The sequence below is a fragment of the Dipodomys spectabilis genome, unplaced genomic scaffold, assembly GCF_019054845.1.
Source record: "Dipodomys spectabilis isolate Male_0828 unplaced genomic scaffold, ASM1905484v1 ptg000166l, whole genome shotgun sequence".
NCBI classification, from domain to species: Eukaryota; Metazoa; Chordata; class Mammalia; order Rodentia; family Heteromyidae; genus Dipodomys; species Dipodomys spectabilis.
The window spans coordinates 3,381,164-3,669,521 of NW_024870843.1; the positions used below are offsets into that span (position 1 = coordinate 3,381,164).

The 288,358-nt window shown below is 46.4% G+C and overlaps 1 pseudogene; it reads right to left on the bottom strand.

The window, feature by feature from the left end:
* Nucleotides 1–271,921: 271,921 nt before the first annotated feature.
* LOC122119396 lies at nucleotides 271,922–275,702 on the bottom strand (annotated as a pseudogene).
* Between the last annotated feature and the right edge of the window lie 12,656 nt (nucleotides 275,703–288,358).

Below are 288,358 nucleotides of genomic sequence, written 5' to 3' on the forward strand. Positions count from 1 at the left end.
TCACCCTAATCCTAAACCTCACACAAACGCTAACCCTAACCCTCAGCCTCACCCTAACCCTCACCCTAAACTTTACTCTCACCCTAACTCTAAAACTAGCCATAACCTTAACCTTCACCTTCAACCTAACACTCAACCAAACCCTAACCCTTACCCTCACATTAACCCTAACCCTAACCCTCACCCTCACACTCACACTCACCGTCACCCTAACCCTCACCCTCACCCTAAATATCACACTAACACTAACCCTCACCCTAACCATAACCGTAACTCTCACCCTAACCCTCAACCTCACCCTCACCCTCACCCTAAGCCTAACACTAACCCTATCCCTAATCCTAAACCTAACACTCAACTTCACCCTCACCCTCATCCTAACCCTAACCCTAACATTAATCCTAACCCTAGTCCTCACTCTCACCCTCACCATAATTCTAACCCTAACCCTAACCTTAACCCTCATCCTCACCCTAACTCTCACCCTAACACTTACTCTCACCCTAACCCTAACCATAACCATAACCTTGACCTTCACCCTCACCCTAACACTCACCCTAACCCTAACCTTCACGCTCACCCTAAACATTACCCTAACCCTCACTGTCACGATAACCCTCACACTCACCCTCACCCTCACCCTAAGCCTAACCCTAACCGTAAACGTAATCCTAAAGATAAACCTCACCCTATCACCGTAAACCAAACGCTAAGGCTAACCCTCACATTCAACCTAACCCTAACCCTAACCCTCACACTTAGCTAACCCTCACCCTAACCCTAAACTAAACCCTCAGCTTAACACTCATCCTAACCCTAACCCTAATCTTCACCCTACCACTAACCCTAATGCTAAAACTCACCCTCACCCTAGCCCTCAACCTGAAAGTAACCCAAACCCTAACCCTCACCCTAACCCTAACCCAAACCCTAACACTAACCCTAACCCTCACCCTACCCATTAAGCTAACCCTAAACCTAATGCTTACCCTAAACCTCACCCTAACCCTCACCCTAACCCTAACCCTAACCCTGACCCTCACCCTCACCCTAACCCTAACCGTAACCCTAACCGTATCCCTCAACGTAATCGTCACCCTCACCCTAACCCTTACACTAAACTTAACCCTCACCCTAACCCACACCATAAACCTAACGCTAACCCTAATCTCACCCTAAACCTCACCCTAAACGTACCCTCACCCTAACCGTAACCCTAACCATAACCTGAATCCTCACACTAACCCTAACCCAAAACCCTAACCCGAACCCTAACCATCACCCAAACCCTAACCCTAATCCTAACCATCATCCTAACACTAAGCCTAGCCCTAAACCTAACCCTCACCGTCAACCTAACCATCACCCTAACCATAACCCTCACACACACCCTAACCTTCACCATAACCTGAACCCTCACTCTCACGCTAACCCACATCCACACCCTCACCCTCACTCTAAACATCACACTAACCCTAACCCTCACCCTAACCCTAAACCTTACCTGCACCCTAAACCTCACCTTCACCCTCACCCTCACCCTAAGCCTAACTAAACCTAACCCTAATCCTAAATCTAACACTCACACTCACACTCACGCTCACCCTCAGCCTAACCCTAACCCTGCACTTAATCCTAAACCTAGCCCTCACCCTCACCATCACCCTAACTCTAACCCTAACCCTAACCCTAACCCACACCATAAACCTAAAACTAAACCTAATCCTCACCCTAACCCTAAACCTCACGCAAAAGCTAACCCGACCCTCACACTCACGCTAACCCTCACACTAACCCTTACTCTCACCCTAACCCTAACCCTAAACCTCACCCTAACCCTAACCCTCACTCTCACCCTAAACATCACACTAACCCTAACCCTCACCCTAACCCTAAACGTAACTCTCACCCTAACCCTCACCCTCACCCTCACCCTCACCCTGAGGCTAACTCTAACACTAACCCTAATCCTAAACCTAAAACTCACCCTCACCCTCAGCCTAACCCTAACCCTAACACTAATCCTAACCGTAGCCTCACCCTCACCCTCACCCTAATTCTAACCCTAAACCTAACCCTAACCCGAACCCTAACCTTACCCTAACCCTAAACCAAACCCTATCCTAAGCCTAACACCAACACTCACCCTTACCCTAACCCTAACCCTAACCATTACCCTCACCCTAACCCTGAACCTAAACCTTACCCTCAACATAACTCTAACCCTAACGCTAACCCTCACACTACCCATAACCCTCACCCTAAGCCTAACCCTACCCCTCACCCTAACCCTCATCCTAACCCTAACCCTAACCCTGTCCTCAACCTAACACTAACCCTAACCCTAAACCTAAACCTCACCCTAACACTAACCCTGACGCTAAGGGTAACCCTAAACCTCACCCTCAACCTAAACTTCACCTTAACCCTTACTGTCAACCTAACCCTAACCCTAACCCTAACCCTCACACTATCCCTAACCGTAACCCTAACACTCCTTTTAACCCTCACCCTAAACCTCACCATCACCCTAATCCTCACCGTCACCCTAACCCTCAACCTAACCCTAAGCCTCACCCACACCCTAACCCTAACCCTCACCCGAACGCACATGCTCACCCTAAACATCACCCTCAGGCTAACCCTCACCCTAACCCTAAACCTAACCCTCATCCTCACGATAATCCTCACCCTCAGCCTCACCCTAACTCTAACCCTAACTCTAACCATAACCCTTATCTTAAACCTAACTCTAAACCTAAACCTCACCCTAACCCTAAGGCTAACACTAATCTTCACCCTCACTCTACACCTCACCCTAACCTGTACCGTCACCCTAACCCTAAACCTAACCCAAATCCTAATCTTCACACTAACCCTAACTGTTAACCTCAACCTAACCCTCACCCTAAACCTAACCCTAACCCTCACTCTCACACTAATTCTAACCATAACCCTAACCCTAATTCTCACCCTCACCGTAGCCATCACCCTAACACTAACCCTAACCCTCACCCTCACCCTAACCCTCACCGTCACACTAACCCTCACTCTAACCTCACCCTAACCCTTACCCTCAACCTAACCCTAACCCTAACCCTCAAACTAACCCTAACCCTCACCCTAACCCTAACCTGACCCTTCAGCCTATCTCTCATCGTAATATAACCCTAACCTCAACCCTCAACCTAACCCTAACCCTAAACCTAACCCTTATCCCTACCCTAACCCTCATCCTCACACTTACCCTCACCCTCAGCCTAACCTTAACCCTACCTTAATCCTAACCCTAACCCTAACCCTTACCCTCACCCTCACGCTAACTCTAACACTAACCCTAATCCTAACCCTCACCCTCAACCTCACCCTAACCCTAACCCTATCCCCAAAACTCACCCTAACCCTAACCCTCACTCTAACCCTAACCCTAACCCTCACCCTCACCCTAACCCTAACACTAAACCTAACCCTCACCCTAACCCTCACCCTAACCCTAACGCTAACTTAAACTTCACCCTAAACCTCACCCTAACCCTTACGCTCACCCTAACCCTAACTGTAACCCTAACCCTAATCCTCACAATAACCCTAACCCTAAACCTAACCCTACCCATAAACCTCACCCTAACCCTAAACCTCACCCTAATTCTAAACGTAACCCTCACTCTCACCCTCAGCCTAACCCTACCCCTAAACCTAATCCTAACCGTAGCCCTCACCTTCACCCTCACCCTAACTCTAACACTAATCCTAACCCTAACCCTCACCCTCAACCTAAACCCAACCCTAACACTCACCCTAACAATAACCCTCACGCTAACGCCAACCCTAACCCTCACCCTCACCTTAACCCTCACCCTAACCCTTACTCTCACCATAATCCTAACTCCAACCATAACCCTAACCCTCACCCTAAACATCACACTAAAGCTAACCCTCACCCTCACCCTCAGCCTAAAACTAAACCTAACCCTAACAGTCACCCTCACCCTCACCCTAATCTTAACAGTAAAACAAACCCTCACCCTTCCCCTCACCCTCACACTCACCCTAACACTCACCCTGAAAATCACCCTAACCCTCACCCTAACACTTTTCCTCACCCTAACCCTAAACTTAACCCTAATGCTCACACAAACCCTAACCGTCACTCAAAGCCTTACCCTCACCCTAAACCTAAACCTAACCCTAAACCTCATTACTAACCCTAACACTCACCCTAACCCTAACCGTACCCAGAACCCTAACCCTCAGCCTAACCCTAACCCTAATCCTCACCCGATCCTTAATCCTAACCCTAACCCACACCCTAACCCTAACAGTTATGCTAACCATCACCCTAAACCTCACCCTAAACTTTATCCTCATCCTAAACCTAACCCTAACCATAACCTTCACCCTCACCCTAACTGTAACCCTAACCCTAACCCAAACGGTAAACCTCAACCTAACCGAAACCCTACCCCTCACACTAAATCTAACCCTCACCATCAGCCGAATCCTCAGCCTAACCTAATCCTTACATTAATCCTAAACCTAGCCCTCACCATCACCCTCACCCTAACTCTAACACTAACCCTAATCCTAACCCTCACCCTCACTGTAAACCTAACACTCTCCCTCAGCCTCACCTTAACCATAACCCTAACCTTAACCCTCACCCTCACCCTCACCCTAACCCGAACCCTAAACCTAACCCTAACAATAACCCTAACGCTCACCCTCACCAGCACAACAGCCTAACCCTAACTGTAACCCTAATCTTAAACCTAACCTTCACCCTCACCCTCACCCTAACTCTAACCCTAACACTAACCCTAAACCTTACCTTAAACCTAATTCTAAACCTAATCCTCACCCTAAAGCTAAGTCTAACCATAAACTTACCCCCACCCTAAACTTCACCCTAAACCTTACACTCACCCTAAACCTAAACCTAACCCTAATACTAATCCTCACACTAACCCTAACTGTAAAACTCAACCTAAACCTCACCCTAAACCGAACCCTAACTCTAACCTTCATTCTAACGCTAACCCTAACCCTAACCCTCAAACTCATCCTAACCCTCACTCTCAGCCAACCCTACACCCGAATCCTACCCCTCACGCTAAACCTCACCCTCACTCTCACCCTAACCCACACCCTCACCCTAAACATCACCCTAACCCTAACCCTAACACTAAGCCTAACCCTCACCTAACCCTAACCCTCACCCTCGCCCTCACTCTAACCCTAACACTAACCCTAAACCTAATCCTAAACCTAACGCTCTCCCTCACCCTCACCTTAACCGTAACCGTAACACTAAGCCTAAACCTCACCCTCACCCTAACCCTAAACCTAACCCTCAAACTAACCCTAACGCTAACACTCACCGTCACACTAAACCTAACCCTAACACTAACCATAAGCCTCACACTAACTATAACCCTCACCCTCACCCTAAACCTCACCCTAACCCTAACACAAACCCTAACCCTAATCCTAACCCTCATCCTCACCTTAAACCTAAACCTAACACTAACCCTAACTCTCACCATACCCCTCACCCTAACCCTAACCCTAATGCTCATGCTAACCCTTACCCTCACCCTAACCCTCACCCTAACACTAACCCTCAACCTAACCCTCACCCTCACCCTAACCCTAACCCTATCCCTCACGCTAACTCTCACCCTAATCCTAACCCTAACCCTCACCCACACCCTAAACATCAACCTAACAGTTACCCTCAACCTAATCCTAACCCTAACCCTAACCCTCTCACTAACCCTAACCCTCACCCTAACCCTAACCCTACCCCTCAACCTAACTCTCACCCTAAACCTATACCTATACTCACCCTAACCCAAACACTTAGCCTAAGCCTCACACTCCCCCTAACCCTCAACCTAAACCTTACCCTCAACCTAACTCTAACCCTAACCCTAACTCTAACCCTCACACTAACCTTAACCCTCACCCTAACCCACACCATAAACCTAACGCTAACCCTAATCTCACCCTAAACCTCACCCTAAACGTACCCTCACCCTAACCGTAACCCTAACCCTAACCTGAATCCTCACACTAACCCTAACCCAAAACCCTAACCCGAACCCTAACCATCACCCAAACCCTAACCCTAATCCTAACCATCATCCTAACACTAAGCCTAGCCCTAAACCTAACCCTCACCGTCAACCTAACCATCACCCTAACCATAACCCTCACACACACCCTAACCTTCACCATAACCTGAACCCTCACTCTCACGCTAACCCACATCCACACCCTCACCCTCACTCTAAACATCACACTAACCCTAACCCTCACCCTAACCCTAAACCTTACCTGCACCCTAAACCTCACCTTCACCCTCACCCTCACCCTAAGCCTAACTAAACCTAACCCTAATCCTAAATCTAACACTCACACTCACACTCACGCTCACCCTCAGCCTAACCCTAACCCTGCACTTAATCCTAAACCTAGCCCTCACCCTCACCATCACCCTAACTCTAACCCTAACCCTAACCCTAACCCACACCATAAACCTAAAACTAAACCTAATCCTCACCCTAACCCTAAACCTCACGCAAAAGCTAACCCGACCCTCACACTCACGCTAACCCTCACACTAACCCTTACTCTCACCCTAACCCTAACCCTAAACCTCACCCTAACCCTAACCCTCACTCTCACCCTAAACATCACACTAACCCTAACCCTCACCCTAACCCTAAACGTAACTCTCACCCTAACCCTCACCCTCACCCTCACCCTCAACCTGAGGCTAACTCTAACACTAACCCTAATCCTAAACCTAAAACTCACCCTCACCCTCAGCCTAACCCTAACCCTAACACTAATCCTAACCGTAGCCTCACCCTCACCCTCACCCTAATTCTAACCCTAAACCTAACCCTAACCCGAACCCTAACCTTACCCTAACCCTAAACCAAACCCTATCCTAAGCCTAACACCAACACTCACCCTTACCCTAACCCTAACCCTAACCATTACCCTCACCCTAACCCTGAACCTAAACCTTACCCTCAACATAACTCTAACCCTAACGCTAACCCTCACACTACCCATAACCCTCACCCTAAGCCTAACCCTACCCCTCACCCTAACCCTCATCCTAACCCTAACCCTAACCCTGTCCTCAACCTAACACTAACCCTAACCCTAAACCTAAACCTCACCCTAACACTAACCCTGACGCTAAGGGTAACCCTAAACCTCACCCTCAACCTAAACTTCACCTTAACCCTTACTGTCAACCTAACCCTAACCCTAACCCTAACCCTCACACTATCCCTAACCGTAACCCTAACACTCCTTTTAACCCTCACCCTAAACCTCACCATCACCCTAATCCTCACCGTCACCCTAACCCTCAACCTAACCCTAAGCCTCACCCACACCCTAACCCTAACCCTCACCCGAACGCACATGCTCACCCTAAACATCACCCTCAGGCTAACCCTCACCCTAACCCTAAACCTAACCCTCATCCTCACGATAATCCTCACCCTCAGCCTCACCCTAACTCTAACCCTAACTCTAACCATAACCCTTATCTTAAACCTAACTCTAAACCTAAACCTCACCCTAACCCTAAGGCTAACACTAATCTTCACCCTCACTCTACACCTCACCCTAACCTGTACCGTCACCCTAACCCTAAACCTAACCCAAATCCTAATCTTCACACTAACCCTAACTGTTAACCTCAACCTAACCCTCACCCTAAACCTAACCCTAACCCTCACTCTCACACTAATTCTAACCATAACCCTAACCCTAATTCTCACCCTCACCGTAGCCATCACCCTAACACTAACCCTAACCCTCACCCTCACCCTAACCCTCACCGTCACACTAACCCTCACTCTAACCTCACCCTAACCCTTACCCTCAACCTAACCCTAACCCTAACCCTCAAACTAACCCTAACCCTCACCCTAACCCTAACCTGACCCTTCAGCCTATCTCTCATCGTAATATAACCCTAACCTCAACCCTCAACCTAACCCTAACCCTAAACCTAACCCTTATCCCTACCCTAACCCTCATCCTCACACTTACCCTCACCCTCAGCCTAACCTTAACCCTACCTTAATCCTAACCCTAACCCTAACCCTTACCCTCACCCTCACGCTAACTCTAACACTAACCCTAATCCTAACCCTCACCCTCAACCTCACCCTAACCCTAACCCTATCCCCAAAACTCACCCTAACCCTAACCCTCACTCTAACCCTAACCCTAACCCTCACCCTCACCCTAACCCTAACACTAAACCTAACCCTCACCCTAACCCTCACCCTAACCCTAACGCTAACTTAAACTTCACCCTAAACCTCACCCTAACCCTTACGCTCACCCTAACCCTAACCGTAACCCTAACCCTAATCCTCACAATAACCCTAACCCTAAACCTAACCCTACCCATAAACCTCACCCTAACCCTAAACCTCACCCTAATTCTAAACGTAACCCTCACTCTCACCCTCAGCCTAACCCTACCCCTAAACCTAATCCTAACCGTAGCCCTCACCTTCACCCTCACCCTAACTCTAACACTAATCCTAACCCTAACCCTCACCCTCAACCTAAACCCAACCCTAACACTCACCCTAACAATAACCCTCACGCTAACGCCAACCCTAACCCTCACCCTCACCTTAACCCTCACCCTAACCCTTACTCTCACCATAATCCTAACTCCAACCATAACCCTAACCCTCACCCTAAACATCACACTAAAGCTAACCCTCACCCTCACCCTCAGCCTAAAACTAAACCTAACCCTAACAGTCACCCTCACCCTCACCCTAATCTTAACAGTAAAACAAACCCTCACCCTTCCCCTCACCCTCACACTCACCCTAACACTCACCCTGAAAATCACCCTAACCCTCACCCTAACACTTTTCCTCACCCTAACCCTAAACTTAACCCTAATGCTCACACAAACCCTAACCGTCACTCAAAGCCTTACCCTCACCCTAAACCTAAACCTAACCCTAAACCTCATTACTAACCCTAACACTCACCCTAACCCTAACCGTACCCAGAACCCTAACCCTCAGCCTAACCCTAACCCTAATCCTCACCCGATCCTTAATCCTAACCCTAACCCACACCCTAACCCTAACAGTTATGCTAACCATCACCCTAAACCTCACCCTAAACTTTATCCTCATCCTAAACCTAACCCTAACCATAACCTTCACCCTCACCCTAACTGTAACCCTAACCCTAACCCAAACGGTAAACCTCAACCTAACCGAAACCCTACCCCTCACACTAAATCTAACCCTCACCATCAGCCGAATCCTCAGCCTAACCTAATCCTTACATTAATCCTAAACCTAGCCCTCACCATCACCCTCACCCTAACTCTAACACTAACCCTAATCCTAACCCTCACCCTCACTGTAAACCTAACACTCTCCCTCAGCCTCACCTTAACCATAACCCTAACCTTAACCCTCACCCTCACCCTCACCCTAACCCGAACCCTAAACCTAACCCTAACAATAACCCTAACGCTCACCCTCACCAGCACAACAGCCTAACCCTAACTGTAACCCTAATCTTAAACCTAACCTTCACCCTCACCCTCACCCTAACTCTAACCCTAACACTAACCCTAAACCTTACCTTAAACCTAATTCTAAACCTAATCCTCACCCTAAAGCTAAGTCTAACCATAAACTTACCCCCACCCTAAACTTCACCCTAAACCTTACACTCACCCTAAACCTAAACCTAACCCTAATACTAATCCTCACACTAACCCTAACTGTAAAACTCAACCTAAACCTCACCCTAAACCGAACCCTAACTCTAACCTTCATTCTAACGCTAACCCTAACCCTAACCCTCAAACTCATCCTAACCCTCACTCTCAGCCAACCCTACACCCGAATCCTACCCCTCACGCTAAACCTCACCCTCACTCTCACCCTAACCCACACCCTCACCCTAAACATCACCCTAACCCTAACCCTAACACTAAGCCTAACCCTCACCTAACCCTAACCCTCACCCTCGCCCTCACTCTAACCCTAACACTAACCCTAAACCTAATCCTAAACCTAACGCTCTCCCTCACCCTCACCTTAACCGTAACCGTAACACTAAGCCTAAACCTCACCCTCACCCTAACCCTAAACCTAACCCTCAAACTAACCCTAACGCTAACACTCACCGTCACACTAAACCTAACCCTAACACTAACCATAAGCCTCACACTAACTATAACCCTCACCCTCACCCTAAACCTCACCCTAACCCTAACACAAACCCTAACCCTAATCCTAACCCTCATCCTCACCTTAAACCTAAACCTAACACTAACCCTAACTCTCACCATACCCCTCACCCTAACCCTAACCCTAATGCTCATGCTAACCCTTACCCTCACCCTAACCCTCACCCTAACACTAACCCTCAACCTAACCCTCACCCTCACCCTAACCCTAACCCTATCCCTCACGCTAACTCTCACCCTAATCCTAACCCTAACCCTCACCCACACCCTAAACATCAACCTAACAGTTACCCTCAACCTAATCCTAACCCTAACCCTAACCCTCTCACTAACCCTAACCCTCACCCTAACCCTAACCCTACCCCTCAACCTAACTCTCACCCTAAACCTATACCTATACTCACCCTAACCCAAACACTTAGCCTAAGCCTCACACTCCCCCTAACCCTCAACCTAAACCTTACCCTCAACCTAACTCTAACCCTAACCCTAACTCTAACCCTCACACTAACCTTAATCCTCACCCTAACCCTAAACCTACACCTCACCCTATTCCTCACACTAACCCTAACCCTAAACCTCACCCTAAACCTAACATTAACCCTCACCCTCACCTTCATTCTCAGCCTCACCCTAAACCTAACCCTAATCCTAAACCTGCCCTCACCTTCACACTAACTATAGCCCTAACCCTAACCCTAACCCTCACCTTCACCCTAACCCCAACCCTAAAACTATCCTTCACCCTAAATCTAACCCTCACGCTAACGCTAACCCTAACCCTCACGCTAACCCTAACCTTAACCCTAACCCTTACCTGAAACCTCACCCTAAACCTCAACCTCAACCTAACCCTCACCTTCAACCTTAACATCACCCTAACCCTAAGCCTCACCCACACCCTAACCTAACCCTCTCCAGAAACCTCACACTCACCCTAAACATCACCCTCAACCTAACTCTCACCCTAAACCTAAACCTAACTCTCACTCTAAACCTAACCCTCACCCTAACCCTAATCCTAAACCTAACCCTCACCCTCACCCTACCCCAAACCTTACCCTAACCATAACCCTAACCCTGACCCTCACTCTCATCCTAAACCTAAACCTAAACCAAACACTCACATTAACCTAACACTCACCCTAAAACTAACCCTAATCCTCACCCTCACCCTAACCCTCATCCCAAAACTAAATCTCATCCTAACCCTAACCCTAAACCTAACCCTCAACCTAACCCTAACCCTAAACCTAAACCTTAACCTCACCCTAACCCTAACGCTCACCCTCACCCTCATTCTCAGCCTCTGCTAACCCTAACCCTAACCCTAACTCTAACACTAACCCTCACCCTCACGCTAAACCTCAACCTAACCCTTACCCTTAGCCTAACCCTAAATCTAACCCTAACCCTCACACTAACCCTAACCCTAACCCTCACCCTAACCCTAACCCTACCACTCACCCTAACTCTCATCCTAACCCTAAACCTACACCTCACCCCAAACCTACCCTAAACCTAACCCTAACCCTAACCGTCACCCTCTCCCTAACCCTCAACCGAACCCTTACCCTCAACCTAACCCTAAGCCTAACCCAAGTCTAACCCTCACACTAACCCTAAACCTCACCCTATCCCTAACCCTACACCTAAACCTAACCCTCATTCTCACGTTAACCCTCTCCCTCACACTCACCCTAACTCTAACTCTAACCCTAACCCTAGCCCTTAAACCTAACTCTAAACCTAAACCTCACCCTAACACTAACGCTAACCCTAACCTTTACCATCACCCTAAACCTCACCCTAACCTTTACCCTCATCCAAACCCTAAGCCTAACCCTAATCCTCACACTAACACTAACCCTAAAGTTAACCCTCACCCTAACCCTCAACCTAACCCTAACCCTAACCCTAACCCTAACATTCACCCTAACGCTAACTCTAACCCTAACCCTCACACTCACCCTAACCGTCACCGTAACCCAAACCCTCACCCTAACACTACCCCTCACCCACCCCATAAACCTCACCCTCACCCGAACCCTCACACTCACCCTAACCTTTACCATCACCATAAACACCACACTAAACCTAACCGTCATCCTAACCCTAACCCTTACCCTCACCCTAACTCTCAATCTCACCCTCACCCTCACCCTAAGCCTAACCCTACCTGTAACCCTAATCCTAAGTGAAACTCTCACCCTAAACATCAGTCTAACCCTCACCCTCACCCTTACCCTCAACCTCACCCTCACCCTAACCCTAACCCTAACCCTAATCCTCACAGTAAACCTAACCCTAAACCTAACCTGAACCATAAACTTCACCCTAACCCTAACCCTAACCATCTCCCTAACGCTACGCCTAACCCTAACAATAACCCTCACCGTCACCCTAACCCTCACCCTAACCCTAACCCTCACACACACCCTAACTCTCACCTGAACCCGAACCCTCACTCTCACCACAACCCTCACCCTAACTCTCACCCTAACCCTCACCCTCACTCTAAACATCAAACTAACCCTAACCCTCACCCTCACCCTAACCCTAAACCTCACCCTAACCTTCACACTCACCCTTCACCCTAAGTTTAACCCTAACCCTAAACCTAATCCTAAACCTAACACTCACCCTCACCCTTACCCTCATCCTCAGCCTACCCTAACCCTAACCCTAACCCTCAACCTCACCCTAAACCTAACCCTAAACCTAAACCTCACCCTAAACCTACCCCTCACCCTAAGCCTAACCTTCACCCACACACTAACCCTCATCCTCTCCCTAACCCTCACACTCACCCTAACTGTCACCCTAACCCTAACCCTTACCCTCACCCTAACCCTCACTCTCACACTCATGATCACCCTAAGCCAAACCCTAACCTTAACCCTGATCGTAAACATACCCCTCACCCTAAACCTCAGCCTAAGCCTATCGCTAATCCTAACCCTAACCCTCAACCTAACACTCACCCTCACCCTTACCTTCACCCTCACCCGCACCTTAACCCTAACCCTAACCCTCACACTAACCTAACCCTCATCCTATCCCTATACCTACCCCTCATCGTAACCCTCAGCCTAACCCTAACTCTAACCCTAATCCTCACTTTATCACTAACTGTAACCCTAAACCTCACCTTCAACCTAGCCCTCACCCTAACACTAACCCTAACCATAACCCTCAACTTAACACTAACCCTCACCCTAACCCTAAATTTCAGGCTTCCCCTCACCCTAACCCTAATCCTAACGCTCACCCTAACCGCTTACCATCACCCTAACCCTCACCCTCAACCTAAATCTCAATCTAACAGTATCCCCTCAGCCTAACCCTCACCCTCACCCACACCCTCAACCTATCCCTAAGTCTAACCCTCACACTAACCATAAACCTCACCCTAAGACTAACGTAACCCTAACCCTCACCCTAACCCTCACCCTAACCTTAATGCTAAGCCTAAACCTTATCCTTACCCTAACCCTAACCCTAACACTAACACTAACGCTCCCTACCCCTCAACCTAACCCTAACCCTAACCCTAACCCTCATCGTAACACTCACCCTAACCCTAACCCTAACCCTAACCCTCACCCTAACCCTCAACCTAACCCTTACCCTCAACCTAACCCTAACCCTAACCCTAACACTCACCCTAACCCTAACCCTCATCCTAAACCTCATCCTAACCCTATACCTAACCCTAGCGCTCAACCTAACCCTAATCCTAAGCCTAACGATAACCTTCACCCTAACCCTCACCCTCACCCTCACCCTCACCCTCACTCTCATCCTCACCCTAACCCTAACCCTAGCCCTCACCCACACTCACCCTAACCCTAAGCCTAACACTAACATGCATCCTAACCCTTACCCTCACGCTAACACTAACCCTAACCCTCACCCTCATCCTAACCCTCACACTAACCCTTACTCTCACCTGAACTCTAACACAAATCCTAACCCTCACACTGAACCTAGCCCTAACACTAACCCTCATCTTAACACTCACCCTAATCCTCACCCTCACCCTAACCCTCACCCTAATACTAAGCCTCACCCACACCCTAACCCTAACCCTCACATGAACCCTCACCCTCACCCTAAAGGTCATCCTCGCACTAACCCTCACCCTAACCCTAAACCTCACCCTCACACTCACCCTAAACCTCATCATGAACCTAACCCTAAGCCTAACCCTAACCCTGACCTTCACCCTCAACCTAAACCTTACCCTAACCCTTACCCTCACTCTAACCCTAACACTAACCCTAACCCTAATCCTCACACTAACACTAACCCTAACCGTTACCCTCACCCTAATCCTCACCCAAACCCTATCACTAACCCAAAACTTCACCCGAACACTCACCCTCACCCTAACCCTCACCCTCACCCAAAACACCACCCTAAGCCTAACCCTCACCCTAACCCTAACCCAAACCGTCACCTAACCCTAACACTCACCCTCACCCTAGGGCTCACCCTAAGCCTAATCCTAAACCTAACCGTAATCCTAAACTTAACTCTCTCCCTCAGCCTCACCTTAACTGTAACCCTAAACTTAACCCTAACCCTCGCCCTCTCCCTAATCCTAACTCTAACCCTAACCCTCACCCTAACCCTAAACCTCACCCTAAACCTAACCTAACCCTAACCCTCACTCTAACCCTGACCCTAATCCTTACTCTCACCCTAGCTCTCATTCTAACCCTAACCCTAACCCTACTCCTCACCCTAATCCTCCCGCTATCCCTAGCCCTAACCTTAAACCTAACCCTCAGCCTAACCATTACCCTCAACACAACCCTAACGCCAACCCTAACCTTAACCCTCACACTAACCGTTACCGTCACCCTAACCCTAACCCTACCCCTCCCGCTAACCCTCATCCTAACAATAACCTTAACCCTAACCCTCAACCTAATCATAACCCTAACACTAAAACTAAACCTCTCCCTAACAGTAATCCTCAAGCTAATGCTAACCCCAACCCTCAAGCTCACCCTAACCCTCACCCTTACCCTTACTCTCACCCAAACTCTAACCCTAACCCTTATCCTCACCTTAACACTCACCCTAACCCTCACTCTAACCCTAAACCTCACCGTCACCCTAACCCTAACCCTAAACCTCTCCCTAACAGTAACCCTCAAGCTAATGCTAACCCCAACCCTCACGCTCACCCTAACCCTCACCCTTACCCTTACTCTCACCTAAACTCTAACCCTAACATTAATCCTCACCTTAACACTCACCCTAACCCTCACCCTAACCCTAAGCCTCACCGTCACCCTAACCCTGACCCTAAACATCACCCTCACCCTAACCCTCATGATAACCATAAACCTAACACTCACACTCATGCTGACCTTCATGCTCACCCTCCCCCTAAGTCTAACCCTAACACTAACCCTAAACCTTACCTTAAACTTACCTCTAAAACTAACCCTCACGCTAAACCTAACGCTAACCCTAAACTTCACCCTCACCCTAAACATCACAATAACCCTTACACTCACCCTAACCCTAAACCTAACCCTAACCCTAATCCTCACACTACCCCTAACTGTAAACCTCAATTTAACCCTCACCCTAACCCTAAACCTCACGCTAACTCTCACCCTAACCCTAACCCTCACCCTCACCCTCACCCTCACCCTAACTCTAACCCTAACCATAACAGTCACCCTAATTCTCACCCTAAACCTAACGCTAACCTTAACCCTCACCAGTACCATAACACTCATCCTAACCCTCACCCTAAGCCTAACACTAACACTAACCCTAACCCTAACCCTCACCCTCACCTCAAACCTCAAACTCACCCTTACCCTCAGCATAACCTTAACCCTAACACTAACACTAAACCTAAACTTAAACCTCACCCTAAACCTAACCCTACCCCTCACCCTAACTCTCACACTAACCCTAAACGTACACCTCACACTAATCCTAACCCTAATGCTAACCCTAACCCTAACGCTCACCCTCTCCCTAACCCTCAATCTAAGCCTTACCCTCAACATAACCCTAAGCCTAACACTAACTCGAACCCTCACACTAACCCTAGCCCTCACACTAACCCTAACCCTACACCTCACCCTAATCCTCTCACTAACCCTAACCCTAACTCTAAACTTCATCCTAAACCTAGCATTCACCCTCACCCTCACCTTCATTCTCAGCCTCTCCCTAACCCTAATCTGAATCCTAAAGCTAGCCCTCACCTCACCATAACCCTAACCCTAGCACTAATCCTAACCTTCACCCTCACCCTCACCCTAACCCTAAACCTAAAACTAACCCTCACCCTAAACCTATCCCTCATGCTAAAACTAAGCCTGACACTCACCATCACCCTAACCCTCACCCTAAACCTTACACTCACCCTAACCCTAACCCTAACCTTAACCCTCACACTAACATTAACCCTAACCCTAACCCTTACCTTAACCCTCACCCTAACCCTCACCCTCACCCTAATCCTAACCCTAACCCTTACCCTAACCCTAACCCTCACCCTCACTCTAACCCTCATCTTAACAATAACCCTCATCATAACCCTAACCCTCATCATAACCCTAACCCTAACCCTAACTCTCAACCTAACCCTAACCCTAACCCTCCACTATCCCTAACCCTAATCCTAAACCTCACACTAACCCTAACCGTCACCCTCACCCTCACTCTCAGCTTCTCCCTAACCCTAACCCTCATCCTAACCCTAGCCTTCACCCTCACCCTCACCCTAGCCCTCACCCTCACCCTCAGGCTAACCCTAACCCTAATCCTAACCCTAACCCTCACCCTCACCCTAGCCCTGACCCTCAACTTCAGCCTAACCCTAACCCGAACCCTAAACCTAACCCTGTACCTCACCCTCACCCTCACCCTAATCCTCACCCTAACCCTCATCCTAACCCTTACCTAACCAAAATTCTCACCCTCAGGCTCACCCTCAGCCTAACCCTAACTCTCACCCTCAACCTAACCCTCACCCTCACCCTCAGCCTAACCCTAACGCTAAACCTAACCCTCACACTAACCTTAACCCTAAACCTCACACTAACCCTAACCATAACACTCACCCTAAACCTCACCCTAACCCTAACGCTAACCTTAACCCTCACCAGTACCCTAACACTCATCCTAACCCTCACCCTAAGCCTAACCCTAACACTAACCCTAACCCTCACCCTCACCTCAAACTTCAAACTAACCCTTACCCTCAGCATGACCCTAACCCTAACACTAAAACTAACACTAACCCTAAACTTAAACCTCACCCTAACCCTAACCCCACCCCTCACCCTAACTCTCACACTAACCCTAAACGTACACCTCACCTTAATCCTAACCCTAATGCTAACCCTAACCCTAACCCTCACCCTCTCCCTAACCCTCAACCTAAGCCTTACCCTCAACATAACCCTAAGCCTAACACTAACTCGAACCCTCACACTATCCCTAGCCCTCACACTAACCCTAACCCTACACCTCACCCTAATCCTCTCCCTAACCCTAACCCTAACTCTACACTTCATCCTAAACCTAACATTCACCCTCACCCTCAACTTCATTCTCAGCCTCACCCTAACCCTAATCCTAATCCTAAACCTAGCCCTCACCTCACCATAACCCTAACCCTAACACTAATCCTAACCTTCACCCTCACCCGCACCCTAACCCTAAACCTAAAACTAACGCTCACCCTAAACCTATCCCTCATGCTAAAGCTAAGCCTGACCCTCACCATCACCCTAAGCCTCACCCCAAAACTTACTCTCACCCTAACCTTAACCTCAATCCTCACACTAACATTAACTCTAACCCTAAACCTTACCTTAACCCTCACCCTAACCCTCACCCTCACGCTAACCCTAAAGCGAACCCTTACCCTAAACCTAATCCGCACCCTAAGCCTAATCCTAACCCTAAACCCAATCCTAAACCTAACCCTCACCTTCAGCCTAACCCTAACCCTTACCCTAACCCTAACCCTCACCCTCACTCTAACCCTCATCTTAACCCTAACCCTCATCATAACCCTATCCCTAACCCTAACTCTCAACCTAACCCTAACCCTAACCCTCCACTATCCCTAAGCCTAATCTTAAACCTCATGCTAACCCTAACCGTCACCCTCAACCTCACTCAGTCTCTCCCTAAACCTAACGCTAATCCTAACCCTAGCCTTCATCCTCACCCTCACCCTAGCCCTCACCCTCACCCTCAGGCTAACCCTAACCCTAATCCTAACCCTAACCCTCACCCTCACCCTAGCCCTGACCCTCAACTTCAGCCTAACCCTAACCCGAACCCTATACCTAACACTATACCTCACCCTCAACCTCACCCTAATCCTCACCCTAACCCTCATCCTCACCCTTACCTAACCAAAATTCTCACCATCAGGCTCACCCTCAGCCTAACCCTAACTCGCACCCTCAACCTAACCCTCACCTTCACCCTCAGATCAACCCTAACCGTAACCCTAATCCTAACCATAACCCTCATGATCACCGTCATCCTAAACCTAACCCTCACCCTCACCCTCACTCTCACCCTAATCCTAACCTTAACCCACACCGTCACCCCAAACCACAACCTAACCCTTACACTCAGCCTAACCCTAACGCTAAACTTAACCCTCACACTAACCTTAACCCTAAACCTCACACTAACCCTAACCATAACACTCACTCTAAACCTCACCCTAACCCTAAAGCTAACCTTAACCCTCACCAGTACCCTAACACTCATCCTAACCCTCACCCTAAGCCTAACCCTAACACTAACCCTAACCCTCACCCTCACCTCAAACCTCAAACTAACCCTTACCCTCAGCATGACCCTAACCCTAACACTAAAACTAACACTAACCCTAAACTTAAACCTCACCCTAACCCTAACCCCATCCCTCACCCAAACTCTCACACTAACCCTAAACGTACACCTCACCCTAATCCTCACCCTAATGCTAACCCTAACCCTAACCCTCACCCTCTCCCTAACCCTCAACCTAAGCCTTACCCTCAACATAACCCTAAGCCTAACACTAACTCGAACCCTCACACTATCCCTAGCCCTCACACTAACCCTAACCCTACACCTCACCCTAATCCTCTCCCTAAACCTAACCCTAACTCTAAACTTCATCCTAAACCTAACATTCACTCTCACCCTCAAATTCATTCTCAGCCTCATCCTAACCCTAATCCTAATCCTAAACCTAGCCCTCACCTCACCATAACCCTAACCCTAACACTAATCCTAACCTTCACCCTCACCAGCACCTTAACCCTAAACCTAAAACTAACGCTCACCCTAAACCTATCCCTCACGCTAAAGCTAAGCCTGACCCTCACCATCACACTAAACCTTACTCTCACCCTAACCCTAAACTTAACCCTCACATTAAAATTAACCCTAACCCTAACACTTACCTTAACCCTCACCCTAACCCTCACCCTCACCCTAACCCTAAACCAAACCCTTACCCTAAACCTAATCTGCACCCTAAGCCTAATCCTAATCCTAACCCCAATCCTAAACCTAACCTTCACCTTCACCCTAACCCTAACCTTTACCCTAACCCTCACACTAAGCCTAACCCTAACCCTCACCCTAACCCTAACCCTACCACTCACACTAAGTCTCACCCTAACCCTAAACGTACACCTCACCCTAATCCTCACCCTAATGCTAACCCTGACCCTAACGCTCACCCTCTCCCTAACCCTCAACCTAACACTTAACCTCAACCTAAACATAAGCCTAACACTAACTCTAACCCTCACACTAACCCTAGCCCTCACACTATCCCTAACCCTGCACCTCACCCTAATCCTCTCCCTAACCCTAACCCTAACTCTAAACTTCATCCTAAACCTAACATTCACCCTCACCCTCAACTTCATTCTCAGACTTACCCTAAAACTAATCCTAATCCTAAACCTAGCCCTCACCTCACCCTAACCATAACATTAGCACTAATCCTAACCTTCACCCTCACCCTCACCCTAACCCTAAACCTAAAACTAACCCTCACCCTAAACCTATCCCTCACGCTAAAGCTAAGCCTGACCCTCACCATCACCCTAACCCTCACCCTAAACCTTACTCTCACCCTAACCCTAACCCTAACCTTAACCCTCACCGTAACCCTCACCCTCACCCTAAGCCTAACCCTAACCCTTACCCTAACCCTAACCCTCACCCTCACTCTAACCCTCATCTTAACCCTAACCCTCATCATAACCCTAACCCTAACCCTAACTCTCAACCTAACCCTAACCCTAACCCTCCACTATCCCTAACCCTAATCCTAAACCTCACACTAACCCTAACCGTCACCCTCACCCTCACTCTCAGCCTCTCCCAAAACCTAACCCTAATCCTAACCCTAGCCTTCACCCTCAGCCTCACCCTAGCCCTCACCCTCACCCTCAGGCTAACCCTAACCCTAATCCTAACCCTAACCCCCACCCTCACCCTAGCCCTTACCCTCAACTTCAGCCTAACCCTAACCTGAACACTAAACCTAACCCTATACCTCACCCTCACCCTCACCCTAATCCTCACCCTAACCCTCAATCTCACCATTACCTAACCAAATTTCTCACCCTCAGGCTCACCCTCAGCCTAACACTAACTCTCACACTTAACCTAACCCTCACCCTCACCATCAGCCTAACCCTAACCCTAACCCTAATCCTAAACCTAACCTTCACCATCACCATCATCCTAAACCTAACCCTCACCCTCACCCTCACCCTAACCCTAAACCTAAAACTAACCCTCACCCTAAACCTATCCCTCAAGCTAAAGCTAAGCCTGACCCTCACCATCACCCTAACCCTCACCCTAAACCTTACTCACCCTAACCCTAACCATAACCTTAACCCTCACACTATTAACCCTAACCCTAACCCTTACCTTAACCCTCAACCTAACCCTCACCCTCACCCTAACCCTAACCCTAACCCTTACCCTAACCCTAACCCTCACCCTCACTCTAACCCTCATCTTAACCCTAACCCTCATCATAACCCTAAACCTAACTCTCAACCTAACCCTAACCCTAACCCTCCACTATCCCTAACCCTAATCCTAAACTTCACACTAACCCTAACCGTCACCCTCACCCTCACTCTCAGTCTCTCCCTAAACCTAACCCTAATCTTAAACCTAGCCTTCATCCTCACCCTCACCCTAGCCCTCACCCTCACCCTCAGGCTAACCCTAACCCTAATCCTAACCCTAACCCTCACCCTCACCCTAGCCCTGACCCTCAACTTCAGCCTAACCCTAACCCGAACCCTAAACCTAACCCTGTACCTCACCCTCACCCTCACCCTAATCCTCACCCTAACCCTCATCCTAACCCTTACCTAACCAAAATTCTCACCCTCAGGCTCACCCTCAGCCTAACCCTAACTCTCACCCTCAACCTAACCCTCACCCTCACCCTCAGCCTAACCCTAACGCTAAACCTAACCCTCACACTAACCTTAACCCTAAACCTCACACTAACCCTAACCATAACACTCACCCTAAACCTCACCCTAACCCTAACGCTAACCTTAACCCTCACCAGTACCCTAACACTCATCCTAACCCTCACCCTAAGCCTAACCCTAACACTAACCCTAACCCTCACCCTCATATCAAACCTCAAACTAAACCTTACCCTCAGCATAACCCTAACCCTAACCCTAAAACTAACACTAACCCTAAACTTAAACCTCACCCTAACCCTAACCCCACCCCTCACCCTAACTCTCACACTAACCCTAAACGTACACCTCACCCTAATCCTCAACCTAATGCTAACCCTAACCCTAACCCTCACCCTCTCCCTAACCCTCAACCTAAGCCTTACCCTCAACATAACCCTAAGCCTAACACTAATTCGAACCCTCACACTATCCCTAGCCCTCACACTAATCCTAACCTTACACCTCACCCTAATCCTCTCCCTAACCCTAACCCTAACTCTAAACTTCATCCTAAACCTAACATTCACCCTCACCCTCAACTTCATTCTCAGCCTCACCCTAACCCTAATCCTAATCCTAAACCTAGCCCTCACCTCACCATAACCCTAACCCTAACACTAATCCTAACCTTCACCCTCACCCTCACCCTAACCCTAAACCTAAAACTAACGCTCACCCTAAACCTATCCCTCACGCTAAAGCTAAGCCTGACCCTCACCATCACTCTAACCCTCACCCTAAACCTTACTCTCACCCTAACCTTAACCCTAACCTTAACCCTCACACTAACATTAACCCTAACCCTAACCCTTACCTTAACCCTCACCCTAACCCTCAGCCTCACCCTAACCCTAAACAGAACCCTTACCCTAAACCTAATCCGCACCCTAAGCCTAATCCTAACCCTAACCCCAATCCTAAACCTAACCCTCACCTTCACCCTAACCCTAACCTTTACCCTAACCCTCACACTAACCCTAACCCTAACGCTCACCCTAAACCTAACCCTACCACTCACCCTAACTCTCACCCTAACCCTAACCCTCACCCTCTCCCTAACCCTCAACCTAACCCTTACCCTCAACCTAAAGCTAAGCCTAACACTAACCCTAACCCTCACCCTAACCCTCACCCTCACCCTAACCCTAAAGCGAACCCTTACCCTAAACCTAATCCTCACCCTAAGCCTAATCCTAGCCCTAACCCCAATCCTAAACCTAATCCTCACCTTCACCCTAACCCTAACCCTTACCCTAACCCTAACCCTCACCCTCACTCTGACCCTCATCTTAACCCTAACCCTCATTATAACCCTAACCCTAACCCTAACTCTCAACCTAACCCTAACCCTAACCCTCCACTATCCCTAACCCTGATCCTAAACCTCACCCTAACCGTCACCCTCAACCTCACTCAGCCTCTCCCTAAATCTAACGCTAATCCTAACCCTAGCCTTCACCCTCACCCTCACCCTAGCCCTCACCCTCACCCTCAGGCTAACCCTAACCCTAATCCTAACCCTAACCCTCACCTATACCCTAGCCCTGACCCTCAAATTAAGCCTAACCCTAACCCGAAACTAAACCTAACCCTATACCTCACCCTCACCCTCACCCTAATCCTCACCCTAACCCTCATCCTAACCCTTACCTAACCAAAATTCTCACCCTCAGGCTCACCCTCAGCCTAACCCTAACTCTCACCCTCAACCTAACCCTCACCCTCACCCTCAGCCTAACCCTAACGCTAAACCTAACCCTCACACTAACCTTAACCCTAAACCTCACACTAACCCTAACCATAACACTCACCCTAAACCTCACCCTAACCCTAACGCTAACCTTAACCCTCACCAGTACCCTAACACTCATCCTAACCCTCACCCTAAGCCTAACCCTAACACTAACACTAACCCTCACCCTCACCTCAAACCTCAAACTAACCCTTACCCTCAGCATAACCCTAACCCTAACCCTAAAACTAACACTAACCCTAAACTTAAACCTCACCCTAACCCTAACCCCACCCCTCACCCTAACTCTCACACTAACCCTAAACGTACACCTCACCCTAATCCTCACCCTAATGCTAACCCTAACCCTAACCCTCACCCTCTCCCTAACCCTCAACCTAAGCCTTACCCTCAACATAACCCTAAGCCTAACACTAACTCGAACCCTCACCCTAACCCTCACCCTCACCCTAACCCTAAAGCGAACCCTTACCCTAAACCTAATCCTCACCCTAAGCCTAATCCTAGCCCTAACCCCAATCCTAAACCTAACCCTCACCTTCACCCTAACCCTAACCCTTACCCTAACCCTAACCCTCACCCTCACTCTAACCCTCATCTTAACCCTAACCCTCATTATAACCCAAACCCTAACCCTAACTCTCAACCTAACCCTAACCCTAACCCTCCACTATCCCTAACCCTGATCCTAAACCTTACCCTAATCATCACCCTCAACCTCACTCAGCCTCTCCCTAAATCTAACGCTAATCCTAACCCTAGCCTTCACCCTCACCCTCACCCTAGCCCTCACCCTCTACCTCAGGCTATCCCTAACCCTAATCCTAACCCTAACCCTCAGCTTCACCCTAGCCCTGACCCTCAAATTCAGCCTAACCCTAACCCGAAACTAAACCTAACCCTATACCTCACCCTCACCCTCACCCTAATCCTCACCCTAACCCTCACCCTAACCCTTACCTAACCGAAATTCTCACCCTCAGGCTCACCCTCACCCTAACCCTAACTCTCACCCTCAACCTAACCGTCAACCTCACCCTCAGCCTAACCCTAACCCTAACCCTAATCCTAACCCTAACCCTCACCATCACCATCATCCTAAACTTAACCCTTACCATAACCCTCACCCTCACCCTCACCCTAAACCTAACCCTAAATCTCACCCTTACCATAACCCTAACCCTAACCCTCACATTAACCCTAACCCTTACCCTAACCCTAACCCTCAACTTAACCCTCACCCTAACTCTCATACTCACCGTAACACTCACCGTCTCCCTAACACTCACCCTAAGATAAGCCTCACCCACATCCTAACCGTAACCCTCACCCGAAACCTCACCCTCAACCTAAACATCAGCCTCACCCTAACCATCATCCGAACCCGAAACCTAACCCTCACTCTCACGTTAACCCTCTCCCTCACCTCCACCCTAACTCTAATCCTAACCCTAACCCTAACCCTTACCTTAAACCTAACTCTAACACTAAACCTCAACCTAACCCTCACCCTAACCATAACGCTAAGCCTAACCTTCACCCTCAACCTAAACCTCACCCTAACCCTTACCCTCATCCAAACCCTAACCCTAACTCTAACCCTAATCCTCACACTAACACTCACCAGAACCATAACCCTCAACCTAACCGTCACCCTAACCCTAACCCTAACCCTAATCTTCACCCTAACGCTTACTCTAACCCTAACCCTCACCCTCACCCTAAAGGTCACCGTCACCCAAACCCTCACCCTAACACTACCCCTCACCCAAACCATAACCCTCACCCTCACCAGAAGCCTCACCCTCACCCTGACCCTCGCCCTCACCCTAAACATCACGCTAACCCTAACCCTCACCCTAACCCTAACCCTAACCCTCACCCTAACCCTAACACTCACCCTCACCCTAAGCCTAACCCTAAACCTCACCCTAATTCTAAACCTAAAGCTCTCCCTCACCCTCACCCTAACACTAACCCTAAACCTAACTCTCACCCTCACCTTCACCGTAACCCTAACTTTAACCCTAACCGTCACCCTAACCCTAGCCCTGAGCTTAAACTTCAGCCTAACCCTAACCCTAACCCTAATCCTAACCTTAACCCTCATCCTAACCATTACCTAACCGAAATCCTCACCCTCACCCTAACTCTCACCCTCAACCTAACCCTCACCCTCACCCTCAGCCTAACCCTAAAACTAACCCTAATCCTAACCCTAACCCTCACAATCACAGTCATCCTAAACCTAACCCTTACGGTAACCCTCACCCTCAACCACACCCTAACCCTAACCCTAACTCTCACCCTTACCCTAACCCTAACCCTAACCCAAACATTAACCCTAACCCTTACTCTAACCCTAACCCTCAACTTAACTCTCACTCTAACCCTCACCCTCACCATAACTCTCACCGTCACCCTAACACTCACCCTAAGCTTAAGCCTCAACCACACCCTAACCGTAACCCTCACCCTCACCCTTACCCTCACCCTAAACATCACCCTCACCCTAACCATTACCCGAACCTGAAACCTAAAACTCACAGTCACGTTAACCCTCTCCCTCACCCCCACCCTAACTCTAACATTAACCCTAACACTAACCCTTACCTTAAACCTAACTCTAACCCTAAACCTCACCCTAACCCTCACACTAACAATAACGCTAACCCTAACCTTCACCCTCCCCCTAAACCTCACCTTAACCCTTAACCTCATGCAAACCCTAACCCTAACCCTAACTCTAATCCTCACACTAACACTCACCCTAACTGTAACCCTCAACCTAACCCTCACCCTCACCCTAACCCTAACCCTAACCTTTACCCAAACGCTAACTCAAATCCTAAACCTCACCCTTACCCTAATGGTCACCGTCACCAAAACCCTCACCCTAACCCTACCCCTCACCCACACCCTAACCCTCACCCTCACCAGAACCCTCACCCTCACCCTAACCCTCACCCTCACCCTAAACATCACCCTAACCCTAAACCTCACCCTAACCCTAACCTTAACCCTCACCCTAACCCTAACACTCACCCTCACCCTAAGCCTAACCCTAACCCTAACCCTAATCCTAAACCTAACGTTCTCCCTCACCCTCACCCTAACCCTAACCCTAAACCTAACCCTCACCCTCACCTTCACCGTAACCCTAACTCTAAACCTAACCCTCACCCTAACCCTAACGCTAACCCTAACCCTCACCATCACCATAACCCTCACCCTAACCCTTATCCTCACACTAACCGTAACCCTAAGCCTAACCCTCACACTAACCTTAACCCTCACCTTAATCCTAAACCTACCCCTCACCCTAACCCTCACCGTAACACTAACCGTCACCCAAACCTTATCCTTCACCCTCACACGAAAACTCACCCTCACCCTCACCCTCACCGTCACCGTAAACATCACCCTAACCCTAACCCTCACCTTAACCCTAACCAAACCCTCACCCTAAGCCTAATTCTCACACTAAACCTCACCCTCACCCTAATCGTCACCCTACCCCTAACCCTAACCCTTACCAAAGCGAAACCCTCACACTCAACCTCACCCTCACACTCACCTAACCTTCACCCTCAACCTAGCCCTCACCCTCATCCTCAGCCTAACCACAATCCTAGCCCTAACCCTCACCCTCACACTCACCCTCACCCTAAACCTAACCCTAACCTAAACCTAACCCTCACCCACACACTCACTCTAACCCTAACCCTAATCCTAACCCTCACCTTTACCATTACCCTCACACTAACCCTCACCTTCACCCTCACCCTCAACCTAATCCTAATCCTAACCGTAACCCTCACCCTCACCCTAATCTTCACCCTAAACTTTACACTCACCCTAACCCTAAACCTAACCCTAACCCTCACACTAACGCTAACCTTCACCCTAACCTTAACGCTAACCCTAACCCTCACACTAACCCTAAACCTAACCCTCACCCTAACCCTGACCCTACCCCTCACCCTAACTCTCACCCTAAACCTAAACCTACACCACACCCTAATCCTCACCCTAACGTTAACCCTAACCCTAACCCTCTCCCTAACCCTCAACCTAACCCTTACCCTCAACCTAACAATAAGCCTAAACCTAACGATAACCCTCACACTAACCCTAACCCAAACCCTAACCCTAACCCTACATCTCACCCTAATCCTCTCTCTAACCCTAACCCAAACTCTAAACCTAATCCTAAACCTACCATTCACCCTCACCCTCTCCTTCCTTCTCAGCCTCACCCTATCCCTAACCCTAATGCTAAACCTAGCCTAACACTAACCCTAACCTTAATCCTAAACCTAGCCCTCACCCTCACCCAAACTCTAACCCTAACCCTAACCCTAACCCTAACCCTCACCCTAACCCTCATCCTAATCCTAAACCTCATCCTAACACTAACCCTAACCCTAACCCTCAACCTAACCCTAACCCTAAACCAAACCCTAAACCTCACCCTAACCCTAACCCTCAACCTCACCCTCATTCTCAGTGTTTCCCTAACCCTAACACTAATCCTAACCTTAGCCCTCACCCTCACCCTCAGGTTAACCCTAACCCTAACCCTCACCCTCACCCTAACCCTAACCCTAACCCTAACAATAACCTTCACACTAAACCTAACCCTCAAGCTAATGCTAACCCTAACCCTAACCCTCACACTAACCCTAACCCTAACCCTTACCTTAACCGTCAACCTAACAGTCACCGTCACCTTAATCCTCACCGTCACGATAACCCTCACCTTAACCTAAGCCTCAACCACACCCTAACCTAATCCTCTCCCGAAACCTCACCTTCATCCCAAATATCACCCTCACCCTAACCCTAACCCTAACCCTCACCCTAAACCTAACCCTCACCCTAAGCTTAAGCCTAACTCTAAACCTAATCCTAAAACTAACCTCACCCTCACCCTAACCCTAACCCTTATCCTAACCCTAAACCTAACCCTGACCCTCACTCTCAACCTAACCCTTATCCTAAACCAAACACTCACACTAAACCTAACACTCACCCTAAACCTAACCCTAACCCTCACCCTCACCCTAACCCTCATCCTAACCCTAAACCTCATCCTAACACTAACCCTAAGCTTAATCTTCAACCTAACCCTAACCCTAAACCTCACCCTAACCCTAACGCTCACACTAATCCTCACTCTCAGCCTCTCCCTAACCCTAACCCTAATTCTAACTCTAGCCCTCACCCTCACCCTCACCTTAGCCATCACTTCACTTTAAGGCTAACCCTAACCCTGAATCTAATCCTAACCCTAACCCTCACCCTCACCCTAACCCTCACCCTAACGCTAACCCTAACCCTCACCCTAACCCTAACACTCACCCTCACCCTAAGCCTAACCCTAACCCTAAACCTAATCCTAAACCTAACGCTCTCCCTCACCCTCACCCTCACCCTAACCCTAAACCTAAACCTCACCGTCACCTTCACCGTAACCCTAACTCTAACCCTAACCTTCACCCTAACCCTAAGGCTAAACCTAATCCTCACCATCACTGTAACCCTCACCCTAACCCTTATCCTCACACTAACCATAACCGTAAGCCTAACCCTCACACTAACCTTAACCCTCACCCTAATCCTAAACCTACCCTTCACCCTAACCCTCACCCTAACACTAACCCTCACCCAAACCCTAACCCTCACCCTCACAAGAAAACTCACCCTCACCCTCACCGTAAGCATCACCCTAACCCTAACCCTCACCTTAACCCTAACCCAAACCCTCACCCTAACTCTAACTCTCAAACTAAATCTCAGCCTCAGCCTAATCCTCACCCTAACCCTAAACCTAACCCTTACCTAAGCAAAACCCTCACACTCAACCTCACCCTCACACTCACCTAACCTTCACCCTTAACCTAGCCCTCACACTCACACACAGCCTAACCCTAACCCTAACCCCAACTTTAGCCCTAACCCTCACCCTCACACTCACCCTCACCCTAAACCTAACCGTAACCCTCCCCCTAACTCTCAAACTTAACCCTTAGCCTCAACCTAACCCTAAGCCTAACCCTAACTCTACCCCTCACACTAATCCGAACCCTAACCCTCACCCTAACTCTACACCTCACCCTAATCCTCTCCCTAAGCCTAACCCTAACTCTAAACCTCATCCTAAACCTAACATTCATGCTCAACCTCACCTTCATTCTCAGCCTAACCCTAACCCTAACCCTAAACCTAAACCTAGCCCTCACCCTCACTCTAACTCTAACCCTAAACCTAACCCTCAACCTCACATTAACCCTCATCCTAATCCTGAACCTCATCCTAACACTAACCCTAACCCTCACCCTCACCCTCACCCTAGCTCTCACCCTCACCCTCAGGCTAACCCTAACCCTAACGCTCACCCTCACCCTCACTCTCAGCCTCTCCATAACCCTGACCCTAAAACTAACCCTAAAACTAACACTAACCCTCACCCTAAACCTAACCCTCACGCTAAAGCTAACCCTAACCCACACCCTAAACCTTACTCTCACCCTAAACCTATCCCTAACCCTAACCGTCACACTAACCCTAAAACTAACCCTAAACCTAAACCTAACCCTCACCCTAAGCCTAATCCTAACCCTCACCCTTATACTAAACCTAACCTTTACCCTAACTATAACCCTGACCCTCAACCTCATACTAAACCTAACCCTAAACCAAACACTCACACTAAACCAAACACTGACCCTGAACCTAACACTGACCCTAAACCTAACCCTAACCCTAACCCTAAACCTAACCCTCACCCTAACCCTAACCCTAACCCTAACACTAACCCTAAGCCTCACCCTACACCTCACCCTAACCCTAACAATAACGCTCACCCTAAACCTTACCCTAACCCTAAACCTCACCCTAACTCAAACCCGAACTCTAACACTAACCCTAATCCTCACCCTAACCCTAAAACCAACGCTCACCCTAACCCTTACCCTAAACCTCACCCTCACCCTAAACCTAACCGTAACCTTAACCCTCACCCTAACCCACACCCTAACCCTAACGCTAACCATAAACTCAACCTAAACCTCACCCTAACCCTTATCTCACCCTAACCCTAACCCTCACCCTCAACCTAAACCTAACCCTAACACTCACCCTCACACTAACACTAACCCTAACACTAACCGTAACCCTCACCCTAACTATAACCCTCACCCTCAACCTAACACAGAGCCTAACCGTAACACAAACCCTAACCAGAATTCTCACCCTAACCCTCCCCCTAACCCTAACCCTAACACTAACCCTAACTCTCACCCTACCCCTCACCCTAACCCTAACCCTAACGCTCACTCTAACCCTTACCCTCACCCTAACCCTCACGCTAATGCTAACCCTAACCCTATCCCTAACCCTAAACCTCACACTAACCCTAACCCTAACCCTTACCTTAACCCTCACCCTAACCGTCAACATCACCTCAACCCTCACTGTCACCCTAACCCTCACCCTAACCTAAGCCTCACCCACACTCTAACCTAACCCTCTCCCAAAAACTTACCCTCACCCTAAACATCACCCTCACCCTAACCCTCACCCTAAACCTAAGCCAAACCCTCACCCTAAACCTAACCCTCACCCAAGCCTAATCCTAACCCTAACCCTAATCCTAAAACTAACCTCACCCTCACCCTAAACCTAACACTTATCCTAACACTAACCCTAACCCTGACCTCATTCTCAACCTAATTCTAAACCTAAACCACTCACACTAAACCTAACACTCACCCTAAACCTCATCCTAACACTAACCCTAACCCTAAACCTCAACCTAACCCTAACCCTAAACCTAACCCTAAACCTGACCCTAACCCCAACGCTCACCCAAATCCTCACTCTCAGCCTCTCCCTAACCCTAACCCTAATCCTAACTCTAGCCCTCACCCTCACCCTCACCCTCACCCTAGCCCTCACTTCACCTTTAGGCTAACCCTAACACTAAATCTAATCCTAAGCCTAACAATCACCCTCACCCTAGCTCTGACCCTCACCCTCAGCCTAACCCTAACCCTAACCCTAACCCACACTTAACCCTAACCCTCACCCTCATCCACACTCTAAGCCTAACACTAACCCTAAACCGAATCCTAAACTAACGCTCTCCCTCAACCTCACACTAACCATAGGCCTAACCCTAACCCTAACAAACATTTAACCCTAACCCTCACCCTCACCCTCACACTAAGCCTAACACTAACCCTAACCTAATCCTAAACCTAACACTCTCCCTCACCCTCACCCTAACCGTAACCGTTACCCTAACCCTAAACCTGACCTTCACCCTAAACCTCAGCCTAACCCTAACACTCATCCTAACCCTAACCGTCAATCTAACCCTAACCCAAACACTCACCCTCACACTAACCCTAACCCTAACACTAACTGTAAGCCTCACCCTAACCCTAACCCTCACCTTCACCCTAACCCTCAGCCTAACCTTCATGCAACAACTAAACCTTATCCTCACCCTAATCCTCAACCTAACCCTAATTCTCACCCTACCCCTCACCCTAACCCTAACCCTAACGCTCACCCTAAACCTTACCCTCACCCCAACGCTCACCCTAAAACTAACCCTAACACTAACCCTCAACCTAACCCTCACCCTCACCCTAAACATCACCCTAACCCTCACCCAAACTCTAAACCGAAACCTCACCCTAAACCTAACCCTCACCCTAAGCCTAATCCTAACCCAAACCCTAATCCTAAACTTAACCCTAACCCCTACCCTAAACCTAACCCTGACCCCCACCCTCATACTAAACCTAACCCTAAACCAAACCCTCACACTAACCCTAACCCTAACCCACACCCTCACCCTAACCCTAACCCTAACCCTAGTGCAAACACTAACCCTAACGCCAACCCTAAAAAGAACCCGAACCCTAACCATCACCCTAACCCTAAACCTACCCCAAACCATCACCCTAACGCTAACACTAACCCTAACCCTAACCCTCACCATCAATCTAAACATCACCCTAACCCTAACCCTCACCCTCACCCTAACCGTAAACCTAAACCTCACCCTAACACTAACCCTCACCTAACCCTAACTCTAACCATAAACGTCACCCTCGCCCTCACCCTAACCGTAACCCTAACACTAACCCTCACCGTAAGCCTCACCCTAACAGTCACCCTCACTCTAACCCTAACCCTAACCCTCACCCTCACCCTAACCCACACCCTAACGCTGACGCTAACCCTAACGCTCATCCTAAACCTAACCCTATCCCTTAACCTCACCCTAACCCTAACCCTAACCCTAGTGCTCACACTAACCCTAACGCCAACCCTAACAAGAACCCGAACCCTAACCATCACCCTAACCCTAAACCTACCCCAAACCATCACCCTAACGCTAACCCTAACCCTAACCCTAACCCTCACCATCAATCTAAACATCACCCTAACCCTAACCCTCACCCTCACCCTAACCCTCACCCTAACCCTAACCCTTAACACTCCCCATCACACCTCAACCTAACCCTAAGCCTAACCCTAAATCTAATCCTCACACTAACCCTAACCCTTACCCTAATCCTAACCCTAACCCTCACCCTAATCCTCTCCCTAACCCTAACCCTAACTCTAAACCTCATCCTAAACCTAACATTCACTCTCATGCTCACCTTTCTTCTCAGCCTCACCCTAACCCTAACCCTAATCCTAAACCTAGCCCTCACCCTCACCCTAACCATAATCCTAACCCTAGCAGTCACCCTCACCCTCACCCTGGCCCTCACCCTCACCCTCAGGCTCACCCTAAACCTAACCCTAATCCTAACCCTAACCCTCAACCTCACCCTCACCGTAATCCTCACCCTAACCCTAATCCTAACCCTTACCTCACCTAAATCCTCACCTTCAAGCTCACCCTCACCCTCACCCTAACTCTCACGCTCAACCTCACCCTCACCCTCACACTAAGCCTATCCCTAACACTAACCCTAATCCTAACCCTAACCCTCACCATCACCGTCACCCTCAACCTCACCCTCACCCTCACACTCAGCCTAACCCTAACCCTAACCCTAATCCTAACACTAACCCTCACCATCACCGTCACCCTAAAACTAACCCTTACCCTAACCCTCATCCTCACCCTCACCCTAACCCTAACCCTCACCCTAACCCTAAAACTAACCCTCACATTAACTCTAACCCTTACCCTAACCTTAATCCTCAACTTAACCCTCACCCTGACCCTCACCCTCTTCGTAACTCTCACCGTCACCATAAAACTCACCCGAGCTTAAGCCTCACCCACACCCTAACCGTAACCCTCACCTGAACCCTCACCCTTACCCTAAACATCAGCATCACCCTAACCATCACCCGAACCCGAAACCTAACCCTCACTCTCACGTTAACCCTCTCCCTCACCCCCACACTAACTCTAAGACTAACCCTAACCCTAACCCTTACCTTAAACCTAACTCTAACACTAAACCTCACCCTAACCCTCACCCTAACCATAACGCTAACCCTAACTTTCACCCTCACCCTAAACCTCACCCTAATCCTTACCCTCATCCAAACACTAACCCTAACCCTAAACTTCACCCTAACGCTAATTCTAACCCTAACCCTCACCCTCACTCTAATCGTCACAGTCAACCAAACCCTCACCCTAACACTAACCCTAACTCTCACCTTACCCCTCACCCTAATCCTAACCCTACCCCTCAGCCTAACCCTCACCATAACCCTAACCCTAACCCTCAACCTAACACTCACCCTACCCTAAAACTAACCCTAACCCACACCATCACCCCAAACCTCAACCGAAACCTGACCATCAGCCTAACCCTAACCCTAACCCTAACCGTCACACTAACCCTAACCCTAACCCTCACCCTAACCCTAACCCTATCCCTCACCCTAACTCTCACCCTAAACCTAAACCTACACCTCACCCTAATCCTCACCCTAAACCTAACCCTAAACCTAACCCTCCCCCTAACCCTCAACCTAACCCTTACCCTCAACCTAACCCTAAGCCTAACCCTAAATCTAATCCTCACACTAACCCTAACCCTTACCCTAATCCTAACCCTAACCCTCACCCTAATCATCTCCCTAACCCTAACTGTAACTCTAAACCTCATCCTAAACCTAACATTCACTCTCATAGTCACCTTTCTTCTCAGCCTCACCGTAACCCTAACCCTAATCCTAAACCTAGCCCTCACCCTCACCCTAACACTAATCCTAACCGTAGCCTTCACCCTCACCCTCACCCTAGCCCTCACCCTCACCCTCAGGCTCACCCTAAACCTAACCCTAATCCTAACCCTAACCCTCACCCTCACCCTAGCCCTGACACTCAACTTCAGCCTAACCCTAACCCGAACCCTAATCCTAACGCTAACCCTCACCCTCACCCTCACCGTAATCCTCACCCTAACCCTAATCCTAACCCTTACCTCACCTAAATCCTCACCTTCAAGCTCACCCTCACCCTCACCCTAACTCTCACGCTCAACCTCACCCTCACCCTCACACTCAGCCTAACCCTAACCCTAACCCTAATCCTAACCCTAACCCTCACCATCACCGTCACCCTCAACCTCACCCTCACCCTCACACTCAGCCTAACCCTAACCCTAACCCTAATCCTAACAGTAACCCTCACCATCACTGTCACCCTAAAACTAACCCTTACTCTAAACCTCATCCTCACCCTCACCCTAACCCTAACTTTCACCTTAACACTAACCCTCACCCTAACCCTAAAACTAACCCTCACATTAACCCTAACCCTTACCCTAACCCTAATCCTCAACTTAACCCTCACCCTGACCCTCACCCTCACCGTAACTCTAACCGTCACCCTAACACTCACCCAAGCTTAAGGCTCACCCACACCCTAACCGTAACCCTCACCCGAACCCTCACCCTCACCCTAAACATCAGCCTCACCCTAACCATCGCCCAAACCGGAAACCTAACTCTCACTCTCTCGTTAACCCTCTCCCTCACCCCCACACTAACTCTAACACTAACCCTAACCCTAACCCTTACCTTAAACCTAACTCTAACACTAAACCTCACCCTAACCCTCACCCTAACCATAACGCTAACCCTAACTTTCACCCTCACCCTAAACCTCACCCTAACTCTTACCCTCATCCAAACCCTAACCCTAACCCTAAACTTCACCCTAACGCCAATTCTAACCCTAACCCTCACCCTCACTCTAATCGTCACAGTCAACCAAACCCTCACCATAACACTAACCCTAACTCTCACCTTACCCCTCACTCTAATCCTAACCCTACTCCTCAGCCTAACCCTCACCATAACCATAACCCTAACCCTCAACCTAACACTCACCCTAACCCTAACCCTAACCCTCAACCTAACCCTAACCCTAACACTCACCCTCACACTAACCCTAACCCTAACACTAACCGTAACCCTCACCCTAACTATAACCCTCACCCTAACCCTCAGCCTAACCCTAACACAAACCCTAACCCGAATTCTCACCCTAAACCTCACCCTAACCCTAACCCTAACACTAACCCTAACTCTCACCCTACCCCTCACCCTAACCCTAACCCTAATGCTCACGCTAACCCTTACCCTCACCCTAACCCTCACCCTAACCCTAACCCTAACACTAACCCTCAACCTAACCCTCACCCTAACCCTAACACAAATCCTAAGCCTCATGCTAACTCTCACCCTAACCCTAACCCTAACCCTAACCCTCACCCTCACCCTAAATCTCAACCTAACAGTTACCCTCAGCCTAATCCTAACTCTAACCCTAACCCTCACACAAACCCTAACCCTCACTCTAACCGTAACCCTCCCTTCACCATAATTCTCATGCTAAAACTATAACTACACCTCACCCTAATCCTCCCCCTAACCCTAACTCTTACCCTAACCCTCCCCCTCCCCCTAATCCTCAACCTAACCCTTACCCTCAACCTAACTCTAAACCTAACATTAACTCTAACCCTCTCACTAAACCTAACCCTCACCCTAACCCTAAACCTACACCTCACCCTAATCCTAACACTAACCCTAACCCTAAACCTAAACCTCACCCTAAACCTAACATTAACCCTTACCCTCACCTTCATTCTCACCCTCACCCTAAACATAACCCTAATCCTAAACCTAGCCCTCAGCCTCACCCTAACTATAACCCTAACCGTAACCCTAACCCTCACCCTCACCCTCACCCTAACCCTAAGCCTAACATTAACCTTCACACTAAACCTAACCCTCACGCTAACGCTAACCCTAACGCTAACCCTAATCCTAACCCTCAAACTAACCCTAACCCTAACCCTTACCTTAACCCTCACCCTAACCGTCACTGTCACCTTAACCCTCACAATCACCCTAACCCTCACCCTAACATAAGCCTCACCCACACCCTAACCTAACCCTCTCTGAAACCTCACCCTCACCCTAAACATCACCCTCACCCTAACCCTCACCCTAAACCTAAGCCTAACCCTCACCCTAAACCTAACACTCACCCTAAGCCTAATCCTAACCCTAACCCTAATCATAAAACTAACCTCACCCTCACCCTAACCCTTATCCTAACCCTAAACCTAACCCTGATCCTCACTCTCAACCTAACCCTAAACCTAAACCAAACACTCACACTAAACCTAACACTCACCCTAAACCTAACCCTAACCCTAACCCTCAACCTAACCCTAACCCTAACACTCACCCTCACACTAACCCTAACCCTAACACTAACCGTAACCCTCACCCTAACTATAATCCTCACCCTCACCCTAACCCTCAGCCTAACCCTAACACAAACCCTAACCCGAATTCTCACCCTGAACCTCACCCTAACCCTAACCCTAACACTAACCCTAACTCTCACCCTACCCCTCACCCTAACCCTAACCCGAATGCTCACGCTAACCCTTACCCACACCCTAACCCTCACCCTAACCCTAACCCTAACATTAACCCTCAACCTAACCCTCAACCTAAAACTAACCCAAATCCTAAGCCTCATGCTAACTCTCACCATAACCCTCACACAAACCCTAACCGTCACCCTAACCGTAACCCTCCCCTCACCATAATTCTCATGCTAAACCTATACCTACACCTCCCCCTAATCCTCCCCCTAACCCTAACCCTTACCCTAACCCTCCCCCTCCCCCTAAAACTCAACCTAACCCTTACCCTCAACCTAAATCTAAACCTAACCCGAACTTTAACCCTCTCACTAAACCTAACCCTCACCCTAACCCTAAACCTACACCTCACCCAAATCCTAACACTAACCCTAACCCTAACCCTCATCCTCACCCTAAACCTAACATTAACCCTCACCCTCACCTTCATTCTCACCCTCACCCTAAACATAACAATAATCCTAAACCTAGCCCTCACCCTCACCCTAACTATAACCCTAACCCTAACCCTAACCCTCACCCTCAACCTAACCCTAAGCCTAACCCTAACACTAACATTCGCACTAAACCTAACCCTCACGTTAACGCTAACCCTAACCCTAACCCTCACACTAACCCTAATCCTAACCCTTACCTTAACCCTCACCCTAACCGTCACTGTCACCTTAACCCTCACAATCACCCTAACCCTCACCCTAACATAAGCCTCACCCACACCCTAACCTAACCCTCTCTGAAACCTCACCCTCACCCTAAACATCACCCTCACCCTAACCCTCACCCTAAACTTAAGCCTAACCCTCACCCTAAACCTAACACTCACCCTAAGCCTAATCCTAACACTAACCCTAATCCTAAAACTAACCTCACCCTCACCCTAACCCTAACCCTTATCCTAACCCTAAACCTAACCCTGACCCTCACTCTCAACCTAACCCGAAACCTAAACCAAACACTCACACTGAACCTAACACTCACCCTAAACCTAACCCTAACCCTCACCCTCACCCTATCCCTCATCCTAACCCTAAACCTCATCCTAACACTAAACTTAACCCTAACCCTCAACATAACCCTAACCCTAAACCTAACCCTAAGCTTCACAATAACCCTAACGCTCACCCTAATCCTCACTCTCAGCCTCTCCCTAACCCTAACCCTAATCCTAACACTAGCCCTCACACTCACCCTCACCCTAGCCCTCACTTCACCTTTAGGCTAATCCTAACACTAAATCTAATCCTAAGCCTAACCCTCACCCTCACCCTAGCTCTGACCCTCATCCTCAGCGTAACCCTAACCCTACCCTCACCCACACTTAACCCTAACCCTCACCCTCACCTTCACTCTAAGCCTAACACTAACCCTAAACCTAATCCTAAACCTAACGCTCTCCCTCACTCTCAACCTAACGGTAACCGTAATCCTAAACCTAAACCTCACCCTCACCCTAACCCTCAGCCTAAACCTAACCCTGACCCTCACCCTAACCCTCTTCCTAACCCTAAACCTCACCCTCACCCTAACTCTCAGCCTAACCCTAACACTCACCCTAACCCTAACCCTCAACCTAACCCTAACCCTAACACTCACCCTCACACTAACCCTAACCCTAACACTAACCATAACCCTCACCCTACCCTTCACCCTCACCCTCACCCTAACCCTCACCATAACCTTAATGCAACCCCAAACCCTAATCCTCACCCTAACCCTCTCCCTAACCCTAACCCTAACACTAACCCTAACTCTCACCCTACCCCTCACCCTAACCCTAACCCTAACGCTCACCCTAAAACTTACCCTCACCCCAACGCTCACCCGAACACTAACCCTAAGACTAACCCTCAACCTAACCCTCACCCTCACCATAAACATCACCCCAACCCTCACTTAACCCTAAACCGATCCCTCACCCTAAACCTAACCCTCACCCTAAGCCTAATCCTAACCCAAACCCTAATCCTAAACTTAACCCTAACCCCTACCCTAACCCTAACCCTGACCCCCACCCTCAAACTAAACCTAACCCTAAACCAACCCCTCACACTAACCCTAACCCTAACCCACACCCTCACCCTAACCCTAACCCTAACCCTCAACCTAACCCTAACCCTAACCCTAACACTAACCCTAAGCCTCACCCTACACCTCACCCTAACTCTAACAATAACGTTCACCCTAACCCTCACCCTAACCCTGACCCTAACACTAACACTTACCCTAACCCTCACCCTACCCCTCACCCTAACCCTAAAACCAACGTCACCCTAACCTTTACCCTAAGCCTCACCCTCACACTAACCCTAACCGTAAGCCTAAACCTTACCCTAACACTGACCCTCACCTAACCCTAACCCTATCCATAAACGTCACCCTCGCCCTCATCCAAACCGTAACCCTAACCCTAACACTCACCGTAACCCTGATGCTAACCCTAACACTCATCCTAAACCTAACCCTAACCCTTACCCTCACCCTAACCCTAAAACTAATCTTAACCCTAGTGCTCGCACTAACCCTAAAGCTAACCCTAACAAGAACCCGAACCCTAACCATCACCCTAACCCTAAACCTACCCCAAACCATCACCCTAACGCTAACCCTAACCCTAACCCTAACCCTCACCATCAATCTAAACATCACCCTAACCCTAACCCTCACCCTCACCCTAACCCTCACCCTAACCTTAACCCTTAACACTCACCCTCACACTAACCCTAACCCTAACACTAACCGTAACCCTCACCCTAACGCTAACCCTAACGCCTACCCTAAACCTTACCCTCACCCCAACGCTCAACCTAACCCTAACTCTAACACTAAGCCTCAACCTAACGCTCACCCTAACCCTAACACTAACCCTAACCGTCACACTAACCCTAACCCTAACCCTCACCATAATCCTAAGCCTACCCCTCACCCTAACTCTCACCGTAACCCTAAACCTACATCTCACCCTAATCCTAACCCTAACCCTAACCCTCAACCTGCCCCTAACCATCAACCTAACCCTTACCCTCAACCTAACCCTAAGGTTAACCCTAACTCTAACCCTCACACTAACCCTATCCCTCACCCTAACCCTAACCGTACACCTCACCCTAATTCTCTCCCTAAACCTAACCCTAACTCTAAACCTCATCCTAAACCTAACATTCACCCTCAACCTCACCTTCCTTCTCAGGCTCACCCTAACCCTAACCCTAATCCCAAACCTAGCCCTCACCCTCACCCTAAATCTAACCCTAACCCTTACCCTCACCCTCACCCTAACCCTCATCCTAACCCTAAACCTCATCCTAACACTAACCCTAACCCTAACCCTCAACCTAACCCTAACCCTAAACCTAAGCCTATACCTCACCCTAACCCAAACCCTCAACCTCACCTTCAGTCTCAGCCATTCCCTAACCCTAAACCTAATCCTAAACCTAGCCCTCACCCTCACCCTCACCCTAGCCCTCACCCAAATCCTCAGGCTAACACTAACCCTAACCCTAACCCTCATGCTAAATCTCACCCTAAACCTAACCCTAACCCTAAACCCTCACCCTCACCCTAAATCTCAACCTAACAGTTACCCTCAGCCTAATCCTAACCCTAACCCTAACTATAACCCTCGCACTCACCCTAACCCTCAGCCTAAACCTTACACAAACCCTAACCCGAATTCTCACCCTACCCCTCAACCTAACCCTATCCCTAACACTAACCCTAACTCTCACCCTACCCTTCACCCTAACCCTAACCCTAATGCTCACCCTAACCCTTACCCTCACCCTAACCCTCAACCTATCACTAACCCTAACAGTAACCCTCAACCTAACCCTCACCCTAACCCTAACCCTAACCCTAACCCTCATGCTAAATCTCACCCTAAACCTAACCAGGACCCTAACCCTCACCCTCACCCTAAATCTCAACCTAACAGTTACCCTCAGCCTAATCCTAACCCTAACCCTAACCCTCACACTAACCCTAACCCTCACCCTAACCGTAACCCTCCCCTCACCCTAACTCTCATGCTAAACCTATACCTACACCTCACCCTAATCCTCACCCTAACCATAAACCTTACCCTATCCCTCCCTCTCCCCCTAACCCTCATCCTAACTCTAACCCTAACCCTAACTCTAACTCTCTCACTAACCCTAACCTTCACCCTAACCCTAAACTTACACCTCACCCTAGTCCTCACACTAACCCTAACCCTAACCCTCAACCTCACCCTAACCCTAACATTAACCTTCACCCTCACCTTCATTCTCAGCCTCACCCTAAACATAACCCTAATCCTAAACCTAGCCCTCACCCTCACCGAAACTATAACCCTAACCCTAACCCTAACCCTCACCCTCACCCTAACCCTAACCCTAACCCTAACCCTAACCCTCACACTAACCCTAACCCTAACCCTTACCTTAACCCTCATTCTAACCATCACCGTCACCTTATCCCTCACCGTCACCCTAACCCTTACCCTAACCTAAGCCTCACCCACACTCTAACCTAACCCTCTCCGAAAACTCACCCTCACCCTAACCCTCACCCTAAACCTAAGCCTAACCCTCACCCTAAACCTAACACTCACCCTAAGCCTAATCCTAACCCTAACCCTAATCTTAAAACTAACCTCACCCTCACCCTAACCCTAACCCTAAACCTAACCCTGACCCTCACTCTCAACCTAACACTAAACCTAAACCAAACACTCACACTAAACCTAACCCTCACCCTAAACCTAACCCTAACCCTCACCCTAACCTTAAACATCATCCTAACACTAATCCTAACCCTAACCCTCAACCTAACCCTAACCCTAAACCTAACCCTAAACTTCACCCTAAACCTAACGCTCACCCTAATCCTCAATCTCAGCCTCTCCCTAACCCTAACCCTAATCCTAACTCTAGCCCTCACCCTCACCCTCACCCTATCCCTCACCTCACCCTTAGGCTAACCCTAACACTAAATCTAATCCTAAGCCTAACTCTCAACCTCACACAAGCTCTGATCCTAACCCTAACCCACACTTAACCCTAACTCTCATCCTCACCGTCACTCTAAGCCTAACACTAACCCTAAACGTAATCCTAAACCTCACGCTCACCCTAACCCTCAGCCTAACCCTAACACTCACCTTAACCCTAACCCTCAACCTAACCCTAACCCTAACACTCACCCTCACACTAACCCTAACCCTAACACTAACCGTAACCCTCACCCTCACCCTAACCCTCACCCTAACCTTAATGCAACCCCTAACCCTAATCCTCACCCCAAACCCTCACCCTAACCCTAACCCTAACACTAACCCTAACTCTCACCCTACCCCTCACCCTAACCATAACCCTAACGCTCACCCTAAACCTTACCCTCACCCCAACGCTCACCCTAACACTAACACTAACCTTAACCCTCACCCTACCCCTCACCCTAACCCTAAAACCAACGCTCACCCTATCCCTTACCCTAAACCTCACCCTCACCCTAACCCTAACCGTAACCCTAAACCTCACCCTAACTCTAACCCTCACCTAACCCTAACCCTAACCCTAACCATGAACGTCACCCTCGCCCTCACCCTAACCGTAACCCTCACCCTAACCCTCACCTTAACCCTCACCCTAACCGTTACCCTCACTCTAACCCTAACAGTAACCTTAACCCTCACCCTAACCCACACCCTAACCCTGACGCTAAACCTAACGCTCATCCTAAACCTCACCCTAACCCTTACCTTAACGCTAACCCTAACACTAACCCTAACCCTCACCATCAATCTAAACATCACCCTAAACCTCACCCTCACCGTAAATATCACCCTAACAATAACCCTCACCTTAACCCTAACCCAAACCCTCTCCCTAACCCTAACTCTAACGCTAAACCTTACCCTCACCCTAATCCTCACCCTAACCCTAACACTAACCCTTACCTAACCAAAACCCTCACACTCAACCTCACCCTCACACTCACCTAAACTTCACCCTCAACGTAGCCCTAACCCTCACCCTCAGCCTAACCCTAACCCTAATCCCAATCCTAGCCCTAACCCTCACCCTCACACTCACCATCACCCTAAACCTAATCCTACCCCTAATCCTCCCCTTAACCTTCAGCCTAACCCTTACCCTCAACTTAACCGGAAGCCTAAACGTAACTCTAACACTCATAATACCCCTAACCCTCACTCTAAACCTAACCCTACACCTCACCCTAATCCTCTCCCTAACACTAACCCTAACTCAACCTCATCCTAAACCTAACATTCACCCTCACTCTCAACTTCATTCTCAGCCTCACCCTAGCCGTAACCCTAATACTAAAACTAGCCCTCACCTTCACCCTAACTCTAACCCTAACTCTAACCCTAACCCTCACCCTCAACCTAACCCTCATCCTAACCCTAAACCTCATCCTAACACTAACCCTAACCCTAACCCTCAACCTAACCCTAAACCTAACCTTAACCTCACCCTAACCCTAACCCTCACCCTCACCCTCACTCTCAGCCTCTCCCTAACCCTAACCCTAATCCTAACCCTAGCCCTCACCCTCACCCTCACCTTAGCCCTCACCCTCACCCTCAGGCTCATCCTAAACCTAACCCTAATCCTAACACTAACCCTCACCCTCACCCTAGCCCTGACCCTCAATTTAAGCCTAACCCTAACCCGAAACCTAATCCTGACCCAAACCCTCACCCTCACCCTAATCCTCACCCTAACCCCCATCATAACCCTTACCTAACCGAAATCCTCACCCTCAAGCTCACCCTCACCCTCACCCTAACTCTCACCCTCAACTTAACCCTCACCCTCACCCTCAGCCTAACCCTAACCCTAACCTTAATCCTAACCCTAACCCTCACCATCACTGTCAGCCTAAACCTAACCCTTACCCTAACCCTCACCCTCACCCTCACATGAACCCTAACCCTAACTCTCACCCTTACATTAACCCTCATCCTAACCCTAAACCTAACCCTCATATTAACCCTAACCCTTACCCTAACCATAACCCTCAACTTAACCATCACTCGAACCCTCACCCTCACACTAAACAACAGCCTGACCCTAACCATCACCCGGACCCGAAACCTAACCCTCACTCTCACGTCAACCACCTCCCTCACCCCCACCCTAAGTCTAACCGTAACCCTAACCCTAACCCTTACCTTAAACCTAACTCTAACACTAAACCTCATCTTAACCCTCACCCTAACCATAACGCTAAGCCTAACCTTCACCCTCACCCTAAACCTCACCCTAACCCTTACCGTCATCCAAACCCTAACCCTAACTCTAACCCTAATCCTCACACTAACACTCACCAGAACCGTAACCCTCAACCTAACCCTCACCCTAACCCTAATCTTCACCCTAACGCAAACTCTAACCCTAACTCTCACCCTCATCCTCACCCTAATCCTAATCCTAACCTTAACCCTCACCCTCACCCTAACCTTCACCCTAACCCTTACCCTCACCCTAACCCTAACCCTAAACCTAACCCTCACACTAACCCTAACCTTCACCCTAACCCTAACCATAACCCTAACCCTCACCCTAACGCTCACCCTAACCCTAACCCTCACCCTAAACCTAACCCTACCCCAAACCCTAACTCTCACCCTACACCTAAACCTACACATCACCCTAATCCTCACCCTAACCCTAACCTTAACCCTAACCCTCCCACCAAACCTCAACCTAACCCTTACCCTCAACCTAAACCTAAGAATAAGCCCAAATCTCAACCTAGCCCTCACCCTAACCCTAACCCTAGCCCTCACCCTAATCCTCTCCCTAACCCTAATTCTAAACCTCATCCTAAACCTAACATTCACACTCACGCTCACCTTCCTTCTCAGCCTCACACTAACCTAACCCTAAAACTAAACCTAGCCCTCACCCTCACCCTAACTCTTACCCTAACCCTAACCCTAACCCTCACCCTCACCCTAACCCTCATCCTAACCTTAAACCTCATCCTAACACTAACCCTAACCGTAAACCTCAACCTAACCCTAACCCAAAACCTAACCCTATACCTCAACCTAACCCTAACCCTCACCCTCACCCTCACTCTCAGCCTCTCCCTAACCCTAACCCTAATCTTAACCCTAGCCCTCACCCTCACCCTCACCTTAGCCCTCACCCTCACCTCAGGCTCATCCTAAACCTAACCCTAATCCTAACCCTAACCCTCACCCTCACCCTAGCCCTGACCCTCAATTTAAGCCTAACCCAAACCCGAACCCTAATCCTGACCCTAACCCTCACCCTCACCCTAATCCTCACCCTAACCCCCATCATAACCCTTACCTAACCGAAATCCTCACCCTCAAGCTCACCCTCACCCTCACCCTAACTCTCACCCTCAACCTAACCCTCACCCTCACCCTCAGCTTAAACCTAACCCTAACCTTAATCCTAACCCTAACCCTCACCATCACCGTCACAATAAACCTAACCCTTACCCTAACCTCAACCTCACCCTCACCCTAACCCTAACCCTAACTCTCAACCTTACCCTAACCCTCACCCTAACCCTAAACCTGACCCTCACATTAACCCTAACCCTTGCCCTAACCCTAACCCTCAACTTAACCCTCACCCTCACTCTCACCCTCACCCTAAACATCAGCCTGACCCTAACCGTCTCCCGAACCCGAAATCTAACCCTCACTCTCACGTTAACCCTCTCCCTCACCCCCACACTAACTCTAACCGTAACCCTAACCCTAACCCTTACCTTAAACCTAACTCTAACACTAAACCTCACCCTAACCCTCACCCTAACCATAACGCTAAGCCTAACCTTCACCCTCAACCTAAACCTCACCCTAACCCTTACCCTCATCCAAACCCTAACCCTAACTCTAACCCTAATCCTCACACTAACACTCACCAGAACCGTAACCCTCAACCTAACCGTCACCCTAACCCTAACCCTAACCCTAATCTTCACCCTAACGCTAAATCTAACCCTAACCCTCACCCTCACCCTAAACTTCACCGTCACAAAAACCCTTACCCTAACACTATCACTCACCCACACACTAACCCTCAATCTCACCAGAACTCTCACCCTCACCCTAACCGTCACCCTCTACCTAAACATCACGCTAACCCTAACCCTTATCCTAACCCTAACCCTAACACTCACCCTAACCCTAACACTCACCCTCACCCTAAGCCTAACCCTAACACTTACCCTAATCTTAAACCTAAAGCTCTCCCTCACCCTCACCCTAACCCTAACCATAAACCTAACCCTCACCCTCAACTTCACCGTAACCCTAAATTTAACCCAAAACCTCACCCTAACCCTGACGGTAACCCTAACACTCACCATCACCCTAAACCTCACCCTAACCCTTATCTTCACACTAACCGTAACCCTAAGCCTAACCCTCACACTAACCTTAACCCTCACCCTAATCCTAAACCTACCCCTCACGCTAACCCTCACCCTAACCCTAACCCTAACCCTAAACCTAACCCTCACCCTCACCGTAAACATCACTCTAACACTAACCCTCAACCTTAACCCTAACCCAAACCCTCACTCTAACCCTAACTCTCACGCTAAACCTCACCCTCTCCCTAATCCTCACCATAACCCTAACCCTAGCCCTTACCTAACCGAAACCCTCACATTCAACCTCACCCTCACACTCACCTAACCTTCACCCTCAACCTAGCCCTCACCCTCAGCCTCAGCCTAACCCTAACCCTAACCCCAATCCTAGCCCTAACCCTCACCCTCACACTCACCCTATCCCTAAACCTAACCCTAAACCTAAACCTAACCCTCACCAACACACTCACACTCACCCTAACCCTAACCCTAACCCTAACCCTCACCCTTAACCTTACCCTCACACTAACCCTAACCCTCAACCTCAACCTCACCCTAACCCTAATCTTAACCTTAACCCTCACCCTCACCCTAACCTCACCCTAACCCTTATCCTCACCCTCAAACTAACCCTAACTCTAACCCTAACCCTCACACTCAACCCAAACCTCAACCTAACCCTTACCCTCATCCTAACCCTAACCCTAACCCTAACCCTCACACTAACCCTAACCCTAACCCTCACCCTCACCCTAACCCTAACCCTAACCCTAATCCTAACCCTCATACTCACCCTCAGCCTAACTCTAATCCTAACAATAATCCTAACCCTCAACCTGAACCTCACCCTAACCCTAACCATATCCCTAAACCTCACTCTAACCCTAACCCTCACCCTAATCCTACCCCTAACCCTCACACTCACCCTAAACCTAACATTTAACATAACCCTCACCTGAAACCTGACCCTAACGCTAAAACTAACCCTAAGCCTCAAACTAAACCTCACTCTAACCATTACCCTCACCCTAACCCTCACCCTAACCATAACACTCACCCTCATCCTAACCCTTACCCTCACCCTAACCCTCACCCTAACACTAACCCTAAACCTAACCCTAACACTAACCCTAACCCTCACACTAACCCTCAACCTCACCCTCACTCTAACCCTTACCCTATCCCTAAACCTCACCCTAAAGGTAACCCTCAATCTAACCCTAACCTTCACCCACACCCTAACCCTCACCTTCTCTCGTACCCTCAACTTCAGCCTCACCCTAAACATCACCCTAATCCTAACCCCCACCCTAACCCTAACCCTCACCCTAACCCTAACCCTCACCCTAACCCTAACCCTAACCCTAATCCTCACCCTCAACATCACCCTCACCCTAAGCCTAACCCTAATCCTCACCCTATCCTTAACCCTAAAGCTAATACTCACCCTCACCCTAAACCTCACCGTCACCCTAACCCTCACCCTGACCCTAACCCTAACCGTCAACCTCTCCCTAAGCCTCATCCTAAACCTTATCCTCACCGTAACCCTAACCATAACCCAAAGCCTCACACTAATCCTAAACCTCACCCTAACCCTAATCCTACTGCTCAGCCCAACTCTCATCCTAACCCTAACCCTAACGCTAACCCTCACCCTAACCCTATTCCTAACCCTAACCCTCATCCTAACCTAACCCTCACCCTCACAATTACCCTCCCCCTCAGCCTACCCTAACCCTCACCCTCACCCTCACCCTAAATCTAACCCCATCCCTAATCCTACCCCTCACCCTCACTCTCACAGTAACCCTAACCCTATACCTAAACCTCACCCTAACCCTAACCCTCACCCTTATCCTCACCCTAACACTAACCCTAACCTAATCCTCACCCTATACCTCACCCTAACCATTACCCTCACCCTAAACCTCACCCTAACGCTAACCGTAACCCTCAACCTCAGCCTAACCCTAACCCTAACCATACTCCTAAACCTAGCCCTCACCCTCTCCCTCACCTTAATTCTAAACCTAACCCTAACCCTCACCCTCACCCTCAGTCTAACCCTAATCCTAACACTCACCCTAACCCTAACTCTCACGTTAATGCTAACCCTAACCCTCACCTTCACCCTAACCCTCACCCTAACCATTATTCTTGCCATAACCCTAACCCTCACTCTCACCCGAACCCTCATATTCACCCAAAACCTCACGCTCACCCTAAACATCACACTAACCCTAACCCTCACCCTTACCTTATCCCAAACACTCACCCTAACCCTCACCCTAAGCCTAACCCTAACCCGAAACCTAATCCAAATAGTAACCCTCACCCTCAACCTAATCTTCATGCTCACCCTAACCCTCAAAATTTTTCTCACCCTAAACCTAACCCTAACCGTAACCCTCACACAAACCCTAACCCTCACCCTCACCCTAACCCTAACCCTCAACCTAACCCTAACCCTAACACTATCCCTCACACTAACCCTAACCCTCACCCTAACCCTAACACTACACCTCAGCCTAACACTCATCCTAACACTAACCCTAACCCTAACCCTCACCCTCAGCCTAACCCTCACCCTCACACTTACCCTCACCCTCAGACTAACCCTAACCCTAACCCTAACCCTAACACTAACTCTCATCCTCACCCTCACCTTAACTCAAACCATAACCCTAATCCTAACCCTCACCCTCACCCTAACCCTAACCCTAACCTAATCCCTAAACCTCACCTTAACCCTAACCCTAACCCTAACCCTCATCCTAACCTACCCCTCACCCTCACAATTACCCTCACCCTCAGGCTAACCTTAACCCTAAGCTTAATACTAATCCTAACCATCACTTTCACCCTCACCCTAACTCTAACCCTATCCCTAATCCTAACCCTCACCCTCAACCTCACCGAAACCTTAACCTTATCCCTAAACTTCACCCTAACCGTAACACTCACATTAACCTTAACCCTAACAATCCGCCCACCCTAATCCTAACACTAAACATAACCCTCACTCTAACCAGCACTGTAACCCTAACGCTAAGCTAACCATCACCCTATAACTCACCCTAACCCTTACCCTCAAACTAAACCTCACCCTAACCCTAAACTTAACCCTCACCCTCAGCCTGACCCTAACCCTAACCCTAACCCTCACCCTTACCCTAACACTAACCCTCACCCTAACCCTCACCCTAACCCTAACCCTAACGCTCACCCTCACCCAACCCTCAACCTAACCCTTACCCTCACCTTAAACCTGACCCTAACCCTAACCCTAACCCTATCCGTAACCCTAATCGTCACACTCACCCTAACCCTCACACTCATCTGAACACTCACCCTCACCCTAACCCTCACCCTTAACATCACACTAACGTAAACCTCTCCCTAACCCTAACCCTAACCCTAAACCTCACCCTATCCCTAAACCTAACCCTATCCCTAACCCGAACCCTCATCCTAAACCCAACCGTAACACTCACCCTAACCCTCATCCTAACCCTAACCCTAACCCTCACCCTCACTTTCACCCTCACACGAACCTGAACGCGAACACTCACCCTAACCCTCACCCTCACCCTAAACATCACCGTTCCCCTAACCCTCACCCTAAACCTAACCCTAAACCTCACCGTAATCCTAACACGAACCATCATTCTAACCCTAACCCTAACCCTAACACTCACACTAACCCTAAACCTCACCCTCACCCTCACGCGAACCCTCACCCTAACCTTCACCTCACCCCTAACATCACCAAAACCCTAACCCTCACCCTCACCCTAACCTTTACCCAACCCTAACCCTAACCCTTATCCTAACACTTACACTAACCTTAACCCTCACTCTCACAATACCCCTCACCCTAACCCTAACCCTAACCCTAACCCTCACCCTCACCCTAAACCTAATCGTCACACTCACACTCACCCGAACACTCACCATCACCCTAACCCTCACCATAAACATCATCCTAACCCTAACGCTCACATTAAACTTCACCCTAACCCTAACCCTAACCCTAACCCTAATCGTCACCCTCACCCTAACCTTCCCCCTCATCTGAACACTCACCCTCACCCTAACCCTCACCCTTAACATCACATTAACCTAACCCTCTCCCTAACCTTAACCCTAACCCTAAACCTCACCCTATCCCTAAACCTAACCCTATCCCTAACCCGAACCCTCATCCTAAACCCAACCCTAACACTCAGCCAAACACTCACCCTAACCCTAACCCTCACCCTCACCCTCACTTTCACCCTCACACGAACCTGAACGCGAACACTCACCCTAACCCTCACCCTCACCCTAAACATCAGAGTACCCCAACCCTCACCCTAAACCTCACCCTAATCCTAACACGAACCCTCATTCTAACCCTAAACCTAACCCTAACCCTCACCCTAACCCTAACCCTAACCCTCACCCTAAACCTAAAACTCACGCTCACCCTCACGCGAACCCTCTTGCGAACCCTTACCCTAACCCTCACTCTCACCCCTAACATCACCCTAACCTAACCCTCACCTTCACCTTAACCTTTACCCTAAGCCTAACCCTAACCCTCACCCTAACACTTACACTAACCCTAACCCTCACTCTCACCCTAACCCTCACCCTAACCCTAAATCTAACCCTTAACCACAGAGTAAATGTAACCCTCAGCCTAACCCTAACCCTACACCTCACACTCTCACCCTAAACCTAGCCCTAAGCCTCATCATAACCCTAACCCTAACCCTAACCCTCACCTTCACCCTAGCCCTCACCCTAACCCTAATAGTAACCCTAACCCTCACCCTCACCCTAACAATTAACCTCAACCTAAACCTAACCCTAACCCTCACACTAACCCTAACCCTTACCCTAACTCTAACCCTAATTCTCAACATCTCCCTCACCCTCAACCTCACCCTCACCCTTAGCCTCACCCTAACACTAACCCTAATCCTAAACCTAACTCTCACCCTCACCCTCACCCTAACCCTCATCCTATCACTAACCCTCACCCTGAACCTAACCATCAACCTCACGCTCACCCAAACACTGAACCTAACCCTTACCCTCTGCCTAACCCTAATGTTAACACTAACCCTCACTCTCACTCTAAATCTCACCTTAACCCTTCCACTCAACCTAACCCTAACCCTAACACTAACAGTAACCCTCACACTAAACCTAACCCTCACCCTAAACCTAACGCTGCACCTCAGCCTACCCTGAACCTAACCCTAACCCTACCCCTAATCCTCACACTATCCCTAACCATAACCCTGACCCTCAAACTAGCCCTCACCCTAACCCTAACGCTAAACCTAAAAATCAACCTAACACTCACGGTAACCCTAACCCTAACCCTTACCGACACCCTAACTCTAAACCTCACCCTAACCCTCACCCTCACCCTAATCCTCATCGTCACCCTAACACTCACCATAACCCTACCCTCAACCTAACCCTCACCCTAACCCTTACCCACATCCTAACCCTCAACCTAACACTCACCCTCACCCTCACCCTAACACTAAACCTAACCCTAACCTTCTGCCTAACCCTAACACTAACCCTAGTGCTAACCCTGACCCTCAGCCTCCCCCTAACCCTCAGCCTAACCCTATCTCTCAATGTTAACCTAACCCTAACCCTAACCCTAACACAAACCCTCACACTAAACCTAAACCTCACCCTCACCCTAAACCAAACCCTAAACCTAACCCTCACCCTAACCCTCACACTAACCCTAATGCTAACCCTAACCCATACCCTCAACCTCACCCTAAACCTCACCCTCACCCTAACCCTAACCCTAACCCTAATGCTAACCCTAACCCTCACCCTCAACCTCACCCTAAACCTCACCCTCACCGTAACCCTAAACGTAATCCTAACCCTAACCCTAACCCTCACACTAACCCTATCCATAACCCTCACCCTCAACCTAAAATTAACCCTAACCCTAACCCTACCCTAACCTACACCTTAACCCAGACGTTAACCGTAAACCTCACCCTCACCCTAACCCTCACCCTAACCATTACCCTCACCCCCACTGTAACCCTAACGCTCCCCTAACCATCAAACTAACCTAAACTTCCCCCTAACCCAAACCCTACCCCTCAGCCTAACCCTCACCCTAACCCTAATCCTAATCCTAATCCTCAACCTATCACTAACCCTAAACCTAACCCTCACCCTCACGCTAGCCCTCACCCTAACACTAAACCTAAAGCTAACCCTCACCCTAAACCTAACCCTCATCCTAACCCTAACCCTCACCCTCACCCTAACCCTAATGCTTACCCTGAACCTAATCCTCACCCTAACGCTCCCCCTATACCTAAACCTAACACTAACCCTAACCCTCACCCTAAACCTCAACCTAACCCTAACTCAAACGCTTACCCTAACCCTTACCCTAAACCTAACCCGAACCCTCACCCTAACCCGAACCCTAACACTCACCCTAAACCTCACCCTTAACCTAACCCTAACCCTCACCCTAACCCTCAGCCTAACCCTAACCCTAACACTAACCCTCACCATAACCCTCAATCTAACCCTTACCCTCAACCTAACCCTAACCCTTACATTAACCCTAACCCTCACATTGACCCTAACCTTCACCCTAACCCTAACCCTACACCTCAACCTAACCCTCATCTTAACCCTAAACCTAAACCTAACCCTAACCCTAACCCTAACCCTAAACCTCACCCTAACCCTAACCCTCACCCTCACCCTCACCCTCACTCTCAGCCTCACCCTAACCCTAACCGTAATCCTAATCCTAGCACTCATTCTCAACCTCACCCTAACTCTAACCCTAACCCTAATTCTAACCCTCACTCTTACCCAAACCCTAACACTAACACTAACCCTCACGCTAACTCTAACCCTCACCCTAACCCTAAACCTAAACCTAACCCTCATTCTCAACCTAACTCTCACCCTAACCCTAACCCTAACTCTCACCCTCACCCTAGCCCTCACCCTCACCCTAAGCCTAAACCAAACCGTAACCCTCACTCTCACCCTAACCTAATCCTAATCCAAACCCTCACCCTCACCCTAACACTCACCCAAACCCTTAACCTCACCCTCAGCCCAACCCTCACCCTAACCCTCAACCTAAACTTCACCCTAAACCTAACCCTAACCCTTACCCTAACCCTAACCCTAACCTTCACCTGCACCCTCACCCTCACCGTCACCCTTAACTTCACCCTCAGGGTCACCCTAAACCTAACCCTAATCCTAACCCTAACCCTAACCCTCACCCTAACCCTATCCCTACCCCTCAGCCTAACTCTCATCCTAACCCTAACCCTAACACTAACCCTCACCCTAACCCTAATCCTAATCCTAACCCTAACCCTCATCCTACCCTAACCCTCACCCTCACAATTACCCTCCCCCTCAGACTAACCGGAACCCTAACCATAATCCTAACCCGAACCCTCACCTTCACCCTCACCTTAACTCTAACCCTAACCCTAATCCTACCCCTCACCCTCACCCTCACAGTAACCCTAACCCTATCCCTAAACCTCACCCTAACCCTAACCCTCACATTAACCCTAACCCAGCCCTCCCCCTCCCCCTAAACCTAACACTAATCCTAACCCTCACCCTAACCATAACCCTAACCCTAACGCTAAACTAATCCTCACCCTATACCTCACCCTAACCCTTACCCTCACCCTAAACCTCACCCTAACGCTAACCATAACCCTCAACCTCAGCCTAACCCTAACCCTAACCCTAATCCTAACCCTAGCCCTCACCCTCTCCCTCACCTTAACTCTAACCCTAACCCTAACCCTCACCCTCAGTCTAACCCTAACCCTAACTCTCGCGTTAATGCTAACCCTAACCCTCATTTTCACCCTAACCCTCACCCTAAACCTTATTCTTAACATAACCCTAACCTTCACCCTCACCCGAACCCTCATACTCACGCGAAACCTCACGCTCACCCTAAACATCACAGTAACCCTAACCCTCACCCTTACCCCATCCCAAACCCTCATCCTAACCCTCACCCTCAGTCTAACCCTAACCCTAACTCTCGCGTTAATGCTAACCCTAACCCTCACTTTCACCCTAACCCTCACCCTAAACCTTATTCTTAACATAACCCTAACCTTCACCCTCACCCGAACCCTCATACTCACGCGAAACCTCACGCTCACCCTAAACATCACAGTAACCCTAACCCTCACCCTTACCCCATCCCAAACCCTCATCCTAACCCTCACTCTAACCCTCACCCTAAGCCTAACCCTAACCCTAACCCTAATACAAAACCTAACACTCACCCTCAACCTAATCCTCATGCTCACCCTAACCCTCAGCCTAATACTTTTCCTCACCCTAAACCTAACCCTAACTCTAATCCTCACACGAAACCTAACCCTCAAACTAACCCTAAGCCTAACCCTAACCCTCACCCTCGCCCTCACCCTAACCCTCAACCTAACCCTAACCCTAATCCTAACCCTCACACTAACCCTAACCCTCACCCTAACCCTAACACTACACCTCAGCCTAACACTCATCCTAACACTAACCCTAACCCTAACCCTCACCCTAACCCTAACCTTCACCCTCACCCTTACCCTCACCCTCAGACTAACCCTAACCCTAACCATAACCATAACCCTGACCCTAACTCTCATCCTCACCCTCACTTTAACTCAAACCATAAGCCTAATCCTAACCCTCACACTCACCCTCACCCAAACCCTAACCCAATCCCGAAACCTCACCCTAACCCTAACCCTCCCCCTAACCCTAATCCTCATCCTAACCTAACCCTCAACCTCACAATTACCCTCCCCCTCAGCCTAACCCTAAGCCTAAGCCTAATCCTAATCCTAACATTCACTTTCACCCTCACCCTAACTCTAACACTAACCCTAAACCTAACCCTCACTCTCAACCTCACTGAAACCCTAACCTTATCCCTAAACCTCACCTAACCCTAATCCTCACATTAACCCTAACCCTAACCATCCTTCCCACCCTAACCCTAACACTAAACATAACCCTCACTCTAACCATCACCCTAACCCTAACGCTAACCTAACCCTCAACCTATACCTCACCCTAATGCTTCCCTCACCCTAACACTCACCCTAACCCTAACCGTCACCCTAACCCTAATTGTCACCCTCACCCTAACCCTCAACCTCATCTGAACAATCACCCTCACCCTAACCCTCACTCTTAACATCACACTAACCTAACCCTCTCCCTAACCCTAACCCTAACCCTAAACCTCACCCTATCCCTAAACCTAACCCTATCCCTAACCCGAACCCTCATCCTAAACCCAACCCTAACACTCACCCTAACCCTCACCCTAACCTTAACCCTCACCCTCACCCTCACTTTCACCCTCACACGAACCTGAATGCGAACATTCACCCTAAACCTCACCCTCACCCTAAACATCACCGTTCCCCTAACCCTCACCCTAAACCTAACCCTAACCCTCACCCTAACCCTCACCCTCACCCCTAACATCACCCTAACCCTAACCCTCACCCTCACCCTAAGCTTTACCCTAACCCTCACCCTAACCCTCACCCTCACCCCTAACATCACCCTAACCCTAACTCTCACCCTCACCCTAACCTTTATCCTAACCCTAACCCTAACCCTCACCCTAACACTTACACTAATCCTAACCCTCACTCTCAGCCTAACCCTCACCCTAACCCTAACCCTAACCCTCAACCTAACACTTACACTAACCCTAACCCTACCCCTCACACTAACCGTCACCCTAAACCTAACCCTAACCCTCACCATCACCCTAACCCTAACACTAAACCTCACCTTCACCCTAGCCCTCACCCTTACTCTAATAGTAACCCTAACCCTCACCATCACCCTAACAATCAACCTCATCCTAACCCTAACACTAACCCTCACACTCACCCTAACCCTTACCCTAACCCTAACCCTAACTCTCAACCTCTCCCTCACCCTCACACTTACCCTCATCCTCAGCCTAACCCTAACCCTAACCCTAATTATAAACCTAAGCCTCACCCTCACCCTCACCCTAACCCTCAACCTATCACTAACCCTCACCCTAAACCTAATCCTCAACCTCACACTCACCCAAACACTGAAACTAACCCTAACCCTCTGCCTAACCCTAATGCTAACACTAGCCCTCACTTTCACCCTAAATCTGACCCTAACCCTTACCCTCAACCTAACCCTAACCCTAACACTAACACTAACCCTCACACTTAAAATAACCCTCACCCTAATCCTAATGCTACACCTCAGCCTAATCCTGACCCTAACCCTAACTCTAACCCTAATCCTCACACTATCCCTAACCCTAAACCTGACCCTCAAACTAGCCCTCACCCAAACCCTAAACCTAACCCTAACCCTAACCCTAACCCTAACTCTAACCCTAATCCTCATCCTAACACTCAGCCTCACACTCACCCTAACACTAACCCTAACCCTAAGCCTCTGCCTAACCCTAACCTAACCCTAATGTTAACCCTAACCCTCACCCTCACCCTAACCCTCATCCTAACCCTAACCCTCAATTTTACCCTAACCTAACCCTAATGTTAACCCTAACCCTCACCCTCACCCTAACCCTCATCCTAACCCTAACCCTCACTTTTACCCTAACCCTACCCTAAACCTAACACAAACCCTCACACTAAACCTAACCCTCACCCTCACCCTAAATCTAAACCTAACCCTAACCCTCACAATAACCATAATACTAAACCTAAACCTCACCCTCAACCTCACCCTAAACCTCACCCTCACCCTAACCCTAACCATAATGCTAACCCTAACCCTCACCCTCAACCTCACCCTAAACCTTACCCTCACTGTAACCCTAAACCTAATCCTATCCCTAACCCTAACCCTCACATTAACCCTATCCATAACCCTCACACTCAACCTAAACCTAAACCTAAACCTAACCCTACCCTAACCCACACCCTAACCGTAATGCTAACCATAAACCTCACCCTCACCCTAACACTTAGACTAACCCTAACCCTCAGTCTTACCCTAACCTCACCCTAAATCTAACCCTAACCCTAACCCTCACCCTAACACTTACACTAACCCTAACCCTACCCCTCACACTAACCCTCACCCTAAACCTAATCCTAACCCTCACCATAACCCTAACCCTAACCCTAAACCTGACCTTCACCCTAGCCCTCACCCTAACCCTATTAGTAACCCTAACCCTCACCCTCACCCTAACAATCAACAGCATCCTAACCCTAAACCTAACACTCACACTCACCCTAACCCTTGCCCTAACCCTAACTCTAATTCTCACCCTCTCCCTCACCCTCACCCTCACCCTCAGCCTAACCCTAACCCTAATTCTAAACCTAACCCTCACCCTCACTCTCACCCTAACCCTCACCCTAAACCTAACCCTCAACCTCACACTCACCCAAACACTGAAACTAACCCTAACCCTCTGCCTAACCCTAATGCTAACACTAACCCTCACTCTCATCCAAAATCTGACCCTAAACCTTACCCTCAACCTAAGCCTAACCCTAACACTAACAGTAACCCTCACACTAAACCTAACCCTCACCCTAACCCTAACGCTACACCTCAGCCTAAACCTGACCCTAACCCTAACCCTAACCATAATCCTCACACTATCCCTAACCCTAACCCTGACCCTCAAACTAGCCCGCACCCTAAACCTAACCCTAAACCTAAAACTCAACCTAACCCTCACCATAAACCTAAACCTAACCCTTACCCTGACCCTAACTCTAAACCTCACCCTAACCCTCACCCTCACCCTAATCCTCATCGTCACCCTAACACTCACCCTAACCCTAACTCTCAATCTAACCCTAACCAGAACCCTCACCCTAACCCTAACCCTCATCCTAACCCTAAACCTAACACTAACCCTCAGCCTCACCCTAACACTAACCCTAACTCTAACCCTCTGCCTAACTCTAATGCTAACCCTAATCCTCACCCTCACCCTAACCCTCAGCCTAATATTATCCCTCACCATTACCCTAACCCTAACCCTAAACCTAACACAAACCCTCACAATAAACCTAACTCTCACCCTCACCCTAACCCTAACCCTAACACTAACCCTCACCCTACCCTACACACTAACCCTAATGCTAAGCCTAACCCTCAAACTCAACCTCACCCTAAACCTCACCCTCACCCTAACCCTAACCCTAATGCTAACCCTAACCCTCACCATCAACTTCAACCGAAACCTCACCCTCACCCTAACCCTGAACCTAATCCTAACCCTAACCCTAACCCTCACACTAACCCTATCCATAACCCTCACCCTCAACCTAAACATAACCCTAACCCTAACCCTACTCTAACCCACACCCTAACCCTAACGCTAACCCTAAACCTCACCCTCACCCTAACCCTCACCCTAACCCTTACCCTCCCCCTCACTGTAACCCTAACCCTCACCCTAACCTCACACTAACCTAACCCTACCCCTAACGCAAAAACTACCCCTCAGCCTAACCCTCAGCCTAACCCTATCAATCAACCTATCACTAACCCTAAACCTAAACCTCACCCTAGCCCTCACCCTAACACTGACCCTAACCCTAACGCTCACCCTAAACCTAACCCTCATCCTAACCCTAACCCTCACCCTCACCCTAACCCTCACGCTAACCCTAACTCTAACCCTAAAACTAATCCTCATCCTAACCCTCCTCCTAAACCTAATCCTAACAATAACCCTAACCCTCACCCTAACCCTCAACTTAACCCTAACTCAAATGCTCACCCTAACCCTTACCCTCACCCTAACCCTAATCCGAACCCTAACACTCACCCTAAACCTCACATTTACCCTAACCCTAACCCTCACCCTAACCCTCACCCTAACCCTAACACTCACCCTCACACTAACCCTCACCCTCACCCTAACCCTCACCCTAACCCTTATCCTAACCCTAACCCTAACCTTCAACTGAAACCTAACCCTCACCCTCTCCGTCACCCTTAACCTCAGCCTCAGCCTCACTATAACACTAACCCTAACCCTAATCCTAACACTAACCCTCACACTCACCCTCAGCCTAACTCTAACCCTAACCCTAATCCTAACCCTCAACCTCAGCCTCACCCTAACCCTAACCATATCCCTAAACCTCACTCTAGCCCTAACACTCACCCTAAGCCTATTCCTAACCCTCACACTCACCCTAACCCTAACATTTACCCTAACCCTCACCTGAAACCTTACCCTAACTCTAATACTAACCCTAAGCCTCAAACTAAAGCTCATTCTAAACCTTACCCTCACTCTAAACCTCACCCTAAACCTAATCCTAACCATAACACTCACCCTAACCCTATTCCTAACTGTCATCCTAAACCTAACGCTCACCCGTACCCTCACCCTAATCCTCACCCTAACCCTAACCCTGACACTTACCTAACCGAAAAACTCACACTCACCCTCACCCTAACCCGTACCCTCACCCTAGGCCTCACCCTAACCCTAACCCTATCCCTAACCTAACCCTCACCCTCACCCACACCCTCAACCTCAGCCTAACCCTAACCCTAACCCTCACAATAAACCTCACCGTCACCCTTATCCTCAACCTAACCCTCACCCTACCCCTCACACTAACCCTAAACTTCTCCCTAACCCTAAATCTAACAATCACCCTCACCCTCACCCTCAGCCTAACCCTAACCCTAAACCTAACCCAAACACTAACCCTAACCCTCACCCTAACACTAATCCTACCCCTAACCCTAACCCTCAACCTAAACCTAACCCATACCCTAAGACTCAACCTAACCCTAAGCCAACTCTAACCCTCAGGCTAAATCTAACCCTCACCCTCACCCTCACCCTCAGCCTAGCCATAACCCTAATACTAACCCTAACCCTCCACCTCTCCCTAACCCTAAACCTAATCCATACCCTCACCCCAACACTAACCTTAAACCCAATCCTAACCCTAACCCTCACCCTCACCCTCACCCTCAACTTCAGCCTAACCCTTACCCTAACCCTAAACCTAACCCTCATCCTCACCTGCAACCTCACCCTAAGCCTGTCCCTAACACTCACCCTCACCCTCACCCTCACCCTAAGCCTATTCCTAACCCATACCCTCACCCTCACCCTTACCCTAACCCTAACACTCACCCTAACCCTAACCCTAACCCTCACCCTCACGCTAACCCTAACCCTGACCCTAACCCTAACCCTAAACCTCAAACTCACCCTAACCCTCATCCTAACCCTTACCCTCAATCTAACCCTAATCCTCATCCTAACCCTAAAACTCATCCTCACCCTAACCCTCATCCTACCCCTTAACCTCACCCTAACCCTCACCCTAAAACTAACCCTAAACCTAACCCCAACCCTCACCCTCACCCTTACACTCACCCTCAGCCTCACCCTAACCCTAAAGCTAATCCTAACCCTCACCCTCACCCTAACAATCACCCTAAACCTAGCCCTCACCCAAAAACTAACCCTAAACCTAACCCTCACCCTCACCCTCACACTAACCCTACCCCTCACCCTAACCCTAACTCTAACACTCACCCAAACCCTCACCCTCAGCCTAACACTAACCATAACCCTAACCCTTACCCTCACCCTAAACTTCACCCTCATCCTAACCCTAATGCTGCCCTAACCCTAACCCTCACACTATCCCTCACACTCACCCTAACCCTAAGACTCACCCTCACCCTAACCCTCAACCTAACCATTACCGTAACCTTAACGTTCATCCTAAGAATCACACTCACCCTAACCCTCACCCTAACCTTTATCCTCACCCTAACCCTAACCTTAACCCTAATCCTAACCCTCAAACTAACTCTAACCCTCAACCTAACCCTAAACCTATCCCTAACCCTAAACCTCACCCTAACCCTCACCCTCACCCTCACCCTAGCCCTCATCCTCACCTAAATACTAACCCTAAACCTAACCCTAACCCTCACCCTCACCCTAGCCCTCACCCTAACCGTAACCCTCACCCTTACCCTAACCCTCACCCTATCCCTTACCCTCACCTTAAACCTAATCCTAACCCTAACCCTCACACTAACCCTAACCCTCACCTTAAGGCTAACCCTGCTCCTCACCCCTATCCTAACCCTCACCCTCACCCTAACCCTAACCGTCACCCTCAACCTCACCCTATCCCTCACCCTAACCTGAAATCCATCCATCAGCCTAACCCTCACCCTAAACCTAACCCTAACCCTTAGCCACAACATAACCCTTATCTAACGCAAACTCTCACCCTCCCCTCACCCTAACCCTAACACTAACACTAACCCTATCCCTAACCCTCACCCTCACCCTAACCCTAACCGTCACCCTCAACCTCACCCTATCCCTCACCCTAACCTGAAATCTATCCGTCAGCCTAACCCTCACCCTAAACCTAACCCTAACCCTTACCCACAACATAACCCTTATCTAACGCAAACTCTCACCCTCCCCTCACCCTAACCCTAACACTAACACTAACCCTATCCCTCACCCTCACCCTCACCCTCACCCTCACCCTAAGCCTAACCCTAACCCTAAACCTAATGCTAAACCTAAACCTCACCCTCACCCTCACCCTAAACTTAACCGTAACCCTCACCCTCACCCTAACCCTAAACATAACCCTAAACCTCACCCTATCCCTAACCCTCTCCCTAACCCTAACCCTAACCCTCAAACTCAACCTAACCCTAAGCCTAACCCTCACCCGAACCCTCACCCTGATCCTAACGGTAAACTTAAACCTCACCCGCAACCTAACCCTCACCTTAACCCTTATCATCACCCTAACCCTAACTTTAACCCTAATCCTAAACCTCACCCTAACCCTTATCCTCATCCTAACCCTCATCCTAACCCTTACCCTTAGCTTCATCCTAACCCTAACCCTCACCCTAACCCTCACACTAAACCTAAACCTAACCCCTAAACCTCACCCTCACCCTAACCCTAAACCTAACCCTAACCCTAACCGTAACCCTAACACTCACCCTAACCCTAAACCTAACCATAAACGTCACCCTAACCCTAATCCTCACCCTAACCCTAACCCTTACCTAACGGAAATTCTCACCATCCCCTCACCCTAACCCTAACCCTAACCCTAACCCTAACCTTAACAATAACCCTATCTCTCACCCTCACCCTCACCCTCACCCTCACCCTAAGCCTAACCATAAACCTAAACCTAAACCTAACCCTCACCCTAACCCAAAACCCTAACTCTCACACTTACCCTCACAATAACCCTAACCCTAATCCTCAACCTCAGCCTATCACTAACCCTAACCCTCACCCGAACCCTCACCCTGATCCTAATGGTAACCTTAACCCTCACCCCCACCCTAACCCTCACCCTAACCCTTATCCTCACCCTAACCCTAATTTAACCCTAATCCTAAACCTCACCCTAACCCTCACACTCACCCTAACCCATATCCTAACCCTTACGCTCAACCATATCCTAACCCTAACCCTCACCCTAACCCTCACACTAAACCTAACCCTCACATTAACCCTAACCCTACCCTTCACCCTAACCCTCACCCTAACGCTAACCCTAACCCTACCCCTCACCCTAAACCTAAACCTAACCCTAAACCTCACCCTCACCCAAACCCTAACCCTCAACCTCAACCGAAACCTCACCCACACCCTAAACCTCACCCTCACACTAAATATCACCCTAACCTAACCGTAACCCTAACCCTCACCCTAACCCTAACCATCACCCTAAACCTCACCCTCACCCTAATCCTCACCCTAACCCTAACCCTTACCTAACAGAAACTCTCACCATGCCCTCAACCTAACCCTAACCATAACGCTTACCCTCACCCTCACCCTAACCCTAACCCTAAAATAACCCTCACACTCACCATAACCCTAACCCTCAGCCTAACCCTAACCTTCACCCTCACCCTCACCTAATCCTAACCCTAACCCTAACCCTAACACTCACCCTTACCCTACCCCTCACCCTAACACTCACGCTAATCCTAACACTCACTCTCACACTAACTTTCACTCTAAAGCTTACCCTCACCCTAAACCTCACCCTAACCCTAACCATAACCCTCACACTAACCCTAACCCTCACCCTAACCCTAACCCTACCACTCAGCCTAACCCTAACCCTAACCCTAACCCTAACCCTAACCCTCCCCCTCACCCTAAACCTAACCCTAACACAAACCCTCACTGTCATCTTAACCCTCACCCTAACCCTAACCCTCACCCATACACTACGCCTCACCCTCACCCGAAACCTCACACTCACCCTAAACCTAACCCTCACCCTAAACATCACGCTAACCCTAACCCTCACCCTAACCCTATTCCTAACCCTCACTCTAACCCTAACGCTCACCCTAACCCTCAGCCTCACACTAATCCTCACACTAACCCTATCCCTGACCCTTACCTAACAGAAATCCTCACCCTCACCCTCACCCTAGGCGCACCCTCACCCTAGCTCTCACCCTAACCCTAACCTAAACCTAACCCTAACCCTCACCCTCATCCTCAACCTCAGCCTAACCCTAACACTAACCCACACAATAACTCTCACCGTCACCCTAATCCTCACCCTAACCCTCACAGTAAACCTATCCCTCTCCCTATCCCTAACTCTAACCCACACCCTCACCCTCACCCTCAGCCTAAACCTAATCCTAACCCTAACCCACACACTAACCCTAACCCTCACCCAAACCCTAACACTCCCCTCACCCTAACCCAAACCCTCACCCTTACCCTCACCCTCAGCCTAACACTAACCCTAAGCCTAACCCTCACCCTCACCCTCACCCTCACCCTAACCCTAACCTAAACCTAACGCTCAACCTCACCCTCACCCTAACAATAACCCTAATCCTAACCCTAACCCTCACCCTAACCCTAATACTCACCCTAACCCTAAACCTAACCCTCACCCTCACACTAAACCTAACCCTGACCCTAACCCTCACCCTAAACATCACCCTAACCCTCATGCTAACCCTAACCCTCATTTTCACCCTAACCCTCACGCTAACCCTTACCATCACCCTAACCCTAAGCCTAACCCTAGCCCTCACCCTAATCCTAAACCTAACCCTAGCCCTCACCCTCAACCTAACCCTAATACTAATCCAAAACCTCACCCTCACCCTAACAATCTCCCTAACCCTTAACTTCACCCTCAGCCTAACCCTCACCCTAACGCTAAACCTAACCTTCACCCTAACCCTACCCCTATCCCTCACCCTAACCATAAACCTGCTCCTCACCCTAACCCTATCCCTAACCCTAACCCTCACCCTAATCCTCACCCTAAACCTTACCCTAACCCTCACCCTCACTCTAACCCTCACCCTAACCCTCACTCTCACCCTCACCTTCACCAAATCCCTCACCCTAACCCTAATCCTATCCCTCAGCTGAACCCTCACCCTAACCCTAACCCTAACCCTAACCCACACCATAACCCTTACCTAACGGAAATACTCACCCTCCCTTCACCCTAACCCTAACCCTAACACTAAACCTAACACTAAGCCTATTCCAAACCCTCAACTTCACCCTCACCCTAATCCTAAACCTAACCCTAACCCTAATCCTAAACCTAACCCTCACCTTCCCAAATCCCCTCACCTTAACCCTAACCTAACCCTAACTCATACCCTACCCCTCAATCTAAACCTAAAACTAACCCTATCCCTCACCCTCACCCTAACCCTTATCCTCACCCTAACCCTAACCTTAATCCTAATCCTAACCCTCACACTAACCCTATCCCTCACCCTGACCCTAAACCTCATCCTAACCCTAACCCTAAGCCTCACCTAACCCTCACCCTAACCCTTAACCTCACCCTAAACCTATTCTTGAACGTCATCCTCACACTAACCCTCAACCTAACACTCACCCTAACCCTAACCCTAAATCTACCCCTCACCCTAAACCTCACCCTCACCCTAACACTTACCCTCACACTCATCCTAACCTTAACCCTCAACACTCACATCCAACCTAACCCTCACCCTAAGCCTAAACCTACTCCTCACCATAACCCTCAACCTAACGCTAACCCTAACCCTAATCATAACCCAAACAGTGAGTAATCAAAACCCTAAACCTCACCCTCACCCTCACCCTCACCCTAAACATTACCCTAACCCTAACCATTACCCTACCTCTAACCCTAACCTTCAGCCTAACCATAACCCTCACCCTAACCCTCACCCTCAACCTAATAATCACCCTAACCCTAGCCCTAACACTTTCCTAACTAAAACACTCACCCTCACCCTCATCCTCACCTAACCCTCACCCTCACCCTAGACTTCACTCTAACCCTAACACTAACCCCAACCCTCACCCTCACCCTCACCCTCAGCCTAACCTGAACCCTAACCCTAGCTAGTCCTAACCCTCACCCTCACTGTCACCCTCACCATAATCTAACTCTAACTCTAACCTTCACCCTCACCCTCATCCTAACTCTAACACTAAAATTAACCCTAACCCTAACCCTCACACTAAAAATAACCCTCACCCTAATCCTTACTCTATCCCACACCGTAACACTCAACCTCAACCTAACTCTAACCCTCATCCTAACCCTAACCCTAACCCTAAACCTCACCCTCACCCTAGCCCTCACCTTAACACTAATCCTAAAAATAATCCTCACCGTAACCCTAATAATCAACCTCACCCTAACCCTCACCCTCACCCTACCGCTCACCCTAACCCTAACCCTAAACCTCACGCTCACACTAACTCTCACAATAACCCTTACACTCACACTCACCCTAACCCTCACACTAACCCTAACTTACACCCTTACCCTAACACTAACCTTCACCCTCACGCTCAGCCTCACCCTCTGCCTAACACTAACCCTAACCCTAATCCTAACCCTAACCCTCACCCTCACCCAAACCCTAAATCTAACCCTAAACCTCACCCTCACCCTCACCCTCAAACTCACCCTCACCCTAAACCTGACACTCATCCTCACCCTAGCCCTCACTCTAACCCTAACCCTAACCCTAACTGTAACCCTAACCCTCACCCTCACCCTCAGCCTAACCCTAACACTAACCCTAATCCTAACCCTTACCCTCACCCTCACCCCCACCCTAACCTAAACCTAACTCTAACCCTCACCCTCACCCTCACCCTCAGCCTAACCCTAACCCTAAAAATAACCCTAACGCTAACACTAACCCTAAAAATAACCTTCAACATAACCCTAACTCTAACCCTCACCCTCACCCCCAGCCTAACCCTAACCGTAACCCTAACCCTCACACTGACCCTAATCCTCACCCTCACCCTAGTCCTCACCCTAACCCAAAACCTCAACCTCACCCTAACCCTAAACCTCACCCTCACCCTAACCCTCAAAGTCATCCTAACCCTCACCCTAACCTAACCCTAACCCTCACTCTCACCCTAACCGTCTCCCTAAACCTAACCATAAACCTCACGCTCACCCTAGTCCTCACCCTAACCCTAACCCCAAACCTCACCCTCACCCTAACCCTAATGCTCAAACTCACCTAACCCTGACCCTAACCCTTACCCTCACACTAACCCTTAGCCTCACCCTCACCCTAACACTCACCCTAACACTTAACCTCACCCTAACACTCACCCTAATCCTAACCCTAACCCTAATCCTTACCCTAACCCTCAACCTCACCCTATCCCTAAACCTAACCCTCATCCTAAACCTAACCCTAACCCTACCCCTCACCCTAACACTCACCCTCACCCTTACCCTCAACCTAAACCTTATACTAACCCTAACGCTAACCCTAATCCTCACCCTCACCCGTATCCTCACCCTAACCCTAACCTTAATCCTAAGCCTAACCCTCACACTAAACCTCACCCTCACCCTAACCGTCTCCCTAACCCTAACCATAAACCTCCCGCTCACCCTAACCCTCACCCTAACCCTTATCCTCACCTTCATCCTAAACCTAAACCTCACCCTCACACTAACCGTAACCCTAACCTCACCCTAACCCTCACCCTAACCCTAATGCTCACACTAACCCTAAACCTACCCTTCACATTAACCCTCAACCTAAACTTAACCCTCACCCTAACCCTAACCCTAATCCAAACCCTAACCCTTACCTAACCAAAACCCTAACCCTCACCCTCACCCTCACCCACACCCTAACCCTCACCCTAACCCTCACACTCACCCTAACCCTCACCCTAACCCTAACCCTAATCCTAACAATAACCCTCACCCTCACCCTAACCCTTTCCTAACCCTCAACCTAAACCTAACCCTAACCCTTACCCTCACCCTAATCCTAACCCTAACCCTAACTCTCACACTCACACTAACCCTAACCCTAACCCTAAACCTACCCCTCAGCCTAACCCTCACCCTCACCATAACCCTCACCCTAAACGTTACCTTCACCCTCACCCTAAACTTAACCCTCACCCTAACCCTCACACTAAACCTAACCCTCACCCTAACCCTAAAACTACACCTCGTCCTAACCTTCACTCTAACCCTAAACCTAATCCTAAACCAAACCCTTACATAAGCAAAACAATCACCCTCACCCTCACCCTAACCCTCACCATCACATGAGCCCTCACCTTAACCCTAACCCTAACCCTAATCCTAACCATAACCCTCGCCCTCACCGTTACCCTTACCCTAACCATAACCCTCACCCGCACCTTAACTCTCACCCTAACCCTTACCCTCACCCTCACCCTAAAACTCACACTAACCCTAAACCTAACGCTCACCCTAACCCTAACTCTAACCCTCACCCTCAACCTCAGCCTAACACTAACACTAGCCCTAATCCTTACCCACACCCTAACCCTCAATCTCACCCTAATCCTTACCCTAAACATAAACCTCACCCTCACCCTCACCCTAACCCTAACCCTCACCGTCATCCTAAACCTCTCCGTCCTCCTAACCCTGAATGTATCCCTAACCCTAACATTCACCCTCAACCTAACGTTCTCCCTAATCCTAACCCTAACCCTCACCCTCACCCTAGCTCTAACCTAACCCTAACCCTAACACTCACCCTCACCCTAGCCCTCACCCTAACCCTAACCCTAACCCAAAACCTCACCCTCACCCTAACCCTAATGCTCACCCTCACCCTAACCCTGACCCTAACCCTCACCTTCACCCGAGACTTCACCCTAAACCTAATCCTAACCCTAATCCTCACCCTAACCCTACCAATCACCCTCACCCTAACCCTCCCCCTCACCCTAACGCTCACACTAACCCTAACCCTAAATCTCAGGCTCACACTAACTCTCACCCTAACCCTTACACTCAAACTCACCCTAAACCTCACACTAACCCTAACCTACACCCTAAAACTAACCCTAACCTTCACCCTCACCCTCAGCCTCACCCTCAGCATAACACTAACCCTAACCCTAATCCTAACCCTTACCCTCACCCTCACCCTAAACCTAAACCTAAACCTAAACCTCACCCTAACCCTAACTCTGTCCCTCACGCTCAACCTAAACCTCATCCTAACCCTAAACCTAACCCTCACCCTAACCCTTACACTCACCCTAATCGTAACCGTAAACCTCACCCTCACACTAACCCTAACCCTAACCCTACCCCTCATCCGAACCCTCACCATAAACCTAACGCTAAACCTAATCCTAACCCTAACCATTAGCTAACCAAAACCCTAACCCTCACACTCACCCTCACCCACACCCTAACCCTCACCCTAACCCGAACCCTCACCCTCACCCTAACCCTCATCCTAATCCAAATCCTAACCCTCACCCTCATCCTAACCCTTTCCTAAACCTAACCCTAACCCTCATTCTAACCCTAACTCTAAACCTGACCCTCAACCTAATCCTAACCCTAACCCATACCCTAAAACTATCCCTAACCCTACTCCTCACCCTAACCCTCACCCTCACCCTAATGCTTACCCTAACCCTAAACCTAAACCTCACCCTCACCTTAACTCTCACCCTAATCCTTACCTTCACCCTCACCCTAACCCTCACACTAACCCTTACCCTCACCCTAACCCTAACTCTAAACCTCACCCTCACCCTCAGCCTAACCCTCACCCTAACCATAACCCTAACCCTCACCCTCACCTTATCCGTCTCCCTAACACTAACTCTAACCCTCAACCTCACCCTAGCCCTCACCCTAACCCTAAACCTAACAATAAACCTGACCCTAACCCTAACCCTAATGCTCACCCTCCCTCTAACCCTCACCCTAACCCTTACCCTCACACTAACCTTAACCCTAACACTCACCCTAACTCGTAACCTCACCCTAAACCTCACCATAACCCTAACCCTAACCCTAATGCTTAGCCTAACCCTCACACTAACCCTAATCTTAACCCTCATCCTAACCCTAACCCTAATATTAACCATCACCCTAAACCTCACCCTCACCCTCACCCTAACACTAACCCTCACCCTAACCCTAAACCTAACCCTAACCCTCACCCTTACCCTTACCCTCAACCTAAACCTTACCCTAAGCCTAACGCTAATCCTAACCCTGACCCTCACCCTAACCTCACCATAACCCTTATCCTCACCCTAACCCTAACCTTAACCCTAATCCTAACCCTCACACTAACCCTAACCCTCACCGTAACCCTAACCCTATCCCTCACCCTCACCCTAAACCTCATCCTCACCCTAACCCTAACCCTCATCCTAACCCTCACCCTAACCCTGACCCTCAACCTAAACCTCACCCTCTCCCTAATCTTAACACTAACCCTCACCCTGACCCTACTCCTAACCCTAAACCTCACCCTTACCCTTACCCTCAACCTAAACCTTACCCTAAGCCTAATGCTAACCCTAAACCTCACCCTCACCCTAACCCTTACCTCACCCTAACCCTAACCTTAAAACTAATACTAACATTCACACTAAACCTCACCCTCACCCTAACCCTAACCCTCACCCTCACCCTAACCCTCACCGTCATCCTAACCCTCACACTAACCCTCACCCTAACCCTCACCCTCACCTTAACCGTCTCCCTAACGCTAATCCTATTAATCACCCTCACCCTAGCCCTCACCCTAACCCTAAACCTAACACCAAAACTCACCCTCAGCCTAACCCTAACGCTCACCCTAACCCTCACCCTAAACCAAACCCTAACACTTACCCTCACCCTAACCCTCACCCTAACCCTAACTCTAACCCAAACCCTCACCCTAACCATCACCCTAACCCTAACCCTAACCCTAATCCTCACCCTAACCCTAACCCTCACCCTAATCCTCGCTCTAACCCTAACCGTAACCATGACACTAAAAGTAACCCTCACCCTAACCCTAAGCCTAACCCTCAACCTCACCCTAAACGTAACCCTAACCCTCACACTAAACCTAACCCTCACCCTTAACCTAACCCTCACCCTAACCCTAACCCTCATCCTCAACCTCACCCTAATCCTCATTGTTACCCTTACCTCACCCTCACCCTAACCCTCACACTAACCTTAAGCCTAAAGCTAACCCTAAACCTAACCCTCACCCTCACCCTAACCCTAAACCTAAACCTAAACCTAACCCTCACCCTAACCCTCACCCTAACACTCATGCTAAACCTAACCCTCACTCTCACCCTAAACCTCACTCTAAACCTTAACCTCACACTAAAACTAACCCTAACCCTCACCCTAACAATAAACCTAACCCTAACCCTCAGCCTCACCGTAACCCTCACCGTCACCCTAACCCTCACCCTAACCCTCATCCTCACCCACACCCTAACCCTCACCCTGACTCTAACCGTAACCGTAACCCTAACCCTAACCCTCACCCTCACCTTCACCCTCACCTCAGCCTAACCCTAACCCTAACCTTAACCCTAACCCACAACCTCACCTGCACCCTCACCCTCAGCCTAACCATAAACCTTACCCTAATCCTGACCCTCACCCTGATCCTCAACCTAACCCTAAAACTAACCCTAACTCTCACACTCACCCTCACCATAATCCTAAACCTAACCCTAACCCTCACCCTAACCCTAACCCTCACCCTATGCCTAGCCCTCACCCTAACCTTTACCCTAATCCTAACCTTAATCCTCACCCTCACCCTCACTCTAACCCTAATACTAACCCTAACTCTCACACTCACCCTCACCATAATTCTAAACCTAACCCTAACCCAAACCCTAAACCTAACCCTCACCCTAACCCTAACTCTCACACTCACCCTCCCCATAATCCTAAAACTAACCCTCCCACTCACACTAACCCTCACCCTAACCCTTACCCTAATCCTAAGTCTAACCCTCACTCTAACCCTCCCCCTCACACTAACCCTCACTCTAACCCTTACCCTCAGTCTAACCCTAACCCTACCCCTAACCCTAAACCTCCCTCTCCCCTCACACTCACCTTCACCCTAACCCTAACAATAACCCTAACCCTAACCCTAACACTCACCTCACCCTCACCCTCAGCCTAAAACCCAAATCCTAATCCTAAGCCTAACCCTAACTCACACCCTCACCCTGACCCTCATCCTAACCCTATACCTAACCATAACCATCACCCTAACCCTCACCCTAAACCTAACCCTCACCCTGAACCTAAGCCTCACCCTGACCCTAACCCTCACCCTAACCCTAATCCTACCAGTCAGCCTAAGCCTAACCCTAAACCTAACCCTAAACCTAATACTCACCCTAAACCTCACCCTAATGCTCACCCTTACACTTACCTAAACACTAACCCTCACCAGCACCCTAACCCTAATCATAAACCGAACCCTAACCCGCACCCTAACCCTAACCCTCACCCTAACCCTTACCCTAACCCTCACCCTAACCCTCACCCTAACCCTGACCCTGACCCTAATCTATCCCTGGCTCTAACCCTCACCCTTACCATTACCTTCACCCTAACCCTCATGCTAAACCTAACCCTAACCCTCACACTAGGACTCACCCTAAACCTAAACATAACCCTAACCCTCACCCTAACCCTCACCCTCACCCTAACCCTAACCCTAACCCTAAAATTCACACTAACCCTCACCCTCACCCTAACCCTCACACTAACCTTAAGCCTAAAGCTAACCCTAAACCTAAACCCTATCCCTCACCCTAAAACTCATCCTAAACCTAACCCTAACCCTAACCCTCACGCTAACCCTAACCCTAACCCTAACCCTCACCCTAACCCAAACCCTCACCCACACCCTCACCCTAAACCTAAGTCTAATCCTAACCCTAACCCTAATCCTAACCCTAACCCTAACCCTAATCCTAAACCTAACCCTCAACCTTACCCTCACCCTAACTCTAACCGTTACCCAACCTTAACCCAAACCCTAACTCCAACTCTCACCCTAACCATAACCCTACCCCTCACCCTAACACTCATCTTAACCCTAACCCTTACCCTAACCCTAACCCTCACCCGAAACCTCACCCTAAACCTAACCCTAACCCTAACCCTAATCCTCACCCAAAAGCTCACCCTCACCCTCAGCCTAAACCTAACCCTAACCCTAATCCTAATCCTAAAGCTCACCCTCACCTCACACTAACCCTAAACCTAACCCTAACGATAACCCTCACCCTCAACCTCACACTCACCTTAACCCTCAGCCTCAGCCTCACCCGCACGCTAACCCTAACCCTAACCCTCAACCTAACCCTAAGCCACACACTAACCCTAACCCTAACACTAACCCTTACCCTCACCCTTACCCTAACCTTAACCTTAAACCTAACCCTCAACCTAACTCTCACCCTAACCGAAATGCTAAAGCTAACCCCCACCCTCACCCTAACCCTCACCCTAACACTTAACCTCACCTTAACCATAAAGTTATCCCTAACCATCACCATTAGACTAAACCTAACCCTCACCCTAACCCTAAGCCTACCCCTCAGCCTAACACTCATCCTAACCCTAACCCTAACCCTAATTCTCACCCTATTCCTAACCCTAAACCTAACCCTACCCCTCACCCTAATCCTAAACATAAACCTAACCCTAACCCTAATCCTCACACTAACTCTAAACCTCATCCTAACCCTAACCCTAACCCTCACCCTTACCCTAAACCTAACACTAACCCTCACCCTACCCTAAGGCTAACCCTAACCCTCACCCTCACTCTAAACCTCACCCAAACCCTTACACTCACCCTAACCCTAACCCTAACCCTTACCTTCACCCTAACCCAAACCCCAACCCTATCCATAACCCTCACACTCACCCTAACCCTAACCCTAACCCTAATCCAAACCTTAACCTTCACCCTCACCCTAGCCCTCACCCTAAACCTAACTCTAACCCTCACCCTAACCCTCAACCTAACACTTATCCTCACTCTAACCCTTACACTCACCCTAACCCTAACCCCAAACATAACCGTTACCCTCACACTAACCCTAAACCTAACCCTAACCCTAAACCTAACCCTCACCCTCACCCCACCCTCACCGTAACCCTAACCCTCACCCTAACCCTAACTGTCACACACACCCTAACTCTCACCCTCACCCGAACTCTCACCCCAACCCTACACCTCACCCTCACACTAAACATCACCCTAACCCTAACCCTCAGCCTAACCCTTACCCTAACCCTCACCCTAAACCTCACGCTCATCCTCACCCTCACGCTTAGCCTAATCCTAAAGCAAGCACTAATCCTAATCCTAAATCTCACCATCACCCTAATGTTAACCCTAACCCTAACCCAAAACTTAACCCTCAACCACACCCTAGACTTCACCCTAACCCTAAACCTAACCCTCACCCTAACACTCAACCTAACCCTTATCCTCACCCTAACCCTAATGCTCACCCTAAGCGTAACCCTAACCCTAACCCTATCCACAACCCTAATCCTAATCTTCACACTAACCCTAACCTTCAACCTAATCCTACCCCTCAACCTAACCCTTAACCTAAACCTAACCCTAACCCTAATCCTCACACTAACTCTAAACCTCACCCTAACCATAACCCTTAACCTAACCCTCACCCTAATCCTTACCCTCATCCTAACCCTAACCTTAACCTAACCCTAACCCTCAGACTAAATCTAACCCTCACACTAACCCTAACCCTAACCCTTAGCCTAACCCTCAGCCTAACACTCAGGCTAACCCTAACCCTCACCCTCACCCTAACCCTCACCCTAACACTTACTCTCACCTTAACCCCAACCCTAACCCTTACCCTCACCCTCACCCTCACCCTAAGCCTAACCTTAACCCTAACCTAATCCTCACCCTAATGCTCACCTTCACCCTCACCCAAACATTAATCCTATCCCTACTCCTAATCCTCACCCTCACCCTCACTCTCAACCTAAGCTTCAGCCTCACCCTCACCCTCACCCTTAGCAGAACACTAACTCTACCCCTCACCCTAACCCTAAGCCTCACCCTAACCCTAACCCTAACCCTCACCCTAACGCTCACCCTAACCAAAATGCTAACCCTCACCCTAACCCTAAACCTAACCCTAACCCTCACACTAACTTTAACCCTCACCCTAAACATAAACCTACCCCTCACCCTAACACTCAACCTAAACATAAACGTAACCCTAAACCTCACCCTAATCTCACCCTAACCCTAACACTCACCCTAAACGTAACCCTCACCCTGACCCTCAACCACACCCTAAGCCTAACCCTAAACCTAACACTAACCCTCACCCTAACCCTCACCCTTACCCTTACCATCACCCTAACCCTCACCCTAACTCTAACGCTTACCCAACCTTAACCCTCACCTCAACTCTAATCCTCACCGAACCCTAAATCACACCCTCACACTCACCATAACCCTAACCCTAACAACCACCCTCACCCTAACCTTAAACCTAACTCTAACATTCACCCTAACCCTCACCCTAACCCTAAGGCTAACACTAAACCTCACCTTCACCCTAAACCTCGTCCTAATCCTTAACTCACCCTAACCCTAACCCTAAACTTCACCCTAACACTCATCCTAACCCTAACCCTACCCATCAGCCTAACCCTAAACATAACCCTAACCCTAATCCTCACACTAACACTAAGCCTCACCCTAATGCTAACCCTAACCCTAACCCTCACCCTAACCCTAACCCTTATCCTCACCATCACCCTAACCCTAACATTCAGACTAAATCTAAACCTCACCCTAAACCTAACCCTAACACTCAGCCTAACCTTCACCCTAATCCTCACCCTAACACTCAGGCAAACCCTAACCCGTACCCACACCTTCACCCTCACCCTCAGCTTAACCCTAACCCTAACCTTAACCCACACCCTCACCTGCACCCTCACCCTCAGCCTAACCCTAACCCTTACCCTAATTCTAACCCTAACCCTCACCCTCACCCTAACTCTCACCCTCAACATAGCCCTCACACTCACCCAAACCCTAACCCTAACCCTCACCCTCATACTCACCCTCACTCTCAGCCTACCCCTAACCCTAAACCTAATCCTAACCCTAAACTTCTCCATCACACTCACATTTACCCTAACCCTAAACCTAACCCTAACCCAACCCTCACCCTAACCCTAACTCTCAACCTAAAACTAACCCTAACACTAACCCGAAACCTCACCCTAACCCTCACCCTAAACTTAAACCTCATCCTCATCCATACACCCACCCTAACCCTTACCCTCACCCTAAACCTAACCCTAAACCTAAACCTCACCCTAACCCTAACCCTACCACTCACCATAAACCTCATCCTAAACCTAATTTTAACCCTAGTTCTCACCCTAAACGTAACCCTAACCATAACCCTCACCCTCACCCTAACCCTCACCGTCACGGTAACCCTCACCCTAACCCTCATCCGAACCGTAACTTTAACCCTAACCCTAACCCTCACCTTAAACATCACACTAACCCTCACCCTAAACCTAACCCTCACCCTCAACCTAATCCTCACCCTAACCTTTACCCTCACGCTAAGACTAACCGTAACCCTAACCCTCACCCTCACCCTATCCGTTACCCGCACCCTACCCCTACCCCTACCCCTCAACCTAACACTCAACCTAAACCTACTGTTCAGCCTAACCCTCAGCCTAAACCATTTCCTCACCCTCAAACTCACCCTAATCCTAAACCTAAACCTCACCCTACACCTCACTCAAACCCTAAACCAAATCCTAACCCTCACACTCACCTTCACCCTCACCCTTACCCTCAACCTAACCCTAACCCTAACCCTATCCCTAAACCTAACACTCACCCTAACCCTCAGCCTCACCCTAACCCTAACCCTAAACATCACTCTAACCCTCACCCTAACACTAACCCTAATCCTAACCCTATTCCTCAACCTCACCCTCACCCGAATTCTAACCCCAAACCTAAACCTAAGCCTCACCCTAAAACTAACCCTAACTCTAAATCTCATCCTAACCCTAACCCTAACCCTAAACCTAACACTAACCCTCAACCTCACACTAACTCTAAACCTCACCCTAACCCTCAACCTAACCCTAACTCTAACCCTAACCCTCAACCTCACCCTAACCCTAGCAATAACACTTACGCTCACCCTAACCCTAACCTTAACCATAACCCTCACACTAATCCTAAACCTCACCCTAACCCTAACCCTCACCTTAAACCTAACCCTAACCCTCACCCTCACCCTAACTCTAAACCTCACCCTAACCCTCAACCTAACCCAAAATCTAACCCTAACCCTCAACCTCATCCTAACCCTAACCCTAACCCTTATGCTCACCCTAACCCTAACCGTAACTCTAACCATCACACTAATCCTAAACCTCACCCTAAACCTAACCACACCTCTCACTCTAACCCTCATCCTAGCACTAATACTAACCCTAACCATCACCCTAACCCTAACCCTTACCCTCACCCTCACTCTAAGACTCCCCGTCACCCTAAACCTCACCCTTTCCTTAAGCCACACCCATAACCCAACACTCACCCTCACCCAAAACCTCACCCTATCCCTAACCCTAACCCTAACCCTCACCCTCACCTTCACCTTAACCCTAACCCTAACCCTCACCCTCACCATAACCCTCACCCTCACCCTAACACTCACCCTCACCCTAAACATCACCCTAACTCTAACCCTCACCCTAATCCTAAACCTAAACCTCACCCTAACGCTAATCCTCACCCTAAACTTCACCCACAATCTAATCCTCACCCTAACCCTAAGCCTAATCTTCAACCTAAACCTAACCCTAACCCTCACCCTAACCCTAATCCTCACCATCACCCTCACCCTCAGCCTAACCCAAACCCTAACCCTAATCCTAACCCTAACCCTCACCCTCACCCTAAACCTAACCCTAACCGTTACCCTAACCCTAACCCTCACCCTCACCCTAATCCTAACCGTAACCCTAACCCTAACCCTCAAACTAACCCTAACCCTAACCCTCACCCGAACTCTCATCCTAACCCTAACACAAACCCTCAACCGAAACTTCACCTTAGACCTCACCCTAACCTTGACCCTAATCCTAACCGTTATCCTCACCCTAACACTCAGCCTAACAATTACCCTCACCCTCACCCTAACCCTAACCCTCACACTAACCCTAAACTTCACCCTAACCCTCATGATAACCCTAATCCTACCCCTCACCCTAACCCTAACCCTAACCCTAACACTTAACCTCACCCTTACAATAAGCCTCACCCTCAGGCTAACCCTCACTGTCACACTAACCCTCACCCTAACCCTAACTCTCAACCTAACCCTAATCCTGAAACACAAGCTAAACCAAAACCTCACCCTAATCCTCAATCTCACCCTCAACTTCACCCTAACCCTCACCCTAACCCTAACGCTAACCCTAATCATCACCCACACGCTAAAACTCACCCTAACCCTTACCTCCACCCTAAACCTCACACTAATCCTAAACCTCACCCTCACCTTCAACCTCTCCCTAACACTAACTCTAACACTAACCCTCACCCTAACACTAACCCTCACCTTAAACCTAACCCTCACCCTAACCATAACCCTAACCCTAAACCTCACGCTCACCCTAACCCTCACCCTAACCCTTACCATCACCCTAACCCTCAAACTAACCCTAACTCTAACCCTAAAACTAACCCACACACTAACCCTAAACCTAACCCTAAACCTAACCCTAAACATCACCCTAACCCTAACCCTCACCGTAACCCTAACAATCACCCTCATCCTAACCCTCCTCCTAACCCTTACCCTCCCCAAAACATTAGCCCTAAACCTAACCCTCATCCTGACCCTAATCCTCACCCTAAACCTAACCCTAACGCTAAACCTCAGCCTCACCCTAACCCTCACCGTCACTCTAACCCTCACCCTAACCCTAACCCTCACCCACACTCTAACTATCAACCTCACCCTCACCCTCACCCAAAACCTCACCCTTAATCTAGCCCTCACCGTAACCCTAACCCAAAACCTGACCTAACTGAAACCCTCACACTCACCCTCACTCTCACCCTAACCATAACCCTAACACTTATCCTCACCCTAACCCTCACACTAACCCTAACCCTCACCCTCACCCTCACCCTCACCCTCACGGTCACCCTCACCCTAACGCTAACCCTCACCCTCAATCTAACCCTTACCCTCACTTAACCCTCACCCTCACCCGAACCCTCACCTCAGGGTAACCCTCACCCTCACACAAAACATCACCCTAACAGTAACCGTCACCCTAACCCTAACCCTAAACCTCACCCTAACCCCAAACCTCCCTCTAGCCCTCAAACTCACCCTAAATTTCACCCTAACCATAACCCTAGCCCTTACCTAACCGAAACCCTCACCCTCACCCTCTCCCTCAACCTAACCCTAACTCTCATCCTAACCCTAACCTTAACCCTAACTCTCACCCTAACCCTAAACCTAAACCCCCTCACCCTCAGTCTAACCCTAACCCTAATCCTAATCCTAACCCTAAACCTCACTCTCACCCTCACCCAAACCCTAACCCTAACCCTCACCCTAACCCTAACACTAACCCTAACCCTCACCCTCAAACTAACCCTCACCCTAAACCTTAACCTCACCCTAATCCTCACACAAACCCTAACCCTAACCCTCATCCTCACCCTAACCCTCACCCTCACTCGAACCCTCACCTCACGGTAACCCTCACCCTCACCCAAAACATCACCCTAAGCCTAACCCTCACCCTAACCCTAACCCTAATCCTCCCCCTCACCCTCAGTCTAACCCTAACCCTAATCCTAATCCTAACCCTAAACTTCACTCTCACCCTCACCCTAAACCTAACCCTAACCCTAAACCTCCCCCTCTCCCTCACACTCACATTCACCCTAACCCTAACAATAACCCTAACCCTAACCGTAACCCTCAACCTCACCCTCACCCTCAGCCTAAAGTTAACCCTAATACTAATCCTAAGGCTAACACTCACTCACACCCTCACCCTCAACCTAACCCTAACCCTACCCCTCAACATAACCCTACCCCTAACCTAAACCCTTACCCTAATCCTCACCCCATCCCTAAACCTAACTCAAAGCCTCACCCTCACCCTAGCTCTCACTCTAAACCTAACCCTAAACCTAACTCTAACCCTAACCCTCTTCCTCACCCCAAAGCTCACCCTAACCCTTAACTTCACCCTAACCCTAACCTTAACCCTAACCCTCACCCTAACCATCACCCTAAACCTAACCCTCACCTCACACTCACCCTAAAACTTACCCCCAACCTAAGCCGCCTCCTAACCCTAAACCTAACCCTCACCCTCACCCTAACTCTAACCATACCCCAAACCCTAAACCTCACCCTCAGTCTAACTCTAACGCTAAAATTAAACCTAACCCTCACCCTCACCCTAACTCTAACCCTTACACAACAATAACCCTCACCCTAACTCTAACACTCACCCAACTCTAACCCTCACCCTCAAATTCACCCTAACTCTAACCCGAACCCGAACCCGAACCCGAACACTTACCCTCATGCTAACCCTCAACCTCACCCAAAACATCACCCTAACCCTAACCCTCACCCTAACCCTAAACCTAACCCTCACCCTAAAGCTAAACCTCTCTCTAACCCTCAAACTCAACCTAATCCTCACTCTAACCATAACGCTAACCCTTACCTAACCCAAACCCTCACCCTCACCCTAACTCTCACCCACAACATAGCCCTCACACTCACCCTAACCCTAATCCTAACCCTCACCCTCATACTCACTCTCACCCTCAGCCTACCCCTAATCCTAAACCTAATCCTAAACCTAAACTTCACCATCACCCTCACCCTTACCCTAACCCTAAACCTAACCCTAACCCTAATCCTCACCCTAACCCTAATTCTCAACCTAAATCTAACCCTAACCGTTACCCTAAACCTCACCCTAACCCTGACCCTAACCTTAAACCTCATCCTCATCCTTACACTCACCCTAACCCTTACCCTCACCCTAAACCTAAACCTAAACCTAATCCTCACCCTAACCCTTACCCTCACCCTAAACCTAAACCTAAACCTAATCCTCACACTAACCCTAACCCTCACACTAACCCTAACCCTAACAATCACCCTAAACCTCATCCTAAACCTAACCTTAACCCTAGTACTCACCCTCACCCTAACCTTAAACCTCATCCTCATCCTTACACTCACCCTAACCCTTACCCTCACCCTAAACCTAAACCTAAACCTAATCCTCACACTAACCCTAACCCTTACCCTAACCCTAACCCTAACAATCACCCTAAACCTCATCCTAAACCTAACCTTAACCCTAGTACTCACCCTCACCTTAACCCTAAGCATAACCCTCACCCTCACCCTAACCCTCACCCTCATGGTAACCCTCACCCTAACCTTCACCCTAACCCTAATCCTAACCCTAACCCTCACCTTAAACATCACACTAACCCTCACCCTAACCCTAACGCTCACCCTCAAGCTAATCCTCACCCTAACCTTTACCCTCAAGCTAAGACTAACCGTAATCCTAACCCTCACCCTCACCCTTACTGTTACTCTCACCCTACCCCTACCCCTAAACCTCACCCTAACCCTCAACCTAAACCTACTGCTCAGCCTAACCCTCACCCTAACCCTATTCCTCAACCTCAAACTCACTCTAATGCTTACCCTAACTCTTGCCCTAACCATGACCCTAACCCTCACCCTAAAACTTATCCTCACCCTAACCTTAACTCTCACCCTAACCCTAACCGTAAACCTAACCCTCACAATAATCCTAAACCTCACCCTAAACCTAACCACACCCCTCACTCTAACCCTCATCCTAGCAATAATACTAACCCTAACCATCACCCTAACCCTAACCCTTACCCTCACCCTCACTCTAACACTCCCCGTCACCCTAAACCTCACCCTTTCCCTAACCCTCACCCATAACCCAACACTCACCCTCACCCAAAACCTCACCCTATCCGTAACCCTAACCCTAACCCTCACCCTCAACCTCACCTTCACCCTAACCCTAACCCTAACCCTCACCCTCACCTTAACCCTCACCCTCACCCTAAACATCACCCTAACTCTAACCCTCACCCTAATCCTAAACCTAAACCTCACCCTAATGCTAAACCTCACCCAAACTTCACCCACACTCTAATCCTCACCCTAAACTTAACCCTAAATCTTACCCTAAACCTAACCCTCAGCCTCACCCTCACCCTCAGCCTAACCCAAACCTTAACCCTAATCCTAACCCTTATCCTCACCCTAACCCTCAGCCTAACAATTTCCCTCACCCTCACCCTAACCCTAACCCTCTCCCTAACGCTAACCCTCCCTCTAACCCTCAAACTGACCCTAATTCACACCTAAACATAACCCTAAACCTTATCTAACCCAAACTCTCACCCTCACCCTCACTCTCACCCTAAACCTCACCCTCACAGTAGCCCTCAGCCTAACCCTAACCCTAACCCTAACCCTCTCCCTCACACTCACCCTCACCCTCAGACTATCCCTAAACCTAAACCTAATCCTAAACCTAAACTTGACCCTCACCCTCACCCTAACCCTAAGCCTAACCCTAACCCTCACCCTAACCCTAACCCTCACCCTAAACCTTACCCTAACCCTAACCCTAAACCTAACCCTCACCCTACCCTTCACCCTAACCCTAAACCTAACCATCACCCTCACCCTAAATATCACCCTAAACCTTACCCTCACCCTAACCCTCATCCTAAACCTAACCCTAACACTAACCCTAACCCTCACCATAACCCTCACCCTAACCCTAATCTAACCTTAAACATCACCCTAACCCTAACCCTCACCTAATCCTAACCCTCAACCTAACCCTTACCCTCACCCTATTTCTAACCATAAGCCTAAACCTCACCCTCACCCTAATCCTAACCCTAACTCTCAACCTAACCCTAACCCTCACCCTAAACCTAACCCTAACTGTCACCCCAAACCTAAGTCTAACCTCACCCTAAACTTAATCCTAACCCTAAACCTCACCTTCACCCTAAACTTCACCCTAACCCTTACCCTCACCCTATCCCTCACACTAACCTTAACACTAACCCCAACCCTAACCCTCACACTAAACCTAACCCTAACCCTAACCCTAGCCCTAAACATCACACTAAACCTCACCCTCACCCTAACCCTAAACCTCACCCTCATCCTAACACTCACCCCAACCCTTACCCTCTCCCTAACCCTAATCCTAACCCAAATGCTCACCTTCACCCTCAACCGAACCTTAACCCCATCCCTATCCCTCACCCTCACCCTCACCCTCACCCTCACCCTAACCCTCAGCCTCACCCTCAACCTCAACCTAACACTAACACTAACCCTAACCCTCACCCTAACCCTAAGCCTCACTCTAACCCTAACCCTAACCCTCACACTAACCCTAACCCTCACACTAACCATAACCCTACACTTCACCCTAACCCTCACACTAACTGTAATTCTCACCCTAACCCTCACCCTAATCCTAACACTCACCCTGACCCTAACACTCACCCTAACCCTAACCCTAAACCTAACACTCACCCTCACTCTAACCCTCACACTTAACCTTACCTTCACCCTAACTCTCACCCTAACCCTAATCCTAATCCTAACCCTCACCCTAAACCTCACCCTCACCCTAACCCTAACCCTCACCCTAACCCTCACCCTAACCCTAATCCTCACCCTAATCCTAACCCTCACCTTGACCCTAACCCTAACCCTCACCCTAACCCTAACCCTCACCCTAACCCTCACCCTTACCCTTACCTTCACCCTAACCCTGTCCCTAACACTAATCCTCACCCTAACCCTCACCCTCACTCTAACCCTAACCCTCACCCTCACCCTAACCCTCACACTAAACCTTATCTAACCCTAAACCTCACCCTATCCCTAACCCTAACCCTAACTCTATCCCTAACCCTAACCCTCATCCTCACCCTCACCCTAGCCCACACCCTAACCCTAACCCTAAACCTAAACCTAACCGTCACCCTAACCTTAACCCTCAGCCTGACCGAAACCCTCACCCTAACCCTAACCCTAACCGTAACCCTCACCCTAATTCTTAGCCTACCCTAAACCTCAACCCTCACACTACCCTTAATTCTAACCCTTACCCAAACCTTAAACCTAACCCTAACCCTAAACCTCACCCTCACACTAACCCTCACCGTCACCCTAACCCTCACCCTAACCCTAACCGTCACCCACACTCTAACCCTCACCCTCACCTGAACACTCACCCTACCCCTAATCCTAACCCTTACCCTAAACATCACCCTAAACCTAAACCTCAACCTAACCCTAAGACTAACTCTCACGCTAACCGTTACCCTCACCCTAACACTCACCCTCACCATCATCCTCAGCCTAACCCTAAGCCTAAACCTAAACCTCACTCTAACCCTAATCCTAACCCTAAACTTCACCCTAACCCTAATCCTAACCCTCAACCTCACCCTAACCGTATCCCTAACCCTCACACTAAACCTAACCCTCAACATTACCCTAACCCTCATCCTAACCCTAACCCTAACCCTCACCCTCACCCTAATCCTCACTGTTACCCTTACCCTCACCCTCACCCTAACCCTCACACTAACCCTAAACCTAAACCTAACCCTAAATCTAACCCTAATCCTCACACTAAACCTAAACCTCAACCTAACACTAGCCCTAACCCTAAACTTCACGCAAACCCTTACCCACACCCTAACCCTAAACCTAACCTTAACCCTAACCCTCACCCTAAACCTCACCCTAACCAAAATGCTAACCCTAACCCTCACCCTCACCCTCACCCTAACCCTCACCCTCACACTTACCCTAACCCTAACCCTAACCCTCACACTAACCCTAACCCTCAGCCTAACCATAACCCGATCACTAACCCTAACCCTAACACTCACACTAACCCTAACCCTCACCCTAAACTTAACCCTACCCTCACACTACACCTCACTATAACAATCACCTTCTCCCTAACCCTCACCCTAACCCTAACGTCACCCTAACCCTAACCCTTACCCTGACCCTAACCCTCACCCTAACCCTAAAACTAAACCTAAAACTCAGCCTCACCCTCACCCTCACCCTTACCCTTACCTTCACCCTAACCCTCACCCTAATCCTAACCCTAACCACCACCCTAACCCGAAACCTAATCCAAATCCTCACCCTATCCCTCACCCTACCCCTAACCATAACCTTCACCCTCACCCTAACCCTCACACTAAGGCTTACCCTCACCCTAACCCTAACCATAAACCTAACACTCACACTAACCCTCACCCTCACCCTAACCGTAACCCTACCCCTCACCTTAACACTCATCCTAACCCTAACCCAAACCCTAACCCTCACGCTAACCCTAACCCTAACCATAACCCTAACCCCAAACCTAACCCTCACCCTAACCCTCACCCTAACACTCAGGCTCACCCTAATACTCACTCTCACCCTAACCCTTACCCTCGCCCTAACCCTATCTGTAACCCTAAACCTCACACTAAACCTAACCCTCACCCTAAATCTAACCTTAGCCCTCACCCTAACCCTCACCCTAACCCTAAATCTAATCCTAACGCTCACCCATGCCCTAGCCCTCTCCCTAACATTAATCCTAACCCCAAACCTCACTCTTACCCGAAACCTCACCCTCAACCTAACCTTACCCTAACCCTAAACCTAACATTAACCCTAACCCTCACCCTAATCTTAATCCTAACCTTAAACCTAACCCTAACCCTAATCATAAACCTCACTCTCACCCTCACCCTCAACCTAACCCTAACCCTAAACCTGCCCCCCCACATTCTCCTTCACCCTAACCCTAACGATAAACCAAACCCTAAACCTAACCCTCACCCTCACCCTCTGCCTAATGCTAACCCTAATCCTAATCCTAACCCTCACTCACACCGTCACCCTCAACCTAACCTTAACCCTACCCCTCACCTTAACCCTCACCCTAACCTAAACCCTTACCCTAATTCTGACCCCATCCCTAAACCTAACTCAAAGCCTCACCCTCACCCTAACTCTCACCCTAAACCTAACCCTAAACCTAACCCTAACGCTAACCCTCACCCTCACACCAACTCTCACCCTAACACTCACCCTAACCCTAACCTTAACCCTAACCCTCACCCTAACCCTAACCTTAACCCTAACCCTCACCCTAACCATCACCCTAACCCTAAACCTAACCCTCACCCTCACTCTCACCCTAAACCTTACCCTCACCCTAAGCTGCATCCGAAGGCTAAACCTAACCCTCACCCTCACCCTAACCATAACCCTAACCAAAACCCTAAACGTCACCCTCAGTCTAACCCTAACCCTAACCCTAATCCTAACCCTCACCCTCACCCTAACTCTAACCCTTACACAACCCTAACCCTCACCCTAACTCTAACTCTCAACCAACCCTAACCCTCACCCTCAAATTCACCCTAACCCTAAACCTAACTCTCACACTCACCCGAACCCTCACCCTCATGCTAACCCTCACCCTCACCCTAACCATAACCCTCCCTCTAACCCTCAAACTCAACCTAATCCTCACCATAACCATAACGCTAACCCTTACCTAACCCAAACCCTCACCCTCACTCTAACTCTCACCCTCAACATAGCCCTCACACTCACCCTAACCCTAACCCTAACCCTCACACTCATACTCACCCTCACCCTCAGCCTACCCCTAACCCTAAACCTAATCCTAACCCTAAACTTCACCCTCACCCTCACCCTTACCCTAACCCTAAACCTAACCCTAAATCTAACCTTCACCCTAACCCTAACTCTCACCCTAAAACTAACCCTAAACCTCACCCTAACCCTAAACATCACTCTCACCGTCACCCTAACCTTAAACCTCATCCTCATCCTTACACTCACAGTAACCCTTACGCTCACCCTAAACCTAACCCTAAACCTAACCCTCAAACTAACCCTAACCCTCACCCTAAACCTAACCCTACCACTCACCCAAAATATCATCCTAACCCTAAACTTAACCCTAGTACTCACAATAACCCTAACCCTAACCATAACCCTCACCCTCACCCTAACCCTCACCCTCACGTTAACACACCCTCACACTCACCCTAACCCTAACACTAACCTTAATCCTAACCCTAACCCTCACCTTAAACATCACACTAACGCTCACCCTAAAACTAACCCTCACACTCATCCTAACCCTCACCCTATCCATTACCCTCATGTAAAGCCTAACCCTAACCCTAAAACTCACCCTCACCCTTACCGTTACCCTCACCCTACCCCTAACCCTAACCCTCACCCTAACCCTCACCCTAAACCTACTGCTCAGCCTAACCCTCACCCTAACCCTATTCCTCACCCTCAACTCACCCTAATCTTTACCCTAAACCTCAACCTAAGCCTCACCCTAAAACTTATCCTCACCCTAACCCTAACCCTCACACTAACCCTAAACCTAAACCTCACCCTACACCTCACTCAAACCCCAACCCTAAACCTAACCCTCATCCTAAACTTCACACTCACCCTTACGCTATCCTTAAATCTAACTCTCAGCCTCACCCTAACCTTTACCCTAACCCTAAATATCACTCTAAACCTCACCCTAACCCTAACCCTAATCCTAACCCTATTCCTCAACCTCACCCTCACCTTAATTCTAACCCCAAACCTAAACCTAACCCTCACATTTACCCTAACCCTAACTCTAACTTCACCCTAACCCTAACCCTCACCCTAAACCTAACCCTAACCCTCACCCTCACCCTAACTCTAAACCTCACCCTAACCCTCAACCTAACCCTAACTCTAACCCTAACCCTCAACCTCACCCCAAACATAACCCTAACCCTCACGCTAACACCAAGCCTCACGCTAACCCTAACCCTCACCCTCACTCTCACCCTAACGTTCACCCTAACCCTTAACCTCACCCTAACCCTCACACTAACCCTAACTCTAACCTTAACCCTAACACTCACACTAACCATAACCCTAACCCTAATCTTAAACATCATCCTAACCCTCACCCTCACCCTTACCCTAACCCTCACCCTCATCCTAACACTCACCGTAAACCTTATCCTCACCCTAACCCTAACCCTAACCCTCACACTAACCCTAACCCTCACCATAAACCTAACCCTACCCCTCACACTAACCTTCATCCTGACCCTAATCCTTACCCTAAACCTAACCCTAACGCTAACCCTCAGCCTCACCCTAATCCTCACCGTCACTCTAAACCTCACCCTATCCCTAAACGTCACCCACACCCTAAACCTCAACCTCACGCTCACCCTCACCATAAACCACACCCTTAACCTAGCCCTCACCGTAACCCTAACCCTAAACCTTACCTAACCAAAACTCTCACCCTCACCCTCACCCTCACCCTAACCCTAACCCTCACCTTCAACCTAACCCTTACCATGACCCTAACCCTCAACCTCAGCCGAAACTTCACCTCACGGTAACCCTAACCCTCAGCCAAAACATCACCCTAAACCTAACCATCACCCTAAACCTAACCCTAAGCTTCACCCTAACCCTAACCCTCCCTCTAACACTCAAACTCACCCTAATCCTCACCCTAACCATAAACTTAACCCTTACCTAAATGAAACCCTCACTCTCACCCTCAACCTAACATTAACTCTCACCTTAACACTAACTTTAACCCTAACTCTCACCCTAACAGTAACCATAAACCTCATCCTCACCCAAACCCTATCCCTAACCCTCACCCTAACCCTCAGCCTAACCCTAACACTAACCCTAACCCTCACCCTCAATCTAACCCTCACCCTAAACCTAAACCTCACCCTAATCCTCACACAAACCCTAACCCTAACCCTGATCCTCACCCTAACCCTCACCCTCACTCGAACCCTCATCTCACGGTAACCCTCACCCTCACCCAAAACATCACCCTAACCCTAAACCTCACCCTAACCCTAACCCAATCCCTAAGGCTAATCCTCCTTCTAACCCTCAAAATCAACCTAATCCTCACCATAAACATAACACTAACACATACCTAACCCAAACTCTCACCCTCACCCTCACTCTCACCCTAAACCTCACCCTCACTGTAGCCCTCAGCCTAACCCTAACGCTAACCCTCAACCTCACCCTCACACTCACCTGCACCCTCAGACTATCCCCAACCGTAAAACTAATCCTAACCCTAAATTCACCCTCACCCTCACCCTAACACTAACCCTAACCCTCACCCTAACCCTAACCCTCACCATAACCCTTACCTTAAACCTAACCGTAAACCTAAGCCTCACCCTACCCCTCACCATAACCCTAACGTTAACCATCACCCTCACCCTAACTTTCACCCTAACCCTTACCCTCACCCTAACCCTCATCCTAAACCTATCCCTAACACTAATCCTAACCCTCACCCTAACCCTCACCCTAACCCTAATCCTAACATTAAACATCACCCTAACCCTAACACTCACCTCATCCTAACCCTCAACCTAACCCTTACCCTCACCCTAACTCCATCCCTAAACCTAACCGTCACCCTCACCCTAACCCTAACTCTAACTCTCACGCTAACCCTAACCCTCACCCTAAACCTAACCCTAACCCAAACCCTCACCATAAGTCTAAATCTCACCCTAACCCTAACCCTAAACCTCACCCTCACCTTAACCTTCACCCTAACCCTTCCCTCACACTAACCCTCACACTAACCCTAACTCTAACCCTAAACCTAACCCTCACACTAACCCTAACTTTAACCCTAACCCTAAAGATCACGCTAACCCTCACCCTCACCCTAACCCTAAACCTCACCCTCATCCTAACCTATACCATAACCTTACCCTCACCCTAACCCTAACCCTAACCCTCACACTAACCCTAACACTCACCCTAACCCTAAACCTACCCCTCACCCTCAGCCTCACCCTAACCCTCACCATCACTCTAACCCTCACCCTAACCCTATTCCTCACCCACACCCTAACCCTCAACCTCATCCTCACTCTCACCATAAACCTCACCCTTAACCTAGCCCTTACCGTGACCCTAACCCTAAACCTTACCTAACTGAAACCCTCACCCTCAACCTAACCATAACCCTCACCGTAACACTTACCCTCACCCTAACCCTCACGCTAACCCTAAACCTCACCCTCACCCTTACCCTCACCCTAACCCTAACCCTCACCCTCATCCTAACCCTTACCCTCACCCTAACCCTCACCCTCACCAGAACCCTCACCTCACGGTAACCCTCACCCTCACCCAAAACCTCACCCTAACCCTAACCGTCGCCCTAACCCTAACTCCTAACTCTCACCCTCACCCTAACCCTCCCTCTAACCCTCAAACTCACCCTAAACCTCACCCTAACGCTAACCCTCACCCTAAACTTCACCTACACTCTAATCCTCACCCTAACCCTAACCCTAAACCTTACCCTAACCCTAATCCTCACCCTCACCCTCAGCCTAACCCAAACCCTAACCCTAAACCTAACCATCACACTATATATCACCCTAACCTTAACCATAATCCTAACCCTCATCCTTACCCTAACCCTCAGCCTAAAATGCCCTCACCCTCACCCTAACCCTAACCCTCACACTAACCCGAAACTTCACCCTAACAATCACGATAACCCTAATCCTCCCCTTCCCCCTCACCCTAACCCTAACCCTAAAGCTAACCCTCACCCGTACCCTAAGCCTCACCCACACGCTAACCCTCACTGTCACCCTAACCCTCGCCTTAAGCCTAACCCTCACCCACAACTTAACCCTCATCTTCACCCGAACTCTCACCCTCTCCCTAACCCTCACCCTCACCCTAAACATCACCCTAACCCTAACTCTCAACCTAACCCTAACCCTAACACTCACCCTAAACCAAAACCTCCCCCTATTCCTCACTCTCAGCCTAAACCTCACCCTAACCCTAACCCTAACGCTAACCCTAATCCTCACCCACACACTAAACCTCACCCAAAACCTCACCCTAACCTGTACCTCCACCCTAAAGCTCACACTAACGCTAAACCTCACCCTCACCTTCAACCTCACCCTAACCCTAACCCTAACCCTAACTCTCACCCTAACACTAACCCTCACCCTAATCCTAACCCTCACCCTAACCCTAACCCTAACCCTCACCCTCACCCTAACCTTCACCCTAACCCTTACCCTCACCCTAACCCTCAAACTAACCCTAACTCTAACCCTAACACTAACCCTCACACTAACCCTAACCCTAACCCTAAACATCACCCAAACCCTCACTCTCACCCTAACCCTAACACTCACCCTCATCCTAACCCTCACCCTAACCCTTACCCTCACCCTTACCCTAACCCTAAACCTAACCCTCACACTAAACCTAACCCTAACCCTAACCCTACCCCTCAACCTAACCCTCATCCTGACCCTAATCATAACCCTAAACCTAACCCTAACGCTAACACTCAGCCTCACCCTAACACTCACCTTCACTCTAACCCTCACCCTAACCCTAACCCTCACTCACAACCTAACCCTCAACCTCACCCTCACCCTCACCCAAAACCTCACCCTTAACCTAGCCCTCACCGTAACCCTAACCCTAAACCCTACCTAACCGAAACCCTCACCCTCACCCTCACCCTCACACTAAACGTAACCCTCACCCTCACCCTAACACTTACCCTCACCCTAACCCTCATGCTAACCCTAACCCTCCCTCTCACCCACACGTTCACGGTCACCCTCACCCTAACCCTATCCCTCACCCTCACCTTAACCCTTATCCTCACCCTAACCCTCACCCTAACCCTAACCCTCACCCACATCCTTACCCTCATCTTCACCCGAACTCTCACCCTGATCCTAAACCTCACCCTCACCCTAAAACTCACCCTAACCCTTACTCTCAACCTAACCCTAACCCTAAAACACACCCTAAACCAAAACCTCACCCTAATCCTCAATCTCACCCTAAACCTCACCCTAACCCTCACCCTAACCCTAACGCTAACCCTAATCCTCACCCACACCCTAAACCTCACCGTAACCCTTACCCCCACCCAATCCTCACACTAATCCTAAACATCAACCTCACCTTCAACCTCACCCTAACCCTAACTCTAACACTAACCCTCACCCTAACACTAACCCTCACCCTAAACCTATCCCTCACCCTAATCCTAACCCTAACCCTAAACCTCACCCTCACCCTAACCTTCACCCTAACCCTTACCCTCACCCTAACCCTCAAACTAACCATAACTCTAACCCTAACACTAACCCTCACACTAAACCTAACCCTAACCCTAACCCTAAACATCACCCTAACCCTAACCCTCACCGTAACCCTAACAATCACCCTCATCCTAACCCTCACCCTAAACCTTACCCTCACCATAACCTTAGCCCTAAACCTAACCCTCACACTAACCCTAACCCTCACCCTAACCCTAACCCTACACCTCACATTAACCCTCATCCTGACCCTAATATTCAACCTAAACCTAAACCTAATGCTAACCCTCAGCCTCACCGTAACCCTCACCATCACTCTAACCCTCACCCTAACCCTAACCCTCACCCACACCCTAACCCTCAACCTCACCCTCACCCTCACCCAAAACCTCACCCTTAACCTAGCCCTCACCGTAACCCTAACCCTAAACCTTACCTAACCGAAACCCAAACCCTCACCCTCACCCTCACACTAACCCTAACCCTCACCCTCACCCTAACACTTACCCTCACCCTAAACCTCACGCTAACCCTAAACCTCACCCTCACCCGCATCCTCACGGTCACCCTCACCCTAACCCTAACCCTCAACCTCACGCTAACCCTTACTTTCGCCCTAAACCTAACCATCACCCTCACCTGAACCCTCACCTCAGGGTAAACCTCACCCTCACCCAAAACATCACCCTAACCCTACCTGTCACCCTAACCCTAACCCTCACCCTAACCCTCACCCTAACCGTAATCCTAACCTTAAACATCACCCTAACCCTTACTCTCATCTCATCCTAACCCTCAATCTAACCCTTACCCTCACCCTAACTCTAACCCTAAACCTAACCCTCACCCTCACCCTAACCCTAACTCTAACACTCACCCTAATCCTAACCCTCACCCTAAACCTAACATTAACCCAAAACCTCACCATAAGTCTAAACCACACCGTAACCCTAACCCTAACCCTAAACCTCACCCTCACAATAATCTTCACCCTAACCCTTACCCTCACCCTAACCCTCACACTAACCCTAACTCTAACCCTAACCCTAACCCTCACACCAACCCTAACCCTAAACATCACCCTAACCCTCACCCTCACCCTAGCCCTAAACCTCACCCTCATCCTAACCCCCACCCTAAACCTTACTCTCACCCTAACCATAACCCTAACCCTCACACTAACCCTAACCCTGACCGTAACCCTAACCCTACCCCTCACCCTAACCCTCATCCTGACCCTAATGCTCACCCAAAACCTAACCCTAACCCTAACCCTCAGCCTCACCCTATCCCTTACTGTCACTGTAAACCTCACCAAAACCCTAAACCTCACCCTCACTCTCACCATAAACCTCATCCTTAACCTAGCCCTTACCGTAACACTAACCCTAAACCTTACCTAACTGAAACCCTCACCCTCACCCTCACCCTCACCCTAACCATAACCCTCACCTTCACCCTAACACTTACCCTCACCCTAACCTTCACCCTAATTCTAACCCTAACCCTAACCCAAACCCTAACCTTAACCTTAAACATCACCCTAACCCATACCTTAATCCTAACCCTCACCCTCATCCTAAACCTCACCCTAACAATTACCCTCACCCTAACCCTAACCCTAACCCTCACCCTCACCCTAATCGTTACCCTCACCCTAACCCTAACCCCAACCCTAAACCTCCCCCTCACCCTAACCCTCATCCTAACCCTAACCGTAATCCTAATCCTCACCCTGACCCTAACACTAACTGTAAACCTTACCCTCACCCTCACCTTAAACCTCAACGTCACCCTAATCCTCACCCTACCCTAACCCTAACCGACACATTAACCCACACCCAAATCCTCACGCTCTCCCTCACCCTCACCCTCACCTGCAGCTTAGCCCTCAGCCTAACCTTAAACCTAACCCTCACCCTCACCCTACCCGTAACCCTAACCCTAAATCTCATACTAACCCTAACGCTCACACTAACCCTAACCATAACCCTCACCCTAACCCTCATCCTCACCCTATCCCTAACCCTCACACTCACCCTAAACCTAACCCTAAACCTCACCCTCACCCTAACCCTAACCCTAACTTTAAACTTCATCCTAACCCTCACCCTAAACTTAATCCTAACTCTCGTTCTAACCCTCACCCTAACCCTTACCCTTACTCTAAATCTAACCCTAAACCTAACCCTCACCCTAACCATAACACTAACCCTCACCCTCACCCTCACGCTCACCCTCAGCCTAACCCTAATCCTAACGCTAATCCAAACACTAACTCTCACCCTCACCCTCAACCTAACCCCAACCCAAACCCTAACCCTCACCCACACATTCATCCTCACCCTCAACTTAAACCTCAGCCTCAGCCTCAACCTCACCCTAACCGTAAACCTAACCCTCACCCTAACCGTAACCCTGACCCTAACCCTCACCCTCACCCTCACCCTAACCCTCACCCTCACCCTAGGCCTCACCCTAACCCTAAACCTACCCCTCAGGCTACTCCTCCACCTAAACCTAACCCTAAACCTAACACTCATGCTAAAGGTCACCCTCAGCCTCAGCCTAAACCTAACCGACACACTAATCCTAACCCTAAGCCTCACCCTCACCCTCACCCTCACCCTAACCCTAACCCCAAACCTAACCCTCACCCTCACCACCCCCCTAACCCTAAACCTAACCCTAACCCTCGCCCTAACCCTAACCCTCACCCTCAACCTAAACATAACCCTCACCCTAACCATATCCCTAGCCATAACGCTTACCCTAAACCTAACCCTAATATTAACCCTAACCCTCACCCTAAACCTAAACCTAAATTTAACCCTAACCCTCACCCTAACCCTCACCCTTACCCTCACCCTAACCCTAACCCTAAACCTCCCCCTCCCCCTAACACTCAACCTAACCCTTAAACTCATCCTCACCCTAACACTCAAAATAAACCTAACCCTCACCCACACCCTCACGCTCACCCTCAGACTAACCATAAACCTAACAATAATCCAAACACTAACCCTCACACTCACCCTCAAGTTAACCCTAACCCGAACCCTAACCCTCACCCTCACACTAACCCTCACCCTCACCTTAAACCACAGCCTCAGCCTCAACCTCACCCTAACCCCAAACCTAACCCTTACCCTAACCGAAACCCTGACCCTAACTCTAAACCTAACCCTCACCCTAACCCTAAACCTCACCCTCTCCCTCACTCTCAACCTAAACCTAACCCTACCCTTCACCCTAAACTTCACCCTAACCCTAACCCTAACCCTAACACTCACACTAATCCTAAACCTAACCCTAAACCTCACCATCACCCTCACCCTCAGCCTAACACTAACCCTCACCCTAAACTTTACCCTCACCCTTCCCTAACCCTAACCCTATCACTCACCCTCACCCTAACACTCACCCAAACCCTAACCCTAACTCTAACCCTAACCCTCACCCTAACCCTCAACCTCACCCTATACCTAACCCTAACCCAAACCCCCACCCTCATCCTAAGCCTCACCCTAAGCCTAACCCTAATCCTAACACTAATCCTAAACCTAACCCTCATCCTTACCCTATCCCTAACCCTAACCCTCACCCTAACCCTAACCCTAAACCTCACCCTCACCCTAACCCTAACCCCAACCTTAAATTTCACCCTAACCCTCACCCTAACCCTAATCCTAACCCTCGTCCTAACCCTCACCCTAAACCTTACCCTTAACCTAACTCTAACCCTAAACCTAACCCTCACCCTAACCCTAACACTAACCCTCACCCTCACCCTCACGCTCACCCTCAGCCTAACCCTAATCCTAACCCTAATCCAAACACTAACCCTCAGCCTCACCCTCAGCCTAACCCCAACCCAAACCCTAAACCTCACCCACACACTCATCCTCACCCTCAACTTAAACTTCAGCCTCAGCCTCAACCTCACCCTAACCGTAACCCTAACCCTCACCCTAACCATAACCCTGACCCTCCCCCTCCCCCTCCCCCTCACCCTAACCCTCACCCTCACCCTAGGTCTCTCCCTAACCCTAACCCTCAACTTTACCCTAAACCTAACCCTAAACCTAACCCTCCCCCTAACCCTAACCCTCACCCTCACCCTCACCCTCACCCTCAGTCTAACCCTAACCCTAACCCTAACCCTAACCCTCACCCTCACCCTAACCCTAAACCTCACCCTAACCCTAATCCTAACCATCATCCTCACCCTAACACTCACCCTCACCCTAAACCTATCCCTAAGCCTCACCCTCATCCTAACCCTCATCCTTACCCTTACCCTCACGGTAACCCTAACCCTAACCCCAATCCTAACCTCACACTAACACTAATGCTCACACTAAGCCTAAGCCTATCCTCACCCTAACCCTCAACCTAAACCTAACCCTAACCCTCAACCTAACCCTAAACCTCACCCTAACCCTCACCCTCACCCTCAATCTAACCCTAAACCTACCCCTCAGGCTACCCCTCCACCTAAACCTAACCCTAAACCTAACAATCTTGCTACAGCTCACCCTCACCCTCAGCCTAAACCTAACCGAAACACTAATCCTAACCCTAAGCCTCACCCTCACCCTCACCCTCACCCTAAACCTAAGCCCAAACCTAACCCTCACCCTCACCACCCCCCTAAACCTAAACCTAACCCTCACCCTAACCCTCACCCTAAACCTAAACGTAACCGTCACCCTAACCATATCCCTAGCCATAACCATAAGCCTAAACCTAACCCTAACATTAACCCTAACCCTCACCCTAACCCTCACCCTAACCCTAACCCTAACCCTCCCCCTCCCACTAACACTCAACCTAACCCTTACACTCATCCTCACCCTAACATTCACAATAAGCCTAACCCTCACTCTCAACCTCACGCTCACCTGCAGACTAACCATAAACCTAACACTAATCCAAACACTAACCCTCACCCTCACCCTCAAGTTAACCCTAACCCGAACCGTCACACTCACCCTCAGCCTCACCTTAAACCTCAGCCTCAGCCTCAACCTCACCCTAACCCCAAACCTAACCCTTACCCTAATCGAAAACCTGACCCTAACTCTAACCCAAACCCACACCCTAACCCTCACCCTTACCCTCACTCTAACCCTCACCCTATCCCTAGCCCTCACCCTAACCCTAAACCTAACCCTAACCCTAACTCTAACCCTCACCCTAACCCTCACCCTAACACTTAACCTCAACCTAATCATAATCCTCACCTTCACCCTAACCCTCACCCAAACCATAACCCTACCCCTCACCTTATACCTCATCCTAACCCTAAGCCAAACCCTAACACTCACCCTAACTCTAAACCTAACCCTAACACTCACCCTCACCCTCAGCCTAACCCTAACCCTAACCCTAATCCAAACCCTATTGCTTACCCTAAACCTCACCCTAATTCTAACCCTAAACCTAACCCTAACCTTCACCCTCACCCTAACCCTAACTCTAACTCTCACCCTAACCCTAACCCTCACCCTCACCCTAACCCTAACCCTCACCCTCACCTTAACTCTAAATCTTACCCTAACCCTCAACCTAACCCTAACTCTAAATCAAACACTAAATCTCACCTGAAACCTGACCCTAACATTCATGCTAACCCTAAACCTAACTCTCACGCTACCCTCATCCTAACCCTTACCCTCACCCTAACCCTATCCCTAAACATCACCCTCACACTAAACCTAACCCTCACCCTAACCCTAAACCTCACACTAACCCTAACCCTAACCCTAATCCGCACTCTCAACCTAACCCTTACACTCATCCTAATCCTCACCCTCACCCTAACCCTAACCCAAACCCTAACCTTAACCTTAAACATCACCCTAACCCTTACCTTAACCCTAACCCTCACCCTCATCCTAACCCTCACCCTAACAATTACCCTCACCCTAACCGTAACCCTAACCCTCACACTCACATTAACCCTTACCCTCACCCTAACCCTATCCCCAATCCTAAACCTACGCCTCAACCTAACCCTCATCCTAACCCTAACCGTAACCCTAATCCTCACCCTGACCCTAACCCTAACCCTAACCCTTACCCTCACCCTCACCTTAAACCTCACCATCACCCTTATCCTTACCCTAACCTAACCCTCACCGACACATTAACCCTCACCCGAACCCTCACCCTCACCCTTACCCTCACCCTCAGCTTAGCCCTCAGCCTAACCGTAAACCTAAACCTAACCCTAACCCTAACCCTTACCCTCACCCTAACCCTCATCCTAAACCTAACCCTGACCCTCACGCTCATCCTAACCCTAACCCTAACCCTCACCCTAACCCTAAACCTCACCCTCACCCTCACCCTCAACCTAACCCTAACCCTACCCTTCACCCTCAACCTCAGCCTAACACTAACCCTCACCCTAACCCTTACCCTCACACTTCCCTAACCCTAACCCTAACCCTCACCCTAACACTCACTCAAACCCTAACCCTAACTCTAATCCTAACCCTCACCCTATACCTAACCCTAACCCAAACCCTCACCCTAAGCCTAACCCTAACCCTAACACTAATTCTAAACCTAACCCTCATCCTCACCCTAAACCTAAACCTATCCCTAAACCTAACCCTCACTCTAACCCTAACCCTAAACCTCACCCTCACCCTAACCCTAACCCCAACCTTAAACTTCACCCGAACCCGCACCCTAACCCTAATCCTAACCCTCGTCCTAACCCTCACCCTAACCCTTACCCTTACCCTAACTCTAACCCTAAACCTAACACTCACCCTAACCCTAACACTAACCCTCACCCTCACCCTCACGCTCACCCTCAGCCTAACCCTAATCCTAACCCTAATCCAAACACTAACACTCAGCTTCACCCTCAACCTAACCCTAACCCAAACCCTAACCCTCACCCACATACTCATCCTCACCGTCAACTTAAAGCTCAGCCTCAGCCTCAACCTCACCCTAACCGTAACCCTAACCATCACCCTAACCGTAACCCTGACCCTAACCCTCCCCTCACCCTCACCCTAACCCTCACCCTCAACCTTGGCCTCACCCTAACCCGAACCTTAACCCTCACCCTAACTCTAACCCTCACCCTAACCCTCATCCTCATCCGAACCCTCACCCTAACACTTACCCTAACCCTAACCCTTTCGCTCACCCTAACCCTAACCCTACCACTCACCTTAACCCTCATCCTAACGCTAAGCCTAACCCTAACACTCAACCTAACCCTAACACTAACCCTAACACTCACCCTCAACCTCAGCCTAACCCTAACCCTAACCCTAATCCTAACCCTATTCCTTAACCTCACCTTCACCCTAATTCTAACCGTAACCCTCACCCTAACCCTCATCCTCTCCCTAATCCTAACTTTAACTCTCACCATAACCCTAAACCCACCCTAACCCTAACCTTAACCCTCACCCTCACCCTAACTCTTAACCTCACCATAACCCTAAACCTAACCCTAACTCTAACCCAAACCCTAAACCTCAACCTAAAACTCACTATAACCCTTACCTTCATTCTAACCCTAACCCTAACCCTAACCCTCACACCAATCTTAACCCTCACACTAACCCTAACTATACACCTCACCCTAACACTAATATACCCTAACCATCACCCTAACCCTAACCTTAACTCTCGCCCTCAATCTAACCCTCCCTTTCAACCTAACCCTCACCTTTACCCTAACCCTCACCAAACCCAACCCTCACCCTGACCCAAACCCTCACCCTATCCCTAAACCTAACCCTCACCCTAACCCTCACCCTCAACCTCACCCTCACCCTAACCCTAAGCCTAACCCTCACCCTAACCCTAACACAGACCCTAACTCTAAACCTAACCCTCACCCTAACCCTAACACAGAACCTAACACTAATTCTAACCCTCACCCTCACCCTAACCCTAACCCTAACCCTCAACCTAACCCCCACCCTAAAACTCATGCTAACCCTAAACCTCACTCTCACCCTACCCTCATCCTAACCCTTACCTTCACCCTAACCCTATCCCTAACCATAACACTCACACTAAACCTAACCCTCACCCTAAACCTAAACCTACCCCTCACACTAACCCTAAACCTAACCCTAACCCTAACCCTCACCCTAAACCTAAGCCTAATCCTAACCCTCACCCTCACCCTAGCCCTCACACTAACCTTAATTCTAACCCTAACTCTAACCCTAAACCTCAACCTAACCCTAAACCCCACCCTCACCCTAACATTTACCCTAAACCTAACCCTAACATTAATCCTAATTCTCACCCTAAACCTAACCCTTAACTCTAACCCTTACCCTATCCTTAACCCTAACCCTAACCCTCCCCCTCACCCTAACCCTCAACCTAACCCTTACCCTCATCCTCACTCTAACCCTCACAATAAACCTAACCCTCACCCTAACCCAAACACTAACCATCACCCTCACCTTCACGCTCACCCTCAGCCTAACCCTAATCCTAACCCTAATCCAAACACTAACCCTCATCCTCACCATCAACCTAACCCAAACCCGCACACTAACCCTCACCCTCACACTCACCCTCACACTCACCCAAACCTTAAACCTCAGCCTCAGCATCACCCTCAACCTAACCCTAACCCTAACCCTAATCCTCACACTAATCGTAACCCTGATCCTAACCCTAACCCTAACCCACACCCTAACCCTCACCCTCACTCTCACCCTCAACCTAACCCACACCTTCATCCTAACTTTCACTCTAACCCTTACCTCACCCTAACCCTAACCCTAACCCTCACCTTAACACTCATTGTAACCCTACCCCTAACACTAACACTCACCCTAACCTTAACCCTAACCCTAACACTCACCCTGAACCTCAGCCTAAACCTAACCCTAACCCTAATCCTAACCCTATACCTCACCCTCACACTCACCCTAATTCTAACCCTAACCCTAACCCTAACTATACCCCTCACCCTAACCCTCACCCTAAACCTCACCCTAACCCTAACCCTCACACAAACCTTCACTCTAACACTCAACCAAACCCTAAACCTAACAGTAAAAATAACCCTCACCCTAACACAAACCTTAAGCCTAACCCTAACCATAACCCTAACCCTAACCCTCACCATACCCCCCACCCTAATCCTAACCCTAACCCTAACACTCACCCTCACCCTAACCCTCACCCTCATCATAGCCCTCAGCCTAACCCTTACCCTAACCCTCATGCTAACCCTAACCCTAACCCTAACCCTCGCCCTCACCCTCAACCTAACCCTAACCCTACCCCTCACCATAAACCTCATCCAAACCCTTACCCTAACCCTAACACTCACACTAATCCTAAACCTAACCCTAACCCTCACCCTAACCCTAACCCTAACCTAACCCTCATCATAAACCTAACCCTAACTCTCACCCTCAACCTAACCTTAACCCTAACCCTCACTCTAACCCTAAACCTCACCCTCACCCTCACCCTCAACCTAAACCTAACCCTACCCCTCACCATATACCTCATCCTAACCCTTACGATAACCCTAACACTCACACTAATCCTAAACCTAACTCTATACCTCACCCTCACCATCACCCTCAGCCTAACACTAACCCTCAACCTAACCCTCACCCTACTCTAACCCTCAACGAAACCCTAACCCTCACGGTCACCCTCACCCTCATCCTAACCCTCACCGTAATCCTACCCTCAGCGTAACCCAAACCCTAACCTTAACACTAACGCTAACCCTCACCCTAACCCTCACCCTCACCCTAACCCTAACACAAACCCTCTCGCTAACACTCAACCAAATCCTAACCCTAACACTAACAATAACCCACACCCTAACACAATCCTTAAGCCTAACCCTAACCCTCACCTTAACCTAACCATAACCCTAACCCTAACCCTCACCCTCATTTTAAACCTCACTGTTACACTTACCCTCACGGTAACCTTAACCCTAACCCCAACCCTCACACTAACCCTACCCCTCACACTAACCCTAACCCTATCCCTCACCCTAACCCTCATCCTAAACCAAACACTAACCCTAACACTCACCCTAACCCTAAGCCTAACCCTCACCCTAACCCTAAACCTCACACTCACCCTCACCCTAACCCTAATCCTACACCTCACCCTAACCCTCATCCTACCCCTAACCCTAACCCTTACACTCACCCTAACCCTAATCCTAAACCTAACCCTCACCCTCACGGTCACCCTCGGCCTAACCCTAACACTAACCCTAAACCTTACCCTCACTCTACCCTAACCCTAACCCTAACCCTAACCCTAACACTCACCCAAACCCTAACCCTAACACTAAACTTATACCTAACCTTAACGCTCGCCCTCACCCTAACAGTCACCCTAACCCTTACTGTAAACCTAACCCTCAAACTCACCGTCACCCTTACACTCACCCTAAGCTTAACCCTCACCCACACCCCAACCCTCACCCTCACCCTAACCCTCACCCTCACACTAAACATCACCTAACCCTAACCCGCACCCTAACCCTAACACTAACCGTCACGCTAACCCTAACCCTCACCCTCACCCTAACCCTCAGCCTAAGCCTATGCCTAACACTAATCCTAAACCTAACCCTCACCCTCACCCTAACCCTAAACCTATCCCTAAAACTCACCCTCACACTCACCCTCACCCTGCCTTAACCAAAACCCTAAAACTAACCCTCACCCTACCACACAACTTAACCCTTAACCTAACACTAATCCTCAACCTCACCCTTACCCACAACCTAACCCTAACCCTCACCCTAACCCTAACTCTCACCCTAACCCTAACCCTCACCCTAACCCTAACCCTAACCCTCATCCTCACCCTAACACTCACCCTCACCCTAACCCTATCCCTAAACCTCACCCTCATCCTAACCCTCACCCTTATCCTTACCCTCTCACTAGCCCTAACCCTAACCCTAACCCTCACAATAACACTAAGGCTCACACTAACCCTAATCCTACCCGTCACCCTAAACCTCAACCTAAACCTAACCCTAACTCTAACCCTCACCCTAAACATAACCCTCACCCTAACCCTCACCCTCACCCTCACCCTCACCCTAACGCTAAACCTAGCCCTCACCCTCACCCTCAACCTAAACCTAACCCTAACCCTAACCCTCACGTTAACCCTAACCCTCACCCTCAGCCTAACCCTAACCCAAACCCTAATCACAACCGTAAGCCTCACCCTCACCCACACCCTAGCTCAAACCCTAATCCTAACCCTAAGCCTCACCCTCACCCTAACCCAAAACCTAACCTTAAACTTCACCCTAACCCTAGCCCTCATCCTAAACCTAACCGTAACCCTCACCCTAACCCTAACCCTAACCCTTACCTTAAAACTAACCCTAACATTAACCCTCACCCACACCCTAAACCTAACCCTAAACTTAACCCTAACCCTCACGCTAAACCTCACCCTCACCCTAACCCTAACCCTAACCCTCCCCCAAACCTAACCTAATCCTTACCTCAGCCTCTCCCTAACCCTCACAATAAACCTAACCCTCACCCTAACCCTAACACTAATCCTCAACCTCAACCTCACGCTCACCCTCACCCTCACCTTAAACCTCAGCCTCAGCCTCAACCTCAACCTAAACCTAACCCTAACCTAACCCTCACCCTCACCGTAATCCTGCCCATAACCCTAACCCTAAACCACCATCTAACCCTCACCCTCACCCTCACCCTAACCCTCACCCTCATCCTAGCCCTCACCCTAATCCTAACTCTAACCCTAAACCTCACTCTAACCCTAACCCTCACCCTAACCCTCACCCTCATCCTAACCCTCACCCTAACACTTACCCTCATCCTAACTCTAACCCTCAACCTAATCCTAACCCTAACCCTCACCTTAACCATCATCCTAACCCTAAGCCTAACCCTAACACTCACCCTAACCCTAACCCTAACCCTAACACTCATCCTGACCCTCAGCCTAACCCTAACCATAACCCTAATCAGAACCCTATTCCTCACCCTCACACTCACCCTAATTCTAACCCTAACCCTAACCCTAACACTCACCCTGACCCTCAACCTAACCCTCACCTTAACCCTAAACCAAACCCTATCCCTCACCCTCACCCTCACCCTAATCCTAACTCTAACTCTCACCCTAACCCTAACACTCACCCTAACCCTCAACCTAACCGTAACTCTAACCCTAACTCTAACCCTTACCCTAAACCTCACCCTAACCCTTACCCTCACTCTAACCCTAACCCTAACCCTCACCCTCAACCTAACACTCACCGTAACCCTTACAGTAAACCTAACCCTCAAACTCAACGTCACCCTAACACTCACCCTAACCCGAACACTCATCATCAACAGAAACCTAACCCTAACACAAAACATCACCCTAACCCTAACCCGCACACTAACCCTATCCCTAGCCCTCACGCTAACCCTAACACTCACCCTCACCCTCAGCCTAACCCTAACCCAAACCCTAATCCTAACCCTAAGCTTCACCTTCACCCTCACCCTAACACTAAACCTATCCCTAAAACTCACCCTCACACTCACCCTAACTCTAACCCTAACCCTCACCCTCACCCTTCCCTACCCAAAACCCTAACCCTAACCCTCACCCTACCCCTCACTCTAACCCTTAACCTAAACCTAACATTCACCCTCAAACTAAACCTAAACCTAACCCTAAAACTCATCCTAAACCTAAACCTCACCCTAACCTTAACCTTAACCCTCATCCTCATCCTAACACTCACCCTCACCCTAACCCTATCCCTATCCCTCACCCTCATCCTAACCCTCACCCTTACCCTTACCCTCACGGTAAACTTACCCCTAACGCTAACCCTCACACTAACATTAAGGTTCACACTATCCCTAAACCTACCCCTCACCCTTACACTCAACCTAAACCTAACCCTAACCCTAACCCTCACCTTAACCCTAACCCACACCCAAACCCTCACCCTCACCCTCACCCACACCCTAACCCTAAACCTAGCCCTCACCCTAACCCTCAACCTAACCCTAAACCTAACCCTAACCCTAACCCTCACCCTCACCCTCAGCCTAAACCTAACCCAAATCCTAATCCTAACCCTAAGCCTCACCCTCACCCTCAACCTAACCCACACCCTAACCCTCACACTAAGCCTGACCCTCAACGTCACCCTAACACTAAACCTAACCCCAAACCTCACCCTAACTCTAACACTCACACTAAACCTAACCATAACCCTCACCCTAACCCTAACCCTAAACCTTAACCTAAACCTAACCCTGACATTAACCCTAACCCTCACCCTAAACCTTACCCTAAACTTAACCCTAACCCTCATGCTAACCCTCACCCTAACACTAACCCTAACCCTAACCCTCACCCTCACCCTAACCCTCAATGTAATCCTTACACTCATCCTCAGCCTAACCCTCACAATAAACCTAACCCTCACACTAACCCTAACACTAAGCCTCACCCTCACGCTCACGCTCACCCCCACCCTAACCCTAACCCTCACCCTAACCCTCACCCTCACCCTAACACTAACCCTAACCCTCACCGTCACCCTAACCCTCGACCTAAACCTTACTCTCATCTTCACCCTAAACCTCACCATAAGAGTAACACTAACCCTCATCCTCACCCTAAGCCTAAATCTAACTCTCACCCTCACCCTCACCCTAACCCTAAGCCTAAATCTAACTCTCACCCTCACCCTCACCCTAACCCTAACCCTAAACCTAACCCTAAGCTTAAGCCTGACCCTCACCCTCACCCTAGCCCTCATCCTAACCCTAATCTTAAACCTAACCCTCACCCACAACCCAACCCTTACACTCACCCAAACCCTCACCCTATCCCTAACCCTAACCCTAACCCTAACCCTCACCCTCAGCCTCACCCTCACCCTAACCCTAACCCTAACCCTCTTCCTAACCCTAACCCAGAATCTCAGCCTAACCCTAAACCTCACCCTCACCCTCAGCCTAACCCTAACCCTTACCCTAACCCTAAGCTTAAGCCTATTCCTCACCCTCACCCTAGCCCTCACCCTAACGCTAATCCTAACCCTAACCCTCAACCTAACCCTAAACCTCACCCTAACACTAACCCTCACCCTCACCCTAACCCTTACCCTAAACATAACCCTAATATTAACCCTAACTCTCACCCTAAACCTAACCCTTAACTTCAACCTAACCCTCACCCTAAACCTCACCCTAACCCTAACTCTAACCCTAACCCTCATCCTCACCCTAACCCTCACAATAAACCTAACCATCTCCCTAACCTTAACACTAACCGTCACCCTAACCCTCACGCTCACCCTCAGGCTAACCCTAATCCTAACCCTCACTCTCACCCTCAACCCAACCCTAAACTGAACCCTAACGCTCAGCCTCACACTCACCCTCACCCACACCTAAAAACTCAGCCTCAGCCTCAACCTCACCCTAACCCTAACCCTAATCCTAACCCTCACCGTAAACATCACCCTGACCCTAACCCTAACCTTAACCTACACCCTAACCCTCACCCTCACCCACACCCTCAACCTAACCCTCTCCCACACCCTAGCCCTCATCCTAATCCTAACTCTAACCCTAACCCTCACCCTAACCCTAACCCTCACCCTCATCCTAACCCTCACCCTAAACCTAACCCTAACCCTACCCCTCCCCTTAACCCTCAATCTAACCCTAAGCCTAACCCTAACACTCACCCTATCCATAACCTTAAAACTCACCCTGACCCTCAGCCTAACCCTAAACCTAACCCTAATTCTAATCCTATTCCTCACCCTCACATTCACCCTAATTCTAACCCTAACCGTAACCCTAACTCTACTCCTTAACCGTAACCCTCACCCTAATCCTAAACCTAACCCTAACCATCACCCTCACCCTCACCCTCAGCCTAACCATAATCCTCACCCTAAAACTTACCCTCACCCTACCATAAACCTAACCTTAACCCTAACCGTAACACTCACCCAAAGCCTAACTGTAACACTAACCCTAACCCTAAACCTAACCCTCACGCTCACCCTAACACTCACCCTAAAACTTATCCTAAACCTAACCCTCAAACTCACCGTCACCCTAACTCTCAACCTAACCCTAACCCTAACCCTCACCCACACCCTAACCCTCAACGGAACCTAAAACCCTCACCCTCACCCTAACCATCACAATCACACTAAAAATCACCCTAACACTACCCCCACCCTAACCCTAACCCTAACCCTCAACCTAAGCCTAACCCTCAGCCTCACCCTAACTCTCAACCTAACCCTTACCCTCATCCTCACCCTAAACCTCACAATAAACCTAATCCTCACCCTAACCCTAACACTAACCCTGACCATCATGCTCACCCTCAGCCTAACCCTAACCCTAACACTAATCCAAACACTAACTCTGACCCTCACCCTCAACCTAACCCTAACCCTCACCCTAACCCTCACCCTCACCCTCCCCTTAAACCTCAGCCTCAGCCTTAACCTCACCCTAACCCTAACCCTAACCCTCACACTAACCATAACCCTGATCCTAACCCTAACCCTAACCCACACCCTAACCCTCAACCTCACCCTAGCCCTCACCCTGACCCTACCCTCAGCCTAAGCTTAACCCTCACCCTAAAACTTACCCTCATCCCACCCTAACCCTAACCCTCACCCTAACTCTAACCCTCAGCCTAACCCTAACCCTAACTCTCACCTTAACCCTCATCCTAACTCTAAGGCTAACTCCAACACTCACCCTATCCCTAACCCTAATACTCACCCTCACCCAAAGCCTAACCCTAACCCTAACCCTAATCCTAACCCTATTCCTCACCCTCACCCTCAACCTAATTATAAGCCTAATCCTAACCCTAACCCTCACCCTCACCCTAACACTAACCCTAACCCTCACCCTCACCCTAACTCTAAACCTCACCCTAACCCTCATCCTAACCCTAACTCTAACCCTAAACCTAAACCTCACCCTAAACCTCACCCTAACCCTTACCCTCACTCTAACCCTAACCCTAACCCTAACCCTCACAGTAATCCTAACCCTCCCTCACCCTAACCCTAACTTTACCCCTCACCCTAACTCTAATACGAACCCTAAACATCACCCTAACCCTAACCTTAACCCTCGCCCTAACCCTCACCATAACACTCATGCTACCCCTAAACCTCACTCTCACCCTACCCTCATCCTAACCCTTACCCTCACCCTAACCTATCCCTAACCATAATCCTCACACTAAACCTAACCCTCACTCTAACCCTAACCCTACCCCTCACCTAACCCTAAACCTAACCCTAATCCTCACGCAAACCCTACGCCTAATCCTAAACCAAACCCTCACCCTAGCCCTCACCCTAACCCCAATCCTAACCCTAACCCTAACCCTCAACCTAACCCTAAACCTCACCCTCACCCTAGCCCTCACCCTCACCCTAACCCTTACCCTAAAACTAACCCTAACATTAACCCTAACTCCCACCCTAAACCTAACCCTAAACTGAAACCTAACCCTCACACTAACCCTAACCCTAACCCTCACCCTCACCCTAACCCTCAACCTAACCCTTACCCTCATCCTCACCCTAACACTCACAATAAACCTAACCCTCACCCTAATCCTAACACTAACCCTCACCAACACCCTAACGCTCACCCTCAGCCTAACCCCAGCCCTAACCCTAATCCAAACACTAACCCTCACCCTCACCCCCAACCTAACCCTAACCCTCACCCTAACCCTCACCCTCACACTCACCTTAACCCTCACCTTAAACCTCATCCTCAGCCTCAACCTCACCCTAAACTTAACCCTAACCCGAACCTTCACCCTAACTGTAACCCTGACCCTAACCCTAACGCTAACAAACACCCTAACCCTCACCCTCATCCTAATCCTCACCCTAATCCTAAACCTAACCCTAACCCTCACCCTCACACTCACCATCACCCTATCCCTCACCCTCACACTAAACATCACCCTCACACTCAACCTCACCCTAACCCTAAACCTCAACCTCACCCTAACCCTAATCAAAACCCTAACCATAACACTCAACCTACCCCTCATCCTAACCCTTAATCAAACCCTAACCCTCATCCTCACCTTAACACTAAACCTATCCCTAACCCTCATCCTCACCCTAACATTAACCCATACCCTAACCCTATCCCTAACCCTCACCCTCATCCTAACCCTCATCCTTACCCTTACTCTCACAGTAACCCTAACCCTAACCCTAACCCTCACACTAACACTAAGGCTCACACTAACCCTAACCCTACCCCTCACCCTAACCTTCAACCTAAACCTAACCCTAAGTCTAACCCTCACCCTAACCCTAACCCTCCCCCTAACCCTCATACTCACCTTCACCCTCACCCTCACCCTAAATCTAAACCTACCCCTTACCCAAACCCTCAACCTAAACCTAACCCCAACCCTAACCATCATGCTAACCCTACCCCTCACACTCACGCTCCACCTAACTCTAACATAAACCGTAATCCTAACCCTAAGCCTCACCCTCACCCTCACCCTAACCCTAACCCCATCCCTAACCCACACCCTCACCCTAACCCTGAACCTAACCCTCACCGTCACCCTAACCCTAACACTCACCCTAAACCTAACCATAACCCTCACCCTAACCCTAACCCATACCCTAAACCTATCATTAACATTAACCCTAACCCTCACCCTACACCTAACCCTAAACTTAACCCTAACCCTCACCCTAACCCTCACCATAAACCTAACCCTAACCCTAACCCTCCCCCTCACCCTAACTCTCAACCTAACCCTTACCCTCATCCTCACCCTAAACCTCACAATAAACCTAATCCTCACCCTAACCCTAACACTAACCCTCACCCTCATGCTCACCCTCAGTTTAACCCTAACACTAACACTAATCCAAACACTAACCCTGACCCTCACCCTCAACCTAACCCTAACCCTCACCCTCACCCTCCCCTTAAACCTCAGCCTCAGCCTTAACCTCACCCTAACCCTCACACTAACCGTAACCCTGATCCTAACCCTAACCCACACCCTAACCCTCACCCTCAGCCTAGCCCTCACCCTGACCCTTACCCTCACCCTCAGCCTAAGCCTAACCCTCACCCTAAAACTTACCCTCACCCCGCCCTACCCCTAACCCTCACCCTAACTCTAACCCTCAGCCTAACCCTAACCCTAACCCTCACCTTAACCCTCATCCTAACACTAAGGCTCACTCTAACACTCACCCTATCCCTAACACTAACCCTAACACGCACCCTCACCCTCAGCCTAACCCTAACCCTAACCCTAACCCTAACCCTAATCCTAACCCTATTCCTCACCCTCACCCTCACCCTAATTATTAGCCTAACCCTAACCCTAATCCTCACCCTCACCCTAACTCTAAACCTCACCCTAACCCTCATCCTAACCCTAACTCTAACCCTAAACCTAAACCTCACCCTAAACCTCACCCTAACCCTTACCCTCACTCTAACCCTAACCCTAACCCTAACCCTCACAGTAATCCTAACCCTCACCCTAACCCTAACAATACCCCTCACCCTAACCCTCACCCTAACACTAATACGAACCCTAAACATCACCCTAACCCTAACCTTAACCCTCGCCCTAACCCTCACCATAACACTCATGCTAACCCTAAACCTCACTCTCACCCTACCCTCATCCTAACCCTTACCCTCACCCTAACCTATCCCTAACCATAACCCTCACACTAAACCTAACCCTCACTCTAACCCTAACCCTACCCCTCACCTAACCATAAACCTAACTCTAAACCTCACGCTATCCCTAAGCCTAATCCTAAACCTCACCCTCACCCTAGCCCTCACCCTAACCCTAATCCTAACCATAACCCTAACCCTCAACCTAACCCTAAACCTCACCCTAACCCTAGCCCTCACTCTCACCCTAACCCTTACCCTAAACCTAACCCTAACATTAACCCTAACTCCCACCCTAAACCTAACCCTAAACTTAACCCTAACCTTCACCCTATCCCTCACCCTCACCCTAACCCTAACCCTAACCCTCACCCTCACTCTAACACTCAACCTAACCCTTACCCTCATCCTCACCATAACACTCACAATAAACCTAACCCTCACCCTAACCCTAAACCTAATCCTCACCCTCACCCTAACCCTAACACTCACCCTAAACCTAACCCTCACCCTCACCCTCACCCTAACCCTAACCCTTACCCTAAACCTAACACTAACATTAACCCTAACCCTCACCCTACACCTAACCCTAAACTTAACCCTAACCCTCACCATAAACCTAAGGCTAACCCTAACCCTCCCCCTCACCCTAACTCTCAACCTAACCCTTACCCTCATCCTCACCCTAAGCCTCACAATAAACCTAATCCTCACCCTAACCCTAACACTAACCCTCACCATCATGCTCACCCTCAGCCTAACCCTAACCCTAACACTAATCCAAACACTAACCCTGACCCTCACCCTCCCCTTAAACCTCAGCCTCAGCCTCAGCCTCACCCTAAACCTAACCCTAACCCTCACACTAACCATAACCCTGATCCTAACCCTAAACCTAACCCACATCCTAACCCTCACCCTCACCCTAGCACTCACCCTCACCCTCACCCTCACCCTCAGCCTAACCCTAACCCTCACCCTAAAACTTACCCTCACCCTACCCTAACCCTAACCCTCACCCTAACTCTAACCCTCAGCCTAACCCTAACCCTAACCGTCACCTTAACCCTCATCCTAACACTAAGGCTAACTCTAAAACTCACCCTATCCCTAACCCTAAACCTAACACTCACCCTCACCCTCAGCCTAACCCTAACCCTAACATTAATCCTAACCCTATTCCTCACCTTCACCCTCACCCTAAATATAAGCCTAACCCTAACCCTAACCCTCACCCTCACCCTAACCCCTAACCCTACCCCTCACCGTACACCTCACCCTACCCCTAAACCTAACCCTAACCATAACCCTCACCATGACCCTAACTCTATCCCTAACACTTAACCTCACCCTAACCCTAACATTAACCCTAAACCTCATGCTAACCTTAACCTTAACTCAACAAAAACACTCAGCGTCACCCTAACCCTAACCCTAACCCTAACCCTCAACCACACCCTAACCCTCAACCCTCACCGAAAACCTCACCCTCACCCTCACCCTCAACCTAAGCCGAACACACACCCTAAATCTAACCCTAACCATAAACCTCACCCTAACCATAACCTTAATCTAAACCTCACGATAATCCTCACCCTCACCCTCACCCTCAGTCTAACCCTAACCCTCATCCTAATCCCAACTCTAACCCTCACCCTAACAATAACCCTAACCCAACGGTAACCCTCACCCTAACTCTAACCCTAACGCAACCCCATCCCTCATCGTCACCCTAACCCTAACCTTAACACTAACCCTCAACCACACCCTAACTCTCACCCAAACCCTCACCATCACCCTAACCCTCACCTGAACCCGAACCCTCACCCGAAACCGAACCCAAACCCTAAGCCGGACACTCACCCTAAACCTAACCATAAACCTAACCCTTACCCTAACCCTAACCTTAACCCTAAACCTCACCCTATACCTAACCCTCACCATAACCCTAATGCTAACCCTCAAACTCACCCGAACCCTAATCCTAACCCTAACCCTCAGCCTAATCCTAACCCAAACCCTCACCCTCACCCTAACCATCACGGTCACATTAACCCTCACCCTAAACCTAAGCCTTACCCACTCCCTAACACAAACCCTCACCCGAACACTCACCCTCACACTAACCCTCACCCTCGCCCTAAATATCACCTTAACCCCAACCCTCACCCTAACATTAACCCTAACCCTCACCGTAACCCTAAACCTCACCCTCATCCTCACCCTCATCCTAAGCTTATCCCTAAACCTAACTTTAATCCTAATCCTAACCCTACCCACACCCTCACCCTAACCCTAAACCTAACTCTAACCATCACCCTAACCCTCACCCTAACCATAACCCTACCCCTCACGCTAAAGCTCAACCTATCCCTAACCCTAAACCTAATCCTAACCCTAACGCTATCCCTTAGCTAAACGAAACCCTCATGCTCACCCTCAACCTACCCCTAACCCTCACCCTAACCCTAACACGTACCCTAACCCTAACCCTCAACCAAAACCTATTCCTCTGGTGAACCCTAAAACTAACCCTTATGTAAACGAAACCCTCACCCTCACCCTCACCCTAAGCCTAACCCTAACCTTCACCCTCACCCTAACACTCACACTAAATCTTAACCTCAGAGTAACCCTAAACCTAACCCTAATGCTAACCTCACACTAACCCTTACACTCACCCTAACCCTAACCCTAACACTAACCCTAAACCTCATCCTAACCCTCACCCTAACCCTAAATATAACCCTAACCCCAACCCTCACCCTCACCCTAACCCTAAACCTAACCCAAACTGTCACCCTAACCCTCACCCTAATCCTAACCCTAACCCTCATCCTAACCCTAACACTCACCCTCACCATAACCCAAAACCTAACCCTAAACCTCACCCTAACCCTAAACCTAACCCTCAACCTCACGCTAACACTCATCCTCACCCTAACCCTAACCGTAACCCTAACCCTCACACTAAACCTAAACTCACACTATAACTTATCCGACCCCTCACCCTACCCCTCACCCTAACCCTCAATGTAAACCTAACCCTAAACCTAACCCTCATCCTAACACTAACCCTCACCTGAACCCTCACACTCACCCTCACCCTCACCCTAACCCTAAACCTACCCCTCACTCTAACCCTCATCCTCACCCTAAACGAACCGTAACCCTCACCCTCACCCTCAACCTAACCCTAACCCTCACCCTAAACCTTAACCTCACCCTACCCTAAACGTAACACTAAGCCTAACACTCACCCAAACCCTAACCCTAACACTAAACCTAACCCTCACCCTAAACCTCACCCTAACGCTAACCCTAAACCTACCCCTCACCCTACCCTTCAACCTAACCCTGATCCTAACCCTAACCCTCACCCTCACCCTAACACTCACCCTAACACTTACCCTCACCATAACCCTCACCCTCACCCTAACCCTAACCCTAAACCTAACCCTCATTCTTACCCTCACCCTAACCTTATCACTAACACTCACCCTCACCCTAACCCTCTCCCTAACCCTAAACCTCAGCCTAACCCTAACTCTCACCCTAACCCTTACCCTCACCCTACCCTAACCCTAACACTAACCCTAACCCTAACCCTCTCCCTAAACCTAACACTCACCCTAAACCTCACCGTCACCCTAAACCTCACCCTAACCCTAACCCTCAACCACATCCTAACCCTCACTCTAACCCTAAACCTAAACCTCACCCTAACCCTAACCCTCACCCTAGACCTCACCCTAACCCTAATCCAAACCCTCACACTAACCCTAACCCTCATCCTAACACTTACCCTCACCCTAAACATAACCCTAAACCTCACATTCACCCTAACCCTAATCCTAACCCTAACCCTCAACCTCAACCTAACCCTAAACCTAACCTTCACCCTAACCCTCACCCTAAACCTATCCCTAACACTAACCCTCACAATAACCCTCACACTAACCCTATCTCTAACTCTAACCCTAAACCAAACCCTAGACCTCACCCTAATCCTAACTCTAACCCTCACCCTCACAAAAACCCTAACCCTCACCTTCACCCGAAGTCTCACCCTCACCCTAACACTCACTCTCAACCTAAACCTCACCTTAAGCCTAACCTCAGCCTAACCCTAACAATAACCCTCACCCTGACCCAAACCCTCACCCTAACCCTCACCCTCACCCTAATCCTCACCCTAACCCTAACCTAACCCAAACCCTCACCCTGACTCTAAACTTCACCCTTAACCTAGCCCTCAACCTAAACCTCACCCTAAACCTATCCCTAACCCTAACCCTCACCCTAACCCTCACCCTAACCCTATCTCTAACTCTAACCCTAACCCAAACCCTAGACCTCACCCTAACCCTAACTCTAACCCTCACCCTCACAAAAACCCTAACCCTCACCTTCACCCGAACTCTCACCCTCACACTAACACTCACCCTCATCCTAAACCTCACCTCAACCGTAACCTCAGCCTAACCCTAACAATAACCCTCACCCTGACCCAAACCCTCACACTAACCCTCACCCTCACCCTAATCCTCACCCTAAACCTAACCTAACCCAAACGCTCACCCTCACTCTAAACTTCACCCTTACCCTAGCCCTCAACCTAACCCTAACCCTAACCTTAACCCTTACTCTAAATCTAACCCTCACCCTCACCCTCACCCTAACCCTCACCCTAACCCTAACCTTAAACTTCACCCTGACCCAAACCCACACCCTAACCCTCTCCCTAAATCTAACCATAACATTTACCTAACACAAACCCTCACCCTCACCCTCACACTAAACCCCACCCTCACCCTATCCATAACCCTAACCATACCCCTCACCCTAACCTTCACCCTAACTCTAACCCTAACCCTCACCCTAACCCTAACCCTCACATTCTCCCTCACCCACACCCTAACCCTAACCCTCCCTATCACCATAACCCTCATCCTAAACCTAATCCTAACCCTAAAACTTACACTAATTATAAACCTAACCCTAACCCTCACCCTCACACTCAACCTCAGCCTAACCCTAACCCTAACCCTAATCCAAACCGTAACTCTCACCCTCAACCTCACCCTAATTCTAACCCTAAACCTAAATCTCACCCTCACCCTCAACCTCAGCCTAACCCTAACCCTAACCCTCACCCTAACCCTAACCCTCACCCTAACCCAAACCCTAACCCTCACCCTAAACCCCACCCTCACCCTATCCATAACCGTAACCATACCCTTCACCCTAACCCTCACCCTAACCCTAACCCTCACCCTAACCCTTAAACTAACCCTAACCCGCACCTCCACCGTCACCCTAACACTCACCCTAAATCTAACCCTCACTCACACCCTAACACTCCCTCTCACCCGAACCCTCAGCCTCACCCTAACACTCACCCTAACCCTTAAACTAACCCTAACCCTCACCTCCACCGTCACCCTAACACTCACCCTAACTCTAACCCTCACCCACACCCTAACACTCCCCCTCTCCCGAACCCTCACCCTCACCCTAACTCTCAACCTCACCCTAAACATCAACCTAACCCTAACCCTCACCCTAACCCTAAGCTTAACCCTAACCCTAACACTAATCCTAAGCCTAACCCTCACCCTAAACCTAACCCTAAACCTCAACCTCACACTGACCCTAACCCTAACCCTAACCTTCACCCTAACTCTAACCCTAACACTCACCCTCACCCTAAACCTAACCCTAACCCTCACCCTAACCCTAACGCTAACCCTAAACCTCACCCTCATCCTAACACTCACCCTAACCCTAATCATAACCCAACCCTAAACCTCACCCTCACCCTAACCCTAAACCTAAGGCTAACCATCAACCTAACCCTCACCCTAACCATAACGGGAACCCTAACCCTCACCCTAACCATAACCCTACCCCTCACGCTAAAGCTCAACCTATCCCTAACCCTAAACCTAATCCTAACCCTAACCCTATCCCTTAGCTAAACTAAACCCTCATGCTCACCCTCAACCTACCCCTAATCCTCACCCTAACCCTAACACTTACCCTCACCCTAACACTCACCCAAAACCTAATCCTCTGGCGAACCCTAAAACTAACCCTTATGTAAATGAAACCTTCACCCTCACCCTCACCCTCACCCTAAGCCTAACCCTAACCCTCACCCTCACCCTAAAACTCACACTAACCCTTACCCTCAAAGTAACCCTAAACCTAACCCTAATACTACCCTCACACTAACCCTAACACTCACCCTACCCCTAACCCTAACACTAAACCTAAACCTCACCCTAACCCTCACCCTAACACTAGCTATAACCCTAACCCTAACCCTCACCCTCACAATAACCCTAAACCTAACCCAAACCGTCAACGTAACCCTCACCCTAACCCTAACCCTAACCCTAACCCTCATCTTAACCCTAACACTCACCCTCACCATAACCCAAAGCCTAACTCTAAACCTCACCCTAACCCTAAACCTAACCCTCATCCTCACGCTAACACTCATCCTCACCCTAACCCTAACCATAACCCTAACCCTCACACTAAACCTAACCCGCACAGTATCCCTTACCCGACCCCTCACCCTAACCCTCACCCTAACCCTCAATGTAAACCTAACCCTAAACCTAACCCTCATCCTAACACTAACCCTCACCTGAACCCTCACTCTCACCCTCACCCTCACCCTAACCCTAAACCTACCCCGCACCCTAACCCTCATCCTCACCCTAAACCTAACCCTAACCTTCACCCTCACCCTCAACCTAACCCTAACCCTCACCCTAAACCTTAACCTCACCCTACCCTAAACGTAACACTAAGCCTAACACTCACCCAAACCCTAACCCTAACACTAAACCTAACCCTCAACCTCAACCTAGCACTCACCCTAACACTTACCTTCACCCTAACCCTCACCCTCACCCTAACCCTAAACCTAAACCTAACCCTCATTCTTACCCTCAGCCTAACCCTATCACTAACACTCACCCCCACCCTAACCCTCTCCCTAACCCTAACCCTCAGCCTAACCCTAACCCTCACCCTACCCCTTACCCTCACCCTACCCTAAATCTAACCCTAACCCTAACCCTCTCCCTAAACCTAACACTCACCCTAAACCTCACCGTCACCCTAAACCTCACCCTGACCCTAACCCTCAACCACATCCTAACCCTCACCCTAACCCTAAACCTAAACCTCACCCTAACCCTAACCCTCACCCTAGACCTCACCCTAACCCTATCCCTAATCCAAACCCTCACACTAACCCTAACCCTCATCCAAACACTTACCCTCACCCTAAACCTAACCCTAAACCTCACCTTCACCCTAACCCTAATCCTAACCCTAACCCTCAACCTCAACCTAACCCTAAACCTAACCTTCACCCTAAGCCTCACCCCAACCCTATCCCTAACCCTAACCCTCACAATAACCCTCACACTAACCCTATCTCTAACTCTAACCCAAACCCAAACCCTAGACCTCACCCTAACCCTAACTCTAACCCTCACCCTCACAAAAACCCTAACCCTCACCTTCACCCGAACTCTCACCCTAACCCTAACACTCACTCTAAACCTAAACCTCAGCTTAACTGTAAACTCAGCCTAACCCTAACAATAACCCTCACCCTGACCCAAACCCTCACCCTAACCTTCACCCTCACCCTAATCCTCACCCTAAACCTAACCTAACCTAAACCCTCACCCTCACTCTAAACTTCACCCTTACCCTAGCCCTCAAACTAACCCTAAACCTAACATTAACCCTTACACTAAATCTAACCCTCACCCTCACCTTCACCCTAACCCTCACCCTAACCCTAACCCTAACACTAACCCTCACCCTAACACTCACCGTTATCCTTACCCTCACCCTAACACTAACTGTAACCCTCACCCTATCGCTCACCCTCACACTAACCCTTCCCCTGACCCTCACCCTCACCCAAACTTCAGCCTAACCCTAACCGAAACACTAATCCTAAACTTAACCCTCAAACTTACCCTCACCCTCACCCTCACCCTAACCCTCACCCTCACCCTCACCCTCACTCTTACCCTAACCTTAACCCTAACCCTAACAATAATCCTCAACCTAACCCTAATGCTAACCCTAAACCTCAACCTCAGACTAACCCTAACCCTAACCCTTACCCTCACACTAAACCTAACCCTAACCCTAACCCTCAGCCTCACCCTGAGCCTAACCCTCACCCTAACTCTAAACCTAACCCTCACCCTAACCCTCACTGTAAACTTAACCCTAACCCTCATCCTAAATCTAACTCTAACCCTAACCCTAACAATCACCCTAACCCTAAACCTCACCCTAAACCTAAACCTCACATTCTCACTCACCCACACCCTGACCCGAACACTACCCATCACCATAAGCCTCATCCTAACCCTAACCCTAAACCTAACACTTACCCTAACTATAAACCTAACCCTCACCCTCAACCTCACACTCAACCTCAGCCTAACCCTAACCCTAACCCTAATCCAAATCCTAACCCTCACCCTCACCTTCACCCTAATCCTAACCCTAAACCTAACCCTCACCCTCACCCTCAACCTCAGCCTAACCCTAACCCTAACTCTCACCCTAACCCTAACCCTCACCCTATTCCAAACCCTAAACCTCACCCTAACCCTAAACATAACCCTAACCCTAACCTTCACCCTAACCCTCACCCTAACCCTAACGATAACCTAAACCCTCACACTCACCTTAAACCTCACCCTACAACTTACCCACACCCTAACCCTACCCCTAACACTAACCCTCCCACTAATCCTAACCCTCACCCTAACTCTAACCATACCCCTCAACCTAACACTCAACCTAACCCTAAGACTCACCCACACCCTAACCCTCACCCTAACCCAAAACCTCACCCTTACCCTAACCCTAGCCCTCACCCTAAATCTAACCCTAAACATAACCCTAATCCTAAACCTACCACTCACCCTCACCCTCACCTCAACCTCACCTTAACCCTAATCCTAACCCAAACCCTAACCCTAACCCTCACCCTCACCCTCACCCTAACCTTAACCTTAACCCTCATCCTAAATCTAAACCAAACCCTAACCCTCACCCTAACCCTAACCCTAACCCTCACCCTAACCCTAACCCTCACACCCTCCCTCACCCACACCCTAAAACTAACCCTACCCATCACCATAACCCTTCTCCTAACCCTAACCCTAACACTTAGCCTAACCATAAACCTTACCATAACCCTCACCCTCACACTCAACCTCAGCCTAAACCTAACCCTAAACCTAATCCAAATCCTAAAACTAACCCTAACCCTAACCGTAACCATCACCCTACCCCTCAACCTAACCCTAACCCTAAATCTCACCCTCACCCTAACTCTCACCCTAACCCTTATCCTCGCCCTAACCATCACACTCACCCTACCCCTCACCGTAAACCTAACCCAAACCCTAAACCTCTACCTCACTCTAACCATAACCCTAAACCTAACCCTTATCCTAACCCTCAACCTAACCCTAGCGCTAACCCAAAACCTCAACCTTACCCTAAACCTCATCCTAAAGTTTACCCTCACAATAACGCTAACCCTAACACTAACCCTCACACTAATCCTGACCCTCACCCTAACCCTAAACATACCCCTCACCCTAACCCTCACCCTAACACGAACACTAACCCTAACCCTCACCTGAAACATAACCCTAACCCAACCACTCACCCTAACCCTCCCCGTCTCCCTAAACCACACCCTAACCCTAACCCTCACCCACACCCTAACCCTCAACCTAACCCTAAACCTAAACCTCACCCTAACCCTAATCCTCACCCTAGACCTCACCCTAACCCTAACCCTAATCCTAACACTCACCCCCAACCTAACCCTCACCCTAACACTTAACGTTACACTCACCCTAAACTTAACCCTCACACTAACCCTAACCCTCCCCCTCACCCTAATGCTAATCCTAACCCTAAACCTCACCCTCACCCTAACCCTAAACCTAACCCTCACCCTAACCCTCACCCTAACCCTATCCCTAACCCTAACCCTCACACTAAACCTAACCCTCACCCTAACCCTAACTCTAACCCTCACCCTCACAAACACCCTAACCCTCACCTTCACCCGAACTCAAACCCTCACCCTAACAGTCACCTTCACCCTAAACCTCACCCTAAACCTAAACCTCAGCCTAACCCTAACCCTAACCCTCACCCTAACCCTAACCCTCACACTCTCCCTTACACACACCCTAACCCTAACCCTACCCATCACCATAACTCTCATCCTAACCCTAAACCTAACCCTAACACTTACCCTAAACATAAACCTAACCCTAACCCTCACACTCACACTCAACCTCAGCCTAACCCTAACCCTAAACCTAATCCAAACCCTAACCCTCACCCTCACCCTCACCCTAATTCTAACCCTAAATCTAACCCTCACCCTCACCTTAACCCTAACCCGAACCCTAACCCGAACCCTCACCCTAACACTCACCCTAACCCAAACCCTCACCCTCACCCTCACCCTAACCATAACCATAAACCAAACTTTCACCCTAACCCTCAACCTAAGCCTAACACTCACCCAAACCCTCACCCTCACCTTAAACCTCACCATAAACCTTACTCTCACCCTAAACCTAACCCTAACCCTAACCCTCCCACTAATCCTAACCCTCACCCTCACCCTAAACCCCACCCTCACCCTATCCATAACCCTAACCATACCCCTCTTCCTAACCCTCACCCTAACAAGCACCCTAACCCACACCCCCACACTAATCCTCACCTTAACCCTAGGACTCATCCACACCCTAACCCTCACCCAAAACCTCACCCTCACCCTAAACCTCACCATAAGCTTTACCCTCACCCTAAACCTAACCCTAACCCTAACCCTCACACTAATCCTAACCCTCACCCTAACCCTAAACATACCCCTCACCCTATCCCTCACCCTAACATGAACACTAACCCTAAACCTCACCTTAACTATAACCCTAACCCAACCACTCACCCTAACCCTCAACGTCACCCTAAACCTCACCGTCACCCTAACCCACACCCACATCCTAATCCTCACCCTAACCCTAAACCTAAACCTCACCCTCACCCTAACCCTCAACCTAGACCTCACCCTAACCCTAACCCTCACCCAAATCCTCATCCTCACCCTAAACGTAACCCTCACCCTCACCTTAACAGTAACCCTCACCCTCACTCCCACCCTCACCCTCAGCCTAAACCTAACCCTAACACTAATCCTAACCCTAAACCTCACCCTCACCCACAAGCTAACTCTAACCTTAACCCTAAACCTAAACCTCACCCTAACCCTAACGCTAACCCTAACCCTCACCTCACCCTAAACCTCACCCAAACCCTTACCCTCACCCTAACCGGAACCCTAAACCTAACCCTAACCCTCACACTAATCCTAACCCTCACCCTAACCCTAATCCTACACCTCACCCTAACCCTCACCCTAACACTAACCCTAACCCTAACCCTCACCCTAACACTAATCCTAATCCTCACCCTCACCCCAACCCTGTCACCCTAACCCTCACCCTAATCCTAATCCTCACCCACACACTAACTCTCACCCAAACCCTCACCCTCACCCGAGACTCACCCTCACCATAAACATCACCCTAACCTAACCCCCACCCTAACCCTAAACCTAAACCTCACCCTAACCCTAATCCTCATCCTAACCTTCACCCTCACCCTAATGCTCACCTTAACCCTAACCCTTACCCTAACACTAAACCTCACCTTGACCCAAATCCTCACCCTAACCCTCACCGTCACCCTAATCCTCACCATAAACCTAACCATAACATTTACCTAACCCAAACCCTCTCACCCTCACTCTCACCCTAAACCACACCCTCACCCTATCCATAACCCTAACCATCCCCCTCACCCTAACACGAACCCTAATCCACACCCTCACCCTAACCCTCACCGACACCCTAACCCTCACCCTAACCCTACGACTCACCCACACCCTAATCCTCACCCAAAACCTCACCCTCACCCCAATCCTAATCCTACACCTAACCCTAACCCTCACCCGAACCCAACCACTCGCCCTAACCCTTACTGTCAACCTAAACCTCACACTAACCCTAACCCTCACCCTAACCCTACCCCTAACCCTAACCCTAACGCTAATCCTAAACCTAACCCTCACCCTCACCCTAACCCTAAACCTAACCCACACCCTAACCCTCACCCTAAACCTCACCCTAACCCTATCCCTAACACTAACCCTAACCCAAACCCTAGACCTCACTTAACCCTAACTCTCACCCTCACCCTAACACTCACCCTCAACCTAAACCTCACCCTAACCCTAACCCTCAGCCTAACCCTAACCCTAACCCTCACCCTGACCCAAGCCCTCAGCCTCACACACACCCTTAACCTAAACCTAACCCTAACCCTCACCCTAACCCTAATGCTAACCCTAATCCTCAATCTCAGACTAACCCTTACCCTAAACCTTACCCTCACCCTAACCCTAACCCTAACCTCACCCTCAACTTCAGCCTAACCCTCACCCTAACTCTCACCCTAACCCTCACCCTAACCCTCACCCTAACCTTAATCCTAACCGTCATCCTAAATCTAACCCTAACCCTAAACCTAACCCTAACCCTCGCCCTAACCCAAACCCTCACCCTCACGTTGAACCTCACTCTAAACCTTACCCTCACCCTGACCCTAACCCTAACCCTCCCACTAATCCTAACCCTCACCCTAACTCTAACCATTCCCCTCACCCTAACCATCACCCTAACATGAACACTAACATTCACCCTCACCCTAACTGTAACCCTAACCCACACCCTCAACCTAACCCTCACCGTCACCCTAACACTCACCCTAACCCTAAACATCACCCACACCCTAACCCTCACCAAAACCCTCACCCTCACCCTCACCCTCACCCTAAACCTCAGCCTAACCCTAACCCTCACCCTAACTCTAACCCTAACCTTAACCCTAATCCTAAACCTAAACCTCACCCTCAACCTCACACTCACCCTCAATTTAACCCTAATCCTAACCCTAACCCTAAACTCACCTTCACCCTAACCCTAACCCTCACCTTAAACCTCACCCTAATGCTAACCCGCACCTTAACCCTAGACCTCACCCGCACCCAAACTCTAATCCTAACCCTCACCCTAACCCTAACCCTCACCCGAACCCTATCCCTTACCTACCCGAAACCCTCAAGCTCACCCTCACCCTAAACCTAACCCTTACCCTAAACCTAACCCTAATCCGAACCCTAACCCTCACCCTCACCCTAACCCTAACCTAACCCTCACCCTAAACCTCACTCTAACACTCACCCTAACCCTATCCCTAACCCTAACCCTCATCCTAAACCGCAGTCTAACCCTATCCCCAACCCTAAACTTAACCCAAACCCTAGACCTCATCCTAACCCTAACACTCACACTAACCCTTACCCTCACACTAATCCTAAACCTAACCATAATGCTAACCCTCACCCTAACCCTAAACCTCACCCTAACCTCACCCTAACCCTAACCCTAACCCTAAACCTCACCCTCACCCTAACCCTAAACCTAACCCTAACCGTCTCCCTAAACCTCACCCTTACCCTAAACCTAACCCTAACCCTCAGCCTAACAATAACACTCACCCTCACTATAACCCGAAACCTAACCCTAAACCTCACCCTAACCCCAACCTAACCCTCATCCTCACCCTATCACTCACCCTCACTCTAACCCTAACCTTAATGCTAACACTAATCCTAACCCTCACCCTATCCCTAACCATACCCCTCACCCTAACCCTCACCCTAAGATGAACACTAACCCTAACCCCCACGCTAATCATAACCCTAACCCAACCACTCACACTAACCCTCACCGTCACCCTAAACCTCACCTTAACCCTCACCCTAGAACTCACCCTAACCCTCACCCTAACCCTAAAACTAAACCTCACCCCAACCCTAACCCTCACCCTAGAAGTCACCCTAACCCTAACCCTTATCCTAACACTTACCCTCACCCTAACCCTCACCCTAACACTTACCTTCACCCTAACCCTCATCCTAAGCCTTACCCTCACCCTAAACCTAACCCTAACCCTCACACTAACCTAAACCTCACCCTAACCCTAACACTCACCCTAACCCTAAACCTAATCCTAACCCTAACCCTCACTCTAATCCTATCCTTAACCCTAACCCTAACCCAAAACATAGACCTCACCCTAAGCCTAACTCTAAACCTCACCCTCACAAAAACCCTAACCCTCAACTTCACCCGAACACTCAACCTCACCTTAATACTCAAGCTCACCCTAAACCACACCCTAACCCTAACCCTCACCGTCACCCTAACCATAAACCTCACTCTGACCAAAACCCTCACACTAACCCTCACCGTTACCCTAATCCTCACCCTAAACCTACCCTAACCCAAATCCTCACCCTCACCCTAAACTTCATGCTCACCCTAGCCCTCACACTAAGCCTAACCCTAACCTTAACACTTACACTAAACCTAACCCTGACCCTCACCCTAACCCTCACCCTAAACCTAACCCTAACACTAACCCTCACCCTAACACTCACCCTTACCCTTACCTTCACCCTAACCCTCACCCTCACCCTAACCCTAACCAGAACCCTCACCCCAACCCTCTCCCTAACCTTCACCCTAACCCTAACACACCCTCATCCTCAGCCTCACACTAACCCTACCCCTCACCCTCACCCTCACCCAACCTTCAGCCTAACCCTAACCCAAACTCTAATCCTAACCTTAACCCTCAACTTTACCTTCATCCTCACCCTAACCCTAACCCTCACCCTCACCCTCACCCTCACCCTCACCCTCACCCTCACCCTCACCCTAACCATCACCCTAACACAAACCCTAACCCTCCCCCTCACCCCAGCCCTAACCCTCACCCTAACCCTAACACTTACCCTCATCCTAACACTCAACCAAACCCTAATCCTCACACTAACCCTAAACCTAACCCTTACATAAACGAAACCCTCACCCTCACCCTAATCCTAATCCTAAACCTCACCCGCACCCTAACACTCACACTAACCCTTACCCTCACACTAACCCTCACCCTAACCCTAATGGTTACCCTCCCACTAACCCTAACCCTCACCCTAACCCTAATCCTAACCCTAACTGTCACCCTCACCCTAACCCTCACCCTAACCCTATCCCTAACCCTAACACTAACCCTCACCCTCCCTCTCACCCTAACCCTAAATAAAACCCTCACCCTCACCCTCACCTAACCCTTACCTAACCCTAACCCTCACCCTCTCCCTAACCCTAAACCTAAACCTAACCATCACCCTAACTCTCACACTAACCCTAACCCTAAACCTAACCCTCATCCTCACCCTAACACTCACACTCACCCTAACCCTAAACCTAACCCTAACCCTCACACTAACCCTTACCCTCACACTAACCCTTAACCTACCCCTCACCCTAACCTTCAACGTTAACCTAACCCTATTCCTAACCCTCATCCTAACACTAAGCCTCACCTGAACCCTCACCCGAACCTTCACCCTAACCCTAAACTTAAACCTACCCCTCACCCTAACCCTCATCCTCACCCTAAACCTAACCCTAACCCTCACCCTCACCCTAACCCTAACCCTAACCCTAACCCTCACCCTCACCCTCACCCTCACCCTCACCCTAACACTTACCCTAAACCTAAACCTCACCCTCACCCTCACCTTAACCCTAACCCTCACCCTAACCCTAACCCTCACCCTAACACAAACCCTAACCCTCGCCCTCACCCCAGACCTAACCCTAACCCTAACCCTAACACTTACCCTCAGCCGAACCCTCAACCAAACCCTAATCCTCTCACTAACCCTAAACCTAACCCTTATATAAACGAAACCCTCACACTCACCCACACCCTCACCCTAACCCTAATCCTAAACCTCACCCTCACCCTAACACTCACACTAACCCTTTCCCTCACACTAATCCTAAACCTAACCCTAATGCTTACCCTCACACTAACCCTAACACTCACCCTAACCCTAATACTAACCCTAACACTCATCCTCACCCTAACCCTAAACCTAACGGTAACACTAACCCTCACCCTAACACTCACCCAAAACCTATCCCTAACCCTAACACTAAATCTCACCCTCTCTCTCACCCTAACCCTAATCCTAACCCTAACCCTAACCCTAACACTCACCCTAACCCTAATCCTAACCCTAACACTCACCCTCACCCTAACCCTTACCCTAATCCTAACCCTCACACTCTCCTTAACCCTAAACCTAAACATAATTGTCACCCTAACCCTCACCCTAACAGTAACACTAAACCTAACCCCCATCCTCACCCTAACCCTCACACTAACCCTTAACCTACTCCTCACCCTAACACTCAACGTAAACCTAACCCTAATCCTAACCCTCATCCTAACCCTAACCCTCACCCGAACCTGAACCCTCACCCTCACCCTCACCCTAAACCTAAACCTACCCCTCACCCTAACCCTCATCCTCACCCTAAACCTAACCCTAAGCCTCACCCTCAACCTCAACCTAACCCTAACCCTCACCCTAAACCTTACCTCACCCTACCCTAAACCTATCACTAACTCAAACCCTCACCCTAACCCTAACACACCCAAACCCTAACCCTAACACTAAACCTAACCCTCACCCTAAACCTAACCCAAAGCTTAACCCTCACCCTCAACCTAAACATAACCCTAACCCTGACCCTCATCCTAACCCTCAACCCAACCCTAACGCTAACCCAAAACCTCACCCTCACACTAAACCTCACCTTAACATTGACCCTCAACCTAACTATAACCCTAACCCTAACCCTCACACTAATCCTAACCCTCACCCTAACCCTAACAATACCCCTCACCCTAACCCTCACCCTAAACCTAACCCTAACCCTCACACTCACCCTAACCCTCACCCACACCGTCACCCTCACCCTCACCGTCACCCTAACACTCACCCTAACCCTAATCTTCGCCCACACCCTAACCCTCAACCTCACCCGAACCCGAACCCTCACCCTAACTCTCAACCTCATCCTAAACATCACCCTAACCCTAACCCTCACCCTAACCCTAAACCTAAGCTCCACCCTAAACCTAACCCTCACCCTCACCATAACCCTAAGGCTAACCTAACCCTAACACTAATCCTAAGCCTAACCCTCACCCTCACCCTCAACCTAAACCTAACCCTAAAACTCACCCTCACACTCACCCTAACCCTAACCCTAAACCTAACCCTCACCTTAACCCTAACCCTAACCCTAAACCTCACCCTCACACTAAACCTAACCCTACCCCTCACCCTAACCCTCACCCTAACAATAACGCTAACCCTAAACCTCACCTTCATCCTAACACTCACCCTAACCCTTACCCTCACCCTAATCTTAATTCTATCCCTAAACCTAACCCTCACACTAACCCTAACCCTCACCCTAACCATAACCCTACCCCTCACGCTAACCCTCAACCTATCCCTAATCCTAACCCTAACCCTAACCCTATCCCTTACCTAACCGAAACCCTCATGCTCACCCTCACCCTAACCCTAACCCTCACCCTAACCCTAACAATTCCCCTCATCCTAACCCTCACCGAAACCCTAAACCTCTCGCTTACCCTAAACCTAACCCTTATGTAAACGAAACATTCACCCTCACTCTAACCCTAAACCTAACCCTCACCCTAAATTTCACACTAACACTTACCCTCACACTAACCCAAAACCTAACCCTAATGCTAACCCTCACAATAACCCTAACACTCACCCTAACCCTAAACCTAACACTAACCCTAAACCTCACCCTAACCCTTACCCTATCCTTAACCATAACCCTAAACCTAACCCTCACCCTCCTTCTCACCCTAACCCTCTCTCTAACCCTAACCCTAACCCTAACCCTCACCCTTACCCTTACCCTCACCATCACCCTCACCCTCACCCTAAACCTAAACCTACTCCTCACTCTAACCCTCATCCTCACCCTAACCCTAACCCTAAACCTCACCCTCACCCTCAACCTAACCCTAACCCTCACCCTAAACTTTACCCTCACCCTACCCTAACCCTAACACTAACCGGAACCCTCACGGTAACCCTAACACTCACCCAAATCCTAAACCTAACCCTAAAACTAACACTCACCCTGTCCCTCACCCTAACCCTAATATGAACCCTAACCCTCACCCTCACCCTAATACTCATCCTAACACTTACCCTCAACCTAACCCTCACCCTCATTCTAACCCTAACCCTAAACCTAACCCTCACCCTTTCCCTCAACCTAACCCTAACCCTAACCCTCACCCTCACCCTCACCTAACCCTAACCCTACCCCTCACCCTAACCCTCATCCTAATCCTAACCCTAACCCTAGCACTCATGGTAACCCTAACCCTCACCATAACCCTCACCCTCACCCTCCGCCTAACCCTAACCCTCACCCTACCCCTTACCCTCACCCTACCCTAACCCTAACCCGAACCCTCACCCTAACCCTAACACTCACCCTAACTGTAAACCTAACACTTACCCTAACCCTCAACCTAAACCTAACCCTAACTAACCCTAACCCTAACCATAACCATCACCTTACACCTCACCCTAACGCAAACCCTAACCCTAAATCTCACCCTCACCCTAACACTCACCCGAACCGTTACCCTCGCCCTAACCATCACCCTCACCCTAACCCTAACCCTAAACCTAACCCAAACCCTAACCCTCACCCTCAACCTAAACATAACCCTAACCCTGACCCTCATCCTAACCCTCAACCTAACCCTAACGCTAATCCAAAACCTCACCCTCACACTCAACCTCACCTTAACATTGACCCTCATCCTAACCATAACCCTAACCCTAACCCTCACACTAATCCTAACCCTAACCCTAACCCTAACAATACCCCACACCCTAACACGAACACTAACCCTAACCCTCACCCTAACAATAATCCTAACCCAACCACTCACCCTAACCCTCACCGTCACCCTAAATGTCACCCTAACACTAATCCTCACCCACATCCTAACCCTAAACCTAAACCTCACCCTAACACTAACCCTCACCCTATACCTCACCCTAACCCTAACCCTAATCCTAACCCTCACCCTCACCCTCAGCCTAATCGTAAACCTAACCCTAACCTTAACCCTAACCCTCACCCTCACCCTAACCCTCATCCTAACCCTAACCCTATCTTTCACCTTTATCCTCACCCTTACCTAACCCTGCCCCTCACACTCACCATAACCCTCATTCTAACTCTCACCCTAACCCTCAACCTAACAATAACCCTAACCCTAAGACTAACCCTCACCCTAGAACTCACCCTAACCCTAACCCTAATCTTAACCCTCAAACCTCACCCTAAAACTCACCCTAAGACTTACCCTCACCTTAACACTTACCTTCACCCTAACCCTCACCCTCAAACTAGCCCTCACTCTAACCCTAACCCTAACCTTAAGCCTAACCCAAAACCTAACGCTCACCCTCACCCACATCCTCAAGCTCACCCTAACCCTAATCCTAACCCTAATTCTAACCCTAACCCTTACCCTCACCCTAACCCTGACAATAACCCTAACCCTAACCCTCACCCTAACCCTCAACATAAACCTAACACTAAACCTCACAAGCACCCTCAGCCTAAGCCTAACCCTAATCCTAATCCTAATCCTAACCCTAACCATCACTCTCACAATCACCCTAAACCTAACCCTAACCCTAACCCTCCCCCTCCCCTAACAGTCACACTCACCCTAACCCTGACAATAACCCTAACCCTAACCCTTACCCTCTTCCTAACCCTAACCCTAACCATAAAACTAACCTTCCCCCTCAACGTCCCCCTCACTCTCAGCCTAACACTAACCATAACCCTAATCCTAACCCTAACCCTCACACTCACCCTCACCCTAAACCTAACCCTAACCCTAAACTTAAACCTAACCTCATCCTCACCCTAACTTAACAATAACCCAAACCCTAACCCTAACACTAACCCTCACCCTACCACTAACCTTAACCCTAACCCTAACCTTCACACTAAACTTAACCCTACCCCTCAGCATACACCTCACCCTAAACCTAACCCTAATCCTAATCCTCTCCCTCTCTCTAACCCTAACCCTCAACCTCAATCTAGCCCTCAACTTAACCCTAACCCTAAACCTAACCCTCACCCTAACCCTAACCCTCACACTATCCCTAACCCTCACCCTGACCCTAACCCTAAACCTAACCCTCACCCTAACCCTCACCCTAACCTTAACCCTAACCCTAACCCTCACCCTACGCCTCACCCTTACCCTAAATCTAACCCTAAACCTATCCCTAACCCTCACCCTGACCTTAAGCCTAAACCTAACCCAAACCCTAAACCTAACCGTAACCCTCACGCTAACCCTCACCCTAAACCCAAACCTAACCTTCACCATAAACCTCACCCTAACCATAACCCTACCTCTCACCCTAACCCTCATCCTAACCCTAACACTAACCCGCACCATCACCCTAACCCTAACCCTAACCCTCACCCTCACCCAAACCCTCACCATCACCCTCACAGTCACCCTCAACCTCAGTCTAACCCTAACCCTAATCCTAACCCTAACCTTCACCCTCACCCCTACCCAACTCTAACCCTAACCCAACTCTAACCCTCACCCTAACTCTAACCCTAACACAACCCTAACCCTCACACAAACACTAACCTTTACCCTAAACCTTACCCTAACCCTCACCCTAACCCGAAATGTAACCCTAACCCTCACCCTAAACCTCACCCTAACCCAAACTCTAACCCTAACCCTCACCCACACCCTAAACCTCACCCTAACCATTATCCTCACCCTAACACTGACCCTAAACTTAACCCTAACCCTCACACTAATCCTAACCCTTACCCTAACCCTAAACCTAAATTTCCCCCTATCCCTCACCCTAACCCTAATCCTAACCCAAACACTCACCCTAACCCTAACCCTCACCCTCACCCTAACCCTCACCGTCACCCTAACCCTCACCCTAACCCTAACCCTAACCCTGTATCTCACCCTATCACTATCCCTAACCCGAACCCTGAAACTCACCCTACCCTTAGCTAACACTAACCCTCACTCTCACCCTCACTGTCACCCAAACCTCATCCTAACCCTAACCCTCAACCACACCCTAAACCTCACCCTCACACGAACCCTCACCCTCACTCTAACCCAAAAACATCACCCTTAACCGAACCATCAACCCAACCCTAACCCTCACCCTAATCCTAACCATCACCCTCACCCTTACCCTCACCCTCACCCTAAACCTTACTCTCACCCTAAACCTAACCCGATCCTTCACCTTCACCCTAACCCTAACCCTAACACTAAACCTACCCTCAACCTCACCCTAAACCTAACCCTAACCTTCAACCTCACCCTAACACTCACCATCACCCTAACCCTAACCCTAACCCTCACCCACACCCTCACCCTCACCCTCACCCGAACACTCACCCTCACACTAACCCACACCCTCACCCTAAACATCACTCTAACCTTAACCTTCACCCTAACCCTAACCCTAACCCTCACCCTAACCCTAACCTAAACCTCAAACTCACCCTAACCCTATCCCTCACCCTCACCCCACCCTAAACCTAACCCTAACCCTCACCCTAAGCCTAACCCTAACCCTAACCCTCACCCTCACCTTCACCCTAACCCTAACCCTACCTTTCACCTTAATCCTCACCCTAAGCTAATCCTATAACTCACCCTCACCCTAACCCTAACCTTAACACTAACCCTAGCCCTCACCCTAAGCCTAATCCTAACCCTAACCCTAACCCTCACCCTCAGCCTAATCCTAAACCTGACCCTAACCCTCACCCTAACTCTCAGCCTAACACTAACCCTAACCCTCACCCTCACCTTCAGCCTAACACTAATCCTAACCCTAACCCTAACCCTAGCCCTAAATTTCACGCTAACCCTCACCCTAACCCAAACCTAACCCTCACCTTAACTCTAACCCTAACCAAAACCTACCCTCCCCTAAACCTAAACCAAACTCTAAATCTTACCCTAAACCTTACCCTCAACAGAAACCTAACTCTAACCCTAACCCTCTCCCTAACTCTCACCCTAACCCTCACCCTCACCTTTACACTCACCCTAACCCTCACCCTAACCCTAATACTAACCCTAACACTCACCCTCACCCTAACCCTCACCCGGACCCTTACCCTCACCCTAAACCGAACCCTAACCCTAACCCTCACAGTAAACCTAACCTTCACCCTAACACTAACCCTAACCCTAACCCTAAACCTCACAATAAACCTAACCCTCACGCTAGCCCTAACCATACCCCTGAGCCTAATCCTCACACTAACCCTAACCCTAAACCTACACCTCACCCTAAGCCTAACCCTAACCCTAACCCTCAACCTCACCCTAGCCCTCAGCTAACACTAACCCTAACCCTAACCCTCACCCACACACTAACCCTCACTCTAACCGAAACCCTAACCCTCACCCTCATCCTACGCCTCACCATAACAATAACCCTGAGCCTAACCCTCACCCTCACCCTAACCCTCACCCTAACCCTTACCCTCACACTAACCCTCACACTAACCTAACCCTAACTTTCACCTTAATCCTCACCCTTACCCTAACCCGATCCCTCACCCTCACCCTAAGCCTAACCCTAACCCTAACCCTCACCCTAAGTCTAACGTTAACCCTAAACCTCACCCCAATCCTAAGCCTAACCCTCACCCTCACCCTCAGCCTAACACTAACCCTAACCATAACCCTCACCATCACCCTCACCCTCACCCTAACCCTAACCCTAACCCTCACACTTTCCCTAACCCTAATCCTTATCCTCACCCTAACCCTAAAGCTAACCCTAACCCTAACCCTCACACTAACCCCAACCCTCACCCTAACCCTAACCCTAAACCTCACCCTCACCCTAACCCTCACGCTAACCCTTACCCTCAGCCTAACACTAGCTCTAACCTAACCCTAGCCCTCACACTAAACCTAACACTTACCCTTATCCTAAACCTCACCCTAACCCTAACCCTAACCCTAACCCTCACAGTCACCCTAATCCTCACTTTAAACCTTACCCTCACCCTGAACCTTACCCTCAAACTAACCCTGACCCTCAACCTAAACCTAACCCTAACCCTCACCATCACCCTCACCCTCTACCTAACCCTAACCCTAACCCTAACCCTCAATGTAACCCTAACCCTCACCCTAACTCTAAACCTCACTCTAACCCTTACGCTCACTCTAACCCTCACCCTAACCCTAACCTTAACCCTCACCTTAACCATCACCCTTAACCTAACCCTAATCCTAACCCTCACCCTGACCCTCACCTTCACCTTCAGCCTAAACCTAACCCTAACCCTAACTCTAACCCTAACCCTCACACTAAACCTAACCCTCCCCCTAACTCTAAACCTAACCCTAACCCTAACCCTAACCCTCAGACTAAACTGAACCCTCATGATAACCCTATCCCAGCCCTCAGCCTAACCCTCACCCTAACACTAACCTTAACCCTAAACCTCACCCTATCTCTAACCCTAACCCTAACCCTCACCCTCACCCTAGCCCTCACCCTAACACTGACCCTAACCCTAACGCTCACCCTAACCCTCACCCTCACCCTAAACGTAACCCTCACCCTCACCCTAAATGTAACCCTCACCCTAACCCGCACCCTCACCTTCAGCCTAAACATAACCCTAACACTGATCCTAAACTTAAACCTCACCCTCACTCTCAAGCTAACTCTAACCTTAACCCTAAACCTAAACCTCACCTTAATCCTAAAGCTAACCCTAACCCTCACCCTCACCCTAAAGCTCACCCAACCCCTTACCCTCACCCTCACCCTAACCCCAAACCTAACCTTCACCATAACCCTCAAACTAACCATAACCCTACCTCTCAACCTAACCCTCATCCTAACCATAACCCTAACCCGCACACTCACCCTCACCTTAACCCAAACCCTAACCCCAACACTCACCCTAACCCAAAACCTCACCATCACCCTCACCCTCACCCTCACCCTCAGTCTAACCCTAACAATAATCCTAACCCTAACCCTCACCCTCACCCTCACCCAAACTCTAAGCCTAACCCAACCTTTAACCTCACCCTAACTCTAACCCTAACCCAACCCTAACCCTCACCCTAACCCTAACCATTACACTAAACCTTACCCTAACCCTCACCCTAACCCGAAACCTAACCCTAACCCTAACCCTCAATTTCACCCTAACCCTCACACTAACCCTAATGCTAACCCAAACCCTCACCCTAACCCTAACCCTCACCCTCACCCTCACCCTAACCCTCAAGGCACCCTAACCCTCACCGTAACCCTAACCCTAACCCTGCACCTCACCCTATCTCGATCTCTAACCCTAACCTCAACCTCACCCTAGCCCTCAGCTACCACTAACCCTAACTCTCACCCTCACGGTCACCCTAAACCTCACCCTAACATTAACCCTCAACCACACCCTATACTTCACCATCACACGAACCCTCACCTTCACCCTAAACATCACCCTAACCTTAACCTTCACCCTAACCCTAACCCTAACCCTCATCCTAACCCTAACCCTAAACCTCAAACTCACCCTAACCCTATCACTCACCCTCACCCCACCCTAAATCTAACCGTAACCCTGACCCTAAACCTCACCCTAAGCCTAACCCTAACCCTAAGCCTAACCCTAACCATAAACCTATACCTCACCCTCACCCTAACCCTAACCCTAACTTTCACCCTAATCCTCACCCTTAACTAACCCTATCCCTCACTCTCACCCTAACCCAAACCCTAACCCTAAACCTAACACTCACCCTAAGCCTAACCCTAACCCTAACCCTAACCCTCACCCTCAGCCTAATCCTAAACCTGACCCTTACCATCACCCTCACCCTCAGCCTAACCCTAACCCTAAATCTAACCCTAACCCTCAACCTAACCCTAATCCTCACCGTAACTCTAAACCTCACCCTAACCCTTACGCTCACACTAACCCTCACTCTAACCCTAATCTTAACCCTCACCTTAACCCTCACCCTTAACCAAACCTTAAACCCTAACCCTCACTCTCACCCTCACCTTCACCCTCAGTCTAACCCTAACCCTAACCCTAACCCTCACACTAAACCTAACCCTCCCCCAACCCTAACCCTAACCCAAACCCTAACTGCAACCCTCACACTAAACGTAACCCTCATGATAACCTTAACCCTACACCACAGCCTAACCCTCACCCTAACACTAACCTTAACCTTAAACCTCACCCTATCCCTAACCCTAACCCTAACCCTCACCTTCACCATAGCCCTCACCCTAACACTGACCCTAACCCTAACCCTAACCCTAACCCTCACCCTCAGCCTAATCCTAAACCTGACCCTTAACATCACCCTCACCCTCAGCCTAACCCTAACCCTAAATCTAACCCTAACCCTCAACCTAACCCTAATCCTCACCGTAACTCTAAACCTCACCCTAACCCTTACGCTCACACTAACCCTCACCCTAACCCTAATCTTAACCCTCACCTTAACCCTCACCCTTAACCAAACCTTAAACCCTAACCCTCACTCTCACCCTCACCTTCACCCTCAGTCTAACCCTAACCCTAACCCTAACCCTCACACTAAACCTAACCCTCCCCCAACCCTAACCCTAACCCAAACCCTAACTGCAACCCTCACACTAAATGTAACCCTCATGATAACCTTAACCCTACACCACAGCCTAACCCTCACCCTAACACTAACCTTAACCTTAAACCTCACCCTATCCCTAACCCTAACCCTAACCCTCACCTTCACCATAGCCCTCACCCTAACACTGACCCTAACCCTAACCCTAACCCTAACCCTCACCCTCAGCCTAATCCTAAACCTGACCCTTAACATCACCCTCACCCTCAGCCTAACCCTAACCCTAAATCTAACCCTAACCCTCAACCTAACCCTAATCCTCACCGTAACTCTAAACCTCACCCTAACCCTTAAGCTCACACTAACTCTCACCCTAACCCTAATCTTAACCCTCACCTTAACCCTCACCCTTAACCAAACCTTAAACCCTAACCCTCACTCTCACCCTCACCTTCACCCTCAGTCTAACCCTAACCCTAACCCTAACCCTCACACTAAACCTAACCCTCCCCCAACCCTAACCCTAACCCAAACCCTAACTGCAACCCTCACACTAAACGTAACCCTCATGATAACCTTAACCCTACACCACAGCCTAACCCTCACCCTAACACTAAACTTAACCTTAAACCTCACCCTATCCCTAACCCTAACCCTAACCCTCACCTTCACCATAGCCCTCACCCTAACACTGACCCTAACCCTAACCCTCACCCTAACCCTCACCCTCACCCTAAACGTAACCCTCACCCTCACCCTAACCGTAAACCTCACCCTCACCCGCACCCTCACCTTCAGCCTAAACATAACCCTAACACTAATCCTAACCCAAACCCTCACCCTCACCCTCAAGCTAACTCTAACCTGTACCCTAAACCTAAAGCTCACCCTAACCCTAACGCTAACCCTAACCCTCACCCTCACCCTAAACCTCACCCAACCCCTTACCCTCACCCTAACCCGAACCCTAAACCTAAACCAAACCCTCACAATAATCCGAACCCTCACCCTAACCCTAATCCTACACCTCACCCTAACCTTCAACCTAACACTAACCCTAACACTAAACATCACCCTAACCCTAAACCTAATCCTCACCCTCACCCCAACCCTCATTGTCACCCTAACCCTCAACCTAATCCTAACCTTCACCCACACACTATCTCTCACCCTCACCCGAACACTCACCCTCACACTAACCCTCACCCTCATCCTATACATCATCCTAACCATAACCCTCACCTTAACCCTAAACCTATCCCTCACCCTAACCCTAACACTCTCCCAAACACTCAAGCTCACCCTAATCCTTTCCCTAACCCGAACCCTAACCATAACCATAACCCTCAACCTTACCCTCACCCTAACCCTAACCTTAACCCTAACCCTCACCCTCTACTTCAGCCTCACCTCAGCATAACCCTAACCCTAACCCTAATCCTACCCTAACCCTCACCCTCACCCTAACCCTAACCTTAACCCTAACCCTCGCCCTAACCCTAACCCTACATTAACCATAACACTCACCCTAACCTTCACCTTAACGCTAACCCTAACCCTAACCCGCACCCTCAGGCTAAACCTCACCCTAACCTTTACCCTCACCCTAACCCTAACCCTAAACTTACCCTAACCCTCACACTAAACCTAACCCTCACCCTAACCCTAACCATACCCCTCACCATAACCCTCATCCTAACCCTAACCCTTACCCTAACCCTCACCCTAAACCTAACCCTAACCCTTAACCTAACACTAACCCTAACCCTCACCCTCACCCTCACCTTCATCCTAACCCTAATCCTAACCCTAACCCTCACCCTCAACTTCACCCTAACTCTAACCCTAACCCTAACCTTCACCCTCAACCTAAATCTCACCCTAAACATTACGCTAACCCTAACATTATCCCTCACACTAACCCTTACCCTAATCCTATCCCTAAACCTAACCCTCACACTAACCCTAACCCTCACCCTAACCCTAACCCTACCCCTCACGCTAACCCACACCCTATCACTAGCAATAAACCTAACCCTAAACCTAACCCTCATCCTAACCCTAACCCTAACCATAACACTCACCCTAACCCTAACCCTAACCCTAACACTCACCCTCACCCTCACCCTCAGCCTAACCCTAATCCTCACCCTAAACATTACCCTCACCATACCCTAACCAAAACCCTAACCCTAACCCTCACCCTAACCCTAACACTCACCCAAACCCTAAACCTAACCCTCACCCTCACCCATAAACTCACCCTAACCATTATTCTCACCCTAGCGCTGACCCTAACCCTAACTGTAACCCTCACACTAATCCTAACCCTAACCCTAACCCTAGCCCTAAATTTCACACTAACCCTCACCCTAACCCTAATCCTAACCCAAACCCTCACCCTAACCCTAACCCTCACCCTCACCATCACCCTAACCCTCAAGCTAACCCTAACCCTAACCCTGCACCTCACCCTATCCCTATCCCAAACCCTAACTCTCAACTTCACCCTAGCCCTCAGCTAACACTAACCCTAACTCTCACCCTCACCGTCACCCTAAACCTCACCTTACCCTAACCCTCAACCACACCCTAAACCTCACCCTCACACGAACCTCACCCTCACCCTAAACATCACCCTAACCTTAACCTTCACCCTAACCCTAAACCTCAAACTCACCCTAACCCTATCCCTCACCCTCACCCCACCCTAAACCTAAACGGAACCCTGACCTTAACCCTCACCCTAAGCCTAAGCCTAACCCTAACCCTAACCCTCAGCCTCACCCTAACCCTAAACCTTTCACCTTAATCCTCACCCTTGCCTAACCCTATCCCTCACCCTCACCCTAACCCAAACCCTAGCCCTAACCGTAACCCTCACCCTATGCCTAACCCTAACCCTAACCCTAACCCTCAACCTCAGCCTAATCCTAAACCTGACCCTCACCCTCACCCTCACCCTCAGCCTAACACTAACCCTAACCCTCACACTCACACTCAGATGACACTAAACCTAACCCTAAACCTAACACTCACCCTCACCCTCACCCGAACTCTAACCCTAATCCAACCATAACCCTCACCCTGACTCTAACCCTAACCCAATACTAATCCACCCCAACCCTAAACCTAACCCTAAACCTTACCCTAACCCTTATCGTCACCAGAAACCTAACCCTAACACTAACCCTCTCCCTAACCCTCACCCTAACCCTGACCCTAACCCTAACGATTAAACTAACCCTCCCTCACCCTAACCCTGACCCTAACCCTAACGATTAAACTAACCCTCCCTCACCCTAAACCTCACCCTAACCCTTATCCTCACCCTAACCCTGACCCTAATCCTAACCCTCACAGTAATCTTAACCCTAATCCTAACCCAAATCTTCACCCTCACCCTAACCCTAACCCTAAACCTCACCCTCACCCTAACCCTAACCCTAAACCTCACCCTCACACTAACCCTCACCCTAACCCTAACCCTAAACATCCCCCTAAACCAAACCCTCACCCTAAACCTAACCCTCACCCTAACGCTAACCCTAAACCTCACCCTAACCCTAACCCTAACCCTCACACAAACCCTAACCCTAAGCCTAACCCTAAAACTAATATTAACCCTAAACCTAATTCTCACCTTCACCCTCACCCTAAGGCTAACCCTAACCCTCACCCTCACAATCACCCTAAACCTAACCCTAACCCAAACCCTCACCCTAACCCTCACCCTCACCATACCCAATCCCTCACCCTCACCCTCACCCTAAACCTAACTCTAACCCTAACCCTAACTCTCACGCTAACCCTACCCCTAACCCTAACGCTAACACTCACCCTCACCCTAAGTCTATCCCTAACACTCTCCCTCTCCCTCACACTCAGCCTAACACTAAGCATAACCCAAACCCTCACGCTCACCCTAAACCTAACCCTAACGCTCACCCTAACCCTAACCCTAACCTCAACCTCACCCCAACCCTCACCGTCACCCTAACAAGCACCCTAATGCTAACCCTCACCCACACCGTAGCCCTTAACCTCACCCGAACACTCACCCTCACACTAAAGCACACCCTCAACCTAAACATCACCCTAACACTAACCCTCACCCTAACTAACCCTCACCCTAACCCTAACCATAACCCTAACCGTCACCCTAATCCTCACCCTCACCCTAACCCTAACCCTAAACCTAACCCTCACACTAAACTTGTCCCTCACCCTTACCCTAACCCTCACCCTAATCCTAACACTAACAATAACCTCACCCTCACACTAATCCTCACTCTAAATATTACCCTCACCCTCAACATTACCTTCACACTAACCCTAACACTCAACCTAAACATAAACCTAAACCTCACCATCACCCTCACCCTCAGCCTAACCCTAACCCTAACACTAATCCTAACCCTAAGCCTCACCCTAAAGCTCACCCTCAACCTCACCCTCACTCTCACCCTAACACTAACCCTCACCATAACCCTCACTCTAACCCTAATAATGACCCTAACACTCACTCTCACCCTAACCCTCACCCGAACCCTTAACCTCACCCTAACCCTCACCCTAACCATAATACTAACCCTAACACTCACCCTCACCCTAACCCTCACCCGAACCCTTACCCTGACCCAACCTGAACCCTAACCATAATCCTCACAGTAAACCTAACCTTCACCCTAACACTAACCCTAACCCTCACAATAAACCTAACCCTCACGCTAACGCTAAACCTACCCCTGAGCCTAACCCTCACACTAACCTAACCCTAAACCTACACCTCACCCTATCCCTAACCCTAACCCTAACCCTCAACCTCACCCTAGCCCTCAGCTAACACTAACCCTAACCCTAACCCTCACCCTCACTCTAACCCTAACACTCTCCGTAACCCTAACCCTCACCCTGAACCTAACCCTCAGCCTAACCCTAACCCTAACCCTCACCCTCACACTAATCCTCACTCTAACCGAAACCCTAATCTTCACCCTCAGCCTATGCCTCACCATAACAATAACCCTAAGCCTATCCTTCACCCTCATCCTAACCCATACCCTCACACTAATCCTCACCCTAACCTAACCCTAAGTTTCACCTTAATCCTCACACTTAACCTAACCCGATCCCTCACCCTCACCCTAACCCTAGCCCTCAACCTAAGCATAACCCTAACTCGAACCCTAACCTTCACCCTAATTCGAACCCTAAATCTCACCCTCACCCTCACCCTCAGCCTAACACTAACCCTAACCCTAACCCTCAACCTCACTCTAACCCTAACCCTAACTCTTACCCTAACCCTCACACTATCTCTAACCCTAATCCTTATCCTCACCCTAACCCTAATGCTAACCCTAACCCTAACCCTCACACTAACCCTAACCCTCACCCTAACCCTAACCCTAATTCTCACCCTCACTCTAACCGTTATCCTTATCCTAACCCTCACACTAAACCTTTGCTCACCCTAACCCTAACCCTCACCCTAAACCTAACCCTAACACTAACCCTCACCCTCACACTAATCCTCACCCTAAATCTTAGCCTCAAACTCACCCTTACCCTCACACTAACCCTAACACTCAACCTAACCATAAACCTAACCCTCACCTTCACCCTCACCCTCAGCCTAACCCTAAACCTAACACTAATCCTAACCCCAACCCTCAACCTCATTCTCACCCTCAACCTCACCCTCACCCTCACCCTAACACTAATCCTAAACCTAACCCTCACCCTAAAGCTAACGCTCACCCTGAACTTAACCCTAACCCTCACCGTCACACTCACCCTAACCCTAAACCTAACCCTAATCATAACCCTCACCCTAACCCTCATTCTAACCCTACTACTAACCCTAACACTCACCCGAACCCTAACACTCACCCGAACCCTAACCCTAACCCTCACAGTAAACCTAACCTTCACCCTTACACTAACCCTAACCCTAACCCTAACCCTCACACTAAACCTAACCCTCATGCTAACCCTAACCCTAACCCTCACCCTAACCCTCACCCTCACCCTCAGCCTAACACTAACCCTACCCCTAACACTCACACTGTGCCTAACCCTAATACTTATCCTCACCCTAACCCTAACCCTAATGCTAACCCTAACCCTCACACTAAACCTAACCCTCATGCTAACCTTAACCCTACCCCTCATCCTAACCCTCACCCTCACCCTCACCCTCAGCCTAACCCTAACCCTAACCCTCAAACTATGCCTAACCCTAATCCTTATCCTCACCCTAACCCTAACCCTAATTCTAACCCTAACACTCACACTAACCCTAACCCTCACCCTCACCCTAACCCTAATTCTCACCCTCACCCTAACCCTTACCCACAGCCTAACACAAACTCTAACCCTAACCCTAACCCTCACACTGAACCTATCCCTCACCATGACCCTAACCCTAACCCTAACCCTAACCCTCACCCTCACCCACACCTTCATCCTAACCCTAATCCTAACCTTAACCCTCATCCTCAACCTCAACCTAACTCTAACCCTAACCCTAACCCTCACCCTCACCCTAAACTTCACCCTAAACATTACCCTAAACCTAACCCTAACAGTAACCCTCGCACTAACCCTTACCCTAATCCTAGCCCTAAACCTAACCCTCACATTAACCCTAAACCTCACCCTAACCCTAACCCTACTCCTCACGCAAACCCACACCCTATCCCTAACACTAACCTTAACCCTCACCCTAAGCCTAACTCTCACCCTCACCCTAACCTTCACCCTCACACTAAACCTAGCCCTACCCCTCACCCTAACCCTCATCCTAACCCTAACCCTAATTCTCACCCTAACCCTAACCCTAACCCTAACACTCACCCTCACCCTCACCCTCAGCCTAACCCTAACCCTCAACCTAAACATTACCCTCACCGTACCCTAACCATAACCCTAAACCTAACCTTCATCCTCAGCCTAATCCTAAACCTGACCCTCACCCTCACCCTCACCCTCAGCCTAACACTAACCCTCACCCTCACACTCAGCCTACACTAAACCTAACCCTAACCCTAACACTCACCCTCACCCTCACCCGAACTGTAACACTATCCCAACCCTAACCCTCAACCTAACTCTAACCCTAACCCAAACCTAACCCTCCCCAACCCTAAACCTAACCCTAAAACTTACCCTAACCCTTACCCTGACCAGAAACGTAACCCTAACCCTCTCCCTAGCCCTCACCCTAACCCTCACCCAAACCCTAACGCTAACCCTAACCCTCCCTCACCCTAAACCTCACCCTAACCATTATCCTCACCCTAACCCTGACCCTAACCCTAACCCTAACCCTCACACTAATCCTAACCCTAACCCTAACTCTAAGTTTCCTCCTAACTCTCACTCTAACCCTAACCCTAACCCTAACCCAAACCCTCACCCTCACCCTAACCCTAACCCTAAACTTCACCCTCACCCTAACCCTCACCGTCACCCGAATCCTCACCCTATCCCTAAACCTCAACCACACCCTAAACCTCACCCTCAACCGAAACCTCACCTGAAACCTAACCCTAAACGTCACCCTAAACCGTACCCTCACCCTAACCCTAACCCTCACCCTAACCCTAACCCTAAACCTCACCCTAACCCTAACCCTCACCCTCACACTCACCCTAACCCTCACCCTCACACTCACCCTCACCCTAAGCCTAACCCTAAAACTAACACTAACCCTAAACCTAACTCACCTTCACCCTCACCCTAACTCTAACCCTAACCCTAACCCTAACCCTCACCCTCACAATCACCCTAAACCTAAACCTAACCCAAACCCTCACCCTAACCCTCACCCTCACCATACCCAATCCCTCACCCTCACCCTCACCCTAAACCTAACTCTAACCCTAACCCTAACTCTCACGCTAACCCTACCCCTAACCCTAACGCTAACACTCACCCTCACCCTAAGCCTATCCCTAACACTCTCCTTCACTCTCACCCTCAGCCTAACACTAAGCATAACCCAAACCCTCACCCTCACCCTAAAACTAACCCTAATGCTCACCCTAACCCTAACCTCAACCTCACCCTAACCCTCATTGTAACTCTAACCCGCACCCTAACGCTAACCCTCACCCACACCGTAACCCTTAACCTCACCCCAACACTCACCCTCACACTAACGCACACCCTCACCCTAAACATCACCCTAACACTAACCCTCACCCTAAACCTAACCATAACCCTAACCGTAACCCTAATCCTCACCCTCACCCTAACCCTACCCTAAACCTAACCCTCACACTAAACCTGTCCCTCACCCTTACCCTAATCCTAACACTAACATTAACCCTCACCCTCACACTAATCCTCACCCTAAATGTTACCCTCACCCTCAACCTTACCCTCACACTAACCCTAACACTCAACCTAACCATAAACCTAACCGTCACCATCACCCTCACCCTCAGCCTAACCCTAACCCTAACACTGATCCTAACCCTAAGCCTCACCCTAAAGCTCACCCTCAACCTCACTCTCACCCTCACCCTAACACTAACCCTAAACCTCACCCTAACCCTCACCCGAAAACTTACCCTCACCCTAACCCTCACCCTAACCCTAATACTAACCCTAACACTCACCCTCACCCTAACCCTCACCCGAACCCTTACCCTGACCCAACCTGAACCATAACCATAATCCTCACAGTAAACCTAACCTTCACCCTAACACTAACCCTAACCCTAACGCTCACATTAAACCTAACCCTCACTCTAACCCTAACCCTACCCCTGAGCCAACCCTCACACTAACCCTAACCCTACACCTCACCTTATCCCTAACTCTAACCCTAACCCTCAACCTCAACCTAGCCCTCAGCTAACACTAACCCTAACCCTAACCCTCACCCTCACCCTAACCCTAACACTCTCCCAAACCCTAACCCTCACACTGAACCTAACCCTCAGCCTAAACCTAACCCTAACCCTCACCCTCACGCTAACTCTCACTCTAACCGAAACCCTAACCTTCACCCTCAGCCTAAGCCTCACCATAACAATAATCCTAAGCCTAAACTTCACCCTCACCCTAACCCTCACCCTAACCCTTACCTCACACTAACCCTCACCCTAACCTAACCCTAACTTTCACCTTAATCCTCACCCTTAACCTAACCCGATCCATCACCCTCACCCTAACCCTAACCCTAAACCTCACCCTAAGCCTAACCCTAACCCTAACCCTCACCCTAATCCGAACCCTAACCCTCACCCTCACCCTCACCCTCAGCCTAACACTAACCCTACCCCTACCCCTCACCCTCACCCTCTCCCAAACCCTTACCCTAACCCTCACACTATCCCTAACCCTAAACCTCACCCTAAAGCTAACGCTCACCCTAAACTTAACCCTAATGCTAACCCAAACCCTCACACTAACCCTAACCCTAATTCTCACCCTCACCCTAACCCTTACGCTCACCCTAACACTAACCCTAACCCTAACCCTAACCCTCACACTAAATCTATCCCTCACCCTAAACCTAACCCTAACACTAACCCTTACCTTCAGCCTAACCCTAACCCTAACACTAATCCTAACACTAACCCTCACCCTCAGGCTTACCCTAAACCTAACCCTAACCCTAACCCTCACCCTAACGCTAAAGCTAACAATAACCCTATCCCTAATCCTAACCCTGAACCTCACCCTAACTCTAACCTTAATCCTCACCCTCACCCTTAACCTAACCCTAACCATAACCCTCACACTAAACTTAACCCTCACCCTTACCTAACCCTCTCCCTAACCCTAACCCCAATGCTCAAAATCACCTTAATTCTCACTCTAAACCGTACCCTCACCCTCAACCTTACCCTCAAACTAACCCAAAACCTCAACCTAAACCTAACCCTAACAGTCACCATCACCCTCACCCTCAGCCTAACCCTAACCCTAACCCTCAACCTAACCCTAACCCTCACCCTAACTCTAAACCTCACTCTAAAACTTATGCTCACACTAACCCTCACCGTAACTCTAACCTTAACCCGCACCTTAACCCTCACCCTTAACCTAACCCTAACCCTAACCCTCACCCTCACCCTCACCTTCACCCTCAGCCTAAACCTAACCCTAACCCTAACCCTAACCCTCACATTAAACCTGACCCTCACCCTAACCCTAAACCTAACCCTAACCCTCACACTAAACGTAACCCTCATGATAACCTTAACCCTACACCTCAACCTAACCCTCACCCTAACACTAACCTTAACCTTAAACCTCACCCTATCCCTAACCCTATCCCTAACCCTCACCCTCACCCTAGCCCTCACCCTAACACTGACCCTAACCCTAACCCTCACCCTAACCCTCACCCTCACCTGAAACGTAACCCTCACCCCCACCCTAACCGTAACCCTCACTCTCAACCGCACCCTCACCTTCAGCCTAAACATAACCCTAACAGTAATCCTAACCCTAAACCTCACCCTCACCCTCAAGCTAACTCTAACCTTTACCCTAAACCTAAAGCTCACCCTAACCCTAGTGCTAACCCTAACCCTCACCCTCACACTAAACCTCACCCAACCCCTTACCCTCACCCTTAACCGAACCCTAAACCAAACCCTAACCCTCACACTAATCTGAACTCTACCCTAACCCTAATCCTACACCTCACCCTAACCCTCACCCTAATACTAACCCTCGACCTAACCATCACCCTAACCCTAACCCTAATCCTCACTCTCAGCCCAAAACTCATTGTCACCCTAACCCTCATCCTAATCCTAACCTTCACCCACACACTAACTGTCACCCTCACCCGAAACCACACCCTCACCCTATATATCATCCTAACCATAACCCTCACCTCAACCCTAAACCTATCCCTCACCCTAACCCAACCCTCACCCTAACCCTCATGCTCACCCTAATCCTCTCCCTAACCCTAAACCTAACCCTAACTATAACCCTTCCCCTTACCCTCACCCTCACCCTAACCCTAACCCTAACCCTCACCCTCAACTTCAGCCTCACCCTCAGCCTCACCCTCAGCCTAACCCTAACCCTAACCCTAATCCTACCCTAACCCTCACCCTCACCCTAACCCTCACTTTAACGCTAAACCTAACCTTAACCCTCACCCTCACGCTAACCCTCACCCTTACCCTTACACTCACCCTAACCCTACCCTAAACCTCAAACTAAACCTAACCCTCACCCTAACCCTAACCATACGCCTGACCATAACCTTCATCCTAACCCTAACCCTTACACTTACCCTCACCCTAAACCTAACCCTAACCCTAACCCTAACCCTCACACACATCCTCACACTCAGCTTAACCCTAATCCTAACCCTAACCCTCAACCTCACCCTAAACATTACCCTATCCCTAACCCTAACAATAACCCTCACACTAACCCTTACCCTTATCCTATCCCTAAACCTAACGCTCACACTAACCCTACCCCTCACCCTAACCCTAAACCTACCCCTCACGCTAAGCCACAACCTATCCCTTACCCTAACCCTAACCCTCACCCTAAACCTAACTCTTACCCTCACCCTCACCCTAAACCTAACCCTGCCCCTCACCCTAACCCTCATCCTAACCCTGACCCTAAACTTCAACCTCACCGTCAGGCTAACCCTAAACCTAATCCTCACCCTAACCCTAAATCTAACACTCACCCTCACCCTAACCCTCACCCTAACTCTTATCCTCACTCTAACACTACACCTAACTCTAATCCTAACCCTCACACTAACCCTAACACTCACCCTAACCCTAACCCTAACACTAACCCTAACCCTCACCCTAACCCTAACACTCACCCAAACCCTAACCCTAACATTAACCCTAACCCTCACCCTAATCCTAACCATAAACATAACCCTAAACCTCACCCTACAACTAACCATAACCCTAAACATAAACATAACCCTAAACCTCACCCTACCACTCACCTTAACCCTAAACCTAGCCCTCACCCTCACCGTAACACTCACCCTAACTCTTACCCTAACACTAACCCTCACCCTCACCATCACCCTAACACTCAACCGAACCCTAACACTCACCCACACCCTAACCCTCATCCTCACCCTCACCCTCACCCTCACCTTCACCCTAAACATCACCCTAAACCTAACCCTCACCCTAACCCTAACCCTAACCCTCAACCGAACCCTAAACCTCACCTTCACACTAAACCTAAGCCTAACCCTAATCGTAACACTAAAACTAAACCTAAACCTAACCCTCACCCTCACACTAAACCTAACCTTAAACCTCACCCTCACACTCACCCTAACCCTAACCGTAAACCTAACCCTCACCCTCACCCTAACCCTCACCCTAACTGTTACCCTCATCCTAACCCTAAACCTAACCCTAATCCTAACCCTCACACTAACCCTAATACTCACCCTAATACTAACCCTAACACTAACCCTAAACCTCACCATAACCCTCACCCTAACCCTAACCATAACCCTAACCTTAACCCTCACCCTACCTCTCACCATACCCCTTACCCTAACCCTAACTCACCCTCACCCTAACCCTTACACTAACCCTATACCTCACCCTCACCCTAACCCTAAACCTAACCCTAACCTCACCCTAATCCTCACCCTAACCCTAACCGTAACCCTAACCCTCATCCTAAACCTAACACTCACCCTCACCCTAATCCTAAACCTAAACCTCACCCTAACCCTAAGCCTCAACCTAGAACTCACCCTAAACCTAACCCTAATCCTTACCCTCACCCTCACCCTAACCCACACCCTAACACTTACCCTCACCCTAAACCTCACGCTAACCCTCACACTAACCTTAACCCTCACCCTAATCCTAACCTAAGTCCTAAACCTAACCCTCACCCTAACAATCACCCTAACCCTAACCCACACCCTATACCTAACCCAAACCCTAGAACTCACCCTAACCCTAACCCTAAACCTCATCCTCACCCTCACCCACTCCCTAGCTCTCACCTTCACCCGAACTCTCACCCTCACCCTAACACTCACCCTCACGCTAAACCTCACCCTAACCCTAACCCTCAGCCTAACCCTAAGCCTAACACTCACCCTGACACAAACCCTCACCCTAAACCTCACCGTCACCCGAATCCTCACCCTAAACCTAACCTAACCCAAACCCTCAACCTCACCCTAAACTTCACCCTCACCGTAACCCTAACCCTAACCCTCAACCTAACCCTCTCCCTAACTCTAACCCTAACCCTAAACCTCACCCTCACCCTTACCCTAACCCTCACCCTCACGATCACACTAACCCTACTCCTCACCCTCACCCTCACCCAAACTTCAACCTAACCCTATCCCAAAACCTAATCCTAACCTTAACCCTCACCCTTACCCTAATCCTCACCCTCACCCTAACCCTCACCCTCACCCTCAACCTTACCCTAACCCTAACCCTCACTCTAACCCTAACCCTCACCCTAACCCTAACCCCATCCCTCACCCTCACCCTCAACCTAACCCTAACGATAAACTTAACCCTCACCCTAACCCTATTGCTAAACCTAATCCTCACCCTTAGACTAACCCTCACCCTAACCCTTACCCTCACCCTATACCTAACCCTAACCGTAACCCTCACCCTCATCCTAACCCTCACTCTAACTCTAACCCTATCCCTCACTCTAACCCTCACCCTAACCTTAACCCTAAACCTCATCCTAAATCTAACCCTAACCCTAAACCTAACCTTCACCCTAACCCTAACACTAACCCTCACCCTAAACCAAACCCTCACACTCTCCCTCACCCACACCCTAAACCTAACCATACCCATCACCATAAACCTCATCCTAACCCTAAATCAAACCCTAACACTTACCCTAACCATAAACCTAACCCCAACCCTCACCCTCACCCTCAACCTAGCCTAACCCTAACCCTAAACCTAATCCAAACCATAACCCTCACCCTAATTCTAACCCTAAACCTAACCTTCACCCTCACCCTCACCTTAACTCTAACCATTACCCTAACCCTCACCCTAACCATAACCCTCATCCTAACCCAAACCCTAACCCTCACCCGCACTCTAACCCTAACCCTAACCCTAACACTCACCCTAACCTTCAACCTAACACTAACGCTAACCCAAACCCTGACCCTCACCTTAAACCTCACCCTAAACCTTACCCTCACCCTAACCATAACCCTAACCCTCCCACTAATCCTGACTCATCATAACTCTAAACATACCCCTCACCTTAACCCTCACCCTAACCCTAACCCTAAACCTAACCCACACCCTCACCGTAACCCTCACCGTCACCCTAAACCTCACCCTAACCCTAGCCATCACCCACACCCTAAACCTCACCCAAACCCTCACCCTCACCCTAACCCTCACCCTCACCCTAAACATCACCCTAACCCTAACCCTCACCCTAACCCTAAACCTAAACTTCACCCTAACCGTAACCCTCATCCTAACCTTCAGGCTTACCCTAAACATCACCCTAACCCTAACCATAACCCTCACCCTTATCCTCACCCTAACCCTAACCCTAACCCTAACCCTCAACTTCAACTTCAGCCTCACCCTCAGCCTACCCCTAACCATCCTACCCTAACCCTCACCCTCACCCTAAACCTAACCTTAACATTAAACCTCACCCTAAACCTAAACCTAACATTAACCATAACCCTAACCCTAACCCTCACCCTCACGCTAACCCTCACCCTAACCCTTACCCTCACCCTAACGCTAACCCTAACCATCACACTAAACCTAACCTCACCCTCACCCTAACCACACCATTCACCATAACCCTCATCCTAACCCTAACCCTTATCCTAACCTCACCCTAAACCTAAACTTAACCCTTACCCTAACCCTAACCTTAACCCTCACCCTCACTCTCACCCTCAGCCTAACCCTAATCCTCACCCTCAGCCTCACCCTAAACATTACACTCACTCTAATCCTAACCCTAACAGTATCCCTCACACTAACCCTTACCCTAATCCTATCCCTAAACCTAACCCTCACATGAACCCTAGCACTCACCCTAACCCTAAACCTACCCCTCATGCTAACCCACACCCTATCCCTAACCCTAACCCTAATACTCACCCTAAGCCTAACTCTCACCCTCTCCCTCACCCTCACCCTAAACCTAGCCCTACCGCTCACCCTACCCTTCATCCTAACACTAAGCCTAACCCTCAACCTCACACTCAGCCTAACCCTGACCCTCACCCTAACATTTACCCTCACCATACCCTAACCATAACCCCAACCCTAACCCTGACCCTAACCCTAACACTCATGCAAACCCTAACCCTAACCCTCACCCTAACCCTCATCCTAACCCTAACCAAAAACATAACCCTAAACCTCACCCTACCACTCACCCTAACCCTAACCCTAACCCTCACCATCACCGTCACCCTAACACTCAACCTAACCCTAACCCTCACCCTCACCCTAACCCTCACCCTCACCCTCACCCCAAACATCACCCTAAACCTAACCCTCACCCTAACCCTAACCCTAACCCTCAACCTAACCCTAAACCTCACGCTCAACCTAAACCTAAACCCAACCCTAACCGGAACACTAAAACTAAACCTAAACCTAACCCTCACCCTCACCCTAAACCTAACCCTAAACCTCACCCTAACCTTAACCCTAAACCTAATCCTCACCCTAACCCTAAACCTAACACTCACCCTCACCCTAACCCTCACCCTAACCCTTACCCTCACCCTAACCCTAAACTTAACACTAATCCTAACCCTCACACTAACCCTAATACTCACCCTAACCCTAACCCTAACACTACCCCTAAACCTCACCGTAATGCTCACTCTAACCCTAACCATAACCCTAACGTTAACTCTCACCCTACCTCTCACCCTACCCTTAACCCTAACCCTTACCCTCACCCTAACCCTTACACTAACCCTAAACCTGACCCTCACCCTAACCCTAACCTCACCCTAACCCTAACCGTAACCTTAACCCTCGTCCTAAACCTAACACTCACCCTCACCCTAACCCGAAACCTAAACCTAACCCTCAAGCTACCCCTCACCCTCAGCCTACCCCTCACCCACCCCTCACCCTAACCCTTACCCTCACCCTAACCCTAAACCTAACCCTAACCTCACCCTAACCCTAACCGTAACCTTAACCCTCATCCTAAACCTAACACTCACCCTCACCCTAACCTGAAACCTAAACCTAACCCTCATGCTACCCCTCACCCTAAAGCTAACCCTAACCCTACCCCTCACCCTAACCCTCATCCTAACCCTCACCCTATCCCTAACACTCACCGTAATCTTAACCCTAACCCTAACCGTCACCCTCACCGTCACCCTCAGCCTAACGCTAACCGTCACCCTACCCTAACCCTAATCCTAACCCTAACCCTCACCCTAACCCTAAAACTCACCTTAATTGTAACCCTAACACTAATCTAACTCTCACCCTAACCCTCACCCTATCCCTAACCCTAATTATCACCCTACCACTCACCCTAACCGTAACCCTAACCCTAAATCTCTCCCTCACCTTAACACTCACCCTAACCCTTAACTTCACCCTAACCATCAGCCTAAACCTAACCCATACCCTAACCCTCACCCTCACCCTAACCATAACCATAACCCTAACCCTCAATCTAACCCTCATCTTAACCCTAACGCTAACACAAAACCTCACCCTCACCCTAAACCTCACCCTAAACTTTAACCTCAACCTAACCCTAACCCTAACCCTCACACTAAACCTAACCCTCACCCTAACCCTAAACATATCCCTCACCCTAACCCTCAGCCTAACACCAACCCTAACCCTAACCCTCACCCTAACCATAACCCTAAAAGAAACACTCACCCTAACCCTCACCGTCACCCTAACCCTCACCCTAACACTAACTCTCACCCACATCCTAACCCTCACCCTAACCCTAAACCTAAACCTCACCCTAACCCTGAGCCTCAACCTAGAACTCACCCTAAATCTAACCGTAAACCTAACCCTCACCCTCAACCTAACCCTCACCCTAACACTTACCCTCACCCTAAACCTCACGCTAACCCTCACACTAACCCTAACCCTCACCCTAACCCTAACCCTAAACTTAACCCTCACCCTCACCCACACCCTTGCTCTCACCTACACGCGAACTCTCACCCTCACCCTAACACTCACCCTCACGCTAAACCTCACCCTAACCCTAACGCTCAGCCTAACCCTAACCCTAACACTCACCCTGACCCAAACCCTCACCCTAAACCTCACCGTCACCCTAATCCTCACCCTAAAACTAACCTAACCCAAACCCTCACCCTCACCCTAAACTTCACCCTCACCCTGATGCTCACCTTAACCCTAACCCTAACCCTTACCCTAACCCTAACCCTCACCCTGACTAAAACCCTCACCCTAACCCTCACCGTCACCCTAATCCTCACCCTAAACCCAACCCTAACATTTACCTAACCCAAACCCTCACCCTCACCCTTATCCTAAACCCCACCCTCACCCTAACCATATCCCTAACCATACACCTCACCCTAACCCTCCCACTAACACGAAACCTAAACTACACCGTCACCCTAACCCTCACCGTCACCCGAACCTGCCCCCTAAACCTAAAACTCACCCACACCCTAACCCTCACCCAAAACCTCACCCTCACACTAACCCTAGCCCTCACCCTAACTCTAACCCTAACCTTAACCCTAACCCTAAACCTAACCCTAAACCTCACCCTTACCCTCACCCGAAAGCTAACCCTCATCCTAAAACTCATCATAACACTAACCTGCACCGTAAGCCTAGCCCTCACCCTCACCCAAACCCTAACCCTAACCCTCACCCTAACCCTCACCAGAACCCTAACCCTCACCCTCACTGTAAATCTCACACTAACCCTAACCCTTACCCTAACCCTAACCCTACCTCTCACCCTACCCCTCACCCAAACCCTAACGCTAACCCTAACCCTCACCCTAGTCCTATCCTTAACCCTCAAGCTCAGCCTAACCCTTACCCTCACCCGAACCCTCATCCTCACGCTAACCCTCACCCACACCCAAAACATCACCCTAACCCTAACCCTTACCCTAACCTGAACACTAACTCTAACCCTAAACCTAACCCTCACCCTCAACATAGCCCTCACCCTAACCCTAACCTTAACCCTAACACTCACCCTTATACTCACCCTAACCCTCAGACTACCCCTAACCCTAAACCTAATCCTAACCCTAAATTTTAACCTCACCCTCACCCTAACCCTAACCCTAACCCTCCCCCTAACCCTACCCCTCACCCTAACCCTAACACTAAACCTACCCCTCACCCTAACCCTCACCCTAACCCTAACCCCAAACCTCACCCTAATCTTCACCCTAAAACTTACCCTCACCCTAACTCTCATCTTAAACCTAACCCTAACCCTAACCCTCACCCTAACCCTAACCCTAACCTTAAACATCACCCTAAACCTCACCCTAACCGTAACCCTCACCCTCATCCTAACACTCACCCTAACCCTTGCCCTCACCCTAAACTTAAGCCTAAACCTAACCCTCACACTACCCTAACCTTCACCCTAACCCTAACCCTACCACTCACCCTAAACCTCATCCTAACCCTGACCTTAACCCTAATACTCACCCTAACCCTAACCCTAAACTTAACCCTCAACCTCACCCTAACCTTCACCCTCACGATAACCTTCACCCTAACCCTGACCCTCACCCTGACCCTAACACTCACCCTGACCCTAGCCCTCACCCTAAACCTAACCCTAACACTAACGCTAAACCTCACCCTAACCCTCACCCTAAACCTAACCCTTACCCTCAACCTAACCCTTAACCTAACCCTAACCCTAACCATAACCCTAACCTTAAACATCACCCTAACCCTCACCCTAACCCTAACCCTCACCCTCATCCTAACCCTCACCCTACCCCTTACCCTCACGCTATCCCTAACCCTGACCCTAACCCTCAACCTCACCCTAACCCTTACCCTCACCCTAACCCTAACCCTCACCCTAAATTCTCACCCTAACACTACTGCTCAGCCTTACCCTCACCCTAACCCTATTCCTCATACTCAAACTCACCCTATTCCTTACCCTAAAACTTACCCTAACCCTCACCCTAACCCTCACCCTAAAACTTATCCTCAAACTAACCCTAACACTCACCCTAACCCTAAACCTAAAACTGAGCGTACACCTCACTCAAACCCTAACCCTAACCCTCACCCTAACATTCACCCTCACCCTTACCCTCAACCTAACACTCAACCTAACCCTAACCCTAACCCTAACACTCACCCTAACCCTCACCCTCACACTAATCCTAACCCTAACCCTAAACATCACTCTAACCCTCATCCTAACCTTAAGCCTAATCCTAACCCTATTCCTCAACCTCACCCTCACCCTAATTCGAACCCCAAACCTAACCCTAACCCTCACCCTCACCCTAATCCTAACTCCTACTCTCACCCTAACCATAACCCTCAACCCTAAACCTAACCCTAACCCTCACCCTCACCCTAAAGCTAAACCTCACCCTGACCCTCAACCTAACCCTAACTCTAAACTTTACCCTCAACCTCACCCTAAGCCTAACCCTACCCCTCACCCTAACCCTCATCCTAATGCTAACCCTAACCCTAACACTCACCCTAACCCTAAAATAACCCTAACACTCACCCTCAACCTCACCCTCAGCCTAACCCTAACCCTCACCCTAAATCTTACCCTCACCATACCCTAACCATAACTCTAACCCTAACCCTCACCCTAACCCTAACACTCACCCAAACCCTAATCTTAACACTATCCCTAACACTCACCCTAACCCTTACCCTAACCCTAACCCTCACCCTCACCGTTATCCTAACACTCAACCTAACACTAACCCACACCCACACCCTAACCCTCACCCTCTCCTGAACCCTCACCCTCACCCTAAACATCACCCTAACCCTAACCCTCACCCTAACCCTAACCCTAACCCTAAACCTCACCCTAACCTTCACACTAACCCTAAAGCTCACCCTCACCCTAACCCTAACCCTAAACCTAACCCTAACCCTCACGTTCACCCTCACCCTCAGCCTAAGCCTAACCCTCACCCTAAACCTTACCCTCACCCTACGCTAACCCTAACCCTAACCCTAACACTTACCCAAACCCTAACCCTAACACTAACCCTAAACCTAACCGTAACTCTAATCCTAACGCTAACACTCACCCTAACCCTTACCCTAAACCTAACCCTCAAACTCACCGGCACCCCAACACTCACCTCAACCCTAACCCTCACCCTCACCCGAACACTCACACCCACCTTAACCCTCACCAACACACTAAACATCACCCTAATACTAACACTCTCCCTCACCCTAACCCTACCCTCACCATAACCCTAGCCCACACCCTAACCCTAAACCTATGCCTAACCCTAACCCTAACATTAATCCTAAACCTAACACTCACCCTCACCCTAACACTAAACCTAGCACTAAACCTCACCCTCACACTCAACCTAACCCTAACCATAACCCACACCCTCACTCTAACCCTAACCAAAACCCTAAACATAACCCTCACCCTACACCTCACCCTAACCCTTAACGTAACCCTAACCCTCACCCTCACCCTAACCCTAAACCTAACCCTAGCCCTAACCCTAACCCTCATACTCACCCTACCACTCACTCTCACCCTAACCCTAAACCTAACCCTAAACCTCACCCTAACCCTCACCCTAACCCTAACCTAACTCTCAACCTAACCCTAACACTCACCCTCACCCTAACCCTAACCCTAAACCTCACCCTCATCCTAACCCTCACCCTTACCCTTACCCTCACGGTAATCCTAACCCTAACCGTAAAACTAACCCTCACACTAATACTAAGGCTCACACTAACCCTACCCCTACCCCTCACCCTAACCCTCAACCTAAACCTAACCCTTACCCTAACACTTACCTTAACCCTCAATCTCACCCTCAGCCTAACCCTAACCCTCACCCTAAACCTTACCCTCACCCTACCCTAACCCTACTATTAACCCCAACCCTCACCCTAACCATAAACCTAACACTAAACCTAACCCTCACCCTAAACCTCACCCTAACCCTAACCCTAAACCTAACCCTAACTCTAACCCTCACCCTACCCCTCACCCTCACCCTCACCCTAAACCTAACCCTCACCTGCACCCTACAACTCACCCTAACCCTTACCCTCACCCTCACCCTAACCCTAACCCTAAACCTCACCCTTACCCTCACCGTAACCCTATCCCTAACCCTCACCCTCACCCTAACCATCTCCCTAACCCTAACCCTAACCCTCACCCTCATCCTAACCCTTATCCGGACCCTCACCCTCACCCTAAACCTAACCCTACCCCCACCGTAACCCTCATCCTAACAATAACCCTAACCCTAACACTCACCATAACCCTAAACCTAACCCTAACCCTCACCTCACCCTCACCCTCAGCCTAACCCTAACCCTCACCCTACCCCTTACCCTCACCCTACCCAAACCCTAAACCTAATCCTAACCCTCACCCTAACCCTAACATTCACCCTAACCGTAACACTGACACTAATCCAAACCTCACACTAACCCTCGCCCTAACCCTAACCCTAATCCTAACCCTAACCATCACCCTAATCCTCACCCTAACCCTAAAAGTAACCCTAACACTCACCCTCAACCTAAACATAACCCTAACCCTAACACTCATGCTAACCCTCAAACTAACCCTAACGCTAACCGAGGTCCTCACCCTCACCCTAAACCACACCCTAACCTTTACCCTCACCCTAAACCTAACCCTAACCCTAACCCTCACACTAATACTAATCCTCACCCTAACCCTAACCATACCCCTCACCCTTACCCTCACCCTCACCCTAACATGAACACCAACCCTAACCCTCACCCTAATTCAAACCCTCAACCAAATCCTAACCCTCACCCAAAACCTCAACCTCACCCTAACCCTCACCCTCACCCTAAACATCACCCTAACACTAACCCTCAAGGAAACCCTAAACCTAAACCTCACACTAAACCTAACACTCAGCCTAACCCTAAACCTAACCATTACCCTAATCCTAAACCTCACCCTCACCCTCACCCTCAGCCTAAACCTAACACTAACACTAACCCTCACCCTAACACTTACCTTCACCCTAACCCTAATCCTCACCCTAACCCTAACCCTCATCCTAACCATAACCCTCACCCTAACCATAACCCTACCCCTCACCTTAAACCTCATCCTCACCCTAAGCCTAACCCTAACACTCAACCTAACCCTAACCCTAACGCTCACCCTCAACCTCAACCTAACCGTAACCCTAACCCTAATCCTAACCCTATTCCTCACCCTCACCCTCACATTAATTCTAACCCTAATCCTAACCCTATCCCTCATCCTCACCCTAACTCTAAACCTCACTCTATCCTTCAATCTATCCCTAACTCTAACCCTAAACCACAACCTCACCCTAAACCTCACCCTAACCCTTACCCTCACTCTAACCCTAACATTAGCCCTCACACTAATCCTAACCCTCACCCTAACCCTAACTATACCCCTCACCCTAAGCCTCACCCTAACACTTATACGAACCCTATCCATCACCCTAACCCTAACCTTACCTTGCCCTCACTCTAACCCTCCCTGTCAACCTAACCCTCATCTTTATCCTAACCCTCACCCACAACCCAACCCTCACCCTCACCCAAACCCTCAGCCTATACATAATCCTAACCCTCACCCTAACCCTCAACCTCACCCTCACCCTAAACTTAACCGTAACCCTCACCTTCACCCTAACCCTCACACTCACCCTAAACATCATCCTAACGCTAACCCTCACCCATATCCTAAACCTAAACATCACCCTAACCCTAACCCTCACCCTAAACTTCACCCTCACCCTAATCCTCACCCTAACCCTTTCCCTACCCCTCACCCTAACCCTAACATTAACCCTCACCCTCACCCTGACCCTAACCCTAACCATTATCATTACCCTAACCCTCACCCCAACCCTATCCCTAACCCTAACCCTAACCCTCAAACTAACCCTAACCCTAAACCTCACCCTAACCCTCATCCTAACCCTAAACGTAACCCTAACCCTAACCCTAGACCTCACACTAACCTTAACCCTAATCCTAACACTCACCCTCACCCTAAACCTCAGCCTAAAAATTACCCTCAACCTAAACCTAACTCTAACCCTCACACTAACCCTAACCCTAACCCTCACCCTAACCCTAACCCTCACCCTAACCCTAAACCTACCCCTCACCCTAACCCTAACCCTAACCCTAACCCTCACCCTCAAGCTAAACCTCACTGTCACCGTAACCCTCACCCTAAAACTAAATCGCACCCACACCCTAACCCTCATCTTCACCCGAACTCTCACCCTCACCCTAACCATCACCCTCACACTAAACATCAACCTAAACCTAACCCTCAGCCTAACCCTAAATCTAAAGCTGACCCTAACCCTAACCCTCACCCTAACCTTCACCCTCACCCTAATGCTCACCCTAACCCTAACCCTAACCCTTACACTAACCCTAACTCTCACCCTAACCCTAACCTTCACCCTCACCCTTACCCTAACCATAATCCTAACCCTCACCCTAACTCTAAACCTCACCCTAACCCTAACCCTCACACTCTTCCTAACCCTCACCCAAACCCTAACCGTAACACTAACCCTCACTCTAACCCTCAACCTTACTCTAACCCTAACCCTAACATTAACTCTCACCCTAACGCTCACCCTAACTCTAACCCTAATTGTAATCCACACCCTCACCCTAACACTCACCCTAACCCTAACCCTAACCCTCACCCAAACCCTAACCCTCACCCTAACCCGAACCCTCACACTCACCCTAACCCTCACCTTAAACCGAACCCTACCCCTCACCCTAACCTTCACCCTAACCCTCACCCTAATCCTAACCCTAACCCTTTCCCTCACCATAACCCTCACACTCAACCTAACCCAAACTCTAACCTACACTGTCAGCCTGAGCCTCATCTTAAACCTAACCCTTACCCTGACACTAACACTAACCCTAACCCTAACACTAATCCTCACACTAGCCCTAAACCTCACCGTCACGCTCACCCTCAGCCTAATCATAAACATAACCCTAATCCTAACGATAACCCTCACCCTAACCCTAACCCTAAACCTAAACCTCACTCTCACCCTCACCCTAACCCTAAACCTAACCCTAACCCTAACCCTCACCCTAACCCTAACCCTAACCCTCAACCTCAACCTAACCCTAACCCTAACCCTAACCCTAAACCTCACCCTAACCTTCACGCTAACCCTAAAGCTCACCCTCACCCTAACCCTAACCCTAAACTTCACAATAACCCTCAGGCTAATCCTAACCCTCACCATCACCCTAACTCTCACCCTAACATTTACCCTCACAGTAAACCTAACCCTAACCCTAACACTCAACCTCAGCCTCACCCTCAGCCTCACCCTCACCCTAACTGTAACCCTTACTCTAACCCTCACCCTAACCCTATCCCTCACCCTAACCCTAAAACGAGACCTCACCCTAAACCTAACTCTAACCCTTACCCTAAACCTTACCTTCACCCTAACTCTAAGTCTAACACTATCTCAAACCCTCACACTAAACCTAACCCTCACCCTAACCCTAATCCTACCCCTCACCCTAACCCTACCCTTAACCCTAACCCTCACCCTATCCCTCACCCTAACCCTAACCCTATCCTTCACCTTCAACCTAAGCTCACCCTAACCCTTACCTCACCCTAAACCTCACCGTAACCCTAACCCTCACGCTAACCCTCACCCTAACCTTAACCCTACCCCTCAACCTAACCCTCATCCAAACTCTAACACTAACCCTCTCACTAAACCTAACCCTAACCCTCACCCGCACCCTAACAATCACCGTCACCCTAACCCTCTACCTAATCCTAACCCTCACCCACACCCTAACACTCAACTTCACGCGAACCCTCACCCTCATCCTAAACCTCACCCTCACCCTAAACATCACCCTAATCCTAACCATCACCCTAACCCTAACCCAAACCCTCTCCCTAACCCTAACCCTCACCATCACCCTCAGCCTAATCCTAACTCTAACACTAAACCTAACAGGAACCTTCACCCTCACCCTAAACCTCACCCTAACCCTAACCCTCACCCTCACCCTTAGCCTAACCCTAACCCTAACCTTAACCCTCACCCTAACCCTAAACCTCACCCTAACCCTCACACTAACCCTCACCCTCACACTAACACTAACCCTCAAACTAACCCTAAACCCCATGTGAACCCTAACCCTACCCCTCACCCTAACCCTAAACCTAACCCTCTCCCTAACCCTAACCTTAGCCCTAAACCTCACCCTCACCCTAACCCTCACCCTCACCCTAATCATCTCCATAACCCTAACCCTAACCCTAACCCTAACACTAACCCTCCCCCTCCCCCTCCCCCTCCCCCTCCCCCTAACCCTAACCCTAAACCTAACCCTCAGCCTAACCCAAACCCTCACCCTAAACCTAACCCTCATCTTCACCCTAACCGTCACACTAAAATTAGCCAAACATTAACAATCACCCTAACCCTCACCCTAACCCTCACTCCAAAACTTACCCTTACCCTAACCCTAACCCTAACCCTCACCATAACCGTAACCCTCCCCCTCCCCCTAACCTTCACCGTCACCCTAACCCTCACCCTAACTCTAAAACTCATCCACACCCTAACCCTCACCTGAACCCGAACCCTCACCCTCACCCTAACCCTTATCCTCACCCTAACCCTACCCCTCACCCTAACCCTAACCCTCTCCCTAACCCTAACCCTAATCCTCACCCGCACCCTAACAATCACCGTCACCCTAACCCTAAGCCTAATCCTAACCCTCACCCTCACCCTAAACCTAACCCTAACCCTAACCATAACCATAACCCTAACCCTCACCCTCACCCTTACCCTCACCCTAACCCTTACCCTCACCCTAATCCTAACCTTAACCCTAATTCTCACACTAACCCTAACCCTAACCCTAAACCTCACCCTCACCCTAACCCTTACCCTCACCATAAACCTAACCCTAACCCTAACCCTTACACTAACCCTAACTCTCACCCTAACAGTAACCTTCACCCTCACCCTTACCCTAACCCTAACCCTCACCATAAATCTAAACCTCACCCTAACCATAACCCTCACACTCTTCCTAACCCTCCCCCTAACCCTAACCGTAACACTAATCCTCACATTAAATCTAAACCTCACCACTAACCCTCACATTAAATCTAAACCTCACCCTAACGCTAACCCTAACCGTAACCCTCACCCTAACGCTCACCCTAACTCTAACCCTAATTCTAACCCACACCCTCACCCTAACACTCACCCTAACCCTAACCCTAACCCTAATTCTAACCCACACCCGAACCCGAACCCGAACCCTCACACTCACCCTAACCCTCACCTTAAACCTAACCCTACCCCTCACCCTAACGCTAACCCTAACACTCACACTCACCCTAACCCTCATTATCACCCTAAAAATATCCCTCTTCCACACCCAAACCCTCACCTAAACGTGAACCCTCACTCTCACCTTAACCCTCACACTCACCCTTAACATAACCCAAACCCTAAACCTCACCCTAACCGTAAACCTCACCCTAACCTTAACCCTCAGCCAACCCTCTCCCTCACCCTAATCCTCACCCTAACCCTAACCTTAACCCTTACCCTAACCCTAACCCCCACCCTCACCCTAACCCTAACCCTAACCCTAACCCTCACCCTAACCCTCACCGTACAGTAACCCTCACCCTAGCACTCACCCTAAACCTAACCCTAACCCTAACACTCACCCTAACCCTCACCCTAACCCTTACCCTAACCCTAAGCCTCACCATAACCCTCAAACTAATCCTAACATTAACCCTAAGCCTCACCCTCACCCTCATCCTCACCCTTATCCTCACCCTCTCCCTAGACCTCACCCTAATCCTAACCCTAAACCTTACCCTAAACCTAACCCTCACCCTCACCCTTACCCTCAGCCTAAACCTAAACCTAACCCTAATCCTAACCCTAACCCTAATCCTCACCCTCACCCTAACACTAACCCTAACCCTAACCCTAACCATCACCCTCATCTTCACCCTAAACCTAACCCTAACCCTAAACCTAACCCTCTCTCTTACCCTTACCCTCACCCAAAACCTAACCCTAACACTAACCCTCTCCCTCACCCTCACCCTATCTCTAAACCTAACCCTAACCCTCACCCTAACCATAAAACTCACCGTTACTCTAACCTTAACCCTAACCCTCACCTTAACCCTCAGCCTAACCCTAACCCTGACCCTAAACCTTACCCTCACCATAACCCGAACCCTAAACCAAACACTCACACTAACCCTAAATCTCACCCTAACCCTAACCCTACCCTGACCATAACCCTCACCCTAACCCTAACCCTAACACTCACACTAACCCTAACACTCACCCGAACACTCACTCTCACCCTAACCCTCACCCTCACCATAGACATCACCCTAACACTAATCATCACCCTAACTCTACCCCTAACCCTCACCCAAACCCTAACCCTCACCCTAACCCTCACACTCACCCTAATCCTCCCTCGAAACCTAAACCTAACCCTTACCTAACCCAAACCCTCACCATAAAACTCACCCTCACCCTAGGCCTCAGCCTAAACCTAACCCTAAACCTAAACCTAACACTAACACTCACCCTCACCTTCACCCTCAGCATAAACCTAATCCTTACCCTAATCCTAAACCTAAAACTCACCCTCCCCTTACCCCTATCCCTAACCCTAACCCAAAACCTAACCCTCCTCCTAAGCCTAACCCTCACCCTAACCCTAACCCTCATCTTCATCCTAACTGTCACCCTAACCCTAGCCCTAACCCTAACACTCACCCTAAGCCTTACCCTAACCCTTACCCTAACTCTAAACCTAACCCTCACCCTAACCCTCACCCTCACCCTAACCCTAACCCTCACCCACATCCTAACCGTAACCCTAAACCTAACCCTAAACCTCACCCTCACCCTCATCCTAACACGAACGCTCACCCTCACCCTAAACCCTTCACCATAAACATCTCCCTAAACAACACCCTAAACATCTCCCTAACGCTAAACCTCCCCCTAATCGTCACCCTAAACCTTTCGCTTTCCCTAACCATAAACCTAACTCTAACCCTCACCATAACCGTAACCCGCACCCACACCCTAACCCTCACCCTCACCTGAAACCTAACCCTATCCCTCCCCTAACCCAACCTTAACCCTCACCATAACCGTAACCCGCACCCTCACCCTAACCCTCACGGTCACCCCTCACCCTAACCCAAAACCTCATCCACACCATAACTCTCACCGGAACCCTCACCCTCACCCTCACACTAATCGTCAACCTCACCTTAAACATCACCCTAACATTAACCCTAACCCTTACTCTAACCCTCACCCTAACCCTAACTCTCACCCTAACCCTCACACTCAAGCTAATCCTCACCCTAACCCTAACCCTAACCATAAACCTAACACTCACCCTCAAAATTACCTTCACCCTAACTCTTATCCTCACCCTCATCCTAACCCTAACCCTAATCCTCACATTAACCCTAATCCTAAAACTAACCCTCACCCTCACCCTAACCCTTCCCTTCACGCTAACCCTAACCCTAACCTTGACCCTTACCCTCACACGAACCCTAACCCTTACCCTACCCCTCACCCTAAACCTCACCCTAACCCAAACCCTCACCCTCACGCTAACCCTAACTGTAACCCTCACCCGCACCCTAACCCTCACCGTCACCCTAAACCTTACCCTAAACCTAAACCTCAACCTCACCCTAACCCTAACCCTAACCCTCATCCTAACACTAACCCTCAGCCTAACTCTAAACCTAAACCTCACCCTAACCCTTACCCTAAACCTAACCCTCCCCCTCACACTCACCCAAAACCAAACCCTCAATCTAACCCTCAACCTCACCCTAATTATCACCCTAAACCTAAAGCTAAAGCTAACCCTAGCCTTAAACCTAACACTAAACCTAACCCTCACCCTCACCCTCAACCTAACCCTAACCCAAACCCTAACCCTAATCCTAACCCTAACACTCACCCTCACCCTAACTCTCACCCTAACACTCACCCTCACCATAATCCTCACGCTAACCATCACACTAACCAAAACCCCAACCCTAACGCTCATCCTAACCTTAACCCTCACCCTAACCCTAACTCTCACACTCAACCTAAACCTAACCTTAAACCTATCCCTCACCCTCACCCTAACCCTAACCCTAACCCTAATCCTAACCGTAACCCTGACCCTGACCCTAACCCTAACCTTCACCCTCACCCTAGACCTCATCCTCACCCTTACCCTAACCCTAACCCTAACCCTAACCCTCACCCTAACCCTAACCCTAACCCTAACCCTAACCCTAACCCTCAGCTTAAAATAACCCTAACCCTCACCCTAAACCTAACCCTTAACCTCACCCTAACCCTAACCCTACACCCCACCCTATCCCTAACCCTCAACCTAATCCTAATATTCACCCTCACACTAACCCTCACCCTAGAACTTTCCGTCATCATAACCCTAACCCTCACCCTCACCCTCAACCTCAACCTCAGCCTAAACCTAAACCTAAACCTAATCCTAACCCTAAAACTAATCCTCACTCTCACCCTCACCCTCAGCCTCACCCTAACAGTAAACCTAACCGTAACCATCACCCTCACGCTCACACTAAACCTAACCCTAACCCTCACCCTAACCCGCTCCCTAACCCTAACCCTCATCCCTAAACCTAACCCTAACCCTAATCCTAACCCTCAAACTCACCCTAACCCTAACGCTAACCCTAAACCTCTCCCTAACCCTAACCTTAACCCTAACCCTCACCATCACCATAACTCTCACTCTAACATTTACCCTTACCCTAACCCTAACCCTCAACCTAACCCTCATCCTAACCCTAACCCTAACCCTCACCATAGCCCTCACCCTAATCCTAACCCTAACTCTAACTCTCACCCTAACCCTCACCCTAACCCTTACCCTAACCCTAACCCTTACCGTAACTGTCACCCTCAACCTAACCCTAACCCTAACAATAACCCTAACCCTAACACTCACACTAACCCTAACCCTCACACTAAACCTAACCCTAACACTCACACTCACCCTAACCATAACCCTAAACCTCACCCTCACCCTCACCCTAACACTAAACCTAACCCTAAATCTAATCCTAACCCTAACCCTCACCCTAAACCTAAACCAAACCATAACCCTAACACTCACCGTCACCCTCAGCCTCACCCTTATCAGAACAATCAACCTAACCCTAAATCTAATCCTCACCCGACCACTCACCCGAACACTAACCCTAACCCTCACCCTCACCCTCACCCTCAGCCTAAACCTAACCCTAACCCTAATCCTAACCCTAACCCTCACCTTCACCCTCACCCTAAACCTAACCCTAACCCTAACCCTCACCCTAAACCTAACCCTCAACCTAACCCTAATCTCAACCTAGCCCTCACCCTAACCCTAACCCTAACCCTAATGCTCACCCTAACCCTCACCCTAACCCTTACACTAATCCTAACCCTAAACCTAACACTGTCCCTCAACCTAACCCTCACCCTTACTGTAACCCTCACCCTCTACCTAACCCTAACCCTAACCCCTAACACTCACACTCACACTAACCCTAACCCTCACCCTAAACCTAACTCTAACACTCACCCCCACCCTAATCCTAAATCTAACCCTAAAGCTCACCCTAACCCTAACCCTCAGCCTAACCCTAACCCTAATCCTCACCCTCTCCCTAACCCTAACCCTAATCCTAACCCTAACTCTCACCTTCACCCTCATACTAACCCTAACCCTAACCCTAAACCTCACCCTCACCCTCATCCTAACTCTAAACCTCACCCTCACCCTAACCCTCACCGTCACCCTAACCCTCACGCTAACAATAACCCTACCCCTCACCCTACCCCTCACTCTAAATGTAACCCTAACCCACACACTCACCCTAACCCTTACTGTCAACTTAACCCTCACCCTAAACCTAATCCTAAACCTAAACTTTACCCTCACCCTAACCCTAACCCTAATCCTAACCCTAACCCTCACCCTCAGGCTAACCCTAACCGTAAACCTAAACTTAACCCTCACCCTATCCCTAACCCTAGCCCTCACACTCACCCTTACACTCACCATCACCCTAAACCTCACCCTAACCCTAAACCTGACCCATAACCTAACCCTCACTCTCACGCTAACCCTCAAGCTAACCCTTAACCTCACACTAAATATCACCCTAACCCTAAACCAAAACCTAACCCTAACCCTCATCCTAAACCTAACCCTAACCCTAAATCTAACCCTCACCCTAACCCTAATCCTCACCCTAGTCCTAAACCTAACCCTCACACATACCCTCACCATAACCCCAAACCTAACCCTAAACCTCACCCACATTCTCACCCTCAACCTAACCCTAACACTCAACCTAACCCTAACCCTACCCCTCACCCTAAACCTCACCCTCACCCTAACCCTAACCCTAACCCTTACCTAACCCAAAAACTCACCCTCACCCTCACCCTCATCCTCACCCTCACACTTACCCTCACTCTCACCCTAGCCCTCACCCTAACCCTAACCCTAACCCCTACCCTAACCCTAACCCTCACCCTCACTCTCAGCCTAAACCTAAACCTAAACCTAATCCTAACTCTAACCCTAATCCTCAGCCTCCACCTCACTCTCACCCTAACCCTAACCCTAACCCTCCCCTAACTCTAACACTAACCCTCACACTCACCCTCAGCCTAAACCTAACACTAACCCTAATCCTAACCCTAACCCTCACCCTCACCCTAACCCTAACCCTAATCCTAACATTAAGCCTCACCCTAACCCTCACCATTATCCTTACCTTAACCCTAACACTAACCCTCACACTCACCCTCAGCCTCACCATAACACTAAGCCTAACCCTAACCCTCACCTTAACCCTCACCCTCACCCTAATCCTCACCCTAACCCTCACCCTAACAATTACCTATCCCAAAACCTCACCCTCACCATCACCCTCACCCTAAACCTCAACCTCACCCTTGGCCTCACCCTAACCCTCAGGATAACCCTCATCCTCAACCTCAGCCTAAACCTAACCCTAACCCTTATCCTAACCCTAACTCTCACCCTAACACTAACCCTAATCCTAACCCTCACCCTCAACCTTACCCTAACCCTGACCCTAACCCTCATCCTAACCCTAACGCTAACACTAACCCTAACCCTAGCCCGAACCCTCACACTAATACTAAACCTAACCCTCACCCTAAAACTCACCCTAAACCGAAACCTAACCCTAACCCTAATTCTAAACCTCTCACTCACACTAACCCTCACCAAAAACCTTTCCCTCAACATAACCCTAACCCTCACACTAACCCTAACATTCACCCTAACCCTAAACATACCCCTCACCATAACCCTCACAGTAACCCTCACACTAACCCTAACCCTCACCCGAACCCGAACCCGAACCCTAAACGTCACCATAACCAAAACCATCAACCTAACCCTAACCCTAACCCTCACCCTAACCCTAACCCTCACCCTAACCCTCACCCTCACCGTAATCCTCACGCTAACCCTAACCCTAACCCTTACCTAACCCAAAACCTCACCATCACCGTCACCGTCACCCTCATCCTCACCCTCACCCTCACCCTAGGCCTCACCCTAACCCTAATGGTAACCTTAACCCTAAAAGTAACCCTCACCCACACGTTCACCCTCACCCTCACCTTCAGCCTAAAACTAACCCTAACCATCAATCTCACCCTCACCCTAAATCTAACCTTAAACTTAACCCTCACCCTAAACCTTAACCCTCACCATAACCCTAACCCTAAACCTAAACCTAACCCTAACCCTAAAACTCATACTAACCCTAACCCTAACCCTTACCCTGAACCTAACCCAAACCCTAACCCTCACCCTAACTCTCACCCTAACCCTAGCCCTAACCCTAAGCCTAAACCTAACCCTCACCCTAACCCTAACCCTAACCCTCATCCTAACCCTAACCCTAACCCTAAAACTCATAGTAACCCTAACCCTTACCCTGAACCTAATCCAAACCCTAACCCTCACCCTAACTCTCACCCTAACCCTAACCCTAACCCTCACCCTCACCCTAACCCTAACCCTAAACCTAACCCTAACCCTCACCCTAACCCTCAAGTTTATCCTAAACCTAACCCTAACCCTAACCCTCACCCTCACCTTCAGGTTCACCATAACCCTAACCCAAGCCCTAAACCTCACCCTAACCCTAACCCTCACCCTAACCCTAACCCTCACCCTCACGCTAACCCTCACCCTCACCCTCACCGTAAACCTAAAACTAACCCTAACCCTCAACCTAACCCTCTCTCTAACCGTAACCCTAACCCACACCCTCACCCTAAACCTTACCATCAACCTAACACTCACCCTAACCCTAAACCTAAACCTAACCCTCACACTAACCCTAAACCTAACCCTGAAGCTCACCCTCACCCTCAACCTAACCCTAAACCTAAACCTAACCCTCATCCTAACCTTAAACCTCATCCTAACACTAAACCTAACCTCACCCTAAACCTAAACCTAACTCTAACCCTAAACCTCACCCTCACCTTAACCCTAACCCTAACCATCACCCTCACCCTCACCCTAAACCTAACCCTAAACCTCACCCTAACCCTCTCCCTAACCCTAACCCTCACCCTAAACCTAACCCTAAACCTAACCACCACCCTCACCCTCACCTTCACCCTAACTCTAACCCAAATCCTCACCCTAACACTAAACCTCACATTAACCCTAACCCTAAAACTCACCCTAAACCTAACCCTAACCCTAACCCTTAACTTAACCCTCACACTAACCCCAACCCTAACACTGAACCTCACCCTCACCCATACCATTACTCTAACCCTAATCCTAACCCTAAACCTCACACTCACCCTAACCCTCACCCTAACCCTAACCATAACCATCACCCTCACCCTCAACCTAAACCTAACCGTAAACCTCACCCTAACCCTCTCCCTAACTCTAACCCTCACCCTAAACCTAACCACCACCCTCACCCTCACCTTCACCCTAACTCTAACCCAAACCCTCACCCTAACACTAAACCTCACCCTAACCCTAACCCTAAAACTCACCCTAACCCTAACCCTTAACTTAACCCTCACACTAACCCCAACCCTAACACTGAACCTCACCCTCACCCATACCATTACTCTAACCCTAATCCTAACCCTAAACTTCACACTCACCCTAACCCTCCTCCTAACCCTACCCTACCCCTCACCGTAAACCTCAGTCTTACCCTAACCCTAAACCTAAACCTTACCTAACCCAAACCCTCACCCTCACCCTCCCCCTAACCCTCACCCTTACACTCACCCCCACCCTAGCCCTCACCCTCACCTTCACACTAACCCTAACCCTAACCATCACCCTCACCCTCACCTTAAAACTAACCCTAACCCTCACCCTAACCCTCTCCCTAACCCTAACCCTCACCCTAAACCTAACACTAACCCTAACCCTCACCCTCACCCTCAGCCTCAGCCTAACAGTAACTCTAACCCTAAACCTCACCCTAACCATAAACCTCATTGACCCTAACCCTAAAACTCACCCTAATCCTAACTTTAACCCTAACCCTAACCCTCAACTTTACCCTCGCCCTAACCCTAACCCTAACACGAACCCTCACACTAACCCTAACCCTTACCCTAAACCTAATCCTACGCCTCACCATAACCCTCACCCTAATCCTAAACCTAACCCTCACACTAACCCTAACCCTCACCTGAAACCTCACCCTCACCCTAACGCTCACCCTCAACCTAAACATCACCCTAACCATCAACCTAATCGTAACCCTCACCCTAATCCTAACCCTAATCCTCACACTAACCCTCACCCTCAACCTAATCCTCACCCTAACCCTAACCTTAAACCTAAGCCTTACATAACCCAAACCCTCAATCTCACAGTCACCCTCACCCTAACCCTAACCCTCACCCTAGGCCTCACCCTAATCCTAACCCTATCCCTAACCCTAAAACTAATCCTCACCCTCACCCTCACCTTCAGCCTAAAACTAACCCTAACCCTAATCCTAACCCAAACCCTCACACTCACCCTCACCCTAACCCTAACCCTAAACCTAACCCTCACCCTAACCCCAACCCTCACCCTAATCCTAACCCTCACCCTCACCCTAACACTCACCCTAACCCTAACCCTAACCCTAACACTCACCCTAATGCTCACCCTAACCCTTACCCTAACCCGACCCTAACCCTCACCCTCACCTTAACCCTCACCCTAACCCTAATCCTTACCCTACACGTCACCCTAACCTTCACCCTTACCCTAAACCTCACCCTCATATTCACCCTAACCCTAAACCTAAACCTAAACCTCATCCTCACCCTCAGGCTCACCCTAACACTAACCCTAACCCTAACCCTAATCCTAACCCTAGCCCTCAACCTAACCCTCAACTTAAACCTAAACCTAATCCTAACCCTAACCCTGACCCTCACCTTCAGCCTCACAATAACCCTAACCCTAAAAATAACCCTCATCCTAAACCTAACCCTCACCCTAAGCCTAACCCTAACACTAACCCTAACCTAACCCTCACCCTCACCCTAACCCTAACTCTACCCCTCACCCTCACCCTAACCCTAACCTTAACCTTAACACTCACCCTAACCCTCACCAAAACCCTTACACTTAACCTAATACTAACCCTAACCCTCACCCTCACCCTACCCCTCACCCTAACCCTTACACTTGCCCTAACCCTAACACTGACCCTAACCCTAACTTGACCCTCACCCTCACCCTAACTCTACCCCTCACCCTCACCCTAACCCTAACCCTCAAACTAATCCTAACCCTCACCCTTACCCTGAACCTAATCCTCACATTCACCCTATCCCTAACCCTAACCCTCACCCACACCCTAACCCTAAACGTAACACTAAAGCTCACCCTAATCCTAACCCTCACCCTAACCCTAACCCTAACCCTCACCTTCTCCTTAACCCTAACCCTAATCCTAACCCTAAATCTCACCCTCACCCTCACACTAACCCTAACCATCACCCTAACCCTAACCCTAACCCTCACCCTCTCCCTAACCCTAACCCTAACCCTAACTCTCACCCTCACCCTCACACTAACCCTAACCCTAACCCTAACCCTAAACCTCACCCTCACCCTCAACCTAACTCTACCCCTCACCCTCACCCTAACCCTCACCATCACTCTAACCCTCACGCTAACCCTAACCCTACCCCTCACCCTAACCCTCACTCTAACCGTAACCTTAACCCACAACCTCACCCTAAACCTTACCGTCAACCTAACACTCACCCTAACCCTAATCCTAAACCTAACCCTTACCTTCACCCTCACCCTAACCCTAACCCTAATCCTAACCCTAACCCTCACCCTCAGGCTAACCCTAACCGTAAACCTAAACTTAACCCTCACCCTATCCCTAACCCTAACCCTCACACTCACCCTTACAATCACCGTCACCCTAACCCTCACCCTAAACCTAAACCTGACCCATAACCTAACCCTCACTCTCACGCTAACCCTTAAGCTAACCCTTAACCTCACACTAAATATCACCCTAACCCTAAACCAAAACCTAACCCTAACCCTCACCCTAAACCTAACACTCACCCTAACCCTAACCCTAAACCTAACCCTCATTCTCACCCTAGGCCTCACCCTAACCCTAACGCTAACCCTAACCCTAACACTAACTATAACACACACCCTAAACCACACCCTCACCCTCAGCCTAAAATTAACCCTAACCCTAATCCTAACCCTAACCCTAACCCGAACCCGAACTCTAAATCTCACCCTGTCCCTAACCATAACCATAACCCTAACCCTAACCCTCACCCTAAATCTAACCCTATCCCTAACCCTAACCCTCACCCTCACCCTAACCAAAACCCTAACCCTAACCCTCACACTAACCCTAACCATCGCCTTCACCCTAACCCTAACCCTAAACCTCACCCTCACCCTAACCCTAACACTAATCCTAACCCTAACCCTCACCCTAACCCTCATCATAATCCTAAACCTAACGCTAACCATAACCCTCACCCTCACACTCAGCCTCACCCTAACCCTAACAGTAACCCTAAACCTCACCCTAACCTAACCCTAACCCTAGCCCTGACCCCAACCTAAACCTAACCCTAACCCTAACCCTCACCCTCACCCTAACCCTAACCCTAAACCTAACACTCATCCTCACCCTAACCCTATCAACCACCTAACCCTAACCCTCACCCTCACCCTAACACTCACCCAAACCCTAACCCTTACCCTAACACTAACCGTAATCCTAACCCTCACCCTCACCCTTACCCTAACCCTGACCCTAAACCTACCCCTCACCCTAAACCTCATCCTAACCCTAACTCTTATTCTAACCCTAGCCCTAACGCTCACACTAACCCTAACCCTCAAACTAACCTTAAACCTAACCCTCACCCTCAGCCTAACTCTACTCCTCACCCTCACCCTAACCCTCACCCTAACCTTAATCCTCACCCTCAAACTCACCCTAACTCTCACCCTCACCCTCAACATAACCCTAAGCCTAACCCTAACCCTCACCCTCACCCTAAACCTAATGATAACTCTAACCCTTACCCTCACCCTCACCCTAACCCTTACCCTTACTCTAACCCTAACCCAAAACCTAACCCTAAACTTCAACCTCACCCTAACCCTAATGGTAACCCTAACCCTCCCCCTCCCCCTAACCCTCACCTTAACCCTTACCCTCACCCTCACCCTAACCATAACCCTAACCCTAACCCTCACACTAACTATAACCCTCACCCTAATCTAAGACTACCCTTCAACCTAACCCTCACCCTCACCCTAACCCTAACCCTAAGCCTTACCTAACCCAAACCCTCACCCTCACCCCCACCCTCACCCTCACTCTTACCCTCAACCTCATCCTAACCCTCACCCTAATCATAACCATAACCCTTACCCTAACCCTAAACCTCACCCTCTCCCTCACCCTCAGCCTAAATCTAATCCTAACCCTAATCCTAACCCTAGCGCTAATCCTCACCCTCACCCTCACCCTCAGCCTCAACCTAAATCTAACCCTAACCATCACCCTCACCCTCACCCTATACCTAACCCTAACCCTCACTCTAGACCTCTCCCTAACGCTACCCCTCAACCTTAACCTAACCCTAACCCCAACACTCATCCTCACCCTAACCCTAACCCTAAGCCTCAACCTAAACCTAAACATCATCCTCATCCTAACCCTAACCCTAATACTAACCCCTACCTTAAACCTCACACTAACCCTAAGCCTAACCCTAACCCTCACCCTCAACCTAACCCTCACCCTAACCCTTACCCTACCCCTCAACATAACCATCACCCGAACCCTAACCCTAAACCTTACACTAACCCTAACATTCACCCGAACCCTCAATCTCACCCTCAACCTCACCCTCACCCTCAACATCACCCTAACCCTAACCATCAATCTAACCCTAACCGTCACCCTAATCCTAAACCTCACCCTATGACTCATCCTCACCCTAATCCTCACCCTAAACCTTACCTAACCCAAACCCTCACCCTCACACTGACCCTCACCCTAACCCTCACACAAACCCGAGGCCTCACCCTAAACCTAACCCTAACGCTAACACTTACACTAACCCTCACCCTCAACCTCACGCTCACCCTCAGCCTAAACCTAACCCTAACCCTAATCCTAACCCTAACCCTCACCCTAATCCTAACCCTAACCCTCACCCGAGCTCTCACCCCAACCATAAACTTAAGCCTAACCCTAACTCTAACCCTCACTCTAACCCTCACCCTAACCCTTACCCTAACCATAATCCTAACCCTAATCCAAACCCTCACCCTCACCCTAACCCTCACCCTTACCATCACGCTCACCCTCAATCTAAACCTAACCCTAACCCTAACACTCACACTAAGCCTAACCCTCAGCTTAAACCTAACACTAACCTTCACACTCACCCTAACCCAATACCTAACCATGACCCTCAACCTCACCCGAATCCTAAACCTAATGCTTACCCTAATCCTAACCCTAACCCTCATACTAACCCTCACTCTAAACCTAAACCTAAACCTTACCCTCTCCCTCACCCTCAGCCTCACCTTAAAGCTAAGCCTAACCCTAAACCTCACCCTAACCCTAACCCTAATCCTCAACCTAAAGGTAACCCTCACCCTAACCCTAACCTTAAATCTAACTCTCACACTCACCTTCACCCTAACCCTAACCCTAACACTAATCCTCACCCTCACCCTCACCCTCAGCCTAAAACTAACCCTAAACCTAATCCTAACCCTAACCCTCACTCTCACCCTCACCCTAATCCTAACCCTAAACCTAACCCTCACCCTAAACCTAACCCTAAACCTAATCCTCATCCTAACCCTAACCCTCACGCTATTCCTAATGCTAACACTAACCCTAACCTAACCCTCACCATCACCCTCACCCTAACCTTCACTCTCACCGTAAACATCTCCCTTACCCTAACCCCCACCCTAACCATAACCCTAACCCTCACCCTAAACCTCACCGTCAAACTCACCCTGACCCTCAGTCTAATCCTAAACCTAACTCTAATCCTAACCCTAACCCTCACAATTACCCTAACACTAATGCTAACCCTAACCCTAACCCTCACCCTCACCCTAACCCTAACCCTAACGCTCACCCTCACCCTAACCCTAACCCTAATGTAACCCTAACTCTCACCCTCACCCTCACACCAACCCTGACACTAACCCTAACCGTAACACTAAACCTCACCCTCACCCTCACCCTAACCCTAAACCTCACCAAAACCCTAACACTCACACGAACCCGAACCCTCACCCTCACCCTAAACATCACCCTAACCCTAACCCTAACCCTAACCCTCACCCTAACCCTTACGGTCACCCTCACCCTAACACTAACCCTAACCCTAATCCTCACACTAACCCTAAACCTAACCCTAAACCTGACGCTCACCCTCACCCTAACCCTAAACCTAACAATCACCCTCATCCTCACCCTAACCCTAACCCTCATCCTAACCCTAACCGTTACCCTAACCCAAAACCTAAACCTCACACTAACCCTAACCCTCACCCTAACCCCAACCCTCACCCTAACGCTAACACTAAGCCTAACCCTTAACCTCATCCTCACCCTCACCCTAACCTTAACCCTCACCCTCACCCTAAACCTAACGCTCACCCTAACCTCACCCTCATCCTAACCCTCACCCTAACCATAACCCTAACACACACACTAACCCTAACCCTCACCCTCACCCTAACCTTCACCCTCACCGTAAACATCACCCTAACTCTAAACCTCACCCTAACCCTAACCGTAAACCTCACACTCACCCTCACACTGACCCTCAGGCTAATCCTAACCCTAACCCTAATCCTAATCCTAACCCTCACCCTCACCCTAACCCTAACGCTAACCCTAACCCTAAACCTCACCCTAACCCTAACCCTAACCCTAACCTTAACCCTCACCCTCACCCTAACCCTTACCCTAATCCTAATACTCTCACCCTCAGACTAAACATAAGGCTAACCCTAACCCTAACCCTCACCCTCACACTAACCCTAACCCTAACCCTAAACCTCAGCCTCACTCTCATCATAACACTAACCCTCACACTCACGGTAACCCTCACCGTCCCCCTAATCCTCAACCTAAGCTAAACCTGACCCTCACCCTAAACATCACCCTAACCCAAACCCTAACCCTAACCCTCACCCTAACCCTAACTCTCACTCTAACCCTCACCCTCACTCTAAACCTCACCCCCACCCTAAACATCACCCTAAACCTAACCATAATCCTAACCCTATCTCTCACCCTAAGCCTAACTCTCACCCTAAAACTAACTCTAACCCTAACCCTCACCCTCACCCTAACCCTTACCCTCACCCTCAACCTAAACCTCACCGTCACCCTAACCCTCAACCTAACTCTAAACTAAACTCACACCCTAACACGAACACGACCCCGAAACCTACCCCTCACCCTAGCCCTAAACATCACCGTAACCATATCCCTCACCCTAAGCCTACCTCTCACCCTAACCCTCACCCTCACCCTAATCATCACCCTAAACATTACCCTAATCCTAACCATAATAATAACCCTAACCCTGACCCTCAGCGTTACTCTCACCCTAACCCTAACACTCACCCTAACCCAAACCCTAAACCTAACCCTCACACTAACCCTAACCCTAACCATAAAGCTCACCCTCACCCTCACCCTAACCCTCAACCTAACCCTAACCCTCATCCTATCCCTAACCCTCACCCTAACCCTAAACCTAACCTCACCCTAACACTAAAGCTAATCCTAACAGTCACCCTCACCCTCACCCTAACCCTTACCCTAACCCTAGCCTTCACCCTCACCCTCACCCTAATCCAAACCCTAACCCTCACCTTAACCCTCTCCCTGAAACTAACCCTCACCCTATAACTAAACCTAAACCTAACCCTCACCCTCACCCTAAGTCTAACCCTAAAACTCACCCTAAGCCTTACCCTCACCTTAAAACTCACCCTAACCCTAAACCTAACCCTAACCCTAACCCTAACCCTCACCGTCACCTATACCCTTACCCTAACCCTAACCCTAACCCTAACCCTCACGTTAAACCTAACATTAATCCTAACCCTCACCCTCACGCTAACCCTAACCCTCACCCTCACACTAACACTCACCCTAACCCTTACCCTCACATTAAACCTAACCCTAACCCTTACACTAACCCTAACCCTTACCCTAACCCTAACTTAACCCTCACCCTAACACCCCCCTTACCCTAACCCTAACCCTAACCCTTACCTAACCCAAACCCTCACACTCACCTTGCCCGTAACCCTCACCCTTACCCTCACCCTAGCCCTCACCCTAATCCTAACCCTAATCTTTACCCTAACCCTAACCCTCACCCTCACCCTCAGCCTAAACCTAAACCTAACGTTATTCCTAACCCTAACACTCATCCTCACCCTCACCCTCTCCCTCACCTTAACACTAACCCTAACCCTAACCATCACCCTCACCCTCATCTTAAAACTAACCCTAACACTCACCCAAACCCTCTCCCTAACCCTAAACCTCACCATAAACCTAACACTAACCCTAACCCTCACCCTCACCCTCACCCTCAGCCTAACAGTAACCCTAACCCTCAACCTAAGCATAACCCTCACATTGACCCTAACCCTAAAACTCACCCTAATCCTAATCTTAACTCTAACCCTCAACCTCACCCTAACCCTCACCCTCACCCTAACCCTAACCCTAACCCTCACTCTAACCCTAATCCTCACCCACACCCTAACTCTCACCCTAACCCGAAACCTAACCCTTACCCTAACCCAAACCCTAACCCTCACCCACACCCTAACCCTCATCCTCACCCGAACCCTCACCCTCAACCCACCTTTCACCCTCACCGTAAACATCACCCTAACCCTAACCCTCACCCTAAACCTAACCCTAACCCTCACCCTCACCTTCATCCAGATCCTCAGCCTAATCCTAACCCTAGCCATAACCCTAACCTTAAGCCTCACCCTCACAGTAACCCTAACACTAACCCTAACCCTACCACTCATCCTAACACTAAGCCTAACACTAACATACACCCTAACCCTCAACCTAAACTAACCATAACTCTAACCCTCACCCTCAGCCTCAGTCTCACCCTAACCCTTACCCTAACCCTAACCCTCACCCTAACCTTAACGGTCACCCTCAGCCTAACCCTAACCCCAACATAACCATCACCGTCACCCTCACTCTAACCCTAACCCTCACCCTCACACTAACCCTAAACCTAATCCTAACCCTAACCCCCACCCTCACCCTCACCCTAAACCTAACCCTCACCCTAGGACTCACCCTACCCCTAACAATAACCCTAACTCTAACACTAACTCTCACCCTCAACCTCACCCTCAGTCTAAGCCAAATCCTAACCCTAATCCTTAACCTAACTCTCAACCTCACCCTAACCCTCACCCTAAGCCTAACCCTCACGCTAACCCTAACCCTCAACCTCACCCTAACCTTCACCCTCACCCTAACCCTAACCCTAAACCTAACCCTCACCCTTACTCTCACCCTAACCCTTACCCTAAACCTGATACTAACGCTAACCCTCACCCTAAACATCATCCTAACTCTAACCCTAACACTAAACCTAACCCTAAACCCTAACCCTCAATCTAACCCTAACCCTAACCCTAATCCTCACCCTAACCCTAACCCTCACACTAAACCTAACCCTCACCCTAAACCTAAACCTCACCCGAACCCTAACCCTAACATTAACCCTCACCCTAACCCTAACCCTAAAACTTACGCTCACCATAACCCTAACCCTAAACCTAATCCTAACCCTAAACCTAACCCTCACCATCACCCTAACCCTAACCCTAAACCTTACCCTCACCGTAACCATAAACCTAACCCTAACCCTCACACTAAACCTAACCCTCACCCTAACCCTACCCCTCACCAAACCCCTCACCCTGACACTAATCCTAACCCGTATACTAACCCTAAACCTCACCCAAAACCTCACCCTCACCCTAACCCTCACCCTCAACCTAAACAACACCCTAACCCTAACCATCACACTAACCCTAACCCTGACCCTCACCCTAACCCTAACCCTCACACTAACCCTCACCCTCACCCTAAACCTAACCCTCACACTCACCCTAACCCTCAGCCTAACCATAATCCTAACCCTAAAACTCACTCTAACCCTCACCATAAACCTAGCCCTAACCTTAACCCTAAACCTCACCCTCATCCTCAACCTCACCCTAACCCTAAACCTAAACCTTACCCTAACCCTTACTCTCACCCTAACCCCCACACTAACCTTAATCCCAACCCTAACCCTAACCCTAACCCACACCCTATCCCTCACCCTCACACGAACCCTCAACCTCACCCAAACCCTCACGCTCACCCTAACCCTCACCCTCATCCTAGAGCTCACACTAACCCTAACCCTGACCCTAACCCTAAACCTAACCCTCACCCTCACCCTCACCCTAACCCTAAACCTAATCCCAACCCTCACCCTAACCCTCACCCTCACCCTAACCCTAACCCTAACTTAAACCAACCCTCACCCTAATACTAACCCTAACCCTCATCCTAACCCTCACCCTAACCCTAACGGTAACCCAAACCCTCACCCTCACCATAACCTTCACCCTAACCCTTGCCTTCACCCTCACCTTAACTCTAACCCTAAACCTAACACTCACACTAACCCTAACCCTTACCCTAACCCTAACCCTACCCCTCACAATAACCCTCACCCTAACCCTAACCCTGACCCTAACCCTCACTATAAACGTACCCCTAACCCTCACCCACACCCTCACCCTCAACCTCACTCGAACACTAACCCTCACCCTAACCCTCACCCTCACCCAAAACATCACCCTAAACCTAATCCTCACCCAACCCTCACCCTAACCCTAACCCTCACACTAACCCTCACCCTCAATCTAATCCACATCCTAACAATAAAGTTAACCCTTACCTAACCGAAACCCTCCCCCTTCCCCTTCCCCTCACCCTAACACTCACTCTCACCCTAGGCCTCACCCTAACCCTAACCCTAACCCTATCCGTCACCCCCGCTCACCTCTCTCTCAGCCAAATCATAAACCTAATCCTAATCCTAACCCTAATACTTACCCCCACACTCACCCTAACACTAACCCTAAACCTAAGGTTAACCCTCACCCTCACCCTCACCCTAACCCTAAACCTAACACTAACAATACCCCTAACCCTAACCCTAATCCTAATCCTAACCCTAACCCTCACCTTAACCCTAATCCTAACCCTAAAACTCACCCTAACCCTAATCCCAACCCTAACCCTAACCCTCACCCTCACCATCACCCTAACCCCCACCATCACCCTCACCTTCACCCTAACCCTCACACTAACACGAACCCTCACCCTAACCCTAAACTTAACCCTCACCCTCACCCTCACACTCACCCTCAGCCCAACCCTAACCCTAACCCTAATCCTAAACCTCACCCTCACCTTCACCCTAACCATAACCATAACCCTAACCCTCATCCTCACCCTCACCATCACCCTCACCCTAAACATGACCCAAACCCTAACCCTCACCCTAACCCTTACACTAATCCTTACCCTAACCCCAAACCTCACCCTAAAACTCAACCTTACCCTAACGCTAAACCTAACCCTCACCCTCATCCTAAACCTCATCCTAACTCTTATCCTCACACTAACCCTAACCATAACCCTAACCCTAACCCTCACACTAAACCTAACCCTCACCCTACCCCTCACCCTACCCCTCACCCTACCCCTCACCCTAACCCTCACCTTAACCCTCACCCTAACCCTAACCCTCACCCTCACCCTAACCCTCACAATAAACATCACCCTAACCCTATCCCTCACCCTAACCCTAACCCTAACCCTCACCCTAACCTTAAACCTCACCCTAACCCTAACCCTAACCCTCACCTTAATCCTTATACTCACACTAACCCTAACCCTAACCCTAACCCTTATCCTCACCCTAACCCTCACCCACACCCTAACCCTCACTGTCACCTGAACCCACACCCTCACCAGAACCCTCACCCTCACTCTAACCCTAACCCTAAACCTCAAACTAACTCTCACCCTCACCCTAATCCTCACCCAAAACCTAAATCTAACCCTTATCTACATGAAACCCTCACCCTCACCCTTACCCTCACCCCAACAATCACCCTCACCCTAGCACTCACCCTAACCTTAACCCTCACACGAACCCTAACACTAACCCACATCCTCACACTCAAGCTAATCCTAACCCTATCCCTAAACCTAACATTCAACATAACTCTCACCCTAACCCTAAACCTAACCCTCACCCTAACTCTCACGTAACCTTTACCCTAATTCTGACCCTAACCCTAACACTAACCCTAACCGTCATCCTAACTCTAACCCTAACCCTAACCCTAACCCTAAACCCTAACCCTCACTCTAAACCTAACACTAAACCTAACCCTCACCCTAAACCTTACATTCACTCTAACCCTAACCCTAACCCTAATCCTCACGCTAACCCTAACACTAAGCCTATCCATAACCCTCACACTCACTCTAACCCTAACCCTCACCCTAACACTAACCATAAGCTAACCCTAATCCTCACACTAACCCTAACCCTCACCCTAACCCTCACCATCACCCTAACTTTAACCCTAACCCTTACCTAACCCAAACCCTCACCTTCACCCTCACCCACACCCTCATCATAACCCTAACCCTCACCCTAGACCTCACCCTAACCAAAACCTAACCCTTACCCTAACCCTAATCCTCACCCTCACCTTCATCCTCAGCCTAAATCTAAACCTAACCCTAATCCTAATCCTAACCCTAATCCTCCGCCTCCCCCTCCCTCTCACCCTCACCCTAACCCTAACCCTAACCATCACCATCACTCTCACCCTCAACCTAAACCTAAACCTAACCCTCACCCTAACACTCTCCCTACCCTAACCCTCAACCTAAGGCTAACCCTAAACCTAATCCTCACCCTAACCCTCACCTTAACCTTTATACTCACGCTAACCCTAACCCTCACACTAACCCTAACCCTCACACTAACCCTAACCCTCACCCTAACCCTAACCCTCACCCTCACCCTCACCCTCAGCCTAATCCTCACCCTAAACCTAACCCTAAACCTTACCTAACCCAAACCCTCACCCTCACAATCACCCTCACCCTTACCCTCACCCTCACCCTAGGCCTCACCTTATCCCTAACACTAACCCTAACCCTAACACTAACCCTCACCCTTACACTCACCATCAGCCTAAACCTAAACCAAACCGTAATCCTAACGCTAACAGAACCATCACCCTCACCCTCACACTAACCCTAAACCTGACACTAACCCTCACGCAAACCCTAACCCTCACACTAACTCTAACCCTTACCCTCAGCCTAACCCTCACCCTAACCCTAACCCTAACCCTCAACCTAACCCTCACCCTAACCCTTACCCTAACAATAACCCTAACCCTAAACCTCACCAACACCCTCACCCTAACCCTCACCCTAACCCTAACCCTCACCCTAAACTAACCCTAATCCTAACCCTAACCCTCACACTAACCCTAACCCTAAACCTAACCCTCACCCTCATGCTCACACTAACCCTCACCCTAACTCTAACCCTAATCCTAACCCTAACCCACACCCTATACCTCAACCTATACCTAAATCTAACCATTACTCTAACCCTCACCCTCACCCTCAGTCTCACCCTAACACTTACCCTAATCCTAACCCTCACCCTAACCTTAACCTCACCCTCACCCTAACCCTAACCCTAACCTAAACCTCACCGTCACCCTCACTCTAACCCTAACCCTCCCCCTCCCCCTAACCCTAACCCTCAGCCTCACCCTAACCCTAAACCTAATCCTAACCCTAACCCTCACCCTCAGCCTCACCCTAAACCTCACCCTCACCCTAGGACTCATACTAACCCTAACAATAACCCTAACTCTAACACTAATCCTCACCCTCATCCTCACCCTCAGTCTAAACCTAATCTTAATCCTAATCTTAATCCTAACCCTCAACCTCACCCTAACCATCACCCACACCCTAATCCTAACCCTAAACCTAACCCTCACCCTAACTCTCACCCTAATCCTTATCCTAAACCTGACCCTAATGCTAACCCTCACCCTAAATGTCATCCTAACTCTAACCCTAACAATAACCCTAACCCTAAACCCTAACCCTCACTCTAACCCTAACACTAACCCTAACCCTCACCCTAACCCTTACATTCACGCTAACCCTAACCCTAACCCTCACCCTCACCCTCACACTAAACATCACCCAAACCCTAACCCTCACCCTAACCCTTACCCTAACACTCACCCTAACCCTAAACCTCACCCTAACGCTAAACCTAACCCTCACCCTCATCCTAACCCTCACCCTAACTCTTATCCTCACACTAACCCTAACCATAACCCTAACCATAACCCTCACACTAAACCTAACCCTCGCTCTAACCCTAGCCCTAACCCTAACCCTACCCCTCACTCTAACCCTCACCCTAACCTTCATCTTAACCCTAACCCTAACCCTAACCCTCACGGTCACCCTAACCCTCACCCTAAACATCACCCTAACCCTATCCCTCACCCTAACCCTAAACCTCACCCTAACACTAACCCTAACACTAACCCTCATCCTAACCCTCACCTTAACCCTTATCCTCACACTAACCCTAACTCTAACCCTAAATCTAATCCTCACCCTAACCCTCACATACACCCTAACCCTCACTGTCACCGTAACCCTCACCCTCACCAGAACCCTCACCCTCACCCTAACCCTAACTCTTACCCTAACCGTAACCCTCAACTTAACTCTCACCCACACCCTAATCCTCACCCGAAACCTAAGGCTAACCCTTACCTACCCAAAACCCTCACCCTCACCCTCACCCCAACAATCACCCTCACCCTAGCAATCACCCTAACCTTAACCCTCACCCTAACCCTAACACTAACCCTCATCCTCACCCTCAAGCTAATCCTATCCCTAAACCTAACCCTCACCCTAAGCCTAAACCTAACACTAACCTTAAACCTCGCCATAACCCTCACCCTAACCCTAACCCTCACCCTAATGCTAACCCTCAGTCTAACCCTAACCCTCACAATAAACCCTCACTCTAACCGTAACCCTCACCCTAAACCTCACCCTCACTCTCACTCTAACCTTCACCCTAACCCTTATCCTCACACTAACCCTAAACCTAAACCTAAACCTAACCCTCACCCTCACCCTCACCCTCACCCAATCCCTAACCCTTAACCTATTCCTAACCCTAAGCCTCACCTTCATTCTCACCCTAAATCTAACCCTAACCCTAATCCTAACCGTCACCCTCACCCCCACACTAACTCTACCCCTAACCCTACTCTTAACACTAACTGTAACCCTAACCCTCACCCTAACCGTAAGCCTCACAGCATTGTTCTATCACAGGTAACAACGGTCCGCACCCTAGCAGGGCTTGAAGCCCCTTACACTGTCCACAGTAACAATTCTGAATTTTTTCCTTTCAATTCAGGGTGAGCTGACCAGAGTTAGGATGCTCAGGATGAAAAGGACAAGATAGAGCACTGAGATTGTGGGGAACTTAAAACAAAAGTGTTTTATGGTGCCAAGGTTCTGAATGCTCTATACCTTCGAAAAAGAAAAGACCAGCCCCTGAATAGAAATAGACAAAATCATTCTGTTTCTAGCAGCCCCTGTGTGCATCGTGGCATGGTTCAAAGCCCCTCTTGGTGTCACCATCCGCAGGTCAATCTTTTTTCCTTGCAATTTTGGGAGAGCTGTCTAGGGTTTGGGAGCACAGGATGCAAACAACAAGAGAGAATTCTCAGAATTTGGGGACCATAAAGAAAATGGTTTTAGTGTCTCCAAGTTCTGAGTGCTCTCAACTTTTCCCAAAAGCGAGATAAGCCACTTAGGAGAAATAGAAAGCATTGTTCTGTTCGAGGAACCAGTGCTCTGAATCTTAGCAGGGCTTAAAGACCCTTGCACTATCCACAGTAAACAGTCAAAACTTTGTAATTCCAATTCTGGGAGAAGTGACGTGACCAGTGTTAAGGAGCCCAGGTACAAACGATAAGATAGAGTACTCAGAATATGGGGACCCTAGAACAGTCTGAAGGACCTCAAGGAAGGAGGGCTCTACATCTTCCCCAAGGAAGAGACACCTCTCCAACGAGAAATTCACAGCACCCATCTTTCCCAAGATGCTCTGCTCTGCATCCTAGCAATATTGAAAGTGCCTCATTCTGTCTAAAATAACAGGTGACATTTTTTTCCTTTTAACACTGATTAAGGTCAAAAGTGTTCAGGAACTCAGAATGCAAAGAACAAGATAGAGCACTCAGAACCTCGGCGATTTAAAACATTATTGTTTTACAGTGACCAGGTTCTAAATGCTCTACACATTCCCCAAAGGAAAGACAGGGCACTAAGGAGAGTTAGACAGCATCGGTCTATCCCAGGCATCTTCAGTCTGCATCCTAGCAGGGCTTAAACCTCCTCACACTGTCCCCATTAAGCAGTCCCAATCTTTTCCTTGCAATTCAGGGATTGCTGAGCAGTGTTAGGGAGCTCAGGATGAAAACGACAAGATATTGCCCTGAGAACTTGGGTACCTTAAAACAGAACTCTTTTTTGGCGCCTCAGCTGTGAATACTCTCCACCTTCCATAATGAAGAGACAAGCCACCAAAGAGAAATAGACAGCATATTTCGGTCTCTAGTAACTCCTGGGTGCATCCTGGCATGGTTCACAGCCCCTCTCGGTATCACCAGGCATAGGTCAAAGTTTCCTTTGAAATATTGGGAGAGCTGAGGAGGTTTTGGGAGAACAGGATGCAAATAACAAGAAAGAGCACTCACAACTTGGGGACCCAAGTTGTGAGTGCTCTACACCTTCCCAAAAGAGACAAAAGCTGCTAAATAGAAATAGACTGCATTTTTCGAACCCAGGCAACTCTGATCTGCATCCATCAGGGCTTACTGCCCCTCACACTGTCAACAGAGCCCAGTCCAATTTGTTTCATCCAATTCTGGGAGAGGTGAACTGTGTTAGCGAGCTCAGGATGCAAATGACAATATAGAGCACTCAGAAATTGGTGACCTTAAAACAGTTTTAAGGTCCCAAAGTGAGAAGGTTCTACTCCTTCCCCAATGGAGAGACAAGCCTCCAAAAATATATGGACAGCAACGACCTTTCCCACAAAGCCCTAATCTACATCCTAGCAAGACTGAAAGTTCCATATACTGCCTACAATAACAGGTCCAATTATATTCCTTACAAATCTGGGAGAGCTGAAAAGTGTTTGGTAACACAGGATGCAAACAACAAGATAGAGAAACAGAGAAATTCAGCGCCTTAAAACAAAATTTTTTTTCAGGGCTCAAAATCTCAATGTGTACAACTTCCCCAAAGGAGAGACAAGCCTCTAAATAGAAATAGACCGCATCTTTCTAACCCAGGTTACTCCGTTCTGCATCCTAGCATGGCTGAAAGCCCCTTATACTGTCCATCCACAGTAACCAGTCCAATTTTTTCTTCCAATTCTGGGAGAGCTGACCAGTGTTAGCGAGTTCACCATGCAAACGAAAGTTTGAGTAAAGCAGAGAAAGTCAGATAAGGAGATGTTAATGAAATGAACCCTAAGATATGTATTCAAATGAATTTATTTGCTTTCAAGCGATTGTTTATGACACATTCATAAGACATTTCTTTTTTACTTTGTAAGTCCCTCCCCCATTGTATAACCACTGCTTTCACTGTATTTCATGTCGACATAATTTGTGGAGGTTAAGGGGAAAAACAATTCGTTTAAATAGGGCTACAAGTGAACCCACTGCAAAAATGCGATGTACAAGTCGTTATGTCCAAAACGAATTTTACAACTGGTTTGTGAGTGGTGGGGGGTACGGGAGCTGGGAGGACTGTGGGGGAGGGAAGGAGGAGGAAACAAAGGAGAACGTTACACTATTTTTTAAATAATGTACTCATTATCTTCCACATTTAATTGTAACCCCTCTGTACATTGTTTTCACTAAAAAAATAAATGAACAAATAAATAAATAAATTTAAAAACAAGAAATGATGTAGCACTCAAAACTTTGAGACATTGAAAGAGTTTGAAGGCCCCCAAGCAATGAGGGTTTACTCCCTCCCCAAAGTAGGGTCTCTCCTCCATAGAGAAATTGACAGCACCAATCTTCTCAAGAAGCTCTGGTCTGCATCCTAGCAAGACAGAAAGGGTCTCATCCTGTGTACAATCACAGGTTCCGTTTTCTTCCTTACCACTGGGAGGGCTGAAAATTTTTTGAGATCTCAGGATGTACACGACAAGATAGAGGCACTCAGACCTTCGGTGAGGTAAAAAATATTGTATGGTGCCCAAGTTCTGAAGGCTCTACAATTCATCAAAGGAGATAAAAGCCACTAAAGAGAAATAGACAGCATGGTTCTATCACAGGCAACAGCGGTCTGCATCCTAGCAGTTCTTGAAGCCAATTACACTATCCACAGCAACAAGTCCGAATTTTTTCCTTGCAAATCAGGGTGGGCTGACCAGTGTTAGGATGCTCAGGATGAAAATGACAAGATAGAACACTGAGAATGTGGTGAACTTAAATCAAAATTGTTTTATGGCGCCAGGGTTCTGAATGCTCTATACCTTCGAAAAAGAAAAGACAAGCCCCCGAAGAGAAATAGACAAAATCGTTGGGTTTCTAGAAGCCCCTGTGTGCATCGTGGCATGATTCAAATCCCCTCTTGGTGTGACCATCTGAAGGTCAATCTTTTTTCCTTGCAATTTTGGGAGAGCTGTGGAGATTTGGGGAGCACAGGATGCAAACAACAAGAGAGAGTTCTCAGAATTTGGGGACCATAAAGAAAATTGTTTTAAGGTCTCCAAGTTCTGAGTCCTCTCAACTTTTCCCACAAACGAGACAAGCCACTTAGGAGAAATAGAAAGAATTGTTCTGTCCAAGGCAACTGTGCTCTGAATCTTTTTTTTTTTAATTTTATTTTATTTTAATTGAGAACATACTATACAGAGGGGTTACAATTACATGGGCAGGATAATGCATACATTTCTTACCAAGCATTGCAGCCTCCTCCTTTGTTTATCCTTCACCTCCCTTCCCAGCCTCCCCCCTCCCCCCCACCCAATCATACCCCCCCTTCCCCCCTCCACACACCAACATTGTAAAGCTGGTTTTGACATGACATTTTGTACTTCTCATTGTTGCAACAGGTCCACCTGAATCCTTAAACCACTTGTTTGTCCCCGTCTCCTCCACATGTTATACTGACATCAAATATAGTGAAAGCGGGGGTTACACTGTGGGGGAGGGACATACAAAGCAACAAAGAAATAATCTTATAAATGCGTTAGAAACACATGCATGAAAGAAACAAAAACATTAAAATACATATTTGAGGGTTCGTTTTCCTAACATCACATTATCTGACTTTTTCCGCTTGACTCATACCTATACTACATATTGCAAATAAGGGAAACCATGGGACCTATGTTTCTTTGGGCTTGGCTTACTTCACTTAATATAATTTTTTCCAAGCCTTTCCATTTCCTAACAAATGGGGAAATGTCATTCTTTCTGATGGAGGCATAGAATTCCATTGTGTATATATATCACATTTTCTTGATCCATTCATCTACTAAGGGGCATCTGGGTTGGTTCCATATCTTAGCTATGGTAAATAATGCTTCAATAAACATAGTTGTGCTGGTAGCTTTAGTGTGGTCTTGTTTGTAAACATTAGGGTAAATGCCCAAAAGTGGGATTGCTGGGTCATAGGGGAGTTCTATGTGAAATCTTTTGAGGAACCTCCATACTGCTTTCCAAAGTGGTTGAACAAGTTTACATTCCCACGAACTATGAAGTAAGGTTCCTTTCTGTCCACATCCCCTCCAGCATCTGTTGTTGTTAGAGTTCTTCATTTTTGCTGTTCTAACTGGAGTGAGGTGATATCTCAATGTTGTTTTGATTTGCATTTCTTTTATGGCTAGGGATGTTGAACATTTCTTCATGTGTCTATTGGCCATCCTTCTTTCTTCTTCAGAGAAGCTTCTCTTTAAGTCTTTCACCCACTTACTTATTGGGCAGTTGTTTCTTTGAGGATTTGTTGTTGGGTGGTTTAATTATTTGAGTTCCAAGTATATTTTAGATATGAGACCCTTGTCCGTTGTATGGCTAGTAAAGATCTTCTCCCAATCAGTGGGCTTTCTATTGATCTTGCTAGCTGTGTCATTTGCCTGCAGAAGCTCTACAACCTTATGCAATCCCATTTGTCTAACCTTTCTTTGATGTGTTGTGTTTCCGGGTCTCTATTCAAAAAATTTCGGCCTGAGCCAAGGAGACCCAGGGTTTCTCCTATTCCATCCTGTAATGTTTTCAGAGTGTCTGCTTTGAGTTCAAGGTCTTTGATCAATTTGGAGTTGATTCTGGTGCAGGGTGATATATAAGGATCTAGCTTTAGTTTTCTACATGTAGTTAACCAGTTTTGCCAGCACCATTTACTGAAGAGGCTGTATGTCTTCCATTCTATTGTTTTAGCTCCCTTATCGAAGATAAGATGGCTATAGGTCTGTAGGTTCATTTCTGGGTTTTCAATTCTATTCCATTGGTCCTGAGGTCTGTTCTTATGCCAATACCAAGCTGTTTTGATTACTATGGCTTTATAGTAGAGTTAGAAATTTGGTATTGATATTCCTCCAGCAGTGTTCTTTCCGTTGAGGAGCGTTTTTGTTATTCGGGGTCTTTTAATGTTCCATATGAATTTTTGGATTGCCTCTTCTATTTCCTTGTAGAATGAGGGTGGAATTTTGATAGGTATTGCATTGAATTTGTAGATAGCCTTGGGAAGTATTGCCATTTTCACGATGTTAATCTTTCCAATCCAGGAGCATGGGAGGTTTTGCCATTTTTTAAGTTCTGTGTTGATTTCCTTTTTCAAGATTTTAAAGTTTTCATCATAGAGGTCCTTCACTTCTTTAGTTAAGTTAATTCCAAGGTATTTTATTTTTTGTGGGGCTATTACAAATGGAGTTTCTTTCCTCATTTCAGCCACACTTTTCTCATTGTTGGCATACAGAAAAGCCTTGAATTTGGGGGGTTAATTTTATAACCTGCTACTTTGCCAAAGTTTTGAATCAGCTTGAGTAATTTGGGAGTGAAGTCTATGGGATTCTTTAAATACAAGATCATGTCATCTGCAAAGAGGGAGAGTTTTATTTCTTCTTTCCCTATTTGGATCCACTTTATGACTGCATCTTGTCTTATTGCTGTAGCTAGGCATTCTAATACTAGGTTGAAGAGAAGTGGAGAGAGTGGGCATCCTTGTCTTGTTCCTGAGTTAAGAGGAAATGGCTTTAGATTTTCAGCATTGAGTATAATGCTGGCTGTAGGTTTGTCATATACAGCCTTTATTGTATTGAGGAATGTTCCATGGATTCCTAATTTTTCCAAAACCTTCATCATAAAGTGGTGTTGGATCTGTCGAATGCTTTTTCTGTGTCTATTGAGATAACCATGTGGTTCTTATCTTGCTCCTGTTGATGTGATGAATAATATTAATGGATTTGCGTATATTGAAGCAGCTTTGCATCCCTGAAATGAATCCTGTTTGATCGTGGTGTATGATTTTTTGGATGAATTGTTGAAGTCGGTTGGCCAAAATTTTGTTGAGAAGTTTTGCATCAATGTTCATCAAAGAAATAGGTCTATAGTTCTCTTTCTTTGATGAGTCCCTGCCTGGTTTTGGGATGAGGGTTATGATGGCTTCATAGAATGTGTTCGGTAGTGAGCTTTCTCTTTCAATTTCATTGAAGAGTTGGAGGAGAATTGGTGTGAGCTCTGCTTTGAAGGTCTTGTAAAATTCTGCTGTAAAACCATCTGGTCCTGGACTTTTCTTAGCTGGGAGGTCTCTTATTGCTGTTTCTATTTCAATGCTTGATATGGCCCTGTTAAGATAGTTTAACTCATCTTGGTTTAGTTTTGGCATGTCAATATTTGCTAGGAAAAGGTCCATTTCTGCCAAGTTCTCAAACTTATTTGCATATAGTTTTGAGAATATTCCCTTAAATTGTTTTGAATCTTGGCTGTTTCCGTGGTGATGTTTCCATTCTTATCTCTGAGTTTATTTATTTGGGTGTATTCTCTTCTTTTTCTGATAAGATTTGCTAAGGGTTTGTCAATTTTGTTAAGTTTTTCGAAGAACCAACTCTTTGTTTTGTTGATTCTTTCTATAGTTTTTTTGGATTCTAATTCATTTAATTCTGATTTAATTTTGATTATTTCTTTCCGTCTACTGGATTGGGGTTTATCTTGCTGCTCTTTTTCAAGGAGGTTTAGATGTGTCATTAAATTGCTAGTTTCAGATCTCTCCAATTTGTTGATGTAGGAGCTCAGAGCTATAAACTTGCCTCTGAGTACTGCCTTTCCTGTGTCCCAGAGGAGCTGGTATTTTGTGTGTTCATTTTTGTTGAATAGCATGAACATTTGAATTTCCTTTCTAATCTCTTCCATGACCCACTCATGATTCAGCAGTGTGTTGTTCAGCCTCCATGTGGTACAGGACTTTCTCTGGTGGCTTTTGGTGTTGAGTTCTAATTTTATTCCCTTGTGGTCAGAGAGAATGCAAGGTATAACTTCAATGTTTCTGAATTTAGACAAGTTTGCTTTGTGGCCTAAAATGTGGTCTATTTTAGAAAACGTTCCATGTGCTGCTGAGAAAAACGTGTATTCTGATGCTGCTGGGTGAAATGTTCGGTAGATGTCTGTTAAGTCTAGTTGATCTATGCAGCTGTTTAGATCTGCGGTTTCTCTGTTGAGTTTTTGCCGAGTTGATCTATCTAGTGGGGAGAGTGGTGTGCTAAAATCCCCAACAATTAATGTCTTTGGATCTATATGGGATTTGAGGGAAAGTAGTGTTTCTTTGATAAATGTGGGTGCTCCATTGTTTGGCGAATAGATATTTAGAATTGTAATATCCTCCTGAAGGAGAGATCCTTTAATTAGAATGTAGCGACTTTCTTTATCTGTTCTCACGAATTTTAATTTGAAGTGTATTTTATCTGATATTAAGATTGCAACTCCTGCCTGTTTATGGGGTCCGTTTGCTTGGTAGATTTTGTTCCAGCCTTTAACATTGAAAATGTGTTTGTTTTTACGGGCAAGATGTGACTCCTGCAGGCAGCAGATAGAAGAGGCTTGTTTTTTAATCCAACTAGACAGTCTATGTCGCTTAATTGGGGAGTTCAGTCCGTTAACATTAAGAGATAGGACTGAGAGGTATTTGGGAGTTCCTGCCATGTTATCTACCTTCTTGGTGGCTGCGAAAACTGGGTTCTTCCTATGGTTCTTGGATTCTCAGTTTGGGTGCAGTTTCTTGGCCTTTATTGCAGTCTTGTTGGTTTTCTATGTGTAGGACATCTTTAAGAATCTTTTGTAGGGCTGGTTTGGTGGAGATGTATTGTTTCAATTTTTCTTTGCTATGGAAGGTTTTTATTTGGCCTTCAGTTATGAAGGAGAGTTTAGCTGGGTACAGTATTCTTGGTTGATAGTTGTTTGTTTTTAGGGCATGGCATACATCATTCCAAGCTCTTCTTGTTTGATTGTCTCTGCTGAGAAATCTGAGGTGATTCTAATTGGTTTTCCTTTATAGGTGATTACCCTTTTCTCCTTGACAGCTTTAAGGATCTTTTCCTTGGTCTGAGTTGATCCTGTGTGGATTATAATGTGTCGGTGGGATGTCCTATTCTGGTCTGGTCTATTTGGGGTTCTAAAGGCTTCTTGTATCTGGACAGGCCTATCTTTTTGCATGTTTGGGAATTTCTCTGCTAGGATCCTGTTAAACAGATTTCCTAGACCATTAACTTCTGTTTCTAGGTGCTCCTCTACACCCATTATCCTTAGATTAGGCCTTCTGATGGTGTCTTCCAGGTGTTGGATAGATCTATCATATTTCTTGGACTTGTCTTGGATGGTTGTATGTTCTTTCTCTATAATATCTAGGCTGTCTTCAATCCCTGAGATTCGATCTTCTGCATGGTCTAACCTGCTGTCAAGACTCTCTACTTTGTTTTTTATCTCTTTTCCTTCTAATTGGTCAGCTCTGATGGCTTCAAGTTCTTTGTTGAAGCTCTGTTTTATTTCTTGTATGAATTTCTTTACTTCCTTAATTTGGTGTTCAGTGTTTTTCCTCAAATCACTTAGTTGATTGGTTATGGTTTCTTTGGGCTCCCATTCCTTCTGTTCGGTTTCATTCAGCATTCCCTTTGTGGTCTCCCTGACTTCCTTCAGCTCTTTGTTAGTGGATTCCATGAATGCCTTTAATGATCTTTGTGTGTTCTCTACCTGGTCTCTCAATTCCTGTATTACTCTTTGATTAGCTTCCTCCCGTTCGTGGGATTCCTGCAGATCTCTTTGAGTGTTCTCAGCCTGCTCACGCCATTCCTCCCTTTCTCTTTGAGTATTCTCAAGTTATTCACGCAAATCCTGTATCAGTTTTTGAGTAGCTTCCTCACGCTTATGATATTCCTGTATAAACTTCTGGGATGCCTCCTCTCTCTCCCTATCACGCTCATACAGAGTCCTTTGTACGTTGTCAAACTTCTCATTTATCATGTTTGTCAGCAGTGTTTGTAGAGCTATTTGGGAATTCTCCTCTGGATTATTCATTATCTGTTCTAACCCCTGATTATCAAGATTGGGAATTGAGATACCCGAATTTGCCATTTTTCTTGTGTTTTTCCGGCTTACTCTGCCCATTTGAGATGAAGATAGCACCAGTTTTGTGCTAGAACACTATCTTAAGGCAATCATCAACCAAAGTTTGCATTTGTACAGTCAATAGTCTACAGATACAATCTAGTTCAACAGATACTTCTATTTGACATCAAACAACTATATGTTAAAGGACTTCGAACCGCAGAAAAGAATTTGGAAAACCAGAAATTATTAGGGTTAGGGAGAGATGTGGGTAAAAAATAGGAATAGATTGGTGTGGGGAGGCACAGGGAGAGTTAACTATGTCCTAATCACAATGCAGGAAATAGGTTGGGTAGGATGCAAGTAGAGAGAGAGAGAAAAAGAAGAAAGGGAAAGGTGAATGAAAAGGGACCAGAAAAAAAATAGAAACGTAAAAATTAATGTTATTATAGAGATTAAAAGACCATCCATTTAGAGAGGAATGTGAATATGTTGAGAGAAAGGGAGGGACATAGAGGAGATGTGAAAAACTTTAAAAAAATGCTTAAAATATTATATAGATATAAAGAGGTAGTACTGCTATTGATGAATTTAAGTCTCAGAGGTTTTGAATTGAGTAATAAGTTTGTGGATTAAGTGTGTGCACAATGGGGGAGAGGGTCTACTAGTTAACTGTGGGTTTATCTGAGGATGTGCAGGACAAGAGTTAAGTCACATAAAGAAGAACAAAAGAGGATAAGGTGGAAAGGATAGGAAAGTGAGAAGAAAAGATCAGAAGTTCAGTAGAGCTAGACAAAAAAACAAAAGATAATTAAGAATGAAAGAAAAAGAGAAAGAAGACAAGAAAAGAAAGGAAAACACACATTCACGTATTCCTAAAATAAAAATTATAAGAGGAGAAAAAAAAAGTTACTGGAAAACAATTATTTTTTCAGAAGAGGCAAAAATTAAAGATTAACAAAAGTTTTAGAAAAGGAAAAAAATTTTTTTTATATATATAAGGTAACAAAAAACAAAAATTAAAACAAAACAAAAAAAGAAAAAAAGAAAAGAAGAAGAAGAAAAAAAAAGTTCTTTGATTTTTTTTTGTGGGGAGGGGTGGGAAGAGTCCTGTATCTCCCTTTTGTCTGTAACTAGAGTCTGGTTGGAGTCTCTGGTCAACTTGAGGTCCTGTGGCTTGATTGGTTTCTTAAGTCAGTTTGTTGGAACAGGCAGAAAAATGCTCTGCTTTACCCAAGATTTTGAGATCTCCCTCCCAGGTTAGTTTACTGGGAGGGTGATCTGCTTTGAGAATCACAAAAGAGGGGGATGCAGTGATGAGGCTAGGTTCTGGGTAGAGTTGAGGCGTTTCAACAAACAGTAGCTTTTCCCTGGGGCTATTTTGTGAAAAAAAACTCTCAGCACCCAGCCTGGAGCCATTCTCATGGTTTCTGTTTTTCAATTGATTGTGGTGGCTGCTAGAGGGAGGGGCAGCCTCTGGCTCTGGTTACCCGGTGAGGAGAGCCACTCCAATGGCTGGCGCCTGAGCTGGGTGACTTTTCCCTGGATGAAACTGAGTCTGTGAGGTCACTTCGCCCTTAAGTTCTTGTGACTTGCTAAATGACTCGTTTTATTCCAAGTCCTGAGCTGGAGCTAGCCGCTCCTCCGAGCTTTGTCAGTATCTAAGATGGAGATCACCGGTGCTGGGGGGGGAGGGGTGGCCTTCCCTCCTCTGCTCTCTGAGAAGGAGTGATGAAGTCGGGCTTCTACTCACGCCGAGTCTTGGATCCTGGGTCGTCTCTGGTCTGCAAAGTGCAGGATGAAGTTGTCGGCTCCTTGTCGGTTCTTGCTGGTGTTAAGTAGAATCCGCTCGTCCGCTGCGTCTGGCTCCTTCGTCCCGGACTGTGTCTCAGGTATGCCCCCGCGGAGGTGGTCGCCGCTGCGAACCTGCTGCGGCAGCGGCAGCTGCTGACAGGCGCTCAGATGTGTCTGCTTGGCTTCCGCTCTCTTGACTAACTCTCTGACCTGTGATGGCACACTTGGTGTGATTCTTTGGCTTGGGACTGTTCACTGGAACTCTGAAACTCTTTTCTATGCAAGAGCTTGTTCAGATTCCAGCTTCTCCTCCGGCCATCTTCCCGGAACTCTCCTGTGCTCTGAATCTTGGCAGGACTTAATGACCCTCACACTATCCACAGTAAACAGTCCAAACTTTGTAATTCCAATTCTGGGAGAAGTGACCAGTGTTAGGGAGCCCAGGTACAAACGATAAGATAGAGTACTCAGAATATGGGGACCCTAGAACAGTCTGAAGGCCCCCAAGGAAGGAGGGCTCTACACCTTCCCCATGGAAGAGACACCCCTCCAACGAGAAATTCACAGCACCCATCTTTCCCAAGAAACTCTGCTGTGCATCTTAGCAATATTGAAAGTGCCTCATTCTCTCTACAATAACAGGTGAAATTTTTTTCCTTTTAATTCAGAGAGAGGTCAAAAGTGTTTAGGAACTCAGGATGCAAAGAACAAGATAGAGCACTCAGAACATCGTCGATTTAAAACATTATTGTTTTACGGTGACCAGGTTCTAAATGCTCTACACATTCCCCAAAGGAAAGACAGGGCACTAAGGAGAGTTAGACAGCATCGGTCTATCCCTGGCATCTTCGGTCTGCATCCTAGCAGGGTTTAAACCTCCTAACACTGTCCCCATTAACCAGTCCCAATTTTTTCCTTGCAATTTTGGGATTGCTGAGCAGTGTTACGGGGCTCAGGATGAAAACGACAAGATAGAGCCCTCAGAACCTGGGTACCTTAAAACAGATCTCTTTTTTGGCGCCTAAGTTGTGAATACTCTCCACCTTACTTAATGAAGTGACAAGCCACCAAAGAGAATTAAACAGCATATTTTGACCTCTAGTAGCTCCTGTGTGCATCTTGGCACGGTTCACAGCCAGTCGCGGTATTACCCGCCATAGGTCAAAAGTTTTCTTTGATCTATTGGGAGAGCTGAAGAGGTTTTGGGCACACAGGATGCAAATAACAAGAAATAGCACTCACAACTTGGGGACCTTAAAACAATTGTTTTAAGGTCCCCAAGTTGTGAGTGCTCTACAATTTCCCCAAAAGAGAGAAAAGCCGCAAAGTAGAAATAGATTGCATTTTTCTCGCCCAAGCAACTCCGGTCTGCATCCATCAGGGCTTAATGACCCTCACACTGTCAACAGAGCCCAGTCCAATTTGTTTCATCCAATTCTGGGACAGCTGACCTGTGTTAGCGAGCTCAGGATGCAAACGACAAGATAGAGCACTCAGAAATTGGTGACCTTAAAACAGTTTTAAGGTCTTAAAGTGAGGAGGCTCTACTCCTTCCCCAATGGAGACACAAGGCTCCAAAGATATATGGACAGCACCGACCTTTCCCCCTAAACCCTAGTCTACATCCTCGCAAGACTGAAAGTTCCATATACTGTTAACAATAACAGGTCCAATTATATTCCTTGCAATTCTGGGAGAGCTGAAAAGAGTTTGGAAGCACAGGATGCAAACGACAAGATAGAGCAATACAGAAATTCGGCGCCTTAAAACAAAATTGTTTTTCAGGGCTCAAATTCTCAATGATCTATACCTTCCCCAAAGGAGAGACAAGCCTCTAAATAGAAATTGACCGCATCTTTCTAACCCAGATTACTCCAGTCTGCAACAAAGCAAGGCTGATAGCCCCTTATACTGTCCATCCACAGTAACCAGTCCAATTTTTTTCTTGCAAATCTGGGAGAGCTGACCAGTGTTAGCGAGTTCAGCATGCAAACGAATTTTTGAGTAAAGCAGAGGAAGTCTGATTAGGTGATTTCAATGAAATGAACGCTAAGATATGTATTGAAATGTTTTTTGTTTGCTTTCAAGCCATTTTTTAGGACACAACCATAAGATCATTTCTTTTTTACGTTGTAAGTCCCTCCCCCATTGTATAACCACTGCTTTCACTGTATCTCATGTCGGTATAATTTGTGGAGGGGAAGGGGAAAAACAATTCGTTTAAATAGGGATACAGGTGGACCCATTGCTAAAATGCGATGTACAAGTCATTATGTCCAAAACGAATTTTACAACTTTGGTTTGTGAGTGGTGGGGGGTACGGGAGCTGGGAGGACTGTGGGGGAGGGAAGGAGGAGGATGTCAAAGGTGGGAAGGGGAAACAAAGGAGAACGTTACACTATTTTTTAAATAATGTACTCATTATCTTCCACATTTAATTGTAACCCCTCTGTACATTGTTTTCACTAAAAAAATAAATGAACAAATAAATAAATAAATAAATAAATTTAAAAACAAGAAAAGATGGAGCACTCAAAACTTGGAGACCTTGAAAGAGTTTGAAGGCCCCCAAGCAATGAGGGTTTACTCCCTCCCCAAAGTAGGGACACGCCTCCATAGAGAAATTGACAGCACCAATCTTCTCAAGAAGCTCTGGTCTGCATCCTAGCAAGACAGAAAGGGTCTCATCCTGTCTACAATCACAGGTTCCGTTTTTTTCCTTACCACTGGGAGGGCTGAAAATTTTTTGAGATCTCAGGATGTACACGACAAGATAGAGCACTCAGACCTTCGGTGAGGTAAACAATATTATATGGTGCCCAAGTTCTGAAGGCTCTACAATTCATCAAAGGAGATAAAAGCCACTAAAGAGAAATAGACAGCATGGTTCTATCACAGGCAACAGCGGTCTGCATCCTAGCAGGGCTTGAAGCCCCTTACATTGTCCACAGTATCAAGTCCGGATTTTTTCCTTGCAATTCAGGGTGGGCTGACCAGTGTTAGGATGCTCAGGATGTAAATGACAAGATAGAGCACTGAGAATGTGGGGAACTTAAAACAAAACTGTTTTATGGCGCCAAGGTTCTGAATGCTCTTTACCTTCGAAAAAGAAAAGACCATCCCCTGAAGAGAAATAGACAATATCGTTCAGTTTTTAGCAGCCCCTGTGTGCATCCTGGCATGGTTCAAAGCCCCTCTTAGTGTCACCATCCGCAGGTCAATCTTTTTTCCTTGCAATTTTGGGAGAGCTGTGGAAGGTTTGGGAGAATATGATGGAAACAACAAGAGAGTGTTCTCAGAATTTGAGGACCATAAAGAAAATTGTTTTAAGGTCTCTAAGTTCTGAGTACTTTCACCTTTTCCCAAAAGCGAGACAAGCCACTTAGGAGAAATAGAAAGCATTGTTCTGTCCCAGGCAACTGTGGTCTGAATCTTAGCAGGGCTTAATGACGCTTGTTCTAGCCACAGTAAACAGTCCAAATTTTGTTCTTCCATTTCTGGGAGAAGTGACCTGTGTTACGGAGCCCAGGTACAAACGATAAGATAGAGTCCTCAGAATATGGGGACCTTAGAACAGTCTTAAGGCCCCCAGGGAAGGAGAGCTCTACACATTCCCCCAGGAAAAGACAGCCCTCCAAAGACAAATTCACAGCACCCATCTTTCCCAAGAAGCTCTGCTGTGCATCCTAGCAATATTTAAAGAACCTCATTCTGTCTACAATAACAGGTGACTTTTTTTCCCTCCTAATTCTTAGAGATGTCACTAGTGTTTAGGAACTCAGGATGCAAAGAACAAGATAGAGCACTCAGAACCTCGGCGCTTTAAATCATTATTGTTTTACGGTGACCAGGTTCTAAATGCTCTACACATTCCCCAAAGGAAAGACAAGGCACTAAGGAGAGTTAGACAGCATCGGTCTATCCCAGTCATCTTCGGTCTGCATCCTAGCAGGGCTTAAACCTCCTCACATTGTCCCCATTAAGCAGTCCGAAGTTTTTTCTTGCAATTCTGGGATTGCTGAGCAGTGTTACAGGGCTCAGCATGAAAAGGACAAGATAGAGCCCTCAGAACCTGGGTACCTTAAAACAGAACTGTTTTTGGACGCCTCAGTTGTGAATACTCTCCACCTTCCATAATGAAGAGACAAGCCACCAAAGAGAAATAGACAGCATACTACGGTCTCTAGTAGCTCCTATGTGCATCCTGGCATGGTTCACAGCCCCCCTCGGTATCATCAGCCATAGGTCAAAAGTTTTCTTTGAAATATTGGGAGAGCTGAGGAGGTTTTGGGCACACAGGATGCAAATAACAAGAAATAACACTCACAACTTGGGGACCTTAAAACAACTGTTGTTGTTGTAAAACAGTTGTTTTAAGGTCCCCAAGTTGTGAGTGCACTACACCTTCCCCAAAGGAGAGAAAAGCGGATAAATAGAAATAGACTGCATTTCTCTCACCCAGGCAACTCTGGTCTGCATCCATCAGGGCTTAATGCCCCTCACACTTTCCACAGAGCACCGTCCAATTTGTTTCATCCAATTCTGGGAGAGCTGATCTGTGTTAGCGAGCTCAGGATGCAAACGACAAGATAGAGCACTCAGAAATTGGTGACCTTAAAACAGTTTTAAGGTCCCAAAGTGAGGAGGCTCTACTCCTTCCCCAATGGAGAGACAAGCCTCCAAAGATATATGGACAGCACTGATCTTTCCCACTGAGCCCTAATCTACATCCTAGCAAGACTGAAAGTTCCATATACTGTCAACAATAACAGGTCCAATTATATTCCTTGCAATTCTGGGAGAGCTGAAAAGTGTTTAGAAGTACATGTTGCAAACGACAAGATAGAGCAACACAGAAATTCGGCGCCTTAAAAAATTGATTTCCAGGGATCAAATTCTCAATGATCTACACCTTCCCCAAAAGAGAGACAAACCTCTTAATAGAAATAGACCCCTTCTTTCTAACTCAGGATACTCCGGTCTGTATCCTCACAAGGCTGAAAGCCCCTTATACTGTCCATACATAGTAACCAGTCCACTTTTTTCTTCCAATTCACCGAGAACTGACCATTGTTTGCGAGTTCAGCATGCAAAGGAAAGTTTGAGTAAAGTAGAGAAAGTCAGATAATGTGATGTTAATGAAATGAACAGTAAGATATGTATTCAAATGTTTTTTATTTGCTTTCAAGCGACTGTTTATGACACATTCATAAGATCATTTCTTTTTTAGTTTGTAAGTCCCTCTCCCATTGTATAACCACTGCTTTCACTGTATTTCATGTCGGTATAATTTGTGTAGGGGAACGAAAAATACAATTCGTTTAAATAGGGACACAGTTGGAACCTTTGCAAAAAAGCCATGTACAAGTCGTTATGTCCAAAACGAACTTTACAACTTTGGTTTGGGTGTGGTGGGGGGTATAGGAGCTGGGAGCACTGTGGGGGAGGGCAGGAGGAGGATGGAAAAAGATGGGAAGGGGAAACAAAGGAATACGTTACAATAATTTATGAAAAATGTACTCATCTTGTACATGTGATTATATCCCTTCTGTACATTGTTTTCACAAAAAAATAAATGAACAAATAAATAAATAAATAAATTTAAAAACAAGAAAAGATGGAGCACTCAGAAATTGGTGGACTTGAAACAGTTTGAAGGCCCCCAAGCAATGAGGGTTTACTCCTTCCCCAAAGGAGGGACAAGCCTCCATAGAGAAATTGACAGCACCAATCTTCCAAAGAAGTTCTTGTCTGCATCCTAGCAAGACAGAAACTGTCTCCTCTGTCTGCAATCACAGGTTCTGTTTTTTTTCCTTACCGCTGGGAGGGCTGAAAAGTTTTTGAGATCTCAGGATGTAAACGACAAGATAGAGCGCTCTGACCTTCGGTGAGGAAAACAATTGTATGGTGCCCAAGTTCTGAAGGCTCTACAATTCCTCAAAGGAGATACAAGCCACTAAAGAGTAATAGACAGCATGGTTCTATCACATGCAAGAGCGGTCTGCATCCTAGCAGGACTTGAAGCCCCTTACACTGTCCACAGTGACAAGTCTGAATTTTTTTCCTTGCAATTCAGGGTGGGCTGACCAGTGTTAGGATGTTCAGGATGTAAATGACACGGTAGAGCACTGAGAATGTGGGGAACTTAAAACAAAATTGTTTTATGGCGCCAAGGTTCTGAATGCTCTATACCTTCGAAAAAGAAAAGACCAGCCCCCGAAGAGAAATAGACAACATCGTTCTGTTTCTAGGAGCCCCTGTGTGCATCGTAGAATGGTTCAAAGCCCCTCTTGGTGTCACCATCCGCAGGTCAACCTTTTTTTCTTGCAATTTTGGGAGAACTGTGGAGGGTTTGGGAGCACAGGATGCAAACAAAAAGAGAGAGTTCTCAGAATTTGGGGAAAATTGTTTTAAGGTCTCCAAGTTCTGAGTGCTCTCAACTTTTCCCAAAAGCGAGACAAGCCACGTAGGAGAAATAGAAAGCATTGTTCTGTCCCAGGCAACTGTGCTCTGAATCTTAGCAGGGCTTAATGTCCCTTGCTCTATCCACAGTAAACAGTCCAAATTTTGTTCTTCCAAGTCTGGGAGAAGTGACCAGTGTTAGGCAGCACAGGTACAAACGATAAGATAGAGTCCTCAGAATATGGGGACCCTAGAACAATCTTACGGCCCCCAAGGAAGGAGGGCTCTACACCTTCCCCAAGGAAGAGACACACCTCCAACGAGAAATTCACAGCACCCATCTTTCCCAAGAAGCTCTGCTCTGCATCCTAGCAATATTGAACGTGCCTCATTCTGTCTATAATAACAGGTGATTTTTTTTTCCTTTTAATTCTGAGAGAGGTCTAAAGTGTTTAGGAACTCAGGATGCAAAGAACAAGATAGAGCACTCAGATGTGAAACATTACTGTTTTACTCTGACCAGGTTCTAAATGCTCTACACATTCTCCAAAGGAAAGACAGGGCACTAAGGAGAGTTAGACAGCATCGGTGTATCCCAGGCATCTTCGGTCTGCATCCTAGCAGGGCTTAAACCTCCTCACACTGTCCCCATTAAACAGTCCCAATTTTTTCCTTGCAATTCTCAGATTGCTGAACAGTGTCAGGGAGCTCAGGAAGAAAACGACAATATAGAGCCATGAGAACTTGGGTACCTTAAAACAGAACTGTTTTTTGGCGCCTCAGTTGTGAAAACTCTCCACCTTCCTTAATGAAGAGACAAGCCACCAAATAGAAATAGACAGCATATTTCGGTCTCTAGTAGCTCCTTTGTGCATCCTGGCATGGTTCACAGCCCCTCTCGGTATCACCAGCCATAGGTCAAAATTATTCTTTGAAATATTGGGAGAGCTGAGGAAGCTTTGGGAGCACAGGATGCAAATAACAGGAAAGAGCACTCACGACTTGGGGACCTTAATGGTCCCCAAGTGTTTTAAAGTCCCCAAGTTGTGAGTGCTCTTCACCTTTCCCAAAAGAGAGAAAAGCTGCTAAATAGAAATAGACTGCATTTTTCTCGCCAGGCAACTCTGGTCTGCATCCATCAGGGCTCAATGCCCCTCACATGTCCACAGAGCCAAGTCCAATTTGTGTCATCCAATTCTGGGAGAGCTGACCTGTGTTAGCGAGCTCTGGATGCAAACGACAAGATAGAGCACTCAGAAATTGGTGACCTTAAAATAGTTTTAAGGTCCCAAAGTGAGGAGGCTCTACTCCTTCCCCAATGGAAAGACAAGCCCCAATAGACAGCACCGACCTTTCCCACTAAGCCCTAATCTACATCCTAGCAAGACGGAAAGTTCCATATACTGTCAACAATAACAGGTCCAATTATATTCCTTGCAATTCTGGGAGAACTGAAAAGTGTTTGGAAGCACAAGATGCAAACGACAAGATAGAGCAACACAGAAATTCGGCGCCTTAAAACAAAATTGTTTTTCAGGGCTCAAATACTCAATGATCTACACCTTCCCCAAAGGAGAGACAAGCCTCTAAACAGAAATAAACCCCATCTTTCTAAGCCAGGTTACTCCGTTCTGCATCCTAGCATGGCTGAGAGCTCCTTATACTGTCCATCCACAGTAACCAGTCCAATTTTTTTCTTCCAATTCTGGGAGAGCTGACCAGTATTATCGGGTTCAGCATGCACACGTAAGTTTGAGTAAAGCAGAGAAAGTCAGATTAGTTGATGTTAATGAAATGAACCCTAAGATATATATTCAAATGTTTTTCATTTGCTTTCAAGCGGTTGTTCATGACACATTCATAAGATTATTTCTATTTTACCTTGTAAGTCCCTCCCCCATTTTATAACCACTACTTTCAATGTATTTCATGTCGGTATAATTTGTGGAGGGGAAGGGGGAAAACAATTCGTTTAAATAGGGATAAAGTTGGACCCATTGCAAAAATGCGATGTACAAATCGTTATGTCCAAAATGAACTTTACAACTTTGGTTTGTGAGTGGTGGAGGGTATGGGAGCGGGGAGGATTTTGGGGGAGGGCAGGATAAGGTTGGGAAAAGATGGGAAGGGGAAACAAAGGAGGACGTTATAATACTTTGTAATAAATGTACTCATTATTTGCACATGTAATTGTAACCACTCTCTACTTAGTTTTCACAAAAAAATAAATGAGCAAATAAATAAATAAATAAATAAATTTAAAAACAAGAAAAGATGGAGCACTCAGAAAGTGGGGACCTTGAATCAGTTTTAAGGCCCCCAAGCAATGAGGGTTACTCCTTCCCCAAAGGAGGGACACACCTCCATAGAGAAATTGACAGCACCAATCTTCCCAAGAAGCTCTGGTCTGCATCCTAGCAAGACAGAAAGTGTCTCATCCTGTCTACAATCACAGGTTCCGTTTTTTTCCTTACAACTGGGAGGGTTGAAAAGTTTTTGAGATCTCAGGATGTACACGACAAGATAGAGCACTGAGAATGTGGGGAACTTAAAAAAAATTGTTTTCGGGCGCCTAGGTTTTGAATGCTCTATACCTTTGAAAAAGAAAAGACCAGCACCCGAAGAGAACTAGACAACATCGTTCGATTTCTAGCAGCCCCTGTGTGCATCCTGGCATGGTTCAAAGCCCCTCTTGGTGTCACAATCGGCAGGTCAATCTTTATTCCTTGCAATTTTGGGAGAGGTGTGGAGGGTTTGGGAGCACAGGATGCACACAACAAGAGAGAGTTCTCAGAATTTGGGGACCATGAAGAAAATTGTTTTAAGGTCTCCAAGTTCTGAGTGCTCTCAACTTTTCCCAAAAGCTAGAGAGGCCACGTAGGAGAAATAGAAAGCATTGTTCTGTCCGAGGCAACTGTGCTCTGAATCTTAGCAGGGCTTAATGACCCTTGCACAATCCACAGTAAACAGTCCAACTTTGTTCTTCCAATTATGGGAGAGCCCAGGTAAAAACGATAAGATAGAGTACTCAGAATATGGGCACCCTAGAACAGTCTTAAGGCCCCAAACGAAGGAAGACTCTACACCTTCCCCAAGGAAGAGACACACATCCAAAGAGAAATTCACAGCATCCATCTTTCCCAAGAAGCTCTGCTCTGCATCCTAGCAATATTGAAAGTGCCTCATTCTGTCTACAATAACAGGTGAAATTTTTTTCCTTTTAATTCTGAGAGAGGTCAAAAGTGTTTAGGAACTCAGGATGCAAAGAACAAGATAGAGCACTCAGAACCTCGGCGATTTAAAATATTATTGTTTCACGGTGACCAGATTCTAAATGCTCTACACATTCCCCAAAGGAAAGACAGGGCACAAAGGAGATTTAGACAGCATCAGTCTATCTCAGGCATCTTCGTTCTGCATCTAACCTCCTCACTTTGTCCTCATTAACCAGTCCCAATTTTTTCCTTGCAATTCTGGGATTGCTGAGCAGTGTTAGGGACCTCAGGATGAAAACGACAAGATAGAGCCATGAGAACCTAGGTACCTTAAAACAGAACTGTTTTTTGGCGCCTCAGTTGTGAATACTCTCCACCTTTCATAATAAAGAGACAAGCCACCAAAGAGAAATAGACAGCATATTTTCGTCTCTGATAGCTCCTGTGTACACCCTGGCATGGTTCACAGCCCCTCTCGGTATCACCAGAAATACGTCAAAAGTTTTCTTTGAAATATTGGGAGAGCTGAGGAGGTTTTGGGAGCACAGGTTGCAAATAACAAGAAAGAGCACTCACAACTTGGGGACCTTAAAACAGTTTTAAGGTCCCAAAATGAGGAGGCTCTACTCCTTCCCCAATGGAGAGACAAGACTCCAAAAATATATGGACAGCACCGACCTTTCCCACTAAGCCCTAATCTACATCCTAGCAAGACTGAAAGTTCCATATACTGTCATCAATAACAGGTCAAATTATATTCCTTGCAATACTGGGAGAGCTGAAAAGTGCTTGAAAGCACAGAATGCAAACCACAATATAGAGCAACACAGAAATTTAGCGCCTTAAAACAAAATTATTTTTCAGGGCTCAAATTCTCAATGATCTCCACCTTCCCCAAAGGAGAAACAAGCCTCTAAATAGAAATAGGCCGCATCTTTCTAACCCAGGTTACTCCGTTCTTCATCCTAGCATGGCTGAGAGCTCCTTCTACTGTCCATCCACAGTAACCAGTCCAATTTTTTTCTTCCAATTCTGGGAGAGCTGACCAGTGTTAGCGAGTTCAGCATGCAAACAAAAGTTTGAGTAAAGCAGAGAAAGTCAGATAAGGTGATGATAATGAAATGAACCCTAAGATATGTATTCAAATGTTTTTTATTTGCTTTCAAGAGATTGTTTATGACACATTCATAAGATAATTTCATTCATACTTTGTAAGTCCCTCCCCCATTTTATAACCACTGCTTTCACTGTATTTCATGTCGGTATAATTTGTGCAGGAGAAGGGGAAAAACAATTCGTTTAAATAGGGATACAGGAGGACCCATTGCAAAAATGTGATGTACAAGTCACTATGTCCAAAACGAACTTTACTACTTTGGTTTGTGAGTGGTGGGGGGTATGGGAGCAGGGAGAACTGTTGGAGAGGGCAGGAGGAGGATGGGAAAAGATGTGAAGGGAAAACAAAGGAGGATATTACAAGAGTTTATAAAATATTTACTCATTATCTTGCACATGTAATTGTAACCCCTCTGTACATTTTTTTACAAAAAAATAAATGAACAAATAAATAAATAAATAAATAAATTTAAAAACAAGAAAAGATGGACCACTCAGAACTTGGGGACTTTGAAACAGTTTGAAGGTCCCCAAGCAATGAGGGTTTACTCCTTCCCCAAATGAGGGAAACGCCTCCATATAGAAAATGACAGCACAAATCTTCCCAAGAAGCTCTGGTCTGCATCCTAGCAGGACAGGAAGTGTCTCATCCTGTCGACAATCACAGGTTCCATTTTTTTCCAAAGCACTGGGAGGGCTGAAATATTTTTGAGATTTCAGGATGTAAACGACAAGATAGAGCAGTGAGACCTTCGGTGAGGTAAACAATATTGTATGGTGCCTAAGTTCTGAAGGCTCTACAATTCCTCAAACGAGATACAAGCCACTAAAGAGAAATAGACAGCATGGTTCTATCACAGGCAACAGCGGTCTGCATCTTAGCAGGGCTTGAAGACCTTTACACTGTCCACAGTATCAAGTCCAATTTTTTCCTTGAAATTCAGGGTGGGCTGACCACTGTTAGGATGCTCTGGATGAAAAAGACAAGATAGAGCACTGAGATTTTGGTGAACTTAAAACAAAATTGTTTTATGGCGCCAAGGTTCTGAATGCTCTATACCTTCGAACAAGAAAAGACCAGCCCCCGAAGAGAAATAGACAACATCGTTCGGATTCTAGCAGCCCTTGTGTGCATCCTGGCATGATTCAAAGCCCCTCTTGGTGTCACCATCCGCAGGTCAATCTTTTTTCCTTGCCATTTTGGGAGAACTGTGGAGTGTTTGGGAGCACAGGATGCAAACAACTAGAGAGAGTTCTCAGAATTTGGGGACCAAAAAGAAAATTGTTTTAAGGTCTCTAAGTTCTGAGTGCTCTCAACTTTTCTCATTAGCGAGACAAGCCACTTAGGAGAAATAGAAATCAATGTTCTGTCCGAGGCACCTGTGCTCTGAATCTTAGCAGGGCTTAATGTCCCTTGCACTATCCACAGTAAACATTCCAAACTTTGTTCTTCCAATTCTGGGAGAAGTGAGCAGTGTTAGGGAGGTCAGGTATAAATGATAAGATAGAGTACTCAGAAAATGGGGACCCTATAACAGTCTTAAGGTACCCAAGGAAAGACGGCTCTACACCTTCCCCAAGGAAGAGACACCCCTCCAATGAGAAATTCACAGCACCCATCTTTCCCAAGAAGCTCTATTCTGCATCGTAGCAATATTGAAAGGGCCTCATTCTGTCTACAATAGCACGTGACATTTTTTTCCTTTTAATTCTGAGAGAGGTCAAAAGTGTTTAGGAACTCAGGATGCAAAGAACAACATAGAGCACTCAGAAATTGGTGACCTTAAAACAGTTTTAAGGTCCCAAAGTGAGGAGGCTCTACTCCTTCCCCAATGGAGAGACAAGCCTCCAAAGATATATGGACAGCACCGACCTTTCCCACTAAGCCCTAATCTACATCCTAGCAAGACGGAAAGTTCCATATACTGTCTACAATAACAGGTCCAATTATATTCCTTACAAATCTGGGAGAGCTGAAAAGTGTTTGGTAACACAGGATGCAAACAACAAGATAGAGCAACACAGAAATTCGGCGCCTTAAAACAAAATTGTTTTTCAGGGCTCAAAATCTCAATGTCTACAACTACCCCAAAGGAGAGACAAGTCTCTAAGTAGAAATAGACCGCATCTTTCTAACCCAGGTTACTCCGTTCTGCATCCTAGCATGGCTGAAAGCCCCTTATACTGTCCATCCACAGTAACCAGTCCAATTTTTTCTTCCAATTCTGGGAGAGCTGACCAGTGTTAGCGAGTTCAGCATGCAAACGAAATTTTGAGTAAAGCAGAGAAAGTCAGATGAAGTGATGTTAATGAAATGAACGCTAAGATATGTATTGAAATGTTTTTTGTTTGCTTTCAAGCCATTTTTTAGGACACAACCATAAGATCATTTCTTTTTTACGTTGTAAGTCCCTCCCCCATTGTATAACCACTGCTTTCACTGTATCTCATGTCGGTATAATTTGTGGAGGGGAAGGGGAAAAACAATTCGTTTAAATAGGGATACAGGTGGACCCATTGCTAAAATGCGATGTACAAGTCATTATGTCCAAAACGAATTTTACAACTTTGGTTTGTGAGTGGTGGGGGGTACGGGAGCTGGGAGGACTGTGGGGGAGGGAAGGAGGAGGATGTCAAAGGTGGGAAGGGGAAACAAAGGAGAACGTTACACTATTTTTTAAATAATGTACTCATTATCTTCCACATTTAATTGTAACCCCTCTGTACATTGTTTTCACTAAAAAAATAAATGAACAAATAAATAAATAAATAAATAAATTTAAAAACAAGAAAAGATGGAGCACTCAAAACTTGGAGACCTTGAAAGAGTTTGAAGGCCCCCAAGCAATGAGGGTTTACTCCCTCCCCAAAGTAGGGACACGCCTCCATAGAGAAATTGACAGCACCAATCTTCTCAAGAAGCTCTGGTCTGCATCCTAGCAAGACAGAAAAGGTCTCATCCTGTCTACAATCACAGGTTCCGTTTTTTTCCTTACCACTGGGAGGGCTGAAAATTTTTTGAGATCTCAGGATGTACACGACAAGATAGAGCACTCAGACCTTCGGTGAGGTAAACAATATTGTATGGTGCCCAAGTTCTGAAGGCTCTACAATTCATCAAAGGGGATAAAAGCCACTAAAGAGAAATAGACAGCATGGTTCTATCACAGGCAACAGCGGTCTGCATCCTAGCAGGGCTTGAAGCCCCTTACATTGTCCACAGTATCAAGTCCGGATTTTTTCCTTGCAATTCAGGGTGGGCTGACCAGTGTTAGGATGCTCAGGATGTAAATGACAAGATAGAGCACTGAGAATGTGGGGAACTTAAAACAAAATTGTTTTATGGCGCCAAGGTTCTGAATGCTCTATACCTTCGAAAAAGAAAAGACCATCCCCTGAAGAGAAATAGACAATATCGTTCAGTTTTTAGCGGCCCCTGTGTGCATCCTGGCATGGTCCAAAGCCCCTCTTAGTGTCCCCATTCGCAGTTCAATCTTTTCCTTGCAATTTTGGGAGAGCTGTGGAGGGTTTGGGAGCACAGGATGCAAACAACAAGAGGGTTCTCAGAATTTGGGTACCATAAAGAAAATTGTTTTAATGTCTCCAAGTTCTGAGTGCTCTCAACTTTTCCCAAAAAAGAGACAAGCCTCTTAGGAGAAATAGAAACCATTGTTCTGTCCCAGGCAACTGTGCTCTGAATCTTCGCAGGGCTTAATGACCCTTGCACCATCCACAGTAAACAGTCCAACTTTGTTCTTCCAATTATGTGAGAAGTGAACACTGTTAGGGATCCCAGGTACAAACGATAAGATAGAGTACTCAGAATACGGGGTCCCTAGAACAGTTTTAAGGCCCCAAAGAAGGAAGGCTCTACACCTTCCCGAAGGAAGAGACACCCCTACAAAGAGAAATTCACAGCACCCATCTTTCCCAAGAAGCTCTGCTCTGCATCCTAACAATATTGGAAGTGCCTCATTCTGTCTACAATAACAGGTGAAATTTTTTTTCCTTTTAATTCTGAGAGAGGTCAAAATATTTAGGAATTCAGGATGCAAACAACAAGAGAGAGCACTCAGAACCTCGGCGATTTAAAATATTATTGTTTTACGGTGACCAGTTTCTAAATGCTCTACACATTCCCCAAAGGAAAGACAGGGCACTAAGGAGAGTTAGACAGCATCGGTCTATCCCAGGCATCTTCAGTCTGCATCCTAGCAGGGCTTAAACTTCCTCATACTGTCCCCATTAACCAGTCGCAATTTTTTCTTTACAATTCTGGGATTACTGAAGAGTGTTAGGGAGCTCAGGATGAAAACGACAAGATATTGCCCTGAGAACTTGGGTACCTTAAAACAGAACTGTTTTTTGGCGCCTCAGTTGTGAATACTCTCCACCTTCCATAATGAAGAGACAAGCCACCAAAGAGAAATAGACAGCATATTTCGGTCTCTAGTAGCTCCTTTGTGCATCCTGGCATGGTTCACAGCCCCTCTCGGTTTCACCAGCCATAGGTCAAAAGTATTCTTTGAAATATTGGGAGAGCTGAGGAAGCTTTGGGAGCACAGGATACAAATAACAAGAAAGAGCACTCACAACTTGGGGACCTTAAAACAGTTTTAAGGTCCCAAAATGAGGAGGCTCTACTCCTTCCCCAATGGAGAGACAAGACTCCAAAGATATATGGACAGCACCGACCTTTCCTACTAAACACTAATCTACATCCTAGCAAGACTGAAAGTTCCATATACTGTCAACAATAACAGGTCCAATTATATTCCTTACAAATCTGGGAGAGCTGAAAAGTGTTTGGAAGCACAGGATGCAAACGACAAGATAGAGCAACCCAGAAATTCGGCTCCTTAAAACAAAATTGTTTTTCAGGGCTCAAATTCTCAATGATATACACCTTCCCCAAAGAGAGACAAGCCTCTAAATAGAAATAGACTGCATCTTTCTTACCCAGGTTACTCCGGTCTGCATCCTAGCGTGGCTGAAAGCCCCTTAAACTGTCCATCCACAGTAACCAGTCCAATTTTTTTCTTCCAATTCTGTGAGAGCTGACCATTGTTAGCGAGTTCATCATGCAAACGAAAGTTTGAGTAAAGCAGAGAAAGTCAGATAAGGCCATGTTAATGAAATGAACCCTAGTATATGTATTCAAAAGTTTTTTATTTGCTTTCAAGCGATTGTTTATGACACATTCATAAGATCATTTCTTTTTTTACTTTTAAGTCCCTCCCCAATTGTATAACCACTGCTTTCACTGTATTTCATGTCATTATAATTTGTGGAGGGGAAGGGGAGAAACAATTCGTTTAAATTGTGATACAGGAGGACCCAATGCAAAAATGCGATGTACAAGTCTTTATGTCCAAAACGAACTTTACAACTTTGGTTTGTGAGTGGTGGGGGTTATGGGAGCAGGAAGTGCGGCCAACGCCTTCTCGGCCAGCGAGGAAGAACGACCACCACACCAGGAGTCTTCTCAGATCACACTTTATTGGAGAGCCTTTTAGTTGAAGGGAGAGCTTGAGCGCAAGAGAGCGAGCAAGGAAATGCAGCCGCTTATATAGGGTTTGGAACACGGGTCGCTTCAGGATTGGCTGTCCGCCTTCTACCGTCACCAGGTGCCACGGGATTGGCTCAGGATTTACAATGATGGCGCATGCGCAAAGCTAGGGACCCGCAGTCCCGCCAAGCACTGCCTAATGTGGAGTTGTTTACCTCTAAGCTGAAAGGAGTTGGGCGCCATCTTGTAATGGCATTTGTCCCAGCTCCCTGCAAGGAAGGACTGTGGGGGAGGGCAAGAGGAGAATGGGAAAAGATGGGAAGGGGAAACAAAGAGGATATTACAATACTTTATAAAAAATGTCGCCATTATCTTGCACATTCAATTGTAACCCCTTTGTACATTGTTTTCACTAAAAATATTAATGAACAAATAAATAAATAAATAAATTTAAAAACAAGAAATGATGGAGCACTGAGAACTTGGGGACCTTGAAACAGTTTGAAGGCCCCCAAGCAATGAGGGTTTACTCCTTCCCCAAAGAGGGACACGCCTCCACAAAGAAATTGACAGCACCCATCTTCCCAAGAAGCTCTGGTCTGCATCCTAGCAAGACAGAAAGTGTCTCATCCTGTCTACAATCACAGGTTCCGTTTTTTTCCTTACCACTGGGAGGGCTGAAAATTTTTTGAGATCTCAGGATGTAAACGACAAGATAGAGCACTCAGACCTTCGGTGAGGTAAACAGTATTGTATGGTGCCCAAGTTCTGAAAGCTCTACAATTCCTCAAAGGAGAGGCATACCAGTATGCCTCTCCATACTGGTCCGCATAAGGAGCCCAGCCTAGCCTGAGGTAGCAGTAGTGGTTAACACCTGACTTGTGGTGTGGTGCCCGGCTTGCATAAGTGGCCCAGCTGATCCTGGGGCAATGTCAGCAGCTGGGGCAGTGGCAACAGCTGTGGCAGCAGCAGAGGCATCAACAGCAGCAGCGAACAAGTCCGGACCTGTAGTGTGGTGCAGCGCTTCTCCATACTGGTTTTCATAATCAGCCCAGCCAAGCCAATGGTGGCAAAGGGTTTAAACAACCCCAGACTTGAGGCAGGGTGTGGTGCTGAACAACCCCAGAAAAGCCTCATGAACTTTCCTGCCTGGACTGGCTTTGACCCTGAATACACAGATCTGAGCCTCCTGAATAGTTAGAATTACAGGCATTCACACCAGCAAGGTCTTATTCTTGCCAACCCCCTAATTTTTTTCTGAAATAGATCATTTCTTAGTTCATACAAGGAATTTAAGCAAATACAAGAGAATCGACATAATACCCTGTATTCTATCTGACTGTAGTGGAATCAAACTAGTTCTCAATAATAAGGCATAAAGTAGAAAAAACTTAAACAAATGGAAATTAAACAGAACTCAGTTGACCAAAACATGGGTCACAGAAGAAATTGAAGAAGAAATTAAAAACTTCCTACAATTCAATGAAAATGAAGAAACATCACAACGAAATCTATGGGACACAGAAAAAGCTGTCCTGAGGAACAAATTTATTGCTCTCAGTGCACACATCAAGAACACAAAGACCGGATTGGGAAAGTGGTTCGGTCGTAGAATACTTGCCTTGCATGCATGAGGCCTTGTGTTCGATTCCTCAGCACCACATAAGCAAAAAGAAAAAAAGCCAGAAGTAGCACTGTGGTTCAAGTGGTAGAGTGGTAGCCTTGAGCTGAAGAGCTGAGGGACAGCGCCCAAGCCCAGAGTTCAGGCCCCATGACCAGACCCCACCCTCCAAAAAAAAAAAGAAAACAAAGACCAAGTAAACAATCTTATGATGCAACTAAAACTGCTAGAGAAACAAGAAAAATTTGAACCTAAATTTGCTAGACAGAAAGAGATAACTGAAATAAGAGCTGAAATTAATGAGGTAGAGACTAAGAAAATTATAAATAAAATTAATAAAATAAAAAGTTTTTTTTTTAAAAAAGTCAATAAAGCTGAGGGACCACTGGCAAGAGTAACTAACAAAATAAGAGAGGAGACCCAAATCAATAATATCAGAGATATCCCAGGAAAATTACAACAGACATCCAAGATATCCAAACAATCATAAAGAAGTAATTCCAGACTTTAATCACAAAGGAAGGAAAACGTAGCAGAGAGGGATAAATTTCTACAGAAATTCAAATTTCTATTCTGCCCTTTCCTTTTCAGCCATGCTTCTCTACCATGTATTGTGGGGACAGCAGTTCGATAAACAAACAGCTTTTCCTGCCTGAATAGCATGTGGTGTTCTCTTCATTGGCTTCCTAATGAAACCTACCTATTTAATATACCTTACATATGGTGCCATGATTCGGATGGGGTTTTTGAGCCGGAAATGTTAGAATTTCCCAACCACCACTTTTCTGTGAACCAAACTGCCTTGAGACTTTTAACCAATACCATTGCTGGCCTTCACATCCACATCCACATTGCTTGTCCAGTCTGGTGAGTGAAACTACTCTCTATGGCTCTCTGTTGGTCAATCTCTCTGCAGACGTGGCACCATGACAGATAGCTGGTATGGCCTTTAGCCGAAAGGCTGGTCACCTATGAAGCTGAAGAATCTAGGTTTGTGGGGCTTGGCCATTTCTCTCTAGAGGGCTCTGTGGAAAGTCGGGATGCTGCTTCTGCCTGGTCAGCTCTTCTTCATTCACCAGACTGATTCTCCTACACATTTACTGGGGTGCTGTGAGTCATGCCCGAGCCATGAAACTCCTTTGATATGTCCCCTGTGCTCTCTGGATAGCCAGGGCACTTAATGTTTTAATGCAATTCTCAGATTTAGACAATTATTGCCTCTGCAATGGTACATGGTCAGAAGTCTGTTTACTTTCAGGTTCTCTATGCTCTCAGCTATTCATGTCCAACTTTCTATATCTCTCCCTTTTTTTTCTACAAATTTTTGGATTGTGTCCTGAAGAATGCAATATGGGCTGGGTTCCAGGGATACCCTCTGGGTTCCCTCTCAAAGGCTTGCCAAACTAAGCTTGATTTTTTGTTTAGGCTTTCTTTGCTTTTTTTCAGAAATTCGCCATCTTGAGTTCGCCATCTTGGCCACATGGTGGATTAAGGGTTTGGCCCCATCCAACCCTTACCGCTCCACCAAGCTTACTACTCCTCCAACCACCTATTCTAACGTGCCTTGCTAACAAGTTGCTCTTTTCACAGACTCTGGTACCTGAGGCCCAACCATCTGATGTGCTTTGTTAGCCAAGATATCTAAAAAATATTGTCAAAAAATTTAGGTTTTGCATTTTGCCTTTTTTGTTTTGTGTTGTGTTCTAGTACTGACAAGATGATTCTAAAATATTGGGCATATGTGTCCTAAGATTCTCTCATCTAATGAGTTTTTTCATTGCAGAATATTTGGTCAATTCTTGATAAGGACCAGGTAAGCTCTACTTATTCTATTTGATCTCCTTGTTACTTTAGTTGGAAATAACAAAGGGCTTTTGTGGCAAAGATTGCAGTTCAAAGCAAGGCCGGGCTGAAAAATCTCTCAGACTCCATTTCCCAACTAACCTGCAATCAGCAAGGCAGGAAGCATTTGCTCAAGCCTCTTATCTCTAACCAGCAAACACTGCAAGTGGTACTATAACTCAAAGTGGTAGAGTGCTAGCCTTGAGCAGAAGTGCTCAGGGACAGTGCCCAGGTCTTGAGTTCAAACCTCCTTGAATACCAACTGGGACAAACCACCCCAGTAACAAGTACCTAGATTCAGCCAGTCTGGGGAACAAGGAAAAATGGAAAGGAGTAAGAGGAGATATTATCACATCATCCATTTTGTGCCTGCCCTTTGAAAATTAACCAAGCTGGGAGATCAATAGAAGTAATAAGACTGCCCATCTAATTTCAATACCTGTCTAACTTTCAACTGGAAAGGAATTTATATTCTTGCCTTTGTTACTTGACTTATTCTCTACCTAGTCACCAGATGTCAGAAATAGCTAGCAACATTTGTACCAACATTTTCAGCCCCAAGGCCTTGCTCTTGTTATTTATTTGCTCTATAGTATTTTTTTCAGTCCCTCAATGCCTGAGTCTTCTCCAGACTTCATCCAGGAGACTTGCCTCCTCTAGACTTCATCTAAGCACTCAATGCCCAAGTGACAGCTGTTTCCTGCTACCTTCTCCTAGAGGGGAACATATCTCAGCCTTTTACCCCTTCTGTTGACACCCGTGAAAACAGGAAGTAGCCAGAGAGAATCTTCGCCCTTTTTCATAATTATCAAAAGGCTGGAATATAAGGTCTGAACAGGGACACCTTCCTCCCTCTTGGCTAAGTTTCAGCCCAGTATCTGTTACATAGGTAATTGGCAGAGCTGGAAGCAGTCACTTTCCCCTCCTGCTAGGTCACATCCTGGGCCACCTGTGGTCACATGCCTCCCATCTGATCTTAAGAGGGTACCAGACCCTGAGGTCACATCTGGATCCAGTGTGGCCACACCTTTCCCCCACTGGCCACACCTTCTCCTGTCTGTAGCCTAGATAAGTCCTGGCCCAGAGGTGGGTCACCCCTTCCTTTTCAGCCATGCTTCTCCACCATGCATGGTGGGGGCAGCAGTTCGGTAAATAAATTCTTTTCCTGCCTGAAAAAAAAATTGCCCAAACAGAACCAAGAAGAAATAAATCAATTAAACATGTCAATAACGTACAAAGAGATAATAGAAGTAATCAGAAGTCTTCCAACTGTAAAAGCCCAGGACCTGATGGATTCACTACAGAATTCTGTATGGTCTTTAAAGAGGAACTAATTCCCATACTCGTCAAGCTCTTCAGAGAAATAGAAACAGAGGGAGTAATCCCAAACTCATTCTATGAAGCCAATATCACCTTCATACCCAAACCAGGCAAAGACTCAACAAAAAAAGAACTATACACCAATCTCTTTTATTAAGACAGATGCAAAGCTCCTCAATAAAATTGCAGACAACAGAATCCAGAAACCTCACAAAAAAATCATACATTGTAACCAAGTAGGCTCCATCCCAGAGATGCAGGGATGGTTTAACATATGTTAGTCAATAAATGTAATCCATCGCATCAACAGGTCCAAGGTCAAGAACCACATGAATATCAACATTGATGCAGAAAAGGTTTTTGATGAAATTCAGCACTCATTCATGCTAAAAGTTCTGGAAAAAAATAGGAATATATGGAACATTTGAAAAGACCATAAAAGCTTTACACGGCAGATCAAAGGCCAATATTATACTTAATGAGGAAAAACTACAACCAATTCCTCTAAAAACAGGAAAAAGGCAAGGATGCCCAATCTCTCCACTCTTCTTCAATATAATTGTGGAATTCTTAGCCAGAGCAATAAGGCAAGAAGAAGACATTAAAGGGATACACACAGGAGAGGAAGAAGACAAACTAACTATTTTTTTTCAGATGGCATTATTTTATAAATTAATGATCTCTAAAGCTCAGCCCTAAACTCTTAGAGCTTATAAACCAATTTGGCAAAGTAGCAGGATACAAAATTAACCCACAAAAATCAGTCGCCTTTCTGCACACCAATATACAAGCAGAAATGGAAATCAAGGAAGCAACCCTATTCACAATAAAAAAAAGTATCTAGGAATTAAACTAAGCAAAGATGTAAAGGGTCTATTTCATGGAAAGTGTAAAAGCCTTAAAAAATGAATCATAGAGTGTGAAGACTCAGTGTCTATGTTGAGGAGGAAGAATGATACAGGCTCCAGTCTCAGGATTATCTGAGGACTGTGTTTGGGATTAGGAAAGCTCTTGGCACGCCGGGCTAGAGAGGGAAAATGTTCTCTCTCCCTATCTCAAAACACATGTCACAGACTCCTGGGAGCTCAGGAAGTAGCTCTTCTGCTTGCTTAAGCATAGATGAACAGCTGGTCAAGCATTTTCCTGAGATTGGTGAAGTGGTTTGAGCTTGCTCCAAAATAGTTTAGATAATAATATACCAAGGCGTTGTCTCATAGGTCAAGTAAAAATGTATAAGTTGAAATTTTTGTGTGACTGTCTTCTGACCAAATCTTGGCAAAGATCATGCTTACTTGTCTTTAAATACCTACTAACAATAAAACACAGCATGCAGTGGCAATTGCTGTTTGCACTCTGCATCCCCTGTGTCCTGGTGATTTCCTGACCCTTACCCAGGGATCCCAATGAACTAGACGTTGACAATTGGCACCCAAACAGGGACCCTGCATTGTTGAATTCAGGAAGGGATATTCAGGTAAGTACTTTTAATTACAGGGTGATGGGACAAGTTAAGTCTACTCCGTACTTTCATATGCTTAAACATTTACTTGCTGCCTATGGTTTAAATATTTCTTCTTTTGACATAGAAATGTGTATTAATGTAGTTAGGGAATGGAATCCTTGGTTACCCGATAAAGGAACATTAGATGTTGATAATTGGAAACGAGTAAAGAATAATGTAGAAAGAGCTGTTGGAGAAGGGGAAGAGATTAGATTTTGGTCCATTTGGGCTATTTTACATACCCTTTTTAAAGCTTTGAATGAGGAAACATTAATAGCAGACTTAAAGAAAGAGGCTACCCCTTCTATTGTAGATTTACAATTGGACTCTGAGGTTAAGGACGCAATAGATAAGGATGCATTGCAATTAACAGAGAAAAAACTAGAGGTAAAAATGGGCTGAAAAGGAACAAACTGAAAGTGTAAATAAAATGTCTGAGCAAATGGAATTGATTTTATCAAAATTACAACATATGGAGTTGGAAGTTAGCAGAGTGAAAGAAGAACCTGAGAAAGTGAAAGTAAAGCAGCCTTCGGCTCCTCCGCTGGCTGATACAATTTTTACAGCGTCACTCTCTCACAAAACAGAGGACTCAGACAGTGAGTTTGATGATGAAATGCCTATTTTTTCTTATCCTGTAATTCGACCACCCCCTATGAATGGTATAGCTCAACCAGCCAGATATGAAGGTGTTGCTGTTTATGATATTGGTGAACTTAAAAAGGCAACGACTTTGTATGGACTTCAGTATCATTAGGTTAAGGAATTGCTTAATGGGCTTGCTCGAAATTACAATAATTTTGCTCCCGAGGATTGGAAGATGCTTTGTAGAGCCTTGCTTAAGAAACCTAAATACCTACAATGGCAAATGTGGTTTACTGAGTTATGTACAGAAAGGTCTAGACAAAATGCACAGAGCAGTAATCCATGCCTACAGGTCATAACCTTTCCCATGTTGAGTGTAACAGAACAATATGTGGATGCTCGTACGCAAGTGAACTCTCCGAAAGAGATCCATGAGCAGTTACAAGACATAGCATGGGAAAGGATTCGGCCGGTAGAAGAGCATTATGGCTCTTGGACTAAAGTAATTCAAAAAGCTAATAAACCCTGTGTTAAATTTTTATCACAAATAAAATAGCACCTTAAAAATACAAAAAGATACAGTGGTTAAATATTTAGGATATGTTATTTATAGACAAACAGTGACACCTCAAAAATATCTTTATGACGTGATCAATTACATACGTTAAATGATTTTCAAAAGATATTAGGCGATATTAATTGGATGCGACCAGCCTTAGAAATTCCTACTTATCAATTACATAATTTGTTTTAATTGTTACAAGGGGAGCCTGATTTACATAGCAAAAAACTTTAACTAAGGAGGCTAAAAATAAATTACAATTTGTAGAGCAAAAAATAAAAAGAAATGTTTTTACATCGAGTAACACTTAATCAACCCATAAATTTATATATTTTGGATACATGGAAATACCCAACAGGAATTATAGGACAAAACGAGCTACGATTAGAATGTATTTATACATGGCATAGATTTACAAAGAATATTATGCCTTATGAACAACAGTTGACAATTATTATTCAACAGGCCAGGCAACCAGTATTTACCCTATTGGGGTATGATTTATTTAAAATTATTTTTCCTTTGCCAAAAGACCAAGTAAAATATTTGTTAAACATGTCTGAAATGCTACAAATAGCATTAGTAAATTTTAGTGGGCAATTTTCCTATCATTTTCCCAAAGGTAGATTGTGGGATTGCTTGCATAAACAACAATTTGTCATTAATGATATAATTACCAAGGCCCTTATTCTCACTGCTCTTACCGGTTTTACAGATGGCTCCAAAAAAAAAAGTGCTTATTGTGCAACAAATAAATATTGGGTACAAACAACTATTTTAGCATCAGTTCAACAAAATGAACTTTTGCTATAATTAAGGTGTTGCAAGATTTTGTGGGAGATATTAATATTGTTACTGATTCTGCCTATGCTGTAGTAGATGTGACTAATATAGTCACTGCTATTACATATTCATCTAAATCCCAGCTAAATCAGTTATTTAAACAATTACAAGCATTACTGCAACAACGTAAAGCCAAAGTGTTTGTAACTCATATTAAGGGTCATTCTTCTTTACCTGGGTACCTTGTATATGGCAATAATCAGGTTGATAAATTAGTTAGTTTTGCTTCTGCTGAACAGGATCATGCTCATTTACATACAAATGCTGGCCATTCACATATGCATTATAAAATACCTTATTCTCAAGCTAAACAAATTATTAAAAGGTGTCCTATCTGCAGACCAATGCATTTGAGAGTTGTACCTGCTAGAGTAAATCTTCGAGGATTATAACCTAATGAGCTCTGGCAAATGGATATAACCCATGTACAAGCCTTTGACCGTTTTTCGTTTGTACATGTTACAATAGATACTTATTCCAAATTTGTTTGGGCTTGTGCCCTTATAGGAGAAACTGTTAACCATGTAATAGAATACTTCTTGGAAGGTTTTGACATTATGGGAGTGCTTGCCAAAATAAAGACTGATAATGGACCAGCCTAAAAATATCAAATTTAAAAGATTTTTGAGAACTTTATGATGTGGTACATATTACAGGAATAGAATATAACTCCCAAGGACAAACTATTATTAAACGAGTTCATGGCACACTAAAACAACAAATTAAAAAATTAAAAAGGAGGAAAAGGTTGGATGAAGGTATGAATAATTTGTGATTTTCCATGCAAAAACCTAAAATAATTTTACATCAAGCTCTTTTTGTTTTTAACTTTTTAAACTTACCACAAGGAGATATTTTAACTAGAGCTGAGCGCCATTTTGAACAAATATCAAAAAAACCTTATTTAAATGCTCCCACATGGATTAAGATTACATTGAAAGCAAAATGGCAACTAGGAACATTATTACATAAGGGGCGAGGATAGTTTTTTAATTTAATTTTATTTTATTTGAGAACATACTGTACAGAGGGGTTACAATTACATGGGCAGGATAATGCATACATTTCTTACAAAGCATTGCAGCCTCCTCCTTTGTTTACCCTTGACCTCCCTTCCCAGCCTCCCCCCTCCCCCCCACCCAATCATAACCCCCCTCCCCCCCCCCACACCGACATTGTAAAGCTGGTTTTGACATGACATTTTGTACTTCTCATTGTTGCAACAGGTCCCCCTGAATCCTTAAACGACTTGTTTGTCCCCATCTCCTCCACATGTTATACTGACATCAAATATAGTGAAAGCGGGGGTTACACTGTGGGGGAGGGACATACAAAGCAACAAAGAAATAATCTTATAAATGCGTTAGAAACACATGCATGAAAGAAACAAAAACATTAAAATACATATTTGAGGGTTCGTTTTCCTAACATCACATTATCTGACTTTTTCCGCTTGACTCATACCTATACTACATATTGCAAATAAGGGAAACCATGGGACCTATGTTTCTTTGGGCTTGGCTTACTTCACTTAATATAATTTTTTCCAAGCCTTTCCATTTCCTAACAAATGGGGAAATGTCATTCTTTCTGATGGAGGCATAGAATTCCATTGTGTATATATACCACATTTTCTTGATCCATTCATCTACTGAGGGGCATCTGGGTTGGTTCCATATCTTAGCTATGGTAAATACTGTTGCAATAAACATAGTTGTGCTGGTAGCTTTAGTGTGGTCTTGTTTGTAAACATTAGGGTAAATGCCCAAAAGTGGGATTGCTGGGTCATAGGGGAGCTCTATGTGAAGTCTTTTGAGGAACCTCCATACTGCTTTCCAAAGTGGTTGAACAAGTTTACATTCCCACCAACAATGAAGTAAGGTTCCTTTCTGTCCACATCCCCTCCAGCATCTGTTGTTGTTAGAGTTCTTGATTTTTGCCGTTCTAACTGGAGTGAGGTGATATCTCAATGTTGTTTTGATTTGCATTTCTTTTATGGCTAGGGATGTTGAACATTTTTTCATGTGTCTATTGGCCATCCTTCTTTCTTCTTCAGAGAAGCTTCTCTTTAAGTCTTTCACCCACTTACTTATTGGGCAGTTGTTTCTTTGAGGATTTGTTGTTGGGTGGTTTAATTTTTTGAGTGAGGATAGAGTTTTGTGTCTACACAGGATGGTAAACAATACTGGCTTCCTGCACAATGGATACAGACGGGGCCCAGTGAGGACAGCCCCATATCCTGCAAGGAATTGGCCACCAGTTGAGGAAGAATAAATCCCCACTGCCCACCTGGGGGCAGGTTTAAAAGTTGACTGGAGAAGGACAAAAGATGTTACAATGCACTGGTAATCCTGTCACAGCTGGGAACTTGTTCTGGCCATGTGTGCCCTGCTTACTGTAAATCCTGTCCATGCTAATGCTAATGTAAGTTATTGGGCCTTTGTTCCTAACCCTCCTTTATTGGAACCTGTTGTTTGGGGAGACATGGATATAATAGTCTATACTGTTCCTGCTGTTTTATCTCCTCCTTGGAATAATTTGACATTTTACAATAAGGATGATGATAGCTTTTTAAATTTTACTTACTATACTCATTCCTTGCCTGTTTTTCTGGAGCCTCCTCCATGTTTAATTATGAATTGGCAACATTGGGTTTTACCTGGGAAACTCACTTCCAATTCTAAAACACAGCTGCAGCGATTAACTACTTAGTCCATTAATAGTAGCTGGGAAAGCGCCACCTTTGATGGCGAGTTATCCTTACCTATGTGCCCTGATTTTACTTATATTGATTTAAAATATCAGCCTTTTGTGTGGCAAGAGTGTAGAGGAACATTTGGAAAAATGTTCAATAATTGTATTAATTGGGGAACTTTTGGCTAATTTATTAACACATATTCAGAATGGAATATTACCAGATGTGATTTATCAAATATTATTAGGATGCCGGATGCCATTAATGGATCGCTTACTGGAGCTCGATTGATGGCCTGGGGAGATGGGGGCATTACAGATGCTCAATGTGCTTTCATGTCTGTACCCACTGCTGATCAAACTCATCTTTGGAAGGTCGCAGCAGTGCTGAAACCCATGATGCTATCAAATGGATTGTTTTCGGGGATGGCGAACTCTGCATCCACTTATAATTTTACTTTGTACAAATTTTATAATGTAACTGCTTGTGTACCTCTGCCTTTTGTATTTTTAGTGGGAAATTTTACATTTTATCCTACTATTTTTTGTTTTAATTGTCGCCTGTATTCTTGTGTTAATTCCTCTCTTAATTTTAATGACAGTGATAGTATTATGATTTTCCACAAAGAACTCATATTTGGCTACCTGTTAAATTAGGAAGAGAATGGTCCCAAAATCCTTTGGATAGTGTTGTTATTGAATTTTATACCAAACTACTAAAATGTACAAATCGTATGATTGGAGCCTTATAGCTGTGATTTTAAGCCAAATTGCTATTACCAGTGTTGCTGGGGTGTCTGGAATTGACCTACACACTTCCTTACGAACTAAACACTTTGTGAAAGAATGGCACCGGGATTCACAGAAATTGTGGGTCTTACAGGCAAAAATTGATGCTCAATTACAAACACAGATTAATATTCTTAAACAGACAGTGGGATGGTTAGGAAAAAGTTATTGGTTTTGGAAAAGCAGTTATTGTTAAAATGTGATTGGAATTCTACTACCTTTTGCATTACTAATGTAAAATATAATAAATCTATACATGATTGAAATGGACTACAGCAATATTTATCTGGAAATTCTACTGCTGCTCAATTGATTGCTCAGTTACAATTTAATGTACATGATACTTTTGGTAAACAATTTGTCAATGATGATGCTTCTAATATTGCTGATACATTTATTAAACAGTTGGAAGGGTTGGATCTGAAAGGAATACTACAAAGCATTTCACATACTGCTAGTGGTATGGGAATTATGATTGTTATTATTCTGTTTGCACTTGTGCTGTTATATTTGATTTTTATGAAACGAATGCAAGCGTCTATCATAACCCTGTGGAAAGCTTTACTTTTAAAACAAAAGAAAAAAGAAGGAAATTGTGAAGACTCAGGGTCCAAGTTGAGGGGGCAGAATGATACAGGCTCCAGCCCCAGAATTATCTGAGGACTGTGTTTGGGATTAGGAAAGTCTTGGCATGCCGGGCTAGAGAGGGAAAATGTTCTCTCTCCCTATCCCAAAACACATGTCACAGACTCATGGAAGCTGAGGAAATAGCTTTTCTGCTTGCTTAAGCATAGATGAACAGCTGGTCAAGCATTTTGCTGAGATTGGAGAAGTGGTTTGAGCTTGCTCCAAAATAGTTTAGATAAAAATATACCAAGACATTTTCTCCTAGGTCAAGTAAAAATGTATCTGTTGAAATTTTTGTGTGAATGTCTTCTGACCAACTCTTGGCAAATATCATGCTTGCTTGTCTTTAAATACCCACTTACAATAAAGCACAGTATGCAGTGGCAATTGCTGTTTGCACTCTGCATCCCCTGTGTCCTAGTGATTTCGTGACCCTTACCCAGGGATCCCAACACACTAGACCTTGACAATAGAGGATACCAGGAATCTAAAGATTTCCCATATTCCTGGATAGGCAGAATTAATATGGTGAAAATGACCATACTGCCAAAATTAATAAACACATTCAATGCTATTTCCAGTAAAAGTCCAGTGACCTACTTTTCTGAAATAGAGAAAATAGTCCAAAAATTCATATGGAACAACAAAAGACCTAGCAAAGCCAAAACAATTTTAGGCAAAAGAAAGAATGCAGGAGAGATCATGATACAGGACTTCAAGCTATACAATAGAGCCATATTAACAAAGACAGCTTGGTACTGGCACAAAAAGAGACCCAAAAATAAATGAGACAGGTTAGAGTACCCAGAAATATAGCCACATATGGACAGTCAGTTCATATTTGACAAAGGAGCCAAAGACATACAGTGGAAGAAACACAACCTCTTCAACTACTGATGTTGGGAAAACTGGCCACATGCAGAAAACTAAAAGTGGATCCTAGCCTATCACAATGCACTAACATCAACTCAAAATGAATTAAAGATCTTAACATCAAGCCTGAAATGCTGAAACTACTGCAGGAGAGACACTGGAACTTATAGGCATAGGCAGGAAATTCCAGAACAGATTTCCAGGGACACTACAAATTTGAGAATGACTCGATGGGACTACCTTGAAATAAATAGTTTCTGCACAGGTAAAAAATAGCAACCAAACTAGAAAGAAAGCCAAATAATTGGGGAAAAATATTTACCAGCAATTATCTTGCCCATGTAATTGTAACCCCTCTGTACAGTTTTTTCACAATAAAAACAAAATAAAATAAATATTTGCCAGCAATATATTAGATAAGGTCTAATAGCCATTATATATGATGAACTTAAGAAACTAACTCTTCATAATTATAGCAAACCAATCTTAAAATGGTCAAGGGAGCTAAAGAGATACTTCTCAGAAGAAGAGATAAAAAACAGCAAAGAAACACATGAGGAAATGTTCATAATCCCTGGTTGTAAAAGAAATGCAAATAAAAACAAATCTGAGATACCACCTTACTCCATTCAGAATGGCCCACATCCTAAATTAGCCAATGACAAATGCTGGAAGGGATGCAAAGAAAGAGAAACATTACTGCATTGCTGGCGGTAATGTATATTAATACAACCACTTTGGAAAGCAGTCTGGAGGTACCTCAGAAAGCTAAATATCGACATCTCCTATGAACTGGTCATACCACTCCTAGGCATCTACTATGAACAACAGGAACCAGTATATAAAGACACACACCTCAATGATTATTGCAGCACTGTTCACAATAGCCAAGATTTGGAAACAACCCAGATGAGCCACTACTGATAAGTGGATCCAAAAATTGTGGTACCTATATACAATGGAATACTATGCAGCCTTTAAAAAGGACAAAATGATGGCATTTGCAGGGAAATGAATGGAACTAGACAAAATTATTTGAGTGAGGTAAGCCAAGAACAACAAGACAAACGGCACAGGGTCTACCTGATATGTGGATTCTAAAGCCAAAATGCAAGAAGGTATGACAAAGTAAACAGGACTCGAGAAACAAAGGACAGCCACTCATTTTGTTGTATCACCATTAATGACTCCATGTTCTTGACCGTGTAGATGGTAGAAATATGCACGCAATGGAGGGAAGCCAGGAGAAGGAACACAATAAGTGGAAAATGGAACAACATACAACAAAGTGGCCCATCAGCTGCACTGAATATAGAAGAAAAATAACTAAGCAACCCAAACACAGTGATGGGAAGGGAGGAATGAGTGGGAAAGAGGGAAAGAGGGAATAGCCTACACTAAGCAAAAGGAAAAAATGTAAACATCATCTGAGGTGGGAAAAATAATTTGGATTGTCAAAGCTCATAGAATTAACAAACTTTAGGCCATGATAACAATAATTTGCCTTGTCAAGGTTAAAAAGTGTTTGTGACTTTACTAAGTATCACAATTCCACAATACTGTGAAATATGTGAAATATATGTAATCACCTATCTCAATTTGTTCAAAACGTGTGAGAAGGGAAGGGTTATGAGGGATGAGTGACAATGTTGTCAGACACCTTGTATTCATGTACTGTTTTGTAGGATGGGAACTTCTTTGTAAAATTACTTAAAGATAATAATAATAAAAACTGTTTTAAAAATAAATAAACATTAGGATGACGATAAAAAAGTTCAAATATAAAATAAGAAATTAAATCCAGTTGGAAGGAAAATTTCTTTGGGGAGAGTAATGTAGTGTATTCTATAGCAAGTCTCACTTCAGCATTAAATTCAAAACTAGACCTCAAGTAAATGAAATAAACTAAGAAATTGAGTTGAAAAAAGAAAAAAAAGAAACTCCACCCACTCTTCCTTGCCTGGACAGCTGGTGTTTGTAAAACTGCATCATGCGGCTGAATTGGAACCGAAGTGGCAAGGACCTTACTTGGTCGTGCTAACTTCACTGTTGCCTATTATATTAGCACGAAAAACAGCATTAGATCCATCAGTCTCTAGTGAAATAGGCAGTGGACCCATATACAGAGAAGGCTATAAGATGGACTGTGCAGACACTCAGAGGGTCCCTTAAGGATAAGACTTACTAAGTGTTAATTAGTAATAACTAATGTGTTTCTATAATTTACTTGTTTACAATTAAATTTACATTTTAAGCCTGTTCATTGGGTGGAGAGATGGGAATTTTTAGGATTTGGTAAGAAGGAATCAAGGATTTGATTTGACATGAAAACCAGTGGGGGATGTATAAAGCAGCAAAGCCCTAATAATCAGCATGACCCACTAATCAATGTGGCCCCATGTCCTGGCCCATAGGAGTGCATGGGTCATGCCACAAAAGGGGACAGGGCATGCTGCTAGAGGGGTAGGATGTCATCCTCAAATGAGCTGTGAAGAAGTTATTGAGGAATGCGCAGTTCATGAAGTGATGTTTGAAAACTGTTAGGCAAGAGACCCACTGGGTCTGGGAGGGATTCAACCTATATATAGGCTGCATGGTCCGCGCAATGGAATTGGAGAAAATCAAGTGAAGACCTTGAAGGAAGGAAGTGGTGAGATAGCAGGAGGGGAAAGACTTGGGAGAAGAGGAATTTGAGGGAGTGCAGGAGGAGAAGGATGCCAATTGGCCACCAAGCCAGAGAAGTGTAGGCCTGTGGATAGTGGAGAGGCCTAAAGAGAAGAAGGAAGTGATGGAAGGGAAAAAGGAAAATGAAGGACATGTCTATAAAGAAGGAGCGAGCAAGAGAAAAGGAAAAAGCCTTACCTATTGAAGTATGGAGTTTCGAGATGATAATTTGGGGGGTTGGTGGTTTGCACACTAATTAACTATTTGCAGGGCTGCCTATTGGAGGTCTGAGATTTGGTGTTTGGGGCTGGCTTGTCAATGAGTGTACAGCCCAGGACAAGGTAAATGCAGGCCCATTACTAGCATAAATAAAGTTATCCTCAATGTGCCTTATTAGATTGTCTTGTGTTTTATGCAACATAAGTATACGAGTTTACAAGTTAATAGTGTCAAAGGCCTCGAATTTTGTAAAATGTTATGAGGTCATAATAGGTTTGCAATATCCAATGGGACAATGATATCAAATGGCAATATGATGTCACAATATCAAGTCATAATAATATTTTGATGTCATAATTAGTTGGTGATGCCATAATGGTGATGAGGTCACAATAGGTTTATGATGTCACAATGGATTGATGATGTCACAATGGCATGCTAGACTTCAATCTTCCTTAACTTCAAATGAGAATATAAATCCAGAATGGGATTGTTAGATCTACAAAGTTATGCATTGGCCCAAACGTTATGAACTCCCAACAAGTATGTAATGTCACAATGGATTACAATGTGCATGATATCTGACAAAGTGATGACATAATTTTCATGATATCAGAGTGCATTTCTAATATCACATGTCATACCTGAAATAAGTAAAAAACAGATTATCAGATCAAAAAGGGCTTATGTATCACAAGGGCATCATGTCAAAGTTATGAGGGGAGGACCAGTTAATGATTTCACACTAGTGATTCTGCTTCGAAGGTTTTGTAATATTACAATGGTATAACTGATCTCAATTGTTAGACCACAATGAATATATGGGTAAACAACTGAATTTTTTTGTCACAAAGGCCATATGCTGTTTCAAAGGTGCTAAGAGGTCATAACTGATTAAAATGTCACAATGTGATGGTGATGTCACAATGGTAATGTGATGATGCAATAGGTTTGTGATATCACTGTGGTCATGAGGTCACCCATGGAATAGTGATGTCATTATGAGTTTGTAATATTACAATCACATGTCTGATTTCAATTGCTACTAGTTTACAATGAAGAAAAGAATTCAAGGAAGGAGATAGAAGTCCTAAAACCCACCAGTTTTCTAACATGTGATGTCATAATAGGTGTGTGAAAACAGAATGGTAGAGTAATATCACAATGTCAATATGATGTTACAATATCATGTCATAATAAAGTGTTAAGGGAGTTCTGAGGAAGATGGTGGAGGAGAAGCTGGAAGCTAAACAAGCTTTCTCATAGATAGCAGTTTTAGTGTTCCAGTGAACAGTCCTAGGGTAGAGAATCACACCAAATGTGCCATCACAGTACAGAGAGTGTGTTCAGAAAGGGAAAATCCAGTCAAGGAGACAGATCTGAGCACTTGCTAGTAGCCGTGGCTGCTGTGGCTGCAGCAGCAGCAGCGGCGGCCATAGCCATCATCCCTACAACAGAGAGATCCCAGGACAAAGGTGCCAGACACAGCGGACAGGGGATTCTACTCAACACCAGCAAGAACTGAGAAGGAGCAGATACCTTCATCCTTCAGATTGCAGACCAGAGAGTGCCCAGGAACTAAGATTCTGACATGAGTAGAACCCTGAAATCCTCACTCCTTCTCAGGGAACAGAGGTGGGAATGCCAGCCCTCTCCCCTACCACCACTGGAGATCTCCATTTTTGATACTGACAAAGGCCCGGCTGAGCAGGTAGCTCCAACTCAGGCCTTGGAAGAAAACAAAAGAGTCATTTTGCAAGTCACAGGAACTAGAAGGGACCTGCCAGGCTCAGTTCCACCCAGGGGAAAGTCAACCTGCCGAGGCAGAGAGAGCTCTGCCCCCAGAGAATTGACTTTCTTCACCGTGTAAACAGAGCCAGAGTCTGTCCCTCCCTACAGAAGCCTAGACAAACAATTGAAATTCAGTAAACATAAATCCTGAGAATGGCTCAAAGCTGGACTCTGTGTCTCAGGAGCTAGCCCCTCAGGGAAAAGCTACTGTTTGCTGAAAGGCCTCAAATCTACCCAGAACCTAGCCTCATCACAGCTTCTCCAAACTAGAGGAAATTGCCATTTCCCTCTTTTGGGATACTCAAAACAGATCTCCCTCCCATTGAACTAGTCTGGGAAGAGGATCACAAAATCCTGCCTAACACAGAGCATTTTCTGCCCAAACAAACTTACTTAAGAAACCAATCAAGCCATAGGAAAACCAAACACCACAAACAGACAAGAGACTCGACCAAGAGACTGGTTATGGACACAGGGGAGATACAGGTTCTTCCCATTCCCTGCCCCCCTAAAAAAACTCAAAAAACCAAAGAACTCTTTTATGATTTTTTTAAATTTTAATTTTTAAAGTGTTTTCTGTAAATATTTTTCTCATTTTTTTTGGTGTATGTGTGTGTGTGTGTTTAATATCTTTTGGTCCTTTTTATTGTTTTCATATTTTCTCTTTCTTTTTTGCATGACTTAATTGCTATTCTGCTCATCCCAAGATATATATCTGTTGTCAATTATTACACCTTATCCCCCATTTTGTACATAATTAATACAGAAATTTATTACTCAATTCACAACCTCTTAGGCTTAAATTCTTTACGAGTAGTTTTATCTCTTTATACCTACATAATTTTCTAGTAACCAATATAAAAAATATTTTTTTAATTTTTCATGTCTCCTTTCTCTCCTCCCCTCTTCTCGTCCTATTCTTTTCTTCTCTCAATATCATTTCTTTAAACTTACATAAATTGTGTTTCACTTCTTAAACTTGAATTTTTGTTTTTCCATTTTTTCTTTAAAATATCTCTCCTATAATTCTGCCCAATCCATTTCCCTCTCAGAGATTAGGACTTGGTTAAATTTACTCTCCTTTAATCTATCCACATCCCTCGAGTCCTATTTTCCCCCACATTTCTACCTAAAGCTAATAATTTCTAGTTTGCCAAATCCTTCTTTGCTGTTTGTAACCCATTAATCCATGGTTGTTTGATGTTGAATAGCTTGTATTTGTTGAACTATATTGTATTTGAAGCCATTTTGATTGTGCGACTACAGGACTCTGGTTGATGCTTACCTTAAAATAGTATTCTAGCATAAAATTGGTGTTACTTTCATACCAAATTGGCAGAATAAGCTGGAAGAACACAACAAAAATGGCAAGTCCAGGTGTCTGAACTCCCACTCATGATAATCAGATGACAGAACAGTTAATGAATAATTCAGAGGAGAGTTATCAAAAGCTCTACAAATATTGCTGGTAAACATGGTGAATGAAATAATTGAAAACTTGCAAAGGACTCAGTGTGAGTATGGTAGAGAGAAAGAGGAGGCAAACAAAAATTAATACAGGAATCTTGTGAGCATTAGGGAGCTACTTAAAGATTAAAGCAGGAATTGCATAAGCCGGTTGAGATCAGTTAAAGAGAAATACAGGGAAAACATGAGAATGCTGAAAACAGTCATAGAGAGTTACAGGAATTGTGTGATTGTGAGGAAACTTATCAAAGTGTAATACAGGAATTGAGAGAGTGGGATGAGAATAGATGAAGATCAATACAGGCATTCATGGAATCCATAAACAGACAGCTGAAACAATTCAGAGAGACCACAAAAGGAATGATGAATGGAGCCCAACAGAAGGAATGGGAGTCCAAGGAAACCATAACCAATCAACTAAGTGATTTGAGAATAAACACTAAACACCAAATTAAGGAAGTAAATTGAAACAATATCTAAAACAAATCTCCAACAAAGAATTTGAAACCATCAAAGCTGACCAATTAGAAGGAAAAGAAATAAAAAACAAAGTAGAAAGACTTGACAGTAAGTTACACCATGCAGAATATCGAATCTCGGGGATTGAAGACAGCCTGGATATTAAGAGAAAGAACATACAATTATCCAAGACAAATCCTAGAAATATGATCTATTCAACACTTGGAAGACACCATCAGAAGGCGAATGTGAGGATACTGGGTGTAGAGGAGCACCTAGAGACAGAAGTTAATGGTCTAGGAAATTTATTTAACAGAATCCTAGCAGAGAACTTCCCAAACATGCAAAAATATAGGCCTATTCAGATACAAGAAGCTATTAGAACCCCATATAGACCAGACCAGAACAGAACATCCCACCGTCACATTGTAATCTGCACAGGATCAATTCAGACCAAGGAAAGGATCCTTAAAGCTGTCAAGGAGAACAGATCAGTCGCCTCTAAAAGGAAAAGAATTAGAATAACCTCAGATTTCTCAGCAGAGATGAATAAAGCAAGAGCCTGGCATGATGTATGCCATGCCCTAAAGATAAGTAAGTATCAGCCAAGAATACTGTTCCCAGCTAAACCCTCCTTCATAACCGAAGGTCAAATAAAAAGAGTCCATTGCAAAGAAAAATTGCAACAATAAATCTCCACCAAACCAGCTGTACAAAAAATATTTAAAGATGTCCTATGCATAGAAAATGAACAAGACCACAGTAAAGGGTGAGAAACTGCATTCAAGGGAATAAAATTAGAACTCAACACCAAAAGCCACAAATGAAGTCCTGCAACACATGGAGGTTGAACAACACACTGTTGAATCACAAATGGGTCATCGAAGAAATTAGAAAGGAAATACAAATGTTCATGATATTCAACAAAAATAAACACACAAATTACCAGCTCCTCTGGGACACAGCAAAGGCAGTACAGAGAGGCAAGTTTATAGCTGTGATTTCCTATATCAATAAATTAGAGAGATCTGAAACCAACAATTTAATAAGACATCTGAACCTCCTTAAAAAAGAGCAGCAAAGATAAACCCCAATCCAAGAAATGGAAAGAAATAATTAAAGTTAAATCAGAATTAAATGAATTAGAATCCAAAAACACCATATAAAGAATCAACAAAACAAAGAATTGGTTCTTCAAAAAATTTAACACAATTGATAGACCCTTACCAATTCTTACCAGACAAAGAAGACAAGACAACCAAATAAGCTCAAAGATGAGAATGGAAACATCACCAGAGAAACAACCAAGATTCAGAAAATTATAAGGGAATACTTCTCAAACCATTATGCTTATAAGTTTGAGAACCTGGCAGAAATGGACATTTTCTTAGCTAATATCGACTTGCAGAAACTCAACCAAGATGAGATAAATCAAGTAACATGACCATACCAAGCATAGAAATAGAAAGAGCAATAAGAAACCTCCCTTCTAAGAAAAGCCCAGGTCCAGATGGATTTTAAAAGGAATAATACAAGGCCTTCAAACCAGAGCTCACACGAATACTCCAAAAACTCTTCAATGAAATTGACAGAGAAAGTTCACTACAGAAATCTTTCTATTAAGCCATCATAATCCTCATCCCAAAGCGAGGCAGGGATTCATCAAAGAAAGAGAACTATAAACCCATTTCTTTGATGAACATTGATGTAAAACACCTCAACAAAATTTTGGCCAATCGACATCAACATTTCATCCAAAAACTCACACACAACGATCAATCAGTATTTATTTCAGTGATGCAAAGCTGGTTCAATATATGCAAATCAATTAATGTACTCATCACATCAACAAGAGCAAGGGTAAGAACCACATTGTTATCTCAATAGATGCAGGTAAAGCATTTGACAAGATCCAACACCTCTTTATAATGAAGGCTCTGGGAAAACTATGAATCCAGGGAACATTCCTCAATACAATAAAGGCTGCATATGACAAACCTACAGCCAGCTTTATACTTAGTGGTGAAAAACTAAAGCCATTTTCTCTTAACTTAGGAAGGAGACAAGGATGTCCACTCTGTCCGCTTCTCTTCAATCTAGTATTAGAATGACTATCTACAGCAATAAGAAAAGATACAAAAAAAAAAGGATTCCAAATAGGGAAAGATGAAGTAAAATTCTCCCTCTTTGAGATGACATGATCTTGTATTTAAAGAATCCCATGGACCCATTCAGAAATTACTCATGATGATTCAAAACTTTGGCAAAGTAGCAGGGTATAAAATTAACTCTCAGAAATCAATGACTTTTCTGTATGCCAACAATGAGAAAAGCGTGGCTGAAATTAGGAAAGCAACTCCATTCATAATACCCCACAAAAAATAAAATACCTAGGAATTAACTTAATCAAAGAAGTGAAGGATCTTTATGATGAAAACTTTAAAAGGAAATCAAATCAGAACTTAGAAAGTGGTAAAAAAAACTCCCATGCTCCTGGATTAGAAAGATCAACATCATGAAAATGGTAATACTTCCCAAGGCTATTTACAAATTCAATGTGATACCTATCAATATTCCAAACTCATTCTTCAAGGAAATAGAAGAAGCAATCCAAAAATTCATATGGAACAATAAAAGACCCCGAATAGCAAAATCAATCCACAACAGAAACAACAGTGCTGAAGGAATATCAATACCAAATTTCAAACTGTACTACAAAACCATAGTAATCAAAACAGCTTGGTACTTGCACAAAAACAGACCTCAGGATCAATGGAATAGAATTGAACACCCAGAAAATGAACACACAGACCTATAGCCACCTAATCTTGGAGAAAGGAGCTAAAAAATAGAATGGAAGAAAGACAGCCTTTTTAGTGAATTGTGTTGGCAAAGTTGGTTAATCACTTGTAGAAAACTAAAGTTACATCCTTATATATCATCCTGCACCAGAATCAATTCCAAATGGATCAAAGACCTCGGAGTCAAATCAGACACCCTAAAAACATTACATGACAAAATAGGAGATACTCTATATATCCTTGGAACAGGACTAAATTTTCTTAATAGGGACCCATAAACACAACATATCAAAGAAAGGTTGGACAAATGGGATTGCATGAAATTGCAGAGCTTCTGCATGTCAAGGGACAAAGCTCGCAAGATCAATAGAAAGCCCATGGATTAGGAGAAGATCTTCACTAGCCATAAAAAGGACAAGGGTCTCATATCTAAAATATACCTGGAACTCAAAAAATTAAATCCCCCAACAACAATTCCTCAAAGAAACCACTGCCCAATAAATAAGTGGGCTAAAGACTTACAGAGAATCTTCTCCGAAGAGGAAAGTAGGATCGCCAATAGACACATGAAGAAATGCTCAGACTCCCTAGCCATAAAAGAAATGCAAACCTAAACAACACTGAAATACAACATCACTCTAGTTAGAATGGCTATAATCAAGAACTCTAATAATAACAGATCCTGGACGGGAATGTTGGTGAGATTGTAAACTTGTTCAACCACTTTGGAAAGTAGTATGGAGGTTCCTCAAAAGACTCTACATAGAGCTTCTTGATGACCCAGCAATCCCACTTTTGACATTTACCCAAGTGATCAAAAACAAGAATATACTAAAACTACCAGCAAAACTATGTTCATTGCAGCATTATTTACCATAACTAAGATATGGAACCAACCCAGATGCCCCTCAGTAGATGAATGGATCAAGAAAATCTGGTATATATACACAATGAAATTCTATGCCTCCATCAGAAAGAATGATATTTCCCCATTTTTTAGGAAATGGAAAGACTTGGAAAAAAATAAGTGAAGTAAGCCAGACCCAAAGAAATATAGGTCCCATGGTTTCCCTTATTTGCAATAACTAATTTATGTCTGAGACAAGCAGAAACGGTTACATATGTTGATGTTAGGCCAAATGTACCCCTTGGTAAGGACTCAAATTGTTTTTCTTTTCTTTTTCTAGTATATTTATAAGACGATTTCTCTGTTGCTTTGCATGTTCCTACTCCACGGTTTAACCCCTGTTTTCAGTATATTTGATGTTGGTATAATTTTGGAAGGGGAAGGGAAAAACAAATAGGGATACAGGGTGACCCATTGCAACAATGACATGTACAAGACATTATGTCGAAAACCAAACTTTATAACTTTGGCGTGGGGTGGGGAGGTGCAAAGGGGGAGATGGGAAGGGATGGGAAGGGGAAACAAAGGAGGAGGCAACAATGATTGATAAGAAATGTACTCATTACCTTATTCATGTAATTGTAAACCCTCCGTGTGTATTTTTACAATAAAAATCATGAAATTATAAAGTAAAAATCCATGTCACTTTTTTTTTGTTGGTCATGGGGCTTGAACTCTGAGCCTTGGCACTGTCCCTCAGCTCTTCAGTTCAAGGATACCACTATACCACTTGAGCCCCAGTACCATTTCTAGTTTTCAAGAGTTATGTTGGAGATAAGAGTCTCACAGACTTTTCTGCCCAGGCTGGCTTTGAACCACTATCCTCAGATCTCAGACTTTTGTGTAGCTAAGATTACAGGCATGAGTCAACAAAGGGCAGATCCAAGACAATTTTAAAAAAGCAAGCTTATTGAAACTTCTGGCTTTTTCCAAGAAACAATCTTACTTTATCAGCATTAGTTTATAACTATGAGTTACTTTTAGATGTAACTGTGAGTTTTTCAATAGAATCAAATATAAGTTTTATTATTACTAAGTATCTCACAAAAATCCACTGTAATTGATTTCCCCCAAAGTCAATTATTACATACTATATTACTCACTATTATTGTTAGAGTCTATATTACATATAGTGGGAAGTGAACCATTTCATATAAATTAGTAGATGCTATTTTAGCATTATAAATTCACATCTGTGATTTTAAACGAAGGAATGAAAATTTTTCATGTTAAAATGAAATATGAATGTGTAGTGTGTCCCAACTGAACCTAAAATTCTGAGTTCATACAGACAAAATTATTTTCTTTCCATTAAAGACTTTGAAGTAACACTATTAGAAATAGTGAGGCAAGAGGAGGAAGAATTAAAATCATGTCAAACAATGTCTCCGTTATTCTGTTAACCCCTCCTCTTTGATGACCTGCCAATTCCCAGTTGTCACAAAGCTTCAAGTGTCTCTCTTAGAATTCTATTTGGAAAAGTTCTCAATCACTGATTCTTTTTGTACTTTCTGTTATATGAAACAAAATATAGACACTAAAACAATTTATATATAATGCACACATATGTTGAAGTCACCACAACTGAAGAAACAACCAACAAAGTAGAACTCCCCCAGGAACAAAAACATATTGTGTCCAGTTTTTTTTGAAAGCACAAATAACTCAAATACCTGTTAACTTGGAGTAGACCCATAAAGATAACTGTGTCTCAAAAATACGGTTGTGTTAATTTGTAATTAAATTCATCTAGATGAACCTAATATAGCAAATCCCTTGAATGGATAAAATTGTTTAAAACAAATGTGACTGTATGAGAATTGAGATCTGCACAAAATTAAAAGAATAAAATAACAAAATCATGACATATTTTAAAAATTCAGAAATGCAATGAATAAGTCCAATAATATCCATATTGAAAACTGATTCCTACTGATTTAACAAGAAAAAAATATGCAACTATACAATCTGAGCAGTGTACATGAGTCTACATAATTTTAAACTACTCCAAATTACACTTTGTAGAAGACTGAATGTGGGTTATCTAAAGGAAAACTTCAACACATGATATAAATGAATTAAAAATCTCATGAAAAGAGAGATGTAGTTACTGGAAAATACTAGTTTAATAAATGGTGGTCAAAATCTTTCTAGTACTGAAAAAATTGCACACATATTTAGTTAGATCCAGAAAAAGACCCAAGTTACTCGAGCTGATTTGAAACTTTGGGAAAGTAGCAGGATACATCTGTAACATTTCTATGGATGTTGACTCTGGCAATGAATTCATTTCCTCTTTGATCTGACAAATAAATATATGAAAGAACATAACTTCTACAACTAAATATCAAGACCTAACTAAACATATAACCAGAAAAGTCATCATGTAAGCCGTATTGCAACTGGGGTAAAATTGAGATACCACTTCACCCCAATTAGAATGGCTATAATCAAGAACTCTAGTAACAACAGATGCTGGATGGGATGTGGACACAAGGGAACCTTACTACATTGTTGATGGCAGTGTAAACTTGTTCAACCACTTTGGAAAGCAGTATGGAGGGTCCTCAAAAGACTCCACATAGTGCTCCCCTATAACCCAGCAATTCCACTTTTGGGCATTTACCCAAATGTTCACAAACAAGACCACGCTAAAGCTACCGACTGGCACGACTATGTTCATTGCAGCCTTTTTTTACCATAGTTAGGATATGGAACCAACCCAGATGTCCCTCAGTAGATGAATGGATCAAGGAAATGTGGTATATATACACAATGGAATTTTATGCCTCCATCAGAAAGAATGACATTGCCCATTTGTTAGGAAATGGAAAAACTTGGAAAAAATGATAGCAAGTGAAGTAAGTCAGGCCCAAAGAAACATATGTCCTATAGTTTCCCTTACTTGCGATAACTAGTATATGTCTGAGTCAAGCAGAAAGGGTCAGATAAGTTGATGTTAGGGAAATGAACCCTAAGATATATATTCAAATGTTTTTTTTTTCTTTCATGCGATTGTTTTTTAACACATTTATAAGATGCCACTGTATAACCCCTGCTTTCACAGTATTTGATGTCGGTATAATTTGTGGAGGGGAAGGGAAAAAACAAATCGTTTAAATAGGGATACAGGTGGACCCATTTCAACAATGAGATGTAAAAGTCGTTATGTCGAAAATGAACTTTACAAATTTGGTGGGGGGAGGATGATGGGGGTTGGGAGGAGGATGGGAAGGGATGGGAAGGGGAAACAAAGGAGGAGGCTACAATGTTTGATAAGAAATGCACTCATTATTTGCCCATGTAATTGTAACCCCTCTGTATAGTATTTTCACAATAAAAAAGATAAATCAGTCATACTGATTCTGTATTTATTGTAAATGTTGATTTTTTTCATTAATTATTACCTTTAGTTTGCTATTTTTAAGACATTGTGTTAAATGATGTATAACTTGGTAACTAATTTTGGATGCCTCCTTAAATTTTGTTCTGAGTGTAATGTCTCACTCCAGTTCTTAACCCGTGAAATGATGTTGATTACAAAAAAAAATTCTAATAGCTACTGTTTATAATACACAAAATCTCATAAGCATGACACCAAAAGCGTTGGTTAACATTTGGATATCAGGGTCTCAAGACTGATGAGGCCTATATGCATGAGTATCATTGTACCTAGATTCCTCAGCCTAAATTTAGCCACTGTTTAAAAATGTTTATATCTTTGTCACCCATCAGAGATTAAGTCTGAATATAAAGCCTAAGGAAAATGATAAAGTAAGAATTTAGCTTTTCTGGATATAAAATAACATTATGCATCATAGAGTAACTCACTGGTTTAAAGTCAACCTATTTCTCCAAAACATTCTAAGTATTTCCTTAAAATGTGTATTATTCTCTTGAAAGGAAAGGGGAATGTGAGAAGAGGACTAACCAAGCATTGCCTTCAAATATACGTAATTTGGATGTACCACTACAATTCGCTTTAAGCATTTCTGATAAAAAAATGTTTAAATAATTGATTTTCTGGTCAGATATAATATATCCTAGTTTCATATACTAAACTACATTCAGAAAATGGTATATAACGATTAACTAAAGAAAGTCCTGGAAGAAAAAATGGCATCTCTATACTATGTGATGCCCAATTCTTAGGTATTTCATCTTGCCTCCATTTAATGAATGTGATTGTTTAAATCCTTCATAATTTATTAATTAAAATCGATCAGTATCCTATAATATAATTGTGTATGATTTTATCCTAGAATGATTCAAGGAGTGCCCATTCAATCAGGACAAACATCACATTCCATTGGTATTCATATGGACAGGAATGAGTTTCTTAGGCTCTCCTGCCATTTGAAGGTGGCAGGATCAGGATTCGAACTGTGGGCTCCAACTCCCACCACTTAAACCTGAGGATAGGGAACTCACCTGTCTGTCCAAGAACATCAGCAAGACCAGTGATAAGGCAGGCACAAGTGTCTCTCAGCATTCCTCCTTGATACTTATAAGGCTGTGATAGGAGGATCATGGTCAAAGTCACCCTAGGCAGAAAAGTCATTGAGCCCCATTTCCTACTTCAATGCCAACAAACCAGAAGTCGGGCCGTATAGCTCCAGTTGTAGAGGGCTAGCCTTAAGCAAAAGCAGCTCATCGACTGTGCCCAGATCCTTAGTTCAAGATCTGGAACTGGCAACAAATAGACATACAGAACAATCTGTGCAGCCATCCAGCTAAAGCAGGTCACCCTCAGCAGCCTTTATTTACATTTTATACTGAGGCCAATGCAGGAACAAGCACAAACCAGGCAGGGAAAGAGAAGATGAGGTTTCTTAGAAGTAATCAATATTCAGAAAATTAAACTTGGGAACATAAAATGGTAGCATACTTATGTAAAAACTATCATTAAAAAAAAGATGAAGGGGATTGGAATGTGGATTCTGAGAGTTATTGCCTACCATGCAAGAAGACCTGGGTTCGATTCCTCAGTAGCACATACACAGAAAAAGCCAGAATTGGTTCTGTGGCTCAAGTAGTATAGAGCTACAGAGAGTGCCAAGGCCTTGTGTTCAACCCAAGAACTGGCAAAGAGATAGCTAGGTAGATAGGTACGTAGGTAGGTAGGTAGATACATAGATACATCGAAACATAGATACATAGATACATAGATAGATACATAGAAAGATGATAGATGAATCTGGTTTTGGATGTCAGGAGGAAAGGGCTTTCGTAACTGTTTTCTACCTTCAAATACAGTGTTACCCTGGAGTTCTTCCTGCTAACAAGGCTAGGGCTCAGATCCTGAGAACTTCATTTGAACCCAGGATGGGTCAATAATGTTTCTTTCCTGCTTCTATAGCTGGAGAACTCTAAGAACATTTAGAGTGCAAGTACTTATCACCAACAGAAACACAGGAAACTCTTGAACTTCTGACATTTCAGCAGTGGAAGTCCGAGTGTCATAGACTTTCCTGCCCTGGCTGCCTTCACCCTGTGATCCTGAGATCTCTGCTAGGATGACATGTGTGAAGTACTGGTGCTCTGCTAGGTTCAGAACTGTAATGACATTGACAATACAAGTCAAGGCTTATCACAAAGGGTTTGGGGAGCATATTAAGCCTTTCAACAATGGACCTTTCAGAACCCTGTAGGACACAATGTTGTAATGATAGAGTCTGAGAGGCTGGGCATATGGATTTGCTACACTTGAACCTGGAGCTCTGACTCCAATTCTGGTGTACATCAGCGTTCATTTCCAGAGAATGTTCTCCTAATCAGCAAATAGGAAAAGTAATTTGATTGACCCTCACTTTTTTCCAGTTGTGTGTCTCTGAGTCATCCCAAAGGGTGCTATGTGCTGAGTCCCTGAGAAGAGTGGGCCATGCTGGGGCAACCCAGGAGAGGAGTGAGGGAAGAGAGAGAGAGAGAGAGCAGATCGAAGAGTGAGCACACACACAAAGGCAAGCAGCTTTATGGGCTGGCGACCTCCCAAATCTTAGCGCAGGTCCTGGTGGGGAGCACAGAGCATGTGGAGCCTGTGCAGCAGGACATTGCCACAGGCAGCTACTCGGAGGTGTGGTGGCCATGGCAGGCCTGAGTCTGAGGTCCCTGCCCAGGGAGTATGGTGGTGGAGGTGGCTGAGGCAGGGGCAGTGTTGGCTGATGAGGAGGAGCAGAGGCCATGTGCAGCCCCTACATGCCCCGCAGACGCGAGCCTGCCCACTCCCTGCAGCATCGCGTTTCAAACATGGTGTTTTTGGCTCAGACCCATGGTGCCTCTCGAAGTCGCCCAGCAGAGATGGCACGCCCCTGGCTTGCTTGCAGCCCCTAGCAGGTCTCGGATCCCTGTCCTTGGACTCTGGGCCTGCATGCCTCTGGAGCCTCTGCCTACAGCTTCTCTCAGTAGCACACATGAGTGGCTGCCCCATGGGCCTGCACCCTGCGAACCCTCCTGCCAAAAGACCATCTCCTGCTGACATGGACCCGCCCCTCCTTCCTCCCCTCTCCTGTCCATCTATTGTGTGCCCCACACCCCACAGCCTGTCATGTCCCTGCCACAAATGTACCCCAGGGTTGGAGAGTGGGAGTGGGTGTTGACCCCGGGATCCCACCCCCACACTAGTAACCGTCGTATCAGGAAATGGGGTGATGCAGGAATGGGTGAGGAGGGGTCGCCACAGAGCTCTTGGCCTGGAACAATGGGAGCCACACAGCTGCGCATCTGCACCCTTCGTCTCCCTGGTGGGAACCTGGTGGCTTTAGTCAGAGGTGGGGAGCAGCACCTCCACACCTGCCTTCTTGGGTCTTTTGCTTTTTGCTGGGGGTGGTGGGTGTTGGATGCAAAAGATAGGCCCTCCTTCCTCTGTGAGCCCTTGTCTTCTGCGCTCGGTCACCCTTTCACCTGAGGAAGGTCCCGGAAAAGCCCACTAGTTATGTGAGGGCACTTGGAGTCAGAGAGAAGGTGAATATCTGGGAAGAATACACCCTCTCCGACACACATATACCTGACCTGTGCCCCCCACATCAGCTGTCAACAGTTCTCACAGGGTGATCACATTTCCTAGCTCTCCCAGCATCTGCTGGCTCACAGTACATCTGCTCTCCTAGTCCTTCACAAGAATCCCCCAAGTCACCTCAGACACCTCTCTGGAACACTGTGACCACCCTGCTTGTTTTTAGTCCTGGCTCTGAGGATCCACCTATCTCAGGACACCTTCACACAGAATCCTGGCCTGGGATTTTGGTGAATGGTGAGTAAATGCTGGTTGTTCCCAAGGGAAAGTGTCTGGCCCTTGAGAAAGGGAGAGGCAGAGTGGTTCTGCGTTATTAGAGCGGTGGTCCTTTGGGTGGGAGCCACTAGTTTGACAAGGGAATCCCTGTGCTCCAGCTTGTACCTTGTCACAGAGGAGGAACCAACAAACTCAGGAGAGACACTGCTGGGTCTATTTGTGTGTGCGTCTTTGAGTGTGTGTGTGTATACATGAGAGAGAGAAAGAGGGATGGAGTGAGAGGGAGAGACAGAGAGGTAGAGAGAGAGGGAGAGAGAGGAAGAGAGAGAGGGAGAGAGAGAAGGAGAGAGAGATCATCTTTTTCCTTATACCTGTCTGTGCTCAGGTGAGTGATCAGTTGGCAAATTACAGGTGCTGCATGGAGGAGTCTTCTGTCACAGGTCTGGATTTATGTGTGTGTGCCTGTGTGTGTGTGTGTATGTGTGTGTGTGTGTGTGTGTGTGTGTGTGTGTGTGTGTATTCTAATTTTTTCATCAATGCCAAGTATGAGTCCAGCCATAATTTTTGTTTTCTCCTTGAACGTTTCATGACTCCTTTGGAGAAATTTTCAGTAGATGCTTCTTTCCACCTACCTCTTCCCTATTTCCTATAGCCCACAGTAGCTGCTGGGCCTGTGTGGGTCTCCCCTAGGAGGCCTGTGTGAATTGCAGACCAGAGTGGACACCTGTCCTTCTGTCTTCAGCCAGAAGGCTCATGAGGCAAGTGTGAATGCAGCCGTACTCTTCTAGCCAGACAGTCTGCTCTCGTGTGTATATTTGGAGCTAATTCAAGGGTTGGGAATGTGTCTGCCAAACATAATTAAGGAACTAAATGCGGGAGGGGGGGAGGAGGGCAGGGGCTGTGAGGCTAGGAGGGTCTGGAGAGTGGTGAACGGTGTGACATGGCACATGGTTCACCACGACCAAGGATGAGAAGGCAACCTTACCCAGGGCATTGGCTGTGTCCATGGGAATCTGGGCAGGGTGCTCTGGGCCCCCCACTGGTGACATGGATTCCCTCCCGGGGCATTGTACCAGTGGTCAATCATCTCTGGGGTCCTGCAAACTTCAATCTGTGTACCGCCTGGGCAGTTTCCAGCTGGGTAGTGGTAGGCACTTGCATTCCCACTGTGGAGCCTGCTCGGTATCAGGCCGTGGCAGTTAGCAAGGGCTCTCTGAATGCCAGTTCCTTTTTTTTTTAATTTAATTTTTTATTTTTTGTGAACATACTGTACAGAGGGGTTACCATTACATAGGCAAGATAATGAGTACATTTCTTATCAAGCATTGCAGCCTCCTCCTTTGTTTACCCTTCACATCACTTCCCAGCCTCATCCCACCCCCCCCCCACCAACCCCCCCCGCTCCCGCACCAAAGTTGTAAAGTTCGTTTTCGACATGACAACTTCTAGTTCTCATAGTTGCAACGGGTCCACCTGTATCCTTAAACGACTTGTTTTTCCCCATCTCCTCCACAAATTGCACTGACCTCAAATATAGTGAAAGCAGGGGTTATACTGTGGGGGAGGGACACACAAAGCAACAAATAAATAAATTTATAAATGAGTTAGAAACAAATGCACTAAAGAAAAAAAACATTAAAATACATATCTAAGGGTTCATTTTCCTAACATCAAATTATCTGACCTTTTCTGCTTGACTCATACCTATACTAGATATTGCAAATAAGGGAAACAATGGGACCTATGTTTCTTTGGGCTTGGCTTACTTCACTTAATATAATTTTTTCCAAGCCTTTCCATTTCCTAACAAATGGGGAAATGTCATTCTTCCTGATGGAGATATAGAATTCCATTGTGTATATATACCACATTTTCTTGATCCATTCATCTACCGAGGGGCATCTAGGTTGGTTCCATATCTTAGCTATGGTAAATATGCTACAATAAACATAGTTGTGTTGGTAACTTTAGTGTGGTCTTGTTTGTAAACATTTGGGTAAATGCCCAAAAGTGGGATTGCTGGGTCATAGGGGAGCTCTATGTGAAGTCTTTTGAGGAACCTCCATACTGCTTTCCAAAGTGGTTGAACAAGTTTACATTCCCACCAACAATGAAGTAAGGTTCCCTTCTGTCCAGATCCCCTCCAGCATCTGCTGTTGTTAGAGTTCTTGATTTTTGCCATTCTAACTGGGGTGAGGTGATATCTCAATGTTGTTTTGATTTGCATTTCTTTTATGGCTGGGAGGTTGAGCATTTCTTTATGTGTCTATTGGCCATCCTTCTTTCTTCTTCAGAGAAGTTTCTCTTCAAGTCTTTAGCCCACTTATTATTGGGCAGTTGTTTCTTTGAGGATTTGTTGTTGGGGACTTTAATTTTTTGAGTTCCAAGTATATTATAGAAATGAGACCCTTGTCCGTTGTGTGGATAGTGAAGATCTTCTCCCAATCTGTGGGCTTTCTATTGATCTTGCTAGCTATGTCCTTTGCCATGCAGAAGCTCTGCAACTTCATGCAATCCCATTTGTCCAAAATTTCTTTGATTTGTTGTGTTTCCGCGTCTCCATTAAGAAAATTTCGGCCTGAGCCAAGAAGACCTAGGGTTTCTCCTATTCCATCCTGTAATGTTTTCAGAGTGTCTGCTTTGACTCCGAGGTCTTTGATCCACTTGGAGTTGATTCTGGTGCAGGGTGATATATAAGGATCTAGCTTTAGTTTTCTACAAGTAGTTAACCAATTTTGCCAGCACCATTTACTGAAGAGGCTGTCTTTCTTCCATTCTATTGTTTTAGCTCCCTTATTGAAGATTACATGGCTATAGGTCTGTAGGTTCATTTCTGGGTTTTCAATTCTATTCCACTGCTCCTGAGGTCTGTTCTTATGCCAATACCAAGCTGTTTTGATTACTATGGCTTTATAGTAGAGTTTGAAATTTGGTATTGATATTCCACCAGCAGTGTTCTTTGCGTTGAGGAGCGTTTTTGTTATTCTGGGTCTTTTATTGTTCCAAATGAATTTTTGGATTGCCTCTTATATTTCCTTTAAGAATGAGGTTGGAATTTTGATAGGTATCGCATTGAATTTGCAGATAGCCTTGGGAAGTATTGCCATTTTCACGATGTTAATCTTTCCAATCCAGGAGCCTGGGAGGTTTTGCCATTTTCTAACTTCTGTTTTGATTTCCTTTTTCAAGATTGTAAAGTTTTCATCATAGAGGCCCTTCACTTCTTTGGTTAAGTTAATTCCTTGGTATTTTATTTTTTGTGGGGCTATTACAAATGGAGTTACTTTCCTAATTTCAGCCACACTTTTCACATTGTTGGCATACAGAAAAGCCATTGATTTTGGGGGGTTAATTTTATACCCTGCGATTTTGCCAAAGTTTTGAATCAGCTTGAGTAATTTGGGAGTGGAGTCTAAGGGGTTCTTTAAATACAAGATCATGTCATCTGCAAAAAAGGGTGACTTTTATTTCTTCTTTCCCTCTTTGGATCCCCTTTATGTTTGCATCTTGTCTTATTGCTGTAGGTAGGCATTCTAATACTAAATTGAAGAGAAGTGGAGAGAGTGGACAGCCTTGTCTTGTTCCTGAGTTAAAAGGATTGGCTTTAGTTTTTCACCATTAAGTATAATGCTGGCTGTAGGTCTGTCTTATACAGCCTTTATTGTATTGAGGAATGTTCCATGGATTCCTAATTTTTCCAAAACCTTCATCATAAAGGGGTGTTGGATCTTGTCGAATGCGTTTTCTTTATCTATTGAGATAACCATGTGGTTCTTATCCTTGCTCCTGTTGATATGATGAATAATATAAATTGATTTGCGTGTATTGTTCCAGCTGTGCATCCCTGAAATGAATCCTGTTTGATCGTGGTGTATGAGTTTTTGGATGAATTGTTGGAGTCGATTGGCCAAAATTTTGTTGAGAAGTTTTGCATCAATGTTAATCAAAGAAATGGGTCTATACTTCTCTTTCTTCAATGAGTCCCTGCCTGGTTTTTGGATGAGGGTTATGATAGCTTCATAGAATGTGTTCGGTAGTGAACTTTCTCTTTCAATTTCATTGAAGTGTTGGAGTAGTATTGGTGTGAGCTCTATTTGAAGGCCTTTTAGAACCATCTGGTCCTGGAATTTTCTTAGCTGGGAGGTCTCTTATTGCTGTTTCTATTTCAATGCTTGATATGTTCCTGTTAAGATGGTTTAACTCATCTTGGTTTAGTTTTGGCATGTCAATATTTGCTAGGAAAATGTCCATTTCTGTCAAGTTCTCAAACTTATTAGCATAAAGTTTTGAGAAGTACTCCCTTATAATGTTCTGAATCTTGGTTGTTTCCGTGGTGATGTTTCCATTCTCATCTCTGAGTTTATTAATTTGGGTGTGTTCTCTTCTTTTTCTAATAAGATTTGCTAAGGGACTGTCAATTTTGTTAAGTTTTTCGAAGAACCAACTCTTCGTTTTGTTGATTCTTTCTGTAGTTTTTGTGGATTCTAATTCATTTAATTCTGATTTAATTTTGATTATTTCTTTCCGTCTACTGGATTGGGGTTTATCTTGCTGCTCTTTTTTAAGGAGTTTCAGATGTGTCATTAAATTGTTGATTTCATATCTCTCCATTTGTTGATGTAGGAGCTCAGAGCTATAAACTTGCCTCTGAGTACTGCCTTTGCTGTGTCCCAGAGGAGCTGGTAATTTGTGAGCTCATTTTTGTTGAATAGCATGAACATTTGAATTTCCTTTCTAATCTCTTCCATGACCCACTTGTGATTCAGCAGTGTGTTCTTCAGCCTCCATGTGTTACCAGACTTTCTTTGGTGGCTTTTGGTGTTGAGTTCTAATTTTATTCCCTTGTGGTCAGAGAGAATGCAAGGTATAACTTCAATGTTTCTGAGTTTAGACAAGTTTGCTTTGTGGCCTAAAATGTGGTCTATTTTAGAAAATGTTCCATGTGATGCAGAGAAAAATGTGTATTATGATGTTGGTAGGTGAAATATTCGGTAGATGTCTGTTAAATCTAGTTGATCTTTGCAGGTGTTTAGATCTGCGTTTTCTCTGTTGAGTTTTTGACAAGTTGATCTATCTAGTGGGGAGAGTGGTGTGTTAAAATCCCCAAAAGTTAATGTCTTTGGATCTAAGTGGGATTTGAGGGAAAGTAGTGTTTCTTGGATAACTTTGGGTGCTCCATTGTTTGGCGAATAGATATTTAGAATTGTAATATTCTCCTGAAGGAGAGATCCCTTAATTAGTATGTAGCGACCTTCTTTTTTTTTTTTTAATTTTATTTGAGAACATACTGTACAGAGGGGATACAATTACATGGGCAGGATAATGCATACATTTCTTACCAAGCATTGCAGCCTCCTCCTTTGTTTACCCTTCACCTCCCTTCCCAGCCTCCCCGCACCCTCCCACCCAATCATACCTCCCTCTCCCCCCCACCGCCATTGTAAAGCTTGTTTTGACATGACATTTTGTACTTCTCATTGTTACAACAAGTCCACCTGAATCCTTAAACAACTTGTTTGTCCCCATCTCCTCCACATGTTATACTGACATCAAATATAGTGAAAGCGGGGGTTACACTGTGGGGGAGGGACATACTAAGCAACAAAGGAATAATCTTATAAATGCGTTAGAAACACATGCATGAAAGAAACGAAAACATTAAAATATATATTTGAGGGTTCGTTTTCCTAACATCACATTATCTGACTTTTTCCGCTTCACTCATACCTATACTACATATTGCAAATAAGGGAAACCATGGGACCTATGTTTCTTTGGGCTTGGCTTACTTCACTTAATATAATTTTTTCCAAGCCTTTCCATTTCCTAACAAATGGGGAAATGTCATTCTTTCTGATGGAGGCATAGAATTCCATTGTGTATATATACCACATTTTCTTGGTAAATAATGCTGCAATAAACATAGTTGTGCTGGTAGCTTTAGTGTGGTCTTTTTTTAAACATTAGGGTAAATGCCCAAAAGTGGGATTGCTGGGTCATAGGGGAGTTCTATGTGAAGTCTTTTGAGGAACCTCCATACTGCTTTCCAAAGTGGTTGAACAAGTTTACATTCCCACCAACAATGAAGTAAGGTTCCCTTCTGTCCAAATCCCCTCCAGCATCTGTTGTTGTTAGAGTTCTTGATTTTTGCCGTTCTAACTGGAGTGAGGTGATATCTCAATGTTGTTTTGATTTGTATTTCTTTTATGGCTAGGGATGTTGAACATTTCTTCATGTGTCTATTGGCCATCCTTCTTTCTTCTTCAGAGAAACTTCTCTTTAAGTCTTTCGCCCACTTATTTATTGGGCAGTTGTTTCTTTGAGGATTCGTTGTTGGGTGGTTTAAGTTTTTGAGTTCTAAGTATATTTTAGATATGAGACCCTTGTCCGTTGTATGGCAAGTAAAGATCTTGTCCCAGTCCGTGGGCTTTCTATTGATCTTGCTAGCTATGTCATTTGCCCTGCAGAAGCTCTGCAACCTTATGCAATCCCATTTGTCCAACCTTCCTTTGATTTGTTGTGTTTCCGGGTCTCTATTCAGAAAATTTCGGCCTGAGCCAAGGAGACCTAGGGTTTCTCCTATTCCATTCTTTATTGTTTTCAGAGTGTCTGCTTTGAGTTCAAGGTCTTTGATAGACTTGGAGTTGATTCTGGTGCAGGATGATATATAAGGATCTAGATTTAGTTTTCTACAAGTAGTTAACCAATTTTGCCAGCACCATTTACTGAAGAGGCTGTCTTTCTTCCATTCTATTGTTTTAGCTCCCTTATCGAAGATTAGTTGGCTATAGGTCTGTAGGTTCATTTCTGGGTTTTCAATTCTATTCCATTGGTCCTGAGGTCTGTTCTTATGCCAATACCAAGCTGTTTTGATTAGTATGACTTTATAGTAGAGTTTGAAATTTGGTATTGATATTCCTCCAGCAGTGTTCTTTCCGTTGAGGAGCGTTTTTGCTATTCGGGGTCTTTTATTGTTCCATATGAGTGTTTGGATTGCCTCTTCTATTTCCTTGAAGAATAGGGTGGAATTTTGATCGGTATCGCGTTGAATTTGTAGATAGCCTTGGGAAGTATTGCCATTTTCACGATGTTAATCTTTCCAATCCAGAAGCTTGGGAGGTTTTGCCATTTTTTAAGTTCCGTGTTGATTTCCTTTTTCAAAATTTTAAAGTTTTCATCATAGAGGCCCTTAACTTCTTTAGTTAAGTTAATTCCTAGGTATTTTATTTTTTGTGGGGCTATTACAAATGGAGTTGCTTTCCTAATTTCAGCCCCACTTTTCTCATTGTTGGCATACAGAAAATCCATTGATTTTTGGGGGTTAATTTTATACCCTGCTACTTTGCCGAAGTTTTGTATCAGCTTGAGTAATTTGGGAGTGGAGTCTATGGGATTCTTTAAATACAAGATCATGTCTTCTGCAAAGAGGGAGAGTTTTATTTCTTCTTTCCCTATTTGGATCCCCTTTATGTCTGCATCTTGTCTTATTGCTGTAGCTAGGCATACTAATACTAGATTGAAGAGAAGTGGAGAGAGTGGACAGCCTTGTCTTGTTCCTGAGTTAAGAGGAAATGGCTTTAGTTTTTCACCATTAAGTATAATGCTGGCTGTAGGTTTTTCATATACAGCCTTTATTGTATTGAGGAATGTTCCATGGATTCCTAATTTTTCCAAAACCTTCATCATAAAGGGGTGTTGGTTCTTGTCGAATGCTTTTTCTGCATCTATTGAGATAACCATGTAGTTCTTATTCTTGCTCTTGTTGATGTGATGAATAATATTAATTGATTTGCGTATATTGAACCAGCTTTGCATCCCTGAAATGAATCCTGTTTGATCGTGGTGTATGATTTTTTGGATGAATTGTTGAAGTCGGTTGGCCAAAATTTTGTTGAGAAGTTTTGCATCAATGTTCATCAAAGAAATAGGTCTATAGTTCTCTTTCTTTGATGAGTCCCTGCCTGGTTTTGGGATGAGGGTTATGATGGCTTCATAGAATGTGTTCGGTAGTGAACTTTCTCATTCAATTTCATTGAAGAGTTGGAGGAGAATTGATGTGAGCTCTGCTTTGAAGGCCTTGTAAAATTCTGCTGTAAAACCATCTGGTCCTGGACTTTTCTTAGCTGGGAGGTCTCTTATTGCTGTTTCTATTTCAATGCTTGATATGGCCCTGTTAAGATAGTTTAACTCATCTTGGTTTAGTTTTGGCATGTCAATATTTGTTCTCAAACTTACTAGCATAAAGTTTTGAGAAGTATTCCCTTATAATGTTCTGAATCTTGGTTGTTTCCGTGGTGATGTTTCCATTCTCATCTCTGAGTTTATTAATTTGGGTGTGTTCTCTTATTTTTCTGATAAGATTTGCTAAGGGTCTGTCAATTTTGTTTAGTTTTTCGAAGAACCAACTCTTTGTTTTGTTGATTCTTTCTATAGTTTTTTTGGATTCTAATTCATTTAATTCTGTTTTAATTTTGAATATTTCTTTCCGTCTACTGGATTGAGGTTTATCTTGCTGCTCTTTTTCAAGGAGGTTTAGATGTGTCATTAAATTGTTAGTTTCAGATATCTCCAATTTGTTGATGTAGGAGCTCAGAGCTATAAACTTGCCTCTGAGTACTGCCTTTGCTGTGTCCCAGAGGAGCTGGTAATTTGTGTGTTCATTTTTGTTGAATAGCATGAACATTTGAATTTCCTTTCTTATCTCTTCCATGACCCACTCATGATTCAGCAGTGTGTTGTTCAGCCTCCATGTGATACCGGACTGTCTTTGGTGGCTTTTGGTGTTGAGTTCTAATTTTATTCCGTTGTGGTCAGAGAGAATGCAAGGTATAACTTCAATGTTTCTGAATTTAGACAAGTTTGCTTTGTGGTCTAAAATGTGGTCTATTTTAGAAAACGTTCCATGTGCTGCTGAAAAAAAACGTGTATTCTGATGCTGCTGGGTGAAATGTTCGGTAGATGTCTGTTAATTCTAGTTGATCTATGCAGCTGTTTAGATCTGCGGTTTCTCTGTTGAGTTTTTGCAGAGTTGACCTATCTAGTGGGGAGAGTGGTGTGTTAAAATCCCCAACAATTAATGTCTTTGGATGTATATGGGATTTGAGAGAAAGTAGTGTTTGATAATTTTGGGTGCTCCATTGTTTGGCAAATAGATATTTAGGATTGTAATATCCTCCTGAAGGAGAGATCCTTTAATTAGTATGTAGCGACCTTCTTTATCTATTCTCACGAATTTTAATTTGAAGTCTATTTTATCTGATATTAGGATTGCAACTCCTGTCTTTTTATGGGGGCCGTTTGCTTGGTAGATTTTTCTCCAGCCTTTAACATTGAAATTGTGTTTGTTTTTATGGGCAAGATGTGACTCCTGAAAGCAGCAGATAGAAGGATCTTGTTTTTAATCCAACTAGACAGTCTATGTCGCTTAATTGGAGAGTTAAGTCCTTTAACGTTAAGAGATAGGACTGAGAGGTATTTGGGAGTTCCTGCCATGTTATCCACCTTCTTGGGCGTTGCAAAAACTGGGTTCTTCCTATGGTTCTTGGATTCAGCATTCCCTTTGTGGTCTCCCTGACTTCCTTCAACTCTTTGTTAATGGGTTCCATGAATGCCTTTAGTGATCTTTGTGTATTCTCTTCCTGCTCTCTCAATTCCTGTATTACTCTTTGATTAGCTTCCTCCCGTTCATACCATTCTTATAGTTCTCTTTGAGTGTTGTCAGCCTGTTCACTCCATTCCTGCCTTTCTCTTTGAATATTCTCAAGCTGCTCACACAAATCCTGTATCAGTTTTTGAGTAGCTTCCTCATGCTCATGATATTCCTGTATAAACCTTTGGATTGCCTCCTCTCTCTCTGTAGCACGCTCATACAGAGTCTTTTGTAGGTTTTCAGTCTTTTCCTGAATTGACCTATTGTTTTTCTCCTCTCTCTCCCTATCACGCTCATACAGAGTTCTTTGTATGTTTTCAATGTTTTCATTTATCATGTTTGTTAGCAGTGTTTGTAGAGCTATTTGGGAACTCTCCTCTGGATTATTCATTATCTGTTCTGTCCCCTGATTATCATGAGTGGGAGTGGAGATACCCGTACTTGCCATTTTTCTTGTGGTTTTCCGGCTTACTCTGCCTATTTGGGATGAAAATAACACCAGTTTTGTGCTAGAACACTAACTTAAGGCAAGTATCAACCAAAGGCTGAATTTGCACAATCAATAGTCTGCAGATACAATCTAGTTCAACAGGTACCTCTATTCAACATCAAACAACTATATATTAATGGGCTATGAACCGCAAAGAAGAATTTGGTAAACCAGAAATTATTAGGTTTAGGGAGAATTGTGGGTAAAAAATAGGAATAGTGTGTTGTGGGAAGGTACAGGAAGAGTTAACTTAACTAAGTCCTACTCTCAAAGCAGGAAATTGGTTGGATAGGATGAAAGTAGAGAGAGAGAAAGCAAGAAGAAAGAGAAAGGAATAAAACAGAGACCAGAAAAAAATAGAAAAATAAAAGTTAATAATATGCAGAATCGAGAACAAACTATTCAAAGAGCGTGAATATAATGAGAGAAAGGGAGGGATATAAAGGAGATGTGAAAAACTTAAAAATAAAAATACTTAAAATATTATATAGGTATAAAGTGGTAGTACTGCTATTAAGGAATTTAAGTCTCAGAGGTTTTGAATTGAGTAATAAATTTGTGGATTAAGTGTGTACACAATTGGGGATAGGGTCTAAGAGCCAACTACGGGTTTATGTGAGGATGTGCAGAACAACAATTAAGTCCCATAAAGAGGAACAAAAGAGAGAAAAAGGTGAGAAGGATAAGGAAGAAAGAAAAAAAAAAAGACCAGAAGTTCAGTCGAGCTAAGCAAAAAACAAAAAGAAAAAATATTTTTGTAAAAACGGAAAAAAAGAAAGAAAAACGCACACACGCATGTATCACTAAAATAAAGATTATAAGGGAAAAAAGTTTTTAGAAAACAATTTTTTTCAAAAAAGGTAAAAATTAAAAATTAAAAAAAAGTTTTAGAAAAGAAAAAAAATTTTGTAAAAGGTATAAAAAAGAAGAAGAAGAAAAAAGTTCTTTGATTTTTTTAGGAGGGTTGGGAAAAATTCTGTATCTCCCTTGTGTCTGTAATCAGCCTCTGGTTGCATTCTCTGGTCTGCTTGTGGTCCTGTGGCTTGGTTGGTTTCTTAAGTCAGTTTGTTTGGACAGGCAGAAAAATGCTCTGCTTTACCCAGGATTTTGCTATCCTCCTCCCAGGTTAGTTCAATGGGAGGGGGGTCTGCTTTCATTATCACAAAAGAGGGAGATGGCTTTTTCCTCAAGTTTGGAGATGCTGTGATGAGACTAGGTTCTGGCCTTTCAGCAAACAGTAGCTTTTCCCTGGGGCTAGTTTGTGAGAAGAAACTCACAGAGCCCAGCCTGGAGCCACTCTCAGAGTTTCTGTTTACTGATGTCGAGGCTGCTAAAGGTAGGTGCAGCCTCTGGCTCTGATTACCCAGTGAAGAAAGCCACTCCTAGGGTGGTACCCGAACTGGGTGAGTTTTCCCTGGGTGGAGCTGTGTCTGGCAGTTCATGCCGTTAAGTTCTTGTGACCTGCTAAATGACTCCTTTTATTCCAAGGCCTGAGTTGGAGCTAGCAGCTCCGCTGAGCTTTGTTGGTATCCAAGATGGAGATCTCTGGTACTGGGGGGGAGGGGTGGCCTTCCCTCCTCTGCTCTCTGCGAAGAAGTGAGGACGTCAGACTTCTACTCACGCCGAGTCTTGGTTCCTGGGTCGTGTCTGGTCTGCAAACTACAGGATGAAGATGGCTGCTCCTTGTCAGTTCTTGCTGGTGTTGAGTGGAATCCGCTCGCCGGCCGCATCTGGCTCTTTCGTCCCGGACTCTCTCTTTCAGGTATGGCGGCACGGCCACCACCACAGCGGAAGCAGCGGCCACTGCTGGCAAGAGCTCAGATCTGTCTCCTTGCCTGGATTTTCCATCTCTGGCCTAACTCTCTGTCCTGTGAAGGCACACTTGGTGTGATTCTCTGGCTTAGGACTGTTCACTGGAACTCTAATACTGCTTTCTATGCGAGAGCTTGTTGAGCCTCGAGCTTCTCCTCCGCCATCTTCCAGGAACTCCTTTGAATGCCAGTTTCTGTTACCTGCTGTAGGCTGTCTAGAAGGAAAAGGGGACAGCTGACTTTGGAACCCTTTGATTGGGACAAATTAAATACCATGTTTTCTAGGGTTTTATCTTGAAGCTGGCCATTTCCACTAACACCTGGGATTATGGGTCAAATTAGACGGACCATTTCAGCCACCAAACAATGACATTCAAAGCACCACAGGCAGAGTTCCCTAGCCAGATGGTCTCCTGCTATGAACATCATGCCTTGACTGCCTTTCTCTGGCAGCTGTTGATTCTATTCTTGCTCTCTCTAGGGTGACCACCACAGTCGAGGACATCGGGGGGAGCAGAGATTGTGATCTCACCATCCCCAGCCTGCCAACTGTGACCAGAGATGATTCCCAGCATCTGCACTGGACTCTTCGAGATTCAGAAACCCGGGATCCTTTCTCTGCAACAAGAATCTTGGGGGCCAGATATGATAGACGATCCTGGCTAGCCCCAGGGGGAGAAGAAGAGGCCCCTTCAACCAGGCCTTCAGCTCAAGGCAACCTCGTTCACACCTGTGTGGGGTATTGAGTGCCACAGAGATGGTCAGCCGCTGGACAGAGATCTTTGAGAAGATAGGCATCCCAGAGGCCCCGGAATCCAGCGAGTACATCGTGGCTCACTTCCTCGGAGCCAAAACAGTTAAGTGCAGTGGCACCAGGAGGGCGGGAAGAGGGAGGACAGAGAACTGTGGGAGAGCTACATCAGGCTTCCCCCCCCCACCAGGATGCTTACCTGTATCAGATGGGACTTTTCTGTAGTATTGTCGTAGGAAGATGCTCATTTGTTTATCCAAAAAACAGTTACAGTGTGAGCCAGGCTCCAGGGGGTCCATAGACAATGAAAGTTCCAGTGCTGGTTCCACAGTACATGAAGAAACCTTTGTTTGAGCTGCATGCTGATGCTTCATACCTGTCATCCTAGCTACTAAGAGGCTGAGATAGGAGGATAGAGGCTTAAGGCCGGGGCAGGAAAGCCTGTAAGACTGTTATGTCCAACTAACTAACAAAAAGAAAACAGCAGAAGTGGATGTGTGGCTGAAGCTGTAGTCAGTTGGCCTTGAGTAAAAAGGCTCAGGCACATCACCCAGGTTCTGAGTTCAAGGCCCAGGAGTGAGAGAAAGAAAGGAAAGAGAGAGAGCAGGGAATTACAGAGAGATAAAAAGAATAAAGGAAGGAAGAAGGAAGAACATGCAAGCCTTGGTTTGGAGTACCTGGATCAAGGAGCTAACCATTCACATCTCTGTGGGGACAGGTTCAGAGCATAAAGGCAGTATGTAGGACCAAGCCACAGACCCCTCAGCAACTTCATGACATCCAAAAGCCTGGTGGTCACCGACTGCAGAGGGAAGCAGCCTCGAGTAGACCCTTGGGCTCAGGGTGGGTCACCAGGTTTCAATCATCTCCGGCCCCAAGAAGTTTATTTTCTGGTCAGATAAGAAGGAAATGTCTAAGGGCTAGGGAGGTGTTGGGGTGATGGAGTGTCAAGAGGGGGGAGCAAGGGATAAAAAGGAAGATGAAGAGGGAGGATGATCCCTGTTCAGGTGTGTCAGGACCTCGCCTGTCAACCTAGACCATCACTGATAGAGCTTTTGACCCAGCCACATTGCAATTAAATGTCCTGGTGCCCATTGACCACCTGGCTATCATCCACCGCAGGATGCCTGTGCAGCACGACTTTGGGGACTGGGATTTCCAGGCTCAATCTGAATGTCAGATCCCCGGTGTTCATTTCTCGACCACAGAAAGAAGTAAGCATGCCTCTGGCACAGGACAGACAGGGAATGAGGGCTGGAGTCGAGTTCAGTGGTGCCCCAAGTCTTCCTAGAGTGGGCATTAGGACCCTGTGATTGCCATTCTCAGATGCAGAGGTGGGTGTCTTTGCTGGCTCAGCCTTTAGTCTAGATGGCAGATCTGAGACTCAGAGAGGGCCAACTGAAGGTGGGGAAAGGTTGGGTAGAGGCTGGTGGGAAAACTAGAGGCACTAGGCTCTGAGCATTGTTGTTTCTTTGAGGATACTCACCACCTAGGAACATTCCTGGGATGGATGAGCCCTTTTCTCCTTTCCAAGAGAGAGGGACCCTTGGCCCAGAAATCCTTTCGTTCCCACATCTTGTGGTTGAATAATTAGAACTCACCTCACTGCTCAGTATTGAGGCAGTACAGTGAGAGATCCTAAGTCTTTGATAAGGTCAGGGGATCCTCATTATGAGATTGTACTTGAATGTCCTAACTAGGTGCATGGTTAGTCCCATCTAAGACTGTCATGATGTAGGACATAGAATCTAAAGAATCAGAGCATGATGGGGCCTGTTCTGGGAGTCTTGAGTATTATGTGTTAACTTCGAGCTCCCATGTGCCCAACTGCTTCTCTTTCTTGGGTGGGTCTTTGCTAGAAGAAGCATGAAACTAGGAACTGGGTCCTATCCCTTGGCTTTGATGCTGAAAGCTAGCACAATACCATTTGAGCCACTTCCAACAGCTCCACTTCCAACTTTTTTTGGGTGTTTAATTGGAGATAGAGTTCTCATGAACTTTGCTGCCAAGGGTGGCATGCAACTACAGTCCTCAGATCTCAGTATCCTGAGGAGATAGGATGACAAGTATGGAAAATATCTTTCACTGGATGCCAGTAGCTCATGGCTGTCATCCCAGGTACTCAGGAGCTGAGATCTGAGGACCATATGTCAAAGCCAGCCGGGTCTGGAAAGACCCTGAGACTCTTGTCATCAAGGAACTGACAAAAAACCGGAAGTGGTGCTGTGGCTCTAGTAGTTGAGTGCTTCCTTTGAGCTGAAGAGATCAGGGACAGCACCCAGGCCCAGAGTTCAAGCCCCACAACAGAAAAAAGGAAGAAAGTAAGACATCTTTGCCTGCAAAGGGTGGGGGAGGTGGGGGGCAGGTAAGGGGATGCTGTAGTTGGGACACTGGGTGCTGGCATCACTGTACAGACATTTCTATGAACTCCCCAATTTTGCCCCAGTTTGAAGCCACAGCTTCAGGAGGACGTGGCCTGTAGCAAGCAGGGATTGTGTGAACGGGTGCAGGGGTGGGATTGTTGTGTCTGTATTCTCTCCATTGAAGGATGGATTTGGTTGCTGAGTGTCAGAGTCTGAAGTGAAGGTTTGTAAGAAGTTTGTGGCCTGACAAATTGGGTTTCCTCTGGGTATATAAGGGTGGCTGAAGCCGGGCGCCGCCGGTGCTCACAACTGTCATCCTAGCTACTCATAAAGCTGTAAAGACCATGGTTCAAAGCCAGCTTGGTCAAGAATGTCTGTGAGATTCGATGGCCAATGGACCACCAGAGAACAGGAAGTAGTGCTGTGGCTCAATTGGGGAGTACTCATCTTCAGCTGAAGAGCTGAGGGACAGTACCATGGCCTAGAGTTCAAACCCCATGACCAACAACAAAATAAGAGGTGACTAAGTTTTCTTTATAGCAGTGTGTATGGTAGGAAATTCTATGCTGGGTTGTGAGACATTTCAGATACGTGAGAGGCTCATTGTTTTGTCTACAGTGGGTCTGAAGTCGGGAGTGCCAGCTTCTTGGGGATAGGATGTGACCCTAATGGAGGGACTTCATGGTTCCATTCTCAGGGACTGCTGAAGCCTTGGGCTATACGTGTGTGTGTGTGTGTGTGTGTGTGTGTGTGTGTGTGTGTGTGTGTGTGTGTTTGTGTCTGTGTCTGTGTGTGTGTGTGTGTGTGTCTGTGTCTGTGTGTCTGTGTCTGTGTGTGTGTGTCTGTCTGTCTGTGTCTGTGTCTGTGTGTGTTTGGAGGTAGAAAAATTGGCCTTGAACTCAAGGCCTAGGTGTTGTTCCTGAGTTTTGTGCTCAAAGCTAGTGCTCTGACTCTTGAGCCACAGCTCCACCTCTGGCTATTTGGTGGTTCACTGTAGATAAGAGCCTCATAGACTTTTCTGCATGAGCTGGCTTTGAACAGTGATCCTCAGATAAGATATCAGCCTCCTATGTAACTAGGATGACGAACAGGAGCCACTTGAGCTGGCTTTGTGTGTGTGTGTGTGTGTGTGTGTGTGTGTGTGTGTGTGTGTGTGTGTGTGTGTGTTTAGAAGTGGGTTGTAAAAAGGAGCACCTGAATCTTTGATAACTTCTAACCGCTGTCTTTGGGGGATGAATGGGCTTTATGGCTGAGGTCTGGGGGCCTGGAAGGGTGAGACTTGAAGGGGACTCAGGACAGCTAAATTATAAGATGAAGGGATTTGTGTGCCCTGGAACTGTTCACTCCCTTGGGCCTGGTTGGTGACAGAGGGAGATTGGGAGGACCTGGGGGTGGGGCCCACAGGGGGTGGCTCTCCAGGGCAACAGGGAACATGGCCAGCTCTTAGTATGGATGTGAGCCCCGTTAGTATGGAGCATATTGGCATGGGTCAGACGTTGGGTCTTCTCATCATGACGTCTGATGGGAGAGGCCAACCCTATTTTAAATAGTGACCTGTGATCTTCAGATCTCAGCCTCCTGAGTATCTAGGATTATAGGCATGAGCCTCTGGCACCGGGCCTCTGATTATTTTCGGTATGTTAGGGTTTGAACTCAAGGCCTTAGGCTTTCCAGTCAGGTCTTCTACCACAGGAGCCAAGCTTTTCTGTGTTGGTCATTTCTGAGACAGAGACTCAATATCTGCTCAGGCTGGGCTGGATTGTGGTCCTCCTGTGACAGGAATTGGTCACCATGCCTGGTCCTCTGTAGTTGGGATGCCAGACATATAACGCCATGCTCAGTCATCGGTTAGATGGATTGTCCCAAACTCTTAATCCATGGCAGCTGATTCTTGACCACAGTTGAAGCTCTGCATTGGGCCTAAACCATCTGACCTCAGTCTCCTCACAGGACAGTTGTGAGAAAAGAAGGGATCAATACAGGGGGATCTGTGGGGCAGAACCAGGCATTGAGGGAGTGGTCATCAGATATAGTTCTTGGCAATTATGTGAGCATATGACAGGAAGATACCTGGAAAGGGCTCAGATGGGGCCTATTATTTATCGTGATGCAGGTATGGGATTATGAAGCAAAACATGAATCTCTTTCATCCTTACCCTATCCAATGAGGAAAGGGATCCTTCACTGTTGAGTTTTGTAGCTGGAGAAAATGAGGCACAGAGAAACTGGTGACCTACTCATGACCCCCAGCTGACAGGAAGCTCAGCCTGACTTCTCTGCCATGCTCCCTAGGACAATGAGTGCTATTCAGTCCACTTCTTGTGGTGGGAAGTCCACTTATTGTCAGTTGTGGGGCTTGAACTCTGGGCCTGGGTGCTGTCTCCAAGCTCCTCAGATAAAGGCTAGCACTCTACCACTTGAGCCACAGCACCACTTCCGGTTTTCTGGTGGTTCTTTGGAGATAAAAGTCTCACGGACATTCCTGCCTGGGCTGGCTATGAACCATGATCCTCATATCTCAGCCTCCTGTGTAGTTACCATTATAGGCCTGTGCTACTGGAAGCTGGCTTAAGTGTATTTCTGACTTTCTCTCTCTCTCACTCTCTCACAGGAACTGGTTGAATGGGTGTTGGAGGAGGTGGCCCAGGGTCCCCACGTGGCTGTGACTCACAGTGTCCCTCTCATTCTGGAGGTGGGCTGTGGTTTAGGAGCTGTCTCGCTAGCCTGTTGAACTAGCTCTTTGAGGTAATCCCCTCTGTGCCCGGGATAGACTGTAATGGTTATTCCTTGTCAGTCCATCTGGTGAGACCTTCCCCACTACCCTCTGCTAAGACATTTAAAGGAAAGTGGATGAGGAAGTGTTCCATTGTCCAACCGCACAGCACGATCCCGGGCCTCTGATCTTCACCGCCACCTATCTGGCCAGACCCCGATTATAAGAAAATGAATTCACTCTATGTCTACTTCCCTTTGCTGGGGTGTGTTGTTTCGGGGAGGGGGGTTCGGTGTGCAGAGGAAAGACCTGAGAACTAACATCTCCTGGGGAACATTTGTTCTTGTGACAGAGCCAAGTCATTGCTGTGGATAAGGAAGAAGCCACCATCAGACTGACCCAGAACAATGCTCAAAGGTAAGTAAGCTGTTGAAGTATCAAACCCACCCATGTCTGCTTCCCACTCACAACAAGGGGGGTGCAGTGAGGGTGGCCCGGCACTGGACCTAGAGGATTATACATGGATGGTGGCGGTCTGTTGTCAGTGGCTCTCACCCGTCATCCTGACTACTCGGAAGACTGAGGACTGATGGTTGTGACTAAGAGCCAGCCCAGGCAGGAGAGTCTGAGGGATTCTAATCTCCCATAAACCACCTCTCCCTCCACAAAAAGGCAGATGTGGTGCTGTTGCTCAAGGGTTAGAGCCTCAGCCTTGAGTCAAAGAAGCTCAGGGCATGAATCCAAAACCTAGGACTCACAAAAAAAATAAATGAATAGTGGGCACCTGTTATCTTACTACCAAAAAGGGTGGATTCAGTCTTCTCTCTGGTACTTGTAGCCAAAGGTAAGGGGCTTCCCTTGATGTTCCACTAAACCTCTCCTTCTCTCTATTATCTCTCCCGGCTTCAGTTGTGGGATAGAAGTCAGATCATCATACTTGGTGTGACCTTATGTACCCTATTATACCCACCTTCCTTGGGGTGGAGATCCTGGATGTACTCACCACTGGGAGAATGAAACACCAGAGTGATGTGGGTAGGTATCCCCGAAACCCATACTCCAATACATACACACACTCACCTAGCCAACTCAGACTAACCTTTTCCAAAGGCACTTTATCTCCTTGGATTAACTGACCTAGGAGAAGAACTTGATCCCCTGTAAATGATTATTTTAACTAGGGCTAGCTAGTTGACATGAGATAAACAAAAGCTCAAAAGAAAGGCCCTGGTGCCTGTCACCTCTGGCTCAGGATCACACCTGACAACCTGGCTACTCGAGAGGCAGAGATCTGAGGATCAAAAATGAAGCCAGCCATAAGCTGAAGTCAGTGAGACTCTACTCTCCATGGAACCACCAAAAAGCCAGAAGAGGAGCTGTGGCTCAAGTGATAGAGTACCAGCCTTGAGCACAAAAACTCAGAGAGACAGCTCCCAGACCCTCAGTTCAAGCCCACACAAAGAAATGGCCCCATTTGTTGCCCCCAGATTGCCTGGGCTTCGAGTGCCTTGTCACGGAGTTAAATACAGCACCGGTCCTTGGGTAGTATATCAGAGCCTTCAGAAAGAAATTGGATGGTGGAAACCAGGCCTTCCCCTTTGTGTGCTCTCAACCCACATCAACTGGAAGGCAGAGCATGACAATACCGGCAGCTTGCAGAGTGGAAAAGGTCCTCCTCTGCCAGGGTTTTTGGAGTGGGCTTCTTAGAGACAGCACTTGAAATGGAGTATTACTTAACAAGGAGGATCTGACAAGAAGCACAGAGAGCAAAGATGCGGTAAATAAAGGACAACATAGCAGAGTGTGTTCATTTCCAGCCAGGGCTGCTGGTGATAAACTCGGTAAATATGTGCAAGACTGTGCCGAGACAGCTCCAAGGGGTCACAGAAGAACAGCTTTCCAAGGTTGGGATTGTGTTTTAGCAGTAGTGGGCTCTCATGGCACACAGGAAACCCTAGTTTTGATTCCTAGGTTCCGCATACACAGAAAAAGCCAGAAGTCGCACCTTGGCTCAGGTGGAAGAGCGCTGACCTCAAGCAAAAGTAACTTGGGGACAGCGCCTGGGCCACGAGGTCAAGCCCCAGGACTGTCAATATAAAACAGCATTCCAGGGGACCTGGGTGACAGGTGGATGGCTATGCTCTGTAGCTCTTAGTATATCAATCCATGCATTGTGACTCCTTCTTTGACAGTGGGGATCTGGACACTCCTTCTGTCCTGAGCACTCCTGGACCCACTTATCAGCAACCCTCCCAACATTTTCCACCGGGATATGGAGCAGCTGGCCCCAGAAATTCTCAGGTACTGGTTGGGTTCTGCGGGGGGATACAGGGCAGGCTGCCGAACTCCTAGTGGGTCTGATCTGCCCCGGAAGACCAGGCCATCCAGAGGAGGTGGATGGGATCTTAGAGAGGGGTAGTGATATGAAGGGGGCCCTTTAATACCCATGGCCCTACCCCAATTCTGAGCCTTTATTTGCCATGCCTGAGGGAGGCAGAGGAGTGTTTAGGTGATAGTGTTTAGAGGAGAATGAGTTGGAAATTCTAAGGAATGAGAAACCATAAGTCCCACTCTGGTGGCTCACACCTGTCATCCTGGCTACTTGGGAGGCTGAGATCCAGAGGATCTTGTTTCCCAGCCCACTGCCCAATCCCATCTGCCAGGATTTTGACTGGGCACTCAGAGCTGCAGCTAATATGGAATGAATGAAAAAGACAACAGTGAAATGGAAGACCTCCCTAAAGAGCTTAGAGAAAGAGTCATAGATAGGAAATTGCTTGGAATATGGTCTTCCCTCCATGAGGCCTCTCCATTCACTAGCTAGCATTCCTGGGCTGGAGTGCCCTCTTTGTGGCTCCACCCTTGGTCATGTAGACAATTCCTATATTGCCAATGTGACATCAAAAGCTTATGTTTCCAGGGACATTGGAGGGGACAGTAAGAGGTAGCTACCTATTACTTACACACAAACTTCTTAGGCTGTCTAAAGAAATGAAGTCTGGTCATTTGTAGCATTGTGTTGGCAAATTCACCATCTATGGATGGGAGTGCACCTTAATCCTAGTGGAGCTAGAAGTGTCATACAAACGGATTACCCTGAAGCTTTGAGCAGAGCTAGCTGTTGCTGCTGGCTTCTCGACTATTATGTCTTTGAAGTACCAAGAAAATGATGAAAACATCAGCACATCAAAGCAATTCTCAGTGTTCTTTTGCCCCAAGAGTTCCAAAATAAGTTTCCAGCAATAGTTTTGCAAAACTTTCGCTGCTTTGTCCCCAGGAGAGACGTCACCTGCCCAAAGTGCCTATTGGACCTGGACATCATCTTAGAAACCAGCTCATCTTGGCTTGTTTGTGGGCTTTCGAGGTGGGGGGGGGGGTGGGAAGTTGATATCCCCAGACCTTACGTCTTTTATCGAGGCATTATCTCTTATTATAATGGCCTCTTTTCTTTTCAGTGAATATCAAGTGTTGTCCTGAATACTGGGTACAAAGCTGTGAATAGAATGAGGTACTTTCATCATGGGGCTTATTTATTGCTGCAAAGCCTAATGCATCATAAATAAGTGGAGATTATGCCAAACTGTTTGATTTCACAATTGAGGGATGTGTAGCTTATACACAAAGCCCAAAAAACAAACAGCTTTAATGTTGTTTCTCTCTCTTTTTGGTGGTAGTAAGACTTGAACTTTGGGATTGGCTCTGTCCCTGTGCTCTTCAGCTGAGGGTGAGAACTCTATTTGGTTTTCTGGTGATTATTTGGAGATAAGAATCGCAGGGAGGGCTGGGAAGGTGGCTCAGTGGTAGAGAGCTCTCCTTGCATGCTTGAGGCCCTGCGTTTGATTCTTCAGCACCACATAAGCAGAAAAAAATCCAGAAGTGGCGCTGTGGCTCAAGTGGTAGAGTGCTAGCCTTGAGCTGAAGAGCTGAGGGACAGCACCCAGGCCCAGAATTCAGGCCCCACGACCCGACCCCCACCCCAAAATAAAAAAGAATCGCAGGGAGTTTCCTGCCCATGCTGGTTTTGAATTGTGATCCTCAGATCAGCCTCCTCAGTAGCTAGGTTTACAGGTGTGAACCACTGGTGCCTGGCTAATGTTGCTTCTTACATGCTCACCTTTGGTGCCAACTACCTCCATGAGTCAAATCTCGAAGTGTCAAATTGAGAACTATCTTGAACTTTGAGAAGTTATAGGGAAATAAAAAATTCAGAGATATATGCCACAGGTTAGGGAGTCATAGTTGGATTTGAATGTTTTGTCTCCCTTTGGGTGAATGCTTCCTCTTCAAAGATTTAACACTTTTCTCAAAAACAAAACCAAAAAAATGGGATGGATATACTTAAGCCATATCTTGTCTTGAAAGCCTTCTTGTTTTGAAATTATTTTAAACTCAAAGAAGAGTTGCAAAGAGTAGTGAGAGTTCCCACATACTTCTTCACTGCTTTTTTTCTATGAACATACTATTAACATCTTATATAACCACTCTCATTTACTGATTCTAAGACATTCACATTTGCACAATATTATCAAGCTCCCGATGTTATTTGAATTGTATCATATCCCTCTCTAATGTCTTTGTGTATGTGTTCTTGTATTAAAGTACTGATAGCCACAAAAAGGGGTCGGAAATAATTTTTTCCTTACCTGAAAAGGAAGAGGCATGGGACATAGTGCTAACACTGTGTAAGCGTGGAGACTGCACATTTTGGAAATGGTTACAAGCCTTATTAAAAGAACTATCTAATTAATAAAAGTTGTCACCCTGGTCAATTGTCCTGGGCCACTGCCTCAAATGTTGCCTTAAAAACCAGCTGGACACCCGCCTATCAAGCCTATGCCACATATCTTTAACCAGTCTTAGTAGAAATTTGCAACCCAGAAAAATGTGTGATAATCCTTTTGAGCCGGTGAGGGACCCTGCTGCTGCTTCTACCCACCCTTCTGGATAAAGTTCAAGGACGGCCTGATAGTCATATGGAAGGAAATCTATGTTGTCATCCTGACCATGTTGACCATAGTGACAGTGGACTGGACTCCTGCCTGACTCCATCACCTCTGACTGCTTCCCAGTGGAAAGCTGCTTTGGATCTGCTGAAACTGAGTCTGTGGCATATTATTTCAGTGATATCCAGTAACTCTCTCTATTCCCACAGTAGATATTGAGGGCAAGGATGATATCACTGGCTTGCCTCAGGCACTTCAAGGATTAGGAAACTAGAAATCCACTCTACAATCAAAGCCTTGCTTGGTTCGGGTGTGGTAAAAGACCGCTTCCAACAATGGCTATAAAGGAGAGATCTTTATCAATGGAGGTAGTAAGAGGAATGAAACTCACCCTAGCTATTAGAATTAAAAATCTAACAAAATTCTCCACCCAAGGGATGCCTTGAGGCAGTTCTGGTAATCTGGTTCCTCAAGCCAAAGAAACAAAATGGGCCCAAAAGCCACAAAGAAACTCAGAGAAAGAAAGAGTGTAGTAAAGAAAGCATTAGAAAGGAATTGAAAAAAAAACTCCTCTGGATTAAAAAAAAAAGTATATAAAAATAAGGATTGTCTTAAAATGTTTGTCACAGTGAAAAGGGGAAGAAGACAAACCCCAGAAAGTTTAAGTATGTAATAAATGGTAGGAGTATGTCTTAAAAATGAAGCTTATGAGTAAGTTGGTATGAAATTAAGCTAGCTTTCATATACATAGAGTCAGGATGGGTGAACTGATGTGGAACTATTTTTTATGTTTATCTGTATGGTAGGGAGGAAGGATATGCTCACTTCAATCTAGATGCTGGTTTAGCTAATTAGAGCAGCCAGGTAGACTCATTGTGAGAGGGGATTCTCTTAAATTTACCAGGACTGAATGACTCCTTCCCTTTGCCCTTTTGCGCTCCCATTGCATTCTCTATTCCAAAGGGTTTATGCCCTGTGAAATGATGTTTGGCAGACCATCCTTCTTGTGTCCTCGCTTAAAAACTGCAATGTTGACATAGATGACTGCTCCAGTCTTTACAGGCACTGCAGACTGTTCAACAGGAACTCCATTCCCAATTTCAGGCACTCCTGCAGGCAGCCCCTGTAGTTGGCCATAATTACTGACCATGAGACACTGTGTGGGTCATATGACATCAAAAACAAACTATCTCTCCTCAGTGGAAAGGACCTTATACTGCTATCCTAACAGCTCCAACCACTGTCAAGGTGAATGGGATCTGGTCCTGGATCCATGCTTCACCACTTAAGGTGGCCCGGCTACCAGAAGAGACAAATGGATGGTGTATAAGGACCCTGAAAAGCCTCTCAAGCTAAGACTTATCTCATCATAATTTTTGATTTATGCTTCTGTGCTCTAAATGCTATTAACTACCACTGGCAGTTTAGAATCAAAGAGACAAGGGGACAGTTTTCTTACTTCTGCTATTGTAATGTCCCAGATTGTAGCAATTTAATTTTACCAACCAACTCAACTTGTGGAATATGACAAAATGCTTCAGGCATCTTGATGTCACACCCCTTCTCCTACTATGTTCTGGTGCAATGGAAGCCTATGGTCATACATTAATCCAACCTTGGCCTCTTGGATTTTGATAACAGCAGTTCCCCAATTAAATCTTTATACCAAAAGTGAAAATTTTCAGAGATTGTTATCCCACCTCTTAACCAACAGGACAGATTTTATTCCTATACTGTTAGGGTCTGGTTACCTCTGTTGGAGGAGCAGCTTTTTCTGGAGGTGCTGTAAGACATAGTTTAAAACTAGCTCAGGAATTTGAGGAGAGGGTCGATGAGGATAGTCATGCCTCTTCAGTGTCTCTGGCATGCATACAAAGACAACTGAACTCTCTAGCGGGGGTGGCCTTGCAGAATTATAGGGCACTAGACCTTCTCACAGCTTCCAAAGAGGCAACCTATGTTTTTCTAAGGGAAGAGTGCTGATACTGTGTAAATGAATCACAGCTGGAGAAGAAAACATAAAGGTTCTAGATAAACTGTGTGAAGGACTCCACCAGCACCCATCCACTAAACTAGATCTAGTATGGGTTCAAAGCCTTTTGGCCTGGTGGCTAGTATCCCTAGCCACCAGCAATTATACTATTTCTTCTACTTGTTATTACTGGTTCCTGTGTGGTTAACTCTTTGATATCACTTATTGAAAAAATAATTGGGACTGTCAAGCTGATGGCCCTTCGGGCCCAGTACAGCCTCCTGAGTCAGGAAGAAGAGTCAAGAATTTGACTCAGTTACAAAAAGAAGGGGGAATGTAAGGATCCCTTAGGATAAAAGACCCCAAGACCAAGCAAGGACACTGAGTCAGGATATTAACCTCTTATGGGGAACTGAGGAATGCAATAATCTCTTGCTTGAAACTGAGGAATGAAATAACAGGAAACTGCTATTGTAAAAGTCCCTTGTTTGAAAAAAAAAAGTTGATGTTATCATATTAATAGAACTTTGCAGCTTGTACCAGCTTGTGTTTTTTGCCTTCATTAGCCTAGGCTGTGTCCATGTTTAGGGTCATAGTGTTAGCTCCCAAGTCTACACTGTGTCCCTGGCAAGACAACTTCTGTAGCACCTAACAAACTTCTTTAATCTCTAAGCCCGCTTTGATGGACTCATTCTCAGACCCTGTAAGAATTGAAATAACAGTGATTAAGTTGTCTTAGACACTAATGAGGGGAATTTGTTTTAAGGATATCTCAGGTAACCTCAAAGTAAGAATAGAGTAGGAGCAGACCTAAAATCTAGAAGTAGCCATGAACATCCATTGGCAACCTGGGAATGATTGTCTCCTGAACCCACATACCTATTTCAGCATTCTCACTGTTAGGAAAATGGAGGAAAACAGAAAAGGAATAGGCCAGACTCGATGATCAACAGGTGAGGACTGTTTATTGCCAGCAAGGTGCACAGACCTTTCAGGTTTGGAGGTTGTTCGAGGGACTATATTTTGGCTGGACTTATATAGGGCTTGTTTTCACAAGGAAGCAGAAAATAAAAAGTGGCTTATGCTCTCTTAGGCCACAAGGAGACGTCCTTGACCAGGCCCACAAGTTGAATGTTCTACTCTGGATGAAGGGCTATTGTCCCCTGGGGACCAAGTGTTATATCCTTGGCCAGGCACTGATTGGAACCTGCCTGCTGACAGGCATGTGGCCACGCCTGTTTTCTTATACCTGGTGTCTTACTTGAGCTGGAGGAATTAGGCAGGAGTCAATCTTTCACACCCTCAATTCAGGCTTTCACTGAGCTGGATGCAGAGAAAAACAAGCACAAAGCCACTGGTAACAACCAAAAACCAGCCCTGCTTCTATTCTCTGCAAACATTCTCCAGGAAATATTGCCACACCATGCAGAACAATTCCTACCAGATCTGCTGAGTTTCTGCTAGGCCCAAAAGTCGGGTTCCCTTTCCATTTTACTTTTCATTTTCAGTCTTTTTCTCTTGTTTGTTTTTCTATGAGATCTCTTTTATTTGTATTCACACACACACACACACACACACACACACATTTGTGAAAATACTTTACAGAGAAGTTACAATTACATGAGTACATGAGCAAGGTAATGAGTACATTTCTTATTAGGGATGGTAAGAGGAAACAAAGTGGGAGGCAACAATGCTTGATAAGAAATGTACCCATTACCTTTTATTTGTATTTTGTGACAAGTGATCTTATTTTTCCCTGTTACTGCTTCCAACACATGCTGCCCTAGGTCCAATTGAACACTCTACCACAATGCCTGGACCTCTGCTGTAACAGCTTCACCTAGTCCTATAATTGAATCCCAGGAGGCTGGGAATATGTCTCAGTGATAGAATGCTTCCCTAGCATGCATGAATTCATGGTTTCGATTCCTCAGCAACACATAAGCAGAAAACACCAGAAGTGGTGCTGTGGCTCAAGTGGTACAGTACTAGCCTTGAGTAAAATAAGTTCAGGGGCAGTGCAAAGGTCCTGAGTTCAAGCCCCAGGACTGGCACAAAAAAGGAAAAAGACTTGAACCCCAGGGCCTCTGATGTCACATTTAGAAGGCATGTTTTCTTCCTACATTGTCTGTCATGTGTATCTACAGCTTTCTCTAACAAAGGTTTTTCATTGAAACTACAGTTGCTTACATCTCAGGCTTAGGATCTGATATAGGGATTGATCTCTGGGCAACAAGGCTGGTTGAAATGCAAGACATTTCCTTAGCACAATTCAAGGGCCTACTCTACTTGTTTTAGTGTTCTGGGAAAGTTTTCTAAAGCAGTTTTGAAAGCTTGAAGAAAGAAAGCACAAAGCTCATTGCTGGTCTCATTAACTATTGGGTGAAAACTCCTGAAGAGTGGTGGGAGGTGGGGATGTCTTCCTGCTTGGCCCATAGTAGCACGGCATGCAGCTCTTCTGCAATCAAGCATATTTTTACTGATCATATGTGGACATGCCAGCTCATCCTGGTAGTCTCCAGGTAGCATTCCTTAGGCACCAGGAACTCCATGTAATGAAGTTCAGGGAGTTTACACAGTGCAGAGAAGAGGCACTTGAGGGTGCAGGCTGACAGCAGGTTAGCAAGGAACTTGAGCTCCTAGAGATAGTGGCAGGAACACAGGCCCAGGATCATCATGACCACATAGCTATGGGTAATAGCACACTCCACTGGGATCCACACCCGCACTATCTGGGCAACCTGTTGCCGAAGCTTGAGGAAAGTAGAGGGATATAAATGAAGCAGATTGTGTCTACTGAGGTGCAACACATCCAGCTGGGAAGCATGGATACAGTCTGCCAAGAAGTTCATGTCCACATGGTTCAGAGCACAATTGGCCAGGTCCAGCATTCTCAATCATGTCCTGAAGGGGCAGTAGAACATGGAGTAATCAGCACAAATCAGAGGAGTTCCATGTGAGCAACAATGGATGTGAGCAATCCATCTGCTTGTCTGTCACAGAGAACAAAGACTACACCTTGCAGGGCAAGTCTTGTTCTTACCTGACTGCATGGAGTCTGTGAAAATAGTTTTGACACATGGTGCTACATGAAATGCAAATGTCTGTGTCCATAAATATGGTTCACTGGGATGCAGCCTGGCTCCCTTGCTTTCACACAGTCTACAGCTGCTGGGCTTGCTGTGTGGTTCAGAATTAACCTGAACCAATGAAACCTTTGTCTTCATCTCACCTAAATGGCAGATTTTATCAACAACCATTTTCATATGAAAGGAGTTATGTACATGATCTTGGAGAGAACATCCACTCTGAGAGCTTGCTACAGGGGAAATGAGGCATTAGTAAGAAAAAAGAGCCATTATTCTAACAATAGAAGAATCCATTACTGTAGAACCAGGAAGGGAAAGCCAGACATCCCCAACTGAGGCACCATATCCACAATCCAATAATTCTGATTTAGATAGTGTTGGCAGCAAGCATCAGCAAAGGGTCAGCTGGACCCTGTCTCTGACTGAGTCCCTCACTGTCTGTTTGTGCATGCCCCTCTTGATATCATAGCTGCAAATGGGTGAAACTATTAGCTAAGGCCTTATGAGAATCCTGCTTGTGGAGGAGACCAGGCATTCCCCCAATTCCCATGAATGATCTTGGGTTAATATCTGCTCAGAAAGGCCAGGGTGATACTGCAGTCCCACAGTCAGCTGACAACAACCTCATGTCACCCAGCTGAGCCAGATTTCTATACCTGACCTGAGATAATGCCAGTCACACAGTGTTGGGAACTTTTTTTGCACCACAATAGACAACTACAGGAGTCACTATAGTTAGCTCTGCCTTATAAAGCAACATTCTAGACCCATTAGTTAGCATGTTCTTTTCACAGAGACCTCTCCCTCTCCCTTCCCCCTCCCGCTTTCCCTCTCTGTCCTGCTCTTCTTGCTTTCCCCCACTCTTCCTCCTATCTATGCTAGGGATTACAGCCAGGGTTTTTCATGTGCTAGTCAAACACTGTAGCATCAAGGCACATTTTAGCCCTTATTTTTCTTTCTTTCTTTCTTTCTTTCTTTCTTTCTTTCTTTCTTTCTTTCTTTCTTTCTTTCTTTCTTTCTTTCTTTCTTTCTTTCTTTCTTTCTTTCTTCCTTCCTTCCTTCCTTCCTTCCTTCCTTCCTTCCTTCCTTCCTTCCTTCTTTCTTTCTTTCTTTCTTTCTTTCTTTCTTTCTTTCTTTCTTTCTTTCTTTCTTTCTTTCTTTCTTTCTTTCTTTCTTTCTTCCTCTCTCTCTCTCTCTTTGTCTGTCTCTTTCTCTCTTTCTTTACTTATTTTGAAGACCAAGACACCATTCAAACTCAGTATCTGATGCTTTTGCTCACTGGCTGGTACTCTAATATTTGAGCTACACTTTCAACCCCCAGACCTTGTTTTTTGAGGCAGTCTCCCTATGTTATCCAGGCTGGACTTGAACTCACTTTCCTTCTTCCTCAGGCTTCTTAGTGTTGGGATTGCAAGCCTGGTTTTGATGTCTACCTTACACATTGTCTCTTTCTAACTAGAAGCAGTCCCCTGAGGTCCCTCACTATTCTGGATCACTCCTGGTCCTCTAACTTCTTTATTTCTCTTTTGTGCTCTCTTATGTGCAGCTCCAGAGAGCATTGAGCTTGGGGCTTTGTGAATAAGCTGTTCTTCTACCTATCACTCAGTGCCCCTACAGCCTGTGAAGCCAAGGACCAGAGTGCTTGACCCATCCCTCTTCCTTTCAGTCTCTGAGACTCACCCTAGGAGAAGCTGGATCTTCCCTGTCAGCATGGAGAGGGCCACACTCAGCTCTATCAGGTAAGTCATGTGACTGAGCTCTCAGGAGATGGAGCCAAGGAGGCAGTCTTCACGCTTAGAAGTTGGGACAGAAGTGAAGGGTGTGTCAAAGGCCTTGATGGGGAGGATGAGTGAAGTCAGATGAGGGAATCCCACCTGGGCTAACAACTGCTGCACATGCCAGCATGTAGCCGCACATTGTGGGCCACTTCCAGCTTGCACAGCTAACCTGTCCTGGCTAGGCTTAACACCTGCAGCAGCTACCCAGGGCTCAAGCTGTCTTCCCTGAATGAGGGGCAGTGCATCTGCAGAGCAGCCATACCTGCTGATTTCAGGGCCTGCACCACTATCTCAAAGTTGCTTTCAATGACAAAGAAATAAATGAGGACTTCAATAGGTCACCTGACTGCACAGGGCTCTGCCTGTAGTTGGCAGCATATTCTAGCCAGGAGCTCAGTGTGGCCCCACTTTCCCAGAGCCCTTCCACAAGGGCATTGCTGTACCTGCACATCCCGGATACCCATAAGGTCAGATCTCTGCAGCTAATGAATCCTTTTAAAGAATTATTTAAGAAGGATTTTTTCCTTTGTTTTATTTAGAAAAGAATATTTTAAAGGTTCATTCCCTGGAAAACACTTCCCCAGTTTTAAATGCCAAGACAAATAGTTGGGTTCCACATGAGAGTGCCATTAAGATACTAGAACTCTATGTACTTTTCAGGGATACAATGAATTTTGGGATGACTCAATGTTTTAGGTATCCATGATTCTAACACTAGATACATTTCTACTTTCTCAAAACTTACTGAGAAGAGATTTTGATTCCAAGAGACTTTGAATAATAGTATGAAGTCTTTCATAACTCGGCATCAACTCTTCATTTTATGAACTTATTTTCCTAATATAATTTGTGAAGCTTTATAGTTAATTATTTTCTCCAAAGTCACAAAATCATTTTTTGAAGATTTTCTAATAGTGATAAAGCTTTGCAACTGAAAGGTCAATATAATCCTTTTTGTCAACTATAATCAAGAATCTCTTGAAATTATTTTTGAATGTTAAATTCCTCCAAAGCCTATACTTGAATGGAATAGCTTCTATCCTGAGTGTATGAATTGTGTGTGCTATGGAAAAGTTCCATTTATCCCATTAATATGTGGAGGATATTTCACAGGGAGGAGATCCAGATAGTACTTACCCACTTTGGTCTCATCTCTGTACGCTGTGCGTTTGGACAAATTTCAACTTTGTTCATGGCTCATTTAACTTCTGTAGATCCTATGATGAAGATACTCCTTTTTTTGGGGGGGGGGTCTGGTTGTGGGGCCTGAACTCGGCCTGGGCACTGTCCCTCAGCTCTTCAGCTCAAGGCTAGCATTCTACCACTTGAGCCACAGCGCCAATTCCGGCTTTTTTCTTTTTGCTTATTTTATGCTGAGGAATTGAACCCAGGGCCTCAGGCATGCCAGGCAAGCACTCTACCCCTGAGCCAACTTCCCAGCCTGATGAAGATACTCTTAAATTTAATTTTTTTTCTAAAATATATCAGAAGCCTGTAAGTATTCCTCAATACATCTTGTATTCCCACAACTTATGCAATCCCTTCCTTTGATACAAAAGTCCTTCCTCTAATTAATATTAGCTAACTCCAATAGTATAGTATAAATAATTACTCAGGTTGAGGAGAGAAAGTTGTTCTATAAGTGAAATAAATACTTAGTTTTCTCAAATTTTATCATTTTTTAACCTCTGAAAAACTCTAGAGATCCTAACTAAAAGCAGCTTTCATTTACACACACGAGAAAAGAGGTTAATTAATCTATTATACACTAAGAACAATGATCCTCTGAGAGAAAAAACCATGGCATTTTTAATTATGGCTGTTATTATTATTTTAAGAACTTTTGTATCCCTTTTTATCCAAAGAAAAAAGATTAGATACTATTCTTAAACAGACCAAGTTTCATTACCAAGAAAGCTAAAAGAAAACCTAAATAATGTGAGAAAATAACTATATATTATAGATTTTAACCTCAGAGAATATATGAAGAACTCCTCAATCAAGTAACACAAAAGGAAATTCACTTTAAAATAGTTGTGGAACTTGAACAAACATTTCTTCAAAGCAGAGAGATAAATCACCACTAAGCAACCCCAATGTTGCTAGGAAAATGCCATCAAAATCACAGGAAGATACTGCTTCATGCCTTCTACAATGATTGTGACTTTTAAAAAAAATACAGAAAATGGGCTGGGAATGTGGCTTAGTTGTAGAGTGCTTGCCTAGCATGCATGAAGCCCTGGGTTCAATTCCTCAGTACCACATAAACTGAAAGAGCTGGAACTGATGCTGTTGCTAAAGTGGTAGAGCAAAAGAAGCTCAGGAAGAGTGTCCAGACCCTGAGTTCAAGCCCCAGGACTAGGAGAAAAGAGGAGGAGTTGAACTCTTTTGGCACAGCTAAGCTAATGAGAATGTAGAATGTTACAACCACATAGAAAACAGGTTGGTGAATCTTCAAAGAGTCTAACATAGAATTACAATATGACTCAACAATTCTATTTGTAAAGATACAAACAAACAATGGACAATAGAACTTACATGGATGCCAGTTTTCATTGTAGCCTTATTTATAAATACTGGATAGAAACCTTCCTAATGTTCATTTATAGATGAATGAATAAACAAAATATGGCATCTCATAGTGTGGAAATTAATGTGCCACAAGAAATAAATGACACTCTGTACATGCTGTAACATGGACTGCACCAACCTTGAAAAACATTATAAAACTAAGTATTTCAAACCAGACACAAAAGCATAGCTCATGTAGGATTGTACTTACAAGAAATATCTAGAATAGACAACAGAAACTGATAGCAGATTAGAGATTGTCCATAGTTAGAGGGAGGAAGAGATGAGTGACAATTTATTGATTAATGATGATGCAGTTTCTGTTGGGTCTTCGTCCGTCCCACGAAAGACAGACAGGGTGTGAGGAAAGGTAAGTGCGGCGCTCACTTGTTCCCCAGCCTCCCTCAGCCCTGGAGACAATCAGACACAGGGGGGAGCCAAATCCAGCAGGTAGAAAAATCATTTATTAACAGAGAGCAGCCCTTTTTAAAGACAAAAAGGGCGGGTGGCATGGCAAGGGAGGAAGAAGAACCAATCACTGTCAAGGTCATACCCTATCATGCACCTAGGCCTTCACGGACTGGTTAGGCACTGATCAGAAGGTCAATTGGGCTCTGCCCACTCTGCTCTCTCCCAGAGCCATCTTTGCTGCCCATGTGCTCTACAGTTTCTGTTTGAAGCAATAAAAAATTTAAATACTGGTTATGGTTACACAACACTATGAATATGAGCAATGTAACTTAAACACTTATATATTGGAAATTTGGTTATTTATAATTCACCACAATTTAAAATGTCAAAACATGAAAATTAGTATTAAAGATGTGTTTCATGGGCTGATAAAAACCAAAATGACAGCTCAACATGAGTGGCTCATGCTTGTAATCCTAGCTACTCAGGAGGCTGTGACCTGAGGATTACAATTTGCAGCTAATCCAGTCAAGACTTTTATCTCCAATTATATACAAAAAAAACTAGAATTGTAGCTGTGACTCACATGGTAGAGAGCCAGCCTTGTGTGAAAAGGGCTAAGGGACTTGAGCTCAAGCCCCAGTACTAGCACAAAAGAACAACAACAACAACAAAAAAACCCAAATGATAATGGTTGTTCTCAGCACTCAAGAAACCTACTAATTTTTTGTTCTTTATCAATGTTTCCCTAATGTTAGGATATGAAAACCACATCCAGGAACATTTAAAAATTCATCTTTCCTCAGCGTTTCCATAAATGCAAGGCAAATCCCAGAATTGCTATACTGATTTCTATTACAGGCTTGTGACATCATGATTTCAAAACCGCACACGAGGGGCTAGGGATGTAGCTCAGTGGTAGTGTTCTTGTGAAGTGTGCACAAGACCCTGTGCTCCATCCCCACTACTTCTATGAAAAAACTCCAAATCACAACACACATACTCATAAACAAAAGTATTGTTTTAACTGATCATTTCCTATAAGAATGGCTTCTATTAATTCTTTGACTAATGTTTAGCAAATCTGTGGCTCCTAAGAGAGACACAATTTACACTAATAGAGTTAACTGAAGTGATAATTTATGTGGAAGTTAGAAATTTCTCATAAACTCTAACGGAGAGCATTACATTTCATGTGGTACTAGGGAATTTCTTTTATCTTGCAGAAACCAGTAACATTTAGAGGCACATCAAAGACCTTTTAAAAGAGAGTATGGGAAAGAATAACATGACCATTTAGGAATGCTTCAATTTCTTTTTGAGACCATAAAATAATAATAATAATCAGAACCAATATTTTCTGGATTTTGAAGATTCTGTGCATTAGCACAATGAAAATATGAAGTTTTTATAAAATTTAAAACTCTTCATTCTAACAGATCACATACAGTTGGATTTAAAAGTTTCTCTTTCTTATTTGGTAAAAGAAAATGTTACATTTTGTCTGGCTTGCCCCACAGGATAAAAAAGAGCAAGAAAATCCAAGTATTCCAGCTGGTTGCTGTTGGCTCACACATGTTATCTTAGCTGAGGATGAGAGCTGAGGATTGCAGTTGAAAGGTCAGGAAGAAAACTTCCTGAGAAATTTATCTCCAATTAACCACCAAAGAAAGCCAGAAATAGGGCTGTGGCTTACGTGGTAAAGTACTAGCCTTGAGCAGAAATGTTCAAGTACAGGACCCTAGCCCTGAGTTCATGCCCCAGGATTAGCAAAAACCCAACGAAACCAAACAAAAAATACCACCCAAGAGAAAACCCCCAAATATCCCCTTTATTCCAATCTTGCTTTCTCAGATATTAGTCAGCACTTGCCTGATAAATCCTGCCCCATATTGGTGAGCATTGTCCCCCTAGAAAAACTTGATCATTCTCCATCATGTAAAGTCTGAAGTGGATGCGAAAGAGAGGTGTTTGAGACTTAAGCACTCATATTTCTTTTAGTATCTTTTTTCCAGTAGCAGGACAAATTGATGAAAGTCTGTTATTACAATATCTCAAAGCTGGGATTCAGCTGAGCTGCATTCCTGAGTTCATAGAAGAAGTTACGTTATGCTGCTCAGTTCTACAAGAAGAGGTCCATGTTTTTATTTTCCATGCTACTTCAACACTTCAACCCTTGACATTCAGATAGACCACACACACACACATGCCTTAAAGGGCTTCTCTTCCACATTTTGCAAAAGATAACGTTGAGCATGTTAGGTTTAGGTATCCATTTCTGTTGTTGCCAGGGGTCAGCCTCGGATCACAATCCTCTACATACTCATCCTTCATAGATCAAATTATAATGTGTACCATTATCCCTGCTTGTTGGTTGATCTGGAAACTCACATTTTACCCAAGCTGGCTTCAAAATGCAATATTCTATACTACTTTCCAAAGTGGTTGAACGTTTATACTCCCACCAACAATGCAGTAAGGTTCCCTTCTGTCCACATCCCATTCAGCATCTGTTGTTAATAGAGTTCTTAATTATAGCCAATCTAACTGGGGTGAGGTGGAATCTCAATGTTGTTTTGATTTGCATTTCTTTTATGGCTAGGGAGGTTGAGCATTTATTTCTTCATTGGCCATCCTTCTTTCCTCTTCCGAGAAATATCTCTTTAATTCTTTAGCCCACTTATTTATTGGGCAGTTGTTTCTTTGAGGATTTGTTGTTGGGGGATTTAATTGAGTTCCAGGTATATTGTAGATATGAGACACTTGTCCGTTGTATGGCTAGTGAAGATGTTCTCCCAATCAGTGGACTTCCTATTGATCTTGCCAGCTATGACCTTTGTCTTGCAGAAACTCTGCAATTTCATGCACTCCCATTTGTCCAACCTTTCTTTGATTTGTTGTGTTTCTGGATCTCTTTTACAAAAATTTCTGCCTGTGCCAAGGAGACCTAGGGTTTCTCCTTTTTTATCTTGTAATGTTTTCAGGGTGTCTGCTTTGACACCCAGGTCTTTGATCCATTTGGAGTTGATTCTGGTACAGGGTGATATATAAGGATCTAGCTTTAGTTTTCTATAAGTGATTAACGAATTTTGCCAGCACCATTTACTGAAGAGGCTGTCTTTCCTCCATTCTATTTTTTTAGCTCCCTTATCGAAGATTAGATGGCTATAGGTCATTTCTGGGTTCTCAATTCTATCCCATTAGTCCTGAAGTCTGTTCTTGTGCCAGTACCAAGCTGGTATCATTACTATGGCTTGGTAGTAAAGTTTGAAATTTGGTATTGATATTCCTCCAGCACTATTCTTTCTGTTAAGGATCGTGTTTGCTATTCGGGGTATTTTATTATTCCATATCAGCTACTTTGGAAAGTAGTATGGAGGTTCCTCAGAAGACTCCATATAGAGCTCCCCTATGACCCAGCAATACCACTTTTGGGCATTTACCCAAATGATCACAAACAAGGCCACACTAAAGCTACCATCACGACTACTTTTATTGCAGCATTATTTACCATAGCTAAGATATGGAACCAACTCAGCTGCCCCTTCATAGATGAATGGATCAAGAAAATGTGGTATATATACACAATGAAATTCTCTGCTTCCATCAGAAAGAATGACATTGCCCCATTTGTTAAGAAATGGAAAGGTGGGTACAAATTATATTAAGTGAAGTAAGTCAGGCCCAAAGAAACATAGGTCCCATGGTTTCCCTTATTTGCAACAACCAGTATATGTCTGAGACAAGCAAAAACGGTCAGATAAATTGATGTTAGGCAAAATGAACCCTAAGATAAGGACTCAAATGTTTTTTTTCTTTCTTGTGATTCTTTCTTTTTTTTGGGGGGGGGTCCTGTTGTGGGGCCTGAACTCTGGGCCTGGGCACTGTCCCTCAGCTCTTCAGGTCAAGGTTAGCGCTCTATCACTTGAGCCACAGCACCGTTTCTGGCTTTTTTCTTTTTGCTTATGTGGTGCTGGGGAATAGAACCCAGGGCCTCATGCATGCAAGCAAGTGATCTACCACTGAGCCACTTTCCCAGCCACTTTCTTGTGATTATTTCTAACATATTTATAAGATGATTTCTTTCTTGCTTTGTATGTCCCTCCCCACAGTATAACCACTGTTTTCACTGTATTTGATGTTGGTATAATTTGTGGAGGGGAAGGGAATAAACAAATTGTTTAAATAGGTATACATGTGGATCCATTACAACAATGAGATGTACAAGACGTTATGTCGAAAAACGAACTTTACAACTTTAGTGGGGGACGGAGGGCGCATGTGGGGGAAGGGATGGGAACAAAGAAGGAGGCAACAATGCTTGATAAGAAATGTACTCATTACCTTGCTCATGTAATTGTAACCTCTCTATACGGTACTTTCACAATTAAAAAATGCAATCTTCCCTATCTCCACCTCCAGAATAGCTAGGATTATAAATATGCCACCGTGTTCAATGTAAAATTAACTCATTTTTTTGTTTGACTGAGGTTTGAACTCAGGGTGGCATTCTACCACTTGATCCATACACCAGCTCTTATCAAGTTTTTTATCTTTAGTTTATGAATCACTTAATTCACTCCAAGTATCAATTTCATTTTAATTTTAAGAATTATAGTTTATTTTTGTTTTCCTTAAAACATTTGTGAAAAGGAAGGAATGATCTGTTTGAAAAATAAAGATAGTTACCCTTTAAAATATTTACTCTGTATTGAAACTCTTGAAGCCAAGATATGGCTCAAGTGGCAGAGCACCATCCTTGAGTAAAAACCAAGCAAGCATGTGAACAAGCCCCATTTTACCGCACGCGCGCACGCACACACACACACACACACACACACACACACACACACACACGCGCGCGCACACACACACACACAATAAAACACTTGGCATGAAATTTTAAGCTTTACAGGTATTAATAATTTTACTTCTCACAAAAATGATTGTGTTAACTAATACCTATAGTAACACACGAAAAGTCATTAGAATTATATATACTATTTTATTTTCCAGATGAGGAAACTGAGTCATGGGAAAGGTCAGATGATATTTTAGAAGAGGAAGCCAGGAATTCTGTTTTAGAACCCACAGGACTTAACACACCATTTACACTATAATACTGCTTGATTTAGTGTATTAAAAATCCCCTTCTGTACATTGTTTTTACCACACCTCTGATGGACTTCCCGCTCATTGTATTGATTAAAATTTGACCACTTTCATTAATTCACTAAACATTTTTCCAGAGCTGTCCAGGCTTCTGAAAACACTAAGCTAAGAGATAATTTTGAGGGTCAAGTGACTTAAATCTGCAGAGATAGGTTTGTATGAATCTAATGAAGGTTAAGCTTATCCTCTTGGGAGCCCTTCAAGATCCTGGAAGAGGAAAAAGCTGTGGTCACCCAGTCAAAAATTTTGATACATTTTGAGACATATAAATTCAAATGGATAGAACTAGTATATCTTTCTAACCCAATATCTACTGTATCATTTGGCATGCTTTCTTCCCTTTTTAATTATTTTTAGATAGTTGTACAAAGGAGTTTCAACTAAATGTGTCTCTTTACATGTGCAGTGCATTTTGATCAGTTACTGCTTCCATCGTTCTCTCCTCCACCTATCCATTTCCTTGCCTATTTTCTAATATGTCTGAGTTCCATTTCCACATCTGCACATTGACTATTATGACTATATTTGCCCACCATTCATCCCTCTATTTGTCTACTCACTTCTCCTTATTTCCCATCCCTCTCACTCATGTTTTAGCTCCTTAGTATTCTTTTTGTTAAACTATTGTTCAACTTTGTACTAATTTATATTCCCACTAACAATTAAGGTTCCTTCTCCCCTCCTACTCCATTCTTGCCAGCATTTGTTGCTGTTTGTATTCTTGATGATGGCCATTATATCTAGAATGAGATGGAATCTTGATTCTGTTTTGATTTGCATTTCTTTTTTGGCTAGAGGTCTTCTACAGGTTGTATTTTTAGGTTAGTAACCATGTCCTTTGCTGTGCAGAAGCTTTTTAGCTTGATACAATCCTATTTGCCAAGTCTCTTTTCTATTTTCTAAGTTCCTGGAGTTATATTTAGGGAGTTTCTGCCTATGTCAATACATTCTAATGTTTACTCTTTCCTGTAGTAAAGTTTCAAATCTTATATTGAGGTTTTTGATCCACTCTGAATTGATATTAATTTAAGGTGTGAGAGAGGTCATATATATGGACATTTGGTTTTCCCAGCACCATTTGTTGAAGAGGCTGTGTTTTCCCACCATACATGTTATCAGATAGCTGTGGGTTCTTATATTCATTTCTTCGCCTTCTAGTCTGTTCCACTTCAGGTCTGTCATACTTTCTAGAGTGGCTAGGACTATTTTGAGATTAACTAAGGAGAATGTGAGTTGGAATTCATTTAGTTTGATTTTACAGAAGTCTCTTATAATCACATATTGAATAATATATTTACTGATAGTCATTGTACTGTAGCAATAATTTTCATGGCACATTTTTAGTAGAAACATTGAGTAAAGCTGTTTAATTGTTTAATCATTTGTTAATGAAGAGGAATTCATCACATAGATTGCCAGAATATTTTGGTTCTCTTGCTGATTTATATATATACACTTAAAATTGATGAAAGCAATATAATTGTTAGACACACAGGTTAATGAGTGTCTAAGTAAGTTGAAAATGATTTAAGGTTAGTGTCTGGACAGGAAAAAAATAAAAGGATCTGAGAATATAGAACTCACCTAGAAAAAACTTCTGAGAGAGGATTTCACAAACAAGACAATTCAAAACTGAAAATATGGAAGAATGAAAATATAGTCAATTATATTGTATGAAAGTATGAATTATTTTTTATAAAATATATTAATAAACAATTATCATTTTACAAAGGATTTATAGTATAACCTAAAATAGTAAAATACATTTTCATTTCAAAGAATGTAAAAAAGATACCAAAGGAATATGGGATAACTGCAAAAGCCGTTACATATGGATGATGGGAATATCATAAGGAGTAAAGGAAAAGAAATAGAAAAAGTATTTGAAATAATAATGACAGAACTTTCCCCAAATTAATGTCAGGTATGAGCTACACTTTCAGGAGAAACTCTGGAAACAGCAAGTTACCAGAATGAATTCTGCAAACAACAATAAAGGCCCCCAAAAGAAGAAAAAATCCTCACACAAACAGTTATATGTGGTATGCTGTAATAGTTCATGGTTATAAATTAAAAATAGCCAAAAGGTCTAAGCATCTTGCAGAACTGTAGTACAATGACAGGTGATAACAAGTCCCTGGACACTTTCCTGATGTCTATGACAATCAGAGGGAAACCTTCCTTGACCCCATGAGAGCAGAACTTTCTAGAGGATTACGAAGTTCCTATGACAATGAGTCTGAAATACCTTATTTTCCCTGATGACAAAGTCATTACACTACTTATAAGCTATATGAATCTTAAAATGAAGCTTACTCCTGCAAAATCTGCTTAAAGTGCATTTATGAAAGAAAGAACTGACAACTCAATATAAGAATAAGAAAATGGGAAGCATTCCTAAACTCTGAAAATGGAATTCTCAAAGTTAGTCAGCTGACTACTGACCATATACATGCCCTGGACCTGCTTCTATTTTCTACATTGTAACACTGCTAGTGGTTCATACCTGTAATTATAGCTACTCAAGAGGCTGAGATCCTAGGATGGCAGGTCAAAGAAGTCAGACTGGGCAGAAAAATACCAGAAAATCTTATCTCCAATTAACCAGCAAATAGCCAGAGGTATGTCTCAAGTGGTAGCATACTAGCCTCAAATCTCAAATAAATAGAGAGAGCATCCAAGGCCCCGAGTTCAAGTCTCAATTCCGGCACACAGAAAAACAAACTAAAAGAATACTGCTATGGGGGGGAGGGGAGCATAAAAATATAAAAAATAAAAAAGAATACTGCTAAAGGAAAGTTTTTGACTATTAGAAGGGGCTCAAGATTTATAATTTTATATTATATACATATATAATATGTGCAGCTATAATTTAAAATATATAATCAATTTATACATGTAAGAGAGTCCAATCATGATATAGATTATCTAATATGTTTTTCCTTTTTTTAACTTTTTTTATTGTGAAAATACTGTACAGAGGGTTTATAATATATTTTTCTATGGACGAACAAAGACAAGAATTTCTTTTTTAGAAGCCAAACAAGTAAGAATATGAAGTGAAATACTTAAACTCTACTAAAAACAAAAATCACTAACCTGGAATTCTGAGCCCATGAAATTATTCTTCATCAGTCAGATAAATATAATTGACATCTACATTAGAAGGGATTGTATTCAAGTTCACACATGAAAAAAAAAAAGGTCACACATGAGCTTTCATCGAGACAGAGAAAATTCCAGGTCAGAAGATAAATGAAAACAATAGAAATAATATAATACCTGTTCTTGGACCAAATAGAATTAAACTTGAAATCCATAATATAAATTAATAATAGAAATATACTTAAAGATTAAAACACAGCTAGGTGTCCAGGGTACATATCTGTTGTCTTAGCTGTGTGAAAGGCTGAGACTAGGCAGATTGATGTTCCAGGCCAGCCGGGGTGGAAAACGAAAGTCTTCAAAACTTCATTTAATGGAATGAAGATGGTATACACCAGTCATCTCAGCTATGATGAAAATCCATATGGGAAGGAGGTGAGACACATCTCAGAAGTATATAACCAATGCTAAAAAGACTGAAGATATGGATCAGCAGTATGACACCTGACTAGCAAATGTGAGGGCCTGAGTCAAACTCCAGTGTCACCTAAACAAAGAAATGAACAAATATATCTCAAACTGTGAGATGCATCAGAAGCAGTGCTTTGAAAGAAACTTCTAGCACTGAATGCATACAGTAGGAGGTAGATCTCAAGTTATTAAACCAAGTTTCTATTTTAGTTAACTAGAAAAATTCCTGAGTTCAATCTCTAATACCACTACCATCACCCAGAAAAAATAAATGAAACTTGTAGAAAATCCATACACCGAAACCTGCAATGATAAATTCAAAAGTAATTCTTTGAAAAGACCAAGAAAATCAGTAAGATACTACTTAAGACGAGGATAAGATAAATTAACAATATGAGAAATAAAAGAGATCTCTGATGATTTCAATGATGTTAAAGGATAATAAAGATAACAAAGGAATATAGGAATATTGTGAACAATCCTATGCCACAAATTTGATAATCTAAATGTAATAGACCAATTTCTTCCAAAATATCTGTCAAAACTTACACAAGAAGAAAATCAAGTAGGATAAGTCTGAATCAATTGAAAAAAAAGTGAATAGCTAGGATTACAGGTGTGAGAACCAGAACCTGTCCATCTTAATGTATTTTTAATGACTTCAAGTTTATCAAGTTATCACAAAGACTGTGAAATCTTATTACTTATTTATCCCTTTTTATACTAGGTGCTATTCTAGTTATTTTTCCATGTATTATTAACCTGTGTGATAGTTACATTATGCTTTGGGGTCGGTATAACTACAAATTTTCCAGAAAGAAATGGATGCAAAGTAAATTATTCAATTCTATGAGGCGGGTTAAATGGCAGACCGGGGGTTCAAACCAGAATTTGGTGCTTGCGCCTTAGTGCAGTGTACTCCTCTCTGTGCCACTTCTGTGAGATAGGATGCATTTATAATTCCCTACCTGGATTTCTATTTCACTTTGAATTCTATAGCATTTGCTATAGGTTCCATAGCTTTGTTTTTATTTCCTCTGCTGTAATTTTAGGTCTTAGAAAGGGCAGTGATTAATTTTTTACTCTGTCCTATTGTTTCAGACTTTTAGACTATATATGGACCCAGCATTATGAAGCAATTTTCCACTGGTCTAGATAATTTAGCACACACTGCAAACTCTGAAAGCTTCAATTGGGAGATATATCCAATTACTTTCCAATCTATTTTTATGTAATAATCAATTTTGAAAGCATAACCCATATTCTGTTTGTAGGATTTGCATTTTGCTTAAAATAAAGTCCAATTTCTGAGATTCTCTAATAACCATTGTCGATTATCCAAAACCTTAGCAAGTCAAATACTTGTCTCACTTCTTCGTCTACCCAAAAAAAACCTGGAGTTCCCCAATCTTAATATTTTGTGCCATTTTGAGCATAATAATGTAACAGGTCCGAAGGCCCTTTGATTGAGGGGCACTATCATTTGGGCTCAGAGATTAACCAAAAGCAGTATAAAAGCTTGGCATCTCAGATTCCACTTTATATCCACCTACCAGACCAATGACTTACTGTATCCAGGTTCCAGCTGAGAAAACCTGAGATGATGAACTGCCTGGCTCTCTATGAGTACTGCCTTCCACCTCTCACCACATGAACACGTGTGTGACTGGGACTTTAAAATTATACATTTGTTATTGGATGCTGGTGTCTCACACTTGTAATCCTAGCTACTCAGCAGGCTGAGATCTGAAGATCCTGATTCAAAGCCAGCCAAGGCAGGAAAGTCAGTGGTATTTATCTCCAATTAGGTACCCCTGAAAAGCCCAAAGTGGAGCTGTGGCACAAGTTGTAGAGTGCTAGCTTGACTAGAAAAGCTAAAGGAGAGCATCCAGGCCCTGAGTTCAAGCCCTAAGAGTAGAACAAAAAACAAAACAACAAAAACAAAAAATATGCATTTCTCTCCTGCCACTGTCTTTTCCTCCTCTATAAAGCTAAAGAAAATGTGTACTCAACTTGGGAGGGGGAAGGAAGGAGCTGTGGAGGTGGGGAGGGAAGGTATGGTAGAGGAAAAACAAAGGAGGAGGAAACAATGTTCGAAAGGAAATGTATTCATTACCTTA